Genomic DNA, 286,960 nt, shown 5'->3' with positions numbered 1-286,960 from the left:
CAGTTCAGTGGTGGGATTCAAAGAATTTAACTCCCGGTTCTCTGCCCTAATGATTTCTTCCAACAACCAGTTCGCCAAACTGCTCAGAAAGTTAACAACCGGTTCTCCCGAAGTGGTGCAAACTGGCTGAATGCCATCACTGCCCCTCTTCCTTTTCACGCCTTGCTCTGTAATCCTTGCTTTGCTGGCTGAGGGACTCTGGGAGCTGAAGTCCACAAGTCTTAAAGGGACCAAGGTTGGAGACCCCTGATCCATAGTACCTCTTACTCGCACCAGATTCCTCCACCCCACCGAGTGTGGCTCCTGTAGTCACAGAGATGTTTAGCTGAGCCAAATAACCAGCGTGCCATAAAATTGAGCCTCACAGCTGCCTTCTTTTTATCCCAATGGAATTCTGCCTGGACGGACGCCTGAGGAGCTGATTCTGCAAGCGATAGATCTTTTTCTTCCCATTTTTATTCTCCCTGCCAGTAGAGGAACCACCTCCCCAAGCCCAAGAAGCAGCCACTCACACGCCGGCAGGCAGGGTGACCCTCTAATCAGATTTCAGTCATTAGGAAATATTAATGATCTATGTTGGAACAGTGCAGCGTGAAAGCCCGCAGCTGTGTGTTCTGCTCTTCATGGAAGCATCAGCAGGCTTCCCTTTGAGTTTTATGTCCTGGTTGCCTCTTGGATAGACCAGGGTAAGATGTTCCATATTGGTGCTTGAAGAGCATCTGGAAGATTCAGTTGAGGAGGTGGTGTTACCTGGAGGTCTTTGCACACCTGGAACTGCTGTTGAAGAAGGTTGGTGACCAGAGATACAGAATCTGGTCATCCCAGAGATCTGGGATCCTAATTTTGAATCGGCTGCTTATGCCAGATAAAACTAGGCAACGGTTGCTCAGCCATTTTTCCCAATAACTGAATGCTTTGTGTCACTTAACAGAATGACAGAGTTGGAAGGGACCCTGGAGGTCTTCTAGTCCAACCCTCTGCACAAGCAGGAGACCTTATAGCATTCCAGACATGCGGCTGTCCAATTTCTTCTTAAAAACCTCCAGTGTTGGAGCAATGACAACTTCTGAAGCAGGGGTGAAATGCTCCTGGTTTGGACCGGATCACCCAATCGGGTAGTGATGGCGGTGGGTGGTTCGGAGAACCGGTAGCCCCCCCCCATGCCCAGCTGAGCTGCACGATCATTAGAGGGTTTTTTTTTACTTTTAAAAGCATTTTTTTGGCTGAAGAAAAAATGCTTTTAAAAGTAAAAAAAAAGGCTCTGATGATTGTGCAGCTCAGCTGGGATCATCAGAACCGTTTAAAAGCATTTTTTCTATAACCTCTTCAGCCGAAAAGGTTGTAAAAAATGCTTTTAAAAGGCTCTGATGATTCCAGCTGAGTTGCCTGATTGTCAGAGGCTTTTTTTTCTTTTAAAGGCAAAAAAAAATGCTTTTAAAAGAAAACAAAAGCCTCTGATGATCAGGCAACTCAGCTGGGATCGTCAGAGCCTTTTAAAAGCATTTTTTCTACAACCTCTTCGGCTGAAGAGGTTGTAGAAAAAATGCTTTAAAAAGTTAAAAAAAAAAGTTGGCCACACCCACCCAGTCACATTACACCCCCATCAAGCCACGCCCACAGAACTGGTAGTAACAAATTTTACATTTCACCATTATTCTGAAGGCCATTCGTTCCACTGATGAATTGTTCTCCCTGTCAGGAAATTTCTCCTTAGTTCTAGGTCAGTGCTCTCCTTGGTCAACCAGGTTGATACCCCCAAAGAAGACTGTAAAAGCTGCAGGGTTTACAAGGACCTCTTCCCAAGAGAAGCAAAGACTACCTTTCTTAAGAGACACCCCAAAAACAGAGGAAAAGGGTCTGTCTACCCACAACTGAGCCGCGGTGTGGCTCAGGCTGTAAGACGCCTGTTATTAAAACACAGCTGCCTGCAATTACTGCAGGTTCTAGTCCCACCAGGTCCAAGGTTGACTCAGCCTTCCATCCTTTATAAGGTAGGTAAAATGAGGACCCAGATTGTTGGGGGGGCAATAAGTTGACTTTGTAAATATACAAATAGAATGAGACTATTGCCTTACACACTGTAAGCCGCCCTGAGTCTTCGGAGAAGGGCGGGATATAAATGTAAAACAAAAAAACAAAAACAAAAAAAAAAACTTGTATGATGTACAGCCAGGGAAGTGTACGGTCCCTGGCCATGACCACTCTGCATAAGTGGCATGGGTCATAGTCAGTGGTGGGATTCAGCCAGTTTGCACCACTTCGGGAGAACCGGTTGTTAACTTTCTGAGCAGTTTGGCAAACTGGTTGTTGGAAGAAATCATTAGGGCAGAGAACCGGTTGTTAAATTATTTGAATCCCAACACTGGTCATAGTTGTGATAAACCTATTTCCTATGAAGTTATCTTCTTCTTCTTTTTTTTTAAGTCATGCCAGTGGCATCCAATGGAGACATCTTGCAGCGATAACCTCGGGGTGAGACAAGAGGAAGATTTAGATGCACTGCTGACTTTTAAGAGGAGAATGCAAAAAGAAGTAAAACTTAAAAAAGATGAAAGGTGGATCAGTCTTAATCCCGCAATGTTGACTTGGCAAGTACACCTGTCATTTTATATGGTGGCTGTTGAAAAATGGACTGCAAAAGGGATTTTTTTTCTGTTATTGTACATAACTATGAAAATGATAGCCTGTTTCCTCCGTTCCAAAGTCATTTGGAAATTTACTATCGGCTTCTGAGAAAATGCACCACAGATAAGCCAGTATATTTTTCTCCTGTCAGGAAGTAGACGGGCTGGGAGGGAAGAGAAAAAAAGGCAAGAGGGAGAAATTGGGCTCGGGAAAAGACATCGCCTAACAGGCTGGTGTGTCTGATGGCAAGTGATTCAGAAGAAGGCTGCTGGAGCAGAGAAGCTGATTTGATTCCCCCCTCCCTTCTTTCCTGAAGAAAAGCCTCTGAGAAGCCTACAGCAGTTGGCCATCAAAGCTTTTCTCTGTCTTGTTCAGGTTTCTGTCCCTGGGAGCTGCTGGGATGTTAGAAGAGTTTCATCCCAAGAAAGATCTTTCTGAGATCAAGGGGTTCTTGATGATCTCTGAGCTTGGTGGTCTTTCTGAGATCATTAAGACCCATGGAAAGGGATGTTAAATCAGTTGGCTGAGAAATGCACAGATATCGTATATGTGGTACCTTGTTCAATAGTAGTAACTGTGAGAGGGATCCTGGAGTCCTGGTGGACAACCATTTAGATATTAGCCACCAGTGTGCAACAGCTGCCAAAAAAGTCAACACAGTTCTAGGCTGCATCAACAGAGAGATAGAATCAAGATCACGTGAAGGGTTAATACCAATTTATAAGGCCTTGGAATATTGCATCCAGTTTTGGTCACCATGATGTAAAAAAGATGTTGAGACTCTAGACAGAGTGCAAGAGAAGAGCAACCAAGATGATTAGGGGACTGGAGGCTAAAACATATGAAGAACGGTTGCAGGAACTGGGTATGTCTAGTTTAATGAAAAGAAGGACTAGGGGAGACATGATAGCAGTCTTCCAATATCTCAGGGGTTGCCACAAAGAAAAGGAGGGAGTCAAGCTATTCTCCAAAGCACCTGAGGGTAGAACAAGAAGCAATGGGTGGAAACTAATCAAGCAAAGAAGCAACTTAGAGCTAAGAAGAAATTTCCTGACAGTCAGAACAATTAATGAGTGGAACAACTCGCCTCCAGAAGTTGTGAAGGCTCCAACACTGGAAGTTTTTAAGGCGATGTTGGATAACCCTTTGTCTGAAGTGGTGTAAGGTTTCCTGCCTGTGCAGGGGGTTGGACTAGAAGACCTCCAAGGTCCCTTCCAACTCTGTTGTTGTTGTTGTTGTTGTTGTTGTTGTTGTTGTTGTTGTAATTCCAGCAAGGGCATTGCTTTGAAGGGAGAAACCCAGCTATAAAATAATCTGGTGAGAAGACAGGCCAACCTGCCTCTAGAGATGGTTTACCAAAGAACTAGTAGCCTCCTGGATCAAGAGGCAAACCAGCTGATGTAGTTATGGCTGGAGATGTCTATGGAGATTCTCAATCATGCAGGTCATGGTTGTCCCAAAGGTGCTTTTCCACAAGGCAACTGGACTTTCTTATTTATTTTTTCCCTTGGAAAGGTTTCACTTCTCAACAAAGAACCTTTTTCAATTCTCTGGCTGGAGAATATATCTGGTGTTTAAGCTTGGACAATAAATATATTTTGGTTGATTGAGAATCCCTTTGACTAAAGTCAGGTTTCTTCCATGAATATGTTGATCAGAGAGAAGGGCAGTTGAAAGAAGGGGGACTGTCTGGAGAGGAGAGCAGTTGAGGGAAGGGGGGTTATATGAGGGGGAGGTGGGGCTCACAATAGGAGGCCTGCAAAGTGTTGGCATAAGGTAACGCCTGCATTGACTATAACTCGAAAAAACGGTGTTGTCCACACAGACTCTACTATCTTCTAGAGGAGCGGCTTCCAATCTTGGCAACTTTAAGACTTGTGGAGTCCCAGCCGGTTAGGGAATTCTGGGCACTGAAGTCCACAAGTCTTAAAGTTGCCAAGGTTGGAGACCCTTGAGGTAGAGCATGCTTCTGTCATTCACAAAGCTGCAGATGAACCATCAACTTTTTCAGGCATTGAGTGAACATTGGTGAATGGCATCTACCGGAGCAAATGACATCATAGATATCATGATGTAACTGCAAAGCAATTGCATCATTTTTCACATGATGTCATTATGTTGTTGTTAGTCGGGAAGTCGTGTCCGACCCATTGTGACCCCGTGGACAACTCCTGTGGGAGTTGAAGTCCACAAGTCTTAAAGTTACCAAGGTTGGAGACCCCTGCTCTAGTGAATATCATTCAATTTCCTTGGTTGATAGATCACAAGGATTTTAAACATTTGCAACCTGAAGGCTTTTCAGTAGAAATTATTATTTTTTGCACTTTATTATGTACTTCCCAGTGGAGCGGCTCAATCAACTACCTGTGTAAGAAGCTCCAGTTCCAACGTAAAGCTGGAAGGTTCACTTTATTCTTTTGAAATGTTCGGTCATTAAAGAACCTTCCAGAACCTGGAAATGTGAAATATTTTTTATCTTACTAAGTGGGAACTGTTGAATGGTGTGCATGTACATGCTAACAAATTCCCAACGGAGCTTCAACAGAGCCAGCGAGTAGAAACCACTTGTGTTTTGAAAATAGCAGGAGAGCGAAGGTTGAAAAATTGACAGAAGACACCTCCCTGGTTCCGCCGGATGCTCACGGGGGACTCTGGATCCCAGAGGAGGTCTCCTGCCACCGAGTCACTTTCCTTTTACAAAAGCCTTCCACCTGGGTAGCAGCCAGGCGCCCATACTGTTTTGAGCACACCGTCTGTCTGATGCAACAATTGGTGTTGTCTACCTCTCCTTGGGCCTCTTGAGGCTAATTTGCTTGACAGTGGCTGAACAACACAGCTTTGTTTAGGCAACTAACTGCGTTTTTTCCCCTTCTACCAGTTGCCTAGGTCTGCACTGAAGAAGCCATGGCTAGGACAACGGGGTGAAATTTCACAAGGGGTGAAATCCAGCAGGTTCTGACAGGTTCTGGAGAACCAGTAGTGGAAATTTTGAGTAATTCAGAGAACCGGCAAATGCCACCTCTGGCTGGCCCCAGGAGTGGGTGGGAATGGGAATTTTGCAGTATCCTTCCCCTGCCATGCCCACTAAGCCAAGCCCACAGAACCGGTAGTAAAAAAAATTGAATTCCACCACTGTACCATTGCTACTCCGCTTTCTCAGAAAAAGGCAGGGTGCAAAAAAGCCAATACAATCCTAAACTGCCATAGGTTCACCATCACGGGATTAGACCAGAGGTGAAATGCTCCTGGTTCGGACCGGATCGCCCGATCCAGTACCGATGGCGGCGGGTGGTTCAGATAACCGATAGCAAAAATCTCTGCCCAGCTGAGCTGCGCAATCATAAGAGGTTTTTTTTAAACTTTTAAAAGCATTTTTCTTCTGCCGAAAAAATGTTTTTAAAAGTAAAAAAAAAAAAAAGCCTCGGTTGATCACGCGGCTCACCTGGGATTGTCAGAGGCTTTTAAAAGCATTTTTTCTATAACCTCTTTGGCCGAAGAGATTGTGGAAAAAATGCTTTTAAAAGCCTCTGACGATCCCAGCTGAGCCGTGCAATCATCCGAGTTTTTTTTTTCTTTTAAAGGCCAAAAAAAATTTGCTTTTAAAAGAAAACAAAAGCCTCTGACAATCAGGCAACTCAGCTGGGATTGTCAGACCCTTTTAAAAGCGTTTTTTAAAAACCTCTGACGATCCCAGCTGAGCCGTGCAATCATCCGAGTTTTTTTTTTCTTTTAAAGGCCAAAAAAAATTTGCTTTTAAAAGAAAACAAAAGCCTCTGACAATCAGGCAACTCAGCTGGGATTGTCAGACCCTTTTAAAAGCGTTTTTTAAAAACCTCTTCCACCAAAGAGGTTGCAGAAAAAATGCTCTTAAAAGTAAAAAAAAAAAAAAAAGTTGGCCACGCCCACCCAATCATATTACCTCCACCCCCACCACCAAGCCACGCCCACAGAACCGGTAGTAACAAATTTTACATTTTACCCCTGGGTTAAATTCCCTCTGCCTGTCTTCAATCCTTCCGTGATGACAACTCAGATGCCAAGGACTCTCCGCAAACTCCAAAGGCAGCAGGCTAGCTCCCTGCCCCAAACCCTTTTGGAGCATCTTCCTCTCCATAATTAATCTTTGAAGGCAACAGATGAACCCAACGGGATCAACCTGAGCCAAACCTTCTGGGAAGCAGCCCCCAAAGCTGGGACTTGGATGAGCACAGTGGAGCAGGTCCAGAATATCCAGACAAGCCTAGAGAACAGGGTCTCTAAGTGCTCCCAGGCATGGATGACTCAGACTATTCAGCCTCCATCCAGTCTGGCAGCCAAAATCAATGTTTACCTGTTAACATAATGAGAGTCCTTCCCTCTGCCCGGCACAATTAAAATAGCTATCGGGGTGGGAAAAAAAGCTGCTTGGGTCACTTCCAGCCGATATTTTACAAGACAACTGTTGGCTGGAAGGCTAAAAGGTGGTTGTGCATAACGGGAGAGACGGAGCCACAGAGATGGAGCCACAGTGAAGGAGCTGGTTGGGGTTGAACGTAGCCCTCAGGACTGTTGGAACTCCAGGAAGGAGCAGAAGGAAAGGAAGGCATCATCGGCAGGAAATTCCAGTCTGCCAAGCTCCGCATGGGATCCTCACTTAGCGACTGCTTTGTCAGCAGCCGCAGTGATGAAAAAAAATGACTTTGCAGCCAATCCTTGCATGGATGACCTTTGCGGGTCTGCAAAGCAAGGGAAGTGTGGTACGCGGTGGCTTAATGGCTAAGATGCTGAACTTGTCAATCGAAAGGTCGGCAGTTTGGTGGTTCGAATCCCTGATGCCGCGTAATGGGGTGAGCTCCCATGACTTATCCCAGCTTCTCCCAACCTAGCAGTTCGAAAGCAGGTAAAAAATGCAAGTAGAAAAATAGGGACCACCTTCAGTGGGAAGGTAACAGCGTTCCGTGCGCCTTTGGCATTGAGTCATGCTGGCCACATGACCATGGAGATGTCTTCGGACAGCTCTGGCTCTTCGGCTTTGAAACAGAGATGAGCACCACCTCCTAGAGCAGACCTGGGCAAATTAAGGCCCGCGGGCCACATCCGGCCCTTTGTGCGTCCCTGTCCGGCCCGCGTGAGGCCAATCATAAACACCATAAATTAAACTTTTTTTTTAACTTTTATTTTGAAAAATAAATTGCACTGGTTCAATAATTGTTTTTCTTATTTAACCAATAGACCACAGTTTCACATAACCTAATATACATATTTACAGAGTGCTTTATTCTTCTGATTATCAGTACCAGCTATTCAAAATATTTAATTTAAGTATTTTACAATGAAAGAAAGTTGGTGGCCCTCTGACACAATTCAGGCTTCTCATGCGGCCCCTGATAAAAATTAATTGCCCACCCCTGTCCTAGAGTCAGGAACGACTAGCGCATATGTGCGAGGGGAACCTTTACCTTTTAAAGCAAGGGAAAGCTGTTGTCAGATCATAAGCACAGTTGTGGGGTTGCTTAGACACTACTTCACTCCACAACTGGGTTGCCAGTCCAGGTGCTAAACGAGGACTACTTGTATTGTGAAGATCCTTTCCTCTGAGGCAGAGACGGGGCTGTGGAGGGGAGGGCGAGAGAGTTGTAGACCAGACGGTCTTATTAGATTTCCCACCTGTCACTGAGAGTGTCACAAGAGGATAGATCCGGATCGTCTGGAAACCCAAATAAGGATATTCCTCCTTTGTTTTTATTTTTAAACGTTCCAAATTCAGACATCATGCAAAATAAATTTAGATATACTTCAATATGTAGTGTCAAATAGGGGTTTTCACCAATGTGTTCTACTATGCCTAAGATGTCTATGTAAGGTTGAAATTATAAGCAGGACCCTCGGCCTTAAACGAGGGTGATGAAATTGAGTGAAGAGCAGCGGTTTTCCTAAATTTGGTGATCTCCAGACTGATGGAAGCCTACTTCTACCTTCTCTACTCAACGTAGTCAACAATGAGTGGGAAATCAGGAGACACCAGGTCTATCTGGAGGACATCGGGGTAGAGAAGGCCAAGGCAAGAAAAGCACCAAAACTTGTTAAACTCTTGAGAGAAGAAGGAACTTCAGAACTCACTGGAAATGAACTGTCTGGCTTCGGTGAAAAATAGCATCTGTGTGCAAGGCAATTTTGAAGTGAATAATGAGAAAAAATGGAAGGGAGGTGTGCTGGTCTCTGCAGCTGCTTTGGGATGGAGAACAAATCACAGAATTGCACAGAGCTGAGCTGAAGCCATTCCGAGAGGCTGATTGGAGAGAGCAAGATAGATGTCCACATGTAGCTCCAGTATTCTGAAAAGCTCCCGGGGTGGATAAGGGTTGGGGGCTGGAAATACTGCTGATATTAGAATTACGACCGAGGTCTCTATTGCAAATGGCAGAGGTGGCTACCATGCACTGCTCAGCCTTTGCTAAGGATAACATAACATTTGTTTAGAAGCTCAAAGAACGTCTGATGATACTTAGGCTACGCATTGAAATGTAGGGTTCTGGCTGACTCATGATTCACTTAGCTCAGTGGTTCTCAACCTTTATAGTGCTGCGACCCCTTTAATACAATTCCCCATGATGTGGCGACCCCTTTAATACAATTCCCCATGATGTGGCGATCCCCAACCGTAAAATTATTTTCGTTTTGAATTTATCGCGGCTGAAGCCGTATTGACTAGCGATCTGAACTGCTTGCGATTGCCTTGAGGACGGAGGCATTAAAGCGGAGACTCCTCCCCTATTAAGTTTATCGCGCCTGAAGCCAGATTAGGCTAGCGATTGGGAGTGATTGCAGCTGGCTTGAGAGGGAGACATCAGAGCAAAGATTTCTTTTTTAATTCATCGCGCCTGAAGCCGAATTCGGCTAGCGATTTGAAGAGCCTGCAGCTGGCTTGTGAAGTCAACCATTGGAGCGCGATTCTTCAACTCACAAGTATACTTCCCATATTTCCGATGGTCTTAGGTGACCCCTGGCAAATCGTCATTCGACCCCCAACAGGGTCCCGACCAGTGATGGGATTCAAGTAATTTAACAACCGGTTCTCTGCCCTAATGATTTCTTCCAACAACCAGTTTGCCAAACTGCTCAGAAAGTAAACAACCGGTTCTCCTGAAGTGGTGCGAATGGGCTGAATCCCACCACTGGTCCTGACCCACAGGTTGAGAACCGCTGGCTTAGCTGGTCTTTCCTTTTGGTGTGTTTATGTATAGAGAAAACCAATCCAGAATGAATACGAGCTTGCCAAAATTGGGCTGGGCAACTTGTTTTTCACAGACTCTTTTCTGTGGACTGGGGCACCCCTATGGCTACCCGAAGCTTCAGCAATGCAATTTTTCACTTCTGTGCTGAAGAAAGAATAAAAATCCCCAAGTCTTAAAGGTTGGCCAAGGTTCGACAGTCCTGGGTTATGGGACCCCCAACAAAGTCCACTCATAAATGTTCATGTTGTTATATACTGAACCGACTACAGCAGCTTCCAAGTAGTTCTTAAGGACAGACTAACAGAGTTGGAAGGGACCTTGGAGGTCTTCTAGTCCAACCCCTGCTGAATCAGGAGACCCTATACCGTTTCAGATAAATAGTTGTCCAATCTCTTCTTAAAAACTTCCAGTGTTGGAGCATTCACAACTTCTGGAGGCAAGTTGTTCCACGGATTAATTGTTCCAACTGTCAGGAAATTTCTCCTTAGTTTTAAGTTGCTTCTCTCCTTGATTAGTTTCCACCTGTTGCTTCTTGTCCTGCCTTCAGGTGCTTTGGAGAATAGTTTGACTCCCTCTTCTTTGTGGCAACCCCTGAAATATTGGAATACTCCTATCATGTCTCCCCTGGTCCTTCTTTTTATTAAACTAGACATACCCAGTTCCTGCAACCGTTCTTCATATGTTTTAGCCTCCAGTCCCCTAATCATCTTTGTTGCTTTTTTCTGCACTCTTTCTAGAGCCTCCACATCTTTTTTACATCGTGGTGACCAAAACTGGATGCAATATTCCAAATGTGCAATATTCCAAGGCATTATAAAGTGTTATTAACCCTTCACGTGCTCTTGATTCTATCCCTCTGTTTATGCATCCTAGAACTGTTATTTATTTTATTTATTTATTTTGTCAAGCATATATAAGATAACAGGTAAAAGTATAAACAGAATTTGGATACATGAAAAGAGTAAGGAAAAAGGAATATTAAGACAGGGACGGTAGGCACACGGGTGCACTTATGAAGCTGCAGCACACTGCTGGCACATATTTAAATGGTTGTCCACTAGGACTCCAAGATCCCTCTCACAGTTACAACTATTGAGCCAGTTACCACATATACTGTACCTGGGCATTTTGTTTTCCTTGCCTAAATTTAGAACCTTCCTTTTTCACCATTGAATTTCATTTTGTTAGACAGGGCCCAATATTCAAGGACGGATTCATGTAGAGCAGGGCTCCCCAACCTTTCTGACCTCAGGGACCACTAACTTCATAATTTTAAATCCCGTAGACCACTAATATGATCTGCCTAATGACCTGCTGGGTGGGTGTGGCTAGGTGGTCTTGTGACAGGGTGGGAGTGGGCAACTTGATGTCACTTATGTGCCTCTACTAGCCCCTCCCCTCCCAGCCACTCCTTGCCTGCCCACCCGGGCTCCTTAGGGCCCCAACAGGAAGCAGTTGTTGGAGCTAAGCAGTCACCACAAGAAAGAGTTGGCAAAACAGCTGGCTCAGTTCAAATTGGATCTGGCTGAGAAGGAGGCACAGCAGAAGCGCCTCACTGAGGACTAGGAGCATAGGCTTTCCAAGCAGAGGGATGACCTGCGGGAGTGCAAGGCCAGGTACCGGTGCCTGGAGGCTCAGCGGGCTGAGATGGCCAGCCAGTTCCAGGCCATGAGGCAGTCCCACTGGAACGAGGCCCTCCAGCTCTTCACCACCAGCAGCGCTTCCCTCCAGCCTTTGCCCAAAGCCCCACACCAGGAGACTGAAGCCTGAGTGGGAATTTCTGCCCCCCTCCGACCCACACAAAAGAACCCCGAAGGGGGAGACTCAATGCAGCAACACAAATGTCCATTGCATGTATCCAGCCCATGGGCCGTAGTTTGAGGACCCCTGGTTTAGTGCAATATAAACAATGCAAATAATTTTTCTGTGGACCACAAAAATTTTCTCGCGGACTACCAATGGTCCACGGACCACCAGTTGGTGACCACTGATGTAGAGAACGTCGTAAGAGTGACTAAAGCAGCGGTGACTGTCTGAAGTGGCATCCAGTGCCTAGACAGCAGCAGAAGTGGCACTCAAGACAGATTCGTGTGGCTGCCTCCCATGCTAGGGAAATGTGGCCACCACTTCTCTAGCATGGGAGAGACTGAAACTATCATCCCCCCCCCTTATTACCAAACTACGTTTCCATAACTAAAAACATACTTTCAAAAAACGGTTCCAAAAATATAAAGGGGAAAAGAAAGAAAGAATTGGAAGTAGTTCTGATGCTTCTGATCATCACTTCCTCATCCGCTGGATATTTCTTTTTCTTGCTCGCATCTCATTTGCAAACCTGGCTGAGTTTTTCTGCCTCACTTTAATCCAGATACGACTGGTTGCCTTCACTCTGCCTTCTTATAGCCGCCTTTCCTCCACTGAATAATTTCTGCTCATTAAGGAAACTTGGGCGATTGAAAGACCTCACAAAGGGAGGTCCAGTATGCAGGTTGCTTGTTTCAGCAGAGGTGGCTGATGGGGGTGAGGTGGTTTGTACTTCTGAGCACCTGTCACCTGCGTCTTCTCAGCCCCAGCTGGTGTTTTCTGGACTAAATTCCCCCATGAAAGAAAAAGTCACCAGCTTTGAGCACTGCCGGAATTTTAGCTCTTGAGGAAACCAACATTTTCTCCATTCCAGTTGAAAGACGGTCAAGACTGAAAACAGATAATGATGGTTTGATTGGGGGTGGGGGAAGTCTCCTTCTTGGGAAGATTCAGAAGATGAGAAAAATCAACTTTAATTGTGGAGATATAACTTTCGGAGTAGTTTCTGGAGACATAAGCATTGGTGGTAGTTTGATAGACAGCATCAGAAATATTGACCACTGGAGTATGAAAGGCTTGCCTCCATACAGCTTCTCACCCAGCTGGTCCTTGGACTTCTCTTCTGCCACTAAATATGGGCTGGGAAGTGGCTCAACAGGCTAATGCAGCCTGTTATTAACACACAGCTGCCTGCAATTACAATTACTGCAGGCTCGAGTCCCACCAGGCCCAAGGTTGACTCAGCCTTCCATCCTTTATAAGGTAGGTAAAATGAGGACCCAGATTGTTGCGGGGGGGCAATACAAGTTGACTTTGTATATAATATACAAATGGATGAGACTATTGCCTTACACAATGTAAGCCACCCTGAGTTTTCGGAGAAGGGCGGGATATAAATGCAAATAAAAAAAAAAATACAGCAGTGACATTGAATTAATGGAAGACCTCTGTGGGGGTTTTGGCTCTGGTTCCCTCTCTGGTCCAGCTGCTCTTGAGTTTTCTTCAACAAAGACTTTGATTCAAGGCTGATTCTAGTTGACTCTGCACGTCTGACCATGCTGGGCAGATCACACCTGGGTCCTACAAAGCACACCCGTTTGGCTCAATTGAAAGGAAAATTTGGAGAAACAGAGTTCCTTTGCTGAAGTCCTCTAGGATTGAATTAGATCAGGGGTCTCAAACTCACAGCCTGTGGGCCGGATACGCCACATGCTGGCCACCCCTAGCGAAGGGGGAAAAAGTCCCGATAGTCACGTGATGACAACATGATGACGTGAGTTTGACACCAAGGGTGGGTTTCCAATATTTTTACCACCGGTTCTCTGTGCGCACGCACGCTTCACACGCACACCTTCTGCACCCTGCCTTCCATGCATGTGCTTTGCTCGCTCGTGCACCTTTTGTGCATGCGCCCGACCTCAAAAACATACCTAAATAGGACATCATAGAGCCAGGGCATGTCGGCGATCTCCACTACCAGTTTGCTCAAACAGGCTGACCACCACCTCTGTTTGACACCCCTGAGACTGAGCTCCATCAAGTGGAAGGAGAGGTCCAGAGGTGTTTAGAAGGCCCACCTGTGAAGCAGAACATAGGTGGTCTGGAAGATCTCAGGCTGCAACCAGCACAATTTCTTTTGCCAAGGTCTATTTTTTTAGATCTCAGCTAGTTAATCATGGCCAAAGTCACTGTCAGAAGATCAAATCTAGAGGTATTGTATCTTAGATTGCCATTCAGAATCAGGGAGACCCCAAATCAGAGAAACCCCTTGGCTGACCTGCAGATCTTGAATGACTAAGGGTTCTGCTACATAGAATAGAATAGAATAGAATTTTATTGGCCAAGTGTGATTGGACACACAAGGAATTTGTCTTGGTGCAAATGCTCTCAGTGTACATAAAAGAAAAGATACGTTCATCAAGGTACAACATTTACAACACAATTGATGATCAATATATCAATATAAATCATAAGGATTGCCAGCAACAAGTTATAGTCATACAGTCATAAGTGGAAAGAGATTGGTGATGGGAACTATGAAATGATTAATAGTAGTGCAGATTCAGTAAATAGTCTGACAGTGTTGAGGGAATTATTTGTTTAGCAGAGTGATGGCCTTCGGGAAAAAACTGTTCTTGTGTCTAGTTGTTCTGGTGTGCAGTGCTCTATAGCGTCGTTTTGAGGGTAGGAGTTGAAACAGGAGTTGAAATGTAATGTCTGGTAGACATTACATTTCCTGCAGCAGCTTCATGGTGGTCTATACTTTTCCTTCATTTAAGGAACCATAACGATCCTTCAGGGTTTTCCCCCCCTAACTGCCTGTCTGTCTGTTGGGGTTTGTTACACATTCCCATTTTTCCAATTTCGGTATCAGACCTCCACTCTTCCCTTGCTGTCCCTGCTGTGTTGACAAGACTTTAAATTTGTTGCCAAATATTTATAAAGGAGATGGTGGTGGAGGGGAGGATGGGCTAGAGAGAGAGAGAGAGAGAGAGAGAGAGAGAGAGAGAGAGAGAGAGACACCCCCTCCTGCAAACCTGGAATGCTCATTTCTAAGATTACATAATCAGAGGTTGTGCTGTGTAATTAAAGCTAATAGGTTAACTAGAGAATATTTAGACTGCAGCTCTGTCAGGTGCTGGCAGTTACTTGGCACTTAAGTGGAGTCTGGAGTCTAAGATGCCCATACCAAGAATAGTGACAGCACTGGCAACTGACCATCAAGCATCTTCAGAAGCTTCGCCCTTTGCCAAGTGGGAAGGTTGGCATCCAACTGTCCATTGCACGGAATATTACTTTAGGGCCAATTTCATGGTTGCTGTCTTGGATTAGTGTCAGATGGGATTTCAAAACAAGAGACCTGAATAGATGGGTCTAATAGGTTTTAAAGATGGCTTGTACATTTTTCTAACCTCATGACTGGTACATGATTTGTATGCATCTCTCTACATCTCTCATTTCTACGTCACTGTTGTGACCCAGGCCCCAGTAGGTAGTAGACAACTCAGTCAGTGTAAAAACAAACAAACTTTATTCGAACAGCTGAGAATTACTTCATTCCCAGGGTAGTTCAACCAAATTAAAACAAATTCCTCCCAACACAAATTCTTCAGTCCTATCACCAACTTTGGTCCAATTAGGCAAACTGCCAAAGGCCTTTCTTGGCAAACGTTCAGAAGACACCGATACAAAATAAATGCAAGAAGACAAAGCTATCAACATTGTTTTCCGGCAAAGTCCAAACGCCATTGCTGGTTTTTTAAGCTTTATGGGAGGGGTCAATCATCTCTTGGCCCTACTCCTGAGTCGTCCTTTTTTCTTGAGCTGCTCTTGCCTTCTGGCAGCTCTTCTCATGCGTGCATTAGGAACAGGCTCCTCCTGTTCCTCTGCCTCACTACTGTCAGCCTCTGGAGGCTCTGGAGTCCGCACCTCACTCCACGATGGCCCTGGCCCCACCTCTGCCTCTGACGCAGAGCCCTCATCCAGGCCTTCCCCAGCCTCCAGGACTGGCCCACGCTCTTCCTCAGCCTCCTTGCTGTCTGACTTCATTGCCAGCTCCGCAGGCTGCTGGCGGACCACAACAATCACATTGTCTATTGAGAAGACAGCCATGGGTTGACTTTCCAGAAGCTACCATGTTGTGGCTTCAGCTCCGGCTAGACCAAACCATCCTAAGGAAATTGGCTTCTCCATGAGGTGTCTATCTTTGGTAGATCATCATTCCATCATCACATCTTCCTTCTGTATCATAACTAACTTTTGACCAGGTGGATGACTGGTGGCCCAAGACTTGACTGCATTTCCTCCAGCAGCCTCAGATTGGTCAAAATTTAAATGGCAGAATGCTAATACTGTGACTCAGGAAGTTTGGAGCCAGGAGGATATTCACATGGCAATGGAAAATATTTCACACTGCAATCTTCCTACCCTGCCCTTCTCATTCTCATTCTAAACTTTCCCTAAAAGAAAAAAAAAACAAGTCAATATAGACACCTCCTCTTCAAGGAAATCTCAGCATCCCTGGATGAACTCTTGTAGTCTCTGGAAGGTTGAGAAACCAGGTTGAAGCCCCCCCAACCTCCAAGGCATCCCCCTGCCTGCACTAGAAGCAATTCACTTCCAGTTGTGCCAGAAAGGACAATTGAAGATGGAGCAGTGGTGAAATCCAATTTTTTTTACTACCAGTTCTGTGGGCATGGCTTGGTGGGCATGGCTTGGTGGGCGTGGCAGGGGAAGGATATGGCAAAATCTCCATTCCCACCCCACTACAGGGGAAGGATACTGCAAAATTCCCATTCCCACCTCTCTCCTGGAAAAGGGATATTGCAAAATCCCCATTCCTTCCACACTCCTGGGGGAAGGATATTGCAAAATCTCCATTCCCACCCCGCTCTGGGGCCAGCTAGAGATGGTATTTGCTGGTTCTCTGAATTACTCAAAATTTCCACTACCGGTTCTCCAGAACCTGTCAGATCCTGCTGGATTTCACCCCTGAGATGGTGGCATTTTAAGGGTACATCAAAAACGTAAGCCAGGAATGTGGGAAGAACGTGTCATTATTTCCTCTGGATGTCTCATCTGAACATCTAAAGGATGCAGCAAGGTGTTCTTAGATTCTCCCACCGCAATGGAACCTCTTGTCCTTGGAGCCTCGCCAGAGATCAAGCCTGCCTATTTTTCATTCTCCGGTCGGCTTCTGAATCAGCTTGAAACTCTTCAAACAAGTTATAAGTTCTGTTTTTAAATCAAGTGTTAAAATGCAATCTGTTATATGTTTTATAATTTATTCCACTGCCTGCCCAACCCTTCCAGATTAAGCCCTGTGTAACACATTTGGGAGAGGTGGATGAACACATGGTTGGGGGCTTCCATAAATTGCCTTTAAGCAGCTCATTCGTGAGCTGGGGAGCAGGTGGACACAATTTTACGGTGACCCAGAGGATAAAAATTAGTTTCCAAGGGGGGATTGTGCCATGTGACAGCGGTGAAGTCCTCTGAAGCCTGCTACCGGTTCTGTGAGTCTGCTACTGAGCATGCGCTCATACGCACCTGAGGCATGGCCCTGCAAGTGCTAAAAAAGGAACATTTTGAAGCCTTCCGAGTCTGCAAAAGTAAGTAGAACAGCGAGGGGCGGGCAATCCACTGTGCCACATGTTTTAGATTAGCTAGGAAGCAGGAAATCCGATGATTCTAGCTAATATAAATCGCATGTTACAGCTGATCATTGCCCAGCTGATCATCAGAAATACCGGTTCGCCTGAACCGGTAGCATTTTTTTACTATCGGTTCAGGAGAAACAGTCCAAACCGGTAGCATTTCACCCCTGGTATGTGGGAATAAGTCCTCTGAGGTGTACATTTGTTGTTATTGTTACTTGCGAAGTCATGTCCGACCCATCGTGACCCCATGGACAACGTTCCTCCAGGTCTTCCTGTCCTCTACCATCCTCTGGAGTCCATTTAAGCTCCCGCCGACTGCTTCAGTGACTCCATCCAGCCACCTTGTTCTCTGACTTCTTCTTTTGCCCTCCATCATTCCCAGCATTAGGCTCTTCCCCATTGAGTCCTTCCTTCTCATTAAGTGGCCAAAGTGTTTGAGTTTCCTCTTCAGGATCTGACCTTCTAAAGAGCAGCCAGGGTTGATCTCCTCTAGGACTGAACGGTTGGATTGCCTTGCAGTCCAAGGGACTTGCAGGAGTCTTCTCCAGCACCATCATTCAAAGGCCTCAATTCTTTGGTGCTCAGCCTTTCTTATGGTCCAACTTTCACAGCCATCCATTGCAACTGGGAAAACCATAGCCTTGACTATATGCACTGAGTTGTACATTCTTACCCATAATTGATATTCCAGCCAGTCTTTACCTCTTCACCTTCTGAGCAAGAGACAGAAGGACCCGTTCTATCCTTAGGAACCCCCTGTCTTGGCTCCTGTTACATCTTCGTTTATTGTATCCCCTGAAAGGCATCATTCAAAGGAAAAATTAAAAAATGACGCACTGATGACGATGTTACCTAGTTTGGTGATGAAACATCTGCAAGAAAGCAAGCTAGCTCAGAAAGTGCCAAGGATTCCATAGATTGAGAGTAAAGGGTCTTCATGAATAGGGGTCTCCAACCTTGGCAACTTTAAGACTTCTGGACTTCAGCTCCCAGAATTCCTCAGCCAGTTTTGCTGGCTGAGGAACTCTCGGAGCTGAAGTTCATAAGTCTTAAAGTTGCAAAGGTTGGAGACTCCTGTTCGTGAGGACTTTGGCTTACTCTTAGATCCTTTCCCATTATGGGTATCCAGAATGGGATCCTGCCCCATTCTTGCTCTATCACCCAGCCCTCATTTCTCCCTCCTGAGGCTTCTTCTCTTTTAATCTTTCTTTTTTCTTTCTTTCACTTTTTTCTCTTTCCTCCCATACCAGGCAGTGGCAGTAGCTCCTCTGTTTTCTTTCATTTAACATCTGAAAGGACACCAGCATGTGTTTTTTTTCTCCCAGAGGGGATTTCTAGAAGAGGGAAGAGGAAGAGGGCATCTCCTATGCAAGGCGATGAATATGGAGGTGTCTTCATCTCTGCAGACATCCATTTCAGAGGAAAGGTCTGCCTGTCCCTCTAATGTGTCTGTCTATCATCTATCTATCTATCTCTATCTATCTATCTATCTATCTATCTATCTATCTATCTATCTATCTATCTATCTATCTATCATCTATCGATATCATCTATCTATCTATCTATCTATCTATCTATCTATCTATCTATCTATCTATCTATCTATCTATCTATCTATCATCTATCTATCTATCTATCTATCTATCTATCTATCTATATCATCTTATAGATATCATCTATCTATCTATCTATCTATCATCTATCTATCTATCTATCTATCTATCTATCTATCTATCTATCTATCTATCTATCTATCTATCTATCTATCTACTCTCTTTCTCTCTCTCTCTCTCATCTCTCATCTATCTATATCTGAATTATTTTGATGTATCTACTGAAAGCTTCCCCTATGGGCTGCTGTCAGCTCTCTTTGTAGGCTGTTCCTGGGCATGAACAGTAGGAATTTGTCACAAAATGCACACGCACACCCCTTCCTGCCTGCCAAATGAAACCAGTTGAAGCATTAGGAGGGAGGAATGTGGTGGGGGTTGGGGGGGACAGAGGAAATTTCTTCTGCAATTGCTATTTCATTTTAATCCAAACATAAGGTAGGCCCAGATGTTGGGAGAGATCTTTTGGCTGCCCTCCACTTGGACTCCAAAGAAAAATTAACAAGGCAAAAGAAAATATAAACTTCTTGCAGGAATTTTGGAATCTGTTTCTCCCTGGGGAGAGTGGAGGTGCGCGGGAGGGGGGGGGGGAGATGATCCTGCAGAACCACAGAAGGCAGCACTGCCTCGGAGCGGGTGGGAGGCTGATATCACTCAGGATCTTGGATGCGGAACAAGAAGCCAGAATCAAGCCTTGGAAGGCACTCGGGGCTTGGTAGCAAGGGGGCTCCTGAGAATGGCTGCAGCGGACTGAAAAGACACAGGGTGGATTCTGCTCCTTAACCAGAAACTGATCTGCAGAAAACAGAGGCTGGAACTGCATTCATGCTCTTCCCTTCCCTTCCTTTCCCCTCCACCCTCCCCAACTTACGAGCATTTGTTTAGCACCGAAAAAATGTCACTTATAACCGGTCCCTGTTGGTTACCAAACCAATGCAGTGAAATAAAGTAAAATGAAATATGATTGACATGACTGCTCCTCATGACTACCAGTTCAAATATTAAAACAATAATATAAGGAGCTATCCAATAGGAGGGGATAGAGGAAGAGGAGGAAAGGAGGAGAAGGAGGAAGAGAAGGAGCTATCATTAATGACTTGTTGCTGCTAATCAATTTGGAATTGAGAGAAGGAAAAGGAGGAGGAGGAAGAGGAGGAAGAGGAGGAAGGGGGAGGAGGAGGAGGAGAAGAAGAAGAAGGAGAGGGAGGGGGAGAAGAAGAAGGAGAGGGAGGAGGAGAAAGAGAAGGAGAGGGAGAGGGAGAAGGAGGAGAGGGGGAGAAGGAGAAGGAAAAGGAGGAGAGGAGAAGGAGAAGGAAAAGGAGGAGGAGGAGGAGGAGGAGGAGGAGGAGGAGGAGGAGGAGAGGGAGGAGGAGAAGTAGAAGGAGAGGGAGAGGGAGAGGGAGAGGGAGGAGGACAAAGAGAAAGAGAAGGAGAGGGATGTGGGGGCCATTTAGTTTTGACTTATTCAGACAGATTGTGTCTCTCTGACGTTCTCCAATGCCAACAAATGAGTTGGTCTTTTCTTCCTTTTTATAGTGCCAAGGCAGAGCCAGCCAAAGTGCAAAGATTCATTTCTTGAAAAAAATTGCAGAGGATGGGAGGAAGGCTGGCTTGTGTGGTTTGCCAAAAAGTTATTAATATACGCCACTGTCTCTGATGAAAGGCCATATGGCCCGGTTTTCTCCCCTTTCCATTCCCCTCCACCCCCCGTAAGGAATACCCCAAGGCCAATAAACTCTCGAAGAAATCCTGCGTACACAACAAACACGGATGGAACGAGAATGGGAACTGTGTCTTCAGAGCACAGTTCAGCTAAACAGAACATGACGGGTAAAGTTGTACTTCTCGGTATTGACATTTCTGAGTCAGCGGGATTATTTTTCTTCTGCAAATTACTTAATTGTCAGGCAAGGTCAAGTTCGGTACCTACAGCTCCATTCCCATAAATGGCCTGTCACCATCTGACAAATGAACCTTCTCACCTTTATTGTGCTCGAAGATGTTTTAAATTCATACCAAGAAATACAAAGTGGGATTGGTTGTTGTTGTTTTTAAGGGAGGAGGGTCAAAACCAGGGGTGGGTTTTGAATTTTTTTTACTACCAGTTCTGTGGGTGTGGCTTGGTGGGCGTGGCTTGGTGGGTGTGACAGGGGAAGGATCCTGCAAAATCCCCATTCCCTCCCGATCAGCTGGGATTTGGGAGGCAGAGAATAGATGGGGGAGCGGGGCCAGTCAGAGCTGGTATTTACTGATTCTCCGAACTATTCAAAATTTCCGCTACCGGTTCTCCAGAACCGGTCAGAACCTGCTGAAATGATGCCACAGTTCTCCTCCTCCTCCTCCTCCTCCTCCTCCTCCTCCTCCTCCTCCTCCTCCTCCTCCTCCTCCTCCTCCTTTCCACAAAACCCACTCCCTTCTAGCACTGATGATGTTCCCTAGTTGGGTCATGAAACATCTGCAAGGAAACCACCAAGCTCAGAGAGCACCAAGGACCCTTCAATTTCAACCTCTGAGCTACAAATATTCTCCTTTAATAGGTGGTAAGTAGCTCTGGGGAGGCCCATCGCAACTGGTGAAGCAACCAGTCGTAAGTCTCCACCAAAAAATGGCGCTCTCTGTAACGTTCCTGCTTCTCATTTAGCATGATGTTCCATCAGCCCTAAGAATCCTGCTTCTTGCCATTCAGCCCTTTAAGAGTGACAAATTGCTCTTACAGTCAGCCAGAGGAAAAGCAAAACAATGGCATTGCTGTCCTGACTCTGAGAAGGGCCTCTTGTTTCCCTTGTGTGGGATTCTTGTTAGCCCGTGAGTGGGCTTCGTTTCCTGCTTCGCGTTTGATTACAAACAGCATCTTGTCTTAAGCATCTCTCTGCGTAGAGAAGCAGATCTTGTGAAATAATTTAGCAGAACATCCACGCGGCCAAAGGAAAGCCCAAGGAGAATCTCTAGCTGAGCCTTGCTTTACCTACGTGTACTCCAACGATGGCCAGAAAATTCCAGAAGGAAATGGGTGGCGGCGGTAAGTATGGAAGTGTCATTTTTTTTCCTTTGCCGAGTATGACACCAATATCATAGTCCTATTTCTTTTGCTTAGTCATTTGCTGCGAAATAAGTGCAAAGAGGAAGCTTCCAGTTTATTCTGTAGGAGAGCCAAAATTGTGTTTCCTATATTGTGTGTGTTCTGAGATAGATAGATAGATGATAGATAGATAGATAGATAGATAGATAAATAGCAATAGCAATGGCACTTAGACTTATAGACCTCTCTAAGTGGTTTACAGAGTCACCCTATTGCCCCCAACAATCTGGGCCCTCGTTTTATCGACCTCAGAAGGATGGAAGGCTGAGTCAACCTTGAGCCTGGTGAGATTTGAACTGACATTGCAGGCAGCCACAGTCAGCAGAAGTAGCCTGCAGTACTGCATTCTAACCACTGCGCCACTGTGGCTCAGAGAGAGAGAGAGAGAGAGAGAGAGAGAGAGAGAGAGAGAGAGAGAGAGAGAGAGATGATAGCTAGATGATAGCTAGATAATAGATAGATGATAGACAGATGGACGGATGATAGAGACAGACAGATGATAGGAAGTCCTGAAGTCTCATTCTATTCTACTTGGAGTGTCAGGTGTCCTGGACACAGGTTGTATTCGATTCCATGGATGATCATAACTTCTTATTTGTGCATTTGGTATCATGGCTCTTAGCCAGATTTCAAGATAGTAGAGAGATTATACATGTATTGCTTCGATAGTCTTGAGATGTGCAGCAACAGATTCGTCCTGAATCCAGGTTTGGTGAAATATGACACTTTGTCATATTTAGTTAGTTAGAAACTTCTCACAATCTTTCTGGCCGTTGTGTCTTGCCATCTCTTCTGTCTCAACCGGCTGTGTGATTGCTGCCCATGGTCCTGAACATCAGTCCTGGTGGCTGAATCTGCACTACTGTCCCTGTCCAGGGTACTGACCTTCCCTCAGCACCAAATGGCTGAAGGATCCGGCCTGAATTCCTCCATAAACCTTTCATAATCGGGAGAAGAAACCAAGACAACTGTGTCTCATTGAGTCTCAGTTTAGGCCCAGCTACTGTCTCTCACTCCTGTTTCCACTGGCCAGCAGCAGATCTCCAAGACTTCCAGACTGGAGACCTTCCTAGCTCTGCTTGGGGATTGAATCTTGACCCACAGGTACATTTTTCTTCAACCTAGACTTCAAGGAAAACTTTTTTATTTATTTTATTTAATTATTTATTTTGTCAATCATATACAAGATAACAGGTAAAAGTATAAACATAATTTGGATACATGAAAAGAGTAAGTAAAAAGGAATATTAGGACAGGGACGGTAGACACGCAAGTGCTCTTATACACGCCCCTTTCAGAGCTCTTAGGAACGGGGTGAGGCCAACAGCAGACAGTCTAAGCTTAAAGTTTTGGGGGTTTGGGGAAGAAACCACAGAGTCAGGTAGTGCATTCCAGGCATTGACCACTCTGTTACTGAAGACATATTTTCTGCAATTGAGTTTGGAGCAGTTTACCTGGAGTTTGTATCTATTATTTGCTCGTGGATTGTTGTGGTTGAAGCTGAAGTAGTCATTGACAGGTAGGACATTGCGGTAGATAATTTTAGGTATTATGCTTAGGTCAGACTGAAGTCGGTGTAGTTCTAAGTTGTCTAAGCCCAAAATTAGGTATTTTATTGCGGATAGAGGAGTAGAGGACTCTTCTTGTGAAATATCTCTGGACTCTCTCGATTGTATTTATGTCCGATATGCAGTGCGGGTTCCAAAAAGATGTGCTGTATTTAAGAATTGGTCTAGCAAATGTTTTGTATATCTTAGTAGTACAATATTACCAGAGAATAAGCTACGCAAGATTAGGTTAACAACTCTTAGTGCCTTTTTGGCAATGTTGTCACAGTGGGCTCTGACACTTAGATCTTTAGAAATGAGTACTCCAAGGTCCTTGACAGAGTGAGGGTCATCTATAAGGTCGTGTATTTTATGTTTTGATTTTTTTTGCCAGTGTGCAAGACAGAGCATTTGTTGGTTGAGATTTGAAGTTGCCACTTGTTAGACCAATCTGACACATATTCAAGGTCTTTTTGAAGGATAGTTGCATTGTCTGGAGTGACAACTTCTTGACAGTAAGATCTGTACCCCAGGGGGAAAGTCTTCCTGTGAAGGCTTGCGGGCTCAAGAAACTTTTTAAGAGGAGGCTGAACATCCCCTCTTGAAGTTGGTTTTGTTGGGTTAGTCTGTACAGTGCAGAAGAGTTGAGCTAGATAATTCTTGTGGTTCCTTCCAACTCCACAATTTCTGTGATGTCTTCTTGGTCAGCTTGCTGGAAGGGCATCTCTTTGGGCCATATCAGGGAATGGAAATCTCATGGAGGAATGAATCCAGCCAGACCTGTTGGTGTTAGAATTGTTTTTGAGAGTGGATCTGAAGATTGTTCCAGAGTTGTACAATTACTACCCTCAGAAATGTGGCCTGGACATTAATGAGACTCGCTTCTTCGGCCAAGGCCCTTTATGATTTTGAAAATACACTTCCTAATCCTGTTTCTGGCAGCAGCAGGGTTTCAACGAGAGAAAGAAAAAAGAGTGATCTGCGGGCCCTGAATTTTTTCTTTGAGCAGATGGAAGTTGGTGCAGGATCCTGTTAGTTTGTTGAAATCCCATCTGCGGCACTCAAACAAGTAACCAAAGCTGCTTATCTTTCTTTCATCTTACAGAAGAAGAAATGAAACTGTTTGGTGGCTTATTCTCTGCAACCCATGGGGAAGCCCGGATAAGGTTTTAATAAAACCTTCCTTGTTTTTTAAGAAGTAAAAGAGAAATCTCAATATGTTATTTTCCCAGATAAAAATTAGCATTGACCTGTGTTTTTTTTTCCTTTAAATAAAGGAAATCAGTGTTCTGTGGGAAAAATCTTTATACCAGATTTTTTTTCATGCATTTATCTTAGGGTGTATTGTGATGTTAAAAGCATATTCCTGAAAGGAAGACTAGCCTGCACATAATTTAATATGCAGAGTGCATTTAAATGATGGGGGATACAGGCAATGTATGTTATCTACAATGGAATCAGTCTATTTTTGATTTAGATTCTCGCAGTTTTCAGTGGGGAGCTGGCAGAGGTGGGGAGGGGACCGTGCACAGTGCTGCATGAAGCTTTCAGATGTTCATCAGGAAAGGCATCCTGAGCCCTTCCACTGGCCCTTGGAAATAGGGGATGCCAGAAGGGAGCGGAGGGAGCTGAAATGAGTCTAGCCATGAATTTGAATCTTCTAAAGCCCGATGTGACAATGGCTGAGCATTGCGATCATGCGTCTTCTAACACCTAGACAGAGAGATGCATGTTTTTTCAAGCCTATTTTTGGATTTATAAACCCACATCCATGGCACATTGGCTTCCTCAGAAATGCAGCAGGTGAATTGGAGAACCTCTGGCAAACATTGGATGTGTGTTTTAAAGCCTCCTAGCTGGAGCTCCGAAGAGCCAAATACTGAAGACAAGGTTGTGAGTACCATGAATGCTCAGCCAATGTCTCTCCATGACTTTTGTGGCCTGACTTTCCCTGCCAGCTCCTAAGCCCAGTGAGTGGCAGTCCTTTTCCCGGGAAAATTCTTGCTATGGTTGCCATGTTGACACTCCGTTGCATTAGGACCCTACAGTCCAGGGGTCTCCAACCTTGGCAACTTTAAGCCTGGTGGACTTCAACTCCCAGAATCCCCCAGCCAGCTTTGCTGGCTGGGGAATTCTGGGAGTTGAAGTCCACCAGACTTAAAGTTGCCAAGGTTGGAGATCCCTGCTACAGGCCACAGGTGGTTTTAAGCCCACCAGTGTTAAGAAGATCCCTGTGATCCTGAATATAAATTTAATATCATAACAAGGATGGAGCAGTTGTAATTTGACATGGACAGCTGCCGCCTCAAATTATTTGTGAAACAGTTTGAAGCAGTGCCAAAGGAGAGAAATGAATAGATTTTTTTAAAAAAATAAATATTGGCCAAGTGTGATTGGATACACAAGGAATTTGTCTTGGTGCATATGGTCTCAGTGTACATACAAGAAAAAATACGTTCATCAAGAATCATAAGGTACAACACTTAACGATAGTCATAGGGTACAAGTAAGCAATCAGGAAAAAATATCAGTATAAATTGTAAGGATACAAGCAACAAAGTTACAGCCATACAGTCATAAGTGGAAGGAGATGGGTGATGGGAACCATGAGAAGATTAAGAGTAGTGCAGATTCAGTAAATAGTTTGACAGTGTTGAGGGAATTATTTGTTTAGCAGAGTGTTCGGGAAAAGTGCCTACCATTCCTGTCCTATTGTTCTCGTCATTATAGTATTATATGCATACTTTTACTTATACTTTTACTTATATACACTTTTTCTCTCATAATGGATTATTGTTTATGTTGATGATTGTATATACTGTTGTGACAAAATAAAAAACAATAAAAAACTGTCCTTGTGTCTAGTTGTTCTGTGTGCAGTGCTCTATAGTGTCGTTTTGAGGATAGGAGTTGAAACAGTTTATGTCCAGGATGCGAGGAGTCTGTAAATATTTTCCTAGCCCTCTTTTTGACTCCAGCAGTATACAGGTCCTCAATGGAAGGCAGGTTGGTAGCCATTGTTTTTTCTGCAGTTCTAATGATCCTCTGAAGTCTGTGTCTGTCTTGTTGGGTTGCAGAACCAAACCAGACAGTTATAGAGGTGCAGATGACAGACTCAATCATTCCTCTGTAGAACTGGATCTAGAACTCTCTCAATTGTGCCTGATCAGTTCAGGATTTTGGGTGTCAAGGTCAGCATTTGTGAAAATAATAACAGAAAAATGTATTCTGCCAAGAAGAGATGTTCAGGAAAGGGAGGACCCTCCCCAATGATGACAGTAAAAGAGCCAGCCCCATCTCCTATTACAAAAACGGCCTTTTCTCCTTTATCCAACAGAAAGTGTGTTAACTACAACAGCACTGCGTCTTCATCGCATGTAAATCCGTTATTTCCTGCGGTCTTAATAAACGCTCATCTAGTGAGCAATGAAAGAAATCTCTTGAAGGTGGTGTAGAAGGGAAGGTTTATCTCCAAGCCAGGAAGAGGGGAGAAAAAACAAACAACCCCCAGACTCCCTAATCATTCAGTCCTCATTCTGCAGAGATTTAGGCTGTGGCTGCCAAGAGAAAATTCTGCATGATTGCCTTTCGCTTGATGAAGGGACGTTTCGTTGCTTCTGGTTGCGAATGTTGTTTTTGTGGCAAGAACAGCAGGACAGGAGCTCATTTGGGGAGGGAGAGGGGATCCTACCGCCAGCCTGGGAAGAAAAAGATTCCAGCAGCTGCAGGAGATGAGTTTAAGTACAGGCAAATCCAGTTGCTAACCAGAGTGAGGGATTTTTTTATACCTTGTTTACCTGAAGAAGCAGCTTTAAATTGAAAATAGGCATGTGGGTTTTGTGCTTCTGACTTCCTTCCTTCCTTCCTTCCTTCCTTCCTTCCTTCCTTCCTTCCTTCCTTCCTTCCTTCCTTCCTTCCTTCCTTCCATAAAGCAGCAGCTAGATGCTCCAGTCCTCACCTCCATTCTGTAGTCTCGAAGGACTCGACTCTGGAAAGTGGTTGACTGCACCATCTATCTGTGTAAGAAGAGGGCTCTCAGCTGATCACTCCAAATGGAAGAAGATTCCTGGAGCCTCACCCCAACCTGGCTTTCTTTCCCAAACCTTTCTTAGTTTCAAGAGCTGGTTTGATGCTGTTGGGTTGGTTGGCCCAGATGCCGAATGAATTGCTTCCATTTTCCCACTACGTGTCCGTCAAGCTTGGCACATCTTCCTATAAATGCAGCAAATAAAAGCATCTCTGGCTTTTCCATTACGTAGTTTGACTTCTGTGCTGGCATTTGGACTGTGCATGGAGCTGCGTTGCTAAGCAACGTCATATATGTGACAAGAGAATCTGAGCTGCTGCCATGTCTCTGGCGAAGAGAAAGGCTTTGCAAAGCAGCACTCGTTTCTCCTAAAGCTACGCTCACTGGATGATGGCAGAGAGGTTGCCTTTGCTGGAATTCTGGAATTCTGGGAGTTGAAGTCCACAGGTTGTACAAGGGCCATAGTTGCTCACCTCCGATCCAATCGAGTAAAAACCAGCCAATACATCTCTCAGTTCAGTAGACTGATGCATAAATTGGCTGCAGTCACTTACCATGAAGAAATAATGATGACATCAAGGGTGAGCCGACTGATGTTCTCGGGTGGCTGAGATTTCAACTCTCCGAAGAACTAACCAGCAAATTCCCAGATGGTTTACTCAGGTCCTTATTAATCAAAGCTCGAGGCTCCACATTCTAGTTGTTAGGATGATGAATTCGGTAACTTCCCTGCTTAATGTGCGTGTCGGAACTGAGTTGTTGTCTACCAAATGTTGCATTACACTTTTCAAATGCAGAAAATGTATTTTTTTGAAAATCGCTGCCTGTGGTTGGGCAGCAAATATATTTGGAAAGTTGTTGTCAGGTGAAGAATTTATCTTCAGCTGGATATTTAAACGCTATGTTGACTATCCTGTTTATATGATTAACTTTCTTGGCAGCAGCCCTTCCATTCTAGCCACAGGCCGAACCGACCTTCCTTATCTCTTTGTAGAGAGCAATCCATAATGAATTGCCTAATCAATACTAGTGTGTGTTTTTTTTCTCCTGCAGATGTATAAGGAGTCAAATATATGCAGGGGATCAGGCCAATATATATGACTCTTCATGCAGAATGTTTCAGATTTACTGCCATCATTTACTTAATTAAAAAGGAGACATACTGTTGTGTGGAGGACGGGTCTAGCTAGCTCATAAAAATGAAAAGGTCTCCCAGTTGAGTACCACCTATCCCTCCTTTCTTCATTAGCAAATTGCTGGGAAGCAAATAGATCAAAATAGAGTTGAAGTGGACATTGGGGAACTGCATATATCTCTACCAAGGAATTTGCCCTCTTCGAATTGGCTACTGTGGTGGCGCGGTGGTTAGAATGCAGTACTGAAGGCAACTTCTGCCAGCTGCCTGCAATTTGGCAGTTTGATTCTCACCAGGCTCAAGGTTGACTCAGCCTTCCATCCTTCCGAGGTGGGTAAAATGAGAGCCCAGACTTTTGGGGGGCAATTTGCTGATTCTGTAAACCGCTTAGAGAGGGCTGTAAAAGCACTGTGAAGAGGCATAGAAGTCTAACTGCTATTGCTATTCCTTCCTTCCTTCCTTCCTTCCTTCCTTCCTTCCTTCCTTCCTTCCTTCCTTCCTTCCTTCCTTCCTTCCTTCCTTCCTTCCTTCCTTCCTCTTAGAATGCAGTATTGCAGGCTAATTCTGCCCATTGCCAGGAGTTCTATCCTGACCGGCTCAAGGTTGACTTAGCCTTCCATCCTTCCGAGGTGGGTAAAATGAGGACCCAGATTGTTGGGGGCAAAATGCTGACTCTGTAAACCACTTAGAGAGGGCTGTAAAAGCACTGTGAAGAGGTATATAAGTCTAAGGGCTATTGCTACTGGTGGACCAGGGTTCCAAGTTCAACGAAGTTCTGGAGATGGGCAAGTTCTTCAGCACAAATTAGTCAGATACCTTCAACCTACTGATGAGTTTTTTTCTCCTGGTTGTTAGGTTAAGCCAGTGGTGAAATCCAATTTTTTTTTACTACCGGTTCTGTGGACGTGGCTTGATGGATGTGGCAGGGGAAGGATACTGCAAAAATCTCCATTCCCTCCACACTCCTGGGGGAAGCATATTGCAAAATCTCCATTCCCACGCCACTCTGGGGCCAGCCAGAGGTGGTATTTGTCAGTTCTCCTAACTACTCAAAATTTCCACTACCAGTTCTCCAAACTGCTCAAAATTTCTACTACTGGTTCCCCAGAACCTGTCAGAACCTGCTGGATTTCACCCCAGGGTTAAGCTATATAGTTTATGTTGAATGCCTATCTCTGTCTGCAGTCTAACCTGGTTATTGAGGTTTTTTTTTTACAGATTAACAGAGTTGGAAGGGACCTTGCAGGTCATCTAGTCCAACCCCCCACCCAAGCAGACCCTACACCATTTCTGACAAATAGCTGCCCAGTCTCTTCTTGAAAGCTTCCAGTGATGAAGCTCCCAAAACTTTTTTTTTTTTGTTTACATTTATACCCCGCCCTTCTCCGAAGACTCAGGGCGGCTTACAGTGTATAAGGCAATAGTCTCATTCTATTTGTATATTTTTACAAAGTCAACTTATTGCCCCCCCAACAATCTGGGTCCTCATTTTACCTACCTTATAACTTCCGAAGGCAACTTCTGTTCCATCGGTTGATTGTTTTCACTGTCAGAAAATTCCTCCTTATTTCCAAGTTGAATCTCTCCTTGATCAGTTTCCATCCATTATTCCTTGTCTGGCCTTGGGAAAATAGCTTGACCCCCTTCCTCCTCTCTGTGGCAGCCCCTCAAATATTGGAAGACTGCTATCCTGTCTCCTCTGGTCCTTCCCTTCACTAGACTAGCCATGCCCAGTTCCTGCAACCATTCCCCATATGTTTTAACCTCCAGTCCCCTCATCATCCTGGTTGCTCTTCTCTGCACTTTTTCTGGAGTCTCAACATCTTTTTTTATAGTATGGTGACCAAAACTGGATGCAGTACCCTAGGTGTGGTCTTACTAAGGTTCTTACTTAGGATCGTTCTGGCTACTGCAGCATTTTAATTTTTTTTTTTTGGTCTAGGAACCCACATTCTGTCTATGAGGTCTCCAGGAAAAGTGAAGAGTTAACATTGAGTAGATAAGACACCTCTACTTAAGATCCTAAGTAGCCCTAATAAGGCTCGTTAGCTGCTGTCACAATTTTTAAAAAACTGTGACATCTTTATCTAAGATGATTAGATTACGTAAGATGAACTTTTTCCTTCATATCATGCTTGGCTGGAATAAGAAACGCTGCTTTATATTTTAATCCACTTGTGAGAAACTTCCATTTCATATTTTTTAATAATAGAATTGGACCTAAAACTGGCAAAAAAGGAACCTACCCTTTGTGCTTCTGAAGCATTTAAGCTCTTGATTCGGCAGATAAATATATAGCCGAGTTCCTATTACTCATCCAGTATCTCCCACATCTGTTTTATGTTTCATTAATAGCTCAGTAAATGAAACCTTCAACCAGGCTGCTCCCCCCCTACCCCCCTACCCTGTTCAAGGCATGTGGACCAAGAAAAAAGTGGATTCACCAATTACTGTCTCTGAGAAGCTTTGTCTGGAGTTTAGGAAGAGCTGCCAAATCCACAAATCATATTTGAGTGGCAATCCTATACTGGCCTTGAATAGAAACCAAATGGTGCTTTCATTCTACACATGGATAAAGCAGAACAGACTAAGCCAGAGATCAGCCTTGTTTTGGAAGTCAACTGGAAGACAAAACCCGGATTGGCCAGGTTCACCTTACCTCCTACCGTTATTTGTACTTTCAAAATGAGTTGGCATGACCTTCCTTAATTATTCTCCCAGCTACTCTTTTAATTGCTGCTCAAATTACCAACCTGAGAATTTGCTTTATTAACAATTTTTCAAAGTTAATTGCCTCATCCTTTCAGGTAGAGAGGTCTGGTTCATGCTTTGGGCTCCGTTTACTGAGATTTGTTTGGTTTGGGCTTAGTAAAATGTGTGAACTGGGTTCTTGTGGTTTTGCAAACAATGCTGTATTGTTTAGTGTATATGATCCCAACCTATTGAGTCTTTTTCAACGAGAGCTGGGGCTTAGCTCAAGGTATGAATCACAGCTGTCTCTTGCAGAGAGGAAGATCTGCCTGTAATAGCCAAAGAATAGGAGCATGACTTGTATAATGGATAGACGATTTTTTAATTCTTGAGCAAAAAAACAACTGCGTTCATGCATTGTGCTAAATCGTAGTTTACCCAGTGGTGGGATTCAGCCAGTTCACACCACTTTGGGAGAAGCGGTGGTTAACTTTCTGAGCAGTTTGGTGAATTGGTTGTTGGAAGAAATCATTAGGGCAGAGAACCAGTTGTTAAATTATTTGAATCCCACCACTGAGTTTACCGAATAAGCCTCAGATGGCTAGATTCATGTCCTGAACTATAAACCTTGTTCTACAGCCCATAAGTTCTCACTGGAGAAGAGTCTAATGCTGGGGAAGATTGAGGGCAAAAGAAGAAGGGGATGACAGAGAACGAGATGGCTGGATGGAGTCACTGAAGCAGTAGGCATGAGTTTAAATGGACTCCAGAGGATGGTAGAGGACAGGAAGACCTGGAGGAATGTTGTCCATGGGGTCGCGATGGGTCGGACACGACTTCGCAACTAACAACAACAGCCCATAATGGTTGTGTTGTGGCCAGCAGATGGTTGAATATTTTTTTGTAAAAACCACCAGTAATTTTCCTGTTCAATATGCAAACTCTTTGCTGCATGTATCCGCCCTTAATTTCTGATAGCTTTCCCATTTTATCAAAACATTTGCCATCCAAATTCTTTTTCATTATGGTCAACCTAGAAGCCATGATCCATCTTAATTTCATGGACAAACGCTGGAAGGGCAGGTAAAGTAGGAGATGACCAGGCTGAGCCCGAGGGAGGAGGAGTCAAATGTGTCATCAGTTTCGAATCGTCTGGTGTCCATAAGAGACCTAAGTCCAGGTCCTCTTGAATTCTTTTGACCCTTATCTACTTCCAACTCGCTTTGACAGTTAGTAGTTCAGATTCTTGTAGAGAGTGTTAGCATACAATAAACCTGTTGTGGTCCGTCAGCAGCCTGCGGACCTGGCAGCGGAGTCGGAAAGTGAGGAGGCTGGGGAGGACAATGGGCCAGTCCTGGAGTCAGGGGAAGGCCTGGACGAGGGCTCTGCATTAGAGGCAGAGATGGGGACAGGGCCATCTGGGAGTGATGCGCGGACTCCAGAGCCTCCACAGGCAGATAGCAGAGAGGCAGAGGAATAGGAGGAGCCTGTTCCTAGTGCACACATGTGAAGAGCTGCCAGAAGGCAAGAGCAGCTGAAGCAAAAAGGGCGACTCAGGAGTAAGGCCAGAAGATGATGGGCCCCTCCCATAAGGCTTAAAAGAGCAGCAATGAGCCGTTGAGTTCTTTATGGAAAAGCAACATTGATTCCATTGCTTCTTGTCAGCATCTCTTGAACTTTGTGGGGGTTTTGCCAAGAAAAGCCTTTGGCAGGTTGCCAAAGACATCAAAGATTGGTGATAAGGCCGAAGAATTTGTTTTGGACTAAAGTTGAAAATGAATTAATTCTCAGCTGTTTTAATAAACTAAGTTTGTTCTGAACTGTGTTTGGTAATCATTACTTGGGCCTCTGTCACAACAGTACCTATATATTCATTTGAACTGTTTGGATTCCTGATATTTCTGTGCTTGAAAGCTAATAGGTTTATATTTCAGTATTGTCAGTGGTAGAATCATGATTGAGTTGACATCGATAAATTCCAAAGAAAATGCAATTCCGGGAGTCACCCATCCTGAGGCTGTAAACAGTCTGAACCTTCAAGCAAAAACTGTGCCTTTAATTGAAAGCTTCCTGTTTTCTAGGTTTTCGTTTCTTAGGCCAGATGTAGAATTGCTAATGAATTGTCTCTTTTTCTTTTTAAATATTTACAGCCCACTTTCTTAGATTGCAAGTGCTTTGTGAGAGGCTCAAAGCTAAAACATGAAAGCTATACAAAGCTTTAAAAAAATGCATAAAACAATAGCTGTCGGTTAAGGCAGATGAAACAATATGGAACTCAATATATAAAAGTGTATTTAGTCAGCCTTTGTTCCCTATGGCTGCGTGGCGGGAAAAAAGTATATTAAATTATTGGTTTCTTTCCATTTTTCTCCATCTTCTCTTCTTCGTTTCACATCAAAACGGGGTGGGGGGGGGATATGTGACACAAGTCTAAGGCAAATATAGATGGCAGAGAACAAAAGCTGGCAAAATAAGAAGTATTCAACATTCATCTCTCTATCTCTCTCTTTCTCTCTCTCTCAGCCCGTGTACACTAAAAGACAATAAGTTGAGGGAAGAGGAATGACATTTTTCAAAGAAGCAACAGAAGACTCTTGGCCACCGAATTTGATGGATGCAGAGCTACATTCATGTGGAATCTCCATTTTTATTTGGTTGCAAGATCTCCCAGAAGAATTGTGGTGGGGGAAGAGAAGCATCAGAGTTGCATTTCACAGCTCCATCTTTACCGCTGTAGAGGGGCCAGGGTGATGACATATTGTGGGGTATTCTCATTTAGCGACCGCAGTGGGGGGCTTACAACTCAGTTGTTCAACGAAGCAGTCCTTAAGGGAAACTGCAACAGCGCTTATGATCTTCGTTCAGTTTTCTTTTGCTTTGCAGGTCTGCAATGGTCATCAGTACAAGGATTGGTTGTAAAATGAGTTTTTCATCACCGTCGTAACTGCAAATGGTCACTAAAGGAAGCCTACTGTATTTCCCTGAAAACAAGCCTTTCTTATATTTTTTTGAACCCCGAAATAAGTGCTTGGTCTTATTTTCAGGGAGGTCTTATTATTTTGGGGTATGTGGAGGAAACCAGAGGAAATGGCAGGGACTGGCTCTGCATTCATTTAAATATTTTTTGGGGGGGCTTATTTTGGGGGGGACTTATTTTCGTGCACGCGCTCAAAAGCCTGATTGGGCTTATTATCAGGGGATGTCTTATTTTAGGGGAAAGAGGGTAACCTGAATGCTTCAAGCAGAAAACCTTCACAGCCTTTTCTTTATGTCCCTTCCCAGGGCTGGAGAACATCATCAAGATAGAATTTGGGGCATTGCAACCTGAAGGGGGAAGAGCTGGTTGGCCAACGAAGGTGGAACAGAACTTTTGGCCAAACAGTCACTCCTGGAGAGCTAAGTTACGTCTGATCCTTTTAAGGACTCTCTTCTCCAAGCAAGATTTGAGAATTAAGTTCTGGAAGTAGTAAATGTTCAAGAGAAATTTCTGCCTTTGAAAAAGGGATGGGAATTCAGTCTGATGCTTGGGCAACCATTGTACTTTCCTTCGACCACCACCCCCCGCACCTTGTCCTGGGGATGTCCCTGTTTAAGAGCAAAAGCTAAAAACTATTGGAATAAAATTAAGACACGGTTAGAAGAAATGACCCAACAACATATTGAGTCAAAACCGGAGCTTGGGTATCCTTCCAGAAAAAAATAGTAAAGAAAATATTTATTTGATTATACATGTAATAACAGTGGCAAGAATTGTTTTTGCACAAAATTGGAAAGAAGAGAAAATACCTCTGGAAGGGGAAGTTATTAAAAAAAAATTAGACTGTGCAGGAATGAATGCAGAAACTTTGATGATTAAAGTAAGAGAGGATTCAGAATATTTTAAGATATGGGATCAATGTTACCATTGGTCAGGAAAAAGATATAGGTAAGCAAATCAATAGTTATGTAAGAAAATGGTATAATTAGAATATTGTACTAGTGAAAAAAATTGTAATACATTAAACTGAAATGAAAAAAGAACAAAAAGATGAAACCACAAAGAAAACACCGAGATGTCACACGGAAGGAATGACTGATGTATTAAATGTTTGTTTGTTTATAAAATAAAAAATGTTATTAAAAAAAAAATATTAAAATTTTTTAAAAAACTATTCCAATAGAAGATCTTTGAGCATCAAAATGTTCCTTTATTCAACGTATTTTTTTTTAAAGGCTTGATTTTAAAAGACCTAATCTTTTCTTTCCAACTTGGGGATATTAACAAAGTTTTGTTTGGATCTCATTAGTTTGTTGAGATAAAATTAACTTTTAATATCTTTTGCAAAGTTTTTCTTTGGTTCAACTATACAAATCCCCCCCCTCAAAAAAAAAAAAAAAAGCTCTAGAGAAACAAGGTGTATGAATATAAAATGTCCATTCAGTAGCTATTTGCAAAGGAGGTAATTAGAAGTCTGGCTTGGTCCTGATCAACATGCTTCACATGTCACATTAAACTAGTTTGTAAATGTGGTTTATTGAGTAAAAGCATTGAAAGGGTGTGTGAGGCTCTGTAGCTTTTGGTGAAATTCTGCTCCAGGTCAGTGCGGGAATTCTTTGCGAGGGCACTCAGGTGAGGATACCTGTTGTGCAGATATTAATGAAAGATTTGTGAGCAAAACATGCTGGGTTTATTGCAGAGAAATTCCCATTTGATGGCGGTTTTAAAGAGTAGAATATCTTATGTATGGTTTAAAAGGGTGTTTTAATGCCACCTTTCTGCTTAATAAACTCTCAGGGTGGCTTACAATAATCATAAAAGTAATACCATTTCTTTTTTTAAAAAAAAAAAACAGCAGAGAACACTAAAAACTGTGCCAAATCATAATGTAAGCCAAGCTGGTAAAAATCATCCAATTAAAGCAGCTTTAGTTGAGCCTGCTAAAAAGGAGACAAAAATCAAAAGCCCCTCACCCAGCATAGATCACAGAGCGGGCAAAGTTAACAGAGGAAAAGCACCACTTTTGATCCCACTCAAAAGGGACTAATTGTGCTGAGAAATGAACCTGAAGCCAAGATCTGACCTACTATTGAGGAAGACTTAGTTGGGACACCAACATTTCTAGATGTACTGTAAATTGTCTGCGAACTGTCCCTAAATACCACATTTCACTTCTTAACTATATTACAGAGCCCCTGATCATAAAAAGGCATTAAGAGTTGTTAACCTAATTTTGCGAAGCTTCTTCTCCGGTAACATTGTACTGCAAACTAGGACATACAAAACCTTTGCCAGACCAATCCTTGAATACAGCTCATCCACCTGGAATCCACACTGTATATCAAACATTAATACAATCAAACGGGTCCAGAGGTATTTCACAAGAAGAGTACTCCACTCCTCTGCTCACAATAGAATCCCTAATAGACTAGACTAGGGGTCTGCAGACTTGGCTCTTTTAAGACTTGTGGACTTCAACTCCCAGAGTTCCTCAGCCAGCAAAGCGATGAGAATTACCAGATTTCTCTTCTTGTACAAAATTAAAGGCAAGCAAAAACTCATAATAGGTGTTGCATTATTAGGCATTTCACATCCATGTTGTACTGTATATGAATCTTACGTACCCTAGCAACCCTATCAGATACGTTTTGTTAAGGATCATCAATGTTCTTTCTTTGTTTTGCATTATTTTGGTGTTTCTTTGAATTCTTCCATGTTTTTAATGACCTGTAAACTACCCAGAGTTGCTGGAAATCGGGTAGCATATGAATTTAATTTTATTATTGCTGTTGAATGACATGGGTTTTAGTTTCTCTCCAGCTAGGGCTACCACGATTAAACATATTTTGACAGATAATCTGTACGATATATATATTTCTTAGAATTAACTTTGGACATGAAAACAGCAAACTTGGAGAGAACATTTGTTCTTCTGTTTCGGATCATGCCTGTGCAAGTTGCAATTGACCCATATCATAGAGTATCAGTATATGTGGAGCTTTGTTCAAAATGAGCTCTGACATCTGTAGTTTTGAAAGTTTTGTTTTTTATAGTCTCTGTTCATGTTTTATTGATTAACTTTCCTTACCGGTCAACCAGCAGTTTAAGAAATTCAAAGTGATTTCCCAAAGCATTAGACAATCACTCGTTTAGATGGTCTGTGTTTTCAAATACAGTGACACAGCCTTGGATAAATCGTTATTAGGTTTGTAAAATGATAGATAGCAATAGTAAGTTTGTAGTAACTTCATGTCACTATGGAACTACTAGAGAACCTGTTTGACATGGGCATCTGATTCTTTTGATGAAGAGATACCACAATGATGGTTGCAACAACAATAGAAAGATTGTTCACAGCTGCTGTAGGAGAAGAGATGGTTGTCTACTTGAATGTGGGCATGCATGGCCAAACAAAGACTTCTTCATGCTTTTAGTCGAGGTAGCCAAAATTCATCTCCCTTACAAAACCAAGTCTTTTTAATATCAAAGAACAGATTTAAACATCGCGAAAGACTTTTATTTTGAAGGTAGATAATGGGCCACAGTTTTCTCATGTTGCTTTGCAAACAGACAAGTGATTACAGATCTTCTGAGTGTGGGTGAAGTCTAGCAAAGCTGCTCATAAACTAAGTCCCACACAAGCTTGCCACCTGTTGCAACTGAGTGAATGCCAAACGCATAAATTTGGTTGGGAAAAGAACCGGAGAAAGAATGACTGGAGGGCACACCTAAAGTGCTTTTTGATCTCTCCTGGATGTTGCTCATTTTCTTGTGGTCCACCAGCTAGCAGCAGAGTTGGACAGTGAAGAGGCTGGGGAGGAACCTGGGGAAGGCTCGGACGAGGGCTCTGCATCAGAGGCACAGAGGGGTCCAGGGCCATCTGGGAGTTAAGTGCTGCCTCTGGAGCCTCGAGAGTCAGAAATCAGCAAGGCAGAGGAACAGGGGGAGCCTGTTCCCAGTGCGCACATGCGCAGAGCTGCCAGAAGGCAAGAACAGTTAAGACAAAAGGGACGACTTGGGAGTAGGGCTTGGAGATGATTGGTCCCTCCATAAGACATAAAGCAGGAAGCAACTTTGTTCGTTCTGGTCTGCAGCTCCGTTTTGACTCTGTGCTCCGTGTGGTCTTGCAAAGCTAACTGCCAATTAGGTCTTGGCAGCGTGTCAAGGGAGATAAAGCTAGGCACCTATCAGCCTTATCCCGAAGGACTGTGGCAGACTTCTGTCGGACTTTTTACAAACTATTTGTGATTCACCACGGGCTGGGAAGGGACACAATTCACAGCCGTTGAAATAAAAAGAGGGTTTTGGGGACTAATTGTGTGCTTTTTACTGGCTCAGGAAGCCTAGGTCAGAACACATTTTATATAGGGGTCTCCTTCAGTAAACCGAGTGAGACTGAAAGTATAAATCAGTCAATCTACAGAGGAAAGCACGTCTAAGCAAACTGAATTTACCTGAACGTTTCAGGTAATTTGGTTGGGCTAAAGTTTAGCCTCCTATCTAGATGGAGAACATAGACAGAAGGATCATAATAATTTAACAACCGGTTCTCTGTCCTACTGATTTCTTCCAACAACCAGTTCACCAAACTATTCAGAAAGTTAACAATCGGTTCTCTCGAAGTGGTGCAAAGTGGCTGAATCCCACCACTGATCTGAGGACCATCAACAGAAGATGACCCAGCTTCTGACTTTCGTTGAAATAACGGGGGGGGGGGGGGCAGTAGGAATCCACATGGCTCTGAACCCTGTTTAAATGTGGCTTAGCTGAAATGGTGGTTTCACAAAGCAGGTGCATTTCTTCTCTTTTTCAGAGATAAAGAAGGATCGCTCACCTGTCGAGCCACCAGCCTCGTTGCTGTGCTGTTTGTATCACATTTGTTGTGATGGTATCTGTTAACTTTTGTGTCGGTTTGATACAAATATGAAGCAATTTTCCCAGCCGACAAGAGGGAAGTAATGCCCTGATATTCTTTCATCTCCTGGTGGGGTTTGACAGCTGATGTTCCTTGTGGCCTCTTCTGACACTAATGTCATCTTTGCAAAAGAAAACGGAGCAGTAATTGCACAACACCAATTCTTGAAATGTTTGATTCAGAAAATGGTTTGTATTTGTACTGTCTCCCCAAATGGCAGGAAATTGCCATAGACTAGGTGGGATCTTTTCCCCCGTCCAGCTAAATCCAGTCTACACTTACTAACTTGCTGTGACACTGCAGGTTTTTCCATTGGAGGCTGTCCAGAATCTCCCCAAAAGATTTTGGGGAATGAATAGGTAGCGCATTCCCTCCTTGGGTGAATCTTGGTTAGTTCTTCACCTATTTGAATAACCGGTGATCTTTCTAATTTATTACCAAATTTTAATGATGAAAGAGAAGTAAGGAGGGAGCCAGGATCAGTGGTAGAGGTTATGCTTTCATTATCCAAGGTCCTGGGTCAGACAAACAACTTCAGAAAGTAAGGCTGGGTTCCCATGTTAATTAAAACATGGTTCATTTAGAATAGAATAGAATAGAATAGAATAGAATAGAATAGAATAGAATGGAATGGAATGGAATGGAATGGAATGGAATGGAATGGAATAGAATTCTTTATTGGCCAAGTGTGATTGGACACACAAGAAATTTGTCTTGGTGCATATGCTCTCAATGTACATAAAAGAAAAGATACTTTCAGCAAGGTACAACACTTACAACACTTAATGGTAGTCAAAGGGTACAAATAAGCAATCAGGAAACAATATCAATATCAATATAAATCGTATGGATACAAGCAACAAAGTTACAATCATACAGTCATAAGTGGAAGGAGATGGGTGATGGGAACAATGAGACGATTAAGAGTAGTGCAGATTCAGTAAATAGTTTGACAGTGTTGAGGGAATTATTTGTTTAGCAGAGTGATGGCATTCGGGGAAAAACTGTTCTTGTGTCCAGTTGTTCTGGTGTGCAGTGCTCTGTAGTGTCGTTTTGAGGGTAGGAGTTGAAACAGTTTATGTCCAGGATGTGAGGGATCTGTAAATATTTTCACAGCCCTCTTTTTGACTCGTGCAGTATACAGGTCCTCAATGGAAGGCAGGTTGGTAGCCCTTGTCTAACCATAGCTAAACAATTAGAAAATTGTTTAAACCATAGAAAAAACCTCTATGTCCAAGATTTATGACAGAAGGTACTTGTAAGAATCCCATATTTATTTACCTGAAGGTGCTTTTTTCAAGAGGCAGCTGGACTTTCTGGTTTTTCTTTGAAGACATCTCACTTCTTATCCAGGAAGCTTCTTCAGCTCTGAAAAAGCACCTTTGGGACAACTATGACCTGGATGACTGAGAATCTCCATAGAACATATTTATTTATGTTCAAAAGATCTAAACACAGGTGTCCAGTCTTGGCAACTTTAAGACTTGTGGACTTCAACTTTCAGACTTCTAGGAATTAAGATCCACAAGTCTTAAAATTGCCAAGGTTGGATAGCCCTGATCTAAAACGTGAGCTACTCACGGTAATTCACGCTTGTCCTCCCAGTTGGATAACTGCAATGCGCCATACATAGAACTGTCTTGAAGAGCTACAACTGTCCACAATACAACAGTGAAGGCACTTTAGGGTGTTCCAGAATATGCTCGTGGAATATTTCTGCTCCATGAGCGGTATTGGTTTAGTTCCAATGGATTGTGATGAATAAAAATCAAAAAGCCAAGGTGAATTCATGAATTAAAACTTGCTAAGAAAGCAAGACATGGGGAAAAACCACAGCTTACCTTACATTATAGCTTATTTTAGTCATGACTCTTGGACAGACCATACTATCTTGGCTTATACATTGTGATAAACCAACCAGGCATCCTTTATAGATTTCATATCCCACAACTGAAGGAATGGGAACCGGGGGAGTTGGTCCACATATCGAGAGTATGTGCCCAGGCTGGGAAACACTTTCCTAAGCCATAAATCATGATTTATGAGCCACAATTGGCTGGGTTTCATAGAAATGCTAAAACCGCAGCCTTAGAGCTTAGTGCAGTGTGTAAATCTGAACAAGGTTGTGTCACTTGGATTTTCCATTCAGGCAGTCTTAACTGTTTCAACAGCAGATAAAAGTTCACGGAGCTGGCCTAATGCTTTGGCTACTTGTAGATTTTCCTCTCTTCTTTTCAGTTCATATTTTTTTAAATAAATAAATAAATTATGTTTGATAAGATGGGTAAATTAGTTTACACTTGTTGGTCTGTTCTCTTTGACATGCCATCTTGTAGTTCTGGTTATTCCCTTGGCAATCAAAGCGAAAACAATTACCTGCATTTTCCAGCCTCGTTTTTAAGCAGAAAGAACAGTTAATCATCTCAAATTATGTTGCGTGTTATGACAAAGGGGCGTTTTCAACCAAACTGTTTTCTAGTATTTTAGGCAAAATGAAGTTACTGGTGGAAAATAATTGGGTTTTCCCCTCCCTCCAATTCGTTGAACCTCAAGCACCTTTAATTTTGCCTCTTTTTGTGTCTTCCTCCCCCTTTCTCAGTGTTGCCTCTTATGAGACTATCACAACAAAATCTTCACATAGATCCTCTCCTGGGTGGCTCTCTAAATAATTAAAAATAGAGGGGGGTAGTGGGAAACCTTGCACAGGCTAAGCAAAACTTCTGAGGATTGCATTTCTATCCATGGTTTTAACAACATTATCAAGTTAAGATAGGACTGATTTTGTCCAGGATGCGAGGGGTCTGTAGATATTTTCATAGCCCTCTTTTTAACTCGTGTAGTAGACAGGTCCTCAATGGAAGGCGGGTTGGTAGCCATTGTTTTTTCTGCAGTTCTAATGATCCTCTGAAGTCTGTGTCTGTCTTGTTGGGTTGCAGAACCAAACCAGACAGTTACAGAGGTGCAGATGACAGATTCAATCATTCCTCTGTAGAACTGTATGGGTGGTCTGCTTGGGCAGAAGGTTGGACTAGAAGACCTCAAGGGGACCTTCCGATTCTGTTAGTCTGTCATTCATATTTGGTTTTCACCATACTTGGTTTTGCTCTGCTAAATCCTCCTGGCTTTCTGGATGAAGGTCCTAGAAGGAATCTAGAACCCTTGTTTACATTTACCCTAGCATTTACCTCCCTTCTACCTAGGTTGCTCTGTCCAAGCACAAATTCATGGGTTTTTCTAAGGAAATCGCGCATCCTGGCAATTCCAGATGTATCAGGAGTTCATGTACAAAGTGGTCCATCAGCCGGTTCAGGAATTCTGGGAGCTGTAGTCCCAATCCCTCTGAAGATGCCCAGGTTGGCCTGGAGTGGACCTCTTTTGTAGAAGAAATGCTTTGAAATCTACGTGCAGGGGTTCAGCCTCCTGAGGGTCTTGAGCTATTGCATTTTATCCAATGTCAGCAGTTGAGCGTCTGATTGGGACATGCCCCTCCCATCCCCACTGGTCCAAATGTTATTTTGAGTTTGGTTTCAATTTCAACCCCAAACTTTGCCGTCTGTGGCTTTTGGGCTTTGGCCAAGCTGTTTGGCTTCCTCTGTTTTCATGTCTTCGGAGTTGTCTATGTTTCCTATAGACGGCAAAGTTAAAACAGCGTGTTTACACATTTGGGGATAAATGAGAGAAGGGGGGAAAAAAACACCCCACCCTCAAATATGCCTATACACACACACAGAGAGATACAGAGACAAAACCCTTCCAAGTTTTTTTAAAAATGCGTTGGTATTTCTCTCCCCCCTCCCCCCAAACCACGGTAAAAAAGAGCTCTGTCCAAATGTGAACGTTTCTCTGCAAAGGAGAAAATTAAAAGAAGAAGGAGGAGGAGGAGGCGATGGAGGAAGGGAAGGGGGTGGGTGGGAAAACAGCCTTATTTTATTTTATTTGAAGTGGGAAGGAATCCAGATCCTCCACCAGCCAGCCAGTCCACCTTTTCCAGGCAGTTCGGCCTGCTTTTCCTCCTCTTTCTCTCTCTCTCCCCCCCCCCTCACCAGCATCCTCCTGGATGCTGCCTATTGCACTGAACTATTTCGGTGGCCAGTCTGGGTGGAAGAACACAGAGCAGTGCCGCGTCCGCCTCCCTCCCCAAAGCCGGGACAGCGCAGGGATCTGCCGTTCCTGCCCGCGTGCTGAGGCTGGGACTGTCACTCATTCTCTGATCAGCTCCCGAAAGCAGCTCGGAAGCCGCTGGATAAAAAAAAAAAAAAGGAAAAAAAAGGGGGAAAAAATCAAACTGATTTCTCCCTCCCGCTAGCTTAGAAACGGGGCAGCTGTGCATCGCTAGGTCGGTTGGGCTCTCTGGGGGGGGCCATTCTGGACGTTCTTCTTTCCCCCCCTTTTTCCTCCCCCCCTCTTTCCTCCTCGCCTGGCATCTCCCGGGTTGACCCACCCAGGTTCCTATTGAAGAAGGGGGATTAAGAGCAACCCGGCAGCACCACATCTGTATCTCCGTCCAGAGCAAAGAATCTATGCAGCGCAACTTCCGCGGCGGCCGGCCGGTGACAATGCTCCAAAGCACGGACCTCGTCTGGGCTTGGCTCCTTCTGGGCACCGCAGGTACGTCTCGAGCTTGATGATCTGGATGCGTGGGTTGGGTTGGCAAAGGGGCGACGCCGGGAACCCTCGGAGGATGTTGGCTTGGCTGCCCGGGCGCTTTGCCGGACGTCTCACCTGGGAGACACTCCGGCAAGGCGCTGTCTCTTTTGGGGCGGGCGGGGGGGGGACAGAGGGAAAAGAGAGAGACCCCCCTTGGCTTGCCTCGCCCTTGTTGTGTGTGTCCCCCTTCCCCACGGCTTGCTTTCCCTCTGCCCTCCCCGGCTTCGTGCGTGTCCGCAAAGCTCGGTGCCATGCCAGGCGCTAGCGGGCAGAATCTGGAACCGATCCCCCCTTCCTCCTCCTCGCCTGGTCGTGGGGCAAAAGCCGCCCGGGCATCTTGCGCGGAAACAATGAGCTTGGCACCGGGGGTTGGAGTGGGGAGTGGGGGGGGGACCCGTCGCGCCGTCCATCGGGCTCCGAGAAACGGGCTTGCAGAATTGCGCGCAGGCAAGGCAAGGCGACCCCCCGAAAGTGGGCGCGGACGCGGCCGGCAGGCAAGGAGGGAAACAGGGAAGGGCCCGTGGGACTGGGGGGGGGCGTGGGGTGGAAAACCCCGGCGCACCCACCCACCCAACCCTACCCTACCCTACCCAGCCCCCGGCGGGCTGCTCTGGTGATGCCCCGCTCCTAGCAACGTCGCCCTCGTTCAAAGCAACATGCAAAATCAAGGGATTGGTTGGGACAGGGGGGTGGGATGCTGGGTTGGTGCGTGGGGTGGGGTGAGGGGGAACCGCTCCGTTTGACAGGCGAGGCTGGGGGGAGGGGGGCTGGGAAGGGCGTGCAGCAAAGGCGCACGGCGGGGGAGACGGCCGGGGCGCCTTTTGGGGTGTCTGTCTGTGTGTCTGTCTGTCTCTCTCTGTGTGTGTAAATCAGCTGCGCCTTTGCAGGGGGCAGGTGCAGATGTGGGGCAGGGATTCTGAGGCCCTCCGCGCGGGCGGTGATGCCGAGTCTGGCTCGCGTGCCAACTGCAGACAATGGAGGGAGGTGGCGGCGGCGTGGAGGGTGTTTGCGGGGCCGCCGTGGAAGGGGACAAGGGCTGCCTTCCCCCCCTCCATCCCCATCCCCATCCCCGCCCCTCGGGTGACTCGCTGATGATCCCTTCTGCCGGGCGGCCCTGACACGTCCCCGTCCTCCCCACCCCCAGCCCCGCCGTTGTCATTTCCCCGCGTCCAATTATCTGTAATTTAATTCATTAAGCGGGGCTGCTTGCAGAAGCGCACACCTTGCTTTGGGGAGGGGGCGGCGGCGGCGGCGGCGGCGGCGGCGGCGGCGGGCGATTCCCGGGTGGGAAGAGAAGCAAGAGGCGGGTTGGAGTTTGCAAAGAGCTCGGCGAGGAAGGTGGGGGGCTGGGATTGGGGGGTGCCTGCAGAGGCCAAGTCGAGGGGTTCAGCCGGAGGGGGCTCGGAGGAAAAATAAATACTCTGTGCAAGCGGGGCAAAGGCGAGGGGTAAAGACCCCCTCCCCATTTATGGGGGGCGTGGAGGTGGGGGGGGGGGGAAAGAGAGAGCAATAACAACAACAAAAAGGGCTGGTCGGAAAAGATGCGCGCTCCCGCCTCCGCCCCTCCTGGGTCTTGCGAGTCGAGCCAGGCGCGCGCCTCCGCCGCGGGAAGAGCGAGCGAGCCCCGGGCCCGGGGAAGAGTGGGGTGGAGGTGGGGGTGGGGGTGGGGGTAGGGGGGAGAGCTGGGCGTTGTTGACGGCCGTCTGGGCCAATCAGAGCGCCGCGGCGCCCGGGCGGGAAATGCCGTTAGGCTCCGCAGCTGCTTTTCTTGCGCCGCGCCCAGGGTCTGCCCGAGCTTCTCCAAGCGGGCGCCCGCCTGAGCAAACGCTGTCGGCTCGGCTCCTGCCGGCAGCTGAGCCTCTGGGGGATGGGCGGCTTGGCGAAGACTTCCTCAGCGGGGGAGGGGGCATAAAGGACCTGTCAAGGGTCTCTCTCTCTCTCTCTCTCCCCCCTCCCCTTTCCCAAAGGGTTCTTTTGGACATTGAGCCCCTTGGCATCTCAAGAGCTGGGCAAGCGAAGACGTGCCCCCCCCCCTTCGTCTCCAAGATGCCCCAGGCTTTGAATTGGGCCTCCCCTAGATTGGCATGGCCACTTGGAGGGGTTTGGCTGGAGTGATGGTGACCCTCCCATGTGATCCACCACCCGGCCCTGTGAAGTGTCCTCATATTGCCCCCCTTTCGATTGGAAGGGCTGGAGAGGTGACTCCCAGTCATCTTCCAGCCCTCATAGCGCCCCTTTGACAGATGTAGCTGGCGAGGTGGCCCTCCACCCAACTTTTGATGGATGTGGCCAGAGAGAAGGTCCACAAATTGCCTTTCATAGGCAGGTGACCTCTGAGCCATGCCCCTTTCCCTTCCTGACCCACCCGCAGCCCTGGTTGGTTTACTCCAGCTGGGGTTAAACACCTGCCAGGTGGGCCTCGAGTGATATACCAGTGCCAATCTTCCATACACCTCCATAGCTAACTTGCAATGTTGTGGTAACTCCAAAGCCGCTTCATTGCATGAAAGTGATGCTTGGCACACGTCCCACCTTATACAACTTTTGCAACTGTGTCCTGTGTGTTGCAGCCACTGGTCTGTGTTGGAATTGTGTCTTATCCCAAAGGTGCTTTTTTCAAAAGGCAACTGGACTTTCTGGTTTTTCTCTGAAGACATTTCACTTCTCATCCCAGAAGCTTGAAGCTTCTGGGATGAGAAGCGAAACGTCTTCAAAGAAAAACCAGAAAGTCCAGTTATTTCTTTGGGACAACGGTGACCTGGATGACTGAAAATCTCCATAGACATTTGATTGAGCCTTACATACTCATGGTTTTAGTCCTAGCTTCTACAGCAGTAGTGTTCAACCTTGGCAACTTGTAGACTTGTGGACTTCAACTCCCAGGATTCCCTAGCCAGCATGGCTGGCTGGAGAATTCTGGGAGTTGAAATCCATAAGTCTTCAAGTTGCCAAGTGTGGGGTCCCCTGGATTATGGCATGAGATTTACTACAATTCTTGCCAAATGAAAAAGTAGCATTGGCCTCACCACCTGTGTCAGCCCCAAGGATTATGATGTGAAACCCATGGCAGTTTGAGGCCAGCCCTCGATACATTTGCACCCATTCAAGAATGCCTCTGGAGCAGAGCCCAAGTAAGGAAGCAAGATCCCTTCTTTATGCCCGGACCAAGAGAAGAATCTTGAGAACTGAGATAGGAGCCATCTAGCCTCCCTAGCCATCCACAAGACTTCAAGCTGCCAAGGTTGGGCACCCCTGTTCTACAGTTTACTCTTTGATCTGGTTGGCATCCTCTTACATTGTTTGAGGGCGTTGACAGTGGAGCAGAGTGGCCTGTGTTAAGAGGTCATTAGTCTCCTTGTTGCAAGAAGATTGATGAGATGAGCCTTCTTCTCATGGTTGATTCTATCCAGGTGCCCTCAAAAGCATCTCAGTTGGGAAACTCTTGGAGGGATTGTCTTAGCATGGCTTATTGTTTATTTGGATTGATTCCCCCCCCCACTGGAAGTTGATTCTTTTGCGACCTTCTGATAGGCCAAGTCAGAGGGTGAAGCCAGATTCACTTAATGTCCGTGTTACTAGCAGTAGCACTTAGACTTATATACTGCTTCACAGCTCTCTCTCTCTCAGAGTCAGCCTATTGTTAACTTAAGAACTTCTGTGATTTGTTTAACACCTGTGGCAAGAAAACTGGTAAAATGGGACAAAGTTCACTTAACTGTCTTGCTTAGCAATTTTGGGTTCAATTGTGGTCATAAGTCAAGGACTGCCTGCATTGGGTATCCTAAGAAAATACATTAATTCCGTCGTGTTAATCAATGACTTTCCACCATATGGGCAAATCAAAAAGGAAATAGGAATAAGATGCTGTTATATCAAAAAGACACTGTTGTAACAAAAACTAACAAATCTAAATTGAAAATGGGTTTTTGCTATAATTAGGGAAACAACAGCTTCTTGCAATGGGACACATACGTTGTTGCATAAGCTTTGGTGGATGCTATTCTCAAAACACAAAATACCTTAGTTTCTTCCCTTTGGCCTTTGTTACAATATCTCAACTTGTTGTGATCTGCACTTACGCAACCAATACTGTACTCCGGATAGGGTCACATCCCCAGGAACCTACTAATCTAGAAGTAGTACATTGATTGTATCGTTTGACACTGGTCTTCATTCATTCCAGATGATATTGTAATTGTAATATTGTTATTGTAATGTCGGTACTGGTGAGTCAATGCGAAATGCTTGCATCTACCTCTCTTCGTCTTTTGGCTGCATTGTCCAAATAATATGATTGCCCTTTCTTCCTGCTTTATTTGTTGTCAAATAAAAGGTGTACATTTTGGGTATGCTATCATAACCAGGTATGTCTAGTTTAATGAAAAGAAGGACCAGGGGAGACATGATAGCAGTCTTCCAATATCTCAGAGGCTGCCACAAAGAAGTGGGAGTCAAGCTATTCTCCAAACCACCTGAGGATAGAACAAAAAGCAATGGGTGAAAACTCATCAAGGAGCGAAGCAACTTAGAACTAAGGAGAAATTTCCTGACAGTTAGAACAATTAATCAGTGGAACAACTTGCCTGTAGAAGTTGTGAATGCTCAAACACTGGAGGCTTTTAAGAAGATGTTGGATAACCATTTGTCTGAAGTGGTGTAGGGTTTCCTGCCTGAGCATGGGGTTGGACTAGAAGACCTTCAAGGTCCCTTCCAACTCTGTTATTCCAAATTCTAAATCCAGTGGTTTCCTTAGGAAACAACAACACCCAAAAAAAGAAGCAGAGGTTTGATCAGTGAATAAGCCATAGAGTTCTGATATTTTCAGGGATGGGGAATGGCACGTCCTAAAAATTTCAGGGTGTTTTGGACTCTGAGTCTAGGACCCCATCAATCCTGGCCGGATGGTGAATGGATTGGCCTTAACATGACATTTTTACATGGATGTGTTGGAGGGATAAAAATCCCAGGTTGGCACTAAGAATTGTCAACTTATTTTTCTTCTCGAAAGGAAAGCTAAACACAGATTACATTCACTCTGGAGAGGTGTCAGCTTCTAAATGTGTCAGCTTCTAGATAATTTTAAGAACTTGGAATCTAGCTGATAACGGAAGAAACTTTGTAGGCCAGAAGGGAGGGTTAGCCGATGTGAAGAAAATATGCACGTTGCGATGATTCAATTTGAAGGAATGCTTCTGTTCCAGGGTTGTGAATCGTGCAGGGAGTCTAGACAAAGTGAAGCATGTATTTTGCTGCAGGGTGTTGCCCACCCCCACAAAGCTGTTGGAGTTAGCATGCTTCTCTCTGCTTTTTTGTCATAGGTTTTGGGTCAAGTGAGAAAAAGATAGCTTGGCATAGGACTTGGGTATATTGTGTTTTGTCATAATGGCGGAACTCCGATGTGGACACAAGATACAGTCCTGGGTTCCCCTAAAAATTAGCCATGTGCCAATAAAGGAGAAGGAATACCTGCAGCTCAGGGTTGAATGTGGGGTCCTTCTGCTCTCTGAGCTTGGTGGTTTTCTTGCAGATGTTTCATGACCCAGCTAGGTAACATCATCAGTGCTAGAAGGGAGTGGGGTTTGCAGAGTGGAGGAAGGAGAAGGGGAGAAGGAAAAGGAGAAAGGGGGTAGGAGGAGAAAAAGGACTGTGGAGGCTTTGGTGTTCTCTGAGCTGGGTGGTTTTCTTGCAGGTGTTTCATGACCCAATGATGTTACTTAGTTGGGTCATGAAACATCTGCAAAAAAGCCACCAAGCACCCCTCAGATTACCATGGAATGCAAGCAGTAGTGAATTTTTTTTTTTTTTTTACTACCGGTTCCGTGGGTTTGACTTGGTGGGCATGGCAGGGGAAGGATATTGTAAAATCTCAATTTCTACCCAACTCCAGGGGAAGGATATTGCAAAATCCCCTTTCCCTCCCCATTCCTGGGTGAAGGATATGGCAAAATCTCTATTCCCACCCCACTTTGGGGCCAGCCAGAGGTGGCATTTGCCAGTTCTCCGAACTACTCAAAATGTCCGCTACTGGTTCTCCAGAACCTGATGGATTTCACCCCTGGGTGTGAGAGAAAAAGTGGGGCCTGGCTGGGTGGCACTATTTCTCCCATGTTTCACTGTCTAGTTTCACCATTTCATTACGTAGGGAATGAAGTCCCTGTACACTGTTTTGTTATGTGTGTTGCGCAAGGCAGGGCTTCAAATTTAACAGTTTAACAGAGTTGGAAGGGACCTTCTAGGCCATCTAGTCCAATCCCTGCCCAAGCAGGAGATCCTACACCATTTCTGACAAATGGCAGTCCAGTCTCTTCTTGAAAGCTTCCAGGGATGAAGCTTCCACAACTTACGAAAGCAACTTCTGTTTCATGGGTTGATTGTTCTCACTGTCTGAAAATTCCTCCTTATTTCTAGGTTGAACCTCTCCTTGTTCAGTTCCTATCCATTATTCCTTGTCTGGCTTGCTCTTCTGATGTTGCCACCCCCGAATCCAACTGTATTCTTAACAATTCACATTGTGAGAAGTCGCCGTCTTCATCTTACTTTGGGAGACTCAAAAATGCATGTGATAGACTTGCTGAGGGTACTAATGATTGTGCAGTTGTGAGCCCACACACTTCCTGAGCAGAAGGCTTTTTAGAAAACTGAATCACGTGAAGTGGGAGGGGGGAAGAGAGGGAAGGAATATGCATAATAATAAACAAAGTATTCGGAGGAGAGGATCCTGGTTTGAAGGGTGCTAAGCCATCTGTCTTGGGCAGGAGAGGGGAGGGGGGACGGCTTCAAAGAGAAGAGGGGAGGCCAAGCAGAGTAGCAAATGAGCACCCCCTCAAGGTCATGATGTAATTAAGAAAAGCGGTCCGACTTATTTACAGTAAGGCAAAGAAAGCAGAAATCTTGATGGTTTATTAGCTTTGATGGCAGCGTGACTGCCTTTGAAGGCCATCTGCTGGGTGATTGGTGAGCTTTCTGGTACAGTTGGTTGCCCATTGTGAAAACTCTTCTGGACTAGAAAGGTTTGGTCCAGCAGGGCGGTGCTTACGTAGTAGCCTTGTTCTTAGGTAGGAGGTAGAAGATGATGTAAAGGTATGTAAAGTATGTAAATTAAATTTTAATAATTTATTAATTAAAGTATGTAAATTAAAGTATGTAAAGATGATGTAAAGGCATTCGGCCCTCTCAATTCCTGGCAGATAGATGGGGAAGAAATGGAGGTAGTGACAGATTTTATTTTCCTGGGCTCCAAGATCACCGCAGATGGGGACTGCAGCCAAGAAATTAAAAGACGCTTGCTCCTGGGGAGGAAAGCTATGGCAAATCTAGACAGCGTACTAAAAAGCAGAGACATCACCCTGCCAACAAAAGTCTGTATAGTCAAGGCTCTGGTTTTCCCAGTTGCAATGTATGGCTGTGAAGGTTGGACCATAAGAAAGGCTGAGCACCAAAGAATTGAGGCCTTTGAACTCTGCTGCTGGAGAAGACTCCTGCGAGTCCCTTGGACTGCAAGGCGAACAAACAAGTCAGTTCTAGAGGAGATCAACCCTGACTGCTCTTTAGAAGGCCAGATCCTGAAGATGAAACTGAAATACTTTGGCTAGCTAATGAGAAAGAAGGACTCACTGGCGAAGAGCCTAATGCTGGGAAAGATTGAGGGCAAAAGAAGAAAGGGACAACAGAGAACGAGGTGGCTGGATGGAGTCACTGAAACAGTAGGCATGAGTTTAAATGGACTCCAGAGGATGGTAGAGGACAGGAAGGCCTGGAGGAATGTTGTCCATTGGGTCGCGATGGGTCGGACACGACTTCGCAACTAACAACAAGAAGATGATGTGATAGGGAAGCCCTCAGTAGGACTGTAATCTCTGCTAGATGCCCCCTCTTGTCCCAACAGGCTTTCAGAACCATTTCCCTTTGGTTGACCTGTGTTCTGTATTCAGGGATACTGACACCCCAAGCTAGTTTTCTGAACAAAACAGAAATGCCAGTCTTTAGTTTATGGATAGAGCAGATGGCTCTCCTCTTCCTGTTGAGCACTCTATGTGTTCTTAACTAACAGAGATATTTGGATATATTGACATGCAGATTTGGAAATCTCGGTTTTGTCCAGATGACTTTTGAAATGGATGCTTAATTTAATGCCGACTGGTTGAATTTTAGTATTTTAAAACAGGGGTCTCCAACCTTGGCAACTTTAAGGCTTGTGGACTTCAACTCCCAGAATCCCTCAGCCAGCAAAGCAGGGGTCTCCAACCTTGGCAACTTTAAGACTTGTGGACTTCAACTCCCAAAGTTCTGCTGAGGAACTGGGAGTTGAAGTCCACAAGTCTTAAAGTGGCCAAGGTTGGAGACCACTGTTTTAAAGCATTCAGGGCTATGGCTATCTTTTAGAATAAAATAGAATAGAATTTTTTATTGGCCAAGTGTGATTAGATACATAAGGAATTTGTCTTGGTGCATATACTTTCAGCGTACATAAAAGAAAAGATACGTTCATCAAGAATCATAAGGTACAACACTTAATGATAGTCATAGGGTACAAATAAGCAATCAGGAAACAATATCGGTATAAATCGTATGGATACAAGCAACAAAGTTACAATCACACAGTCATAAGTGAGAGGAGATGGGTGATGGGAGCGATGAGAAGTATAGAATAGTAGTGCAGATTTAGTAAATAGTTTGACAGTGTTGAGGGAATTATTTGTTTAGCAGAGTGATGGCGTTTGGGAAAAAACTGTTCTTGTGTCTAGTTGTTCTGGTGTGCAGTGCTCTATAGTGTTGTTCTGAGGGTAGGAGTTGAAACAGTTTATGTCCAGGATGTGAGGGATCTGTGAATATTTTAGATTTCAAAATTGCCTTTATACGTTTTCTGTCTAACCCCAGACAGTTACTTATGTATTTATTTTTAAGTGCTCTTATAGATCTGCTTTGGGTTTCCTGCTATTTAAAAAAAACATAGCACATAGTTGCATTTTCCTCATGTGGCTTTGTGTGAGTTGGGTGGTGTGAGACCAGGGGAGGAGAGAATTCAAAGATATTGTAAGTGCTACCATCGGTCTAAAGCAGGCGTCTCCAAACCTTTAAGGTTTGTGAAATTCAGCTCCCAGAATTCCACAGCCAGCATGGCTGAAGTCCACAAGTCTTAGAGTTGCCAAGTTTGGAGACCCATGATCTAAAGAAGGAGCAAACAACCATTCCATACGACAAAATCAAATTGCCGTGATTTAAAGATCCCTTTGTTTATGGATCACCAAAGTTATTTGAAAAGGATCCAGGATTCTTTCTGTTTTATTGGAGTGATTGCAACTTCTTGAGCTGACATCCACAGAGGTGTTTAGGGGCACAACCTGGATTTATATCTATTCCATATTCTCAATCCGTATTGATTTTAACTTTATTGTGCCATAAATAAACATTAGATTTCTGTAGTGGTATTGCTAATATGGAGGGAGAAACCCTTCAGTGGTCTCTGAGATACTCTCTTAGGGGATAGAGAATTTCAGGCTAATTTACCAAAGCTAGTTTCATGTGTACAACAAGAAAGTTTGATGTTCATTTACAAGGTGTTGAGACATTTACAAAGTCATTTTCTCCATAGGAAGTCTGCTCGTGTGTCAGGATAAATAAGCAGAGATGTTTTGTGAAGAACAGATGAGTGCAGATGTAATAAACAATAATATATAGTGTAGTATATCTTGCTTGAGCAGGGGGCTGGACTAAAAGACCTTCAAAGCCCCTTCCAGCTCTGTTCTATTCTCCTCCTCCTCCTCCTCCTCCTCCTCCCCCCCCTCCTCCTCCTCGAATCTCTTGCTGTTTCCTATGAGAATGACATCTTCTAGGCGTCTGGTCAATCTCTCTTAAATTTTTGTGCATGTTCGCAAATATTTCCACTTTGGGAATGTCATCCTTCAGCGATCATTAGCGCGAGGTTTTTTTTTGTTGTTGTTGTTGAGCAAAAAATCCTGATTAGATTGTGCTGATAGCTGTTGTCATTTTGTTTAATATTCAAAGCACTGGAATAAAATGGGACGGCCAGATTTGCGGTGGCTCCTATCCTTCCGTCTGAGAAAAATACCGCACAGGACTGAATCTTCACTCATATAAAGGGATGCTAATGAATTGGAGTTTGTTGCTGGTGTTATTACAGCCTTTTTCTCTGTGTTGAAACGTTGCTTCTTTCTTGCAGCTGTTCATTAGGGACTTCGCCTTTGATGTTACCCACGAGTGCCAAGTGGCAGGTTTTCAAATGCTTTTAATACGCTGCCTTTATAACTGTACCACAAAGTCTCTGCAAAATGTCAGAACTTTTAAGTATCTGCCTGTATCTGCCTTTCAGTTTATGGAGTCAGAATCAGCCTGCAAAAATGGCCAGGGACGATGTGATAAAATGAATTAAAATTAATAATAATAATAATAATAATAATAATAATAATAATAATAATAATAATAATAATAATCGTGGCTCACATGGTTTCCATAACTGACATTGCACTTAGATAAGGAAGATGTAACACCCATGGCAATACTTTTACTCGGTGACCACATAGTATTTATTTTGTATTGTTTGAGTTGTTTTTATGCTTTATGATGTACGCTGCCCAGAATCAATGGTTGAGGTAGATGGCTATAGAAATAAAATGAATTAACTAATTAGTTACTTAATTAATTAAGCCCGAGTTCAAAGGTTGTTTCCCACTTCATGGTTGTAGCCAGACAGCTCTGCTTTCATCCTGACATATGCAAAGAAGCACCCGCCTCTTGGATAAGCTTGATAATTCTGCTTTTATGGTATCTGGAGCAGTCATATTTCTGATAGGAATGAAAATGGCAGTACGAGCCAAAATAACCTTGGTTTTATTGTATTTTATTTTTAAGTGCTCTTATAGATCTGCTTTGGGTTTCCTGCTATTTAAAAAAAACATAGCACATAGTTGCATTTTCCTCATGTGGCTTTGTGTGAGTTGGGTGGTGTGAGACCAGGGGAGGAGAGAATTCAAAGATATTGTAAGTGCTACCATCGGTCTAAAGCAGGCGTCTCCAAACCTTTAAGGTTTGTGAAATTCAGCTCCCAGAATTCCACAGCCAGCATGGCTGAAGTCCACAAGTCTTAGAGTTGCCAAGTTTGGAGACCCATGATCTAAAGAAGGAGCAAACAACCATTCCATACGACAAAATCAAATTGCCGTGATTTAAAGATCCCTTTGTTTATGGATCACCAAAGTTATTTGAAAAGGATCCAGGATTCTTTCTGTTTTATTGGAGTGATTGCAACTTCTTGAGCTGACATCCACAGAGGTGTTTAGGGGCACAACCTGGATTTATATCTATTCCATATTCTCAATCCGTATTGATTTTAACTTTATTGTGCCATAAATAAACATTAGATTTCTGTAGTGGTATTGCTAATATGGAGGGAGAAACCCTTCAGTGGTCTCTGAGATACTCTTAGGGGATAGAGAATTTCAGGCTAATTTACCAAAGCTAGTTTCATGTGTACAACAAGAAAGTTTGATGTTCATTTACAAGGTGTTGAGACATTTACAAAGTCATTTTCTCCATAGGAAGTCTGCTCGTGTGTCAGGATAAATAAGCAGAGATGTTTTGTGAAGAACAGATGAGTGCAGATGTAATAAACAATAATATATAGTGTAGTATATCTTGCTTGAGCAGGGGGCTGGACTAAAAGACCTTCAAAGCCCCTTCCAGCTCTGTTCTATTCTCCTCCTCCCCCTCCTCCCCCCCCTCCTCCTCCTCGAATCTCTTGCTGTTTCCTATGAGAATGACATCTTCTAGGCGTCTGGTCAATCTCTCTTAAATTTTTGTGCATGTTCGCAAATATTTCCACTTTGGGAATGTCATCCTTCAGCGATCATTAGCGCGAGGTTTTTTTTTGTTGTTGTTGTTGAGCAAAAAATCCTGATTAGATTGTGCTGATAGCTGTTGTCATTTTGTTTAATATTCAAAGCACTGGAATAAAATGGGACGGCCAGATTTGCGGTGGCTCCTATCCTTCCGTCTGAGAAAAATACCGCACAGGACTGAATCTTCACTCATATAAAGGGATGCTAATGAATTGGAGTTTGTTGCTGGTGTTATTACAGCCTTTTTCTCTGTGTTGAAACGTTGCTTCTTTCTTGCAGCTGTTCATTAGGGACTTCGCCTTTGATGTTACCCACGAGTGCCAAGTGGCAGGTTTTCAAATGCTTTTAATACGCTGCCTTTATAACTGTACCACAAAGTCTCTGCAAAATGTCAGAACTTTTAAGTATCTGCCTGTATCTGCCTTTCAGTTTATGGAGTCAGAATCAGCCTGCAAAAATGGCCAGGGACGATGTGATAAAATGAATTAAAATTAATAATAATAATAATAATAATAATAATAATAATAATAATAATAATAATAATAATCGTGGCTCACATGGTTTCCATAACTGACATTGCACTTAGATAAGGAAGATGTAACACCCATGGCAATACTTTTACTCGGTGACCACATAGTATTTATTTTGTATTGTTTGAGTTGTTTTTATGCTTTATGATGTACGCTGCCCAGAATCAATGGTTGAGGTAGATGGCTATAGAAATAAAATGAATTAACTAATTAGTTACTTAATTAATTAAGCCCGAGTTCAAAGGTTGTTTCCCACTTCATGGTTGTAGCCAGACAGCTCTGCTTTCATCCTGACATATGCAAAGAAGTACCCGCCTCTTGGATAAGCTTGATAATTCTGCTTTTATGGTATCTGGAGCAGTCATATTTCTGATAGGAATGAAAATGGCAGTACGAGCCAAAATAAAGTTGGTTTTATTGTATTTTATTTTATATTTCATTTCATTTCATTTCATTTTATTAACAAAAATGTCAGTGTAGTTTAAACCAGAGAAAGGTGGCCAGGCCAGATCAAGTCAAGTTTGTTTATTTCAGTCTTCAATCAAAAAAATAAAGCTTTGGAAAATAGCATTACAGCCATCTCATCTGAATAATAGTGTAGCCTAGATATTACAAAAATTGGCTAAAACATTTAATTGCTAACACATACGGTATATATAAGTCTACAAGTATACATCTCTGCAGTGGTGAGATTCAAATTATTTTACTACTGGTTCTGTGGGCGTGGCTTGGTGGGTGTGGCAGGGGAAGGATACTGCAAAATCCCCATTTCCTCCCTATCAGCTGGGACTCGGGAGGCAGAGAATAGATGGGGACAGGGCCAGCCAGAGGTGGTATTTACCAGTTCAATGAACTACTCAAAATTTCCGCTACCGGTTCTCCAGAACTGATCAGAACCTGCTAAAACCCACCTCTGCATCTCTGGGTGTAGATGTAGATGTAGATGTAGATGCAGATAGATACAGAATAGATAGATATAGAGATATAGACATAGATAGCATATGTATAGATGTGAATATATACTTTTGAGAGCAGGCATCAGATTTTAATGTGTGCCAGTGTGTTCCCAGGAAAAAAAAGTGACAATAAATATTATCTTAAATTATAAAATCATGATATCAATACAATTTTAGATTTCGTGCAGAAGACTTTATACCCTAGGGTGAATATAAACAGGTGGCAAACAAATTTAATAAATAAAATAAAAATAAATATATTTGTTTCTAACTCTGTGCTTACTGGAAGGAAGACATGAGGCTAAGGAGGAGGACATATCCAATGTCTGCAGAATGTCTGATAATCTTATTCCTGTAATGGGCAGGGTGGGGGAGGGGAGAGCAGCCCCCTTATTAGACGTTATTGCTGCAGATTGCAACACATTGTGAAGTTGAGATTTCCTGTTGGTTCCCCTGTGGAGAGATAAGGGAGCTGTTAGAGATCCGTGAAATGAGAGCGGGTCAGTCTGATCATCAAAGCTCCTGAAGGCAGGACAAGAAGCAACGGATGGAAACTAACCAAGGAGAGACGCAACCTAGAACTAAGGAGAAATTTCCTGACAGTGAGAGTCAGTGGAACAACTTGCCCCCAGAGGTTGTGGGTGTTCCATCACTGGAGGTCTTGTAAGAAGAGATTGGACAATCATTTGTCTGAAACGGTATAGAGCCGTGATGGCGAACCTACGGTATGCGTGCCACAGGCGGCATGTAGAACCATATCTGTGGGCACGCGAGCGTTGCCCTAGCTCAGCTCCAGCAGATTTTTGGGCCTTCCGGAAGTCAGGAAATGGGCTGTTTCCAGCCTCCGGAGGGCCTCCAGGGGGGTGGGGAAGGCCATATTTGCCCTCCCCAGGCTCCAAGAAAGCCTCTGGAGCCTGGGTAGGGCAAAACATAGGCCTACCAGGCCCACCGGTAACCTTTTTACCATTGCATGCCAAAAGCGGGGGGAGTACTGGGAGGTTGTGTCACACACGCATGTGCAGGGGATATTGAATCATGGGTGTGGGCACACGTGTGTGTGACCCCTCCTGCGCTCCCCCTACTTTTGGCATGCGATGGCAAAAAGGTTAGCCATCACTGGTACAGGGGCTCCTGCTTCTATTATTCCAGTAAGGCCTTAGGACAGAGGCGGTGAGTTGCTTAATGAAACTGCTTGGACCAGGGGTCTCCAACCTTGGCAACTTTAAGCCTGATGGACTTCAATTCCCAGAAGCAAAGCTGGCTGGGGAATTCTGGGAGTTGAAGTCCACCAGGCTTAAAGTTGCCAAGGTTGGAGACCCCTGGCTTGGACGCTATAAGCAGCATCAAAAAGTGCAGAAATCTGGCTGCCAGGGAGTTGCAGGCTTCTGTTTTTGTACCTCATCGGATGAGTGTTTGAAAGACCAAGGGCTCCTCCGCCAATCGTTCCACGGGGGTCCTGGGATAGGAGCCAGATTGCTGACATAGGAGCCTCCACAATGGAATCCGAATCCTTGGAACTGGCAAACTGTGATTGTGTTACTGAGTGCCCGTTAGACAAAAGATCGTGTCTTTCACAATGGTGTTTTGTTGAAAAGAATGAGATAAGAATGTTTTACACTCCTCTTTTTTTTAAAAAAAGAAAAGAATAGAGAGGAATTGTATCTGGCAATTGGGGTTTTTAATTCATAGTGCAAGAACGATCTAAGAATAGCAGCATTGGGATTTCATCACTGTTAATCTAGGTAAGCATAATGGATGTGTTTCCAGAGTTTCTTACAGCTTCTATTTAGTTTCTACACAAAGTGTGTGTGTGTGTGTGTGTGTGTGTGTGTGTGTGTGTGTGTGTGTGTGTGTGTAGGTCTTTGGTTATTCGGGTTTTCTCCCACGTAAAATTTGAAGTGTCTTGGCCATGTTTCGGCGAAGTCTCATTCGTCATCTTTAGGCTGGTGTTTACAGCTTCATGCTTCTAGGAGCAATGCTGTAAACACCAGCCTGAAGATGACGAATGAGACTTCATGAAACGTCTCCAAAACACTTCCAATTTTACGCGGAGAAAACCCAATAACCAAAGACCTACATACAAACACCAGAAACCTCAGAAAATGTGTATATATATATATATATATATATATATATATATATATATATATATATATATATATATATATATATATATATATATATATATATATATAGATCTTTGGTTATTCGGGTTTTCTCCCACGTAAAATTGGATGTGTCTTGGCGACGTTTCGCTTGCTCCCAGAAGCACGAAGCTGAAGCCTGAAGATGACGAATGAGACTTCGTCGAAACGTTGCCAAGACACTTCCAATTTTACGCGGGAGAAAACCCGAATAACCAAAGATCTACATACAAACACCCGCGAAAACCTCAGAAAACATATATATATATTTATATATATATATAAATACAATAATATTTTTATAAATATACCTGGAACTCGTATTTTTAGAATAGTTTGTAATATATGTATATGTATATGATTAAAATAAAGTTTAATTATTTTAGTTCCGTATCTAGCAAAATGTCTGTTTTTTGTTTTACAAATACCCCTGTCTTAGATAAAATACTTAATGTGTTTGATGAGAAGCAGCTGTCAGCAACCCAAAGCCACTCAAAACTCTTCCAGCCAAAATTGCTGAAGATCAATAGCAGAACTGAAGGTCATTTTGATGGAAGTCTATAGAGATTCTCCACCATCCAGGTCCTGGTTGTCCCAAAGGTGCTTTTTCAAGAGGCAACTGGACTTTTTGGTTTTTCTTTGAAGATGTTTCTCTTCTCACTCAAGAAGCTTCTTCAGCTGGAAGGATTTATACTCCTTGCAGACGGCTGGTCATTTGCATTTTTTAAATATCCTTCCCTTCCCCCACTATCCAGTCAGAGCTGAAGAAGCTTCTTGGATGAGAAGCGAAACATCTTCAAAGAAAAAGCAGAAAGTCCAGCTGCCTCTTGAAAAAAAGCACCTTTGGGATGATTTTGATGGATGGGAAATATACGAAATGTGTAAGGCTGGAAAAATGGCTAAATTCTTCTTAATCTCCAAGGAGGAACTTCCACCAAGGTTCTAGACCTGCCCATCCGAGGGACTCGTGCTGGTCTCCTTTCCATCATTGTTGCATACAGGCGGCAAATAAATTTAACGAATACAGTGGTACCTTTCTACTCTTCTTTAATTGGTTCTGGCTGGTGCGGTGAGTACCAGAAACGATGAGTCCCAAACAAATTTTTCTTATAAGGAATAATGTAGTGAGTCATAAGGCAGCTGACACCGGCAAGTTCTAGCTTGTGCAATGAGTACCAAACAAACAATGAGTACCGAGGCAAATGTGTCGAGTTCGCTGAGTTTCAAAGCAGTTGTGAACCAAGGTACCACTGTAAATAAAATAAATAAATAAACTCTTCCCCTTCCAAAACTGAACTCTGGCCCCAAGCCAAAAAAGGAGAGCCTACCTTTGCTTCTCACGGAGAAGGTGATCTTGAAAATACGGCATGGAAAAATAATTTCAGGAAATAGAAATTTATTCATGAATTATTATATTTTTTTTAAAAAAAAACTGGTTCTAAATGGGTTTCCTGAGTTCTCACATCTGTTGTGGAAAGCCCAGGCTGTCATTCTAAACAACCACTCCTTGTACGATGCCTAGTATTAAAATCACCACCATTGTCCTGCGTTTTGTTACCACAAACACTTTGAAGAAATCATCAAACATTCATAAACAATCCTCATTAGCATATTGATATTTAAATGCACTTTCTTGCAGTAATTCAAATATGAAATTACATGTTTGTTTGGGGAATTAGCCATAAGCTGGCTTTGCTTTTTGTTGGATGTAAAAAAAAAATTTAAACAAAATAAGCGAGTTGGCTCGTGTTTACAAAATATTGACAAATTGGCATCTCTCGGTTTGGTGAAATTGAATGATCTTGCCCGGGAAAAGGAAGGGTGTGAATAATTGAAGAAAATGTGAATTTAAAAACAACAACAACAACACCCTAAAAGAGAAATAAATGCTCGGTGGTTTTCATGTGCTTTGGAGAAAAGCAGGCTCTCTTTGCATATTAATCGTGGCTTGAAAAGCTGTTTTTTTTCCTCCATCCGTGGAGAAGACCCACAATGTACCGGGGTGGGGGTGGGGGTTGGGTGGAGAAACAGGGCAGGATGGGAGGGTGATTGTTTTTCTCAAAGGGGTTTTATTTCATTGGAGTTTTTTTTTTTTTTTTAAAGAGAGGGCTGAAAGGCAGAGAATTACTGCGATGTTTTTGTGGGCGCAAGAGCAGCCAGTTGGTTGCTGTGTTTTTTTTTACTAAGATCTTACAAGTCGCCTGGAATGCAGAAATGGCAGGTCAAGAGGAAAGTAGGATGGGGCGCCTGTAACCCCTTGATGCAGGACAACTCTTCCCCCCACTTCACCAGCCACCAAATGATCCATGTTTTATGTTCCCTCTCCATGACAACCGGTCCGTGATCTCATTTATAGGAGGTTTTGGGTGAGCAACACCTAAAAGTTATACTTTTAATATATATTTTTTCACCTCCGTATCACAGGAAGGCTCAATATTTGTGCTAAGGAACGGCTCACTTGTTTGGGCTTCGAGCGACCAGCAAAACGCAGAACGAGTTTTGACAGAGCTCCTATTTTGCCCATTGAAACTCAGATTTCTTTAAAAAAAAAAAAAATAATGGGACTCCTGCCAGTTGCCTACAGAGCCCTGGAGAGCTCCAAGCTAAGTCTGACAACTCCTGAAATCAAAGTCTTGACTCAGAGAGGTAAATAAGAGAAGGATGCAAAAAAATAAAAAAAATAAAATAAATCCTACATGGGAAACGGTCTACTAACATCTGTGTGCCATTTACCTCTCCCGAGTTCCCTAGAGCAGGGCCTTTGATTGCTCTTTTGGTAAGAGTTATTTCTCAATATTTTTAGTGCTCAATATCTCTGGTACTAAAATGCTTGCTCTGTGCTCAAACCTCTGCATTTCCTCTTTTTTTTTTAAACCTTAAGGCCAGTGGTGAAATCCACTTTTTTTTTACTACCGGTTCTGTGGGCGTGGCTTGGTGGGCGTGGCAGGGGAAAGATACTGCAAAATCCCCATTCCCTTCCCATTCCTGCGGGAAGGATATTGGAAAATCTCCATTCCCACCCCACTCTGGGGGCCAGCCAGAGGTGGTATTTGCTGGTTCTCTGAACTACTCAAAATTTCCGCTACTGATTCTCCAGACTGCTCAAAATTTCCATTACTGATTCTCCAGAACCTGTCAGAACCTGCTGGATTTCACCCGCCTGCCATCACTACCGGATCGGCCGATCCGGTCTGAACCAGGAGCATTTCACCCCGCTTTGGGTTCCAGGATGTGATGGCATTCCCCAAAAATAATAAAAAAAGACTTTTCTTTGATATTTTCAGATAGTTTTCCCAGCAACAATACTATCCTTCTTTCCTTTTTCATAGTTGGCTGAAAGTTTCCTCTCTCAGTTAGCAGAAAACAAGAATGTGGTATTTCCTCAAATGCCCACCAAAAAAAAAAAGTTTGCTTCGGTTGAAGAACAGAAACAATCGTTTACTGTAGAATGAAGTAGAAAGCTGTGGATGAGGGAGTGGGAGGTAAAGGGCTTGGGTCCAATTACTCTTCGTTGTCCTATGGCTGTTCACCTGCTATAATTCAGCTTCCTAGCCTCCTCTGGTTCCAAGTCTGGCGAAAACTTACAGTTGATTTTCAGCTGGTCTGCGACTCGGATCAAGATCAGTGTAATCTGAAGGTTGGTTTCTAAGTGCAGGAAAAACTTGAGAAATTCTTGCACCATTCCTCCTTCTCCTGAGTGGCTCCTATATTCCATATTAATGAAGGAGAATGTTTGTAGCTCAGGGCTGAAATGAAGGGTCCTTGGTCCCCTCTGAGCTTGGTGGTTTTCTTGCAGACCTTACAATAGCGCTGATGATGTTACCTAGTTTGGGCGAATGACATGCCTGCAGAAGAAGAGTCTTGGATGAGAAGCCAAAAGTCTTCCAGGAAAAACAGAGCTCAGTTCCCTTTGGAAAAACACGTTTGGGACGTCTGAGGCTGCTGTCCATGGGGCAAAGGTTCTATAGGGCTCTTCTTGCTGCCGAGCATGGATTCTCCCCACCCCCAAAATTGGGTTGATCTATGTGGAAGAGGGCATTGATTTTGAAAATACACTGCAGTGGATTTTTCTGAATCTATACAATCTTCTCCATGCCGTTCTGATATGGCAGAAATAGTTACCATTTTACAGTCTTTTGAAGTTGTTCATCTTTCATTTTTCATTACAAGGGAAGTAGGCTTTCTCTTTTGCTGTGTGATTTGTATTCTGCTTTCTGACTGCAAAGACTACAAATGCATTCCCACAGAATGTCAATCCCTCTTTAAAGAACATACATTAAAAATTCAAAGTGATGAAATATATAAAAGTGAAGTTTCTGGGTGCACCTGAAACTAGAGTCCTGCTGCTGTAAGCGTTTCATTACTCAGGGAATTATTCAGGGAGTTGCATCCCTGAAAACATGTAGAACCTTGAAAAAAAAGTCAAGTTTTCAGGAAGAGGAGGGAAGTGTTGCATTTGAACAAGGCTGGAATTATTTTTGAAGCATGCACGCAACCCTTACAGGAAAGTTCATCCCAATGGCCAAGAGGCTGATGGATCGCAAAGCCCTAATTTGCTCAGCCCTACACCATGGTGAATGAGATCCATGGCAACTTTTGGAGATGGATGACAGCTGTTTCCAGGAGCCAAGAGCAAATCATTAAAAGGAAGAAGAGTGACTTGAGATGGAAAATGACAACTATGTTGAAGGTTGATGGACTTGGTCTGGGAGATTGATGTAGAATAGAATAGAATAGAATTTTTTTATTGGCCAAGTGTGATTGGACACACAAGGAATTTGTCTTTGGTGCATATGCTCTCAGTGTACATAAAAGAAAAGATACATTCATCAAGAATCATAAGGTACAACAATTAATGATAGTCATAGGTACAAATAAGCAATCAGGAAACAATATCAATATAAATCGTTAGAATACAAGTAACAAAGTTACAGTCATACAGTCATAAGTAGAAGGAGATGGGCGGTGGGAACGATGAGAAGATTAATAGTAGTGCAGACTTAGTGAATAGTTTGACAATGTTGAGGGAATTATTTGTTTAGCAGAGTGATGGCCTTCAGGAAAAAACTGTTCTTGTGTCTAGTTGTTCTGGTGTGCAGTGCTCTATAGCGTCATTTTGAGGGTAGGAGTTGAAACAGTTTATGTCCAGGATGCGAGGGGTCTGTAAATATTTTCACAGCCCTCTTTTTGACTCGTGCAGTATACAGGTCCTCAATGGAAGGCAGGTTGGTAGCCATTGTTTTTTCTGCAGTTCTAATTATCCTCTGAAGTCTGTGTCTTTCTTGTTGGGTTGCAGAACCGAACCAGACAGTTCTAGAGGTGCAGATGACAGACTCAATCATTCCTCTGTAGAACTGGATCAGCAGCTCCTTGGATAGTTTGATGTACTATTTGGGACCAACAATGCTTGTTGATGTCTACAGTTGGAAATGTGGCTGGGATCTACTAGAGTACAGTGTTTCTCATCTTTAAGAGGTGTGGACTTCAACTCCCAGAATTCCCCAGCCAGCATGTATAAAAAGCAACTGGTGCAGGGAAGAAGAGAAGTTAAGACTGAAACAAAAAAGTTTTTTTTTAAAAAATCTAGAAAGATGGTTGAAAAGTTTTTCAAATTTGGAGACACTCTTAAGAACTTTGTGAAAGCCACTTTGATGTGGTGGTGAGGGGATCAGGCTAAAAACCAGGAGATTGGGAGTTCTAGACATATCCCAACATCTGAATATCATTTCCAAGGTCTTCCTTCTTACCCCACTGGTCTTGAGCTCTTGTAGGAGAGGGGTTTCTTTTGGTTATCATAAGATCCTGTATTTCATTTCTACATTAGCCAGTTGGAACAGAATAACAGAGTTGGAAGGGACATTGGAGGTCTTCTAGTCCAACCCCCTGCTTAGGCAGGAAACCCTACACCACTTCAGACAAATGGTTATCCAACATCTTCTTAAAAACTTCCAGTGTTGGAGCATTCACGACTTGTGGAAGCAAGTTGTTCCACTGATTAATTGTTCTCACTGTCAGGAAATTTCTCCTTAGTTCTAAGTTGCTTCTCTCTTTGATTATTTTCCACCCATTGCTTCTTGTTCTACCCTCAGGTGATTTGGAGAATAGCTTGACTCCCTCTTCTTTTTTTTTTTTTTTTTTTTTTTTTTTTTTTTGTTCAAAAAGTTTTTATTGGTCAAAAAAGGTATATACAAATACATATCAGGTATGGCAAATTTTCATTTTTCTTATCCTAGATAAGAATTTTGCTCAAATTTTTTAACACATACAACAGCCATATGGCAAGCAGGTGACACGAAGTAGCTAAGTTTACAAATCTTACATACGCAATAAAGAAGGGTCAAGAATAAACAGAATATCATACAAAAGAGAATAAGGAAAACCAACACAATACCAAATATCTTTATCACTTCCTAGTTTTGGATCTCAGAACTCTGGGTTCAGCCTGACCCAACTCCAGGGCCGCAACAGCGGCAGCCGCCACCGCCCCATGGTCTATAACCTCCCCTTCTTCAATTCCTGGGTCATCTGATTCCAGGAGGGCTTTGTGTTCCTCCCCGTAGGCCGTGGCCTCCATAATTGTACTAATTTTTTCGTAATGCCCTCCCGGAAAATCATCAATCCTCTGGCATCAGCCATCTGAAGCCCACTCCCTTCTGGTACAATTTGCTTGACAAAAGTAATATTTCTTTCTCATTTCACGTACCTGTCTGGGAATCTGCCTCAGAATGGCTATCTCCCTGCCCCTGTAAGTCAATGCCCCACTCCTATGTTTTCTAAGAATTTCATCTCTCGTCTCTCTTCTCACAAATTTGACATGAACCTCTCTGGGAACTGCATGCGTGCGTGCATATTGTGAATTAACTCTATAAACTCGATCCAGATCCCAATTCATGAAATCAACACCTCTCCCAAGAAATTCTCCCAACAATTTAGTCACAACATCTCTCAAATCTTCTTGGTCCACTTCTTCCAAATTTTGAAACCTAAGGAAATAAGACATTTTATCCATCTGTAGTCCAAGCACAGCATTGCCTGTCGTCTCCTCTCTTTTCTGCACTGCCCGCATCTCACCCTCCAGACCTTCCACTTTCTGCTTGTTTTCTGCTGAGACTTGTTGAGTATCCTTTAAATCCTTTTGGATAGTCACAATTTCTGCTCTTATTTCCGTTTGGCCTCTTTGCAAATCATCCAGTTTCTTGTCCATATTGGATAACTTTTCCAGAATTCTCTCCATCTCTCCAGCAGTTGGTCTCTGACCTTTTGCCATTTGGAAAAAAAATTCAAAATCCTCAGGCAAGCACAGTATCCTTGTAATTTCCTCCGGATCCACCAGGGGGGCACTCACAGGAGCAACGAGTCCAGAGTACAGTTAGTCAACCAGGAAGCCGAAGGGAAGTGATGTCATCAAGATTCTCATAGTGAAGGCGGAAGCTGGACGCCACCACTGTTCCTCAGAGGAGGGGGGCCTCAAACCTCCCTCCTAAATTTCTCCATCACCTCTTCTCCAGAGCTCCACAAAACCGTAATCTTCTTATTTTAAGTTCTCCTCTCCAGAATGACTCGTGCTCCTTCCAGCCGCAGGGGAGAAAACCCCCGCACTCCGGAGCACTCCACTGCCACCGATATCCCTTCCCTTCTCCATTCCTCAATTCTTCTCCGCTCCCTGTTCACCACCAGGCTGCTGCAGTTATAAATCCAAAGCCCGGTGTCACGGGCACAGCGGCCCAGGCGACGACCAAAGTAATGGCCGTGGCCCGTGGCCTCCGAACCCCGCCGAGCCTAGGACGCGCCAGCATCGGTCCCCCCAGTCCTGTATGTCGGCTGGGAGACCCCTGGCGAGCCGTCCGTGCGGCAGGTGTCCTTTTCGGAACACCTGGCCCCTGGGGGCCTCGGCGGCGGCCGGATTCGGGCGCTGGGGGCAAGAGAAGCCTCCAGACGACCGTTGCCCCTGGACACCGGAAGTCGTCTCCCTGACTCCCTCTTCTTTGTGGCAACCCCTGAGACATTGGAAGACTGCTATCATGTGTTCCCTAATCCTTCTTTTCTTTAAACTAGACATACCTAGTTCCTGCAACTGTTCATTGTATGTTTTAGCCTCCAGTCCCCTAATCATCTTTGTTGCTCTTCTCTGCACTCTTTCTAGAGTCTCAACATCTTTTTTACATCATGGCGACCAAAACTGGATGCAATATTCCAAGTGTGGCCTTACCAAGGCATTATAAAGTGGCACTAACACTTCACGTGATCTTGATTCTATCCCTCTGTTTATGCAGCCTAGAACCCGTGTTGGGTTTTTGGGTGCTCTCTAAATCTGTTGGGAGCCGAGATCCTGATCCATGGTGGCTGGAATCCTCTGGATTTGAAACCAGAGCTTTTCAAAGATCGTTCTGTGCAGCTTCTAGACCTCGGGGAACACAACTCGGCTCTCGGGGCCATCAGGAGACCAACTGTCTGCCGTGAAATCCGGGCGCACAAGGCAAGCCCAAATGTAAATGGGTCTCGAGAGGAGCAACATAGCAGGGCCTATCTGGGTCTATTTTGCTTTGTTGTCCCCAGCTCATCAATCAGACACAAAGGCGGCGGCAGCGGAGGGGGGGGGCCTGGAGGTGGGGGCTGGAGGATGCTGGGGACAAATGGAAGGGTTGTTTTCTTGAACAGAAGGTTGGAATGCCAATTTATTATCTGGCATTCATGCCGGGTGGGGGTGGACGAAACAGATGGAAAACACATTCTCTTTTGAAACTGCAGCGATGGCCCCTAACTTACATCTTATCTTATCTTTCTTTCTGTAACATTTGCTTCTTTTAAGCCTGGCTTAAAAAAATAAAATAAAAAAAAAACTGTTAGAGTGAAACGATCTCGGATAATTGCATGCCTGGGATTTGGTCCCAAAGCAGGGAGATGGAAGGGAGGGAAGAAAAAAAAAAACACACACAACAACCCAGAGTATTATAGTCTGTGCAAGGGTTAAAAATTTCCCTGGATTGCCAACATTTGAGTTAATGGTGTTTGACTCACTCGGAGCCTCCATGATGGTTTAATGCATGCAACCATTTGTAATAAAGAGCTAGTTGCACACAGTGCTCCCATATGACATGTTATTTCTTTTAGGGAGGGAGTGGTTGAGTGTGACTTTTTTTTAATGGGTAGATAAGAAATAAAACAGTTATTGTGGATATTTCTATTGTGCTTCCATCTCCCCTGGTGCTTTATTCGGCTTAACACCCACCCACCCTCCTCGTTCTGTTGTGGTAATATCTTGTTTATATATTTCATGTAGTCTGCCATTTCAGTAAGAGGAGAACAATAGCTGTGCATTTCTCATGACTGCTCAGCTAACCAGGAGTAGTGGTATAATGATAGGCAAGTTACAGTTCCTGGAGTTTATTTGCCTGGGTTGACATTAGAGCAATCTTACTCACCTCTTCCCCATCTGCTATATAAGACTAAATCACCCAGAATTTTGAGTCTACTTTGAATGAGGACTTACGTATTCTGGAAATTATATTTCCATTATATATATAGTGAGGTGAGAATGGATGAAGGCTGCCATAAAAATGATCCCTAAAGCAGGGGTCTCCAACCTTGGTCCCTTTAAGACTTGTGGACTTCAACTCCCAGAGTTCCTCAGCCAGCTGTGCTGGCTGAGGGTCTCTGGGAGTTGAAGTCCACAAGTCTTAAAGGGACCAAGGATGGAGACCCCTGCCCTAAAGCATATTTTGCTTTTTTTCCTGAAGATTTTCCACTGTCTTCTGTTAGGAAGTCTCATAATCCTAGTTAAAAGGCTGCGTTGGCCAGTAGAACACCATGACTGCAAATGTTTCTTCCCAAAATTCTCGTTTGGATGTTGAGTTCTTAGGGAAGCAAAATAGAGGAGGAGGAGGAAGAGGAAGAAGAGGCAACAAGGGACTGAACGAAGTTGGCCAACAAATTTGTGGCACAATTAGGCTCAGGATGTGCCAGCTACATATGGCAGCTACTCCTCTCTCTGTCCCTCTAAACTCAAACGAAGGAAATCATTGTATGTAGATAGTAGCCTTCAATTAACAGTTCCTTTTAACATCACCGCTTTGGGTACTATTTCTTCGGAATTGCTTGAGGTGTTCGCAATGCAGAGACGGCCACGATTCCTGTCTTTCCTTGTTTACAGTAAGTCTGTAGGGTTCAAAGGCTCAGCTAAGCCACTTATTCTCCCTCCTTTATTGGATATTTTTTTGTCCGATGGCTATTAATGTTTAATTCCCATAGTAATGATCTACTTTTCTCATTTTGCCATGGAGGGAGGAGAGGTCGGTGCTCCCCTCCCCCACTTCCGTGTGTGTGTGTGTGTGTGTGTGTGTGTGTGTGTGTGTGTGTATAATGAAAATTGGGAGAGTAAGGCAAAAATGAGGCTCAAGGTAATGCAGTTCTTTCTTGTTCAAAGCTTAGCAGGTCATCTATGAGCCTTGTCTCATTCATTATAGATCACTGCTTTAGAATCAGGCAACTTGGTTATAAATCACAATGCCATTCTGGGCTCATCGAATCCAGGCAAAGGGCCTTGGGATTCCTCCGAGGGCTGCCCTTTGTGAACAGCTGGGTCCTGAGTGGCAGTCAGAGCCTACCTGGAGATGGGCAGGTAGCCCTTGCGATCTGATGAAACTTTTTCTCCAGCCCCCTGGACTTATTTTTTTCACAGAAGGGGGCAGCCTGGAATAAGCAGAGGGAAGTCATAATGAAGAACAACTAGGTTGTAACCTGAAAAGAATGGGGATTCTTAAAAGCTGAAGGAAGAAGGAAGAACGGTCTATTTCCTTAGGTCAAAGAGTTGTTGCTGTAGGAGGCTTGTCAGTGGAAGAAGCGGCTCCTTTTTGCCACTTGACAAAAATAGAGAAAAACCAGGACTTTAAGGAATTACGTTCTACAGCCTTCCTGGACTTTCTCCCTCAAAACTCCCAAGCAAAGGGGGGGGGGAAAGATTAGCCTCTGTGAATAGAAGTGATGGGACCTGTCAGTCTACAGAGGTTCTCAGTCACCAGGTCAAAGGTGCTTTTTCAAATGGCAACAGGGTAGGGTTTTCTTTGGAAGACATTTCACTTTCCATCCAAGAAGCTTCTTCAGTTTTGAAGCTTCTTGGATGAGAAGTGAAAGGTCTTTGAGGGAAAACCAAAGTCCAGCTGCCTTTTGAAAAAGCATCTTTGGGATGATGGGACCTAAAGTTCTGTTGGTAAGAAGAAGGCAAACGGTCAGTGGAACAGCTTGCCTCCTGGAGGTTTTAGAATAGAATAGAATAGAATAGAATAGAATAGAATAGAATAGAATAGAATAGAATAGAATAGAATAGAATTATTTTATTGGCCAAGTGTGATTGGACACACAAGGAATTTGTCTTGGTGCAAATGCTCTCAGTGTACATAAAAGAAAAGATACCTTCGTCAAGAATTCTAAGGTACAGCACTTCATGATAGTCATAGGGTACATAGGGTTTTTAAGAAGTGATTGGGCAACCATTTGTCTGAAGTGGTGTTGGGTTTCCTCCTGAGCGGGGGTTGGAGTAGAAGACCTCCAAATTCCCTTCCAACTCTGTTATTTGTGCAATACAGGCTAAGTGCTGGAGTGTTTCCCTGCCTCGTTGGAGGGGGTTGGGATTAGAGAAAGAAGCTGGCAGTGTATTTTCAGGGATGGACAGTCCAGGGAGTTCTCATGTGACGTTGATTTATTAACCATAAAAGATCAGAGGAGAGTATGTTGCACAGAGTATTCACAATTCTAGATACAGGAAAAATGTGTTACAAAAGGGTCTTTGTCTCTGGAAATACTGTACTGAATTTGTTCCCTGGAAACATGGAACTTTGCAGATCACATGGTTTTGAAATAGGCCTCCAAGGGATTTCTTACTCAAGCTAAAAATGATGCAAGACGGAGGAAACAAAATGGCAGGTTGAAGCTTGGTGGAGCGACGATAGTGAGTCGCTTGAATAATAATGCTGACTTTTCCCTGCAGAATTCAAGCTGTGTCGGTCGATGTAATAACAGTCTTGTGTTGTCTTTGTTTAGACCAGCTCTCTGCAAGTTTAATTCTCTGACATACTGTAGAAATGGAAAGTTGGACCATAAGAAAGGCTGAGTGCCAAAGAATTGAGGCCTTTGAACTCTGGTGCTGGAAAAGACTCCTGTGAGTCCCTTGGACTGCAAGGGAATCAAACTGGTCAGTCCTAGAGGAGATCAACCCTGACTGCTCTTTAGAAGGCCAGATCCTGAAGAGGAAACTCAAATACTTTGGCCACCTAATGAGAAGGAAGGACACCCTGGAGAAGAGCCTAATGCTGGGAACGATTGAGGGCAAAAGAAGAAAGGGATGGCAGAGAACAAGGTGGCTGGATGGAGTCACTGAAGCAGTGGGCGTGAGCTTAAATGGACTCCAGAGGATGGTAGAGGATAGGGAGGCCTGGAGGAACATTGTCCATGGGGTTGCAATGGGTCAGACACGACAACTGTAGAAATGACCTGGATCTCAAGTATGGACCTTAAGCAGGACTGGTGTCCCTGTTTCCAAAGATAGAGTGACTGATTTGGAAACCTTTCTAGAATACTGAATTTATGTTTTACCGACAAAGAAATAAAGGGAGACTAGCATGGATCTATTTCAAGCTATTTAGTTCTCTTCAGCTAGCCATACCCTTTCTGGGATTCAGATCTGGGCTACTTGCATATTAGGTGGAATGTATTAACCTCTAAACCATGGGCAACCTGGTCCACCCAATTATGGGATGGAGCATACTGCTTCCTTTTTCACCTTTCAGCCCCAAACCAGGAGCTTTCGCAACAAACTATTTTTGTGTTCAATTTATGAATCTGGCCCATAATTGGATAGATCAGTTTGCCGGGACAAAAAACACTTAATCTTTCCCTTGGTATAGCCGACAAAAGGAGAAGAGCCCATGGCTTAGAGGTTAATGCATCTACCTAATATGCAAGTAGCCTGGGTTCGAATCCCAGAAGGGTATGGTTCAGTGGTGGGTTCAGACCGGTTCTATAGAACTGGTAGTAAAACCGGCGGGAGGCTCCACCCTCCAATCCGGATGTCATCATAGGCGATCTGCGCAATCCCGTTACGAACTTGTAGTAAAGGTCAGTACAACCCACCCCTGGTATGGTTATTTATTTATTTTATTTTATTTATTTTATTTTATTTTTATTGGCCAAGTGTGATTGGACACACAAGGAATTTGTCTTGGTGCAGATGCTCTCAGTGTACATAAAAGAAAAGATACGTTCATCAAGGTACAACATTTACAACACAGTTGATGGTCAATATATCAATATAAATCATAAGGATTGCCAGCAACAAGTTATAGTCATGCAGTCATAAGTGGAAAGAGATTGGTGATGGGAACTATGAAACGATTAATAATTAGCTGATGAGAGCGAAATAGGTTGAAATAGAGCCATACCAGTCTCCCTTTGGTAACACATAAATTCAACACAAAAATAATTTGTCGCGAAAGCGACTGCCTGTGAAGGCTCCTGGATTGGGGCTGAAAGGTGAAAACAGAAGCAGTATGCTCTGTCCCATAATCGGATAGACCAAGTTGCCCTGACCAAAAACACTCTTTGTATAGTAGAGACATCAATCTGTGCATGTTTTTAAGGCTGAGTATGCTCCTTTCCCAGGTTTAATTAAGTTTAGAAGAGAAGGAGGGAGGCACCAACCTGGAGATCTTGAGAAGAATTCTTGAAGATCCAAGAGGTGAGGGGTGGCCACTAACTCTCCACCTCCTCTTTCTTTCTCTGTTCCAGACAGGTGTTTTAGGAGGTGCTGCCAAGAAAAGAGGGCAGAGCTGTGACCCATCCTGTTCTGCCTTGACAGGTGGTACCCTGGGGGTACAGACTTTTCCCATCTTGAGGCAATTTAGCCACCTTTTCAGAGAGATTTGGGAAGGCACCAAAACTACAGTTTAATGAAGAAGAAAAAAGGGCTGCGGATCCTATGCTTGGCATCCGAGCAATTGACTCTCGCCAATATTAACCCCGAGGGTGTCTTCTTAATATTATTCTAAAGCAGTGATGGATGACACAACCAGGCGTTGTAGGCCTCAGCAACTGTTTTGGTTCGTTCTCTTGACAGTATCAATATAGACATTCTCTCTGTGTTGTTATTTTCATCTGAGAAGGATGGGAAATCAAAAAACGTCGGGACCCATTGAAAAGGATAAGCGCAGTGGCTGGAATTATGGAAGTAGAAATCATTTGGGGGCCCCAGGTTAGAGGAAGCTGGTGTGGAAGCTTCAGTTTTATTTCCTCTCACATACAGAATTGCGTTCAGTTCCAAGATAAAAGTTTATGACTGTCCCATTGGACAGAGACTGATGATAAAAACCACCCTATGTTATTTTATCCATCTTATTTAATGAGTTTTATAAATAAATGTATGTGGGTGAGTATAAAACAAATCTTTTTTTCCTGATACGTGTTACCCGTATCACATACATAACGCAAACGTTTAGTCTTAAGCTGTGTCATTGGGAGGTAGCTTCTTGGGTGGGCGACCCCCTGCTCACTGTTTACTAGCAAAGATTTCTAACCGTCCTTCTCTACCTTTCCATTTGGGGTGGATGTTTTCCCCCCTCCCCTATCCAGGGAAAAGTGCTTTAAATGCATGTTAAATTATTCAAAATTTAATGATGCCTTCTCAGAAACAAAGATGGAAAGCACAGTGACGTGTGCCCTCTATTTATCGCCTAAGACCAACACACACACACACAAACTCACACCCCCTGCCCCTTTGTGTGTGCTGAACTTAGAGCACTACAAAAACAGTACTCTTAAAAGACAAGACTGAATGGCAAACTCCCCCTGCCTCCTCCCCTCCATTGCTCAAGGAGTAGGAAGCAAGTAGAAATGACTCTTATTGGAATGCAGTTTAAATCTTGATAAGAGTGCTCTCCCCCTCCAATAAAGGGAAAGATTCAGCTGGAAAACCCCGTGATCTTGGCAGTCCTGGAAACTCTCTGAAACACTACTGTCTTTCTCAGAATGCAAAATCACAATGTGGCGTTTTGTTTTGTTTTGTTTTCCCCTGCGCAGGGACTTTTTAAGGACCAGGCCAGTGATGGGTTTCAAGTCGTTTAACAACCGGTTCTCTGCCCTAATGATTTCTTTTATGTACACTGAGAGCATATGCACCAAGACCAATTCCTTGTGTGTCCAATCACACTTGGCCAATAAAAATTCTATTCTATTCTATTCTATTCTATTCTATTCTATTCTATTCTATTCTATTCTTCCAACAACCAGTTTGCCAAACTGCTCAGAAAGTTAACACTTCGGTTCTCCTGAAGTGGTGCGAACTGGCTGAATCCCACCACTGGACCAGGCGTGCCGGAGGGAATTGGCTTTGCATCTTTTGGGCTTGTAGCAGGGGTGAACTCCAGCAAGTTCTGGCAGGAGAACCGGTAGCGGAAATTTTGAGTAGTTTGTAGAACCAGCAAATACCACTTCTGGCTGGCCCCAGAGCGGGGTGGGAATGGAGATTTTGCAGTATCCTTCCCCCAGGAAGGAAGGGAGGGAATGGGGATTTTGCAAAAGTTGCCAAGTTTGGAGACCCCTCTCATACATTAAAGGGCTTTCTTACTGGACAGATGTTTTTGTTGTTGTTATACTGTGCTAGGAACAGGATCGAAATTTAGATAAGCTGAGATTGGTTTTGTTGGTGTTATATTTTGCCTGTGAGTTGGCTAGAGTTACAAATTGTGATCGAGATGGCCCGTTTTATTAATAAATTAAAGAGGGAAAAAAACCCATGCTGAATCAGCAGGAAGTTCCCCTCATTCCTGAAATCCCTACATGTAGTAGACTGTATTGTGCAATATTTAAGCTGGCTGAGGAACTCTGGGAGTTGAAGTCCACAAGTCTTAAAGGGACCAAGGTTGGAGACCCCTGTTCTAGTCCAATCTCTGCTCAGGCAGGAAATCCTACACCATTTCAGACAAATGGCTGCCCAATCTCTTCTTAATGTTGGAGCACCCACAACTTCCGGTGGCAAGCTGCTCCACTGATCCATTGTTCTCACTATCAGGAAATTTCTCTTTAATTCTAGGCTGGATCTCTCTTTGATAAGTTTCCATTCATTGCTTCCTTTTCCTGCCCTCAGGCACTTTGGAGAAGAGGTTGACCCCCCTCTTCTTTGTGCCAACCCCTCAGATATTGGAACTAGTGGTGAAATCCAAATTTCTTTACTACCGGTTCTGTGGGCGTGGCATGGTGGACACGATGTGGTTTGGTGGGCATGGCTTGGTGGACATAGAAGGGGGAGGATTCTCTAAAATCCCCATTCCCTCCCTACTCCTGGGGGAAGGATATTGCAAAATCTCCATTCCCACCCCACTCTGGGGCCAGCCAGAGGTGGTATTTGCCGGTTCTCCAAATATTCAAAATTTCCATTGCTGGTTCTCTGAACTGCTCAAAATTTCCGCTACCGGTTCTCCAGAACCTGTCAGAACCTCCTGGATTTCACCCCTGATTGGAACCCTGCTCTCATGTCAACCCCTGGTCCTTCTTTTCATTAAAGTAGACCTTCCAGAAGGAGTCTTCCATGGGGCCCTGGGTAGTTCCACCAAGATTGTTCTTGCCGTAGGTCAGAGGTCTCTAACCTTGGCAACTTTAAGACTTGTGGACTTCAACTCCCAGAATTCCTCAGCCAGCCTAACCTTGGAGTTGAAGTCCACAAGTCTTAAAGTTGCTAAGGTTGGAGACCCTTGCCTTAGGTGGTCTCCATCTCTGCCCGACCAAAGCGATGGACCTCGACAGGAGCTCCCTTGTTGCCTTTTTCGACATAGAGAAAGAGCCGCTCCTGGTTTGTATGTGTCTGGAGTGGTGAGTCCCTGGGGAGACTGTTGATTGGCGAAGCTTGGAGCCATTCAGGCGAGAGAGAAAATAATCGACTGCTATGAGAATTGGTTCATGTTTCCTACGTGTCTTTTGGGAACAAGAGCTTCAAACCACAGCAGCCCTGCCTGATGGCATCTGTTCCTTCGCTTGTGCGTGCTGCAGTAGCAAATCGTCTGGCAAAATATGGACACAGAAGATCAGACTTATTGCAATAACGGAGTGAAACCATTATTATATTTCTATATCTATCTCTGCTTGCCCATGTTTGAAATATTTTGGGTTTTTTTAAAATAACAATATTTATTAGATAAACATTAATACAGAAGTCCTTATTCTCAGGTTGTGCTAAACCATAGTTTGACTGAAGCAGCTGTACTATTTAACTTTCTTGCTGTGTCATTCCCACATTTTGCTTGCTGAAGAGGGGTAGACAACTCAGCTCAAAACTCTTGCTTACTTTCTATATCAGGGGGGTCTCCAGCTTTGTAACTTTAAGACTTGTGGATTTGTGGCTGGCTGAGGAAGTCTGGGCGCTGAAGTCCACAAGTCTTCAAAGTTGGAGACCCCTGTTCTATATGAATTTTGTTTTTTTCTAAGAAATGCATTATCTAACGATGGCTGGATCTAGTGAGATGATACATTTTCCGGATTTAGCTTGTTCTTCATTTTGGTTGTACATGTGTGACCAAAACTTTTGTAATTTTGAGATGGTGACTTTTCAGAGATTCAGACTTGACACCTAAATAAAGGATGCGCTCCAGCACACCTGAGCACTAAGGAAATCAGAGGTATCTCAGTGGGATCGCACGATTGCATCAAGATTCCTTTTTGTGCTGCAACATCATCATTACTGATCCTCAGCGGTGCACACTGGCGTCTGGCTCTAAGGATCATTTGAAAAGCAAATAGAAAACTGGAGGAAATGGATTTAGGTGGGAAAATATGTCAAAATATAGATGATTGGCCATCACTAGCCTGTTGTTTCTTTCAGAGTCGGTTAAAGCAGTGTTTCTCAACCTTGGAGTTGAAATCCACTTGTCTTAAAGTTGCCAAGGTTGAGAAAAACTGGGTTAAAGTAATCTGGATGGTGTCCCATCTTGGAATTAGCCAAGCGGGACTATGACAGACCAGAGATTAGTGATAATGCATGTCCCTAGTGCTTCTATGGTAGACTCTTTCTGAATGGATCACTGGGTACTTAAAATAAATAAACTCCTTGCCCTAAATTTGCTTTTTATGTTCTTTGGTGTCTCTGCCTTTCCTGTTTCTGCAATAATGAGATTCATGATGCTCCTTCTGCTGTTTTTCAAACTTGTGCATCTGTTGATGTCTATAAAGCTCTCAAGGACTTCGCATCATAAATAACAAGCAGCTTCAACCACCCATTGTTTGCAGAAGTAAAAGATCTGAAAATGATTTTAAGGAAATTTGGAGAAGAACCTAATTTATCTTTCTGTAAAAAGAGGGAGGGGAGAATAGCCAATAGCTTCAATTTTCAGTTTCAGGATCTTTTATTGAGCAACCTATCATACCGTTTCTTCAATTACTTCATTTCAACACATTCCAGATTAATGAAACTGTCATCAGGACAACCTGAAGACCCCATAAACAAAACCGAACGTTGGATGTGTTCAATATGCCAACCCTTTAAATTACAAAGAGAGAAATTGCCTTTTTTTCTTCTTTCTAATGATTTTTCTTTTATGCCTACCTACCATTCTGATTTAATCTATAAAAGTCAGCACATATTTTATGTTTACCCGTATTTCTATAAGGAGAGCAACTTAAGCTACTGGAACTCGTGGTATTTATTCACTGTGTTTGTTCAGTTTCTTTGTCGTGTAAGACCAAAAAGGGGCCCCTTGATGAAGCCCCCCAAATCCAGGGCTGATGGTGACATCTCAAACTGTCTTCTGTTAGGATCGAGGGTTCGATTTAAATAACTGCTTCTCTGCCAATTCTGTGAGTGGATTGAATGTTCATGACCAGGGTGGATTTGATTTAAATTAAGTTAAATCATGATTTAAATCACTAGTAAAAAGGCTTGCTTTAAATCAATTCGATTTAAATCTTCATTTTTAAAGAGCAGCCATCATCTCTTGTCCCGCAACAGCTCCTCCTCTGACCCACTGTTGACTCACCGACGGTCCCCATATTGCAGAATCTACAGCCTCCTCATGCTACATAACTAAGCGCCGTTTCGTGCTGAACAAACTAAATAATGAATGCATCTTAAATAGAAAACGATCTTTAGATAGATTTTTTTACTCCCAAAACATTTTATTCAAATAAAATTTAAAAAATCCCATTTAAAAAACAAAACAAAATGATTTTTATCCACCCTGTTGATGACTGAAATGTAAACTCTCATTTTTGCCAGTATCGGATAGAGATGAAGATGCAACATGACTATGCAGCTTTAGTCAGATGCATTGACTGATTAATTGACCAGATGTTCTGGATACCTAACTGCAGGGGTGGACCTCTAGAACAGGGGTCTCCAACCTTGGTCCCTTTAAGACTTGTGGACTTCAACTCCCAGAGTCCCTCAGCCAGCAAAACTGGCTGAGGAACTCTGGGAGTTGAAGTCCACAAGTCTTAAAAGGGACCAAGGTTGGAGACCCCTGCTCTAGAACAACTTTATGACTTCTGGACTTCAACTCCCAGAATTCCTGAGCCAGCTCTGTTTTGGGAGTTGAAGTCCACAGATCTTCACATGGCCATAGTTGTCTACTCCTGCCTAACAGGGTCAACTTAAAGTAAAAGAATAATCCTAAAACCTCAATACATATAAAACATAACTAAATAATAATAAAAAAAGATAAAATGAAAGAAACAGTTGATCCTCTAATTGAAGAAGGACTCTTCCGCTAGTTCTGCTGACCACCCAAAAGGAAGAGAAGAATAGTTGGGCTTTTCTTAGGCAAGGCTAAAGATGGCGGAACATGAAACTATAGTTGTGAGCCTGACTGTTACGTTGAGCATTGCATTATGCACTTGATTCTGTGGAGCAGGAGTGGAATGTGTGAATGTTTGGATTTTACTGAATGGCAACGTCCAATATTTCTCCACTACCATTTGGTGTGGCTCTTCTGTGCCCAAGAACGCCCAGTGGGCCACAGTTCCCCCAACTCCGTCATAGCCAGTTGAACGGTTGCTTAATTGCTATGCAGCTCCATAAGAAAAGCTATGCCTGATCCAGTGAGAGCAATGGTGGGATTCAATGGGTTCACACCTATTCGGGAGAACCAGTTGTTAACTTTCTAAGCAGTTTGGAGAACCGGTTCTCAGAAGAAATCTTAATTTTGTTTTTTTTTCTCCACTTTACAGGGCTAATCCTGTAAGGAAGGCAGGAAGGAAACATTCTGGTTGTGTTTCTAGCCTAATCTTTATGGCCCTGCTTACAGAAACTGCCTCTATGGTTAACCCTTAGTACATTGTAACAGCTAAGGCGAAGCGCCTCATTGACGTGAGTGATGCTGAGTTGCCCACGCCCACATGATCACATGACCACCGAGCCACACCTACCCAGCTGGTCATTAGGGCAGAGTTGCTAAATTATTTGAATCCCACCACTGGGTAGAATTTATGTTCAAGGAGGGACCGTCCCCTGACCTGATCAAGACGCTCTCCTTATGCACCCGTGATGCGTTTGTGAATAAAGGGGTGAGCTATTTTTGTTCTTCGGCGTTCACTTTCAAAGTAATGGCAAAACAAGCCAAGTTTACTTTGGGAAATGCTGGCACTGAGTAGTTTATATTGCAGGATTTAACCCTGTATACCTTGTTCCTGGAACTTGTGGTTCCTCTAGCCCTTTTGTTTGTGTTTAAGAATTGTCCTCCTTGGCTGCTGAGAGGATCCTTGTCCTCCATTGAGGGCAAATAGAACTGAGCCCCTGGATTGTAGAGCTGTGAAAAGAATCACAAGGCTAGGAACACGGAGGAAGGTGAATTCGGGACACCAAGGCCTGTTTTTGAGGTCTGAAATTCTTTGGTTAGGCTAGAAATCTTTCAGAATTAGTATGTTTGTATATGTCTGCCTTTGTCAGTTGGCTTTTGAAGGAGAAGGAAATATTGCTTGGAGATAAGAGGAACCACCTAAATCAGTCATCTGTCTTGTGTTAGAACTAGCTTAGCTTGTAAAAGAAAGATAAGTCAGGATGAAAACTGGGTGGTAGGCGGCAGAAATTTTCCATTCTGTCTTTCAGAACTATTAATTTCAGGTTTTTTTTTTAATCTAACCACAGTCAGGATTTATACCTTTTGGGAAGTCCCGCCAGTGTTTGCCTCCCTCTTCTTCCTCCTGGGTTTTCCGCAGGCCGTCAATGACAGCTTACTCTATTTGGGCCAATCTGATCAAATGGATATCAACATTTTTGAGGTGTGGTTTGTGATATTTTCTCCTTGAACCAATATCTACTGTTGGCTAAAGTCCAGTACGTTTTATAGATGAGAAGCTGCTAGAAAGCATAATTACTATTCTGTCCGTACAAAACGGACATCTCTCGTCACCCATGTCTTTTCCTGGGTTCTAGCCTCTTAATTTGCTTGCTACTTCTTGCCTCGCATTTGGAGTTTATGCTTCTGGCATACAGCTGTCAAGACTGCTGATCTATCTGGCGTAGAATTAAGCTATTGAATTGGAACTTGTCTGTGAGCTGCGATTCGGAGATAGAGAGATGCAATGAGCTGTCCAGTAGTACTAATTCTTGTTAAGAGGCTTGGCTGTGGCATGATGGCCTGTGGCATCTGCCGGCCCTATCTGGTGGACTGTAGGAGATGACCAGGCTGAGCTCGGGGGAGGAGGAGTCAAACACATCATCAGTCTCCAGTCCCTTCAGGCTCAGAAGAAATCTAAGACCAGCCATCCTTGAATTCTGCTGGTTCTTTCTTATCTACCGCCAATTTGCTTTGACCGTTAGTAGTTCAGATTCTTCTAGAGTGCTTTGAGCCACGGTGATGCAATGGTTAGAGTGCAGTACTGCAGGCTACTTCTGCTGACTGCCGCTGATTGCAATTCGGCAGTTCAAATCTCACCAGGCTCAAAGTTGACTCAGCCTTCCATCCTTCCAAGGTGGGTAAAATGAGGAGCCAGAGTGCGGGGGCAAGAGGTTGACTCTGTAAACCGCTTAGAGAAGGCTGTAAAGAACTGTGAAGTGGTATATAAGTCTAAGTGCTAATCCTATTCCTCCCTCCCTCCCTCCCTCCCTCCCTTCCTTCCTTCTTGCCATGGTGGTACAGTGGTTAGAATGGAGTATTGCAGGCTAATTCTACCCACTGCCAGCAGTTTGATCCTCACTGGCTCAAGGTTGACTCAGCCTTCCATCCTTCTGAGGTGGATAAAATGAGGAGCCAGATTGTTGGGGGCAATATGCTGGCTCTGTAAACCGCTTAGAGTGGGCTGTAAAAACACTGGGAAGTGGTATATAAATCTAAGTGCTATTGCTATTCCTTTCTTCCCTCCCTCCCTCCCTGTGGTTAGAATGCAGTATTGCAGGATAACTCTGCCAACTGCCAGCAGTTCGATCCTGACCGGTTCAAGATTGACTTAGCCTTCCATTCTTCTGAAGTCAGTAAAATGAGGACCTAGCTTGTTGGGGGCCATATGCTGACTCTGTAAACCGCTTAGAGGAGACTGTAAAGTACTGTAAAATGGTATACAAGGCTAAGTGCTATTGGCTATTTAGCGTACAATAAATCTATATATATACACCTAAACCGCCTAGACTCTGGATTTCCAGACCAAACATAGACCAAACTAAGACTCACTTTCCAGAGGTGAAGAATACCTTTATCAAGACTGGCTATAATAAAATATTGCAAGTCTGATGTTCCTCCCTATTTTATGCTCATGTGAATTAGCTTCTTGTACGTACTTACTGCTTGTTTGGGGTCTTAAGCAATGTTTTCCTCCTTGCTTTGCTAACTGGCTCCAGCTGATCTCTGTCTCAAGGTTACCTTCCTTGCTCTCTGCTGGTCCCTGAGCCTTAATAGAAAGGGCATGGATTATCTCAAAAGAGTGGGAAATTATACCTGATTTTTTTTTTTTAGCAAGTGTGGACAGAGGAAGATCCACAGGAGCCACACACACACACAAAAGGGTGGTAGTATCTAGCCAAGAAATTCCATTGGCTAGATTGGATTTGGCAATGTGTATATCCTCTAGTGCAGGGGTCTCCAACCTTGCTGGCTGAGGAATTCTGGGAGTTGAAGTCCACAAGTCTGAAAGTTGCCAAGGTTGGAGACCCCTGCTCTAGTGGAGACGACTTTAAAAGGATGGAACTTGTATGCTGTCAAGGGCTTGGAAAGCAGGACTGAGAGGGATCTCTGAAAAGTGGACAATACATTTGAGGAGTCACTGAAAGGAATATTAATGCAAAGAGACGATTTAGCCCTCAGAATCCTTCAGCTGCTGGAAAGATGACATCTAAAGAAATGAAAGACGTTGGTTTAATTTTGGATCCTTTCCTGACTTTACTTTTTTAGCCTCTGTATTGATTTTAAAAATGTGATTTACTCTCATCTCAGCGAAAAGCTCCAGAAAATGCTTTGTTACAGATAAAGGGATCTGCCTATCAGTCAACTCATCTTGCCTTTTTCAGCGGCAAATTCTTTGTTCTGGCGATCAACAAATCTTTTTTTAAAAAAATTATTTTTATTGCATTTTTATAATTAAACAAATCTTACTCACATCTTATGCCTAACTGTGTCCATTTACATACCATAACATTCCAATTCAAGTCCATTCTATACATTTTTACTATACATTTTAATTCTATTTTCTGTTTTGTCTGTTTCTTTTCCATTTTTCTGTTCTCAAACCAGTCACACCACTTCTCCCGTATTGCGTAATTGTCCGAATCTATTTGTCCTTTCAGTTCAATTGCCAGTTTATCCATTTCTGCACAATCAAATATTCATCAACAAATCTTCTAAACCGCTGAGGATTTGTCTCTGAGCCCGAGAGCCTTGCTTCTGATCAGAGTTGGAAGGTTGGAGGTACTACCATATTTATTTTTTTGCTCTCATGCGTTTTAGTTTGCCAAATTTAATCATTCAGTGTGGAAAAGTGACATTCAGAGAAGATAGTTCTTTTTGATTCAAACTGGAGCTTCCGTTGTCCCCAAAGGTCCTTTCCCGAAAGGCAACTTGGACCTTCTTGGTTTCTTCTTTGAAAATATTTCGCTTCTCATCCAAGAAGCTTCTTCAGTTCTGTTTCATTCAGAAATAATGGCGTTTCCATTGTTACAAAGATTTAATGCAGGAATTCCACACGCTCCAATAGGGAAATGACTAGATGCGTATGTAAGTAGGCCCGTCACATTTCATGCATAAATTGTGATATAACTGCTGGCCTGAAGCTTCAGATCTTCACAGTCTTTCCTCTTTACTGCTCCTTCTACTTAACTGCCTTCCCCGAATTCCTGAATTATTCAATTTATCATCAAGAATCCCAACTAGCCAAAATTTGGTTCCTCTGCAGAGCCAAACTGCGACATGTCTAGGACTCTGGCTTTTGTGGTCCTGCAAATCCCTGATTCGCACAAAATTAAGTGGACCTCTTTGCTCATTGCGGCAAACTGTAATAAACTGCAAACAAAGATGGAATTAGAATGAGCATGCTATGTAAGGAAAGTATGCCTCATCATCGTTTGCTACTTACTTCGGCTTGGATGGATTCCTCTTGTGGCTACAGTTTTCCACTTGTTCCCAGTTCTCTTCCTAATAATAATATTATAATAATAACATAACATATAACATAACATCAGAGTTGGAAGGGACCTTGGAGGCCTTCTAGTCCAACCCCCTGCCCAGGCAGGAAACCCTACACCATCTCAGTCAGATGGTTATCCAACATTTTCTTAAAAATTTCCAGTGTTGGAGCATTCACAACTTCTGCAGGCAAGTCGTTCCACTTATTAATTGTTCTAACTGTCAGGAAATTTCTCCTTAGTTCTAAGTTGCTTCTTTCTTTGATCAGTTTCCACCCATTGCTTCTTGTTCTACCCTCAGGTGCTTTGGAGAACAGCCCGACTCCCTCTTCTTTGTGGCAACCCCTGAGATATTGGAACACTGCTATCATATCTCCCTAGTCCTTCTTTTTATTAAACTAGACATACCGAGTTCCTGCAACCGTTCTTCATATGTTTTAGCCTCCAGTCATCTTTGTTGCTCTTCTCTGCACTCTTTCTAGAGTCTCAACTGGGGTTTGGAATGCTGGGGTTTGGGGTTTGGAAGTATTTGTTGGGAAGTATTTGTTGGAAGTAATGCTGGGGTTTGGAAGTATTTCATGAGATCTTTAAAAAGATTTCTATCTCCCAGGACATTATGGGGTATAATCCAGTCCTGTTTTGCAGCCTGAATTATGGGTAATCCTCAATTTTCAACAGTTGGTTTAGTGACCTTTTGAAGATACGACGGCACTGAAAAAAGTGACTTATGACCATTTTTCACACTTACTACCATTGCAGCATCCCCATGGTCACGTGTTCAAAATTCAAACCTTTGGCAACTGACTCATATTTATGACGGTTGCAGCGTCCCGAGGTCATGTGATCTCCTTTTAAGACCTTGTGGCAAGCAGAGTCAATGCGGAAAGCTACATTCACTTAATGGCCGCGTTACTAACTTAACAATGGCAGTGATTCACTTAACAAATGTGGCAAGACAGGCGTGAAATGGGACTAAATTCACTTAGCAGATGTCTCACTTAGGAACGGAAATTTTTGGACTTAATCGCGGTGGCAAGTCGAGGAATATTGTACTTGAGATTTCTTTAGCGTGTTGATATTTTTGGTGGCAAAAAATGTTTTGGAACAATCTCACTGGCGCATAAATTCCTCCCGATTTTGCTTGCAAATCGATTCTTGCACAATGTCTCTGAACGTTTTCTCGGGCAGATAACTCTCCTCGTCTGCATGAATTACCCACTCATTTTGCGGTTTTGCGTCTTTCCATTAAAGCATTTTATGATACAGTGACTCACAGATGTACAGATAAGTGTCGGGACAAAATGAAAGGAGTGCATTTCTTTTAATGAAGTGACATCAATTCCTGTCTCGAGTATTTATGCTGATATGAAAGTGAGCTCTTTCAGTTAACTCTCAAAGCCAACTTTCTCCAATTTGATGGCTCCCAGATTTGGTGGATTGCTGCTCCCAGTATTCCCACTTAGGATTTTTAATTAGGGTAGAGAAAAAAATAGATGAAAACCAATGCACTGTATTTATTGATTTGTCTGTTTATTGACCTTGACTATTGCTGAATCCAGTGCTGGGTTTCTACCGGTTCTCCCCAGTTCGTATGAACTGGTGGTGGTAGGCTCCGCCCGCCTGCCCGGATGTCATCATGGATGGTTTGCACATGTGCAGAAGGTCCTGTGCATGCGCAGAAGCATTGCGTGCATGGGGTCACAGTTGCGAACCGGTAGCAAAGGTAAGAACTACGCCGGCTTCAGTATGACCTAAGCATTCATAAAATCCATCTGCTACAATGTCCTACCTGTCAATGACTACTTCAGCTTCAATCACAACAATACACGAGCAAATAATAGATACAAACTTAAGGTAAACCGCTTCAAACTCGATTGCAGAAAATATGACTTCAGCAACAGAGTGGTCAATGCCTGGAATGCCCTACCTGACTGTGGTTTCCCTCCCCAAACCCCCAAATTTTAACTTTAGACTGTCTACTGTTGACCTCACCCCATTCCTAAGAGGTCTGTAAGGGGCGTGCATAAGAGCACCAGGGTGCCTACTGTCCCTGTCCTAATGTTTCCTTTAATTGTATTCATTTTATGTATTCAATTCATGCTTATACTTATATATATTATCTAATATGTACTCAATAAATAAATAAATAAATAAATAAATAAATAAATAAATAAATAAATAAGGGGAACCCACCACTGGCTGAGTCCCGTAGGATTCATGTCAGCAGGTAATATTGTACAGGTGGAACATCTAGGTAAATAGTAAAACACCAGAGTAGGAATAAGTAAATAGATGCAACTTTGAACAATAATCTAATAGGTCTTTATGGTCTAATAAAACACATCCCAACTGAGATTAACATTATTTTTCCTTGGTTTAATTCTGGTTACGTTGGTTTATGGATATAGATCAAATATGTGAAAATAAATAGCATCTCAAAAGAAGGCTGAGTCTTGATTAAACCTCTCTTCTACACTTTGGCTAAAAGGAAATTTAATTAGACTTCTGTTGGTCAAAGCCCGATATTGACTAATATTTGAGACACTCAGACTAGAAAAGGGGTCTTTGGCTTTGTTAAAATTAGTCTCCAGTGAGATATCAAGATTGTTTTGGGGGCTGGGGGAGGGGATTGGCACCTGGTGCTCCTTCCCTAATACTTTTTTTACATAATTAATTTATGGAATTCATGGCCTTTGGGGAGTGAGGATGATCATTGGGTTTGATAGCTTTTAAGAGTGGATTAGGTATGCACGGTATATGGATTAATAGTATCTATCTATGTTGGTAACACATGGTTTTTTCCCCCCAAGTCGTTTTATTAAAATTACAATTGCTGTAGTCAAAATTAGTAGTACAAACTACTTCCATTTGGAAAAATGGAAAGAAATTGTAAAAGGTAGAGCTGGAAAAATGGTGTCTGGTTTGTTGGCCCTTTTCATTGTTAAAACAACAGCCAGTTTTTTGTTGTTGTTTTGCGTGTGTGTATGTCCATTGTATCATCTTTTTCCGGTGTCATTTTTGTAGCCAGTCATTTTTAAATCCGCTTTCAACTCAACCTCTGCCTTGTCAGGTAAAATCTGCACCTTTTAGGCATCATCTATCCATAGAGACAGTTATCGTGGTTGATGTTGTTGTTGTTAATTTCCGACTCCCATTTTTCAAAAGCATTCTTCAACATTTCCAGTGGAATATTTGAATATTTGTGTCATTCTATAACTACCAGTCAAGTTTATGTATTATTTTCTTTTAAATAAAATCTTTAGTACCCTCTAGTGTCCAATTTTTAAAATCTTAATTTTTTAAAAAAAAATCAAAACAAAGGCATTTTCCCACAGGAAGGTTTCTTTATAATTAATTCCAAAATCTTATTTCATATTTATCAGGATCCCATTTGTAGCTTTAAGTTTTAATCAAGCTTTTGATATTTATTTTAAAAAATAAATTCTTAAGCTTCTAGTTATTTTTTCTCTCTCTTTGATTAAGGGTTGAAGGAAGACTCACCCAGCGTTTTCAGACTTGTCAATCCAAAGGTTTCTAATAACTGGAAAGTACAATTTCTCTATGTGTTTGGAAAAGGAAGTATGCAAACTTAGTGCCTTTTCCAAGGTGCAGACTGAGGTTTGAGCAAAATCACTTCCCTTGTCTTCCACTGCTCAATTTCCCTTGTTTTGTGGTCTTATGATGAGAAATGTCTGGATCACTTGTGGGCAATCTCTGGTCCTCTCCTTTGTCCATAGAGGTTTGCAGGGCCGATCTACTCTCCGGCTTTTTGTTCTTCACAGCAGTTGTCCACCATTCTTCCTCTGGAAGTAATTCATATTATTGGCTAAATGGAGCGACTCTCTTCTTTTTCCTTTGGAATGCTATTTGCTGCCAGTAAGGCCTCATTCTAAAAAGCAGAGACATCACCCTGCCAACAAAAGTGCATATAGTCAAGGCTCTGGTTTTCCCAGTTGCAACGATGGTGCTGGAGAAGACTCCTGCAAGTCTCTTGGACTGGAAGGTGATCAAACCACTCAGTCCTAGAGGAGATCAACCCTGATTGCTCTTTAGAAGGCCAGATCCTGAAGATGAAACTAAGATACTTTGGCCACCTAATGAGAAGGAAGGACTCACTGGAGAAGAGCCTAATGCTGGGAACGATGGAGGACAAAAGAAGAAGGAGACAACAGAGAATGAGGTGGCTGGATGGAGTCACCGAAGCAGTCGGCGTGAGCTTCAATAGACTCCACGGGATGGTAGAGGACAGGAAGGCCTAGAGGAACATTGTCCATGGGGTCGCGATGGGATGGACACGACTTTGCAACTAACAACAACAACAAAGGCCTCACTGAGGACTTAGGGATCTAGGGATTTCCTAACTCCTTAATTTAATCCAATGCAATTCCTCTTATGCTTGCCGCTCCTTGTGCATGAATCCTGCATCACCGCTTTGCATGCTGTTTGTTTTTCTGAATTAGGCTGAGCAAAAGATCTTGGAATACTAGGACATTATTACAGCTGACCCGTAGGGCTTCCTCACGGCTGGTGGAAGAAGACCCTGACCGCCATGTCAGTGACTCTTAGTTCTCCCAGGACAAATAAAAGGGCAAATGCAAAAGAGAAATTATTCTTATTCCTTTTTCTAAATATTTCTGAGCATTTCTCCTCTCTAGGTGCCAGAGGCCAAAATCCAAGCTGACATTTTAGCTAGATAGGTGGTACTTCAGAAAAAGAAAAATATCAGAGAGTTGCCATTCCACATCTGATATACCTGATGCACTTGGATTCATGGAGAGTAGACATGGAAGGAAGCCACCGTTTGGCTTGAGACAATGGCAAGAACAAGAACTCCCAAGAACAAGACAGGAAACTTCATGACAAATGTCAGCACATGCAGCCCATGGAGTTCCCCCCTCCCCCTCCCTCTCCCCCTCCTGTTCCCCTTCCCCTTCTCCTTCTCCTTCCTCCTCCCCTCTCCTCCTCCTCTTCCTTGTCCTTCTTCCTCCTCCCCCCTCTCTTCCTTCTCCTCTTCTCCTTCTTCCTCCTCTTCTTCTCCTCCCTTTCTCCTCCTTCTTCTTTCTCCTCTCCCTTCCTCCTCCTCCTTCTTCCTCCTCCTCCTCCTCCTTCTTCCTCCTCCTTCCTCCTCCCCCTCCTTCTTCTTTTCCTCCTTCTTCCTCCTCCTCCTCCTCTTCTCCTCCTCCTTCTTCTCCTCCTTCTTCCTCCTTCCTCCTCCTCCTCCTTCTTCCTCCTCTCCTCCCTCTCCTCCCATCCTCCTTCTCCTCCTTCTTCTTCCTCCTCCCCTCCTCCTCCTTCTTCTTCCTCCCCCTCCCTCTCCTCCCCTCCTCCTCCTTCTTCCTCCTCCCCCTCCTCCCCTTCCTCCTCCTCCTCCTCCCCCCTCCTCCTGCTGACGTTTTTCTCCCTGAACTTTCCCTTCTGCATATCTCCCCCAGCCGAAGGAAGCCTTGATTTCTCTTTAGATGGAGTTCATCAACTCACAGTTCAGGAGAGCGGCTGGGCACAAAGGCAGAGCTTGTTGTGCTGATTGTTTGCCTCCTCAATACGCGTTTCCTTAGCTTCGTGGAGGACTTGGCTCAGAGTTTGGCCTTCACGACAGCACTGAATGAACAAGAAAGCCATTATTTCCACCCCCCCAGCATTAATTGGGGAAGCAAAATATGGAGGGAAAAGGCACAGGGGTGTTGCGGGTGGCTTTGAAATATGGCAGGGCCTGTTGCTTTTTTCTTTGTTTTGGGGAATGTCTAAAGCCAGCCACCCTTTTCTAGGCCGTTTCCGGGGGGGGGCGTGAGGGGGCAGCAATGCAAGGTAAATTACACAATGTAAATTGCACCAAATCACGTGCACCAAATCATGATTTGCACCATGATGGCAGGAAGAGTGGGGCTTTCCATGGCCTTAGATGTAAATGTGCCCAAGAAGCTAACAGGATTCTCTATGAAAGGATGAGATGATGATGATGGTGATGGTGATGATGAAGGATGAGGAGAAGGGGAAGGGGAAGAAGAAGAAGAAGAAGAAGAGGAGGAGGAGGAGGAGGAGGAGGAGGAGGAGGAGGAGAAAGAGAAGGAGAAGGAGAAGAAGAAGCATTGCTTGATAGCACTGGTTGCTCAGTTCAGGGAAGAAATAATTGCAGATTCAATACTAAGAATAATTGATAAAGGCCAGCAGCAAGGACTGTTGCTGGAAAAAGGACACACGGAATGTGAGAGGAAGGGTCTTGGACAGCATTCCAGAAACGAATCTAAAATTTGAGAAGGCCCTCACTGGCAAGTGGTGAACCTTCCAAAATGATCTTCACAAAGAGAAGGCCTTTGGACAGTACATGGGGCGGGCCGGAGACACTGTCGAGGAGGTCTACCTGAGCACCAACCCCTTAGAGGGTATTTTGAGAACATCAGTCCATGCCCTACAGCATCTCTTGGGGCTGTCCCTCTGAACAAGACAAAAACAATTTTACTTCTGGGTCAATAGGAGCCTTGTACTTCTAGGGGAATAAGCCTTTTGTCCGGCATTGTTGAGCTCATTCAGGGTTTCTGTGGTCAGTTGGTTTTATATTTAGCTGATGAGAGCTGCATAATAAGGGCTGCCTGCTGGATATCAAATACTTTGACATCTGCTGGAGCTCTGGGCTAAAATTAACCGATAAAAATAGGCCCTGATGGTCCAACAGAGGTGCAGAGAACAGTGATGGTCAGATAGAAAGTGAGAGTAGTGTTGGCCTCACAACTGCCAGTCTGTTTATTATGAAATTACCTTAAGGAGGGAGAAAAATTCAAAGCAAGTTTGTCTTGTTCATAACTCTGTGGTTGGTAGTGGAAGATTGAAAGTTGCTTTCTGAAGACGTTCGAAGAGCATCCAGATAGAATCCCATATCTTGCTTTGGTTTCACCAAACTGATCCATCCATTCAAGTTCTCCTCCTGTTTCTCCCTTTGTGAGAGAAGTACCGGCTGTAGGAAAATGGTTATTTTTTTTCACTTCATCCCAGGTAGCAGGTAGTTGATAAGTTGAGTTCAAAAGGACTGAAGTTCAGGTGATAATAAAAAAAAAAATTAAATCCAAGTTGAGCTAGGTTGGAGATTTACCATCACTAGCACCAATGTTTTAGGATTAATTGTGATGTAAGTGTGATAGTTTTGTATCCAACTATTGAATGTCCACAAAGCATCTGTACGATAAACCTAAGGAGAAATTTCCTGACAGTGAGAACAATTAATCAGTGGAACAACTTGCCTCCAGAAGTTGTGGGTGCTCCAATACTGGAGGTTTTTAACAAGAGACTGGACAACCATTTGTCTGAAGTGGTGTAGGGTTTCCTGCCTGGGCAGGGGGTTGGACTAGAAGACCTCCAAGGTCCCTTCCAACTCTGATATTCTATTTCTATTTCTCTTTTAAGACAATCGTCCATTTTATGCTATTCTTTGAAATAATTCTGAAGAAAAGCATCCATACTTCATTGGAAGTTTGCTTCAGGTGGTGATCCCTTGGACCTTGGGTTGAAGGAAGGAACAGATTTTGCTGGGATTCTTGAGTAAATTTCAGGACAGAATTAATTGACTTTTTTCTGCAGCCCTTAAAAATGAATAAGGGAAGCGGTGCTGTCTCTCGGATTGGCAGTTGTTCATAGGTTGCAACAGCTCTCAGCTGAAACAAAGCAACGGAAAAAATATTTAGAAATGTTATTTAATTTAAGAATGAACGGCAACCTTTTGAAGGGGAGAATATATTTAGAAAGGAAACGCAACTTTGAGACAAATGAACATTAAAGGATTTTGTTTCTGATCTAAAAAGAGCACAAGCAACAGGGTGAGGGCCACAGGATTTGGAATACTTATCGTCTTATAGAAATTAGTACAGACAGATACAGATTAACAGAGTTGGAAGGGACCTTGTAGGTCATCTAGTCCAACCCCCCACCTAAGCAGGAGACCCTACACCATTTCTGACAGATGGTGGTCCAGACTCTCCTTGAAAGCCTTCAGTGATGAAGCTCCCACAACTTCTGAAGGCAACCTCTGTTCCATGGGTTGATTGTTCTCACTGTCAGAAAATGTCTTCTTATTTCCAGGATGCATCTCTCCTTGTTCTCTTACTGCAGAGGTCTTCAAATTTGGCAGCTTTAAGACTTGTGGACTTCAACTCCCGGTATTCTCCAGCCGGCTTAGCTTGAAGTCCATAAGTCTTAAAGCTGCCAAGTTTGAGAACGCCTGTCCTAGTGAATGGGTTGGTATTGGATTGGAAAGAATATTACAGCCAGGAATGGATAGTACCGTGGACTGATGAACGATTAGTCCATTTGGCATGAAATATTTATGCCGCATCTCTGAATGAGAGCCCATCTTTTGAATTTCAGATTTTTGGGAGGGTGTAGAGAGTTGAACTCCGATCAGCTATTTGCTGTTGGCTGCCCTACGCTGGCTTCCTTTTTTTTTTTTCCTTCCTCCTTTTAAATCTCTTTAAAAGAGAAATTTTATCCTGCCTTTATTTACTACTGTTACAGTTTACTCAAAGGCAGTAAACACACCTAATGTCTATGGAGATTCTCCATCCTCCAGGTCCTGGTTGTCCCAAAGGTGCTTTTCCAAGAGTCAACTGGACTTTCTGGTTTTTCTTTGAAGACGTTTCGTTTCTCATCCAAGAAACTTCTTCAACTCACTGAAGAAGCTTCTTGGAAGAGCTGAAGAAGCTTCTTAGATGAGAAGCAAAATGTCTTCAAAGAAAAACCAGAAAGTCCAGTTGCCTCTTGAAAAAGCACCTTTGGGATAAACATACCTAATGCTTCTCGCACCCGTTTCCCCAACAACAACTCTGTGAGGTGGGTCGACAACTCTGTGAGGTGGGTCGGACTGAGAAAGAGAGTGACTGGCCCATTGCTTTTGTGCCTAAGGTAGGACTAGAACTTAGTGTCTCCTGGTGATTGTCCCAGTGTTCCCCACCTGGCTTTCATGCCTAAGGCAGAACTAGAATTCACTGTCTCCTGGTGATTGGTCTAAAGTCATATATCAATGAAAATATATCAATGAAAGCATGTAAGATGTGTTGGAGAAGAACCAAATTTTGTATGAGCATGTAACCTGGTCGATATTCTGTTCAGAAAAAATGCATTGTATGTTGTTTGTGTGTTAAAAAATAAAAAAAAATTAACTAAAAAATAAATAAAGTCACTTATCTGGCTTTCATGACTAAGGCAGGACAAGGGCTTTGTTTTGGTGAACTTGACTCATGCGATAATAATGCCATCATTTTGAAGAATTTGGCGGTTGTTTTTTTAAAGAGAAGAAGAAGGATTTGAAGGGATTCTTATGGCCAATAGGGTTTTGCAGAGACATAGATCTATTTCCCTGGAACCACTTCAGAATTTCAGAGCGCAGCCAAAAAAACCTGGGAAAAGAGGTGGCCACGTGAAACAATTTTGCCGTTAATGCTTCTGTGTGTACTGCGGAACCTTATTTCCAAAATTAGACCCAGTGCAGCCCTGGTGGGCAATCGTGGACAGCACAATTAAAAATAAGCAATTTGAGTTTCTGCCATGGTGTCTCTTAATGGCCAGAAATGTTAGGAATCAAGATCGTGAGTGCGTTGTTCAAAGTACGTTTGTTTTAGCTTTTCCCTGGCCTGGTTTTGAAAAAGGTAAGCAACTCTGTAAGGAAATTTTTATGCAGAGCAAAAGGGTGAGGTGGACTAGCTCTTGGTACGATGTAAAGACCTCACTATGAAGTTGCTATGGAAGGTAACCTTGGGCAGTGTAGTCTAAGCGAAGTTGTATCCGCCTTGTAAAAGAAGAATGGCCTGCAACCGCTTTCAAAGTAGCCACCAAAGTACTATTTTCATATGTGACAGCAAAAATTATTAAATAGCATAATCGTATCAAATTCTATAATCTTCTTCCTGGAAAAAAAATCTAGGATTGTCTGAAAACCCATTGGGGTAAGTGCTGATGATTGCAGACAAATTAGCATCATGTAAACGACAATTGTCAATTGAAAGCACAATTGAAATTTTACTTTGCAGAATCTTTTACAGGAAAGCTGTAGGAACTGCCTGGCTCTTTTCTGAAGCAGTAGTGTTGAAAATATTCTTAGGGTTATGTTCATGATTTATCTGGGGTTTCAGTTTTGGTGGGGTGTCCCTTGTGTATTTCCCGGGAAATTCCTGGTCTCCTGGTTTCTAGGATGATGCTGTTGTGGTCTGCTGGCAGCCGAGTCAGATAGTGAGGAGGCTGGGGAGGAACATGGGCCAGTCCAGGAGTCTGGGGAAGGCTCAGATAAGGGCTCTGCGTCAGAGGCAGAGATGGGGCCAGGGCCATCTGGGAGTTATGTGCTGACTCTGGAGCCTCCAGAGTCTTACATCAGCGAGGCTGTTCCCAGTGCGTAGAGCTGCCAGAAGGCAAGAACAGTTAAGACAAAAGGGGCGACTTGGAGTACGGCTTGAAGATGATTGGCCCCTCCCATAAGACATAAAGGAGGAGCAAAGGCCAATGAGTCTTTGTAGGAAGCAACTTTGTTCGTTCTGGTCGGTTTAAATTCTGAAGCTCCATTTGATTCTGTGCTCTGTGTAGTCTTGCAAAGCTAATTGCCAATTAGGTCTTTGGCAGCGTGTCAAGGGAGATAAAGCTGGGTACCTATCAGCCTTATCCCGAAGGACTGTGTCAGACTTCTGACAGACTCTTTACAAACTATTTTTGACTCATCACGGGCTGTGAATGAACAGAATTCACAGCCGTTGAAATAAAAAGAGGGTTTTGGGGACTAATTGTGTGCTTTTTACTGTCTCAGGAAGCCTAGGTCAGAACAGATGCCTTAACCACTGCACCAAACAGGGTCTCCCATTATCAGTGGTAGTAATTCAATTTATATACTGCCTGACTCCCAACTTCTCTCGGTGGTTAAATGTTAAAAACAATACAACAATAAGCAAAGGAGAAGATGGGAAGAGTTGTAACGGATTGAATTGGAGTAGTGCGGACATCCACTTGATTGGGAATGGAGACCCAATTCAAGCAATCAGAATAGAACTGGAAGGGACATTGGAGGCCTTCTAGTCCAGCCCCCTGCTCAAGCAGGAGACCCGATTCCATTTCTGACAGGTGGCTGTCCGGTCTCTTCTTTAAAACCTCCACTGATGGAGCACCCACAACTTCTGAAGCCAAGCAGTTCCATTGGTTAATTGCCCTCACGGTTAGGAAATTTCTCCTTAGTTCCAGGTTGCTTCTCTCCTTAGTTTCCATCCGTTGCTTCTTGTCTTGCCTTCTGGCTTTGGAGAATAGGTTGACCTTCTTTGTGGCAGCCTCTCAAATATTGGAAGATGCTATCATGTCCTCCTTCTTTTCACTAGACTAGACCAGGGTTCTCCAACCTTGGTCCCTTTAAGACTTGTGGACTTCAACTCCCAGCTTTGCTGGCTGAGGGACTCTGGGATTTGAAGTCCACAAGTCTTAAAGGGACCAAGGTTGGAGAACCCTGGACTAGACATACCCTGTGGACTGGGGTGTATTTTGGGGTTCAGTTTTAGAGCAGTTTCTCAAGTGAATGCTGTCATTTCTCCCAGGAAGCCTTGCTAGTCAGTTATTAATCTTCCAGACGATGTTTATACCTCACAAATTTCAGGCATTTTGTGCTCTTGCGGGGAAAAAAAAAAGTCTCATTAATGGTGTCATAAAATGGAATATAAATCCACAGAGACTGCTTGGCCAAAGGGGCAAGATGAAAGCAAAACGACATTTGAAATGCTATCAACGCACATTTGTCGTTGAGCTTATTGTGTTGTGGTTGAAATGTTTGGAAACCCGTTGCCTTTTGTATGCCCTGATGTATCCGCCAGCTCCCCCTGTGCAATTCCTCCATCTTTTCTTCTTCCCCCTCTTGCCAGTGAGCTGTTCCTTCTTCCGGATAAAAGCCATTCCTTTCCCCACTGTGCTTTGTGGCTGAGGTTTCTTTCCATTCATCTCTGCTGTAGCTCCTATTAATCAGCCTCTAAAAATGTTTTCAAAGGACCGTAAAAAAGAAAAGAAAAGGAGAAGAATTCGCTGCTGCTGGAAAGGCTGCGACTGCATGTTTGAATGTCCATTTCACTTCGGTCCCCATCTGGTAAGGGAGAGATAGCCGGCATTGAGGTGTGTGGGTTTTCTGGAAAACGTTGGCTCAGAAAATTTTCCTGTACTTGAACAAATGGATTTTACAATCATTTTAAAATACATGAATTTTCCCCGACACGAATACTTATTAAGACTTGTGGATTTCAACTCCCAGAACATGGCAGGCTGGGGAATTCTGGGAATTGAAGTCTACATGTCTTAAAGTTGCCAAGGTTGGAGATACATGATATAGATCAGTGGTTCTCAACCTTTATAGTGCTGCAATCCCTTTAATACAATTCCCCACGATGTGGCGACCCCTTTAATACAATTCCCCACGATGTGGCGACCCCTTTAATACAATTCCCCACGATGTTGCGACCCCAACCATAAAATTATTTTCGTTTTGAATTTATCGCGCCTGAAGCCGTATTGGCTAGCGATCTGAACTGCTTGCGATTGCCTTGAGGACAGAGGCATTAAAGCGGAGACTCCTCCCCTATTAAGCCTGAAGCCAGATTAGGCTAGCGATTGGGAGTGATTGCAGCTGGCTTGAGAGGGAGACATCAGAGCAAAGATTTCTCTCTTTTTTTAATTCATCGCGCCTGAAGCCGAATTCGGCTAGCGATTTGAAGAGCCTGCAGCTGGCTTGTGGAGTCAACCTCGCACGTATACTTCCCATATTTCCGATGGTCTTAGGCGACCCCTGGCAAATCGTCATTCGACCCCCAGCGGGGTCCCGACCCACAGGCTGAGAACCGCTGATATAGATGGATTGGGTATTTGCTTTTGTGCATCCCATCCCCACCGAAGGTTAAATACATTAGGAGTTAGAAAAGCAACCAAGTTGTGGTTGTTGTAGCAACAAGCATGTGGAATTGGCCGATAAATATCATCCTCCTGAGTTCTGCTAACTGACTAACATCCAGAACAAACTAATCCTGAGCGTGTTTATAGAAAGAAATTCTGAGCCAATGACTGGATTTTGAGTTCCCCGAGGAATTTGCAATTGGCTTTCAAGAGGAAAGACATTGCTCATTTAAGCTTGTGTTTCCAGACCCTGATTCTCTGTCCAAAGAATGAATTCTTTGGTGAAGATTTGAGTTTACTATTTGTCTCCACCTGCTGGGTGAGAAACAATATTTGGGCTACCTAATTTTGCTCAAACGGGTCTCTTAGAAATAAAAAATGATAAATGGGTAGCAAACTTCAAAGCCTTAATTTGGAGTTTTGGCAGCGGCGGATTTGTCTCACGGACGCTTGCTGGGTTTTTGCTGGCTAATAGTGCAGAAGAAGGGAAAATAAGTTTTGTTTCTTTTCTCATATAATTCAGAACATGGTTTCAGTCAGGGGTGAAATGCTCCTGGTTCGGACCGGATCACCCGATCCGATAGCAATGGCGGTGGGTGGTTCGGAAAACCGGTAGCAAAAATCCCTGCCCCCCTGCCCACCCAATCGCCCGCTTGCTTGCTTGATTGCCGCTTCTTTTAAAAAATGCTTTTAAAACGTAAAAAAAGGCTCTGACGATCACAGCTGAGCCACATGATCATCAGAGCCTTTTTTTACTTTCAAAAGCATTTTTACAACCTATTCAGCTGAAGAGGCTGTAAAAAATGCTTTAAAAAGTAAAAAAAAAAGATTGTGCGCCACAGCTGATCACCCCCCCCATGCGCGCTGTTCTACTTATCCCATGCCTCCTTTGCACACCTTGCATTTGGGGTGTAGTGCGCACTGCACATGCACGCAGCACACATGCGCAGCCAGCAAACCAGTAGTTAACCAGTTCAGATTTTACCACTGATTTCAGTACATCAAAAGAATATGCAGCACTTTAGGTTTGGAAGGTGATTTCAAGTAGATGGGAGAGTAAATGCTGGTGGCTCATTAAAGCAGCGTTTAATGTTTTTCCAAGCTTTTCATGGCTGCTTCAATGAGATGTCCTCTGACCTTAAACCTGCAATCTCTTATTTTGTGAAATCTTTTTCCGGAAGTTAAATTCAAAGGCTTTCCTGGTAGAGTTAGTTATTTACACATAAGCTCAAGTTACTTGTTCATTCATCTACTCATCGTTTACGAAAAAATATCTGTGGGGAATTGCTCTTATTTAACCTCAGAAAACATTTGGGGAACAAAATTGAAAACCTTCGGGATGAGATTTTGCACCCAGCTATCATCCTGTTCAAGGCCTTTTCTCCTTTTTCTTTTGGTACTCCTCACCCCTCAAACATTTTCTTGTATCATTGAAATCTGAGCTAGTTTTGTGCGATGGGATGAAGTGATGTTGCCAGCGTGGTGTCTTTTTTCCATGCTGTACAGCTGCACTTGTCAGGCTAATGGAAAAATCAAGTCTTATTTTGACCTGAATTTGATATACTATTGATTTCTTTTGTGTTATGTAGGTGGTAATGCAGGACATTGAATTCCTTAATCTCTTTGCAGGATAAGTTGCCAGTTAAAAGGTTATTCCTCCCTGACATTTATTATTATTAATACGATAAAAGCAGGAGTGTTTGAACTCCTGCCGTGTCACATTCACTTTGATCTGGCCTTAACCCTTGACCCAGGAGGCCCCACAATGACATGCAAGCAAACATAGAACAAGTCTATCTGGAAAGAAAGCATGAGCGTGTTCTTTCCTTGCCTTTCCCTTCCTCATGCTGGAGTAGACACATCAGGCTACAATTTTCAGGTTTCCAGCCCCCTTGCTCAGGGGTCTCCAAACTTGGCAACTTTAAGACTTGTGGACTTCAACTCCCAGAATTAAAGGCTGGCTGAGGAACTCTGGGAGTTGAAGCCCACAAATGTCTGTGTTCTGTCCTCCTCCGCCTCCGCCCGAATGATGGCTTAATTAGCCGGCACTATCAGCTCTGGCGGCAAAAGAGCCAGTGTCTGCCAAGAGCCCTCATTATTTTCCACGACGCTGGTGAGTCACAACCTTCAGCTCTAGTCAATCAGTGGATTTGTCTGTTACAAAGAGACACACCAGCTCTGGCTGCCTTTTATATCCTGTGGGGTGTGGCTCCATGAGTCAGCATTTCCTAGGCCTGCCCCACCCTTGCTTCTGTTGTTCCCTCCTCTCCTGCCTACGAAACCTAGGATTCAACCATGCCTGATTGCTGTCAGCTGGGTCTGGAGGCGTGGCCTGGGGAGGGAAAGAATCAGGGGATGGAGGCCTCGTTATCTCTTTCACCTGGCCTGCTTCTGGCTCCTGGAGCTGAGCCAGGGAAGCCGGTGCTCCTGAGGTAAGTCCTGATGGCCCTTCCCCCTCACTTTCCAAGTCACTTTCTGGCAGCAGGGCCGGCTCAGTGGGTGCAGACACAACAATCTGTGGAGATTCTCGGTCATTCAGGTCATGGTTGTCCCAAAGGTGCTTTTTTTAAAGAGGCTGAAGAAGCTTCTTGGATGAGAAGCGAAACGTCTTCAAAGGACAAACAGAAAGTCCAGTTTCCTCTTGAAAAAAATAAGCACCTTTGGGACTTCAAGTCCACAAGTCTTAAAGCTGACAAGTTTGGAGACCCCTGCCCTGGTTAAATAACCAGTAGTTGAAAATTGGTCAAGCCGAGGACTGAGTTTGGCTTTTTTGTGTTATGTTGAGATTGTTCTTCACCAGTCAGAGAAGGAAGGTGAGAACAAAGGTTGCAACGGATTGAAGAATGGGACTTGAAGTCAAACATGTCTGGTTGGTACAGGTTGAGGTGGGCTCAGTGGTGGGTTTCAAAAATGTTCACTACCGGTTCTGTGGATGTGGCTTGGTGGGCGTGGCATGGCTTGGTGGGCGTGGCAGGGGAAGGATACTGTAAAATCTCCATTCCCATCCCACTCCAGGGGAAGGTTACTGCAAAAATCCCCATTTCCTCCTGATCAGCTGGGACTTGGGAGGCAGAGAATAGATGGGGGCGGGGCCAGTCAGAATTTTAACTACTGGTTCTCCGAACTACTCAAAATTTCTGCTACCGGTTCTCTAGAACTGGTCAGAACCTGCTAAAACCCACCTCTGGGTGGGCTGCCCTAACCTAGTCACCAAAAAAGTCAACTGTTCCCTTTTTCAGCATAGAAACCCGGCGCGTAAATATTTCAAACTCTGCTTTACCATTAAGCATCGATTATGAAGGACTGCGTTTTTAATCCAGACAAACAGGATCTAAAAATAAAAGCTGCCCTTGACTTTGATGAGGGAAACAAAAAGCAGGACAGCAACATGACAGCTTCCCTACCTCACTTAGGCGCTTTTATCTTCCATCGAAAGATTGCAGTCAGCGTCCTCTTCTAAAGTTAGAATGTTGGCTTTTCTCCCTCCCGGCAAAGGGAGTTTTATCTTTTTAAGGAAAACTACCACCTAGTGGTGTTGAGTGGCTCCTAACGTTACTTCTCCGAAATAGAAATAAACGAGGCTAACTCCAGAAGACACTGTGAATCGGAGCTATTCCAATCAGGGGAATCCAGAAGCGTTTTGGAAATCCATCCTAAAATCCAGTGCTGGATCCTGACAGTTTGGTCCTGAGGTGCCTTCATTGTGACAAGATTGTGTAGAGATGTGTTTACACGAGTTTTCCTGCTGCTCGCTTTTGGGGGTTGGTGAATTTGGGAATGCGTTTTGAACACAAACAAGCGTCACCCAAGAAAGTGAGAGTGATGGAGTTGCCCATGCTGATGGGATTGGAAAGAGCTGAGGTAGGCAGTGCAGAAGTAGGGTCTAGGTGGAGAACTCGGCATGGCCAACTTGCCGTGGCCAAATTGCTTCAGGACAAGAATTACACTAACATCAAAGAAATAATGGAATAGAGTCATTAAAGAAAGGAGCAAAAGGAGGGATAGAATGAAATGTGAATGGCAAAAATTAAAATAATTTTTATTTATTGTAAATAATTAAATAGAATCATTAATTTGTCCCACAGCAAGTTGTCCTGCGGTGACTTGGCCATGGTGAGTTGGCCGTGGTGAGTTGGCCATGGTGTGATAGCCATGTTGAGTTGTTCATGTTGAGTTGGCCATGTTGAGATGGCCATGTTGAGATGGCCATGTTGAGTTGGTTATGTTGAGTTGTTCATGGTGAGTTGGCCATGGTGAGATGGCCATGATGAATTATTCATGGTGAGTTGGCCATGGTGAGATGGCCATGGTGAGTTGGTTATGTTGAGTTGGTCATGGTGAGATGGCCATGTTGAATTGGTTATGTTGAGTTTACAAGGGTCTCCAACCTTGGCAACTTTAAGACTTCTGGACTTCAACTCCCAGAATTCCTCAGCCAGCTTTGCTGAGAGTTGAAACTCTGGGAGTTGAAGTCCACAAGTTGCCAAGGTTGGAGACCCCTGCTGTAAAGGACTGGGCTAAAATAGCTGCTTTTCCTCCTGCTCTCTATAGCTTCTTCTACCAATGTGCAACACTACAAACAAGCAGCCATGTCCAGTTCTTTCTCTACTGAAGTTGGGTTCTCTTGTCTGTATCACCAGCCTCTAAGCCAGAGACATGAATATTTCACCTTGCCTAAATCTGTCTGCTTCTTAGCCCTTCAAACAGTGGTCAATATGGCTATGTCCTTGTTCTTTAATTTAGTTTAGCTGTTATTTAATTTAGTTATAAATGACCTCATTTGGAATGGGGAGAAAGCCTTCCTTTCCAGTTAAAACTCACAAAAGGAGAAGTTCTTCTTAATTTTATGCTGATGATGTCATCTTTGTCTCCGGCCCTGCTCAGAGTGGCTTGCATAGATTATTTTTGACCCCTGGTTGCCTTGGAAACTGACTAATGATTAATTATGAAGGAAAACAAGCCAAGCCGTGGACGTGGTTGAAAAGTTCCCCGAGCACATCAACACTTGTTTCAGTAAACAAATCCCCATACCTTGTTCTTTTGGTTGCCTTATTTTTCTTCCTTTGGAAGGTTCATTTGCTTGCTATGAGGGCCCAAACGTAAAATACCACTGGTCAGCAAATAAATGGGTTTGTAAAGTTTTGCAGGTTGTCAAACACAACGTGGTTCTCCGTGTGTTAAAAAGCAAGTTGTTTACACTGAAATTCGGGCTGTGCATTTCCCATTTGATAAGAAGTCCTTATGCCAAACTGACGGTATTCCAAATAATTGTTGTCTGTCTGTCTGTCTGTCTGTCTGTCTGTCTGTCTGTCTCTTTCTAGTACCTTTCGGTTGATCTCTTGACTCCAGACGCTAAGCTGATAATGATATGCTGTTTATCTTCCTGACATTGATGGAAATTAGAATTAAGGATGAGACTGAGAGGTGCAAAGCTATCCAGGAGATTGGACTGCCATTCGTCAGAAATGGTGTAGGGCTGCGATGGTGAACCTATGGCATGCGGGCCACATGTGGCATGTGTAGCCATATCGGTGGGCACGCGAGCTCAGCTCTGCCAGCTGATTTTCGGGACTTCTGGGCCCACCGGAAGTAGGGAAACAGGCTGTTTCCTGCCTCTGGAGGCCTTGAGGTGGTGGTGGGGAAGGCCAGTTTTTCTCTCTCCCCAGGTTCCAGGGCCTTTCTAGGAGCTTGGGGAGGGCGAAAATGGCCTTCCCCCCTCTGGAGGCCAGAAATGGCCCATTTGCCAACATCCGGTGGGACTGGAAGGACTGTTTTTTGCTCTCCCCAGCCTCCAGAACCTTTCTAGGAGCCTGGGGAGGGCAAAAACAGGCCTTCCGGTCCCACCATGCAATTGCATGCCAGGAGTGGGGGTCGTGTGCGCCTGCATGGGGGTGGGGTGCATAGAATTATGGGTGTGGGCACACGTGCGTGTGACCCTCCCATCCGCCACTCCCCACTCCTGATATGCGATGGCACAAAGGTTAGCCATCACTGGTGTAGGGTCTCCTGTTTGGGTGGGGGGTTGGACTAGTTGACTTACAAGGTCAGCCCAAGGTTGACTCAGCCTTCCATCCTTTATAAGGTAGGTAAAATGAGGACCCAGATTGTTGGGGGCAATAAAAGTTGACTTTGTATATAATATACAAATGGATGAAGACTATTGCTTAACACAATGTAAGCCGCCCTGAGTCTTCGGAGAAGGGTGGGATATAAATTCAAATTAAAAAAAAAAAGGTCCCTTCCAAGTCTGTTAATCTGTTAAAATCTATTAAAGGACTTGTGCAAATTCTGAAAAGACTTGCAAGACTTTTACATAAATGGTCAAACCCATGACCATTTGGCATCATATGGGGATCATATATTTTCCCCCAGCCCTACATACTCCAACCGTGTCTGGGGAGAACCTCAATTGCTCTCTTTCCTGCGCTGGCTGGTTGTGGACATTTTTCCATTAACCAGGACACCATGGATACTGATGGGAATAGTTGAGTGTTGGGCCAGAAGTAGTGAAAATCAGGTTACGAGCCATTGACCAAGTATTTCCCTCTGGCTATGTTGACCCCGATTCCTTCTGCCTCATCCCAACTCGCTTCCTAAGAATAACGCGAAAGAGAGGAGTTATAGGCACCGCGTAGGATTCCTTGAAGGAAAAAGAGGATTACGACGTCTGCTTAATAACGGTGGAAGTGCCCCAGCCTCAGACTGAAGAAGGTCACTGTAATAATGAGAAAATGCGGAGATGATTGCATTTCCATCCTCTTTGGAAGAAAGGCTGCTAGACAGATTGGAAGATCAGACTATCCGTCTCCTCGGTTTTTATTCGCAGAGAAGTGAGCCTCTCACAGCTCCCAGCAGCAGTCGAATGCTGTAACGTCCTGACATCAAGGTATTTGGCAGGACTTCAGCAAGACAATCTCGGTGCCAGTGAAGCCACGTTCGCCCGGGTTTTGACTAGTTCGGGGGTTATTTTAAGAGCCGTGTCTCTCAACTGTGTGGAGCCAGCCGGTTGTCTGGTTTGGGTTTCACACCAACTGAAGAGGCAAAATACTCTTGTTCATTTATCGAGAGTGTGGGCTGAAGCCGGCCATCTGTCCAGAAATATTGTCGGTATCACTTATCTGCAGGCTAGAGAAACAGAGAGAGAAGTATGTTTGGTTGTGATTTGTGGGGAACAGATGTAGGGCCTCAAAAGTCAAGGAAGTCTTCTTGATGTCAGCGTTCCCAGAACTCAGGTTGAAAGCTAGAAGAGTTCTTCGCTCCTCCGAAAACAACAAAATACCTTATACCACCAGGCTTGAAATCCTGGGATTAGAAAACTTAGAACTCCGCCGTCTCCGACATGATCTGTGTTTAACACACAGAATCATCTATTGCAATATCCTTCCTGTTAAAGACTACTTCAGCTTCAATCGCAACAATACAAGAGCAAACAATAGATTTAAACTTAATGTCAACCGCTTCAAACTTGATTGCAGAAAATATGACTTCTGTAACAGAGTTGTTAAAGCTTGGAACACACTACCTGACTCTATAGTCTCTACTCAAAATCCCAAAATCTTCAACCAAAAACTGTCTACTATTGACCTCACCCCATTCCTAAGAGGACAATAAGAGGTGTGCATAAGAGCGCAAAAGTGTCTACCGTTCCTGTCCTATTGTTCCCTTCATTATATCAAATTAACATAGTTGTTGCATACTTTTACTTATATATATATTTTTCTCTCATGATGAGTTATTGTTTATGTTGATGATTGTATATAATGTTGTGACAAAATCAAATAATAATAATAAAAAAGTCTGAACGCAGTTCAAACGGCAACTTGAACTTTTGATGGTTTTGCGTCCTTGGTACTAGGTAATCCTCAACACCGGACCCCAGTTGAGGCCAAAATTTCTATCGCTAAGTGAGACGGTCATTAAGTCATTGCCCCATTTTACGAAGTTTCTTGCCACGGCTGCTAAGCGAATCACTGCCGTTGTTAAATGGAAAGCAGGGCTGTGATGTGAACCTGGCTTCTCCTTTGACAGTTGCTGGTCAGAAGGTCTCAAAAGAGGGACCACGGAACCCCAGGGATACTGCCAGCCTCTGGTGGCTCAACAGACTAAGTCTGTCTGTTATTAACACAGCTGCTTGCAATTACTGCAGGTTCAAGCCCCACCAGGCCCAAGGTTGACTCAGCCTTCCATCCTTTATAAGGTAGGTAAAATGAGGACCCGGATTGTTGGGGGCAATAAAAGTTGACTTTGTATGTAATATACAAATGGATGAAGACTATTGCTTAACACAGTGTAAGCCGCCCTGAGTCTTCGGAGAAGGGCGGGATATAAATGCAAATTAAAAAAAAACCCATCATAAATATGAGTCAGTTGCCGACCATCCGATGGGGATGCATTTTGATCACAGACCCCGGGGATGCTACAACTGTCCTAAGTATGAAAAATGGTCCCAACTCGCAACTCGCTTTTTTCAGTGCCGTCGTAACCTCGAATAGTCACTGAATATTATAATTCGAGGGTTACCTGTACTTGGAAACCCAGTTTTTCCATTTCTGGATCTCTAGTGAGAGAGAATCTTCCTTGAAATATCAGCCTGGCTGTTACTCGTTACCATTCCTCCTGGCTCACAACCGCAGAGAGTTTGAGGAGGGAGAGTTACGTAAGAACTTCATTTATTGCCTGGAAAGAATTACAAGCATACCTCCGAGATCCTTGCGGCTTCTTCGGTTCCAGACCACTGCCATAAAATGAATTATCACAAAATAAAGCAAGTCCCACAAATATTTTGGCTCCCCAATGCAAATAAAAGTTATGCTCCTCACGTACTGCAGTCTAGTAAGCATGCAACAGCATTACCTCTAAACAACAAGGCACATACCTTAATTACAAAACACCTTATTGTTTAAAAAACTACTGGTCCTCATTTGAGTGAGTTGTAGTCTCTTGCTGGTGGAGGGTCTTGTAAAAAAAAAAACCCTGGAATATCTGCGAAGAGCAATAAACCGAAGCGTAATAAAATAAGGTATGCCCGTACTTGGAGTTGTTGAAACACTGAAGGCATGTTTACGGTCAGGTGTTGTTTCTATTGTAAACTGGGTTTGAAGGACCCAGTTTAATATTTTAAACCAAACCGTGTTCAGTTTAACCCAGTTTTCAGTATTGAAAACTTGAGTTTGAACCTAGAACTAAGGAGAAATTTCCTTGCCTGTTTTTAAGCAGAGCTTCAATGAAGCAGGCTGGACGGCCTAGAAAATGCTTCCAGGTGGAGCTTTTAACTCTGTAGATCAGGGTTGTCCAACTTTGACAACTTGAAGACCTGCGGACTTCAACTCCCAGAATTTCCCAACCAGCTATTCTGGGAGTTAAAGGTTGGATACCCCTCTTGGATAAGCTCTTCCTCCTTATTCTGAGGTGCCGTATTCAGCAAACTAAGGTCAAGGAACCACATCTTGCGGTATTGAGAGAAACTATCTTCTGTTGATACCCTTTCAAGCTCTTCCATATCTTCTTCCTTTGTTTTATCATAAAGAATGTATTAAGGAGGGAAAGGTAAATTACTGCAACAACGTATTGATTAGAATTTCCAGGAGCTCTTTGCCGGTCAATTTCTGTTGTTCAGCTCAGCATTTCTTCATCAAATGGTCTAGCTACTTTCCTAAGAAATTAATGGGCAGTCCAAGAAGATCTACTCGCCTCTTTCAGGAGCTTCTGATTTTGAAATACTTCAGCCTACAAAGTGTCCAGAGAGTCATAGTGACACACTGTCCTTCTTGGTCCATCTCTTCTCTGGGAATCTAGCATAGGTAGTCCTCAACTGAAGACCACGGTGGAGCATCATTCCCCATTCCTGCTCTAAAGGGGGCCGAGGCAAAAAAAACACCAACCCACCATGTTTTCTTCTTTCTCGATAAGCCCAGCATCCCTGTTAAGTAAAACGCGTCCCAAAAAAACCATGGCAATTTTCATCAGTCAAATGCTGGTACTTGGCAGGGGCAGAACTGCTTGATGAGATGAAGAAAGTAAGGTTGCAAGCAAAGGTTACACCCCTCGGCTTGTTTATGCACAAAAGGACTGGTGTAGAGCAATGAATCAGAATGAGTATGCTAATTCTATTAGCATGATGGAACAGGCCTGATAAATTAATTAATTACAGCCTCTTCCAATCTGTCTCGGGCCTCCCATTTCCTCATGAAAACTGGCGACTTAAAGCAAGATAGACCAATTGCCCCAACCATCAAAGAAACTGCATATCCACAGTGCTCTTATCTGTATAATGAGACAGTTGTCCTCTGCTTCAGGAAAAAAGGACACCATAGACCAACCTCCCCCCCTCCCTTCATAATTTATCTTTGTTGTGAAGAAACATAAAAGCTCAATAATTTCCTATCCTTTTTTTTTTTTTTTTGCTGCCCCGATTTCGGATGCGTTGAGTACATTTGGACCGATGAAAGCCCAGGCTCTACTCCGATGTCCCCTTTCATCTCTGAGTAATGATCGCCATTTCATTTCTCGGCTCTCTTATGATAAGCTAAGTACCAAATTAATCAAAGCAAGGGAATATCAAGTGCAATAAATGGTATGGATCAGGAAACTGGTGCAGAATTAATAAGAGATTGTTCGATTAGCCATGCAGAACAGAAATGTAGACGTCATCATTATAGGTGGATACAGTGGTAAAATTCAATTTTTTTTTACTACTGGTTCTGTGGCTTGGTGGGCGTGGTGTGGCTTGTGGGCGTGGCTTGGTGAGGGTGGCAGCTTCAGCTTCGTGCAGAAGCTTCGTGCAGAAGCACGAAGCTGAAGCCTGAAGATGACGAATGAGACTTCGTCGAAACATCGCCAAGACACTTCCAATATTACGCAGGAGAAAACCTGAATAACCAAAGACCTACATACAAACACCCGCGAAAACCTCAGGAAAAAAAATAATATATATATAATATATATATATAATGTGTGTGTGTGTGTTTGAGCTCACAGTGTAGTTCTTTCAGGTAAATGAGGGAATGCTTCAGTCAAGATGAGTTTGCAGCATCATAAGGATTTTGGTAGAACCTGGTGGTGTAGTGGTGAGAACGCAGTATTGCAGGCGAACTCTGCTGACTGCCAGCAGTTCGATCCTAGTAAGGCTCAAGGTTGACTCATCCTTCCGAGGTCGGTAAAATGAGGACCCAGATTCTAAAGGGGCAATAGGCTGACTCTGTAAACTGCTTAGAGACGACTATTAAGCACTATGAAGCGGTACATAAGTCTAAACCCTATTGCTATCTAACATCCTGATATCTAACATCCAACCAAGAATCCCGGTGACGCAGTGGTTAGAATGCACTATTGCAGGCTGACTCTGCCCACAGCCAGGAGTTCGATCCTAACCGGCTCAAGGTTGACTCGGCCTTCTACTCTTATGAGGTCAATAAAAGGAGGACCCAGATTGTTGGGGGGCAAGAGGCTGACTCTGTAAACCACTTAGAGAGGGCAGTGAAGCATTGTGAAGCAGTATACAAGTCTTAAGTGCTATTGCTATTGCTTTCATTTGTCTGTCCAAATTCTTAATCTTAAAACATACTGTTCTGTCCCCCTCGCCTCAGTCCGAGCGATGACTTAATTAGCTGGCAACTATCAGCTTCTGGCAGCAAACTAGCGAGTGTCTGCCAAGTGTCTCTGTTATCTCTCTTGATGCCGATGAGTCAACCAGGAACAAACAGTACTTCAGCTCTAGTTAAGCAGTTGATTTCCTCGCCACGAAGTGGTATAGCAGCCCTTGCTGCTTTTATATCCTGTAGGGTGTGGCTCCATGACTCAGCACTTCCTAGGCCTGCCCCACCCCTGCTTCCGTTGTTCCCGCCTCTCTTGCCTATGAAACCTAGGGTCCAGCCAGGCCTGATTGCCATCAGCTGGGTCTGGAGGCATGGCTTGGGGGGGAGAAAGAGTCAGGGGACGGAGGCCTCGTTATCTCCTCCACCTGGCCTGCCTCTGGCTCCTGAAGCTGAGCCAGGGAAGTCAGTGCTCCCGAGGTAAGTCCTGACGGCCCTTCCCCCTCACTTTCCAAGTCACTTTCTGGCAGGGGGCCTGGCTCGGGGGGCACAGACACAACACATACATTCCTGACAGTTGTTTCTCTCCAAATTTCTCTTCTTCCATAGAAATGCAGTTGGAGCAAGAGTGAAATTCAAAATTTTTCCCTACCGGTTCTGTGAGTGTGGCTTGGTGGGCGTGGCAGGGGAAGGATACTACGAAATCTCCATTCCCTCCCCACTCTGGGGCCAACCAGAGGTGGTATTTGCCGGTTCTCCAAACTACTCAAAATTTCCGCTACCGGTTCTCTAGAACCTGTTAGAACCTGCTGGATTTCACCCCTGAGTTGGAGAGGAGTTCGGGGCTCTGTTTATTGGGGGCATGGGTGGGATGGATGCAGAGACGAACTGTAGATTTGATGGAATGGTGGAAGGAAAATTTGCTTGGACAAATTCCATAACATTGACATATTATCCCTTTGTATGGTTTCACAGCCCTGTCCATCAATTGCTTTCATATTTTATAGGGTTGGGTTTTTTTCTATATATATAAAAAAATAAAAAAATAAAGCAGGCCAAAGAGAGAAATTTCATTTCAGTGCTAGGACAAAGTGTTTAGCAAAACATGATGGTTTTAGGACAAATGTTTCTTTTGAAAGGACAACACGACAATCTCCCTTTTAGGAAAGAGCAATTAACCACATGGGAAGCTTTTGGTGAAATAGAACAAGAAGACAAAGTATCTAAAGGTGGAAAACACAGGACAATTTCATAAATCTCCTAAATGAAACGCCGTTTATTTTTAGCTTTTAATATTTTATGCCTTCTTCAACCGAACTGAGGAAAGCAATTTAATCATTTGTTAACCACAATAAAGCTGTGTTTTGAAAAATGATTCGAAAGCTAAAAAGTAAAACTTTATTTCTTCCATCAAAGCCACAAAGTTGTGATCGTGCAGGGAGAAAGTCTCTTTTCTTTGCCATTCTGAAGTGGGGTTTGTGGCGTTCAAAGTTGTTGGATATCCACTGTGGGAATTTTTGCCTCCGTATGAAGACACGAAGCTCAAAGGAGGCTCTAAATGCATTTAAAATAGGCTGGATTCTTCATGTGAAGACGGGAAATGGATTGTAATAGTCCTCAACTTACAAACATTCGTTTAGTGACCGTTTGAATTTACAACATCACTGAAAAAAGTGACTTATTTCCAGTGTTAAACACTTACAATCTTTGCAGCATCCCTCTGGTCATGTGATCAAAATTCAACTGGTTCGTACTTACGACGGTTGCACTGTCCCAGGGTCACGTGATCCCCTTTTGTGACCTTCTGCCAATCAAAATCCATGGGGAAGTCAGATTCACTTAACGGCGATGTTATTCACTGAACAACCGCAGTGGTTCACTTAATAACTGTAGCAAGAAAGGCCGCAAAATGGGGCAAAATCACTTCACAACTGTCTCACTTATTATTATTATTATTTTATTATTTATTTGATTTTTATACCGCCCTTCTCCCGAAGGACTCAGGGCGGTGTACAGGCAAGATAAAACCAGCAATACAAAATACAAGTTAAAATACAATTAAAAAACTTATTTAAATTAGCCTGAAAATTAAAATTTGCCATACTAAAAAAAACCATTTAAAAATTAATAAATTTAACATTAAAATTCCGATTTAAGCCAGCCCCGCGCGGATAAAAAGATGTGTCTTCAGTTCGCGACGGAATGTCCGAAGTCAGGTATCTGGCGTAAACCCGTAAACTTAGCAACAGAAACAGAAACGATTCTTACTGAAGAAAGTAGGTCGTGTGTGTGTGTGTGTCCAAATCCTAGTGAGTCAGGTCACAGTTGTGTTCTCCATGCTAGATGCCCTTCAGGGAGATTCAGGGGAACCATCTTCTCCTTAAAATTTCTACCACACACATACGTATTGTGACTGCAGAGAATGTCGAGAGAAAGCGATAGAATTGCCAATACAAATTTTAGTTTTTGCACTGTGGGTTTGAAGGCAAACAAGATCCAGGCAGAAGAAGGACATCGTGGCTTCAAAATCTAAGGGACCGGTATGGTCAAAACTCAGCAGCACTTTTTCATGTGGCTGCTGATAAAAATAGAATTGCCAACATGATCGCCGACATTCGATGAAGGATATGGAAGGAGGAGGAGGAGAAGGAGAAGGAAGAGGAAGAGCAGGAAGAGGAGGAGGAGGAGAAGGAGGAAGAGGAGGAGGAGGAGGAGGAGGAGGAGAAGGAGAAGAAAGAGGAGAAGGAGAAGAAAGAGGAGAAGAAGGAGGAGGAGGAAGAGAAGGAGAAGGAGGAAGAAGAGGAGGAGGAGGAGGAGAAGGAGGAGGAGGAGGAGGAGGAGGAAAAGACGACTGTGGGTTTCCAAGGATTTTGCCTGCCGCAAAGTTCCTCACTTTACCTTCCACCGGTAGCTAACCATTTTCAAAGTAGAGAGGAGTTGTTTACAGTCACGGCTGATAGGAAAAAAAATACAGAATTGGCACTCATCTAAATATTGTTAAAGTCTGATCATTCCCTGACAGTCGGGCTTTGTAATTTTGGGAAGAGGAGTAGACAATTTACATGACAGATTGTTAATAGTTGTATTTTTTTAAGCTTTTGTGCCTTTAATAAGCTTGCCTATTAAAAGGCTCGGGGTGGGGGGAAGGGGGCTTTCTCTGAAGACACTGAAGTCCAAAGGAGCGATTTCAAATTAATTCATCCCTGACAATAAGCCATGAATCCTAAAATGTGTGATTACAGGAAGTCCCTGACTTACAAACAGTTCATTTAGTGACCATTCAAAGTTACAACGGTGCTAAAAAAGCGACTTATAACAATTTTTCACAACTGCAACCTTTGCGGCTTTCCCATGATCATGTGATCCAAAATTCAGATGCTTGGCCAATGGTGCGTATTGATGATATCAGCTTTATCACCAAACTTTGTTGTCTTTGGCAACCTGCCAAAGGCTTTTCTTGGCAAAACCCCCCAAAAATTCAAGGGACGCTGACAAGAAGCAATGGAATCAACGTTGCTATTCCACAAAGAACCCAATGGCTTGTTGCTGCTCTTTTAAGCCTTATGGAAGAGGCCAATCATCTTCAGGCCTTACTCCTGAGTCGCCCTTTTTGCTTCAGCTGCTCTTACCTTCTGGCAGCTTTTTGCATGTGTGCACTAGGAACAGGCTCCTCCTGTTCCTCTGCCTCTCTGCTGTCTGCCTCTGGAGGCTCCGGAGTCCATGCTTCACTCCCAGAAGCATGTCCGGGCCTTCCCCTGACTCCAGGACTGGCCCATCGTCCTCCCCAGCCTTCTCACTGTCCAACTCCACTGCCAGGTCCGCAGGCTGCTGACGGACCACAACACCTGCAACCATTATTCGGTCTAGTTTATGTAACCAGATCAGTGCAGTTTATAAACTGGAGCTGCATATTCAACATTCATTTCAACGTAATAACAACTGATAGGAATTACCATTATTATTTTTTTCTAAAGGCAGTGGGACAAATTGTCTGCAGATGTCCCAAGACTACCGTACACTTTGGAGTATAAGACACACTCCCCTCACCCAAAAGATGGTGGAAATGTTGGTGCATCTTATACACCGAATACAGCCATTTTTCGCCTCCCGAAACCCTGCCATTTTTGCCAAAAACAGGCCCAGTTTTCACAAATATAGGACATGCAGAGGGTTTGGGAGGCCTGCAGAGTGCTTCTGGGGGCTGGGAAGGGCAAAAACAGGATGCACGGAGGGTTTGGGAGGCCTGCAGAGTGCTCCTGAGGGCTGAGGAGGGCAAAAACAGGATACGTAGAGGCCAAACACTATTTTTTTCTTGTTTTCCTCTTCAAAATTTTGGTGTGTCTTATACTCCGGTGTCCAAAAAACACAGTAATTGTTTTCGATTTGATTCATCCCGGGTTGCTTTAGTGCAGGGGTACCCCAACCTTGGGAGCTTGAAGGCTTGTGGACTTCAACTCCCAGAATTCCCTGGTCAGCCATGCTGGGGATCACTCCATGCCCCATGGAGTGGATTGCAGGACAATCCCCATCAACCAAGCGAGGATAAAAGATCACGCAAGTCTCAAAAGAATGCTTGTTTCCCTTGCTGGGCTCTTTGGTGGCCTTCAATCCAGCGAGAGAGTGAGCGATGCTTGAGGTCTCTTCTGCAATGCTTCTTGCTCACAGCAGACCGGGTTCACCTCCTGCCCTTTCCCACCTTGTGGCAGAGTGGAGGTAATGGATCTGGCAGACTCAGCAACTCCAGCCTAACGATGTTGAGCCTCCAGCTATTAATTAAAGTTTCAGTTTTCATCCACATGGTTGGAGCCCTTGCAACATCCATCTGAGAGGGAAGTTCTCCCCTCTCCTTTTACTTTACACACCTCATTTGGTGAAGGGGACATACTGATGGAAGGGAAGGGGATTGGTAGGCACCTGTCATTCATATTATTTATAATAATAATGCTTATGATGGTACAATAGAACAGGGATCTCCAAAACCTGGCAACTTTTAAGACGTGTGGACTTAAAAGCTCCACAACATAGGAGCTTTTAGGAATTCTAGGAGCTGAAGTCCATGAGTCTTAAAAGTTGCCAAGTTTTGGAGACCCCCCTGCTCTAGAATGTGTATTCTGCACAAATGTTTCACCCAGATACACAGATGCAAGGAACCATAGTTACAAGTAAATTTAGCTTGGGATTCAACAATGCAGAAACCCCATGCTGGCTGAGAAATTCTGGGAGCTGAAGTCCACAAGTCTTAACGTTGCCAAAGTTGAGACCCCTGCCTTAGAATACTAGAGCTGGAGGGGCCTCTAAGTTGGAGACCATAGTTTTCCAACTCTGTGCTCACTGCAGAAATCCAAATTAAAGCCCTACAGTGGACCCTTCTGGCCCCCAGTTGAACACATGCAGCAGACTCTTTATTTTTATTCATTTATTTCGTCAAGCATGTATTTTATGACCGATACAAGTGTAAACATAATTATAAATACATGTAAAGGATAGGAATAAAAGAAAACATTAGGACAGGGATGGTAGGCATGCTGGTGCGCTTATGCACGCCCCTTACAGACCTCTTAGGAATGGAGTGAGGTCAACGGTAAACAGTCTAAGGTTAAAGTTTTGGGGATTTGGGGAAGAAACCACAGAGTCAGGTAGGGCATTCCAGGCGTTGACCACCCTATTACTGAAGTTGTATTTTCTGCAGTCTAGTTTGGATCAGTTTACCATGAGTTTGTATCTATTGTGTGCTCTTGTATTGTTTTGGTTGAAGCTGAAGTATTCATTGGCTGGTAGGACATTCTGGTAGATAATTTTATGTACTCTGCTTAGGTCAGACCGAAGGTGGCATAGTTCTAAGTTGCCTAAGCCCAAAATTTCGAGGCTGGTGGCATAAGGTATTTTGTTGCGAGCAGAGGAGTGGAGGACTCTTCTTGTGAAATATCTCTGGACTCGTTCAACTCTGTGACATATCCAAAACAACAGTTATTGATGGTTGGGATTTATGGAGCTCATAAGCCAACATACCTGGAAGACATTACATTGGAAAAGGACAATCAAGGCTACGAAAGATGAAAAGACCAAAGGGACAGGAAGACCAAACCTGGAATTTATGTAAGTCTCTTAAATTCTCCCAAAGGCATTTCTTTTATATGCTAGACTAAAGAAAACTAGATATGCCCCAAAGAGTTGACATGCTTCTTCTGAACTATTTAACAAGCCATGTGCGATATACCTTCTGCCTTGTTGGAGTTACAAATAAATTTCCTCTCTTCCAACATACGTGTATTTTGAACCAGATGGAAGCTGTAATTCATTGCTTTCCAAGGAGACAAAGCAAGGAAATTGAAGAAACACTTTCTTTAAAAAAGCAAACGTTCCGATCAATGAATCATCTGTTCTTTTAGTAAGGAGATTTTCAGACTTGTGTGAGTTGTAGAGGCTTAAAGTGCAAACACGGGGAGCTCCAAAGCACTCTTTTTAGTGTTTCAAACTACATCTCCCAACATCCCTTTTCTGATCTACCTGAACCACTACTGCAGGGGTCTCCAATGTTGGAAACTTTAAGACTTGTGGACTCTGGGAGTTGAAGTCCACAAGTCTTAAAAGTTCCCATGGTTGGAGACCCCTGTCTTAGAATATGGATTTGCGACAGGAAGAGGAAGCAGGACTGGCTGGCTGGCTGGGGAATTCTGGGAGTTGAAGTCCACAAGTCTTTTAGTTGCCAACATTGGAGACCCCTGCACTACTGGAAGAACCTTCAGCATGGATCCCTTCTGCTTGGAAGATGCAAGGAATGAATTTGGAAATGTCAATGGCCCACAGGTGCTTTTCCAGAGGGCAACTGGATTTCCTTGAACATGTTTTACTTCTCATCCAAGTAGCTGCTTCTTTATCCAGCTTCTTGGATGAGGAGTGAAACATTTTCAAAGGGAAAAAACCTCCAAGAAAGTCCAGTTGCCTTTTGGGAAAAAGAAGAAGAAGAAACCTTTGGGACAACCATGACCTGGGTCAGGAGTCCAACCAAGGCAACTTTAAAACTTGTGGACTTCAATTCCCAGCATGCTGGCTGGCTGGAGTTTTCGGGGAGTTGAAGTCCACAAAACCTGAGTTGATTGAGGAAAAACTCCACAGACATTTGAAATGTCAACTCATAAAAAATGTGCTCAGGCAGCGTGCTTTGGTTTCTTCCTGAAAGCTTCCACCCCTCCCCCCCCCCGGATTAAGGGGTAGAAACAGTTGCAAAACAGTTCATAACTGGATCTGCTGATGGTCCTTAAATAAAAATGTGCCCTTTCTCTCTTCACGTTCCTTGCTACAGCGTGACCTTTTAATGCCAGGCCCTTCTCAGTGTGTGTGTAAAATTCTGCGCCAGCTGCCTTTCCAGAAATATTTATCATTTTCAACATCTCTGCTAAAAGATCACTTCGCTTTTTTTAACAAGCCATATGTGGCTCTTCAGATTGCTGGAAGCTCAAACATTTGCCTCCTCTTCTCCCTTCCTCTCTATTCTTCTTTTCCTTTTGCATAACACCAGCGTTGCTAGTGAGGAACAATGCCTGTGTCTTATACCCAGCGTGCCATTAGTCATTTTTTTGTAAGAAGGTTCTTGTTCGTGTTTTGTCTCTCTCTGTTCAGTTCATGATTATTGGATCAAGATAATATTGAGGTTCCTCCTCCGACCCATTCACATTATGAATTGCACATGGAGTGTCGCTGCAGGAATCTCAGTGATTGGAAATCAAAGGTTGACTCTGCGATGTTGGTTGTTGGCAGTAAGTTTGAGTTAACATTCATGGTGACTCCGCAGTGCATAGATGATTACTTACGTGCTATTACTGACCCATAATAATGGGATGGGGAACTGTATATCTTCTCCTGAGGAGCAGTTGTACGTTCAAGGCCAATAATATGGGTTGGCAGGAGGAGGATTTTCTCCCTTGGATGCAGAAAATATATGTATATAGTGCATAGACTTAGAAGGGGATACCCAGATCTAGTTGGAGAAATAAGATTGACCAACGGGATGGCAATTTTCTGGAATTCTATCCTCTTTGGCCACATGGTGAACTTAGTGTGAACTTAGAACTTACTTACCCTTGCTAAGTAACTATGACCAAGGAGGGGCTACTTGAATGTGAATGGATTTGTAGGATAGAATGGAATGGAATGGAGTAAAGTAGAGTAGAGTAGCGTAGCGTAGCGTAGAGTAGAGTAGAGTAGAGTAGAGTAGAATAGAATAGAATAGAATAGAATAGAATAGAATAGAATAGAATTCTTTATTGGCCAAGAGAGATTGGACACACAAGGAATTTGCCTTGGTGCATACGCTCTTGGTATACATAAAAGAATAGAAATTCTATTCTATTCTATTCTATTCTATTCTATTCTATTCTGCAGAGGGTTGGACTAGAGGACCTCCAAGGTCCCTTCCAACTCTTTCTATTCTATTCTATTCTATTCTATTCTATTCTATTCTATTCTATTCTATTCTATTCTATAATTTTACAATGCTGTTCTCCTTTGGGGAGTAATCCTTCACGAAGATTGGCGACTCCCGTGACATTTGTAGCTTCCCTGCTACCCAAACGGCATGAATATAAGGCTGGAATGCACACAGGCATTTTTACAAGGCTCCGTTTCTTTTCACAGTTTCTTTCCAATTTATTTATGTTCTGGACTCCCTCCCTCTGCCCCCTCCCCCTCCCCACTTGGCACAACAAAGGGGTCTTTGAGGCCTGTGTGGCTTTGGTCTTCTCCCCTTTCAGAGAATAGAGACCTGTGATTTACTGCTGGGGCTCTGACCATCTCCACTTTCCCCCTTTGCCTTCGCTCGGTGTTTTCCCATATGCTAACAGGCCACCAGGTCAGTGGGAGGGGGTCCTGGCGGTGGCCTTTTCCAGTCCTGGGAGGAGCAAGGCAGGGAAGAGCTGCTGGGACAGGAACGGATGGGCAGAAAGCATTCCGTGCTCCTTGCAGATTTTCTGAAGAGGTTGTGATGGCACAGAAGAGTAAAATATCTCTCGGCTGCGAGGGAAGGGCTGCACAGCTTCCAGGACTGGCTTGGCAACCCTTTTGCTTGGCCTTAAAATATTGTGGGGTGTGTGTGTGTTTGTGTGTGTGTGTGTGTGTGTGTGTGTGTGTGTGATGTGTTGAACAAGGAACCCTCTGGGAAGAGAGGAAGCGCCTTAGATTTAGAGACGGGTAAAGCCAAAACACAGTTTTTTCTGTGTACATTTCAAAAAATGTGCTTTTATTTGTGCATAAATAAAACCACAACAATATAATACAATTCAACCACAACAATACATGAGCAAATAATAGATACTAACTCAAGGTAAACCACTCCAGACTCGATTGCAGAAAATAGGACTTCAGTAACAGAGTGGTCAATGCCTGGAATGCACTACCTGACTCTGTGGTTTCTTCCCCAAACCCCCAAAACTTTAAGCTTAAACTGTCTACTGTTGACTTCACCCCATTCCTAAGAGGTCTGTAAGGGGAGTGCATAAGAGCACCTGCGTGCCTACCATCCCTGTCCTAATATTCCTTTTTACTTACTCTTTTCATGTATCCAAATTATATTTATACTTTTACGTTATCTTCTATATGATTGACAAATAAAATAAATAAATGTAGAAGTGCCATCCCCTGTCCCTATCGTACAAGAATTGAATGGAGAGGGGGAGAGAGAGAAAGAGAGAAGGAGGGAGGGAGGGAGACAAATAAATTACAAGGCAGGCTAAATTGCAAGGATGCCTGTTCCTTGCTTTTAAAACAATGCCAATAGAAGCCATGCCGGGCATATGGCTGCTCTTGGCTGCGGCGCACAGTTGCGTTATCTTGCCATTGTGCTGCCGCGGCTGTCGTCGTTTCTGTGTTAACATTTATTCAGGAAAAGCACAGCATGATCCTCGAAACACAGCTGTGGCAGAACAATAGTAGCACAGTGTGCGTGGCACACGGAGATCTCGCTGTCACGCCTGGGTGGCTGCTACGAGACATGCGTGTTTGCAGGTGTTGCAAAGACCCAGCCATGCATCTTTGATGTTTTGCAATATTTGCCAGGATTCCTCGCGGGCCCTGGGATATTCTCTGCCCCTGGGAAGCAGGAGATACAAGGGAAAAAGGAGGAAATGGCAGAGGGCAACAATAGCCTTTTGCAGCCCGGCACCCTCCAGGTGCGGTGGGAGTGCCAGAAAATCATCAACCAGCGTGGCACAGCCGCTATCTGGATGGTGCTTGAAAGAAGCATGGCTGGCTCAGGAATTCTGGGAGTTGAAGTCCCGAGTCAGATCGTGAAGTCACCATACCTGTCAAACCCCTGCCGTAGTTGCTTGAAAAACTTGCATTCACATGCAGCGCCATTCGCATCCTTGCATGTTCCAGAGCTCCTGTTCGGAATAGCACCTGATTTGCTCTGATCCTTGGTACCAGGGGTGAAATCCAGCCGGTTCTGACAGGTTCTGGAGAACCGGTAGTGGAAATTTTGAGTAGTTTGGAGAACCGGCAAATCCCCCCCGGCTGGTCCCAGAGTGGGATGGGAATGGAGATTTTGCAATATCCTTCTCCCAGGAGTGGGGATGGAATGGGGATTTTGCAGTATCCTTCTCCTGGGGTGGGGTGGGAATGGGGATTTTGCAGTATCCTTCCCTTGCCACGCCCACCAAGCCCACCAAGCCACAGCCAAAACCGGTAGTAAAAAAAAAATTGGATTTCACCACTGCTTGGTACCAAATGTTTTCAAGCTGTCAATTCACACAGCAGCTTGTGAGGGACAGATAGCCATTTTTTTTTTCCGTTGGGAAAAGCAGAAGGAGGGATAACCATGGAGCAGAACAGTCCTAAGAGAAGAGGAAGGAGCTGCTCCTCCTTCCGATGGTGTCAGTGTTGATAAGGAAATCCATGGGGCTGCAGCTGCAAAGCCTGAATTTGAATGGAGTGATGCAGTGGTGGAATTCAATTTTTTTTACTACTGGTTCTGTGGGCATGGCTTGGTGGTGGGCGTGGCGTGGCTTGGTGGGCGTGGCTTGGTGGGCGTGGCAGGAGAAAGATACTGTAAAATCTCCATTCCCATCCCACTCCAGAGGAAGGTTACTGCAAAATCCCCATTTCCTCCCAATTAGCTGGGACTTGGAAGACAAGAGAATAGATGGGGGCGGGGCCAGTCAGAATTTTTACTACCGGTTCTCCCAACTACTCAAAATTTCCACTACCAGTTCTCCAGAACTGGTCAGAACTTGCTGAAACCCACCTCTGGAGCGATGGGTGAAGACATACCAATTTCTCTGCAAGGAAGTTAGCTCAGCCCCCTATGCACAGGGGATTGGTTTGGGTGGGGGGAGGAAAATTAATCTTCTTCCTTTCTGGTATTCTCAACAAGCTAAAAACATTAAGGTAAATTATTTGAGGAAACTGTCTTCCTTAGGTTACCGTGTTTTTGTAGCAGGCCAGAGCCAAAATCTGCAGCGTAATATCTACGAAGCGAAAAAGATGTTGGAACTTTCTCTACAGTTAAAGCCCTGCGGTTTTGCTTAAATTCTGCCAATTTCCTCTGTTTAATTCACAATAGTCCATTTAGTGCTAATGATGCTATATCAGCCAGCATCCTTGAGTCATTAGGGACTAATGAAAACTGTATTTTTCTTTTTCTTTTTTCCTTTTCCCCCTCCTGCTTCTTGCTCGATTTCATCTGGCTGCTCAATTTTTCAAACGGGGCTGCCTGGAATGACCTCCCTCTGGCCTTAACTCTGGATGCCTTTGGTCTTCATCTTAAAAAAGGTAAGAACTCCTGCAGACACAGTACGCCATAATTGAGGTTTTCAAGCAAAATGGCGCCCTCTTTTCTCGACTGTACTAATCAATCCATTGCTTAAAGATCTACCTGACATTACTCTCCACGGGCAGATTTTGAAACTCTTGTAACCCTCGGTCTGAAAGAATGGCCTAAAAGTTAGCTAGGAGGCTCAAGCTAACATTTATAGACTTGAAAAATGGCCTTAGGTCCACAATTTTATGTGAGCTCAACTTGTCAAAGCTTTTGAACTTGTGCTTTGGAGCTGCGCTATTCAAATAACATCCAGCTGTGCAGCTATTTGATTCAGGAGGTGGTGGAGACATGCACACAGACGCTCGTAGCCTCGTTCTTTGTTGCCCCCAAACTGCCTGGTGCTCTAGAACAGATTGGGTCCCCAAACCTGGCAACTTTAAGACTTGTAGACTTCAATTCCCAGAATTCCCCAGCCAACATGGCTCAGGGATGAAGCCCACAGGTCCTAAGGTTGCCACATAATTGCCCACTCCTGAAATATGCTGAGGGCTGAGGAATTCTGGGAGTTGAAGTCCATAGGTCTTAAAGTTGCCAGGTTTGGAGACCCCTGTTCTAACAATGTGTATTCTGCACAGATGTATCACCCAGGTATGTGATACACCGATGCAAGGAATCCTAGTTACAAGTAAATTTAGCCATCCCTTAGCTCAGGATTTGACAATGTACAAAACGACCTGTGACCAATCAGTCAAGGATTTTGGTTTCCCAAAATTTTGGTGTTATTGCAATCACTCTACAAGACATGAGCCATCTCTTTTTCCATTAGAACGAACACTTTTTTGTTGTATTCTGTGTGGTTTTCATTGTGACTTTTGCTGTTCTTTTCTTGATGATAAGGGGAACTTGCTAGAACTGTGTTGCATTGTGATTCTTCACTTATCACTTATCACCCCCAAAGGGCTTTGTAACAGTGGCTGCCTCCTTCTCTTTCTTCTTTTTTTCTATCTTTGTCTCCGGCTTGTTGTACTTCCGTTTGCACATGGCCTTCCATGCATACATTTTGTTTTATTGAACGGTGCTTGTTGGCCGGAGAGCCACGTAGGTGTAAGACAAGGTGTAGGACACTTAAAGGTTTCATTTAATCTTTGAGAGAAAGATATTGTCTGAGTTTTTTTACTCATTGCAGAAAAAAAAAAACCAAAACAAACAACGAAGATATTTGACTATGACGAATTGCTACATGCATTTAGCATTGTGTTCTTTCATTTTTGGCTACATTCCGAGCCCGTATGAGACTTAATACGGGGTTGAGAAATTTTGAGAATGTTACCCAATTTCCTTTCAATAATATTTTTCTGCTGACTTTCATTTATATGTAGGAGCCCTTTCAGATCTTTGTCTGAGTACATGAATAGTTGCCTTAAGGGCTCTGGATGGGTTCCCTTCTCTTCGCTTCCCCTTCGTCCATTCACTCAGCCGAGCAGTGGAAGAGAATTAGCCATCCAGAAGATTTTTAATGGAAAGGAAGGGGGAGGGGAAAGAGAATAACAGAATAACAGAGTTGGAAGGGACCTTGGAGGTCTTCTAGTCCAACCCCCTGCTCTAGCAGGAAACCCTATACCCGTGGCACATGGAGCCATACTGGTGGGCACAGGAGTGTTGGCCTAGCTCAGCTCCAGTGCGCATGCATGTGCCAGCCAGCTGGTTTTCAGGCCTTCCGGGCCCACCGGAAGTCGGGAAACAGCCAGTTTCTGGCCTCCAGAGAGCCTCTGACCTCCAGAGAGCGTTTTCGCCCTCCCTGGGCTCCAAGAAAGCCTCTGGAGACTACGGAGGGTGAAAAATGGGCCTTCTGGTCCCACCAGAAGCCAGGAAACAGGCCGTTTCTGGCCTTCAGGGGGCCTCTGTGGGGGTGAGGAAGGCCATTTTTGCCCTCCCCAGGCTCCAAGAAAGCCTCTGGACCCTGGGGAGGGTGAAAAACGGGCCTACCTGGCCCACCATGCCATCACATGCCAAAAGTGGGGGGAGTGTGTGTGGGGGTCACACGTGCATGTGCAGGGGGGGTGAGGCACATTGAATTATGGGTGTGGGCACGCACACGCACGACCCCTCCGCATTCCCCCCGCTTTTGGGTCGCGACGGCAAAAAGGTTAGCCATCCCTGCCCTAGACCATTTCGAACAGATATTTGTCCAATCTCTTCTTGAAAACCTCCAGTGGTGGAGCGCCCACATCTTCTGGAGGCAACTTTTGAGTTATCCGGTGGATCATCCATTTATTTATTGATGTATTGATTTCATTCATTCATTCATTCATTCATTCATTCCATTTCTAATGAGGACACTAGCCCTCTCAATTCTGGTTGCTGAATGCCTGGATCATGATCGTACGACAATGCCGCGGCTGGAACTTCAAGGACTAGATTGTAACTGCATAACACTCGTGAACCTCCTTTGTAAGTTTGAAGAGTCACTGAACGAGCGGTCATTAAGCAAGGATCACCCGTAATCTGTGTGATGAACAGAGGTTGCAAAAAGCCAGCTCTGTTTAGGAGTTGATATGGCAGAAATATAAAAGCTTGGATGTTGTGAAGATAGTAAAAGGTATTTTTTGCCCCCACCACCCCCTTGTTCATAATTTCTAGAAGCTGAGGTCATCCCCCTGTGAGCTGAATGGCAAAAGAGTGACCAAAAATAGCCACTTCTTCATCCAGCATGCAATTATGGAGAAGGTTGATGGCTGCCAACGTAGGCAGCTTCTAAAGACAAATTAGACCAATTTGTGGACGAAAATGGTTTAAAGAACTCCTGGTCACAATGACTAATCTTACCTCTAGTATCAAAGGCAGTGGGGGCTGGTCATCTGTTGTGCTGATCTTCTTCTGTTTGAGGGCCTCCTGCTGGCATCCAGTTAACTGCTTTGGGGGGAGAAGAAAGAGTGTGACCTAGCCAGGCTAATGATCTGATCCAGAGCGATGGTCTCCGTTTGTGCGATAATGAGATGCGCTAGAGGGAAGAGATGGTACCAAGTAGGAAGATAAACAGGCAGTGGAGACCTTGTTTGTCATGCATTGGCTTTCTGGTAAGAAAAATGAACCACTGGAAGTTGTCTTTCAGTCCAGTTTAAGCTTTGTTCTTGATGCTGCTTGCCATGCTGTTAAACAAATAGGAAAACATCCTGTGCTACTCAAACGCTCTTATCGTAACTTGATTAAGAACTGGAGTTCTCTTTGGAAAGGCGTTTTGATCCATTCAAAAAAAAAAAATGGTGAGAAAGAAGTTGCATTCCTAGGATGGAGGCAGAATGACAGAGTTGGAAGGGACCCTAAAGGTTTTCTAGTCAACCCCGTGCTCAAGCAAGAGACCTTCTGCACCATTTCAGACCAATGGTTTGTTGAATCTCTTCTTGAACACCTCCGGTAATGGAGCAGCCACAACTTCGATAGTTGCCATCTCTTTATGCAGGAGCTTGTATTTATTGATTTATCTGCTTATGTGCAAGAGAAAGCATCGGTGTATTTGCCCACGGGGTCACCCATCGTGACCCCGTGGACAAATTTCCTCCAGGCCTTCCTGTCCTCCACCATCCCCTGTAGACCATTTAAGCTCAGGGATATGTCTAGTTTAATGAAAAGAAGGACTAGGGGAAACATGACAGCAGTGTTCCAATCTCTCAGGGGCTGCCACAAAGAAGAGGGAGTCAAGCTATCCTCCAAAACACCTGAAGACAGGGCAAGAAGCAATGAGTGGAAACTAATCAAGAAGAGAAGCAATTTAGAACTAAGGAGAAATTTCCTGACAGATAGAACAATTAATCAGTGGAACAACTTGCCTCTAGAAGTTGTGGATGCTCCAACACTGGAAGTTTTTAAGAAGAGATTGGACAACCCTTTGTCTGAAGTGGTATAGGGTTTCCTGCCTGGGCAGGGGGTTGGACTAGAAGACCTCCAAGGTCCCTTCCAACTCTGTTACTCTGCTGTTCTCCTGTTCTGTTCTTCTGTTAGCTGGTTGAAATACAAGCCTTCGGTGTCCATGAAAACCATACGTTGATTCTTTTTTCTTTGTGTCAAAGATTTGGATTGAGGGATAGTTAAATATCGACACAGACCAAAGATCACATCCCTGTCGAGAAATTATTCAGAGTTTTTCAAGGTAGTTCAGGGTTACACCAAGTAGTTGTTGTACACTTTCTTATTTTCGTTGATGTGTACTTTCAATTTTGACTCAACAATCTTTGTTCCATAGCTGAGGAAAAGGATTTTTTTTATTATTATTATGTTGATGATAAGACTGGCATGTTTTATTGTCCCGCTTTTGTAAATATTAATGCTCCAAGCCTGTCACTTTTCTTTTTGCATCCTGATGGGAATACAATGAGGTTCAGAGTCCTCAGTCAAGCATAATTCAGACATCTGGAGTATTTTTCAATGTTTGGAACCTTTCCAGCATATTTTGAAACGTAAAACTAAAAAAGGCAATAGTTGTTGCTGCCTCTTTTGACATAGCAATAGCTTCTCGGTGGAAAAAGAAGATGTATTTTGAAGCTGGCATCGAGGCGCCAGGTTTGGGCAACATTTCAAATAAGTCTTCACCCTTTTTCATGTTGTCTTGGCACCACTTGGAAACTGTAACCGGAAACATTAGAAAGTCACCGGATCGCTTACCTTTGATAGTTTGTAAATCAAAAAGGCCACCAGATGTTTCTAGCTTCATGGGAAGGTTTTCTTTTTCCACTTATCTTTTGATTCAGTTTCTTAAAAAGGGTTTTCTATTCCAAAGTGAACTATCCTGCTGTACGGAGTAGAGACTTGGTCCCTGACAGAAAGCTACCTGAGAAGACTAGAAGCATTTGAAATGTGGATTTACAGGTGACTGTTACGTATAAGCTGGGTTGACAAAATCAGAAACGAGGAGGCGATAAGCCGTCTGGGAAAGCCAAGGGAAATCATCAAAACCATTAAAAAGAGAAAGTTAGAATATTTCGGACATGTGATGTGACACCCAGAAAAACATGGCACACTTCAGTTTATCCTCCAGGGAAAGATTCAAGGCAAACAAGGTCCAGGCAGAAGAAGAACATCAGGGCTTCAGAATCTAAGGGACCGGTTTGGACAAAACTCAGCAGCCCTTTTTCGTGCAGCTGCTGATCAAAATAGGATCGCCAACATGATCGCCAACGTCCAATGACGGGCATGGCACAAGAAGAAGGAGAATTTCCAAGGCGAAGGCTTAGATTTGCTTTTGGGAATGTTGCTGAAGGTGTTGGAGCTTAGGTAGATTGGTAGACCTGCAAAATCTCCTCATCGGCTTATTTGTAATACTAGGTTTTTCCACTTATAATAGTATATACGCAGTTTCTCACTTTCATTGCTCATGGGCTGGATAAACGAATATGTGGACGGTTTCGACTCTCTTCTGTGATAATTTCACCTCTGGCATCGGCTTAGACAATAAAGATGGTGAGATCACGGCCTTCCCAAAAAGCGGTTATAACGATAGCAATTGTAGCAATTGTAACAGTGTGCTGCTACTGTTCCTCAGTGCCTGAAGTGGCAAGAGAGGTAGACAGAATTTTGGGTGTTGGAGTGTGGCTAGGGTGTCACAGATTTTGCTCCGTGGGTGTTAAACTTGATTCCATTGAGGGCCACATCAGGATTGTTTTTGACTTTTTTTGGGGAGGGAGGCATGAGCGGGCGTGGCTGGGGTGGGTGTGGCTTGGGTGGGTGTGGTCAGCTCAACATCCTGCAGCCTGTGCCTGGCCCTCCCGTTTTTGCTGGCAGAGGGCTGCAGGAGGCCATGCAACCGAAAACGGAGCTCGGGAGGGCTGCCCTCCTGAGCTCCGTTTTTGCTGGTAGAGGCACCACAGGCCCGTCCTTCCTTGTTTCCAGGGCAGCCCCGTGGGCAAGATCTAAGCACCCTGTGGGCCGGATCTGGTCCGCAGGCCTTGAGTTTGACCACCCCTGTTTTACTCTGTTTCCAAGGATTAGTCAGGATACACCATGTCTTATAAAGCAGGGGTCTCCCTCCTTGACAACTGTAAGACTTGTGGACTTCAAGTCCCAGAATTCCCCAGCCAGCAAGCTAAGAGTTGAAGTCCACAACTCTTAATGTTGCCAAGGATGGAGGTCCTTGCTCTAAAGCTTCCTTCTCATTCAAAGTGGGAAGAGAATAAATACGTGCTTCCTTTCCTGATCACCGTTTTGCATCTTCATCTGTCTCCATCATCTACTGTTGGCCTGGAGCCAAACTTTTGCCTCTCTTGTCCCACCCACCTATTAAAAACTGGTTGCAATCGGCCACACGTGTAGCCCCTAACCATTACCACCACCTGTGGAAGGAACTGAAAAAGAAATGATGTAATGGATTGAAGGAAAGATGTTCTCAAGCATGGCAGGTTCAGGAATTCTGGGAGTTGAAGTCTACAAGTCATAAAAGGGCCATAGTCCTCCATCCCTGCCCCAAAGGCAGGTGCTACTGTCTCTCTTCTTGTTGAGGAGCAATATTGACCCACCAAGCAAGTCTCTCATCCATCCATCTTCTCATTCGGCTAATGCAGTGCAGCCTTTTCCCACTGTTCCCCAGGAAAGCCTACAGCCTACATCATTCCCTTTGAAGAGAATGCAAAAATTGGATTTTGTTAAATCCAACCATTGTCATCTTGAGATTAATTGCTGGATGTATTATCTGCCTAGCTGTGAAGCCAAGCTGCCTCAGATGTTGGAGAGCAAGGGAAGTAATAGCTATCCCGCCAACAAAATAAAAGCGAAAGGAGCAAATATTGGTTCCTTGATTATCAAAATGAAAAGCTGGGTATTGTGGTAGAGAAATTGGATAAGATTGCCTCTATGCATCTCGGCATTCCTTGGGGAACGCTTATAGTACAGAGCGATTAATAACAATAGCAGACAATCCGAAAAGCCTTTTAGTAGTACTTATGTGCTGCAGTTTTCAATCACGGTGGTAAAATAATACAGCAATAATAGTATGCATTGATTATTGGACCATAAATATCTATGTGTTTTACAGCTTAATTTCATATTGTTATTCTTTCATGCTCCAGTAATGCTTCTGATTGAACTTGTAGCGTTTGGCATTCTGTCGCATTTTGAGCCTTGCATAATTTAAATTTTTAAAAAATTAGCGAAAACCTTCACAGAACATAACGGAATATAGCGGTTGGTTTGTTTACATGTTCATGAGCAGAATTTGTTTCTTTGTAAGTGTCGGTGGAGGTCCCAGTGGGATTTGGGCAAAGGGGTTGTTTCTTTGTTCAATTTCCTTTGTTGTGTACATCCCATAAGAGGGAAAAGAAAAAAAATCAACAGATATTTGAATATTTCTTTGGAAATGTATACGGCGGTCTATCTTGTACAAATAATTCTGAGAAGCACAACAATATTAAATAAAAACAGAATAAATAAAGTGAATCAGACCCACAACAGCACCACCTCTCCCAAACCCAAGGGTGTCAGATGGTCTTATAATCAGGGGTGCTATTCAGCAGGTTCTGGAGAACCGGTAGTGGAAATTTTGAGTAGTTCGGAGAACCGGCAAATGCTACCTCTGGCTGGCCCCAGAGTGGAATGGGAATGGGGATTTTGCAGTATCCTTCCCCCAGGAGTGGGGAGGGAATGGGGATTTTATTTTATTTATTTATTTATTTTATTTATTTATTTTGTCACACAATGTATATAAGCATAAGCATGAAATAATTGTACAATATATAAGCATATATATGAGTATGAGTATGTAATGACTATATTAATTGGATATAACGAAAGGAAACAATAGGACAGGAACGGTAGGCACGCTTGTCTTCTTATGCAGGCCCCTTACAGACCTCTTAGGAATGGGGTGAGGTCAATGGTAGATAGTTTTTGGTTGAAGCTTTGGGGATTTTGGGAAGATTTTTTGAGTAGTTCGGAGAACCGGCAAATGCTACCTCTGGCTGGCCCCAGAGTGGGATGGGAATGGGGATTTTGCACTATCCTTCCCCTGGAGTGGGGAGGGAATGGAGATTTTACAGTATCCTTCCCCCAGGAGTGGGGAGGAATGGGGATTTTATTTATTTATTTATTTATTTATTTATTTATTTTGTCACACAGTGTATATAAGCATAAGCATGAAATAATTGTACAATATATAAGCATATATATGAGTATGAGTATGTAATGACTATATTAATTGGATATAACGAAAGGAAACAATAGGACAGGAACGGTAGGCACGCTGGTGCTCTTATGCGCGCCCCTTACAGACCTCTTAGGAATGGGGTGAGGTCAACAGTAGACAGTTTTTGGTTGAAACTTTGGGGATTTTGGAAGATTTTTTGAGTAGTTCAGAGAACCGGCAAATGCTACCTCTGGCTGGCCCCAGAGTGGGATGGGAATGGGGATTTTGCACTATCCTTCCCCTGGAGTGGGGAGGGAATGGAGATTTTACAGTATCCTTCCCCCAGGAGTGGGGAGGGAATGGAGATTTTGCACTATCCTTCCCCTGCTGGTCCCACCAAGCCACGCCCACAGAACCGGTAGTAAAAAAAATGGAATTCCACCACTGCTTCTCATGCTCTTACTTCTGGCTCCCATCTGTCCTAGGCCAAGACCTGGATGGGGTCCAGGTCTCTGGAAGGCTAATGGGGTGGATTTCTCTGCATTTTGGGGTGGGTGGGAAGGTTGCTCCAAAAAGGCAGATACGAGCGCCTATATACGGTAGGTAAAGGGATCCCTTCAAAAAATAGCAGCTAGGAAGAAATTCATTTGGTTTTCATTTAACACTCCTGTTCTCAATTTGCACTTTATGGATAGAAATACCGATTTCCTTCGATGTTTACACTTCCTCACATTTTTGTTACTTAGCATTTTAACGAAAGGGATGCATATAACGTTGTGTATATTAAGGAAATGTGCAATTATAGCCGAGGGAGCTCCCTGTTATAGGGAACTGAGTTGGTTTGTGTTACAGCTTCAAACTCTTCAAAGGATCAAATCTATTTTGGGTGTCTGTGTTTTTGGCTCCACTTGATATACAGGATTATACTGTCAAACAATGTGTAAAGAAGGGTGGATCTAGGCCGAGTCCTAAGTAGATAATGAAGCCAAGAGAAAAACATTTGCCTTAGGACAAATACCAGTATTAATCTAAACTGGAACCGTAATATTTAATTCCGCATAAATTCGAAGTACATCCATCATGGGAGGCCCATCCAACCTGGCATATTCTTTATTTTATCCTTCGCAAGCCAAGTTTCCATTCCATAAAAATTCCTGCTGGCAAAATCTCAGCGGGTTCATCATAACATCTTCCCCACTTCGTGCCACTTAAGGACTCCATTTCATGCATTAGGTAGAAAGAGAATTCGATGAAGGTCATTTGTCAAGATGTGGGGCTCCCTCGACCACGTCTCCTTTACTGGAATGGAATATGGCCTTTGGGGCAACAGTGTAATTTTTCTCCCCCTTCTTTCTTTTTTATTTAATTTTGTCCAGTTCTTGGAGTTCCTGGACAAGTCTCTGCAATTTTCTTGGTAAGGTTTCTCAGAGGCAGGTTGGCCATTGCCTTCTTCCTACCTCTGAGAGAGAGTGGCCGGCCCAAGATCACCTAGTTGGCTTTGTTCCTAAGGAGGCACTAGAATAGAATAGACTATACTACAGTAGAGTAGAGTAGAGTAGAGTAGAGTAGAGTAGAGTAGAGTAGAGTAGAGTAGAGTAGAATAGAATAGAATAGAATAGAATAGAATAGAATAGAATAGAATAGAATAGAATAGAATTTTTTTATTGCCCAAGTGTGATTGGAGACACAAGGAATTTGTCTTGGTGCATACGCTCTCAGTGTACATAAAAGAAAAGATACCTTCATCAAGAATCATAAAGTACAACACTTAATGATAGTCATAGGGTACAAATAAGCAATCAGGAAACAATATCAATATAAATCGTAAGGATAAAAGCAACAAAGTTACAGCCATACAGTCATAAGTGGAAGAAAATGGGTGATGGGAATGATGAGAAGATTAATATTGGTGCAGACATAGTGAGTAGTTTGACTGTTGAGGGAATGATTTGTTTAGCAGAGTGATGGCCTTCAGGAAAACACTGTCCTTGTGTCTAGTTGTTCTGGTGTGCAGTGCTCTATAGCGTCGTTTTGAGGGTAGGAGTTGAAATAGTTTATGTCCAGGATGTGAGGAGTCTTAAATATTTTCACAGCCCTCTTTTTGATTCATGCAGTATACAGGTCCTCAATGGAAGGCAGATTGGTAGCCATTGTTTTTTCTGCAGTTCTAATGATCCTCTGAAGTCTGTGTCTGTCTTGTTGGGTTGCAGAACCGAACCAGACAGTTATAGAGGTGCAGATGACAGACTCAATAATTTCTCTGTAGAACTGGATCAGCAGCTCCTTGGGCAGTTTGAGCTTACTGAGTTGGCATAGAAATAAAATTCTTTGTTGTGCTTTTTTGATGACTTTTGATGTTAGCTGTCCATTTTAGATCTTGCGATAGGATAGAACCTAGAAATTTGAAGGTCTCTACTGTTGATACTGTGTTGTCTAGTATTGCGAGAGGTGGAAGTATGGAAGGGTTTCTCCAAAGTCTACCACCATTTCTACGATTTTGAGTGTGTTCAGTTCCAGATTGTTCCAGTCGCACCACAAGGTTAGTTGTTCAACTAGCACTCCCAGTCTCCCGGTTTCTAGCCTGGTGCCCTCATCACAACCCAAACTGACTCTCACAGAGTTTTTATACTTTTTCTGTTTTAGTGCCTAATTCCAGGCAAGAAAGAAATGGGCAGGAAGATGCAGGGGTCAGGGAAGGGGGCTTCATAAATTGGAGCTCTTTGGGAGATATTTATGGTTTAGTGGGTGGACACCATTATGTAGATTAACTGACTTTGCTGTTGCTGTGGTTTTATTAGCAATACTTATTTTAGCATTTTTAATTACTTTGTGTACCATGGACATTTTTTTTAATTGTTTACGTGGTATATAGTCCTGCTGAGAACCTTTTGATTACGGAAGCATGGAAACGCAACAAATAATTAAGGCAATGAATAAAGTGAAAGGAGATGGCAAAGAAAGAACTGGAGTCACATATTTATGGAAAGATCTTCTCTCTAAGATGCAGTGGGAGAGGCTGGGAGAGGCCTGAGTGGAGGAGAAATGAAGAATTGATCAAGAGATGAAGAAACTCACCTCATTCTATAGCTGGCAAATCTTTAGGTTTCATATTACCTGCTGATCCCAAGGCTGGTATCATTCATGCTCAATGCTCCCTATTGATGTGCAGATTACGATATTAAAAAAAGGATGTCAAGACTTCAGAAAGAGTGCAGAGAAGAGCAACTAAGATGATCAGGAGGCTGGAGACTAAAACATATGGAGAACGATTGCAAGAATTGGGTATTTTTAGTCTAACGAAGAGAAGGACTAGAAGGGGCATGATAACAGAAGTGCCTTGTTGACTCCCTCTGCATCAATATCTCCTTTAGATGGTTTGAAGAGAATTTGTCCTTTCATTGCCTCTCTCCCAGATCTGTTGAAATCAGTGGTTTCTTCAAAACAGATGGATTTGTGGCTTTCCCCTCCTGCTGAAAACTTCCAACCTCCAAACATGAGCTATGAGAAGCCATCACTTGTTGACGTGGAGCAAGACGTTCTCTATGTTTCTGCTGCAGCGGTGGAAAGGATGGTGACAGGGAGACCCAGCTGTGAAGTCCAGAATGTTCTGCTCCCCTCTTTGTTGTCAAGGAAACCGGCTCCAACAGGAAGCAGAGTCGTTTTGATTTGATGCGATTGTGAATATTGTAAACAAATCAACAAAACTTCCAGCAACTTACTCTCCTTCGTCTCACCTTCAGTGTGAATCTGGTTGCTTCTGTAGGGATTTTGGTCTTCCAGAGATCGATGGTCTCGATAAGTCCTTGAAATTTAATAAGATAAAAAGTATTAGCTTTTTTTTTTAAGAGCCCTGTTTTAAACAGAACCCAGTGCAAGTTATTCAATATTGTAGAATTCTCGACAGACGGTTGGCCAGGTTCTGCTTGAGGATCTCCGGTTCATTTAACCTTCTCAATAATTGGTTCCATCATCAGACTGTTTAGCTCTGGGTTGAAATGTGGACTTTCAAAAATTGAAACCCATTAATTATAGCCTATGAGTTAACGGAGAGCAGAGCTCTGTTTGAGGAACGCTATCATATCTTCCCTTTGTCTTTTCTCCTAAAGGCTAAACAAATACTGTTTCTTAATTGTTCCTTGCAGGACTTGGCTTCTGACACTCCTCCTTTCTTCCCACCCCCACTTTCACTGACCTGATCTGAATGAGTAATTCAGTTTCTCTGAAATGCTTAGAATCTGGACAGATTATTTCAGGTGAGAAATGCCTGAGGAATCCTGGGGTATCTAGATCAATTCCAGTTGTACTTTCTACAGTGGCTTCTTGAAGCGATAAGTGTTCTCTAAACAAGCCCACTTCACTGCGTGCAGCGGATTACCATCGGCTAGAAAATTAGCAAAGCTCTTCCTCAAACACATCTACAGACTGCATGGAGTCCCTAAAAGGATAATATCCGACAGGGGTGTTCAATTCACAGCCAAGTTCTGGAGAGAGTTCCTACGGTCCATTGGGTCGTCTCAAGGACTTAGTTCTGGATTCCATCCGGAGACTAACGGAGCGGCTGAGAAATTAAATTTGATGGTGGAACAATACATACGGTGTTACGTAAATTACCAACAAGAAAACTGGTCCGACTTGTTACCATTTGCAGAGGTTGCATATAATAATGCCGTACACAGCAGCAGGATTAACCCTTTTCAAATAACCAGCGGCATGGACTTCGTCCCAATGCCTGAACTCCCCGTGCAACCCCCCACTTCGGTTTCCCTAATGGACTGGATGAATTCCTTGAAGAAAGGTTGGGAAAACACAAAAAAGGCCTTAGCTGTCACAGCTCGGAATTACGAAGCGCAAGCTGACAAACACCGTTCCTTCAACCCCTTTTCGCATTGGAGATAAAGTCTTTTGTCTACTAAATATCTAAGATTAAGAATACCCAGCAGGAAACTCGGTCCAAAATTTTGGGTCCTTTCCCCATTGTAAAATTATTAATCCGTTACCGTCAACTTAAGCTCCCTCGAATATTGGGAAAAATACACCGGTATTCCATACCAGCTTATTAAAACCTGCTAGACAGTCTGGTCTGAGACCTCAACCTGCTGCTCCCCACCACCCTTGATAATCCAAGGTGAAACCCACTATGAAATCAACAAAATCCTTGACTCTAGACTATATAGAGGTCAGTTACAATATTTAGTCCACTGGAAGGATATCCATTATCTGAATCTACTTGGGTCAAAAGTTGGAAAGTACATGCGGACACTTTGATTAAACATTTTCACGACACTTTCCTGACAAACCTAGGAAACCTCTTGGAGGGGAGGGGTAGAAGGAAGTGTGGACCACTGACACTCTTCTTTATCGACTTTTGTTTTCTTTCCTAGGATATAGCTTCTTTTCCAGGGGCGCCTGTCAGGCCTGGAAACCATATTGAACTTTCGGTTTCAGGCGCTGCCACATTTTATCTTAAGGGGAGAAGGGGGGGGTTGAGGGGCAGGGTAACATTCTTCCGGTGGTCAAGGTCGGATAGCGTTCACGTCTGCACGAGGAGTGGCAAGAAGTTACTCGAATGAACTGGAAGGACGTGGGACCGTGTGATCATCAGAGGGGTCAGGGGGGTGGGACTACTGGGGTTTGTATAACTGGGGAAACGAATCCGGAACTTCAGTTTTGGGAATTGCACTCATCGTGTGCCAGTCTCCTCATGCTAGTAAAGGACTTTGAGAAAAGGAACGGATGCCTCCGAGTCTTTTTTTACGCAGAAGAGGTATTTCTGGAACCTTGACAATAAGGTTGTCTGATAACTTATCTCAGTGATGGCTAACCTTTTCCAGACCAAGTGCCCAAAGTGCGCATGCGTGTACCCGAACCCTCAAAATGTAATGCCCTGCGCATACGCCCCACCTCTCACGCATGTGCATGCTGCCCATTTATGCGCCCCACCTCACATGGACACGCGGCCCTGTACATGTCCCCACTCCCCCAGGCATGCGTGGCAGAAACCCAATGACCAGCTGGCCAGCGGGAGGTGTGCAAGCATGTGTGGCAGAGCTGAACTGGGGCAATGGCTCACGTGCCTACAGAGAGGGCTCTGCCTGCCATCTGTGGTATGCATGCCATAGGTTCGCCATCACAGACTTATCTCATTTGCTTTGCTCTTCGTAATAAGAGGTCCTTAATAGATGTCTGAGGCTATCGAGGCTTCCTGGTCTGCACACCATTGTTGTGGTCTGTCAGCATCCTGTGGAGCTGGCAGCAAAGTCGGACAGAGGAGGCTGGGGAGGACAATGGGTCAGTCCTGGAGTCAGGGGAAGGCCCAGAGAAGGGCTCTGCGTCTGAGGCAGAGGTGGGGCCAGGGCCATCTGGGAGCGATGCTTGGACTCCAGAGCCTCCAGAGGCGGACAGCAGAGAGGCAGAGTATCAGAAGGAGCCTGTTCCTAGTGCACACATCTGAAGAGCTTCCAGTAGGCAAGAGCGGAGTAAGGAGTAAGGCCAGGAGATGATTGGCCCCTCCCATAAGGTTTAAAAGAGCAGCAACGGCTCTTGGGTTCTTTGTAGGAAAGCAATGTTGCTACAATTGCTTCTTATTGGCCTCTTTTGTTTCTGAACTTCATGGGGTTCTTGCCAAGAAAAGCCTTTGGCAGGGTGCCAAAGAAGACAAAGGTTTGTGATAAGGCCGAAGGACTTTTTCTGAAAGACTTTTGTTTGGACTTAATTTGGACTAAGCTGAGAATGAAGTAATTCTCAGCTGTTCTAACAAAATATGTTTGTTTAGGACTGATTGTGTCTGGTAATAACTACTTGGGCCTCGGTCAAAGCAACCATCAGGGACAAATTGTGGGATTATGTTTGTAAAGCATACCATGTACAACTAAAGAGATGCCTTTCCCCTATGAGATGTCCCTAACTCTAGCCCTAAGTTATTTAAAAATATTAAAAATGTACACTATTTATACCTGGCATTGAGAAGGTGCTTTGAACCCTGCACTTCGTTTGTATCTAAATACTGGAGTACTTGAGGATGGAAGTGGCTGTTGGATAGTTCTACAACACGGTTGTTCAAACCGGGCCCCATAATTTTGAGCCATCCTTCTTTTTACAGCTTCTGTTTGGTTATCCTTTGATGTCTATGGAGATTCTGAATCATCCATGTCATGGTTCTCCCAAAGGTTTTGCCAAAGAATTTGGTTATCCCAAATCATCCAGGTCACGGTTCTCCCAAAGGTGCTTTCTCCAGAAGGCAACTGGAGTTTGTTAGGGGTTCTCCCCCCACCCCCCAGAAACATTTCTCTTCTCATCCAAGAAGCATCTTCAGTTCTTCAATTCAAAAATTATCCTTCGATGGTTTACCTAGTTGGTTTCCCATTGGCCAAGAAGGCTTCACCTGGGATGGTTCAGCAACAACAACAACAAAATTTCCCTCAAGCATTTGTTTGTTTGGTTGGTTTTGAATGCCCCTGAATTATCTATGTTGAGATAATTATTCTGGCCTGCTTATTCTTGAGCAAACTGATTTCTGTAGGTTTTTCTGCAAATTAATCTGATATATAAGACTATAAAAGTTGAGACTCGCTATAAATTCAAGACAGAGGGAGTATTAATCACTTGAAAATCCAGTATCTTCCCCTTGTAGTGTTGCTTTCCAATGTTGAAGGGAATCTTTCTTTTTCTTCTTTTTTTGAATAATTTTATTACATTTTTCCTTTACATAATTCTAGTACATAATCAACAGACTTTGTCATTTTTATATGCTTCGGATAAACATTCCATACGATATATACATTATATACATTCAATATCTAATCCTCAATAGCCTTAGGTATATTTCCAATTTTTATTTTTATTATCTGTCCAAGTATACCTGGGTATCTTTCTTTCTTATCTATCCATCTATCCATCCTACTTACTTACTTACTTACTTACTTACTTAGAGATGTCCAAATATTACTTGAATCCCTCCTCTGCCCAAATCCTTGGTCATTATCCACCAGGCCATTGAAATAGTGGATCCATCAAGATACAGGAAGAAAAGCTAATCAGTCTTACTGACTCTCACCATTGTATGGCAGATATCCTCAAGTTGTGACTCATTAAACTGAGCATAGCCCCATCATCTGCCTGTTTTTTACTGTGTTCAAACAGCTGCTTGGCAACTCTATGGTTTTGTAATACCAGGCAGATGGTAAAAAAAACCAACCTGATTGTTTATTGTATCATCTAATATACATGATTTGTATTTGGCCTGGCAGGTCAGTAATTGTGTAGTCCTTGGTTCAGAAATGCAGTTTACTGGAAGATTCTCTTGGAGATTTACATTGTCCAAGTGAGCTTGGATCTTTTTCAGATGAATTAAGTGTGAGAGTTTTGGGGGAGGCTGGGAAAGAAAAGGAAGAGAGATAGAGAGGAGGACATAAGCAATCAAGGAACAGCAGGAAGTCAATTAACTCTTATAAACAGAATTTAAATGGAAAAGAAATCCAGGAAGAAACTTTTGAAATGATTTAGACAAGGGCCTTAATTAGTTGACAGTGAGAACTTCTAGTATTAAAGATACTTACTGAAATCCGAAGGCAATACCTTTTAAACGAACACGTTCTTTCTATCTATTTTTCTATTTATTTTAAAGATTTATATAACTGGCCATCTTCACTATCATAATTCTCCGCAGCTTTTGTTAGTCACAAATTCTGCCTGGGAAGGAACTGTTAGACTCCTTTGATTTTTTTGGCTAAAAACAGCTTTTTTAAAAAACCAAAACAGCTCTATTCCTACAGCAGCTTATTAAAATTTGTGTAGTTTTTTTGCTTCCTTGGTGTTGCAAAGCTGCATGGGGAGTGACAATAAGGATAGAGACAGTAACCACACCTGTTTATATAGAGGGATATGTTCTTTTAGAGCTAAAGTTTAAATGTAGAATTATCAGGATGAAATAATTGAATAATATCGTTATCTCAACCAGGAAAGAGTTATGCACGGATGTATGAACATATGTTACATATGTATATATGCACATATGTTATGTTTGTATATAGGTCTGAACACTTTGTATGATAAGTTGTATAGAATGAGAATTGTAACATACAAACACACATACCCAAAACCAAGCTAATGGTAAAAATGGAGAACTTTTGTGTTGTTCACATTTTCTTCAGTCCGTCTTTGTGCAACCATGTTGACTTTTATAGTTCAGCAATAGAATCGCTTCTACATCTGGATTTGGGAGGATGCTGTTTACAAGTATTTTTGTTGTGTGGACTAAGCATGGATCTTGAGTTTAAAGCAGGGGTCTCCAATCTTGGTCCCTTTAAGACTTGTGGACTTCAACTCCCAGAGTCCCTCATCCAGCAAAGCTGGCTGAGGAACTCTGGGAGTTGAAGTCCACAAGTCTTAAAGGGACTAAGGTTGGAGAGCCCTGGTTTAGAGGGGGAAGAGGGAAGAAATAGTTACATGTAAGATATACCCTGTGTTTATTAGAGCCGGCCAGTCACCTCCTGGCTTTCTAGCTGTTAACAACAGCTCTTTGTTTGGATGTGGGTCAGGCATTATCACAAACACTTTCTCCCTGTTCAGTTTCTATTTTCTGCCTGTGTCTGGTTCTTGGCTCATCCCACTCGTCAAAACCCAACTAGCCTAGCTTGTTCCATCTTTCTAATGCTGGTTACATTTATTGCAGGATTATCTTGATCTGTTGATTAGTGGCTGGTCTCCAATGGGGCATTTCATCTGACACTTTCCAGCTGGATTGACTGATATCAGCTGCATAAAATTGCAGCAGGTCAGAACTCCATGTCTTGCCAGAGTTCTTTTTGTCAAGCATATATAGAAAAAAAATCTTTGAGACGAGTTCTTTGCCACTGGGACACTAGTAATGCCAGATTCAAGGGGATATAAGATATAAGACAGGGGTCTCCATGTTGGTGGAGGAATTCTGGGAGTTGAAGTCCAGAGGTCTTAAACAGTGTCAAGTTTGGAGACCCCCGATAAGAGAGATTCATTTCGTAACCCAAGTTCCTACTTGGATATATTCTTAAGAGCAGGGGTGAAATCCAATTTTTTTTTACTATCAGTTCTTTGGGTGTGGCTTGGTGGATGTGGTGTGGCTTGGTGGGTGTGATAGGGGAAGGATACTGCAAAATCCCCATTCCCTCCCCACTCCTGGGGGAAGGATATTGGGGGGATATTGCAAAATCCCCATTCCCACCCCACTCTGGGGCCAGCCAAAGATGGTATTTGCCAGTTCTCCAAACTACTCAAAATTTCCGCTACCGGTTCTCCAGAACCTGTCAGAACCTGCTGGATTTCACCCCTGCTTAAGACTCATAATCTGTTGAATAATAGGACTGAAAACTTGGGGGTGGAGGAGAAGGTTCAAAATTAATCCAGTTTCCAAAAAAAGAGCTGAGGTTGAAACAAACAGGCAAGCAAGCAAAAGCTAGACAGGGCCAAATGATTGATACTTGATTAAATTATTAAATTCAATTAACATGATTATTCCCCATGTTTAGTGGGTTAAAGTTAGTTTCAAATTGGCGGCAACGTTTACATAGATTTCAGGGAAAATAGGTCTTGGTTGAAAGGGCAGATATAGACTTTGGGGCTTCAGTAGATTTACTCCTGCTACATAATATAGCTTCCATTTGGGGGAATGAATGTTATTCAAGCGATCATAAATTATTAAGGGAGACAGGGCTGGAAGAGAGCACTGGAAATTTGGCTGTCTGAATTTTCAGTGGTTTTCTAGATTAATTTGGCTCCATTTATTGTTTGTCTATCTCCTAGCTCAGGGTCAACAGTTTATGATGGTCTTTAGCTTTCCATGTTTTGAGTAGAAAGAAGTTTTTCAACCACAATGGCTCAGCAATTAAAGATGCTGAGCTTGTCAGATGAAAGCTGGCAGCCTGGGTTCAAGACCTGAGCCCTTCGTGATGGGATGAGCTCCCGTCCTTGCCCCAGCTCCTGCCCACCTAGCGATTGGAAAGCAGGCAAATGTGAGTAGATTAATAGATACCACTTCAGTAGGAAAGTGACAACATTCCATGTACCTTTGACCTATAGCCATGCTGGCCACATGACCACAGAAACGTCTTCAGACAATGCTGGTTCCCTCAGATAAGAAATGGAGATGAACCTCGCCTCTTTGACCTTTTACCTTGATGTGTCATTTGTCTATCTAGCCCAAGGTCAACAGTGGTCTTTGACTCTCCATGTTTTGGATAGAAGGAAGTTTCTCCTGCCCCATTAAAGAATAATATTCTTAAAAAATATAGAAAGGGATGCTATCCATGGAATCAGGCTCTCCACACATGCAAAGGCTACTCTTCAGCTGAGTAGCCTTTCTCAGTCATTTATAACTAGCTCTAGACCCTTGGCTAACTTCATGCCGTCTGGATGTTCTTTGGCTCCCACTGTGAGAAAGATGACCACAGAGAAAGAGGCTGGGTCAGGAGGAAGGAGCTGGCCTTCCACTGCCCGAAAGAAAGCTCCCAAAAGAGAAAACATTTGATTCTTTCTTCCCTCAGAAACCTGTTCCCAAACCTGGATGGCATCCCATTCTTTTGCACGGACTTTCCAGTCATCTGTAACAATTATGGGAGATCTTCATAAACAGAACTGCCAGGATATTTTTATTTTTTTAGCCTGGATTTAATTTTATTTCTTTCATTTATTTATATATATATACACATATATGTAGGTCTTCGGTTATTCGGGTTTTCTCCCACGTAAAATTGGAAGTGTCTTGGTGACGTTTCGACGAAGTCTCATTCGTCATCTTCAGGCTTCAGCTTCGTGCTTCTGGGAGCAGTTAAAGCAGTTAAAAAGGAAGAAACAGCTGCAATCACACATTGCTCCCAGAAGCACGAAGCTGAAGCCTGAAGATGACGAATGAGACTTCGTCGAAACGTCGCCAAGACACTTCCAATTTTACGCAGGAGAAAACCCGAATAACCAAAGACCTACATACATATATATATATATATATATATATATATATATATATATATATATATATATATATATATGTATGTATGTATATGTATGTATATATGTATGTATGTATGTATGTATGTATATGGTTTTCCCATGAGATCTGTTTTTTTCTCGGGTCAAGTAAAGTTGAACAGATTTGTGACAGAGAATTGTGAGTAGCCCTGACACTTTGTTGTAACTCGGTGCATGAGAAATTTTGACTGGATGTTTCGAAAGAAAAAGTGAAAAACACAAGTGCCAATCTGTAGAAGTAATGATTAATTGATCCATCAAGAGGGTCCTTGTTCATGCCACACGCCACGGCCTTAGCTATTAATCAAACATTCCAGTTTATACCTTTCATTCCAAGTAATGAGAACGTTGGAGGAGATCACCACAACTCAGATTAATTTCTCCAGGTAGTACAGTTAAGCGATTCTCTAAACTGGGAACCTCACTTATCACTTACACCAGAAAACAAATAATTAAAAAACATTGGAACAGTGATGCTAGTGAATTGTGTTGCTTGGTTGAAGCCAGAAGTGGTATTCAGCTGGTTTGGACTGGTTTAGGTGACCTGGTAGTGGCGACCTGCAGGTGGGCCTCCCACCCCTGTCCTGGCACTATGCCATCCTATTTAGCCACTTTTTCTAAGCCGTGGACATGCATGCGAGCTGTGCGCAAGAGTGAAGTGCGTGCACGGAAGGCCGTGGTCTCATTTTCGGTGTGCAGCAAACCGGTGGTAAAATTATATAAAAAACCCACCTCTGGTTGAAGCATCGGAAAACAAGAATTGAACGATCTCCACGTTTTACTAATTATTTGGAAGAAACATGATCCTCCTTTGATTAATTAATCAGTTCTTGCATAATTAAAAATAGAAATGTCTATTTCCGTGATGGCGAACCTATGGCACGGGTGCCACAGCTGGCACACAGAGCCATATCAGTGGGCATGCGGGTGTTGCCCTAGCTCAGCTCCAGTGCGCATGCATGCACCAGCCAGCTGATTTTCGGGCCTTCCGGGCCTACCAGAAGTTGGGAAACAGGCTGTTTCCGGCCTCCAGAGGACCTCCGGGGGAAGGGGGAGCCATTTTCGCACTCCCTGGGCTCCAAGAAAGCCTCTGGAGCCTGTGGAGGGTGAAAAATGGGCCTTCCGGTCCCACTGGAAGCCAGGAAACTGGCCGTTTCTGGCCTCCAGAGGGCCTCTGCAGGGATGGGGAAGGCTGTTTTTGCCCTCCCCAGGCTCCAAGAAAGTCTCTGGAGAGTGAGAAATGGGCCTATCATGTGCCAAAAGTGGGGGGAGTATGGGGGGGTCACACACACGTGTGGGGGACAAGGCACATTGAATTATGGGTGTGGGCATGCACGTGCACAACCCCTCCATGTTCCCCCGGCTTTTGGCACGTGACGGCAATAAACAGAGTAAGATGTAGGATAGAAGCCTGTTTAGTGTTTTGAGAGCTCAGCCTGGCAGTTTCATCTTTCTGCAGCACAAAATCCTGGAGAAACACAGAGGCATATCAGAAATGATGGCCATCGGTAAATTTCAAGGTTTCCTTCCTGTTTATTTCAGCCGACTATGAAGTAAGGCAAGCATTTTGCAGGGATAATTTTAATTCTATAGGGGTGTAAGAAAGTCATCTTTCTTTGAGGCAAACACTACCCATACCTTTCAGCTTTTTTTTTTTTTAAGAGCACTTTAGGTAGATGATCTGCAGTATTTTTTTTAATCCTCGTTGAACAGAAAGTGCCTAAGCTTTCTTATCTGCTAGTATACATTTCTGCAAAATATCTCACGCCTTTCAAAGTCGCCTAGAAGCTTTGTTTAATGTGAAACATAGTGTCTTAAGTATTAACTCTAGTTGAGCATATTACTCTATTTTAAGACTCAGGCAATAAATCATTTGTAATCTGGGAATGATCAAGTGAAAGCCTATAGATCCACAGTTCAAGATCCAGCAGATCTGGTGAATGAAGCATCATCATCATCATCCCTTGCACCAGTTCAGTGCAGCTGAGTGAAGCACTGTCGGTTTAGCCCCACCAAGCAGGGGTGAAATCCAGCAGGTTCTGACAAGTTCTGGAGAACCGGTAGCGGAAATTTTGAGCAGTTCGGAGAACCAGCAAATACCACCTCTGGCTGGCCCCAGGAGTGGGGTGGGAATGGGGATTTTGCAGTATCCTTCCCCCAGGAGTGGGGAGGGAATGGGGATTTTGCAATATCCTCCCCCTGCCACGCCCACCAAGCCACGCCCACAGAACCGGTAGTAAAAAAAAAATTGAATCCCACCACTGATGTACAAACACACATGCAAAGGCATCCTTCACCTTCAGCAGTTCGAATGCAAAGCGAGGGATCCAGGAAGCTTTTAAATCTCATTAATTTCCTTTTGAAATTTTTTTACATTCCCCCCCCCTCCCCTCCCCGTCCTGTTAACGCACAGAGGGTTTTTCTTGCTGTTGCTGTGATGTGAAGGCTTGAATGCCACTACACATGAAAAATTAATTTGCAACTTAAATGGAATATTGATTGCTGCTGGGGCCTGCCTGCGCTTGGCAGGAAACAGGCCAAGTTATGATGCGAGTCTATTAAAAGTCATAAACCTGTTTGCCAAACAAGTGGGCCGAGGCTCTGTGGCATGTGGGAGGAAGCGCTGAAACATCGACCAAGCATTTCAAATCTTTCTGACACCAGAGGTGTGAGAAATGCCCTCCGGATTCAATTTTGCTCAAAGCTCTTCGGGACAATGCAGAAAACAAAGCAATGGCAAATGCTATTAAAAGAGATGCAAACGTAATTCCTAAAAAACACACCACTGGGTCCCTTTCCTGTATCAAGGAGGTGGCAGATCTGTTCTTCCCTTAGGCGGGCAGCTTCGCTCCTCTCCATTGGCTCAATCAGGATTTTCCTACGGTACGTTAATACCAGGGGTTGAAGGTGGATTTTTAGTAACCAGTGATGTTAAAAGCAGCTCGTTTCTTGGCTAGAATGAACGGCATTGTTCTTCCTGGGAATACAAAGATGTGTTTTCACGCTGGTGGCCTTGGCCTTGGCCTCTAGAAGAATCCTATTTCATCTAGCACGAGGCCAACCTTGTCAACTTGAAGATCTGTGGACTTCAACTCCATGGTTGGCTGCGGAATTCTGGGACTTGAAGTCCACAAGTCTTTGAAGTCTACAAGTCTTAAAAGTTGAAGCCCACAAGTCTCAAAGTCTTCTGGGAGTTGAAGTCCACAAGTCTTTGAAGCCCACAAGTCTTAAAAGTTGAAGCCCACAAGTCTCAAAGTCTTCTGGGAGTTGAAGTCCACAAGTCTTTGAAGCCCACAAGTCTTAAAAGTTGAAGCCCACAAGTCTTAAAAGTTGAAGCCCACAAGTCTTAAAAGTTGAAGCCCACAAGTCTCAAAGTCTTCTGGGAGTTGAAGTCCACAAGTCTTTGAAGCCCACAAGTCTTAAAAGTTGAAGCCCACAAGTCTCAAAGTCTTCTGGGAGTTGAAGTCCACAAGTCTTTGAAGCCCACAAGTCTTAAAAGTTGAAGCCCACAAGTCTCAAAGTCTTCTGGGAGTTGAAGTCCACAAGTCTTTGAAGCCCACAAGTCTTAAAAGTTGAAGCCCACAAGTCTTAAAAGTTGAAGCCCACAAGTCTTAAAAGTTGAAGCCCACAAGTCTCAAAGTCTTCTGGGAGTTGAAGTCCACAAGTCTTTGAAGCCCACAAGTCTTAAAAGTTGAAGCCCACAAGTCTTAAAAGTTGAAGCTCACAAGTCTCAAAGTCTTCTGGGAGTTGAAGTCCACAAGTCTTTGAAGCCCACAAGACTTAAAAGTTGAAGCCCACAAGTCTTACTTTGAAGCCCACAAGTCTCAAAGTCTTCTGGGAGTTGAAGTCCACAAATCTTTGAAGCCCACAAGTCTTAAAAGTTGAAGCCCACAAGTCTTAAAAATTGAAGCCCACAAGTCTTAAAAGTTGAAGCCCACAAGTCTCAAAGTCTTCTGAGACTTGAAGTCCACAAATCTTTAAAGTCCAAGGTTGCACATCCCTGATCTAGTGGGTTGTATTTTGGAGCGGTATCTGCTCACTCAGCTTGTTACCTTCCAAGTGGCTGTATTATTCTCCATTTGGTTTTTGCAGCCATGTTAGTCTGAAATAAGCCTTAGGTCACCCCAGTGGCCAATAAGGCTCAGTTGATGCTTGCGTGACCTGTTGAGACTTCCTTGCTCCTCTAGAAACCACGAGCAACCAGAAGCTCGGTAGACAATTGCCCAGAGTAAAAAAAATTTAGGAATCATTTGTCCATAATCACATTTCTGCTCTAATAGCTCTTTCCACCAGCTTCCAACGGCAATCAGAAGTTTTAACCCAAGCTTCTTCTCCATTTTTTGAGGAACTAGAGGTTTCTTGGTCAAGTTTTTAATTAAGACTTGGAATTTAAAGTTTCTCAGCTTACTGCAGGTGAACGAAAACATTAGCTCTGGAAAATAACAAGGCGATTGGTTTTATGACCCTTTCTGCCTCCGAGCATTAAATAGCTTCAATCATGGCTATCATCAGGACAAACATAAAACTCTGTCTCTTGCAAACTTCTTGATGGCCTTCCATGGTGATTAAACTGCTTCTTGTAAGGAAAGGTTCTTCTTAGAAAGGTTCTAAGGAAAGGGAGCACAGTCTGACCAGACGCTTAGTTGGCGTCTCCTTGCGTTTAATGACCTCTACTAATGACTTACACGCAAGGCCTGGACGCACCTAAAAATTGCACTGGATTAAGTATAAATGTGAAGTGTTTTATTTGACACAGAAAAAAACAAGCAAACCCACCTGACTATGATTCAGGAGTAAATAACATTTGAATAATATATATTTTTTCCTGAATCTAGAAGGGGCAGTCAATGCTGCCAGGGAGAAGACACTGATAGGACTTGGTTTGGATCAGTGGTGGGTTTCAATTTTTTTTACTACCGGTTCTGTGGCTTGGTGGGCGTGGCATGGCTACTGTAAAATCTCCATTCCCATCCCACTCCAGGAGAAGGATACTGTAAAATCTCCATTACCACCCCACTCCAGGGGAAGGGTACTGTAAAATCTCCATTCCCATCCCACTCCAGGGGAAGGGTACTGTAAAATCTCCATTACCACCCACTCCAGGGGAAGGGTACTGTAAAATCTCCATTCCCATCCCACTCCAGGGGAAGGGTACTGTAAAATCTCCATTACCACCCACTCCAGGGGAAGGGTACTGTAAAATCTCCATTACCACCCACTCCAGGGGAAGGGTACTGTAAAATCTCCATTCCCACCCCACTCCAGGGGAAGGGTACTGTAAAATCTCCATTCCCACCCCACTCCAGGGGAAGGATACTATAAAATCTCCATTCCCACCCCACTCCAGGGGAAGGATACTGTAAAATCCCCATTTCCTCCCAGTCAGCTGGGACTTGGGAGGCAGAGAATAGATGGGGGTAGATCGAGTCAGAATTTTTATTACCAGTTCTCCAAACTACTCAAAATTTCCACTTCCAGTTCTCCAGAACTGGTCAGAACCTGCTGAAACCCACCTCTGGCTTGGATGCTTTATGGACAGAATGGTGCAAAAGGAAAAAGTTGTTTTCTAATTAAAGCAGGGGATCTCCAACCGTGGCAACTTTAAGACTTGTGGATATCAACTCCCAGAATTCCATGCTGGCTGAGGAATTCTGGGGGTCGAAGTCCACAAGTCTTAAAGCTGCTAACTTTGGAGGCTCCTGAATTAAAGCATAGTGACAAACAGTGATTGAAGAAAGATTGCCTGGAGCGATCCTGTGTGTTTCTGCGTGTTGTTTAAAATGCTTCCATTCCATGGATCAACGAGTTCCCATTTTTAGGCGTGACCAGATCATTCTGCAGGGTGGAAGACGTGGAGAGCGCATGCTTTCTTTTTTTTTTTTTTAATGCGGTGCTTTTTTAGGCAGAAGGGTAGATTCTCAACCAACTGAATCTAAATAAATAAATGGTCGCACATCGAGAGAAACGTTCTGAGTGGTGCGGTGGCCTAGCAGTGGAGCTCTTGCCTCACAATCAGGAGGTTGTGCGTTCGATTCTAAGTAGAGGCAGATATTTCTCTCCCTGGGCACATTGAGAATATATCTGCTGAATATAACTCCGCATTGGCGACAGGAGGGGCATCCGGCCAGTAAACACTCAGCTCCATTCAGTTGCCCAGACTCCACCTTGCAAGGGATTATGGGGTTGTTAAAAGAAGATGACGATTACAATGACATTGACAGGAATGTTCTCATTTCAGCCAAAACTTGCAATTATATCACACACCCCACCCATTATTATTATGCTGCCATAGTCAGCCAGGTGTTTAGACGGGATTTGTCCTTTTTATTCACCTGTCGAGCCTCCCCAAGGATGTTGTCGCTTGAGGGGGCTGTTGCAGGCTATAAGCTGTTTCAAGTCAAGCTGCCTTTTGCAATTGACTGGTGAGGATTTTGTCAATGCCAATAGTGTTCAGGTGACGCTCCAGATGTTTTGGGGTTGCACCCAAGGCAACCCTTTTGCTTCCTTTTGCTTACTGTTAACAGTTTGCTTACTGTCACGCAGACAGATGTTTAGACTGGATTTGCCATTTTTATCCAGCTATCGAGTCCAGATGTTGTTATTTGATGGTGTTAGAGGTATCATCGCAGGATATCAGCTGTTCCTTTTGCCACTGATGGATGGTGATTTCGTCAATGGTGACGGTGTTCAAACGGTGCTCCAGATGTTTGGGGGTTGAACTCAAGTCCCTGTTGGGACTGCTACCCACTTCTATTTGCAGGTCTTTGCACGATGATGATGATGATTTTGCTTGCGGAATAGGACTCTCTCCCTTGTCATCATCCCAACGGCTTGCTCCTTACGTAACTGGACTCAGCTTCGTGGTTGACTGCGGATTTGAAGCTCGGCTCCCAGATGCCCTCATTACCGCCTTTGCCCAGTGGGCATCCATTTCTTCCCCATCTGCGTGATGGTGCTGCTCGGGGAACGCTCTCTGAGCTTCTCTTCCCAATTCTTGATGGCGATCTCTTTGATGCCCTGCTCTGGCTCTGGCAGTTCCCCTCCTCTGGCTTCTCAGCCTTCCCGCTGCTTCCTCATCCTTATTCCGAACCACATTTTTCCAGATCTGAGACTTCGCCGCGTACCTTTTTTTTCTCTCTCTCTCTCTCTCCCTCTCCCCTCGGCTGTCTCCCCCAGCCCCCTGGAACCACAGACTTGCTTTCCAACCCATCAACCACTGGGTTGTTGCCATGGCAACTGGCTCTGCAGACTAGCGAGATCAATTCCCCTTTTCCCAACCCACCGCTATGCATCCCTTTTGGTGGGTGGAATCCGGCCCCCTCTTTTAACCAGGTACAGTAATTTTCATCAGATGCCACCGGGAGGAAAGGGGTCACGAGGCTGGCTTCGGCGTCCGGTTTCTCCTCATTTGCACCCATTTAAATGTAGAGCGAGTCCGTGGGGTGGAGGATTTATTCCTTTAAGAGTGTTTTAAGTTGCAGCCCAAAGCTGTTGGGCCTATTTGAATCTCACACTGGCTGTGAGAGGGAGTTCTTTCCCTTAACAGAATGGCCATCTAATGCGACCACATTAACTCGCTCCGCGTACAGTGAAAAACAGCCTAATTCTAAAGGAGTATATACATCATGTTGCCATTAAAGCTTTCTGCCTAATGCATCTGTGTGTGCGCGTGCAAAAGAGAGAGAGAGGGGGGGGGAGGGAGGGAGGAGGAGGAGGAGGAGAGAGGAGGGAAGTAAGATAGGAAGGAAGGAAGGAAGGAAGGAAGGAAGGAAGGAAGGAAGGAAGGAAGAAAAGAAAGAAAGAAAAAAAGAAAAAGATAGAAAGGAAGGAGAAAGGAAGGAAAGAGAAAGGAAGGCAGGAAAAAGAAAAGAAGGAAAGAAAAGAAAAGAAAAGAAAAGAAAGGAGAAAGGAAGGAAGGAGAAAAGAAGGAAGGAAAGAAAAGAAAAAGTTAGGAAGGAAGGAAGGAAGGAAGGAAGGAAGGAAGGAAAGAAAAGAAAAGAAAAGAAAAGAAAAGAAAAGAAAAGAAAAGAAAAGAAAAGAAAGAAAGATAAATGCTTGCTTTTTAGCCAGTATTTTCTGTAAGAAATATTAATATAAATTTCACTCCGAACCAAACTGAACAGTCAGTTTAGCAGAGCAATAATTCTGCAATTTTCTTTATAGGTAATGTCTCCCTGCCTTGATATTTTAAGGGTGGGGTTGTTGTTTTTTTGAGGGGGGGGGAATGCCTATTTCAAATGCATGTGACACATGTGCATGCAAATGGCGTAATTCCAAAGAACCCTGTGAGAACGGAACTAAATCCCTTCTAGCTGCTTCTATGTATTATGTCCCAATAAATATTTTTTTTTCCTTGTGTTCCCTTTGGAGAATCTCACAGTGATAAACTCCCATGTCCTTAAGCATAAGATTTAACACCCTGGAGACAGTGGATAATCACTCATAATCCAGTTTCCGGTGATTTTAAAATAGGGGGAGGATTCTGCAACTTGCTTACTGTGGAAGTGAGTCCCATCTTCCAGAGTTGAATGGGGCTGGGGTCTCCAACCTTGGTCCCTTTAAGACTTGTGGACTTCAACTCCCAGAGTTCCTCAGCCAGCTTTGCTAAATATGATGATGTGCGTGTGTCCGTGGGATGACAGTCTGGATAAATTCCTCTTTGTGAGATCCCTTCCGCGTCTCCCTCATTTCAGTCTTCTGAAGGCTGAGGGCTGACTTTCAGAAACGGTCCTGAAGAACTGTGGTGTCTAATCTGATTGGAACAAGCAGCCGCCGAGGCTAAGAGGTCACTTCCTAATATAACTTGACAAGCTCAGCTTTGACTGAGTGTGGGAAAACATTTTGACTTGCAACAGAGAATGGAATGAAAGGAAGCGGGGTAGGTCACTCCGATACACCGAGCTTAAATGTTGGCCTGATACTTGGCGCTCTTCAAGAGGTCTTTGTGAAGGCCTCTCCTGGAGTGCAACATCTAAAGACACTTTAAATCAGCGGTCGCCAACTGTTTGTCCGTGAGAAAATATTGGTGGTCTGCAGAAAAATCATTTTCATTTTTTTGTTGCACTAAACCAGGGGTCCTCAAACTACGGCCCCTGGGCCGGATACGTGCAATAAAAGTTTGTGTTGCTGCAGAGAGTCTCCCCCTTCGGGATCTTTTTGTGAGGGTCGGAGGGGGGCAGAAATCCCAACTCGGGGTCTGCTTCATCCTCCTGGTGTGGGGCTTTGGTGAAGGCTGGAGGGAAGCACAGCTGGTGGTGAAGAGCCGAAGGGGCCTTGTTCCAGTGGGACTGCATCATGGCCTGGAACTGGCTGACCAACTCAACCTGATGAGCCTCCAGGCACCGGTACCTGGCCTTGCACTTCCGCAGGTCTTCCCTCTGCTTGGAAAGCCTGTGCTTGTAGTCCTCAGTGAGGTGCTTCTATTGAGCCTCCATCTCGGTCAGATCCAATTTAAACTGAGCTGTTTCACCAACTCTTTCTCGTGGTGGCTGCTTAGCTCCAACAACTGCTTCCTGTTGGGGCCCTAAGGAGCCCGGGCGGGTAGGAGAGGAGTGGATGGGAGGCTGGTGAGGTGCCCTTTGATGTGAGTGACATTGAGTTGGCCATGCCTACCCAGCCACATGACCAGCTAGCCATGCCCACCCAGCCGGTCATTAGGTAGATCATATTAGTGGTCCGCAGGATTTAAAATTATGAATTTAGTGGTCCCTGAGGTCTGAAAGGTTGGTGACCCCTGGTTTAAATGACTGCTTCTGAGCTTGGCTTGTGTGGAGTTGGGCGTTTAGATCTTCCGTTCAAGTTAAAATTACGATTCACTGGTCATCTCTTCCCTAGTCTTCCTCCCATAGTATTCCCCCCCCCATCTGCAGGATTCTTGTGAAGCATTAACTCAGCCTAACTGAAATTATCCCTTTCCTCACCATCTGGATGGCAGACATTTTGTGCCTGACCCCTTGAAAAGCTGAAGTGTTTTACAGCCATTCCTGTTCCATAGCATCAGCAGCACAAATCAATTACTGTCAGAGGTTTCACTAGCCCAAAATCAATATCTGTAGATGTAATGGAAATTTCAGTTGATGCCTCGGAAGGCGCCATCTTCTTTGGAATCTGTCCTTAACAAAGGGAAAATGGCTATTTCTGAAAATGGCTTCTTGCAACGTGGATATTCTTTAGATTGTGGGGTGTCTGCCGACATTAAGGCCTATGGACTTCAACTCCCAGAATCCCCCAGCCAGCCATGCTTAAATCTTTCTATCAAGGTCAGAAGAACTCTTCGTCAGCCCCCACTACTCTCTACAGCAGGGGTGTCCAAACTTGGCAAATTTAAGATCTGTGGACTTCAATTCCCAGAATTCCCTAGACCTTTGATTGAAAGGTCCAAGCATCAGGGGTGAAATCCAGTAGGTTCTGACAGGTTCTGGAGAACCGGTAGCAGAAATTCTGAGCAGTTCAGAGAACCGGTAGCGGAAATTTTGAGTAGTTCAGAGAACCGGCAAATACCATTTCTGGGTGGCCCCAAAGTGGGATGGGAATGGAGATTTTGCAGTATCTTTCCCCCAGGAGTGGGGAGGGAATGGGGATTTTGCAGTATCCTTCCCCTGGAGTGGGGTGAGAATGGAGATTTTGCAACTTTCCTTAAGGAGTCAAATCAGAGATGATTTGACTCCTTAAGGAGTCTGGTTCGCTTCATTACTACTGGTTTTCCCGAACCGGACAGAACCGGCTTAACCCCACCACTGAGTCAAGTTCAGGATAGTTTCTCTAGGGGTCAGCTTGTGTTTTGTCCCTTCCTTCTGAACCCATGGCGGGCTGGAGAATTCTGGAAGTTGAAGTCCACAGGTCTTAACATTGCCAAGGTTGCTGCTTAAGAGAACGATGCCCCTCTCTTTCCAGACACCTTCCCCCTCCCACCCCCCAAAAAAACCCGGCAGCTTTTCCAGTCCATGGTGTGAAGAGCCCAGCAAAATGCACTTCATTGCTGGGATGCAACGGCTCCATACAAAAATTATCCTCTGGCAAGCAGCAATTCTGTTGGAAGGGAAGGCGCAAGGCAGCTCATGAATATTCACAGGCCTTCCACTTTGAGCAATCCTTTGTCTTTCCCCGAAAGGACGGCAAAGAGGAAGGAGCTGCAATCTCTGGGTTTTTTTCCCCCTGAAAAAGCTGTTTTGCTGCAGGCTTCTGAATGGCACCTTGCAAAGGTGATGCAGCAAGAAGGGTCCTTCTCTAGGCACACCTAGTTCCCAAGGTGAGAAAGTCTGGCATTGCACTAGATCCTTTCATTTCTCTCCTTTTCAGGAAAGAAAGAGAAGGTGGCTTGGGCTGCGTTCCCTTTTTTAGCTGTAGAAAACAAGAGGGCGATTTCTGCATAATTTATTTCTCCTCCCCTTAAATTGAAGCCCAAACGGAACAGCTGCAAGTCCAACGGACAAACCGGCCTCACCAAAAATGGTCTCCGTCCACAAAGAAGGACATCTAACTCCATTCTCCGCACTCCCAAAATAAAAGAAACCACTCCATGCCCAAAACAACCGGCTTGCCTGCCGTTGTTTGTCATTGGTGGTGGGGTGGTGGCTTCCTCTAGTGCCCTGGTTTTTTTTTGCTACAGAACGTGCTGCCTCTCTTTTCCCTGGAGAATTGCGGGTCTCCAAGTTTATCTCGTTCTTCTTTGGGGGGAGGGTTCCCCCCCCTTCCGTTCTGCCGTGTTCAACTCTCAGTGACTGCCTGGACTCCATTTTCTGCAGAAGTGAGTTTGCCATTGCCTCATTCCTAGGGCTGAGAGAAAGGGCCCCAAGTCACCCAGCTTTGTGCCGCCATCTCATGGTTTTCTAGCCTGAGGTCTTCACCAGTATTCTATGGGGAGGGAGGGTTGGTTCCCTGGACTTGACATATGGCGATAGATAGACTTGTGGACAACTTTCCTTAAGGAGTCAAGTCAGAGGTGGAATTCATTTACCTTCCCTACCAGTTCACTTCGCTCGTGTGTGCCGCCTCTGCGCATGGCCTTCCGCACATGCGCAGTGCTCGTGCATTACATCCAAGCGGATGGGCGGAGCCTCCTGCAGTCATCACTACCGGTTTGCCCAAACCGGGCAGAACCGGCTGAATCCTACCACTGAGACAAGTGCAGGATAGTCTCTCTAGGGTTGTGTTTTGTCCCTTCCTTCTGAACCCTGGATCAAGTAAATTCCAACTCTCCTGGGTGAGAAACTTCACTTGATATTTTACATCCCCACGAACAAAAGCAGCAAACTTTGTTGATTATCGATCGCTACTCTGATGAAATAAAGATCATTAACATGATTCATAGACATTATCACGCACGGTGCCTACAACTGATATTTAGAGGGCACTGGTAAAGATCTCGGTTGAACCATGTTGCCTTCTCAGTTTTAAATGTTTGCGTAGAGTCTCTAGTGGTCTTTAATAACCTTTTTACCACCCTTCCTCTGAGGATTTGGGTGGACTTCAACTCCCAGAATTCCCCATGCTGGCTGGGGAATCCTGGGAGTTGAAGTCCATCTGTCTGCCAAGGTTGAGGAACACTGGAGACGACTAAACGGCAGCAGCTAATTTTGACCTATTTAACAATTTTGGTAGATTCTCCAGGGCCCTCTTTTGTGTAGCCAGCAAATCCATTTGGGAGAGGGACACAGTTTGAGCCTTGCACTTTTAGGAGGCCGTGTGCAAGAAAGAACAGACCATTTTACATGCATTTTGCTGATATACTGCATGTGATCAGCCGCTTCTGCCTGTGGTTGACCCCTGGAATTTTAATGGGTTGAAATGACCCAGCAGGATGCTGGCTGTCTCTCATTCTCCGTCTGCTCCCCCCCACCCACAAAAACCCCCATATTTCTGGAGTCAGCAAACCTCAGAAAGAAAAGTTGATGCCACAATCTCTTGAGACGAGACTAAATTAGCTTTCTTATTAAGGAATCGGTTGTTAGAGGGCAGCGCGCCTGGAGTAATTGGGCCGTTGTCATCAGCAGGATGTCGCTATGGGATAAATTACGCGTCCCAAATAGAAGCAGCTATGTTTCCACAAGGTGAGTGGCTCTTGGGCCTTGTCCCTTGAGAACTGAAAATAAACGAAAAGAAACTTTTTGTCTGTGGACCCAGGATCAATCTGGTGGTGGAATATGGCTCTTTGACTTTGCCCAGTTGGTAGGACTGCCGTAGAGATGAAACAAGTGACTTGTTAGTCCTGGGTACTGAGGTTTTGTGTTTGGGTGAAAAAGAGGTTGACCCTTGGATCTTTGATTTACTCATCCTCCATCAGTACCATCCTTGGTGGTTCATAACAGATGTCTGTAAATTTCAGAGAAGAATCTTTCCCATCAGTGGTAGAAGTTTGATAGCACCTTTTTGTCTAACAAATCTTATTAAAACACACAAAATTTCACTCAGGAAAGCATTTGCCTTTTAATAAAATTGGTGGTGGTATTCAGCCGGTTTGGGCAAACCAGTAGCGGCAGCTGAGAGAGGCTCTGCCCACCTGCCCTGACATCATCACATCCCGTTTTTGATGCTCTGTGCATGCGCAGATGGTCCTGCACATGCATGGAGGTGACGCACGCACTCCCATTTGCAAACCAGTAGTGAAGGTAAAGGGACGCGGTGGCTCAGGGGCTAGGACATTGAGCTTATCGATCGAAAGGTCGGAAGCTCAGCGGTTCGAATCCCAAGTGCTGCCGTGTAACAGGGTGAGCTCCCGTTACTTGTCCCAGCTTCTGCCAACCTAGCAGTTTCGAAAGCACATAAAAATGCAAGTAGAAAAAATAGGGACCACCTTTGGTGGGAAGATAACAGCGTTCCGTGCGCCTTTGGCGTTGAGTCATGCCGGCCACATGACCACGGAGACGTCTTCAGACAACGCTGGCTCTTCGGCTTTAAAACGGAGATGAGCACCGCCTCCTAGAGTCGGCAACAACTAGCACGTATGTGCGAGGGGAACCTTTAGCGAAGGTAAGTGTATACCACCCCTGGTTAGTGTGAAGCAATACTACTAGACTCTTTGATATGGGCTTATTGGGGGCCCTTTTCCTACAATATTTATCACCGGTGGTATTTTTAACCGGCAATTTAACTCTCCACCTCTTTTTTTCTCTTGACAACAATCCTCAAGTTAAGAATGAGATCCGTTCCTAAGCCTGCGTTTTTGTATCTAACTCAGAACCCCTGCTTCTGAACGGACGGCCTATTATTAAAAATGGTGGATGGCAGATTCCTTCTTTGAGCCAATGAACCGATGAAGTCATGTCGTGTTTCCATGAATCGCCAAAAACAACCCTTGTGTTAAAAACGTGCAGCTTCAGCAGTTCAGAAAACACACTGCGCAGCTTCAGCGATCCAGGGGCTCGAGAAAGGAGGACGCCATCCGCCATTTTCAGTGTCATAGGCAGACCACCGGCGAGTACAAGCTGTCCGTAAATGGGAGGCCCTTAGCCGCCAGTGTATTTGCACTTTCCCGTGAAGAGTTCACGGCCCTGCATGTAATCCTCTCTCCGTAAGAACCTTGTGCAAGGAGGCAGCTGCAGAGATTACAGCTGCCCATCAGTCACCTGGTGAGCTTCACGGCTGAGCGGGGATTTTCGTCTGGGTCTCATCTTGGGTAATCTAGTATTCTTTTACAGGCGTCCATTGTGTCAAAACAATCCATACCTTCTCCTCCCTCTCCACACATGCGCACACTCCTCCGTATTCAGATCATTGCAACCCACTCGGCTTGGCGGTACTTCACGACCTTCAAGGTTATTGTCCCATTTTTCACCCCTTCGTGGCCTGACTGATAGCGCAACCCCGTTTTCTCTGGACAAGAAGGGGAGAGAGATGCTGAAAATCTGGAATCCAGGGTCATGATGGAAAAGTGGCTTGCAATAAACAACATTATGGATTTGTACAGATTCTCTTTTTTCTGAAAATTCTGTTGAGGGGGAAAAAAATAGGTGTGTGTGTGTGTGTGTGTGTGTGTGTGTGTGTGTTTGAGCGGAGGATAATGGATCCCACCAGACTGTGTTTATGGTTGCTTGTGTGATGCTTTGATGAAGCTCATTTTAGTAGATTGCACTGATTTGTTTCTCTGAGAGGCATCAGGGATTCCTTTTTAACTGAGTCGGTTCCTTGCAGTATCTCCGTAGTTCCTCTCTTCCCTTCCCTGTTACTCTTTCCTTCACGTGCTTTAAAGGTCATATGGGGTGCAGGATGGCAGTAGTGTCTTTCTTTCTAGGGAAAAGGGAAAGTCTTGAATGTGAAGGGTCCTTGGGGCTTTCTCCAGGAAGAGAAGGGGAGGAGGAAAAGGAGAAAGAGGAGGGAAGGAGAAGGAGGAGGAAGAAGAAGAAGAGGAGGAGGAGAAGGACTGTGGGGTGCTTGGTGCTGTCTGAGCTTGATGGTTTTCTTGCAGATGTTTCATTACCCAAACTAGGTAACATCATCAGTGCTAGAAGGGAGTGGGGAGGGAGAGAGGGGAAGAGGGAGAAGGGAAAGGAGGAGGAGGAGGAGGAGGAGGAGGAGGAGGAGGAGGAGGAGGAGGAGGAGGAGGACTGTGGGGTCCTTGGTGCTCTCTGAGGTGGGTTGTTTCCTTGCAGATGTTTCATTACCCAAACTAGATAACATCGTCAGTGCTAGAGCACCTTGGATGTAAATGAAAACGTTGCTTATAGTGACAAGGAACATTTGCATGTTTGAATTCATGTTCCCATTTGGCAGCCTTCTGCCAAGAACTTCTGATCTTCCATCTTGAAAATGTCCCAGTTTGGGCAGCTTCCTTGAACACTTCAATGCTTGGGACTTTTAGATGCTCCTGGACTCACTGGTTCCAAAGGCCGAATCCACAAAAACTGTTCTTAGTCCTTTGGACAGTAGTGGAGATGATGATGATGATGGTACTTAGGCCGAGGCAGGGCAAAATGACCTCTGGGGTTCTTCCTGCCCCGCAACCCCTGGGTGCATTCTGTGGCAGAATTCTTGCTTTAAAGGCTGTAGCAACACTTGTTCCCCAAACGGGGCTGAGAGGATGAGTAAAAAAGATGACTCATCCTTTTGTTAGGTTTAATCTTACCTAGAGCAGGAGTCTCCAACCTCGGTATTTGATTGAAAGGTCCAAGCATGGCTGGCTGAGGAATTCTGGGAGTTGAAGTCCTCCAGGCTTAAAGTTGCCAAGGTTGGAGACCCCCGTCCTAGAGCTAGCTGAAAACCAGAAAGAGAGGAAACCGTCTTAGAGGTACAGCTTAGCCCAGAAATCTTTTGGGAAGAGGAATTTGCTGAGATGTTAATGGTCCGAACCTACCTTGACAGAAAGATTGTTTGGATCATCTTAGCAATAGCTGCACAATGACTGCCTTTCAAGGAAACCGAGTCCTGGATAAACATTAGCTTCTCTGTAATATTCCTCCACTTAGAAGTGTGGTGCATACACACACACATACACACACAAGCACACACACAAGCACACACACGTACGTCTCTGAAGGCTGTTCTGGACTACTTCTTCATAAGGAGGCTGCTGTACGCACGTCCTGCCTCCCTGGAAACGTTAGAACCGTTACAACCGTCAAGCGCCAAGTCTTCCCTCGCCTTCCATATTCAAATGTGAACGGATCCCTCTCTGGTTTGTTTATTTGCAAAGGCAGTTATGAATCTTTTTCCGGAGGTGCCACAGTGAGCCTTCAGAACTCACACAGCCCTCATATGAAACAGCTGCAGCCCGCCTGGCAGCAGCCAGTGGGGACCAGGGACACTCGTTGTGTTCTTCGTACAGCCTGTTCTACCAGGGGAAAGATGAGCCCTAAGAAATAACAGCCCGGAACATCTATCTCCCTTTCCAGGTTGCACCCTCCTTCGGCTTAAAAAAAACAACACAAAAACCCACAGAATGCCAAGCATCCAAAGCACCTCTTTTTGGGTGAACCACTTGGAAATAAATGCCGAAGGCTGGATGAATAGTAATTAATTGTTGGGCATGACGCTATCAGGTGATGGACAGCTCCTTCGCAAGCAATAGTTGCTTCGTTGAGCAAAGGAGACATAAAGGTAAAGGTTCCCCTCGCACATACGTGCTAGTCGTTCCCAACTCTAGGGGGCGGTGCTCATCTCCGTTTCAAAGCCGAAGAGCCAGCGCTGTCCGAAGACGTCTCCGTGGTCACGTGGCCGGCATGACTAAACACCAAATGCGCACGGAATGCTGTGACCTTCCCACCAAAGGTGGTCCCTATTTTTCTACTTGCATTTTTTTTTACATGCTTTCGAACTGCTAGGTTGGCAGAAGCTGGGACAAGTCATGGGAGCTCACCCTGTTACGCAGCACTAGGGATACCCCAGGAGATTTCCATTTCTATTTACACCCCCTGGGAGCCCTGGCTGGTTCTGCTGCTAAATGGCTGCAGTGTTTTGGTGGTGCAAAAGATTTTCACCCTCTTTCCAGAGTCTGCTGGGCGTGAGGAATTCGCCTGTGCCTTGGTCTTCGCTCGCCCTCTAATGGCTGACCTTAGCTTGGCATGGCCATTTGCCCCCACCCACCCACCCAAAATCCTCTCCTAGCTTTTGTGCTCTCCTGCTTCGGGAACAGGAGGGAGGCTTGCGATCTTCTTTTGATGGGATGAAGCCAATTCTCTCCCTGGTGTTTGCACTTTTGTCCTGTGTGAAGAAAACAGGATCCCTTTCCTACAACCTGTTGCTAGCACTCCTGCCTTTTCTCCCGTGCTGTGGGGTGTTATTAACTCAGCACTCTGATGCTGTCTGTCTCTGATTTAGCAGGAGGGGAAGACCAAACTTCTCCAAATCAGAGAGGAATTTAATCTGATCCCCTGCTAAAAAAACAAAAAAAAAAAAAAACGCCCCTATCAATTAATTACGTTCTGTATGAAGCTGTTTGTCCTAAATCTCTGGTGAGGTAGCCTGGTTGAAGGTTCTTACTGGCTTCTAGCACTATTTCTTTCTTTCTTTTTTTAAACCCACACACCCTTTATCATGTTCTCCCGAACGTTTAAAGTAAAGGTAAAGGTTCCCCTCGCACATATGTGCTAGTCATTACCGGCTCTAGGGGGTAGTGCTCAGCTCCATTTCAAAGTTTCGTTTCTCCATGGTCATGTGGTCGGCATGACTCAATGCCAAAGGCGCACGGAACGCTGTGACCTTCCCACCAAAGGTGGTCCCTATTTTTCTACTTGCATTTTTTTTACCTACTTTCGAACTGCTAGGTTGGCAGAAGCTGGGACAAGTCACGGGAGCTCACCCCGTTACGCGGCGCTAGGGATTTGAACTGCTCAACTATCAACCTTTCAAACAATAAGCTCAGCACCTTAGCCACTGAGCCACTGCATCCCTGACAGTTTACCCCAGGCTTAATGCTGCAAAATAGGTAGGCAGCAATAGAGAAATGGGGATCCAATTTACTGTAGTTAGAACATACAATGCAGTGTCTATGGAGATTCTCAACTCACCAGGTCATGGTTGTCCCAAAGGTGCTTTTTCTGAAAGGCAATTGGACTTTCTTCTTCTTGTTGTTGTTGTTGTTGTTTTTCTTTGAAAACTTTTCACTTCTCATCCAAGAAGCTTCTTCAGTTCTAGATAGAATGCGGCGGCCCACTTTGCTGAGATGCTTTTGCCCTGTTAGATTTTGGAAGAAGGTTCTTCGGTGTATGTTTTTTTTTAAAAAGGGACATTTTATGACTCTTCCCCATTTGCTGTTGATGGGAACCCTCCTGGAGGCTCCGTCAAGGTGAGAGAGGAAGACAGAAAACCCTTCTTGGAATCAAGGAAACTGAAAGGAGAAATCAATAAGGATGAGCTTGTAATTGAAATTCAGGGTCTAGGATGGTTTAATGAGAATTATTTTGCTGAGCTGGACCAAGGCACTGGGGGAAGTTCGTTTCTGGACCAGCTCAGGGAGGTCTGTTTATCCGCAATGTTGTGCTTCGTGACCGTTACAACATGCCTTTATTGGTAGAACAATTAAGAACGAGTTTTCCCTGGAGAAAGATTGTGGCTGCAGGTTTGCATTAATAATTCAAGGTAAAAGTGGTTTCCTTTGCAATCGGGCAAAGACCGTCTTTTTTTCCCCTCTACAGAATTGGCTGTTTAGCTGATCGTTGCTGGAAAGAGGAGAGGAAGGGGCCGCAAATTAGGTGCCTTACTGCACCTAGAAGATTATAGTTTTGTGTGCGTCACATGAATACTTTAAAAGGAATGGCAATTAGGTGTGTGGAAGGTTGATTTCGTAAGAAGGAGCCTGGCTGTTTTCATTGCCCCATCCAGATACGTTCCCGTGGGATCATAGGATTTGTTATTCCTGTAGATTGAATGCAAAGCTATGTATTTTTTTAATGTAATCAGTGGTGGGATTCAACTAATTTAACAACCGGTTCTCTGCTCTAATGGGTGGGCGTGGCCAAGGTGGGCGTGGCCAGGGGGTGTTACAGGCAGCACTCGGCCTCCCTGCAGCCTCCTGGGAGCAAAAACGGGCCACAGCGGGGGGGACACATCCCCATGCCCTGTCTTGGGCCTAGTAGGCTTCCCTGCACTTACCTGGGAGCGCAAACGAGGCACGGAAGGGGCGGGGTGGGGCAGGGCAGAGCCAGCCCACAATTTAACAACCGGTTCGTGCAAATCAGCCTGAACCGGCTGAGTCCCACCACTGAATGTAATGCTATATATATGTATGCTTTTGATACTTACTCCTGGAGAAAAATACTGCCACAAACCCCGACCTTCCTTTCTCATGATTGAAATGGAAGTGGCACAAGGTCATATAGGATTCCTGAAAGGTTGGCAGGAGATCAGGCATGGCTGGTTTTCTGCACAACAGCTTAACCGCAGCATCACCCATTGCCTCCCTCATCCAATTTAAATGCAAGTTACACCAGTTAGTTTAGTGACTGAAGTTACGACGGCACTGGGAGTAGGTGACTTACGACCATTTTTCATACTTACGACCGTTGCAACATCCCCATGGTCATGTGATCAAAATTTGGATGCTTGGCAACTGATTCATATTTACGACGGTGCAGCGTCCCCCCCCCCCATGATGTGACCCCATCTTCTCACAAGCAACGTCAATGCGGAAACCAGGTTCACTTATCAACTGTGTTACTAACGTATCCACTGCAGCGATTCACTTAGCAGCCTTGGCCCAAAAAAGTTGGTAAAATGGGGCATTTAACAACGGTCTCCCTTAGCAACAGAAATGGGCTTAATTGTGGACATAAGGTGGGGACTACTTGTGGAACCTTGCTCTACAGCATCCGAATCCACTTCCATGTGGTACTGTTTCCCCTCCCCGAAACCTTTGAAGTAGTTTGAAAGGCATCTCCTGCTGTCCCCTGTGGAGATTACCTTGAGATATGGGGAGGGTTCCTTCTGCCTTTCCGCCCTGAAGAATCAATCATTCAGTCCTCCCAAAGGTTCTTTTTCAAAAGGCAACTGAGACTTTCTGGATTTTCTTTGAAGACACGGTGGATAAATCCTTCAATTCTCCCACCATCCAGTCAGAGCTGAAGAAGCTTCTTGGATGAGAAACGAAATGTCTTCAAAGAAAGTCCAGTTGCCCCTTGAAAAAAGCAGCTTTGGGACAACCAGGACTTGGAGGATGGGGAATCTCCATAGACTTCTGTTTCTTCCTTCTTTCCTCCCTCTCTCCTTCCTTCCTTCCTTCCTTCCTTCCTTCCTTCCTTTCTTCCTTCCTTCCTTCCTTCCTTTTCCTCCCTCCCTCCCTTCTCCTCTTTCTCACTTCCTTCCTTCCTTCCTTTTCTCCCTCCCTCCCTTCTCCTCTTTCTCCCTTCCTTCCTTCCTTCCTTCCTTCCTTCCTTCCTTCCTTCCTTCTCTCCCTCCCTCCCTCCTCTTTCTCACTTCCTTCGTTCCTTCCCCACCATCCAGTCAAAGGTGAAGAAGCTTCTTGGAGGAGAAACAAAACAGAAAGTCCAGTTGCCTCTTGAAAAAGCACCTTTGGGACAACCAGGACCTGGATGATGGAGAATCTCCATAGATAGTCATTCAGCCATTGCCCCGACTCAACTACTGTGGCCCTGGAGGGACAAAGAAACTTTTCAGTGTCACAGGTTTCCTTAATTGTGTTTGGAAATTATGGGGGACCCTTTTTGAGCAAAGAATCCACTTGTTTCTATCAGTTTCACTGTAGGTTGCAAAGCAAAACAGCCTCTTTTGGGAAAAGAGATTTCTCGCTGCAGTACACAAACACAAACATATACATACATATACATACATACACACACACATATCAGTGGTGAAATCCAAATTTTTTTACTACCAGTTCTGTGGGTGTGTCTTGGCTTGGGTGCATGGTGTGGCTTGGGTGCGTGGCTTGGGATGCGTGGCTTGGGGGCGTGGCAGAGGAAGGATACTGCAAAATCCCCATTCCCTCCTCACTCCTGGGGGAAGGATACTGCAAAATCCCCATTCCCTTCTCACTCCTAGGGGAAGGATACTGCAAAATCCCCATTCCCTCCTCACTCCTGGGGAAAGGATATTACAAAATCCCCATTCCCTCCCCACTCTGCAGCCAGCCAGAGGTGGTATTTGCCGGTTCTCCGAACTGCTCAAAATTTCCATTACCGGTTCTCCAGAACCTGTCAGAATCTGCTGGATTTCACCTCTGATATATATATTGTATCATAGCCCATAGCCACTCGAGTGGCTCTGGGCTCTTGGCTTTTACTCTTTAATTCATTGCTATGAATTAGCTACTGTATGTCTTCACAGTTCGTTGGTTTTTAGCGGATCCATCAATTACCCAACAATGGGAACCAAGAATAAACAGTAAGTGGGCTGAAAATTAGCAACAGCTCTTAAACAGTAGTTACTACTTTCGAAAGCATCACATGGAATCACCATTTGCTCTTAGATGACTTAGGAGCTAGATACCTGTGCTGTGTGTGCCGGCTTTCCACACCAGCCTATAAATGGCATTGGAAGCAGCTCTTATCTCAGCCCCCTTCATGGTTCCTGAGTCTCTGCGGTCTTGCCAGGCCCGTTAAGGGTGACACTGATAATGTTCGTCTCCTCTTCCCTTCTTTGCAGGAGATTCATAAGCGAAGCCCTCGCCGATTAGCTATCCGTTCTTCTCCTCTTACACGGAGTGAGAAATGAAGGGATTTGGGTCGATTCAGCAAGAACTATTATGCATTCACACATTGCTTCTAGCAATGGTTTTGCTTAGATGTGCAATTCGCTGGCTTTCGCAAATTTCATGCATTGCCCATGTCAAAACCAGCCCAACCCAACCCACATTGTAGCATGTTGAACACACAGTTGACAAACACAAACCATCATTTGTGTTGTAAATGTTAAATGTTGTACCTTGATGAAGGTATCTTTTCTTTTATGTACACTGAGAGCATATGCACTAAGTGGTATATAGGGGCCGTGGTAGCTCAGGCTGGTAAGAAGCCTGTTATTAGAACACAGCAGCCTGCAATTACTGCAGGTTCAAGCCCGGCCCAAGGTTGACTCAGCCTTCCATCCTTTATAAGGTAGGTAAAATGAGGACCCAGATTGTTGGGGGGGCAATAAGTTGACTTTGTAAATATACAAATAGAAAGAGACTATTGCCTTATACACTGTAAGCCGCCCTGAGTCTTCGGAGAAGGGCGGGATATAAATGTAAATAATAATAATAATAAAAAAAAAGTCAAATTCCTTGTGTGTCCAACCGCACTTGGCCAATAAATTCTATTCTATTCTATTCTATTCTATTCTATTCTATTCTATTCTATTCTATTCTATTCTATTCTATTGGTGTCTGAGATATATGCTCAGCCTTTGGGTTATATTTCATTTTTTAAAGGAAAGGAAGAACTGTGAACGTTGCTTCAGAAATAGTAAACCCCTGGGTTGCTCCCTTCCAATACTACCTAATTTGCCAAATTCCCTGAAAACTAACTGCAGGACCATTTGAAGTTTATGCTTTAAACCAGGGGTCACCAACCTTTCGGACCTCAGGGACCACTAAATTCATAATTTTAAATCCCGTGGACCACTAATATGATCTGCCTAATGACTGGATGGGTGGGCGTGGCTAGGTGGTCATGTGACTGGGTGGGTGTGGCCAACTCAATGTCACTCAAAGGGTACCTCACCAGCCTATACTCGCCCCTCCCACCCACTCCTCTCCTACCCGCCTGGGCTCCTTAGGGCCCCAACAGGAAGCAGTTGTTGGAGCTAGGCAGCCACCATGAGAAAGAGTTGTCAAAACAGCTGGCTCAGTTCAAACTGGACCTGACCAAGAAGGAGGCTCAGCAGAAGCCCCTCACTGAAGACTACGAGCATAGGCTTCCAAGCAGAGGGAAGACCTGAGGCAGTGCAAGGCCAGGTACCGGCGCTTCGAGGCTCAGTAGGCGGATATGGTCACCGGTTGTCTGTATCATCTATAACCACTATGTCTGTATCATCTTTGTGATCCAGAGAGCGATCCACTGCTTGTTGGTTTTCTTCTGGTAGAAAACGATCAAACATTCCTCCTCGCCTTTTTTCCTTCCAAGGAGAGGAGAAGATTAGCTGGATTAGGAAAGTAGGGCAGTGTAGACCATTAATTATGTAAAACTCTTTCTGCAGATTGGCATAGGATGTGAGTGTGTTTGTGTGTAAATCCAGATGTTTATCCTTTTTCTGTCTTCCTGGGCTCCTGTTCAGCACATCACTCCGTAGGGCCAGGATAAGGGAGGAAGATTTGAACTATACTTTATGATCTATACGGGCAAAACAAGGACAACTCCAGCATACTCCCTCCCTCCCCCTCCCCGAATTTGTCTAGACATTCAGCTGGTACAGCGAAGAGGGTCAGCTAAGGTAGCTGCTGCCACAGAGAGCCATCTGGATTGACAAAGGCAATTGTTTGTCCCCCAAACAACGACAAGGGACAGTGGGAAATAGCCTCTGTCTCATCTGGTCCACTGCATTCCTGAGCATGGAGAGGGCCGGCTGGCTGGTTCAGGTCCTCTCTCAGCTCCATCCTCCAGCCCCACCCCAACCCCGGAAAGCTTTCCAGTGGCCATACTGGTAAGACAGGACAGGCAAGCAGATGGCAAGTGCCTGGTCTAATCATTGTCTGGAAGTGATCAAAGATTACAAAACCCCTCCCCTTTCGCCTAGACTCATGGATACCCACAGACTGGCATGTTGTCTGTGACAGTCTACCATTAATGGTTAATTATGGAATAATTATATGATTAATATTGAGGAAACTCAATATTCTAGATTTTCATCCTAATCGATTTATCCATCCATCCATCCCTCTCTCCTCCTCCTCCTCCTCCTCCATCTTCTTCTCCTCCTCCTCCTCCATCACCACCACCACCTTCTTCTTCATCTTCCTCCTCCTCCTCCCTCCTTCCCTTCCTTCCTTTCTTTTTTGCTATGAAAACAGTGCAGCTGCTTGATTGGAGAAAGGACTTTCTTGACTTTATTCAGTCTCAGTTCTCGCAACAGCTCCTAGAACATACGAATGAAGCCTGATTTGGGAGGAGCTGCTTAAGTTTTGGTTATTTGGTAGAAAGAGGAAGAGAAAGAATGAACTGGGTGAACCCAGAACTGCAGCAGATCTAGAGTGAAAGCTCCGCCCTCAGTTTTACCCTTGCCAAATAATGATAAAACGGTTATTAACAGGGCGGTCCTGGGCATTTACCCAGATGTGCTAAGTTCTTAAGGGCTCCCTTCCATGTAAAGCTTTCAAGGGTTGGAACTTGAATCTATTTAGAGCCAGCAAGCGCATGCATTTCTATCAAGCATCCATAGATTCTGTAGTTCTTAATAGGAATTAATATAAATGAATCATTTCCAGGGGCCTTGATTGCAACTAAATTGGGACCCAACTCTAGCCTGCTAATCATGGGGGGCGGGGAAAGTAGCAGTCCGAGGGAAATATTAATTTCCTATCCCACAGGTGGTTTTTCAAAAGGCCATTCGACTTTCTTGGTCTTTTTTTGTCCATGAAGATGTTTCACTTTTCATCCAAGAAGCTTTTTCAATTCTTCTTCGGAAAACTGATTCAGGTCCTTGGATGAGAAGTGATACATCTCAAGGAAAAATGAAGAATGTCCAATTGCCTTCTGAAAAAAACCACCTTTGGGACAACCATGACCTGGATGACTGACAATCTCCATAGACATTGATTTCTTATGTTGATTTCCACCACTGCCATCTCTCTCACACACACACATACACAGAGAGAGAGAGGTGGAGAGAGAGGGAAAGAGAGAGGGGGAAAGAGAGAGAGAAAGAGATGGAGAGAGAGGGAAAGAGAGAGAGATGGAGGGAAAGAGAGGGGGGGAAGAGAGGGACAGAGAGGGAGAGAGAGGGAAAGAGAGAGAGAGAAAGAGGGAAAGAGAGAGAGGAGAGAGGAGAGAGAAATAGCAAGAGCGTGTTAAAGCCAGGAGAAGATCCTGCTGGATCCTCAAAACTTGGGAGAACAGATGATCAGATCCAAGGAATATGGGTGGAAGCTTCCCAGTTGAGGAATTAAATATGGAGTGACAATTCAATGAGCTCAGCTGAATGCAGAAGAGATTTATAAGGAAATAATTCTGGCTGCTGTGTCCCTCTTTCCCGCCTCCACAAGGACTCTGAATGCCGTGTTGGAAATTCAGATTTTCATTGTGCAGATTCTGTGTTTTTCCTCTCATTTTGCTTTCGTTCCATAGTTCGAAACCCTCACTGAGGCATGATGAAGGCACGCAACAGGAGGGCAAGTTTTTCTTGGCCCTGGGTAACCTTCTGCAATCTCATGACGCCTGACAAAATACTGGAGGGTCACAACAGGGGGCAAGATCTTTAGATCTCTCTCAAGACTGTCCATCTGTCATGGTGCTGAAACCTTGGGCCTCCTTGCATGAGATCTTGCGTGTGATTTTATGAGATCCCATCCAGGTTTTACGCCATTTGGTGAGCATAGTTGACTTTGAGTTGGGGTCCAGCAGAACTCTGCAAGTCCTCCGTCGATGGAGCTGCTGCTGTAGAATACGGAGAAGAGAGAAGAAGATTATTCAGTCTCTAGCTGCACAGTCTGTGCTCTGCGTCGTTTTATTATGCTCGAAATAGAGCAGTTATGTGGGGAGCGCCTTACTTCCTAGAGGCTCGCAAGATGACACATTTTTATCCCTAACAATGGGGTGTGAAATCTCAGGGGTTGGCAAATGGCTGAATTCTGCTAATAGCATCTTTATTCCAAAACTTTTAAGCTTGCCACTCAATCACAGTTTCCAGGTAGACCACACAAGGGTCAGTCCAAAAGCATCATTTTCTTTCTCTGTGCTTTTAAAGGCTGCGAGGTGTCCCAGATACCATTTGAAAGAAGAGCTTTCGGGATGGGAGGGAAGGTGAACAAATTTCAATGAATCGGTACAACTGTGTCTGTTTCCAGGATAGAATGGCCTGCAGTGGAAACATCCCTGCCTTCAATGACAAAATTCTGAAAAAAGACACAGTTGCTTTAATGAGTTAATATATAACAACAGAGTTGGAAGGGACCTTGGAGGCCTTCTAGTCCAACCCCCTGCCCAGGCAGGAAACCCTACACCATCTCAGTCAGATGGTTATCCAAAATTTTCTTAAAAATTTCCAGTGTTGGAGCATTCACAACTTCTGCAGGCAAGTCGTTCCACTTATTAATTGTTCTAACTGTCAGGAAATTTCTCCTTAGTTCTAAGTTGCTTCTTTCTTTGATCAGTTTCCACCCATTGATTCTTGTTCTACCCTCAGGTGCTTTGGAGAACAGCCCGACTCCCTCTTCTTTGTGGCAGCCCCTGAGATATTGGAACACAGCTATCATGGTTAGATGAGTTAGATGAGTTCTGTTTTTGGACTCTTGCACACTGTTCCCTGTCAGTGCAGATCTTCTGTGTAAGGATGAGTGAGCTAGTGTACCTTCATGTAACCGTCCAGTAGTGGGTTTCAAATCCCGGCGCTACTGGTTTGCGATTGGTCGCACGCAGCACTTCTACACATGCGCAGAGCGTTTTTGATGATGTCTGGGTGGGTGGGTGGAGCCTCCCGCCGCCGCTGCTATCAGTTTGCCTGAACCGGGGTGAACCGGGAGCAACCCACCACTGTCACAATCAGGTTAGGCAGGAATCGCCTTGAGTTTTCATCTTTCTATCTTGAAACCAACCAAGGAAGGAAAATAGTCAAAACTGCTTAAATAGGCAGGAATCGTAGTGGTTGAGGAAAGACTGGGATTCTAGAATTCAGAATCCCTTGCTAAAGCGAGGTTTAATCCTCCAAGTGGAAATGGAACTGGCGTTTCTACAATATCATTTGCTTGCTTGCTTCTTTGCTTATGTGTTTATTCATTCCTTGCTTTCTATTGGATTTGGTTTGTGGTGTGTGTGTGTGTGTGTGTGCCTGTTTAGTTGATGATTAAATTTGTCACAGATGATGAATCTCATGCTTAGATGCAACATACGCTCTGCACTTTCTTTAGAGAATAGACAAAATACTTAATTCTACAGGATGTTCTCCTGTTCAGCCTTCACCTGTCAAAGGGCCAAATTTAAGCACTAGACATGGAAAACATGAGCTCTCCAATTTCATGAAGAATGCTCACTCCAGAGCAGGGGTCTCCAACCTTGGCAACTTTAAGACTTGTGGGCTTCAACTCTGGGAGTTGAAGCCGACAAGTCTTAAGGATGCCAAGGTTGGAGAGCCCTGCTCCAGAGCATCGATCCAGGTACATGAACATAAATGCAGGGGGCGGCTTTTCATTATTTGATACCATTTTGGTTAGGGTGGACGCATCCTTCCATCCCCCACTGCGAGGGCTCTTAATTGGGTAGAATCAGTGGTGGGATTCAGCCAGTTCGCACCATTACGGGAGAACCAGTTGTTAACTTTCTGAACAGTTTGGTAAACTGGTGGTTGGAAGAAATCATTAGGGCAGAGAACCGGTTGTTAAATTACTTGATTTCCAGCCACTGGGTAGAAAGCCCTTTGATCTACTCTAGTGGGAGCTGCTAAACTTAGAAACCGGAACATATCTGGACCACAAAGCCAGGCTTTGTATCATGATCTGTCCCGTACAAGGAAATCTGAGCTTTGTGGCGATGAAGGCTTAAGAAGTATGAGCCGATTTGCTGATTCCAAATTTTGGCATTGGAGTAAAGATGTCCAGAGCTATCTCCCTCTCTCTCATGCACACACACACACATGCATGTCAGAGGCGGGTTTCAGCAGGTTCTGACCAGTTCTGGAGAACCAGTAGCGGAAATTTTGAGTAGTTCGGAGAACCGGTAGTAAAAATTCTGACTGGCCCCGCCCCCCATATATTCTCTGCCTCCCGAGTCCCAGCTTATCAGGAGGAAATGGGGATTTTGCAGTATCCTTCCCCGGGAGTGGGGAGGGAATGGGGATTTTGCAATATTCTTCCCCCAGGAGTCGGGTGGGAATGGAGATTTTGCAATATCCTTCCCCCAGGAGGAAATGGGGATTTTGCAGTATCCTTCCCCTGGAGTGGGGTGGGAATGGAGATTTTACAGTATATTTCCCCTGCCACACCCACCAAGCCATGCCCACGAAGCCATGCCACACCCACAGAACCAGTATTTAAAAAAATTGAAATTTGATGCATGTATGTGCCAGACATGACATATGCATGCTGAATGACACGCATGATTCAGCTGGATTTTTTTTCTTTTAGAACGCTGCAACGATCAGTCTGGTTGTATCCTCCGCCATCTTTCTCTCCTGGGGAGAGACCTGATGGGCTTTTTCAGCAGACAGGTGGAGAGGTTCTTGAGATAAGATGAGAAGGAGATGCACCCTTGGATTCAGAGTTTTAAATGCACCCAAAGTGATGGGAGGAGAAATGTCTACAGAGTTTCTGAATCATCCAGATCAGGGGTCTCCAACCTTGGTCCCTTTAAGACTTGTGGACTTCAACTCCCAGAGTTGGCTGAGGGACTCTGGGAGTTGAAGTCCACAAGTCTTAAAGGGACCAAGGTTGGAGACCCCTGATCCAGACGGTGGTTGCCCCAAAGGTTGGCAGCTGGACTTCCTTGGTTGTTTTTTCCTTGAAAACCATGGCTAGTTTTGAAGAACTGAAGAAGCTTCTTGGATGAGAAGCGAAACATTTTCAAGGGGGGGAAAAGAAAACCCAAGAAAGTCCAGTTGCCCTCTGGAAAAGCACTTTTAGGTCCTCAGTGAATGCCACCAGCCTCGATCTCCTGTTGTCCTACCTTAATCACACACACGCAGAGATCCTTTGTCCTGGCTAGGACACCCCATGCAAAGAAAGCCATAAGAATATTAAAAGGAGGCCTGTGAGCAGCCAACATGTAACAATAATACTGGACATCACGTTATTTTCTAGCACAGTGATGGTGAACCTTTTTTGCATCTAGTGCCCAAACTGGAACATTCATGTATGTGCATACATGTGCGCACGCCGGGGCACCAGAAACACAAAGACCAACTGGCCAGCGCGTGCATGCCTATTTTTTCCGGCTGTTTTCCAGCACTCCAGCATCCGCGAAGACCAGCTGGCCAGCGCGCGTGAAATCAGAAGAGCAGCTGCCGATGGGCACGTGCCTACACAGAGGGCTCTGCATGCCACTTCTGACATGCGTGCCATAGGTTTGCCATCACGGATCTACCATGTCCTTTACTTCAGCAGCATCGTTCTGCAAGATCCACGGTTTCTAAATTTAAAACCGTGTTGCGTTTGAAGGATATCGGTATGATGAAAAGGGTCACGTAATCCCTTGAGCCGTGGGATTACTAGTTTTAGGCATACTTTAGTCATCTCCCTCGAATCGTGGGATTACTTTAGACACAGAACATGTGGGAATTCCCACCCACCCACCCCCAAAGCAGCTCAGGGGCACTTTATGTGGCGTGGGCAAGAGAGAGTGTCCGTTGCCCACTCGGTCGTCTACGGAAGCGATATGTAGAGTCACGGGAAAGGGTTAGCAACTATCCATTGTAGCATTTCCTTTTGCACTAGTTGTCACAGGAGAAAAGCAGGTTGTGATGGTGTCGGGGCCTGGATTATTTTCCAAATAGTCGTGCACAATTGAGTGTTCATTTAGACTGGTTTTCTCTGGGTTTTTGTTTTTTAAAAAAACCCTTGATTACTCTTAATGAAGAAACGCTTGTTGATACGAATCTAACTTCCTTGTTACACTGGTTGCCCTCCAGCGTGGTGCAGTGGCCTAGAGGTGGAACTCTCGCCTCACAATCGGGAGGTTGTGAGTTCGATCCTAGGTAGAGGCGGATATTTCTCTCTCTCTCTGGGCACAATGTGTGTATATCTGCTGAAATAACACTCCGTATTGGCGACAGGAAGGGCAGCCAGCCAGTAAGTATTCAGCTCCATTCAGTTGCCCAGACTCCACCCCGCAAGGGATTATGAGGTCATTGAAGGAAGAGGATGATGACTGGTTGCTCTCCAGCCAGGAGCCATTGTACAGTCCTGGGTGCTGCAGTCCCGGGTCACAGAGGCCTCCCTTGGTTGCTAGCTGTGGCTGATCTGACCAAAGGATGCCTCTGGCCTTTCCCTGGTGAAGAGCATATATCAAACCCAACAGGGCTACTTTTTTGCAGCAGGCCAACACTACTATCAGCAGTGACACCTCCTTCCTGTAGATCATTGTGGAATATGGACAATCACAACGATGACCTCAGAAGACAGTAAATCAGGAAATGCTGAAAGTTTTTAACCTTGGCCCTTTCTGTTTATTTTCTGGAGGAACATCCACTGGCTCCCAGACAAAAAATTGTTAAAAGTCTCTCCCCTTGGAGTGAAGTTTTTTGCTATCACTTTCCCAGTCAGTGCACGAGCCAAGTAAACCAAGATGCTGGAAAATGATCCCCTCCCTCTTTTAAGTCCCTGCATAGAGGCAGGCAGGCAGGCACTTGAAACCAAGGGGTCTGTGGTCCAAGCATCTCAAAAAGCAAGCAGCCAGTCTAGGGGTGAAATGCTACCGGTTCACTCCGGTTCAGGTCAACCAGTAGTGATAAAAACTACCAGTTTGGGCAACCGGTAGTAAAAAAAAACCGAACCGGTCTTTCCAATGATCAGCTGTGCCGTGCAGTTTAGCTTTGCTAGCTGTCTAGTGAAGCTAAATCGCGTGGCACAGCTGATCCCCTTCCCACTGTTCTGCTTACCTTCCAAAGCCTTTTGGCGCGTACTGCGCATATGTGCAAGTACAGCATGCGTTTGGTGCACAGTGCTCATGCCCGGCTAGCAAACCGGTAGCAAACCGGTTCAGATTTCACCACTGAGCCAGTCCTGTAGGACTGGGCCACTAAAGAGTGGAACCGATTAAGCATTTGCAACAATAAGAGTCGGGGGGCGGGGATTGCTTTTCACTATGCTGGACCAAGCAGTTCTTTTATTAAGGTGATTGTTTTCCAGCCAACTAATGAGTGCAATTTAGAAATTGTTTGCATTAAGGTCAGATTTTCTTGAAATCTTTCTTTGACCCGGACTTGTTAGGGCAGGAAGCTCCAGCAAATGTATCCACCGATGGGAGCCAGGATCCAATTACGTCTTCTCTAATGGCTCATTACTTTTCATGAAAGACCGCAACGCTCCCCCTGATGAGATTGTGAATGCCGTTGTGGGTGTGGAGGCCATTAGAAAGGATCTCAGCCAGCTGCCCGGAGAGGCAGGCATGTTCCATGTAGGGAGGGCTTTGCAAGCACCACCTGAACATGGGACAAGGCTGGGCCATGCCTTCCTCGCATTTTTCACGGCAACCTTACGCTCGAATTTGAATAGATGCCATGAGGATGAGAGCCATTCAGTTGTGTCTGACTCTTTGCAACTCTATGGGCCAGGTCTCTCCACATCTTCCGATCTTGAACTACGGTACTTCTTTGAGTTGTTCTAAGCTCTGCCTGCTGTCAGATTTGATGGTGTCCAGCCACCGTGTTCTTTGGCAGTCTGGTTTCCTTTTACCTTTAACTCTTCCAGGCATAATTGCTTTCTCCAGTGAATTTTTGGCCTGATTTGGTCCAAATAGATGCCTTAGAGTTACCTATTCTTCATCCAGCAAGAAGCAAAGAGAAGTCACTGTCTAGAAACTGCTCTTTGGGGAGATCCATCCCTTAAGACCAGAGTAGGGCAACTGCGACCTGTGGACTTCAACACAAAAGACCCCTTTGGGATCTCACACCGTGTAGCCCAAACGAGCTGACCCTACACAGCATGCCTAAGAGAGGCAAATGCAGGGGTGAAATGCTACCGGTTCACTCTGGTTCAGGTCAACCAGTAGTGATTAAAAACTACCAGTTTGGGCAACCGGTAGTAAAAAAAAAAAAAAGCTAGCGGTTTCTCTGAACCGGTCTTTCCAACGATCAGCTGTGCCACGCAGTTTAGCTTTGCTAGCTGTCTAGTGAAGCTAAATCGCGTGGCACAGCTGATCCCCTTCCCACTGTTCTGCTTACCTTCCCAAGCCTTTTGGCGCGTACTGCGCATATGTGCAAGTACAGCATGCGTTTGGTGCACAGTGCTCATGCCCGGCTAGCAAACCAGTAGCAAACCGGTTCAGATTTCACCACTGAGCCAGTCCTGTAGGACTGGGCCACTAAAGAGTGGAACCGATTAAGCATTTGCAACAATAAGAGTCGGGGGGCGGGGATTGCTTTTCACTATGCTGGACCAAGCAGTTCTTTTATTAAGGTGATTGTTTTCCATCCAACTAATGAGTGCAATTTAGAAATTGTTTGCATTAAGGTCAGACTTTCTTGAAATCTTTCTTTGACCCGGACTTGTTAGGGCAGGAAGCTCCAGCAAATGTATCCACCGATGGGAGCCAGGATCCAATTACGTCTTCTCTAATGGCTCATTACTTTTCATGAAAGACCGCAACGCTCCCCCTGATGAGATTGTGAATGCCGTTGTGGGTGTGGAGGCCATTAGAAAGGATCTCAGCCAGCTGCCCGGAGAGGCAGGCATGTTCCATGTAGGGAGGGCTTTGCAAGCACCACCTGAACATGGGACAAGGCTGGGCCATGCCTTCCTCGCATTTTTCACGGCAACCTTACGCTCGAATTTGAATAGATGCCATGAGGATGAGAGCCATTCGGTTGTGTCTGACTCTTGGCAACTCTATGGGCCAGGTCTCTCCACATCTTCCGATCTTGAACTACGGTACTTCTTTGAGTTGTTCTAAGCTCTGCCTACTGTCAGCTTTGATGGTGTCCAGCCACCGTGTTCTTTGGCAGCCTGGTTTCCTTTTACCTTTAACTCTTCCAGGCATAATTGCTTTCTCCAGTGAATTTTTGGCCTGATTTGGTCCAAATAGATGCCTTAGAGTTACCTATTCTTCATCCAGCAAGAAGCAAAGAGAAGTCACTGTCTAGAAACTGCTCTTTGGGGAGATCCATCCCTTAAGACCAGAGTAGGGCAACTGCGACCTGTGGACTTCAACACAAAAGACCCCTTTGGGATCTCACACCGTGTAGCCCAAACGAGCTGACCCTACACAGCATGCCTAAGAGAGGCAAATGCAGGGGTGAAATGCTCCCGGTTCAGACTGGATCGCCTGATCCGGTAGCGATGGCGGCGACTGGTTTGGAGAACCGGTAGCAAAAATCCCTGCCCCTCCCCCCATGCCCAGCTGAGCTGCACGATCAGAGGTTGTTGTTGTTTTTTTACTTTTAAAAGCATTTTTTCTTCGGCCGAAAAAATGCTTTTAAAAGTGAAAAAAAAGCCTCTGATGATCGCGCGGCTCCACTGGGATCGTCAGAGCCTTTTAAAAGCATTTTTTCTACAACCTCTTCGGCCAAAGAGGTTGTAAAAAAAATTCTTTTAAAAGGGCTCCTCTGACGATCCCAGCTGAGTTGCCTGATCGTCAGAGGCCTCTCTTTTCTTTTAAAAGCATTTTTTTTCCTTTAAAAGAAAAGAAAAGCCTCTGATGATCAGGCAACTCAGCTGGGATCGTCAGAGGAGCCTTTTAAAAGCTTTTTTTAACAATCTTTTCAGCCGAAGAGGTTGTGGAAAAAATGCTTTTAAAAAAAATGCTTTTAAAAGAAAAAAGAAAAAAAGTTTGCCTCACCCACCCCCCACCAAGCCACGGCTACAAAACTGGTAGTAACAAATTCTACAGTTCATCACTGGCCGAGTGGCCCCCAGGTTGCTCAGTCCTGGCTCTTTAGGTCTTTGCTGCACTAAATCTAATCAACCTTTCAGTAGAATGATGATGATATCCAGTCCTGTCATTCTGCCTGGGAGTGAATTATGCTAAAGGAGAATGGATGGGCAAAATTGGATTACCCAGAAATAAAACCAAATAAAAGAGTAGCCAGCGCATTACTGGGAGTGGCGGGAGGGAAGTCTCTATCCTCCAGGGAAGCCATGTGAGCGGAAAGAATTAGAAAGACAAGGAAACCTCTTAAATTCTGATAGAGAAGTCATCAAAATGGCTTTTCTTAACTTTTGTAACGCGATATATTCTAACTTTAAGTTGCAGGAGCGGTCAGATCTATGCCAATAATTTTGTTAGAAATCCATACAGCATCTTCTACACTACACTAACAGTCTTTTCACAGTATTCTTAAGGTTTTATTTTATTACTTAAAATACAAAGAAGAGAAGAAAAAAATAGGAAATTAAGGGAAGGGAAGGGAGCGGAGAAAAGGGGTGTGTGAGATACAAGGGGAAAGAGGAAAAGAAAAGGGGGCGTTGACTGCCAACTCTTCTTAGCACCGTACAAGATGAACAAACTCCAATCTCAACTTTTTGCTTTTAACAATTAATATGTAACGAGCCATTCTTATAACACCAAATCTTTCTAAAAAACCCAAAGTCAAAGTTCCATTTTTTTTCCTTCACAAGCATAAATTCCAGAAGTGACATCCAAATGAAAACGTATTTTTCCTCTTTGAATAAAACAATCCATTTAACAGTTCCTGCTTCACCTTCCTTGCTATGGAAATAATGTGTACACTAACAGTCTTAATCCAGGATCCAATTTGGGTCGGTCACTGGGACCAGAGGTTTAATCTTCTGAGCATTACGGGCATGTGCTGGAGCCCATCCTCAGGGAACCTCTCTCTACTGGAATGGGTGCTTGAGGCCAGTGGTTCTCAGCCTGTGGTCTGCAGACCCCTAGGGGGGAGGGCATGAGGTCATCACAAGGGGTCTGCGAAGGCTTGAAGAAATGTTATGATTTAAATTTAAATCTTGAGTTAAGGCTTGCGGTCTGTGGCCACAAAGGGTTTCTAAAGGGGTTCCATGGTGAAGAAAACATTGAGAATCAGTGCTTTGGGCCAGGGGTCTCCAACCTTGGCAACTTTAACACTTGTTGACTTTAACTCCCAGAATTCCTCTGGGAGGCTGAGAAATTCTGGGAGTTGAAGTCCACAAGTCTTAAAGTTGCCAAGGCTGGAGACCCCTGCTTTAGGCTTAGGACCGGGTTACTTACAGGACCGCCTACTGCCACCTTGTGCCTCCCACCGACCCGTGCGCTCTCACAGAGAGGGACTCCTTAGGGTGCCATCAGCCAAGCAATGTCGGCTGGCGGCCCCCAGGGGAAGGGCCTTCTCTGTGGGGGCTCCCACCCTATGGAACGAACTTCCCCCTGGACTTCGACAGCTCCCTGACCTTCGGACCTTTCGCCGCGAACTTAAGACGTATCTATTTTCTCACGCAGGACTGGCCTAAAATTTTAATATTTTAGATGATTTTATGGGTTTTTAATTTCCAATTAGTTTTATAGGGTTTTTAAATGTATTTTAAATAGTTGGGCCAAATTTAAATAAGTTTTTTAGCTATTGTTTTTAGTTGTATAGTATATGTTTTGATTGTTGTTTTATTTGGCTGTTAACCGCCCTGAGTCCTTCGGGAGAAGGGCAGTATACAAATTAAAATATTATTATTATTATTATTATTATTATTATTATTATTATTATTATTATTATTATTATTATTATTATTATTATTATGGCTATTCTGTGCATACTACTTATGTGGTGCTTGGTTGGGTGTGGCTTCTTATTGATTGATTGGGGTGTTGATGGCCCCAGTTGTTAAATCGTTGGTTGTTGTTTCCTTGTGCTGCCACCTCCTAAGTACCAGATAAGCTGGTGATAAATCAGCACTCCTGTTGAGTCTTAACCCAGTTCAGAGTCTTAGACCTAACAGTCTTCTGCGGACATTCAGGTTTGCAATTAATATTAGATGACACCCTTCCTTGTTTGGTGAGCAAGAACACCGTAACCTCATGGTGCTTCTTTCTGTCTTTCAGTCTCTCTTCAGGTGAACATAGTTCCAAATAAGGTGGAGGTGCCTGTTGGAGAATCCAAATTTTTCTTATGTCAAGGTGAGTAGCTGCACAATTGGGTGTTAAATCCAGTCTGACATGGGAGTAAACCCACTGAATAGAGCTTTACCTTCTCCTCATGCAATAGCCGAGTTAACTGGCAGATAAAAGAGGGTTGAGTCCAGGGTAGAAATAATAACAGAATCACAGGGTTGGGTGGGACCTTGGAGGTCTTCTAGTCCAATCCCTTGCACAGGCAGGAAACCCTATTCCACGTAACCTGTAGCTTTTCAGAATCATTGACCATGAGATGGGTAGCCAATAAATTCACTAAATTAAATTAATTAAACGTCTCAATTAAACGTCTCAGGTAAGATCCTTCCTGGTTCTCGTGAAGATAAAGAAAAATGGAAGGAAGACCAAAGTCTACTGGAGATGGGTGGCCAATAAATTTGCACCCAGACTTGCAAGAATCCATTTCTAGATCTTTGCAACAAAAAAATAGCATTGGCCTACGTGACTTTGGTTTGGTCTGGCTGTCTTGAAAGGCTGCCAATGCCACGTACCCAGCAGACACCCTAACCCAGCTTCTGCTTGGATTTCTTCCTTGGTTTCAGTGACCGGTGATGCCAAATCCAAAGAAATCTTCTGGTTTGCCCCCAATGGTGATAAGCTGACGACAAACCAGCAGCACATTTCCGTGGTCCGGTCAGATGACTCTTCCACTCTCACCATCTACAACGCTAACATCGATGACGCCGGCATCTATAAATGTGTGGTCTCCAGTGAGGAAGGGGAAGAAGAAGCCACCCTCAACGTGAAGATCTTTCGTAAGTGGTTGGGCTGGAGAAGGAAGGGTGGGAAATGGGAGAACTCCTACTTTCCCCTCTGTAAGGAATCCTGCCCCATAGAACAGAGGTCTCCAAATCTGGCCACTTTAAGACTTGTAGACTTCAACTCTCAGAATTCCCCAGCTAAGAGTTGAAGTCCACAAATCTTAATGTTGCCAAGGATGGAGGTCCTTGCTCTAAAACTTCTTTCTCATTCAAAGTGGGAAGAGAATAAATACGTGCTTCCTTTCCTGAGCACCGTCTTGCATCTTCATCTGTCTCCACCATCAACTGTTGGCCTGGGGCCAAACTTTTGCCTCTCTCGTCCCACCCACCTATTAAACACTGGCTGCAATCAGCCACACGTGTAGCCCCTAACCATTACTGCCACCCGTGGAAGGAACTGAAAAAGAAATGATGTAATGGATTAAAGGAAGGACGCTCTCAAGCATGGCTGGCTCAGGAATTCTGGGAGTTGAAGTCCACAAGTCATGAAAGGGCCATAGTCCTCCATCCCTCCCCCAAAGGCAGGTGCTACTGTCTCTCTTCTTGTTGAGGAGCAATATTGGCCCACCAAGCAAGTCTCCCATCCATCCATCTACTTTCTCCTCTGTAAGGAATTCTGCCCCATAGAACAGAGGTCTCTAAACCTGGCCACTTTAAGACTTGTGGATTTCAACTCCCAGAATTCCCCAGCCAGCATGGCTGGCTGAGGAATTCTGGGAGTTGAAGTCCGCAAGTCTTAAAGTGACCAAAGTTGGAGAAATCTTCCATAGAATAATGTCCTAAGAAGAGATGCAACTTTTGTGATGGGTCTGTCCATTCTTCCCCCTCCCAGCAAAGTCCTTTCCGAAATTGGTATGTGATTGAGATAACGAAGTCCAACCTTCACTCCTGAGAGGTGCATTTTCAATTAATCCACGTTTGTATTAAGGTGAATGAGTTTTGTGTACTTCTTGTAGCTTCATGTAGGTATTTGACAGGGCAGAACTTCCAGGATAGAGTGAAGTGAAAAGCTCTCGTGCATCCATTAGCTGCCTAGTGGTTAGCTACTTGCTCCAGGAGCTGATTTTCAAGGTCCCTGGCCTCTTATTCAACTGAAAAATGGAGACCTTCTCCTCATCCGCTTAACATGTCTGCTGCATGAACTCTGACCGGCTCGGGATTTACTCTTCCCTTTCCCTACATCTACTTTCCAGAGAAGCTGACCTTCCAACATGCTCCCAGCCCACAGGAGTTCAAAGAAGGAGAAGATGCAGTTATTATCTGTGATATTGTCTCCTCGCTGCCTCCAACGATTATGTGGAAGCACATGGGCAGAGATGTGGTCCTGAAGAAAGATGGTAAGCATGTGCATCTTTGTGTGTGTGTGCCTGTGTGTATGTGTGTGTTTTGCGGTGTGCAGGAAGCCCTCCACGAGAGCAAAGCACCAGAATGAGTGACACCTGGAGTGCTGGCCTGAAGCTGCCAGATATAGCTACTGATAAGTCAATTGTAAACATTTTATTTATTTATTTTGTCAATCTCATATAAGATAACAGGTAAAAGTATAAACATAATTTGGATACATGAAAAGAGTAAGTAAAAAAGGAATATTAGGACAGGGGCGGTAGGCACCCAGGTGCGCTTATACACGCCCCTTACAGACCTCTTAGGAATGGGATGAGGTCAACAGTAGACAGTTTAAACTTACACTTTTGGGGGTTTGGGGAAGAAACCAGTCAGGTAGTGCATTCCAGGCATTGACCACTGAGTTGCTGAACTCATATTTTCTGCAATCAAGTTTCTGGGATGCAAACTGTAGGCTGAGTTCAGTAACTATGGTTCGGTTTGATCGGATGTGGCTCTTTCCAAGAAGCTCTTTGTAACGAAAGGAGTGTTGCACGATACATTACGAAGCTTGCCCGAGATGGAGATCTAGGAGCTCCTGAGGGCCAAATGTGTATCTATCAACTTCTCTCCTCCATTCTTTCCAGTGAGGTTTGTGGTGTTGAGCAATAACTACCTCCAGATCAGAGGGATAAAGAAAAGCGACGAGGGCATGTATCGCTGCGAGGGGAGGATCTTGGCCCGGGGAGAGGTGGACTTCAGGGATATCCGGATCATCGTGAATGGTGAGCATCTTACGTTGAGAAGGCACGTCAGCTTTGGGCGCTGCACCTAGTATTGTCCATCCCTTTCAGGTCTCCAGGGTCTTGTATTCCCCAAAAGTCCGAGGCCACCACTTCCACAGTGATGTGGAAGTGGCCAGCCCATCTCTCTTCACTTGTCATGATCCATCTGGAGAACATCCATTTGGGAAAGAAGGAGAATTCCTAGCTGACAAGTAGTTTCTTTCTGTTCACTGATTAGAATTTGAATGCAGCCTTGAAATGAAAGAATAGAATAGAATAGAATAGAATAGAATAGAATAGAATAGAATAGAATAGAATAGAATAGAATAGAATAGAATAGAATAGAATAGAATTCTTTATTGGCCAAGCGTGATTGGACACACAAGGAATTTGACTTGGTGCATAAGCTCTCAGTGTACATAATAGAAAAGATACATTCATCAAGGTACAACACTTACAACACTTAATGATAGTCATAGGCTACAAAGAAAGAATCAAAAGAGAGGCCATTTATCTTTATTTTAACCTTTCTGAGTTATGGACAAGCTAGAAGCTGTCATCCCATGGTAATGATTTCCAGGGCAGTTACAAGAGATTGTCCTCAGCCACTTGCTCCTTGGCTCTGGTTGGATCTCAAACAGGTTCATGTTCCTCAAGTCCCTGGGCACCCTGACAAAAAAGCACAAGTTTTGTGCCGATGCCTTTTGCTTCTGTGAGTTGATAAACCCCACCTGGAACATTTAGACATATCAGTTACTCAACTTCTTCAGTGCTGCCTCCTCCAAATGCAGGCTTGGATTGATGCTCTCTAGCCACGAGTGAAGTCATAAACGTGTGAATGGGTAGTTTTAGGACTCTGACAGCCGATCTCATAAACCTGAGCAATTAAAGTGGGCCTCCTTTTCAGGGAAAGGAAAGCTGAACTCTAGACCTTTCATTTCCTCCTCTTGTGCTCCGCATCAGTTATGTCTTTAAGCAGTGAAATGCAGCAATATAACCAGTATGATGCTAACAACCCTCAAAGTAACAGATGGCTCTTTGGACATGTTTCCGGATTCGTGCAACAAGTGCTGTAGAAAGACAGCCTAGTCAGAAGATGGAGCGCACTTTTAGCTTTAATTAAGGGAAAAAATAGAGCTAGCTTTGTTTCAACTTGGAAACCACTTCTGGACTTTGTGCTTGAGGTGGGGGGGGAAAATGAAACTTTGGGTTTTGCTGATGATAGTTTTTTTTATAGTAGAAAGGGCTAGTTACTATATAAAAGTAAAACGTTGAGGCTGTATGTGTCAGGGTTCCTAAGGATGCCCTAATTAGTATTGACAGTTGACAGGATGTTGACATACTCTAAGTGAATACCGTATTTTTCAGAGTATAAGACGCACCTTTTACCCCCAAAAAAGAGGGTGAAAATCTGGATGCGTCTTATAGTTCGAATGTACCCCCACCCAGCTTCTCAAACGGAGGTTTCAGAGGCTGAAAAAAGCATCAGAAAAGAAGCCCCCAAACAGAAAAAAAATCCTCCAAGCAGAGCCTCAGAGGCTTTTTTTCCTGAAGTTCTGTTTTGGAGGCTTTCAAAGGCAGAAAAAAGTTTTTTCTGAAACAGAGTTTCAGAGGCAGAAAAAAAAGCAAAAAAAAGCAAGGCACTGAGCTCACAACCAAGGAACCTGTTGCTAAAATTCACCTCTGGGAACAGCTGATTGGGGGTATTCCGGGAGGTCGATCCACCTGCCAATCGGCTTTTTTCTTATTTTCCTCCCCGAAAACTAAGCTGCATCTTATACTCCTGTGCTCTTATACTCCAAAAAATACAGTATGTCATACTTAGAATTGACAGTATGTTATTCTCCTATTCTATGCTACTGTGCTAAAACAAGTCAGACATCAATGCTTTTTTTTAAAAAAAAAAAAACTACACTTTTTCCTTTTTTCCTCCCTTACTTTCCCATTATTTCCATTTTCCTTTGTGTTTTATATTTTGATGAATGAATAAAAAGTTCAACATTTTAAAAAAGAAGAGGGAGCTTAGAGGGACGAAGAGCAGTTGCTCTCGAACTCTAATCAGCCTGTTGGAATCGGGTTGCCTTCTAGTAATCGTGCCTAGAAGAGAGGCCCACAAACGGGTCCACTTCACAGGGGTCTCGCCTGCTCCTCTTTCGCCACTGAAGGGGCCTGCAGGCCTGACTCCACGTCCCTCTTTCCTTTCAGTGCCTCCCACCGTTCGCTCTCGGCAGGGAACGGTCAACGCCACTGCCAACCTCAGCCAGTCAGTCAAGCTGGTGTGCGACGCTGATGGCTTCCCAGAGCCCATCATCAGCTGGGCCAAGTAAGAGGGGTCTGTGAGGTGGAGGAAGGGGGAGGATGTTGCTCATTTATTCATTGGTATCCCATCATTATTATTTTTATAAATAACTCAAGGTAGCAAACACATCCAACACATCTTCTTCCTCCTCCTATTTTCTCCACCACAACAACACTATGAGGTGAGTTGGGCTGAGAGAGAGGGGGAGACTGGCTAAAGTCATCCAGCTGGCTTTCATGCCTAAGGCAGAACTAGAGCTCATCATCTCCTGGTGATTGTCCCCAAAGTCACCCAGCTAGCTTTTGTGGATGAAGCCGGACTAGAACTCACTATCTCCTGGTGATTAGCCCAAAGTCACCCAGCCAGCTTCCATGTATAAGGCAGGACTAGAACTCACCGTCTCCTGGTGATTGGCCCAAAGTCATCCAGTTGACTTCCATTCCTAAGGCGGGACTAGAACTCACTATCTCCTGGTGATTGGCCCAAACCCAGCAGGAGTCATGCCTAGAACTTACTGTCTCCTAGTTTCTAAACTGTTGCCTTCACCACTGGATCAAACTGGCTCCCTCTTCCCATGGCTCTAGTGGGTCTTAGCACTAGTGACCTCAAAGCATATTTATTTATTAAATGTATATGACACCCATCTCACTATCGAGTGACTCCAGTCAGTTTACAACACTATAGCAAAGCAGCCCGGCTAATTAATGCCTTAGCCATAATTAACTTCCATGGGGGGGAAAAAACCGCGAGGAACTGGCTGTTTTGCTTACAGAAGCTACATCGTAACCGTAAGCCTTCCAGAGTCACAAGGCATCAGGCAGGCTCTGAATTACGTCCAGAAACCAATCGGTGTCTCAGGTAACGTCCATTTCTGCCCGTGGGCTTTCTCTCCCACAGGGATGGAGAACTAATAGAACGAGGGGAGGATGAGGAAAAGTACGGCTTCAGTTATGATGGTTCTGAGCTGACCATCCACAGGGTGGAGAAGAACGATGAGGCCGAGTACGTGTGCATTGCCGAGAACAAAGCAGGAGAGCACGACGCCACCGTCCACCTCAAAGTCTTCGGTAAGTTCTCCTCACAGCTCTTTGGGCCTTTTCTTTTTTGTTTCCTTCAAAATCAGAGTCTCGGGAGCTGGATTTGGGTTACCTACTAGCAAGTCAAGGATAGGATTAATATCTGAATATTTCAAGCAGGTTCCATTACATATGTCCACTTTGGTGTTTGTTTGTTTTTAAGTTTCTAGTCCTTATGTTGTAAAGCAAATTCTGAAAGGCTAAGGAGTGTTCCTAGTGAATTTTCTCAGGCTGCATAGCTTTATTGCTGTTTTCTGGGGGTGGGGGGAAGATGACAAAAACTTTCTTCGTTTGTTTAGTTTTTATCCCCCGATTAATTTTGACCCATTCAAATATGCAGAATGTCATCATATGCAATGTCATCCTATGCAAATTGCCTCATGTAGTTTTAGATCATGTGGCATTTCTTATAGTAGCCCCCTTAGCAATCAGGGACCTCCTTCTTGCCAATGATCTACCAGTTGAAGGGGATCTGTGATCTCCAACTGTCAAGTCAACTGGGATGTGTCTCTTTTTTCTTTTTTCTTTTTAACCCTTCCTTTAGCAAAACCCCAAATCACCTTTGTGGAGAACAAAACTGCAATGGAGCTGGAAGACCAGATCATTTTGACCTGCGAGGCCTCTGGAGATCCCATCCCCTCCATCACTTGGAGGACTTCTTCCCGAAACATCAGCAGTGAAGAGAAGGTATGGCTTTCTCCTGGACCCACCTGTTTACGCCCCCAGGTAATAGAAACCAAAGACGGAGGGGGGAGATAGGCTTTGGATTCTCCTAGCTCTGCAGCCGTGCATGCTGAAACCAAAGCTTTGTAGGTCAGGTATAGATAATTGTAATTTGCGTTTGGGCAATATCAAAAATAGCTCTTGAACTTCTCAAAACACCTAGTTCTCCACTGCTGAAGGAAGCAGTGGAATTGGACCAGCAGAGAAAGCCCACTCCTCAACGTGGAAATCTGGCCGGAAGTCCTGGCCAAATCAAAACTCGGAGCTATGAAACCTTCATCAGCTTGATGTCTTGCAGACGTGATCGCAAAATGTTTTTTTTTTTAAAGCAATTGGAAATTTATCAATCAGGAGGAGGCGTTAGTTTGGGAAAGTCAGCATTCGTCAAGGAGGAGTTTACAAAAGATGTCCCTCATGTAGGAAGTCACGAAAGTCACAGGAAAACTGTTAAGTCCGAGAAGATCATCTCTACCCTCTTTGTGAATAGAATAGAATTTTTTATTGGCCAAGTGTGATTGGACACACAAGGAATTTGTCTTTGGTGCATAGGCTCTCAGTGTACATAAGGAGAATAAAATACATTCATAGGGTACAATAAGCAATCAAATCATACTAGGAAACACTCTGCCCTCAATGTCTCTGAAGAGTTGGTTGAAGTTGAGCCATCCAGCCATGACCAGGAAGAGCCTTGCGACAGGCAAAGGGATGATGGGAATGTTGTGACTCAGGCCCAAGTAGGTAGTAGGAAACTCAGTCCGTGAAAAAAAAAAAACTTTATTTGAACAGCTGAGAATTACTTCATTCCCAGAGTAGTTCAACTAAATTAAAAAAAATTCGTCCCAACACAAATTCCTCAATCTTATCGCAAACCTTGGTCCAATTAGGCAAACTGCCAAAGCCCTTTCTTGGCAAACGTTCAAAAGTCACAAAATAAATGCAAGACATAGACGAAGCAGATGACAAAGCTATCAACGTTGTTTTCCAGCAAAGCCCAAACACCATTGCTGGTCTATTTTAAGCCTTATGGGAGGGGCCAGTCATCTCTTGGTCCTATTCCCGAGTCTTCTTTGCTTGAGCTGCTCTTGCCTTCTGGCAGCTCTTCTCATGTGTGCATTAGGAACAGGCTCCTCCTGTTCCTCTGCCTCACTACTGTCAGCCTCTGGAGGCTCTGGAGTCCGCACCTCACTTCCCGATGGCCCTGGCCCCACCTCAGCCTCATCGCCATCTGACTCCGTTGCCAGCTCCGCAGGCTGCTGGAGGACCACAACAGGGAATCAACTCGATTCCAGTCTTGGGTGCTCTGGTTTCAGTGTGCACTGCCATTCCAGCAGCTCTTGCCAAATTTATAAGTTGCCTTGAGGAAGAGAGAGGGTGCGAGGGGGTAAAGGAGAACCTGAAAAAAGTTTTCCTGGAACACCATTAGCTTGTGGATGGTTCTTTTCCCCTTTTCTCTTGATCCGCCTGCATTCGTACGCGCGCTGCACATAATTTCAGGCACAAAAGCCATGGCTGTCTCTGTGTTTGCTTGTTACCTGTCATTGCTCACTTCTGGAAGTTGTTTCTGTCCTTACCGGCAAAAATAATTAGCAGTTTGGAAAGAAAAAGAAAAAAACCAAGGCCACCAATGGGATCGGGGCTTTGTCTCCTGCCTTCGGGATCCGGTGGGAAAGGCAGATGTTTGCAGAACCTGAGATCTGAAGTCCCGTAGCTACAAGATGAAAACAGAGCTGTACTAATGCTCCTATTAAAAAGGGAAGGAATTGAGATCTGAACTCAAAGAGTTCTCGCAGCATCATACTAAGAATTGCCTCCCTTTTCTTGAGGGCTTCCTACAGGTCAAGATATTGCCTTGTTATATACCAAAAGGTGGGCTTTGGTACACAAAATGCATCTGTTTGTACCATACAGCAAGGGTCCCCCAACCCCTCCGTGGCCGTAGCCTGCTAGGAACCAAGCCATGTGAAACCCTACTATAAACTGCGCATGCAAGGAATCTAGATTGTGCCCAAAACCATCCCTCCCTCACCTTCCCTCCTCCATGTCTTCCAGGAAACTGGTCCCTGGAGCCAAAAAGGTTGGGGACCACTGCCATGCAGGGTTAATCATGGCACACGAGATGAAAGATTTTCGAGGACAGTACGACTTGTTAATGGACTGCTGCTGGAGACAATTTTTGGCAAGGCTCATTCTTGGGTCTAGTTTTTAGGATTCACGAGGAGAAATCCATAGGACATAAATCAGTTGTAGAAATCCTTTTGATTCCAGCTAAGATTGGAAATGTTTCAGATCTGCTCATCCAGACCAGGGATCACCAACCTTTCGGACCTCAGGGACCACTAAATACATAATTTTAAATCCCGCAGACCACTAATATGAACTGCCTAATGACCGGCTGAGTGGACGTGGCTAGGTGGTCATGTGACTGTGTGGGTGTGGCCAACTCCTCACCTGCCCGTCCGGGCTCCTTAGGGTCCCAACAGGACGCAGTTGTTGGAGCTAAGCAGCCACCACAAGAAAAAGTTGCCAAAACAGCTCAGTTCAAATTGGATCTGACTGAGAAGAGCATAGGGAAGACCTGTGGGAGTGCAAGGCCAGGTGCCGGCGCCTGGAGGCTTAGCAGGCTGAGATGGTCAGGCAGCTCCAGGCCAGGATCCAGTCCCACTGGAACAAGGCCCTCCGGTTCTTCACTACCAGCAGCCCTTCCCTCCAGCCTTTGCCCAAAGCCCTGTACCAGGAGGCCGAAACAGACCCCAAGTTGGAATTTCTGCCCTCCCTCTGCCCAACAGACCTCGAAAGGGGAGACTCTCTGCAGCAACACAAACATCCATTGCACGTATTCCGCCCAGGGGCTGTAGCTTGAGGACCTCTGATTTAGTGCAGTATTAAAAATGCAAATATTTTTTCTGCGGACCACCAAAATTTTCTCACAGACCACCATTGGTCCACGGCCCACCCGTTGGTGACCACTGATCCAGACAGCCCCATTGTCAGAGTGCAGAGTTTCGGCCTCACCTGGCCTTCTTGCCGGACAGGTGTTTAGTTACAATAATCCAGCATCAGTTCAAGGAAGGTTGGCATACACCTGACCTAGCTAGACCTGGTTTACGGGAAGGCAGTTCCATAGTCTTCCAGCACTAATGACATTGGGAAGGGGGTGATGAGTTTCCTTCGCAGAATAGTACAAAGGACCAGGTAAGTTCACCTTGACATTTTGTCCCTTTGAAATTACTACCTTTTTGTAGAGGACTCTTGAAGGAATGGCTGTCAAACTGCTAACTATTTTTGAAACATTCACTTCTATGGTTGGAGAATTGATACCAAAGAACTGCGAAAGTTCTTCTTCTTTTTTTTTAAGGATTAATTTCTTATGTGGAGCCCGTGGGCTGGAAGTCTTGTTTGATGCATGCTGCTCAGAGCTGCAGCTGTTATTTTGTTTTCAGCAGTGTGGCCTCTGCATTTTATCCTGGTTTGGTTGCCAACTTTCTTTTCTCAGTTGCCTGCGCTGTGGCATTCTTGTTAACGCAACCCTGCCTTCCAAGTGCAGCGCAGTGGACTGATAGTGAAGGATCCTTTGGGATCATCAATGCTCAAAACAAACACCAACCGTTATTATCAATGGCTGTTTAGAAAGAAAAGAAGGAAGAAGGGATCCATTTATTACAGCCTTTCTCGATTTAGCGTCTCCCAGATGTTTTAGATCCATCTGAATGATAGAAGAGGCATACATTTGGTTTATCACGCTATGCAAAATAATCGCCTTTGCTTTTCAGTGATTTTATGTTGTTTTATTGTTACATTGCCATCTTTTTTCTTGAAACACATTCATGGGAAGGGAGGGACTCTCCCTTAATTTTATCCTTGCAATGCTAATTTTTTTTTATTTGCATTTATATCCCGCCCTTCTCCGAAGACTCAGGGCGGCTTACACTATGTCAAGCAATAGTCTTCATCCATTTGTATATTATATACAAAGTCAACTTATTGCCCCCAACAATCTGGGTCCTCATTTTACCTACCTTATAATGATGGAAGGCTGAGTCAACCTTGGGCCTGGTAGGGCTTGAACCTGCAGTAATTGCAAGCAGCTGCTGTTAATAACAGAATGTCTTAGCAGTCTGAGCCGCTCAAGGACCCTGTAAAATAGATAGAAAAAAATGTACGACTGGCCCAGAGTCACCCGATGAACTTAGTGCTTAAACAGGGACTTGAACCCGGAACTTTCTTAGCTACAGTGCCCTGCAGATGGAATCACCAGTTGAAGCTGTTTAACACCAGCAACAGGTTTTCCCCCAATCTTGGCTTGAGGTTAATCTTCTTCTCTGACCACTCTGGGCTTAGCACAAGCCTTGGGTTGAGAATATCTCTTCATCTGATTGCAGGTGGTAGATGGTTTTCATGAAACCTTTAGCTGTAATTCCCCCACTTTCCTTCTAACCATCAGACCACTGCATCAGCTGAAGGTAAATATCACATTTCAGCAGAAACAAGTCAGACAATTTTGTGTTTTGCTTGTTTCTGCTGAAATGTGATATTTGTGAATTCACTTGTGAATGTTCCAACACTGGAAATTTTTAAGAAAACGTTGGATAACCATTTGTCTGAAATGGTGTAGGGTTTCCTGCCTGTGCAGGGAGTTAGACTAGAAGGCCTCCAAGGTCCCTTCCAACTCTAATTATTATTATTATAATCCTCCTTCTAGCAATTCTGTCCAGATGGAATTGAAAATCTTAGGCTCCCAGGATGGCCGTTCCTAATTTTGAGGATCTAAAATGAATGGTTCAGGAATTGAACAGAGGTGGGTGAACACATCTTCTAGATCAGGGATGTTCCAACCTTGGCAACTTGAAGACTTGTGGACTTCAACTCCCAGAATTCCCCAGCCAGCATACAATAGCGTAGCTGGCTGGCTAGGGAATTCCGGGAGTTGAAGTTCACAAGTCTTAAAGTCCCTGATCTAGAGTGCGAGAGCTTTGATTGCAACTGCTTGGGGTAGCAATTCTTTGTTGAATTTTGTGGCCACCAGTATAGATAAAAAATGGTAGATGTTGTATGATTATTCTTTTTTTTTTTTAAATAAAACTAGCAAAAAATGTTATCTCTGTCAGTCAGGTGTCACGTTATAAAAAGGGCCTATAAATCTGGGGAAAATATCAGTCTTAGAAGTAAGCATGATTGCCCTTTCCAGAAATCCTTTGGGGAAGATTCTGCTACCCAACTGCATCGTTTATTTACATTTTACCACTCAAATTTGCCATGGTTATTTGTAAAGCGATACATAAATTTATGGCACTTTTTATTTTGAACTTTCATCTGACTGGAGGATTGCCTCCATCCGGAAAAATGGAGAAAAATTACATACCTTTTTAAAACATGATCTTCAAAAATACAGCTCACTTTTCCCCCTCAGAACTGCCCCGATTCTTCTGTGAGAGTTATCCACATAAATATCATTTAAAAATAAATAGTAGGCTTGTAAATTCTGTTTTTCTATGTTAGAAAGTGCCTCCTATTCCTGTTTCTTATGAAAAATAGGCTCAATATTACGAAAGTAGAGAAATGTTTTTTCTGAAGCCTAGAACTCTTTGGTTCGTAGCTGACACTTATTTTCAGGAAGAAAATGCTCCTTTTCCATGTTTTTTTTTTAACCCCTCTATTATATTTGGAAAAAGCATCAGACTGAGTGCTAATGGAAATTTGGATGGATTTTATTTCAATTTTGTGTTGTTAAAATAATGCAGCCTGGAGGACTTTTCCTCAGATGATGGCATTGAACTGTAACAATGAGATATCTGTCCACATCTAACTGAATTTAAATTCCTGTGTGAATATCTGGAGTAGTTGCTACCTGAGGTATGAACTGGATTTGACTCTGGTGAAGAGATTGGGTTTCCCACCCTTCTCAGCAGCCTCTAAACCAGGGGTGTGTAAGCACAACCATGTTAAGACTGGTGGACTTCAACACCCATAATTCCCCAGCCAGCATGGCTGGCTGAAGAATTCTGGGAGTTGAAGTCCACAAGTTTTAACATCGCCAAGATTGGACACCCCTGCTCTAAATCAAAATTAAGACACAGTTTTTGTTTGTTTGCTAGAGGAGCTGGTGTTGTGGATGTGGCATGCGAGACAGTCATTGTTCACTGGGGAAGCCTTGGGGTAGCCGTGCCGTGTTGGCCCCCCTCCCCCTTCCAGCATCTCATTTGTCTCTTGGGTTGTTTGGTTTTGTGTCATGCTTGCTGACTGTGGACCCCTTCGCTGCAGCAGATCAAGTGGAGAAAGCAACAGGTTGACCGATACGCAACCTGAATGCTTGCAAAAATATGACTCTTCCCAGCATCCGTTTCCCTCCAGTAGCTTTGCGGCGTTTGATGAGTTGGGTCTCTGAAAAGAACCGATAGATCTTCGGGAATGGAGGTAGCTTTTCTTCCATTTGTGGGTCACCTTCCTTGCACTTCCAGCCCCAGCTATTTAGATTGTGCATGTACACGGAATGAAGGGGAACGCATAAACGGTGGTAATGGATACGGGGGTGAAGGGGTGGGCCGGAGGGAGGGAAGGACAGCATAACATATGTAAGAAATTTATTATTCTTTGTGTGTCTGTGTGTGTGTGTTTCTGTGTGCGTGCGTGTGTGTTTTATTTATCTATTCTTTCCAGGCTTCATGGACCAGGCCCGAGAAACAAGAGGTATTAGCTTACCGGACCAATAGTTCATTTTATCTAGCTTTACATATCTATCGTTTGTAAATATTTAGCTGTTGCAAAATAACCCATTGATTGTAGAAGTAACAGAAGCAAACTAAAGCTAGTGTTAACAACGTAACTTCACCGATGCTGAAGGTATAAATTCAGCCGGGGAAAAATATATCTATCTGTCTATCTATCAATCGGGTAACTCGAAGCTGCGTTCTATCCTAGTGGATGTTGGAGTGAGCAAGCATCCTACTTAAAATGGCTATTTCTCACTTGCTCTTTGGGACGTTGGTGGGTTTCAAAGGGTCCCACAGCTTTTCCAGGACAATGTGCAACATTCAATTCACAAAGTTTGGAGCTGCTGAGGCACAAACGTCCGAAGCAGACTTCTGAAAATATGTAAAGCGCTGGCATTCCCTGGGACCAAAGTGATTATTCCTCTCTAGCCACCATTTCATGTGTTTGCTCATTTCTTTCCAATTAGACAAACTCTGTTCTCTTTTCATGTCTGCGTCACGTTCCGGCTCAGAAGCGAAGCAATGGTTCTCCTCTCTCCCAATCGCCCCTGTTTCAGAAAAGGGCCCTCTAGATCAGAAGTTTGCAAACCTGCTGAATTTAAGACTTGTGGACTTCCAACTCCCAGAATTCCCAACCAGCAGGAGCTCCTTATTTTTAGGAAGAAAATGCCCCTTTTCCATGGTTTTTCCCACCTCTCTATTGTATTTGGGAAAAGCATCAGGCAGGACTGAGAGTTAATGGCCCTTTGGATGGATTTTATTTCAATTTTGGGTTGTTAAAATAATATAGCCCGGAGGCTGCCTGGCTAGGAGATGCTGAGAATTGAAGTCCGCAAGCCTTAAAGTTGCCAAGTTTGGAGAACTTTGCTCTAGAACAGAGTTTCTGGCTTCTGGCTTGGATTTCTTGTGCATATTTAATGGGCCACCACATGTTCCTTAATGTAACGCAAAAGAATGAATCGCGTGTGTCAGTGGCTTGTTGAATTTGGATTTGGGGGAGGGTAGCCATGGCTTTGGGGGACTCCAAACTTCCACTTCAGGCAGGGGAACAAGAATCGAAAGCAGAAGGAGTTTTTGTCATAAGGCCCTCTAAATCTGGGTTTGGGCAGAGAGTGACCAAATCCTGAATTGCAAGAAGACGGATGTGAGCGAGATATGTGGTCTTTATGTGGCGGACGGAGGTGGGCCGATCCGTGAGATTCTTCCTCTGCCCACAGAAGGGATCCTGTCTGTTCAGCGCGCAACTGACAACGTGGGGATGGTTCTGCTCCCTTGAGGCAATTTCTGTCTAGAGGGGATTGAAAACCTTAGGTTTCCAGGATGGCCGGTCCCTAATTTTGAGGATTCTGAAATTGATGGTTCAGGAATTGTCATTCCAAGGACACAGTCCTTAAATTGCCCCTCCCAAGGTCATGGGCTGCATCCACAGGAGTTTGCAACAGGACCCCCCCACCTTGATGGATTTGCATGAGGTTGTGGTTGGGAATGGCTGCCAGGCCTTTTTTGGCATCTCTGCCTGCATCTGTTAACACCTGATCAAACCGGGCCTTTCAACTCTGTGCGCGCATGTGGGTGTGTATGTGTGTTCCCTTTGGGGTTGGAACAAGCCTCTTCATGCACAAGAAAGAGGGGTGGGGGTGAAATGCTGATTCAGGGAGATCAAACCTCTTTTGGGTTAGTCATCTCTTTTCCAGTGGATTTGGGAAGGATCAGTGTGCAGGTTTTGTTCTGGCGCACCCTGGTTCTTCACATTAACTGTGAAGGGGAAAAGAGGAGGCTTCCCCTTTGTAAGGTAAAGGTAAAAGTTCCCCTCGCACATACGTGCTAGTCGTTCCTGACACTAGGGGGCGGTGCTCATCTCCGTTTCAAAGCCAAAGAGCCTGCGCTGTCCAAAGACGTCTCCGTGGTCATGTGGCCAGCATGACTCAATGCCAAAGGCGCACGGAACGCTGTTGCCTTCCCATCAAAGGTGGTCCCTATTTTTCTACTTGCATTTTTTACGTGCTTTCAAACTGCTAGGTTGGCAGAAGCTGGGACAAGGAACGGGAGCTCACCCCGTTACATGGCACTAGGGATTCGAACCACTGAATTGCCAACCTTTTCGGTCGAAAGGTCGACAGTTGTCTTAGTCACTGAGCCACTGTGCCTCCTTTTTAGCCAGCCTATAATTCCACCCAAAGAGGGGGAAAAAAATGTCATGAAACTGGCAGATTGGGAAGGAAGGGCTCTGAAGTCCAGGAAAGCCATTTAAAACCTGGTCTGTCATAGGAGAGGGACAGGTGTCATTGATCCAGTGATATCAGGGACCTATCCGCACCACTCGAAGCTCATGTTCCATTCAGTCCTTACATCTCCCTGCAGTTTGTGCCAGGTTCCTTCTCCATTCCTGCCCACAGTATTGCAAACCTTCCCTTCCTTCATCTCTAATCTTAAACCCAGGCTCGTTGCAACTTTTGCTTCAAGGAAGCTGGACTATCCTTGCTTCAGCATTTCCACAGACCTTCTGAGAAGTGTAGGAATTTAACAATCCTATTTCACAATGGTACCCCAAGGAAAGATGAGGAGGGAAAACGGAAAGGTTCGGTGTTAGCAGCAAAGGGGATGAGGGAACGGAGTTTGAAGCAGGGGTGAAATCCAGCAGGTTTGACAGGTTCTAGAGAACCGGTAGCGGAAATTTTGAGTAGTTCGGAGAATCAGCAAATACCACCTCTGGCTGGCCCCAGAGTGGGATAGGACTGGAGATTTTGCAGTATCCTTCCCCTGGAGTGGGGTGGGAATGGAGAATTTGCAGTATCCTTCCCCTGGAGTGGGGTGGGAATGGAGATTTTGCAGTATCCTTTCCCTGCCACACCCACCAAGCCACGGTCACAGAACCGGTTGTAAAAAAAAAATGGATTTCACCACTGGTTTGAAGGCATCTGCGTGGCAAATAAATCATAGGAAAGAAAAGCAAAGGAAAGGCACAGTGTCCAGAGAAGAGGGAACAACACCTCAAAAGAAAAAGGAGAGCATTGACTGGCTGGACCGTAGAAAAGCCGGCCAACCAGGTTTGTCTGGCTTGAAAAGATAGAAGGGACAAGAAGCAGGAAGGTGACCAATCAGGTCCATCTGGCGGCTTAGTCTGGACTGGTTGCCAATCCATTGCAGCCGAGACTGGGTTTTCTGAAACTGGCTTATGAAACTGCCAGGACCTCATGGGAGGCAAGCAGCTTAGTCCAGGGGTCTCCAACCTTGGCAACGTTAAGACTTGTGGACTTTTAAGACTTGTGGACTTCAACTCCCAGAATTCCTCAACCAGCTTTGAACTCCCAGAATTCTGGGAGTTCAAGTCCACAAGTCTTAAAAGTTGCCAAGGTTGGAGACCCCTGGCTTAGTCTGCAGGGTGGAATTGACCTGCCGAAGGGTTGTTGATTTTTTTTCCATAACCAGCATTGCCTCTCTTCCAGAATTCACCCCGTAGCCCCTTTCTGAGACTTTTCCTCTCTTTCCTGCTAGACCCTAGATGGACGCATTGAAGTCCGCAGCCACGCTCGCGTCTCTTCCCTGACCCTGAAGGACATTCAGTACACCGATGCCGGGGAGTACACCTGCATAGCCAGCAACACCATTGGGCAGGATTCCCAAGTCATGTACCTAGAAGTTCAGTGTAAGTTGAGTCATTCCACCCTCACCCACTCCTGCTTTTCTCCCTTCTCTTGCAACTCATGGGTGGCACAATAGAGAGCAAGAACCAGAACAGGAAAGGGTCATTCTGAGCTGGAGATGGACTTTCAAGTGATGGAATGCCCTTGAGACTTGGGGAGGGGCAAAAAGGGGAGAGAGAACGAAAGGAACTAGAAAATAGAGCACACATAATCCATTGATATTGACTGGCCTTATGGCCAAGGGACAAGAATCAAAGGCAAACAAGCCAAACTAACTCTGATAAACTCAAGCTTGTTAGCAATCTTTATGTTGATGAAGTTTATAATTATCCATTGGGTTGAAGCTCATGGAGCTTTCACGAGCAGAGACAGTGTACTTCTGGTTGTAGTGTACTTCTGGTTGTAGTGTACTTCTACATGATACTAACAGAAGTACTACTAAAGTCCACTTCAAATTATAATAATGGAGCAAAAAAGAGAGAAGATTTTTGCTTGTGAAGTCAGCTGATGAGCTGGAGTATGTTTACTTCTAGGTGGCCACTCTTAGGAATGTGATGTTGAGTAAAGGGACCTGTAGCTGTGTTTATATGTCCCGTTGAAGCTTCATTCTTCTTGGACGTTACCAGAGCTTCCCTTGATTTCTCAACAATCAACTAGAGGATGTCTGAACCTGGGCAAAGAATTGACTGCATTTGCCTATAGACGTAGTCAAGAGTTTGAACGATCTGCAGTTCGAGGTCCCTTGCCCCAAATCAATGAACTGCCCGGGATCTTGCAAGAAATACAGCATGGTGTATTTGTGGGTAGCATTCCCAAGATCCTTTGCTTTGGCCTTATAGGCTGGATCTGCTTGGAGTATCATATAGAGCAGGGGTCTCCAACCTTGGCAACTTTTAAAAATGGTGGACTTCAACTCCCAGCTGCCTAAGGAACTTCGGGAGTTGAGGTCCACAAGTTGAAGTCCACTTAAAAGTTGCCAAGGTTGAAGACCCCTGATTTAGAGAACCACTAGTTGCCATGGCAGAATTCTGCAAACAGGTTGGGTGGAAAGAAGGGATAAGAAGATGTGGGCTGGGGGGAGATGTTCTTCTTGATGTCTTCTCCTGGAGACTGACTTCCACATTGCTCCTCCTTGGTTCCAGATGCTCCAAAGCTGCAGGGCCCTGTTGCGGTTTATACCTGGGAAGGTAACCCAGCAAACATCACCTGCGAAGTCTTTGCTTACCCCAGCGCTGTCATCTCATGGTTCCGGGATGGGCAGCTGCTACCCAGCTCCAACTACAGCAACATCCGGATCTACAACACACCAGCCGCCAGTTACCTGGAGGTGAGAGCTGGGAAGCGGGGGAGGGGCGGCCTGCATCTGTGTGCACACAGGAAGATGTGCAAAGGATGGCTATGAAGGACAGAGGAACAGCACTGAAGTCACGGAAACAAGCCAAAGATGGCATTGCAACCCCATCGATTTAGGACATTTGTCCCAACTGCCACTTAGCACATGTTGCTTTGGACAGTTACTGCATGTTAGAAGAGTGACACCTGAGGGCCGTGAAACTGCTCAGGAGTAGCTTTGGTCCCTTAATATCCCAGTTTGCTGATGTCAAGTCTTTGTAAGTGTTATGTTTGATCTCCCTCCTTCCAGGCTGATAGTTAGTTCCTTCCTCCTCCATTAATTGAATCAAAACAGACCTGGAAGGGACCTTGGAGATCTTCTAGTCCAGCCCCCTGCTCAAGCAGAAGATCCTATACTATTTCAGACAAGTGGCTGTCCAGTCTCTTCTTAAAAGCCTCCAGCGATGAAGCACCCACAACTTCTGGAGGCCAGATGTTCCACTGGTTAATTGTCATCATTGTTAGGAATTGCTTGGTTTTGATTATCCCAAAGGTGCTTTTTCAAGAGGCAACTGAACTTTCTGGTTTTCCTTTGAAGATGTTTCCCTTCTTATCCAAGAAGCTTCTTCAGCTCTGAAGAACCATGACCTGGATGGCCAAGAATCTCCATAGACATTGGTTTTGATTAGTTATTTAAGTTAATAGGTGCCTCTCCATCTCTTTCCACAAATTATATAAATTTGACACGTGCAAAAATGTATCTTCCTTCCTTCTCTTCCGACTCCGCTCCTAATCATCTTCGCTGACCAGTTCCGGTAGCCTGAGAATGGCCAGGCTGCCCATTGCCTACCTATTTTCTGTGCCTCATGTGGACTCGGACAGTCCTTAAATGGCCTTCTTTTCTGATTGACCAAATCCAAAAAGCTTCCTTGGTTTTTCTTTCCTAAGAAGCCTTCTTCTCCAACTCACCTGGTCAATCTCCTTTTTTTTTCAGGTGACGCCATATTCAGAAAATGATTTTGGGAATTACAACTGCACAGCAGCCAACCGGATTGGCCAGGAATCCTCCGAGTTCATCCTTGTGCAAGCAGGTTTGTTTCGACTGGTTTTTCTCTTTCTTTGGAATAAATCAGAGGTTTCCAGACTTGGTGTCAACGTTCCAAGTAATGCACCCATTGGAAGCAGAACTTGGAGGCAGGTAGATTCCTCCCAGAATAATTTATTGGATACATCATATTGGCACAACTGGTGAAAACAGACTCTGAACATTCCCATGGTTTTCCCCTAATTAAAAAGTGAAAGTTCCCATTTCCCCCAAGTCATCAGTCACATCGTCCAATAGAAGTGCTGGCTGGTTGCTTTGGTTACTCTACTCATCCTCTTCCCAGCCACCGGTTGAAATGACCTTGGTTCCCACAGGAAAACACTTTTTGTTTTGACTACAACTCCCAGCTAGCTATTTCCCCAGCTCCCTGTCTTGTGGCAACCCTGGAGCCGCAAAGATGCCCTCAGCCAGGTCCGCTTCAGGGTTGACACTTGGCAACTTTAAGACTTGTGGACTTCAACTCCCGGAATTCCCCAGCCAGCATCCCAACATATTCTGTTCTCCCAGGCTCCCTTAGCAACTGGCTACTGCTGGGATAAAAATCTCAGCCTAGTGCAGTGATGGCGAACCTTGGAACTACTGGAAACATGTGCATGCTGGCCAGCTGTTCTTTGGGTCTCCAGCATGCACATGCATGCCAGCTGGCTTGGCTTCATGTGCCTCGGCGCACTGGAAACCCAAATACCAGCTCGCTAGCATGCGCATGCCGGTTTTGGCTGTTTTGGGGGCTGTTTTCAGGCCATTTTCTGGTGCTCCAGCTCCTGCAAAGACCAGTTGGAAACCATAAGAGCAGCTGGCGATGGCATGCACGCTCACAGAGAGGGCTCTGTGTGCCACCACTGGCACGCCTGCCATAGCTGCGCCATCCTGGGCCTGGTGTATGCCTGACCTCCTTTTCCGCTTCCCTTCCTCTGCAGATACGCCCTCTGCGCCTTCCATTGAGAAAGTGGAGCCCTACTCCAGCACAGCTCAGATCAGATTTGATGAACCGGAGGCCACCGGGGGTGTCCCCATTCTCTGGTACAAGGCGGAGTGGAGAGCCATGGGAGAGGAAGACTGGCACACCAGAATCTACGATGCCAAGGAAGGTGAGGTGGCAAACTCTGTGCTACATTTATTATTTGTTTGTTTGTTTGTGTGTGTGTGTGTAAACCATCCATCTTATCTCAAGGTAACTCTGAGAGGGGCAGGGGGGCTTACAATCTTAAAAGGATAAAAACTTATATAGAGTAAAAAACAGAAATCTGTGTCCTCAGGGTCACTTGAGTAGTGCAAATGGTTCCTGGAGTCTGCTGTAGACTTTTAGTGATACAATTTGGGACGAACACCCTCGGAATGGGGTGGGAGTAGGAATGGATTTCCAAAGAGGGAAAAATTGCAGACTACAGGAACCAGGAGCACCACTCAGGTGACCCTGAGGACACAGATAAACCTCCAAGTAGTTTTCAACGACTCTCTAAAAAGGATGCAAATGACCAGCTGTCTGCAAGGAATATAAATCCTTCCGCTCCCCACTATCCTGTCAGAGCTGAAGAAGCTTCTTGGATGAGAAGTGAAACGCCTCCAAAAGAAAAAAAAAACCCGAAAGTCCAGTTGTCTCCTGAAAAAGCACCTTTGGGACAACCATGACCTGGATGATGGAGAATCTCTACCGACTTATACCTAGAGATGGTTCTGATCCTTCCCTTGTCTGTCATCTCTCCTGGCACAGCCAACACCGAAGGCATCTTCACGGTCATTGGCTTGAAGCCAGAAACCACGTACGCCATCCGACTGACGGCCATCAACGGCAAAGGCACCGGGGAGATCAGCTCCCCCTCCGACTTCAAGACCCAGCCAGTTCGTAAGTAAAGCCCTGCTCCTCCCCTCTTCTCTTGCTTAGCAACCTCAGCCCTTTCTCAGGCCAACTGCCCATCCTTCACCTCTCACCTGGTCCTCCTCCGGACTCTGTCCAGATCCCTTCCATGCCCCTTAGTTGGAACCTTCTTTTCTGTTTCCTCTTCCAAGAATCTTTTGTTGTTGTTGATGTTGTTGTTGTTGTTGTTGAAATCCTTTTGCTGAGCTGTGAGGATTGTGGAGAGCATACTACCAGCAGCTAGGAATGCATTACTATTACAGCACTACCATTAGTTCTGTTGGTTGGTTGGTTTTTTTAAAATGCTGGTCCTAATATCTTCTGGTTAATTAGTTCAGGTGGAGATGGGAGCTGGGTTGGAGAAGACAAAACACCATTTCTGGGCAGAAGTGGCTGGGATAAGAATTTAGAAAAGTTTTTTTAAAAAATCACCAATTTGACCTCCAAGCTTTATTCTCTTGAAAGATGGGCTCGAAGGCTACAGATAGTTCTTGACTTATGACCACAATTGAACTCAAAATTTCTACCACTAAGCGAGACAGTTACTAAGTGAATGTTGACCCTTTTTACAACCCCTCTTGCCACAGATGTTAAGTGAATCACTCCACTTGTTAAGCTGGCAACACAGCTGTTGAGTGACTCTGCCTTCCCCACTGGGTTTGGTCGGTCAAAAGGTCACAAAAAGGGGTGATATGACCCCGGGACACTGCAACCGTCATAAATATGAGTCAGTTGCCAAAATCCAAATTTTGATCCCATGGCTGCAACAGTTGTTAAGTGTGAAAAATGTTCATCGGTCCCTTTTTTCAGTGTTGTTATAGTTTTGAATGGTCACTTAATGAATGATTGTAAGTCAAGAACTACCTGTAAAGCAGTTTTGAAAACGTACTTCCACTTAGGGCCTCGTCTGGAGTGTTTTTCATAGCCGGGCTCGCCCATCTCCTTCCTTGTCCCAGCTCTACTGGATCTCCCCAAGAGATCCATATAATCTGCTTCAGAATGTAGTCCTCTAGCTTTGGAAGATCAGCTTCAGGTGAGGGAGGATGGAGAGAAAAACAACGGCTGCTTAGTCCTGTCCCATCCTGTGCCCATCGATAGATTTAGCAGCTTCTGGAGACTCACTTTAATTGGCTTTTAAAGCCACCTAAGCTTTAGGGCAGTAAATTCAGGCAGGTTTAAGTACGAGATCTTCGTTGTTTTATCCAACCTGAATTTTCCATCAATTTGTTTCTGGAAACGGCTGCTGACCAAGCGATATAGAAGCATGCATTAAAAACCCTGGCTGGCGGAGGACGAATCGAGTGCCGTTCAGTTCAGAATGACATAAAAATGTCTGGTTTGCAAATAGCATGCGTGAATGAGCTGGCTCCCATTCACATTTTATATGCTGCAAGACCCCCCCCCAACACACACACACACAAACACACACTGTTTAATTCTGGCAGAGCGGCAGGCAGGGGGGAGGGGGGCGGTAAGCTTGAGGGCCCTGCTGGTGTGTATTTCTTCCAGCTTTTTAAGCCAGGGGTGTCCAATCTTGGTACCTGTTAAGATCTGTGAACTTCAATTCCCAGAATTCCCCAACGTGGCTGGGGAATGAGAATAGAGTGAGCTGGAAGGGACCTTGGAGGTCTTCTAGTCCAGCCTCCTGCTCAAGAAGGAGAACCTATACCATTTCAGATAACTGTCTCCAGTCTCTTCTTAAAAACTGCCCAGTCTCTTCTTAAAAACCTCCAGTGATGGAGCACCCACAACTTCTGGTGGCAAGCTGTTCCACCGGTTAATTGTCCTCAGTGTTAGGACGTTTCTCCTTAGTTCTAAGTTGCTTCTCTCTTTGATTAGTTTCCAACCATTGTTTTCTGTCCTGCTCTCCGATGCTTTGGAGAATAATTTTACCCCTTCTTCTTCTTTGTGGCAGCCCCTCAAATATTTATTTATTTTATTTTTATTTTATTTATTTGTCAATCATATATAAGATAACAAGTAAAAGTATAAAATATAATTTGGATACATGAAAAGAGTAAGTAAAAAGGAATATTAGGACAGGGACGGTAGGCACGCAGGTGCACTTATTCATGCCCCTTAAATACTGGAATACTGGAATATCATGTCTCCCCTAGTTCTTCTTTTCTCTAGACTAGCCAAACCCAAATCCTGTAGCCAATCATGGGAGTTGAAGTCCACACGTCTTAAAGTTGCCAAGGTTGGGCATGCCTGCTCTAAACTTAGTCTTCTTCTCTAGAGGAAGATGGGCAGCTGGCAGTCCCGTTTAGATACAGTCCCTGCCAGGGGTGAAATCCGGCAGGTTCTGGAGAACCGGTAGCAGAAATTTTGAGCAGTTCGGAGAACCGGCAAATACCACCCCCGGCTGGCCCCAGTGTGGGATGGGAATGGGGATTTTGCAATATCCTTCCCCCTGGATTGGGGTGGGAATGGGGATTTTGCAGTATCCTTCCCCTGCCACGCCCACCAAGCCACACCATGCCCACCAAGCCACGCCCACAGAACTGGTAGTAAAAAAAAATTGGATTTCACCACTGGTCCCTGCCCTGTATAATTTGTAAGCTCTGGGGAACTCAAGACAAGTTGGATTTCTCTCTTGAGCATCTCAAATCTAAACCCTTTGAATTTGGAGAAAGACATCTATGTAGAGTTGTGTCCCTTTAATCACAACTGGCTGACCCACTGTCCTCCTTCCCTTCTGTTGGAAATTGTCTCCGCCTTCCCCATCTCCGCTCCCTCTTCAACCCTGGTAATAATTCATTAAGCAAGGGGCAACCAATGTTGCATTTCCGTCTGCGGCAGCAGGTTTTTTATTTTATTTTAGAAATGCCTCCAGGTCTCGCAGGATGCATTCTTAAGCAAATGAAAATGCGAGATCTTGGCGACATAGCTGGGTTTGGAAGGATGCCTACCTGTCAAAAGAAAAAAAAAGAAAAAAGACAGACTAAAGGAAACGGGGCTGCCTGCGTAATCCACTGATGCGGGAATAACCTCCGTCTTTATGACTCCTGGTCCCTTCCCACTCCTTAGCGGCCGTTCTCTGATGTGTAACCTGAACTCCCAACTCTTGCTTGCAACGAGTTGAAAGGTGGCCCATTGGGCGGTTGTCGCCTTACCCTTATTTCTCCTTGAAAATCTGGTCCACCTCCTGAGGAGCTAGTCCTCAGCAGAAGGGCGGCCCAGAGCGTTGCCTTGTTTTCAGAGCCTTCGTCCATCATCTTCTCTCTTTTTTTTCATCTCTGTTGCCTCTTTTCCCTTTTGGGGGTCTGTCTTTTCTTTACACCCATCTTCCGCCTATGGGGGAACCACAGACCCTCCGCCACCACGTAAGTGCTGCTTCTACGTTCCTTCCCCCACCCCAAATGCCCTGGCTCTAACACGTCCCCTGTAGATCCACGTGTGATTTCTCCTAACTGAACTTACTTTGGCTTCACTTCTCTTTCTCCTTGTCCATAGAAAGAAAGTAGCCGGTAAATCAGTTGTCCTAACAAGAGTGACGCTAGAGTAGCTGTCATGTTTCCCATTAACACCTGGTCAAGGGGTGGATGCTCTCTCTTTCCTCTCCCTCCAGAGCATGCATGTTGCCTGTATTTGCATGCGACCCAGTCAGAGTGAAGGTGTCTCTTCTCTTCTCTTCTCTTCTCTTCTCTTCTCTTCTCTTCTCTTCTCTTCTCTTCTCTTCTCTTCTCTTCTCTTCTCTTCTCTTCTCTTTTCCCTTCCCTTCCCTTCCCTTCCCTTCCTTTCCTTTCCCTTCCCTCCTTCCTCTCTTCCCTTCCCTCCCCTCCCCTCCCCTCCTTCTCTTCTCTTCTCTTCTCTTCTCTTCTCTTCTCTTCTCTTCCCTTCCTTCCTTCCTTCCTTCCTTCTCTTTTCCTTCCTTCCTTCCCTTCCCTTCCCTTCCCTTCCTTTTCCTTCTCTTCCCTCCTTCCTCTCTTCTCTTCTCTTCTCTTTTCTTCCCTTCCCTTCCCTTCCCTTCCCTTCCCTTCCCTTCCCTTCCTTCCTTCCCTTCCTTCCTTCCTTCCTTCCTTCTCTTCCCTCCTTCCTCTCTTCTCTTCTCTTTTCTTCCCTTCCTTCCTTCCCTTCCTTCCTTCCTTCCTTCCTTCTCCTTCCTTCCTTCTCCTTCCCTTCCCTTCCCTTCCCTTCCCTTCCCTTCCCTTCTCTTCTCTTCTCTTCTCTTCCCTTCCCTTTTCCCTTCCCTTCCCTCCTTTTCTTCTCTCCTTTCCCCTCCTCTCCTCTCCTCCCTCCTTTTCCCCTTCTCCTCCTCCTCCTTCCTATCTTCCATTTTCTTCTTCTCCTTTCCTCCCCTTTCTCTTCTCTTTCTCTTCTCTCTCTCTTCTCCTCTCCTCTCCTTCCTCCATGGCAGAGGCATGCAATAGTGACATCCCCCAAACTGTCTCAGGCAAGGTTGCTAGATTCTGCCAAGCCCTATTTTGTGACAAAAAATGGTTCAAGACAGATGCAGGGAAAAACAATAGCAGAAATAGCTCAGACAAGGACAGATGGGGAAAATATAAGAAGGCAGATCTTTTCAAGAAATATCTATAGCAATAGCGCTTAGACTTGTATCCCGCTTCACATGCTTTTGCAGCCCTCTCCAAGCGGTTTCCAGAGTCAGCCTCTTGCCCCCAACAATCTGGGTCCCCATTTTACTGACCTCGGAAGGATGGAAGGCTGAGTCGACCTTGAACCTGGTGAGATTTGAACTGCCAAATTGGAGGCAACCAGCAGTCAGCAGAAGTAGCCTGCAGTACTGCACTCTGACCACTGCGTGACCACAGCTCTTCTATAAGTAGAAAGCAGGGGGGAAATTTCACAAGAACAGTACTAATCTGTCCATAATTTGACTTTAGTTTAAAGTTCGAAAACCATTCCTTAGAAGAGACTATCAGACGCTATCTCTCCCTGCCTATCTTCTTTCATATAATCGAGAATCGTCTCCAGGGGTCTCCAACGTTGACCACTTTAAGACTCGTGGACTTTAACTCCCAGAATTCCCCAGCCTGGAGAATTCTGGGAGTTGAAATCCATGAGTCTTAAAGTGGCCAAGGTCGGAGACCCTTGATCTACAATAACTGGCAGGAGTGGCCATTCCTATTCTGGCTTGGTTTGAACTTGGGAGCCATCCTTAGTTTAGAAGTCTTATAGGCCTCTTACCATTCCAGACCATCGGAACGAACCCTTTACTCTTCTCCTGCCTTAATGGTAGATGAAAGGTCTCCCAGCAGGGAGCATAATGTGATTTTCCTGACTTCCCTTTCGATGAAAAATACGGATGCAAGAGCGTTCTGGCGGATGAGACCAAAAGTGTGGGAGATCGCCAGTTGTCATGATCACCAGGCAGGAGGCCAAAGTGGGCAATAGCCCTTCACTCCGGATGGTTTCTGACATGTGACATGCTGCTGCTACAGGACAGAGAGAGATCTGATTTAGCTAGTGTACGTAAGAGCAATGCCGATACTTGTGGAAGTCTATTTTATGCAGTAATACAAGAGAACGCAGAAAGCTGAGATCTCTCAGATGGACGCACAGAAGATCCCCTTCAGTGAGACATCTAGAACAGGGGTGGGTTCTGCTTACCTTTTGTGGTGGGATCGCACATGCACAGAACTTCCCAATGGTGTCAGGGTCGGTGGGCGGAGCCTCCCCCCAGTTTTACTACTGGTTTGCAAGAACCGGTCCGAACCGGCTGCAACCCACCACTGATCTAGAAGGAAAATATGGTTGCCAGAGCCATGTCTGCAGGAACCTGGCTCTCAAAAGCCATCCTGGGTGGAACCTGGGTGGAGACTTGCTTTCAAATGACACCAGAACTGCCATAAACAGAAACTTACCTTTCTTGGGCAAAGGGTTTACCCTGAGATCAGCCCTTTGGAGAAGAGTGTTTGTCCCCTAGGTATATCTCACAATGCTCACCCCCTGCAATCTATGTATTAATTTATTGATCATATTGTTGTAACCCAGGCCCAAGTAGGTAGTAGTAGACGCAATCAGTTCAAAAACAAACAGACTTCATTAGGACAGCTGAGAATTTAACTCATTCTCAGCGTTGTCCAAACTAAATCAAAGCAAATTCTTCATAACACAATTCTTCAGTCTTATCACCAACCTTGGTCTAATTAGGCAAACTGGCAAAGGCTTTTCTTGGCAAAAGTTCAAAAGCAGAAGATGCCGACAAGAAATAAATGCAGCAAGACAAGGAGCAAGTCTATCAACTTTGTTTTCCGACAAGCAGCCCAAATGCCGTTGCTGGTCTTTTAAGCCTTATGGGAGGAGCCAATCCTCTCTTGGCCTTACTCCCAAATTGTCCTCTTTGCTTGAGCTGCTCTTACCTTCTGGCAGCTCTTCTCATGTGTGCATTAGGAACAGGATCCTCCTGTTCCTCTGCCTCACTACTGTCAGCCTCTGGAGGTTCTGGAGTCCGCACATCACTCCCTGATGGCCCTGGCGCCACCTCTACCTGCGACACAGAGCCCCCATCCAGGCCTTCCCCAGCCTCCAGGACTGGCCCATGTTTTTCCTCAGCCTCATCACTCTCCGACTCCGCTGCCAGCTCTACAGGCTGCTGGCGGACCACAACACACAATTAAAAAATGCCCATCTCCCTCATAGTTGCAACTCTTCAGCTTCAGAATAAAATTCCCTTCCTCTTTCCTTAAAAAAAATAATATAAAAAATATGCTGTCAAATAATCAGAGCCAGATGGCATCCATGAAGCAATATATTTCATTAGGCTACTGATTGCAGTTTGAGAGAGAGAGAGAGGGAGGGAGAGGAAGAGAGGTTAGCAAAGGAATGAAGATTCCTCGGCTTCCTTGTGATTGAGCTGTTAACCTTTTGAATGTAATTGCCAGGATGTTATTACCTAAATTTTTTCAGGGGAATTAAACGGGAGAGAGAAGTAATGAGAGAGAAATTTCATCAATGGAAGGCGCCCGAAATAGAACTCCTGGTTTTAATGTCATGATGAGCTATTCTGCTTCTTCGGGATTAAATAAAAAGATTGAGAAAGGAAGACACAGAACAACCCTGAATGGCTCCTAAATTCCATCTCGGATGCATTTTTTTAAAAAAAAGAAAACTTCCAGAAGCTTTTGAAAGGTGGAACCTGTTCTGACCTAGGCTTCCTTAGAAATTAAACAGCACAAACTTAGTCCCGACAAACCTCTTTAATTCATATGGCTGTAAATTACTTTCATTTACAGTCTGCAAGACTTGATAAACTATCTTTCAGGGGAAGGTTATCAACACCCACCTATCTCATGTGGAACGCTGCCAAAGGGCTAATTTCCATATGCAGGGCAAGGCCAAACTTGGCACAGAGTCACAAACAGAAGTTTCAAATCTTGAATTGGCCAGATGAACTAATTGCTTCCTGCAAAAGCTCACATCCCGTTCGCTTCTCTTTTATGTCTTATGGGAGGGGCCAATCATGTCAAAGCCTTACTCCCAAGTTGTCCCTGTTTCCTTAATTGTTCCTGACTCCTGGCAGCTCTGCACATGCGCACACTGGGAACAGGCTCATGCTGTTCTTCTGCCTCGCTGATGTTAGACTCCGGAGGCAGCAAAGAACTACTAGATGGCCCTGGCCCCCTCTCTGCCTCCAACTCAGAGCCATCGTCCGAGCCTTCTCCAGACTCCAGGACTGGCCCACGTTCCTCCCTAGCCTCCTCGCTGTCCGAATCTGCTGGCTGCTGGCTGGCCACAACAGAACCTTACAAACAAAATCGTGCTTCCTTGATGCTCGTTTCCAAGATTTTGGAAGAAAATCTTGTTCAAGAGACACGGAAACCAGTGAAGTAGATTTGCATTGTTCTCTCATTTTATAGACAGGTGAACAGTAAGGCTGAGATGGCAAGAAGTACCTGAATTCAGGTGAGTTCAGGAGAATTCAGGGTGAGGGTTAGGGTGAGGTGAGGTGAATTCAGGGGAATTTAGGTTAATTCAGATTAGGTGAGGTGAATTCAGGTGAGTTCAGGTGAAACTGGAATCAGGAGCCTGGCCCTCAGTGGTCTCTCTGTTGACCACTATCTCCAGATAGCCACACAATTGTTTCTCTTGGGCTTCCTCCACTCTCTTGACTGGCAGGAGCCCCTTGGCCAGGGTGAAGTCTACTTCTCCCTGGGAACATGGAAAGCAACACTTATTTCTGACTCAAAAGGGCCTCATTACTTTTTGACAAAGATCTCTTTCACACTGTTTTTTGAAGGGCTTGCTGAGAAATATGTTTGCCTTCCTTGTGAGGAGGAGGCCATTGATGATGGACTGCTTCAGAGCACTATTTTCTAGCTTTTTTTCTGAAGAACAATTGCAGTTGTGTTGGTTCTTCTGAGCCTTGTCTTCTACTTGGGACCTCTCTCTTCCCAATTCTAGTGATTGGGATATTCATTTCTCCACTGTGGACAGCCAGATGTCTGTTTTGTCTCTGAATTCTGGCTCTGCCCTTGGTTCAGATCCAGTGGCATTCTTCCCGCCTGCCATTTTTCTTCAGATATTGTGGTTATTATTCTTACATTTCTATCGCACCCTCCCTGGAGGAAATTTGGGGCCCTTTCTTCCTTCCTTCCTTACCTACCTACTTCTTGTCCTCCTTCCCTCTCTTCCTTCCTTCCATCCTTCCTCACTTATGTACTGACCTACCTACTACTTGTCCTCCTTCCCTCTTTTCCTTCCTTCCTTCCTTCCTTCCTTCCTTCCTTCCTTCCTTCCCTACCGACCTACTTACTTCTTGTCCTCCTTCCCTCTTTTCCTCCCTCCCTTCCTCCCTTCCTTCCTTCCTTCCTGACCTACCTACTTCTTGTCCTCCTTCCCTCTTTTCTTTTCTCTCTTCCTTCCTTCCTTCCATCCTTCTTCACTTGCATACCGACCTACCTACTACTTGTCCTCCTTCCCTCCCTCCCTCCCTCTCTCCTTTCCCTTTCTATTTTTCCTCCCTCTTCTTTATTTCCCTCTCCTCCTCCTTCTCTCTTTCTTTCCTTCTCTTTCTCTCCCTTCCTCCCTCCTTTCATCCTTTCCTTCCTCCCTCCCTCTCTCCACCTAGTTATATTTCTCCCATAATCTTGGCAAGTGGGTGACCTTGACAAGAAGCCACATTGAACTCTGCTTTCTCCCCACTTGGTGTCCTTCACAAGGACGATGGTAAGATTCCCATTATCCCCCAGCTGCCGAGGGCAGGTGGAGGTGGGGGGGGCCTCACGCAGCATCACTGGGGGACACCAGCTTGAGAAAAGCGGTTGTAACCTTGACGGTCCTAGTTGGTCTTTACACGGTAAACCCAGAGGGCAGAGCCTCTCCTCCTTTATTCTCCTCCTCCTCATTAGGTCTTGTCTCTCTTTCTCCTCTCTGTCTTTTATTTTCCTTCATAATTTATCTTCACAGCAGGCTTCACCTTTATGTGTCTTTATCTATCCTTTGTGTTGCCATAGCAACCCAGCATCCCATCAAAACTGAAGATACCGAACCAGATTGAGAGGAGCAGGATGGCTTTTCTCCCTCCCCTCACAGCTCTCTCTCCTCGTCCCCCTTTGCCTTTCCCCCCATTTCCAGGGTCCCGTTCGGTCATGAAGGGGTCTCTGCGTTCTCCACAGATGTGGACCAGATGTGTGTGTGAATTAAGGAGGGAGGAGCCTTTCTCCTCCCCTCTTCCAGGTTCCCCTTCAGAGGACTGGTTTTGAACAGAGGCATTAACATGGATGTGGTTGGGATTTTGAGCCATGTTGCAGGGAGCCTTTATTCTCCTCACACTTCCTTTCAGGCGCGCTTTCTGAGTAGCTTATTGATCTTGGCAAACGGCAGAGATGAATTCAATTATATTAGTCCTCGTTTCAACATTGAGCCGGATGAATCTGAAGAGGCTCAAAGAAAACATGAAAGGGCCCCCAAGTCCTTTGGAAGGTTTTCTTTTTTTTCAGGTTCCTCCAAAGCATCCAGTCCTCAAACTTAAACCGGGCTTTGGGTGTAGGACTACCTGGGAAGGAGTGTGGATGGAGAATGAAATGGACCTTCAATGAAAACGGAACCCTTTTGTAGTGACAAAGGGGGAAGCATGGCGTCTTGTTGTTAGGATAGGTTTGTCCCCATTCTCCCCAATTCACTGTTTCTATTTCCTTTCTTTCTTTCTTTCCTCCTTTCTTTCTTTCTTTCTTTCTTTCTTTTTTTCTTTCTTTCTTTCTTTCTTTCCTCCTTTCTTTCTTTCTTTCTTTCTTTCTTTCCTTCCTTCCTTCCTTTCTTCCTTCCTTCCTTCCTTCCTTCCTCCCTTCCTTCATTTTTCCACTTTCTTTCTTTTTTTCTTTCTTTCCTTCCTTCCTTCCTTCCTTCCTTCCTTCCTTCCTTCATTTTTCCACTTTCTTTCCTTCCTTCCTTCCTTCCTTCCTTCCTTCCTTCCTTCCTCCCTCCCTTTCTTCTTTCTTTTCTTTCTTCCTTCTTCCTTTCCTTTGCTTTCCTTTCCTCCCTTACCTTCCTTCCCTTCCCCTCCCTCCGTTCCTTCCTTCCTTTCTTTTTTCACTCCTACACACACACAGAGAGAGAGAGAGAGAGAGATTATTTCATAGAGAAGAAGAAAAGAGTGAAGGCTAACATAGGCAGGGGACATCAAACCTCTCTGAAAAGGCAGGGCTTTTTGACCAAGAAGGTTATGAATGGATTTGTGGGTCTTAGATTTTTCTTTCTTTCTTTCCTTTCCATGGAGCTGCTGAAAGGCATGGCTTTGAGTGACAGGAGTTTCATTTGAAAATGGCTTCCTCTTTCTTCCTCCTATATCACCGTTTATTTCAGTGCCCGCAAGCTGTGAATTTGAATGGGGACAAAAGCTTTCATGACGATGAGCAGATATTAATGGAGAAGGGGGCTGGCTGGTCCCCAGGCTGCGGAGGAACAGTGGAAATGCTCGAGACTTGGATGTAAACCTCTTGAGCGTCCAGCTGTCTTACTTTATTACTCTTGGACCTGGAGTTGTTTGATAAGGGCCCTCCTGACGCCTCCAATTCTACTTTAAAGATAACAGGGTTGATTTGGGCTGCTTTGACTGTCCATGGGCTTTGAGATGTTGTTGTAAAGGGATCTTCGCTTGTTCGTGAATCTATAAGATTTGCCGTCCTGGCTAACCTTTGCTCATAGCAAGAGACCAGTTCGCCTTCCTTGCTGGCCACTCACCCATGCTTTGTCCCAAGCAGGCAATCTTTTTTCCTCATTTTTTTTAAAAATTAAAAGGTGTTAAACTGATGGCAAGATATCCTAGGATTGTGCTAAGTTAGAAGACTCCATTGCAAGCTCTCTCTTCCAGCTCACATGGTGACACTGGAGTTTCCCGCTTCTGAAGCGGACAGACACCCCACTCTTGTGATTGAGTCTTTTGGGGGATCTTCTGACCTCTTCCAGATAGGCTGGCAGTAAATCTGGAACTCTCCAAATTTTCAGGCCCAGGACGTGCGAAGGCCCCGGGCACCCGGAAGCTGGCTTAAGAAACAAGGGTACTGAGGCATCGGTGGGCTGCATGGTTTCCTATGGTGCCAGCAATGGACTGGGTGGATTTAATTCTACTTGTGTTGCAGAGGGAAGGATCAAGGCAACCTGAGAACTCTGAGGGGGAAGAGGGAATGGAGCTGGTAGAGAGAGAGACAGAGGCAGAACCTGGGCCGTCCATCAGCCCTCAGATGGAGAGTCAACAGCCCCCAGGTCTGGAGGTGGCTGATGAGGAAGAGGAGGAACAGCTGGGTCCAGTGCCTGATGCGCGGATGCACAGAAGGCAGAGGAGAGGAGAGCAGTGGAAATCTATGGGCCGGTCCTTGGGACGGAAGAGCCACCTCTGCTAGTGAGGCCCCCCCAGCTCTGGAGATAAAAGGCAGGGGGCAGAGATGAATAGGTGTGGCAGACAACTATTCATCTCCCTGCCGGACAGACTTGTTAGCCTGCGATGAGAGAGAGAAAGACTTTTTGCCAGGGCTGCTGGCGCTCTTAATAGAATAGAGTAGAGTAGAGTAGAGTAGAGTAGAGTAGAGTAGAGTAGAGTAGAGTAGAGTAGAGTAGAATAGAATAGAATAGAATAGAATAGAATAGAATACAATAGAATACAATAGAATAGAATAGAATTCTTTATTGGCCAAGTGTGATTGGACACACAAGGAATTTGTCTTGGTGCATATGCTCTCAGTGTACATAAAAGAAAAGATCAAGAATCATAAGGTACAACACTCAATGATAGTCATAGGGTACAAATAAGCAATCAGGAACCAATCAATATCAATATAAATCGTCAGGATACAAGCGACAAAGTTACATTTGTTAATAAAGGAAATATTTAGTTAACTACAGAGGGTTTGTCGCAAGGGTGAAATCTAGCAGGTTCTGATGGGTTCTGGAGAACCAGTGGCGGAAATTTTGAGCAGTTTGGAGAACCGGCAAATACCACCTCTGGCTGGCCCCAGAGTGGAGTGGGAATGGAGATTCTGCAATATCCTTCCCCCAGGAGTGGGGAGGGAATGGGGATTTTGTAGTATCCTTCCCCTGCCATGCCCACCAAGCCACGGCCACAGAACCGGTAGTAAAAAAAATTGGATTTCACCACTGGTTTGTCATGTTTGGGAACCAGGTCAGAACAGATGATAGTCAGAGAAGGAAAGGTTTAGGAGAGCTGTAGTGCAACTATCCAAAGAGCACCAGGATGAAGGACTAGAAAGATGTTTCATGTTAAAGTATCGTTTCCAAGTACTTGCCTTTAAATGGTTTGAAATATGCTGGTGGAAAAGTCCCCTGCCAACAACTGCAGTGTGCAAGTTAGGTCATAAGGGAGAAAGTCGCTGGATGATGCCCATACCAGAACCATTTTTAAAGGATGTGACAAGGAGGCCCTCGTGGCGTCTACTTGCACTGCTATCCCAACCAGCAAAAACACCTCTGGACATGTTGTGAGCCACACGGCTTGGGGATTTCCACGCACAACGGAATTATTGATTGAGCCTTTGAGAGTCTTGCTTAGCCCTGAAGACTTTCTTGAGCCATCCCACAGGGACTGTTCTGGCTGGCCTGGTGCACCAATGCCAGAAACCTGGAGCCCATTTCTAGAAACCAGCCAGCAGAGGAGGAAGATGGGGGGGAGGGGATTCCGTGGGTTTTCCTTTGTTTTTCTAACCCTGCAGAGAAGGAAGAGGAGAAGCCCAAAGAAAGGCAGCCCCGCTCCATTTGTCTTAAATTTTAGAAGCTGACTCTTTGCACTGTCTTTTTGGATGACTGACTTGTTGCTATATTAAATCTCCTTTCCTCCTTTCCTTTCCTTCTCCATTTCCTTCCATCCCCTCCCCTCCCTTTCCTTTCCTTTCCTTTCCTTTCCTTTCCTTTCCTTTCCTTTCCTTTCCTTTCCATTCCATTCCTTTCCTTTCCTTTCCTTTCCTTCTCCCTTTCCTCCCCTCCTCTCCCTTCCCCTCCTTTCCTGTGTTATGGCTGTTGCCAGGAGTTCCTTGTGAAGAGGAAGCCTTCTCTAGCCTTAGTGATATTTTGTGACTCTTTATCTGACTTGGTATTGATTAATCTGCAGCCCCATCGCTCTGCCTAACCAGCCCCACCCCACCCCACCCCTCCCTGCAAGGATCTCTGTGCTTGCGCTTGTTCAATAATAATCTTGTGGGTTTGTTTGTTTTTTTAGATCGATGGATTTTTGTTTTGTTTTGTTTTTAACTGTCTGCTCTGGTGTTTCAATAGAATGGCTAATTTGATTTTGTTTAGACTTTAATCTGTAAATGTTGTTGATTCTTTTTTGCCCATTGTTTACATCCGTTTTTTTAATTTTTTTATTTTTTTTTTGTATTTTTCATGTGACTTCCTCCACTTTCCTTTCAACCAAATCATGTGCGTGGGTATCATGTGACTTTGTCATGTGGCTTGCATGGTGCTGACGATGTCGTCCACGCTGGTGAACAGAAGGTAAAACATTTAAATGACAGCAACGAAACACAGCCTTTGTTCTGATTAGTTAACCAATTCTGCACAGGACAAATTAAAAAACAAAAACAAATTAGAAACACAATTCCTTTCCCCTCCCCCTCCATTCAGAACCTCTGAATTCTCATCACTTAAAATTTTCCTTCTATAACCTCTCATTATTTTTATTTATTTATTTTTTAAAAAAAAGCTTTGTTCAACACATTGTGTCTGCATGCAACCCAACTAAAAGTCCATCCTTCTCTTGCTCTTCTGCGTGGGCCCGTTAGTGCTGGGCTTAGGGGTGCCAGGCTAAATTCTTTGCTTCCATTGTTCAGGCATTGTTATTATTAGGTGTGTTTTGATTCTGGAGCAGGGGTGAAATGCTCCTGGGTCGGACCGGATTGCCCGATCCGGTAGCGATGGCAGCGGGTGGTTTGGAAAACCGGTAGCAAAAATTCCTGCCTCCCCCCCCCCAGCATGCCCAGCTGAGCCACGTGATCATCAGAGGTTATTTTTTTACTTTTAAAAGCATTTTTTCTTCAGTAAAAAAAAGCCTCTGATGATCGCGCGGCTCACCTGGGATCATCAGAGGCTTTTAAAAGCATTATTTTTATAACCTCTTCGGCCAGAGGCTGTAGAAAAAATGCTTTTAAAAGGCTCCTCTGGTGATCCCAGCTGAGTTGCCTGATCATCAGAGGCTTTTAAAAGCATTTTGAAAATGCTTTTAAAGCATTTCAGCCAAAGAGGTTGTAGAAAAAAATGCTTTTAAAAGTAAAAAAAAAAAAGTTGGCCACGCCCACCCAGTCACATTACCCCACCACCACCAAGCCACGCCCACAATACCGGTAGTAAGAAATTTTACATTTCACCCCTGTTCTGGAGCCTATTGCACATATGGCTAACCTTTTTGCTGTCACGTGCCAAAAGTACGGGGAGCCTGGGAGGGGTCACACGCATGCGTGCCCACACCCATAATTCAATGCACTTCACACACCCCTCCCCGCGCATATGAACACAACCCCTCCCCTGCGCTCTCCCTGCTTTTGGCACATGATGGCACAGTGCGCCTGTTTTTTGCACACCCCAGGCTCCAGAGGCTTCCTAGGAGTCTGGGGAGGGCAAAAACAGCCTTCCCCACCCCACCTCGAGGCCCTCCGGAGGCCGGAAATGGCCGGTTTCCCAACTTCTGGAAGGCCCGAAAATCAACTGGCTGGTGCACACATGCGTGCTGGAGCTGAACTAGGGCAACGCTCGTGTGCCCACAGATATGGCTCCGCGTGCCACCTGTGGCTATGTGTGCCATAGGTTCACCATCACGGGCCTATTGCAAACAAAAATACCTTCTGCATATACTCATATCCAGAGGACAGGATAAGCTGTAGGCCCAAGGGTTAGTGCAGATTTTTAAAAATGGAAGTTTCTTCATTGAGTTTGTCTGCTCACCCTGCAGTTACTGGCCCATCAGCTGATCCAGGTTATTGTATTGCCAATGGTTGCATTGATATATAACAGTCCCATTAAGGAAGTTGTCATGGTTCCAAGTGATGCTCCCAGAGTAGACAGGAGTTTGTTGTTGCACAGAAGTGAAAGATGTTCCCTTGCAGCACGAGGTCTCAAAGACGCGACTGAGTCTGGTTTTCTTGGACTGGTTTACTAAGTAGTGGCCCACGGCTGGAACCAGTTCTCCAATTGCTAGTAGCAATTGGTGATGATAAGAGGACACAAGCAAGCATGCTCAGATATTAAGCAATATATATGTATACTTACGGGACCGCCTGCTGCCACCAGTAGCCTCCCATCGACCAGTGCGCTTCCATAGAGTAGGTCTCCTCAGGGTGCCGTCGGCCAGACAATGTCGGCTGGCGACCCCCAGGGGGAGGGCCTTCTCTATGGGGGCCCCAGCCTTCCGGAATGAACTACCTCCAACGTTGCACCAACTCTCTGACCTCCGAGCCTTCCGGCGTGAGCTGAAGACTCTTTCATTTCATCGAGCAGGACTAGCCTAATAGTTTTTAATAGTTTTAATTCATTTTTTAATGGGTTTTAGTAAATTTTTACATTTCGGCCAATTTAAAATTAGTTTTTTTAAAATTGTTCTTAACTTTTGTATTATTGTTTTTACTTGGCTGTAAACCGCCCTGAGTCCCTCGGGAGAAGGGCGGTATAAAAGTTGAAATAATAAATAAATAAATAAATAAATAAATAAATAAATGTTATCGTGCGATTCCTGGAACGGAATTCCAGGAAAAAATTTTTCCAGACAAATTCCAGAATTTTTTATTTTTGCTATGAAGTAAACAAATCAAAAGCCGGGGAAGGGGCGTAACCTCAAAGTGACAGGAGAGAAGTTCAAAAGTCACGTTTGAAACTATTATTTCGCAGAAAGGCCAGTGGAAGCTTGGAACCAATTTCCAGAAGGGATTGCGGTTCAGTCGTCCGTAGATGAGTTGAAACGTGCTTGGGATAAACACAGGTCCATCCATCCGCTGACCAAAATAAAGTTAAGAATTAAACATAATAAATAATAATAATTTTTTTTTAAAAAAACCCACAAAACAAATACATTCAAAGGGCAGACTTCATGAATGATTGGATCTTTTTTGGCCGTCAGTTTTTTAGGCTTCTATGTTATGAGAAAGTTTGGAAGTAATAAGGAGTATCACTAGGAGGAAATGCTGAGTATCACTTCCCCTGGACTATTTGACCTCCTTTTTGCTATTTTTGCTCCTCCAATTGATATTTCCTTAGACTCCTTTTCCTTGATTATCCTAAACAGAAAAACAAGAAAGGCAGAAGAAGACAGCTAGGAAGTGAGTCATAAATGTCAGCCATAGGCCGATCAAGAGAGAGTTAATGTATGTTTGCGTGATAAAAGGATTTTGCAGACTTGGTTCACCCAGTGGGAATAAAACTGGCACAGAATCAATATTCTGGTAGGGCTTCCTGCTCTACCATTTGTACCTCTTTTGAGCCAAGAAGCCTTTGAAAACCCTACTAGAAGTATCTATCATTACATCCGGGGTGTGTTTGTTGTTATTCAAGAACATGGAAGCAAACAATTTGGCCTTTGTCATATAAGGAAGAGGGCTTACCTTCCCGTTTGAGTTGGTTGGCCACGAGGAAGGAAGAATTTTCTAGAACAGAAGATGACCTCGAACAAGGGCCTCCAACCTTGGCAACTTTGAGACCCCTCTGGACTTCCAACTCCCAGAATTGGCTGGGGAATTTTAGGGATTGACGTCCGCAGGTCTTAAAGTTGCCAAGGTTGGGACACCCCTGGCCTAGAATTTCGCTTGATTTACCCCTCTCCCCGCCTGCCATTTCAGAAGACCAAATCTCCATCCTTTGGCTTTTTGCTTCCCAGAAGATCAACACTTTGTTTGGAAAACAAACACCCACGGCCATTGTCATTCCACACAACCCCCCCCCTCCATTTGACTCCCATCTCGGAATGCCGCAACCCCTTTGCGTTCAAGTGGGGGTTTTGCCAGGGAAACTAACCCGAGTAACTCAGCAGCGTGTGGAGTGAAGAAGCCACTGTCCTGTTTTCTCTCTCTCCTTCCACAGATGTTTGGGCGACATCCCTCCCCCCCCTCCTTGGAACTAACCCTCAGCCTCCTTGGTGTCCTGCAGCCTGTTGTCTTTCCTCTCCCCCCCCCCATCCATCCATCTCATTTCTTTGTGTGTTACTTTAACCCTCTTCCTCTCCTTTGTCTCTTTCTACCTCGACTAGTGACCAAACGTGGGATGTGTGCCATTCGTGACTTGAAACTGTGGCAGGCGCTTTTTGTCACACGTTTTCAACCCTTTTTACACAGTGACAAAAACGGGTGATGGTGGGGAGAAGCATTGGAAGGTGCTTAATGGCATGGGAAGTGGGGGGAAAAAGTCTTTAATTGTGCTCCAAGGAGAGGCACAATTTTTTAATCGCCTCCTGCTCAACATTTCTGAGTTGGGGTCAGAACTCAACTGAGTTGAGTTCAGATCTGAGGGTGGTTTTCCTCCCTCCTGCTAAAGCAGAGGAGAAACGCTTCGTTGCTTCTTTGCTGCTGAGATCCCTGAGTGGCAGGTCTGCTCCTTTTCCCTCCTCGGCTTCGGCTTCTCTTGACGTACAAAAGAGTGCATGAATGCCGAAGCAAGAGGCAGGGCTGGGCCCTCCTGCGTTTTGGACTGCGAGTCCCATAAGGCCCCCTTAGCCCAGTCAGGGCTGATGGATAGTGTGCGCCAAAGTCCACGGTCACCACTCCCTGCCATCAATTCGAGAGAAATGATCTGCTGTGTAAAAGGAGGTTGTGTTCCTTTTTCTCTAGGCTGCATGGACAAGCTCTTGAGTGTGGTCGTCTTCTTTCTTTCTCCGGGGTGGGGCCTGTTTGTTGACTTTCTAATAACCATAACTTCTTTTTTTCCCTTCAGCGTTGGTCATTTGAGAGTTAACACCATGAAGGTCCATTCTGAATCTGGTCCAGATTTTCAAAGCCCCTTCCCAGGCAGAAGTGATAAAATGGGGGGGTGGGGATGACGAGCAGAGAGGAAAGATGCTTACACGTTTTTTTGGGGGGTCTGGGTCCATCCCTGTGTCTATCCTGACTCTGAAAAACCTCTGCTTGATACGGTTCCTCCATAAGCCTTTGAGTTCTGCGGAGGACGTGTCAAAAGCCGCTGGCAAATCTGGAGATCAGAATTAGGAAAAGCCGAAATTTTTGCAACTTCATACAAAGTTGTTTAATGCTACTTTGCAGGACTGTTTACTCCAAAATAAGCTTCGTGGAGTTCGGGGGGGGGCAAAATTTTGGGTTTGATTGCCATTGTACTCCTGTAAAGGTCCCTTTAGCAGATTGGCCTAAATGCATGAATGCCAGAGGACATCAGTAATGGATGGGACTGGTGGATGGGGGGGTGGATTAAGAGGAACTTCCACGTCAGAGCTGCATTTGCTCATGTTGTTGGTTGCAAAAGTGGTACTGTGGTGGAAGGAAGGAAGGAAGGAAGGAAGGAAGGAAGGAAGGAAGGAAGGAAGGAAGGAAGGAAGGAAGGAAGGAAGGAAGGAAGGAAGGAAGGAGGGAGGGAGGGAGGGAGGGAAGGAAGAGTTTCACATAAATGACTGCTTTGAAGAGCTGGAAGTTTTGGATTGACATCTTCAGTGGTCTTCCACCTCTAACTGGAAACAGCATGTTCAAGCTACGAAATGTTCTTTCCCGTGGCCTTTGTGGCACACTCAGGAAGCTTGGCTGTGCATCCAACTTCTGTAATGACACCCCAACATGTTTAGGGTGCTTGGTTGCCGCAACAGTTTCCTCTTTCAGCTTCCCAAATTTCCCAGGCAGTCGACATAAAAAGTTAAAACAGGAGCAGAGTACCGGCCTTCTTCACCTGCCCAGAAGTGATTTTTAATCAAGTCCACATTGAAAAATATGTATTATGAGCTACAGGCCAGCCTGTTGATCTTCCCACTTTGAACTACATTGCCTGAGTTTTAAATATTGCCACCCAAAATTATTTGAGAGAAGGCAAAATCCGGTTACGCGCAGATTCCGAGATATTACGGATTCTGTTTCCTTGCTATTACGATGCTCCTGGCACTGAGAGATCCAGCCAGTATAATTCTTGCAATATCCAAATGAACTGTATTGAGGCTGCTTGAAGGTCAACAGAGGGGCCAAAATTCCAACATCTTCAACTGAAAGGATCATGTGTGTGTGTGTGTGTGTGTGTGTGCACGCGTGCGCACATCTGTATTTGGGAGTGGGGGAATAGCACTAATTGGACGGAGGAAAAATCTGATTAACATTAAGAACTCTTTCTTAATGTTATAATGAGCTGGTCCAAGAGTCAGATCGTGAGAGGCAAAGACCAGGAAGAAGCCTTCTGGGCAATAAACAGTTTACAAGGAACGCACCCTTTGAAAGGTGGTTGCTTTTTTTAAAGATTTGGGGTTTTTTTATCTTGCCTTTATTATTTTAATAAATAATTCAAGGCACTTCCAGTAGGAATAGAAGAGTCTATCTGTTGCTCAGGGTTGAACTGTGGGGTCCTTGGTGCTCTCTGGGCTTGGTGGTTTTCTTGCAGATGTTTCATGACCCAACTAGGTAATATCTTCAGTGTTGCTGAGTTCTCTGAAGAAAACAACCAAGCTCGCAGAGCACCAAGGATTGCACAATCTTCCACCTCCCTTCTCCACCCTTTCCTCCTCCTCCTCCTCCTCCTCCTCCTCCTCTCCACAAACCCCACTCGCTTTAGCACTGATGATGTTGCCTAGTTGGGCAATGAAACTATGTTGGGCAATGAAATGAGGGGCCGGTTTAGCTCACGCTGGTAAAAGCCTGTTATTAAGAACACAGTAGCCTGCAATTACTGCAGGTTCGAGCCCGGCCCAAGGTTGACTCAGCCTTCCATCCTTTATAAGGTAGGTAAAATGAGGACCCAGATTGTTGGGGGGGCAATAAGTTGACTTTGTAAAAAAAAATATACAAATAGAATGAGACTATTGCCTTATACACTGTAAGCCGCCCTGAGTCTTCGGAGAAGGGCGGGGTATAAATGTAAACAAAACAAAAAAAAAGAAACACCTACAAGAAAACAACCAAGCTCAGGAAGCCTCAAGGATCTCCTACATACTACACCTTCCTCCTCTTATTTCCCCCACCCAACCCTGAGAGGTGAGCTGGTCTGAGAGAGAAGGACCGACCCAAAGTCACCCATCTGACTTCCCTGCTTAAGATGGGGCTAAAACCTCACTATCTCTTGGTTTCTAGCCTCGCGTCACCTGGTTGACACCTAGTCCCTTCACAGTTGTCAAGGAGAGGTCCTGGCATTTTTGACAGTGAACTTCCTAAGGGTCATTTCCTGTACATCAGAGGCAGGGGTGGGATTCAGAAATTTTAGCAACCGGTTCTCTGCCTGGTTGGTGGGTGGGCGTGGCCAGGGTGGGCGTGGCCTATGTGGCCTCCTGCAGGGGGACGCATTTTTGCCCACCCCAGACTCTGGAGGCTTTTCTCAAGCCTCCGGGTGGGTGAAAACAGCCTCCCCTGGGCTCTGGAGGCACTCCGGAGGCCAGAAACAGGCCCGTTTCCGGAACTTCTGGTAGACCGATTTTTCGCCCTCCCAGAGCCTTCGCGCAGGCATGTGGTGTGCAGATTTATTTATTTATTTATTTATTATATTTGTATACCGCCCATCTCCCGAAGGACTCAGGGCGGTTCACAGCCAATAAAACAACAGAAAACATATAATACATATAAAACAGCAAAAAAGAATAGAAAATTAATTCAATTGATGGCCTAAAACTTTTAAATACAAATTTAAAACGCCGTTTAATTGCATGCAGAGCCACCAAACCGGTAGTAAACCAGTTCAGATTTCACCACTGAGACAAACTATTAACCCTCCAGAGCAGGGATCTCCAACCTTGGTCACTTTAAGACTTGTGGACTTCAACTCCCAAAGTTCCTCAGCCAGCTTTGCTGGCTTAGGGACTCTGGGAGTTGAAGTCCACAAGTCTTAAAGTGACCAAGGTTGGAGACCCCTGCTCTAGACCTCAGCTTTGCTGGCTGAGGGATTCTGGGAGTTGAAGTCCACAAGTCTTAAAGTGACCAAGGTTGGAGACCCCTGCTCCAGAGCAGGGAATTATTCTCTTGTCATCCTTCTGCCAGGTTGCTGGAGAAAGAGTTGCTTCAGCAAGGAAAAAAAAATCACATTGCCCAATTTTAAGAAAAGGAAAGGACTAGATTAAATACTACCCAAAAAAAACAAAACCCCTAAACAAAAATGGGTGATAAACTATCAATATTCACTGTCAGGTATTAATCAAGAGGACTGTGAAAAAACATAAAAAGGACTCAGGATAATCTCGGTGGTTACATTTATTCTGACAGCTAAAAATTAAGGTTTGTCAAAATACATTTTAGGCGAAGACAACAAATCCCTCGTGTCATAGAAACGGTACATTTGTCTCTGAAATTTCTGGGGTTTGTTTTTTGGGCGTTTTGCACTCTTCTCTAATATCTCCCCTTCCCCATAATTATTCTTTTAATGGACACAGTTGTCTGCTTAAACAAAACAAAAAAAACAACCCATCTTTGTCACCTTGATAGAATACAAATTTCTAAGGGGAGGGAATGGAGATTTTACAGTATCCTTCCCCTGCCACGCCCACCTTGCCATGCCACGCCCACCAAGCCTACTACAGAACCGGTAGTAAAAAAAAATGAAACCCGCCACTGGTCTTGTCAGAAGAAACCGTTAATTTGAGGAACATGGCTTCTTATTGAGAAGAGCAAGGAAGGGAAACCAAATAGAATTCTCAGGGTGTTTTCCTGAAAATTTGATTTGGGTTTCTTTTTCTTGTTGGCCTCTGTAGGATCTCTTTAACTAGTTGTTGTAGGGTGTGTGTGTGTGTGTGTGCACGTGTGTAGATGAACCAAAACAGAAAAGCTGTTTAGTCTGGAACACAGACCCAGAGGTTCCTCTGCTACAGAGAGGGGCATTCAATGCACAAGTTTCTTGCAGATTCCAGAACTTCCTAAACGTTTTCTGTTGAAATCTGACAAGAAACCAAAGAAGGGCTGTGAGATTGTTAACACAAAGCTGTTGTGTTTTCCCCCCACAAAGCTGGAGGGGGGGTGGGAAACGCCCATGTGTTAGCCTTCCAGGAAAAATGAGACAAGGGCTCATTGTACGTACTACTTTGAGCTCCCCAAGGAAAATGGGATATAAATAGAAGCAATAAATAAAAATATTTATTGACACTTTTAAAATATTCAAACTCTTCAAAAATTAAGGCAAAGCTCTGGGCTCTCTGCAGTTTTCATGCCTAGCCCCTCGGCCAGAGGCTCAGGAGATTCACCCAGGCCTCCTGGTTTCCAGAAAGGTCATAAATCTGTCAGGTGCAAGAAATCAGGAACCAGGATTATTCCACTGAGTAAAAGTTTATCCCATGCTACCTGTAAATGGGAATCTGAACTACTAACGGTCCAAGCCAATTGGCGGTAGATAGAAGTCAACGAAATTCATGGTGGCCTGAACTTTGATCTCTTCTGGGCGTGAAGGGGCACCAAACTGATGATATGTTTGACCCCTCCTCCCTTGGGCTCAGTCTGGTCATTTCCTACAGAATCATCTTCTTTTTCCTTCATGACAAACTTTTAGGCTTCATTGAAAAGGTGGAGTTTGTGGTTTGATGGTGACCCAAGCTTCTGAATTGGGCCACAGGAGCATATTTGAACTGGGCCGATTGTGGGATGTCGCTGTGTATTTGCTGAGTCGGTTGCTTGCCTCATTCAGTGTGCAATTGCACCCATTTTGGCAGGGGAGCCCAGCGCACCAAAGCTGGAAGGCCACATGGGAGAAGACGGGAACTCCATCAAAGTGAACCTCATCAAGCAAGACGACGGGGGATCCCCCATCCGCCACTATCTCATTAAATACAGAATTGTAAGTCTGGCTGATGAAACTTCTGGGGCTGGTTTTTAACCCTTTTGCTGATATTTAAAAGAAACAACCCTTAATTAAGTCAGATTTGACAAATCTGACTGATTTGTCAGATGCATTTGTATCGGGGTGAAAGCCTACCGGTTCAGACCGGTTCGGGCGAACCGCTAGGGATTATGGGCATCAGCTCACCGAACCGGTAGTAATTACACCTCCTTGGCCCCACCTACCCCCGGCCAGTCACCGTTCACCTCTTCCGGCCGCTCGATATTCCACAGAATTCAATGTTAAATGCAGCAGAGAGAATGCTAACTTTTCTCCCTCCATTCCTTTTAAGGTAGCCCCCAGGAGGGAGGAGGACGGGGGAGCAGCTGGAATGGAGCCACTTTCATGAAAGGCAGGAAGATGAGGAAGGGGATTTTCCTGCCTGTCATCCATTCCTCAATCTCAGCACAGACTGAGGGAAGGATGGTTGGCAGGAATATTCCCCTCCCCTTTTTCTTGCCATTCACGACAAGGAGGGGAGGGGCCAGTTAGGAGCCCCTTGATGTGAGTGATGTTGAGTTAGCCACGCCCACCCAATCACATGACCTCCTCCCCCCCAACAAGCCACACCCACAGAACCGGTAGGGGAAATTTTTTTTAATTTCACCCTTGATTTGTATTGCATTTGGATGTTGGAAAAAGCAGAAGGAATGATTGGGTTTAGTGAGAAAATATTACAATAGGTTTGGGTCTTCCTAGAAAAAGGTGCCATGCAACAAAGGCCGTTTCTCTCTCAAACTCAAAATCAAGTTTAAGGAAGATAAAGAAGATCACTTTAAAAGACAGTGCTACCATAATGTCCTTCTGCTTCCCCATTTCCCCACTGCGCTCTTTCTCTGGGAAAGAATTGAGTATGCCATATGCTTCCATCATTAGCTTCCTTTGAGAATGTCTTAATTTTGCAAACCTTCATTCAATGCCTAGTCTTTCGCTACTTGTTTGAAAAGGAAGATGGGAGAAGCAGTAGCAGAAATAATTGCGTGCCCCAATTTGTGTAAAAGTCTTTTAAGCACCTCACTGGGGGAGCCTCACTGTACAGATGTTTGGGTTCAGGGGACCAAGGATGGATGGGGTTGAGAAAAAGGGAACATGGAAGACCATGGAAGTAATCCACAATTTCTGTGTGACCTTGTCTTTGAAGGCATCCTCAGCTGCCAGTGAAGGCCTATGGGGCATGGTGTTCTTCCCTAGAGCTTCTAAGCACTATATCTGTTAGAGTGAAAATGCCGTAGAAGCTCTAGGCACGTGCTCAGGGGTGAAATCCAGCAGGTTCTGACTGGTTCTGGAGAACTGGTAGCAGAAATTTTGAGTCGTTCGGAGAACCGGCAAATACCACCTCTGGCTGGCCCCAGAGTGGGGAGAGAATGGGGATTTTGCAATATCCTTCCCCCAGGAGTGGGGTAGGAATGGAGACTTTGCAATATCCTTCCTGCAGGAGTGGGGTGGGAATGGGGATTTTGCAGTATCCTTCCCCTGCCACGCTCACCAAGCCACTCCCACAAACCATGGCACGTGCCATGTCATCCCTTATGGCAGGGGACTCCAACCTTGGCAACTTTAAGACTGGTAAATTTCAACTCCTAGAATTCCCATGGCTGGCTGAGGAATTCTGGGAGTTGAAGTCCACAAGTCTTAAAGTAGCCAGCGTTGGAGTCCCTTGCCATAAGGGACGCTCCCATTCCAACATTGTTTATAATGTTGTTAGCTCTTACACACTCTTGGTAGAGCAGCCTGACTTGCCTTATAGATACTCCTAGACTTCTCCTTCATCAGGTGCCAAGTTCTTAGATGCTCCATCTCCACAGAAAGCTGGAGAAATTCTTTACTATTCTCTGTTTCCCAGAAACTCTCTGGGAAATTCTTTACTAAAGAAGGATGGGACAAGATCACAGCCAATCGATCATCCTCTTTTCCTCCTGCCCTTTGGGATTTAATTGCTCCCCTAATTCCTACAGAGGACCTTCCCAGTTGCTGTTGGGAAGCTGTTCTATTAATGGCCAGGGGGTTAGCATGGGATCTATCTCCAGATTCAACATGCCATGACATCAGAGGACACCTGTGGGCCGGGGCAGAGCAGAAGCTCCTTCCCAGGCGGGCTCGACATAGTTCATCCTTGAGTGATGTCCTGCTAACTCAGGGGTTCCCAAACTTGCAAACCTTAAGACTTGTGGACTTCAACTTCCAGAATTCTGGGAGTTGAAGTCCAGAAGTCTTAAAGTTGCCAAGGTTGGAGACCCCTGTCTTAGAATATGGATTTGCGACAGGAAGAGGAAGCAGGATTGGCTGGCTGGGGAATTCTGGGAGTTGAAGTTCACAAGTCTTAAAGTTGTCAAATTAGTTGTGCTAACTGAACCTGGATGGCCTGAGCAAAGAAGAGCATGATTCATATTTGCTTCGGTGCAAAAGCCAACAGCGGAAGGAGGCAAGGGATGGGTTGGCCTTTCATGACAAGCTTCTCAAACTGAGGTAGTTCCCAGCTCCATGGTGCTTCATGCCGCCGTTCTCTTCCTCCCTTGCCCTTTTCTGCAGAAACAATCTCTTGACTGGAAGCCGGAAATCCGCCTCCCTTCGGGCAGCGACCACGTCATGCTCAAGTCGCTCGACTGGAACGCCGAGTACGAAGTCACCGTCGTGGCGGAGAACCAGCAAGGGAAGTCTAAGCCAGCGCGCTACGCTTTCAGGACTTCGGCCCAGCCCACCATCATCCCAGGTAGCCCCTCATTTTCTACCCCCTGCCCCCTTTTCCGCTTGAACTTTTAATGCGCTGGCACCACATCCTTTAATGCGCTTCTGTTTAAAACCACCAAGAAAAAAAGCATCAGAAACTCCCTTGGCCACTCGCTTTTGCTTTCCGTCATCCTCATAACTGGTAATCCATCTTAGAACTTAGCTCTTCGGCCTCGTACATACCGAATGGGCCCATCTGCGGTATGTATGCTCCATCGATGGTTGGTTCCCCCGGCAACTCTTGAGACGGTTGAGTTTGTTGTGCATGGCTTTTGAGTGGGGTTCTTCCAAGCAAGGCACAGAAGCCAGTGGGGGAACCCACCCGTTTGGGTTACTGGCTTTTCTCGCTGATGGTCCCCTTCCAGGGGCCATGACAAAACCTGGTCAACTGTGCTCCCAAGACACCTTGGCCTTCTCAGCCAAGACGGTTCCTTCAAATGCTTGGCTACAAAGAGCTCAATGCCAGGATACAAATTAAGCATGCACTTACATTTAGCTCCTCTGTATCATTGGTTATCGCTTTGGGTGGGCAACCACTAAAAATGCTGCAGGTGTTACCCTTCTCTGCCCCCTGTCCTTTGGAGGTCCCACCCACCCCTTAATTCTGAAATAATTGAAGGGGGTGGAGGAAAACCTCATAGAAAATATGGTGACCTCTAGAGCTTCCTTCCTCCTCTCCTTTCCTTTCCCTCCTTCCTTCTCCTTTCCTTTCCTTCTCCTTTCATTTCATTTCCTTCCTTCCTTCCTTCTCCTTTCCTTTCCTTTCCTTTCCTTTCCCCTCCTTCCCTTTCCTTTCCTTTCCCTCCTTCATTTTCCTTTCTTTTCCTTTCCTTTCCTTTCTTTTCCTTTCCCTCCTTCCTTCTCCTTTTCCTTTCCCTCCTTCCTTCTCCTTTCCTTTCCTTTCTTTTCCTTTCCCTCCTTCCTTCTCCTTTCTTTTTCTTTCTTCTCCTTTCCTTTCCTTTCCTCCTTCCTTCTCCTTTCCTTCCTTCTCCTTTCCTTTCTTCCCTCTTTTCTTCCTTTCCTTTCTTCCTTTTCTTCCTTTCCTTTCCTTTCCCTCCTTCCTTCTCCTTTCCTTTCCCTCTTTCCTTCTCCTTTCCTTCTTCCCATTCTTTTCCTTTCCTTTCCCTCTCTTTCTTTTTCTCTTTCCCTCTTTCCCTCTGCCTTTCTACATGACATAGGCTGCAATGGGCCTTGGATATGATTTGTCAGCCAAAGATTTATATTTCACCTGAAGGGAGAGTTTCATTATAGCAGTGTCCAGTAACATACTAAAACAACTGACACTTCATACCGCCACATCAGCAATTCTAATGCCTTTCCCCTCCATCACCTTCATTTCTCTGAAAGACAAATTGTGCAGCTCCATTTGAAATAAATCTAATTGGGGAGTGAAATGGGAGACTGACTCCAGGTATATTTTTAACACGATTCTGTTGGCAAAAAAAAATATTAAAAATTGAATCTACAACTTCTCAACTTGTCCCGTCCTCTGGCCTTCATCTTGTTTTTCCCAGCCCACTGAAAAATCCCCAGTTTGTATGAGATCGATCCTGGTGGGTTGAAATTTGGCATGGATGCCCCACATTTCATTTTCTAAACCGCTCAGAGAGAAATTTACGTGGCAAATTCTGAAGCAGGCAAACGCTGAACTTTGACATTCTGGTTGGAAGATCCTACTGAAATCTTGAACTTGTGCATTTGCTTAGTAAAACCCTTCCCAGTTGCTGCCTGAGTCCCAGGCCAGCTCAGTAAACATGACGAAAAATGTGGTGGTGAGGAAGGCAGGAGTTTACAACCTCTAGCTGCTATTTTAGGATTAGCAGAAGGTTGAATGACATCCCTGGTTGGCGGAAAGCAAGCAGAAGACAGGGACTCTGTGACTTCAGGACACTTTGTGGCAAGCTAAGTGTTCTTGGCTTTCAGTTTAATCTCTCAAAGGAAATGTGGAACCATCCCGTTGTAGCTTATTTAGTAAGCCATGAGCCGGTTTGATCTAGTGGCGAAGGATCCAGGCTAGAAACCAGGTGATTAGGGAGTTCTAGTCCTACTTTAGGCATGGAAACTGATTGTGTCTTGTTTCATGGAGATGTGGTGTGTTACTTTTTGTGCTGGACAGGAAAAGTAAACGCATTTTCCTGTCCAGTCACCAGGACTGACAGCAGATGAATAAGATCATCGTTCTTGAACACTTGATAGAGGCCTTGAATAAACTAGGTAGTGTCCATCTGTATTTGCTGCCATATTTCCAACCTTAGAAAGCAGGAAAAGGGCTCTCAGACACAACTCGATTTAACATAGGAGTGTTCGGTCAAGAGCTGCAAAGAGAAACTTTAATTTGGACAACCTGTCTAGGACTTGACCGGATGGTCATACCTAGTGCCGGATACTGAATTGAAGGGAAAGCAAACCCACAAAGTCAAATAGGTGATGTTCATATAGTTTGGGAACTCTAGTCTAGTCTCAGTAGGCGATTAAGATTAGAACAATTAATAAGTGGAACGACTTGCCTTCAGAAGTTGTGAATGCTCCAACACTGGAAATTTTTAAGAAAATGTTGGATAACCATCTGACTGAGATGGTGTAGGGTTTCCTGCCTGGGCAGGGGGTTGGACTAGAAGGCCTCCAAGGTCCCTTCCAACTCTGTTGTTATGTTATGTTACGTTAAGATAAGTCCGGGCTGCATCAGTTCAGAAGTTGTGAACGCTCCAACACTGGAAGCCTTTAAGAAGAGTTTGGACAAGCATTTGTCTGAACCGGTGTAGGGTTTCCTGCCTGGTTGGACTAGAAGACCTCCAAGGTCCCTTCCAACTCTGGGAATTCTCACAGCTTCCGCCTTTTGCTCCGTGCAACGGGTGGAGGGGAGAGAGGACCAAGGAGGCCTGGGGCACTTCAACCATGACATGACCCCTCTCCTGTGCTGAATCCCAGCAGCCCCACAGCAAGGATCCTCCGCCCCTCACCCCCTTCGGTGTCAGCTGCCCCCAATCCTTCCCCCCCCCCGCCATCCCCATCCTCTCCCTCCCCCCACTCCCTTACTGCCGGCTTCTTCCCTATCATGCTTCTCTATTACCATCATCGCTGCTGCTTTCCCACCGCTGCTTTACCGCTGCTCTGTTCTTCTAACTTTTGGAACATTTTTTTCTTTAATTTATACTGAGTTAAGCAAAAACTTTTAAAAATTCTTATCGTTTTTTTTTTCCTGTATTTATGACCTATTTTTTTTCTTTTATCTATTCTCTCTCTCTTTCTCTCTCTTTCTTTCTTTCTTTTTTTTTTATTCCTGATCCCTTCTACCACCCCCACCCCCATTGTTCCTTTCGTGTTTCTGTTCTCCTACATGTCCCTTTGGATCCCAACGGAAACGTCCACTTTTCCCCCGCCCGCGCCACCATTTTTCCTTTTCCAAAAAAAAAACAACCAACCCCAAAAACAACCACAACCACAACCAACCAAACCGATCCTTTCCCAACTGGTCCTCCTTCCCTACTCCTGGGAACCCTTCTTGGTTGTTGCAGCCACCTTGGGGAGCCCAGCTGCTTCGTCTCCTTGGGTCTCTCTGCTCCTGATCCCAGCAGCTCTGCTTTTGCTGTGTTAGGAACACAGCCGCTGCTCTTCGAAGACTCCCCCTGCCCCCCCGTTGCGTCTTGGAGACTGGACACCCCAAGAGAGGATCTCTTGTTTTTTTCCAAGGATGGCATCTGTGTCCGGGGATGGGGACACAGGAAGAGGGGGTGGACGGGTGGGGTGGGGTGGAGAGAAAGGCAGCACAAAGACGGATTTTTTGCTATTTTGTAATGAGGAAGGAGGAGGCAATATTTTAAACCGGGCATGTTTTAAGATTCTTTGCATGTCTCTCCTGAACTACAACGACTCTCTTCTTCTTAACCCCTTTTTAGCCCCCACCCCCTCGGCTGTGAAAAAAAATAAAAGCGGATCGCTTACACTTTTCAAATTGTCATGGGAAAAAGTTGATTTTTCTGAAAAGGGGGGGGAGGGGGGGCAGGTTTTGGTCACCGTTCCCACTCGTCGCTGTCCTTTTGCCCGCCGTAGAAGAAAAACCGAAAAGACAGCCATCATGTCAAAGGCGAGGCAAAAGTTCCTCTTGCGGATTAACTGCCCAGGTGGTCCTTGATTTACGGTGTTCCGTTTAGTGACCGTTTGAAGTTACAACAGCACTGGGGGGGGGGAAGGGGGACTGGTGGCCGTTTTTTCACACTTATGACCGTTGCGACATCCCCGTGGTCACGTGATCAAAATCTGGAGGCCTGGGGTGGGGGAGTGCGTCACATGATCCCCTTTTGTGACCTTCTGACCAGCAAAGTCCACAGGGGGGAAGCCAGATTCACTTAGCGACCGTGTGACTAACTTAACAATGGCAGCAATTCCTTTAACAACTTTGGCAAGAAAGGTCATAAAATCGGTCAAAATTCACTTAATAACTGTCGAAGTTTTGAGCTCTGTTGCAGGGGTAAGTCAAGAGCTACCTAATCTCAACTTGCAAAGCATCTATGGCCGGCTTTCGAGTTGCCATGGACAAGGGGGATGGGAAACCGACGAAGCAGTACAGCAGCCAAAGACACATTCCAGACATATCTTTCTCAAGGCTGTCTCCCAGGGTTACCCACAGCAGCAGGAGGAGAGTGATCTCTACAACCCACAAAATTGCTCTGTGGGCAAAAGCAATGATGACACACCTGGGGGGGAAGAGGGAACAGGGTCATTAGAAACAGGTTAATTAGGGTATCTGTCAGAACCCTGACAGATTTGTGTCCCTGGCGGAGTTTCTTCTCCCCCCTCCCCCCCATGTCTCCTGGACATAGGGAGAAGCAGCTTCAACCATCTCTTTGCCCATGGCGCCAAGCAGCAAAGTTCATTCTGTTCTCACACCATTCCTCAGCCTGATGCCCACCACATCGGTTGAGCTTTCGCTGCCATCATCCCCCTGCTGTTGTGTCTGCGCCTCCTGAGCCGGGCTCCCTGCCAGAAAGTGACTCGGAAAGTGAGGGGGAAGGGCCATCAGGACTTATCTCGGGAGCACCGGCTTCCCTGGCTCAACTCCAGGAGCCAGAGGCAGGCCAGGTGGAGGAGATAACAAGGCCTCCGTCCCCTGACTCTTTCCCCTGCCCCAGGCCATGCCTCCAGACCCGGCTGATGGCAATCAGGCCTGGCTGGACCCTAGGTTTTGTAGGCAGGAGAGGAGGGAACAACAGAAGCAAGAGTGGGGCAGGCCTAGGAAGTGCTGAGTCATGGAGCCACACCCCACAGGATATAAAAGCAGCAAGGGCTGCTATACCACTTCGTGGCGAGCAAATCAGCAGCTTAGAGCTGAAGTCCTGTTTTTCCTGGTTTCCTGGCTGACTCACCGGCATCGAGAGAGATAACAGAGAGACTTGGCAGACGCTCTCTAGTTTGCTGCCAGAGCTGATAGTTGCCGTGGACTGATTTGCCGGCTAATTAAGTCATCGCTCGTGTCTCCCGGACTGAGCCGAGGGGGGACAGAACACCTGCTGAATGAAGTTGATGGGAGCACAACTTCCATACTGCGTTCCAAGCACTGCTGGGAAAGGCAGCTATTGGACGTTGATCTGCAACACCAAAATGGGCCTACAGACTCGCGGGTTCGAACTAGAAGGGCCCTTAGATTAGAAAGCTTTCATGGGGTGACAAGAGACTGAGTTGATTCGCCTCGTCCCCAGTGAAGTTGCTCATGAAGAGGTTCTCCTACATGGAGACCAAGATCCGTGTCCATTTTGCTGCCACTTATGGATGGTTCTGCCGTCATCTGCTGCGTGAAAAAGGCCACTATTTCAACCAGTGGGCACTCAGGAAAATCTGTCAGCTTCCATGTGCATTCAGCATTGCATCTTTCAGGGCAGGGGTCTCCAAACTTAGCAACTTTAAGACTGGTGGATTTCAACTTCTAGAAGTTGAAGTCCACCACTCTTAAAGTTGCCCAGTTTGGGGACCCCTGCTTTAGGGGAAGGGAAGGTCAGACACAGAGGGGGGCTCTCTTGTTTCTTAAGACAGATTGATCTTTCTTTTGGACATCCATGAATGACGTATGTGTGCGTGTTTGTGCATGTGTGTATATGTATTCCTCCTAAATCAGATTTTCGGTGGACTGTCACACTCAACAGATTTGAAGGGTGTTAGGCTGAGAAGGCAGGCTGGGTGATAGCCCCTTTGTCCCTTTTCTTCTTTTACGTCCATGGACCTGCTAATACCCAAACCATGTCTAGCCATATCACACACACACACACACACACACACACACACAACCCTAGAGTCCTAGAGTCATGTGATCTCCATTTACGACCTTCTGACAAGACAAGGCAAGACAATGGGGGAAGCCAGATCCACTTAACAATTAAGCTGAGATTCACTTAACCAATGTGGCAAGAAAGGACATATAAATGGGGCAACAGTCACTTAACAACCATCTCGCTGAGCAACCTAAATGTGGGGCTCAGTTGTGGTCGAGGGCCACTGCATGTCATCCTGGCCTGCAGTTCCCAACCTGGCCTCTTCCAAACTGGATAAAATCCACGCTCTGGACGATCTCCATAAACGCTATTAATAGGGCAGTTCTGCTTAGTCACAGCAATTCCCTTTAAGCCTTTCGTGATATTTGCACATTTGCATTAAAAAGAGGGAGGGGGAGGTTATGTAAGACACCTGATTTTTTTTTTTTTTTAAAATGCAGCATAGCGGTATCAGAACCGCTTCCCCAAAATAGCTGTTGCTTTTTTCTTGCTTTGCAGGAGGGGTGAGGTGGGGGGAGGGGCAGATCAAAGCACTTTATCTCGTTCCGCAGCCATGAAAACAAAATCTTCCACTGTCTCGTTGCAACCGCAGCCTCCTTCTTTGTGATATCTTATCAGCTCCTAAGAGATGGAGCGAAAGGTCGGGCAAAACCAGAGCTGAAATGTAAAATTTGTTATTACCGGTTCTGTGGGCGTGGCTTGGTGGTGGTGGGGGTAATGTGACTGGGTGGGCGTGGCCAACTTTTTTTTTTTTTTACTTTTAAAAGCATTTTTTCTGCAACCTCTTCGACCAAAGAGGTTGTAGAAAAAATGCTTTTAAAAGGCTCCTCTGATGACCCCAGCTGATCCGCGCAATCATCAGAGCCTTTTTTTTTTTTTTACTTTTAAAAGCATTTTTTCGGCCAAAGAAAAAATGCTTTTAAAAGTTTTTTTAAAAAAGCCTCTGATGATGATGCGGATCAGCTGGGCATGGTGGGGGGGGGCAGAGATTTTTGCTCCCGGTTCTCCGAACCACCCGCTGCCATCACTACCGGATCAGGCAGTTTTGTGGCGCCCGGTGTTTTCTTTTCTGTGGGAAATGGGTCCAAATGGCTCTTTCGAGTGTTGTAAGATTGCCGACCCCTGATTTAGACTGTAAGATAAGAGGAAAAGGCATCTGATATCTCCTTCCCGTCCTGACCAGAGCAGATGGGAGTTGCTTAATTGTAAATCTTGGCATCAAAATGATCAGGTAGGTACAGTCCAGTTCTAGGGATCTTAATGGACTTTTGATGCAAAGGTCAGACTTCACCAACCAGAGCCGGGCAGAGAGAAGTAGGCCCGATATTTTCTGCCTTCCATGGAGCTCTGAACTGTCTGGTGAAGGAAACAAGATGTCCTCTGGGCCCCTTGCCATTGTATCCAGTATCTTTGTGTTCTGCTAAAACCGATCCCACAAAAGAACCCCAAAGACTGCAGCTGCCTCCCAGTTCTGGAGCAAAATAGCTTTTCTGTGGGTCTTTACCAACCTAAGGAAGGTTTTGCAAAACCAGTTTTTTTTATTTATTTGCATTTATATCCCGCCCTTCTCCGAAGACTCAGGGCGGCTTACACTATGTTAAGCAATAGTCTTCATCTGTATATTATATACAAAGTCAACTTATTGCCCCCAACAATCCGGGTCCTCATTTTACCTACCTTATAAAGGATGGAAGGCTGAGTCAACCTTGGGCCTGGTGGGACTAGAACCTGCAGTAATTGCAAGCAGCTGTGTTAATAACAGACTGTCTTACCAGTCTGAGCCACCAGAGGCCCCAGCTGAATGTTGAATGTTCCACACACAGGATGTCATTTGCGACCCAAACAGGGCATGTAAAAACTTTCAACGCTGCAAACAGAAACAAACACAAAAGGTATCATTGCAGTAGAACTGTGATCCATTAAAGAAATGGAATAATATTAATAATCTCAAAGCCATCCATTTTCATGGGGCCTCCATCGACTCTAGCTTCTTGGTCCCAGCTCAACAGGTTTTTGCAGAAATTAGGCAAACGCTCCTGAAAAGAGTAGAGTAGAGTAGAGTAGAGTAGAGTAGAGTAGAGTAGAGTAGAATAGAATAGAATAGAATAGAATAGAATAGAATAGAATAGAATAGAATAGATCAGATATTGGAATGAAGAATAGAATAGAATAGAATAGAATAGAATAGAATAGAATAGAATAGATATTGGAATGAAGAATAGAATAGAATAGAATAGAATAGAATAGAATAGAATAGAATAGAATAGATATTGGAATGAAGAATAGAATAGAATAGAATAGAATAGAATAGAATAGAATAGAATAGAATAGAATAGAATAGAATAGATATTGGAATGAAGAATAGAATAGAATAGAATAGAATAGAATAGAATAGAATAGAATAGAATAGAATAGATATTGAAATGAAGAATTGAATTGAATTGAACTGAATTGAATTGAATTGAATTTTTTATTGGCCAAGTGTGATTGGACACGCAAGGAATTTGTCTTGGTGCATATGCTCTCGGTGTACATAAAAGAAAAGGTACATTCATCAAGAATCATAAGATACAACACTTAATGATAGTCATAGGGAATAAATAAGCAATAAAATCATATTAGAAAACAGTCAATATAAACCGTAAGGATACCAGCAACAAGGTTACAGTCCTACAGTCATAAGTGGGAGGAGATGGGTGATGGGAACGATGAGAAGATTAATAGTCGTGCAAACTTAGGGAATAGTTTGACAGTGTTGAGGGAATTATTTGTTTAGCAGAGTGATGGCCTTCAGGAAAAAACTTTCCTTGAGTCTAGTTGTTCTGAAAAACGTCCCAAAATAGAGAGATAGGGAACATACAGAGGTGGCTGCTGTTCTTTTCATCTGGTAACCTCTTGAGAAAGTTTCAGGGAGCTCCTTCTCCCCCAAACCGCCCCTCCAGGCCCAAGCAACAGCTGCATTTTCTTCACTTTGGAGAAAAGAGAAATGTCCATAAGGTCCTTTCCAAAAGGCAACTGGATTTTCTTGGGTCCCCCCCCCCCCTGAAAATTTTTTGCTTCTCATCCAAGAAGCTTCTTCAGAACGTCTTCAGTACTAAAGAGGCTTCTTGGATGAGAAGCAAACCGTTTTCAAGGAAAACAATAAGTGGAACAACTTGCCTGCAGAAGTTGTGAATGCTCCAACACTGAAAATTTTTAAGAAAATGGTGGATAGCCATTTGTCTGAAATGGTGTAGGGTTTCCTGCCTGGGCAGGGGGTTGGACTAGAAGACCTCCAAGGTCCCTTCCAACTCTGTTATTATGTTATGTTATGTTATGTTATGTTATGTTATGTTATGTTATGTTATGTTATGTTATGTTATGTTATGTTATGTTATGTTATGTTATGTTATGTTAAAAAGCCAAGAAAGTCCAGCTGCCTTTTGAAAAGCACCCTTGGGACAACCTTGACCTGGAGAAGAGAAGGGGTGTCCCTGGTGGGTGGAGGGGAGACTGAAAGGGCCCGACCCCCATGTTCCTCAGCCCAGCAGAACGCAGCCTTCCCTCTTTGCTCATCATGTCTCCTCCACTTCCTTTTGTGGTCCAAAGCCAGCACAACCCCGACGTCAGGACTGGGCACAGCCGCCATCGTGGGCATCCTCATCGTCATCTTCGTCCTTCTGTTGGTGGCCGTGGACATCACCTGCTACTTCCTGAACAAGTGCGGCCTTTTCATGTGCATCGCCGTCAACCTGTGTGGAAAATCGGGTCCCGGCGCGAAGGGGAAGGACATGGAAGAGGGCAAAGCTGCCTTCTCGTGAGTAACTGGAAGCTTGCTCTCCTGCATAGAGGGAGCAAGCCATCTCCTCTTCCCTGCACTTGACCCATAGCAGAAGGTGGCACTTCCTTGTTTGCTGGATCTCTGTTTTGTTCTGAGTTCACCTGGCAATACAGACCCTCACCTGTGTAAATCGGGTGGGAGTTGGTAGCTACCAAAACTGGCCATCACTACCCTATTTACAGTATTCCTAAGTGGGTCTGAGCCTCAAGTGATCTCCCTAGGAATGTTTTGAACAAGGATCTCCAACCTTGGCCACTTTAAGACCTGTGGACTTCAGCTTCCAGAATTCCCCAGCTGTCGTAGAATAAAACTACTGGCTGGCTGGTAAATTCTGGGAGTTGAAGTCCACAAGTCTTAAAGTGGCCAAGTTTGGAGTTGGAAGACCCTGGTTTAGAAGGTAAACAGTGAAGGGCTTACAACCTGCAGCTCTTCCTGGATCACATTTCCTCCTGCCCAGGTGAACAGTGAGATAGCGGAGAGCGTCCTTGCTCAGCTGGTTTTCTGCTAAACATGCAGCTATTTTGCCACTCCCAGTTTAATGCTTCCTCAATTCCAAATACTGCATGTTCCCAAATGTTGGGATCCTCTCGCAGCTCCAGAAGTCCTTTCCGAACCCGCTCAGAAAGTGCAAAACGAGATGTTGAGGGTCCCCAAGCTGTGATTCTCTGAAACACTGCACCTCAGAGCAGCCTTGGTTTGAATGATTTCCTCGGTCACTAGAAATCTCACCGAATGTTGTGACCGAGGCCCAAGCACAATTGCTTACTTCCGTTGCAAGTAAGAAATGCTTTCAGGGCGCAAACTCTGAATCCCTCCCTCCATTACAGGAAGGACGAGTCAAAGGAGCCCATCGTTGAGGTCCGGACAGAAGAGGAACGGACTCCAAATCACGACGGAGGCAAACACACAGAACCCAACGAGACCACCCCACTCACTGAGCCAGAGTAGGTTGGGAAGGGGGCCACGTTCCCTGGAGGAGAACACCAGGGCGCTCGTTGTTCTCCCGGCCCCTGTGGGCCTCTTGTCAGGCGCCCACCTTGTGCGCCAAAAGAGCGTGTGGGTGAGAAGGGCACTGAGGTCGCTGCGGAAGCAGGTCTGGCATCTGGAAGTCTGGTGATCCCAAGGGAGAAACGGAGGTGGCTGATGGGCCTCGAGAGAGAGAGAGTCATGCATTTCCTTCTCTGGGTGGGTTGTTGTGGCGTGGAGCCCATTTTATCCGTTGTCTCAATTGGCTCTTGGAGACCCCGAGCAGGACGAGAGAGGAGGAATGTCTAACCCAGGATGAGCGTCGCCAACAGGGAATATCCGTGCGTTCTTTCTATCAGCCTGTTTAATTAAAAGCTCAGGATCCCCCCATCTCACCCCATTTGTAGAGACCCCTCCCGTGGATGCCCCTGGGGTGCCATGGTCATGGTGGTGCCATAATACAAGTGAGATAAATGATTTATGTGCACCAATTGTACCGTTGGTGCAGTGGTGCCATGACACATGTGAGGTCGATGTGTCTCGTGCCCGACACCGGTGGCCCCATCCTGGCTGGATGTCTGTCCTTGGGCTCGACCCTCTTGCCTCTGTTTCTCTCCTTCCTGCCCCCACCCCACCTTGTTTGTGCCTAAATAACCGCATGCGACTCCGGCTGTTGCATTGACTCCTCCAACCGCTTGCGACGTTGACGGCTGTCACTGCCTCTCTTTCTCTCTCTCTCTCTCTCTCTTTCTTTCTCTCCCTCCCTCTTTCTCCCTCCCTCTTCCTTCCCACCCTCCTCACAGGCACCCTGCCGACACCGTGGCAGCCACAGAGGACATGATGCCGTCCGTGACCACAGTCACCACAAACTCTGACACCATCACCGAGACCTTTGCCACGGCCCAAAATAGCCCCACCAGTGAGACCACCACCCTAACCTCCAGCATCACACTGCCGGACACCCCCATACCCAATGCCACCGCTGGGGCCCCCAGCCAGGGCACGCCTTCCAAAGCGGCCGCGGCCCCTTCGCCCCCACTGGCCTCCGCCCCCAAAGTGGCTCCCCTGGTGGACCTCAGTGACACCCCCATATCCCCTCAGGCTGCCGGCAATTTATCCTCCAATGTCCTCAACCACCAGGGGGCGGTGTTGAGCCCCAGCTCCACCGCCAAGGGGCCCGAGGCTCCCAAGGGCCCTGCTGTTGCCTCCCCGCCCTCAAATCAAGCCAGCCTTCCAGCCTCATCTGAGCCCAAGCAGGAGGCAGCCTCCAGTGCCAGAAGCCCAGAGAAGGAAGCCGCGCGGACCAGCGCTGCAAAGAGCCCGACGGAGGCACCGAAGACCGCGGGGGGCCAGAAAGGCGAGGCGGCCCCAGCGGGCACCAGAAACCCTCCTCAGAATGAGGACTTTAAAATGGACGAGGGGACCTTCCAGACGCCCGATCTTGACCTTGCCAAGGATGTTTTTGCCGCACTGGGTACAGCGGCCCCCGCTGCCGAAGCCCCAGCCGCAGCCCCCGCAGCCACCCTGGAGACCTCGGCATCGCCAGCACCTGCCAAGACAGAGTAGGCCTCCCCCTTGTGCCCCTTTATGATGTGCCCCTTCTCTTTCTTGTGCTGGGGAGGGGGGTCGATGGCCCACTGCTTTGCCCCCTTTCTCTGTGTTAACCTGCCTTTTCTCTAAGCGAGCTAACCTGCGCTGTGGCTCCTCCACCATCACAACTGGAGTGGGAGGTTCATCCCCATCCTCTAGGCACTCCGGTGAAATTGACTTTTTCCCTCCACATCTCCCTTGGAAGCTTTCAAGGGAAGCCAAGACGCCACCTGGGCGGGGTGGGGGGTGGGCGTTGTTTACTGACTATCTAGGGAGGGTGATTGGGTCACCCAAGACTGCCTGGAGGATCAGGTTGGGCTCCTTGGCTAAATCCTTGAATGGTTAAGAGTTCCGTTCTGGGCACCAAGTTGTACCAGGTGGTGAGTAGACATCCCCGTACCCACCTCTGCCTCCTGGATTCAGAGAAGCATCAGCGGTCTAAAAAGGGGAAGGGGAGCTTTGGCTGTTTCCTGGCTGGAGCATCATGCATTTAGGGGGAAGGTTGGGGAGGGGGCAACAGCGTTCCCTGCCCTGTGGGGGCTTTGAGGTTGCTGGGCTTTAAAAAAAACAAAACAGAGGAGAGGAGGAAGGAAAGGGGAAAGGAAACAAAAGGAAAGGACAGAGGGGAAAGGAGAGGAGAGGAAAGAGGAAAAGAAAAGAGGAGGGAGGAGAAAAGAGAAGAGACAGGCATGCTAAGAAGGGCTGAAAAGAGCTGTAAGAATCCTGAAGAAAATCTGGAGTTTGGAAAAACAGGATTCTGAAAAGATCCCAAAGAACCGGCTGTCCTCCCCAAATGTGGTTTTAGTGATGGAGCTTTTGTAGAAAAAGTTGTCTCAGTGATGAGATAATTATGGTAATTATCCCCATTGCAAGTTTGTGCCGCTGAACAAAAATCCACTTCCTAAACTCCTACTTGTCCTCCCCGCAAATAGGAAACAAAAAAGGGAATTTATGTTTTACAAGGATCAGGAAGGCCAGGCATTATCCAATGGTTCAGATGGCATCTTCTGAGCTTTTCTAAAACTTGTCCTCTTCCCATCCTTGAACCCAAGTTAGGAGAAGCAGGAAAGAAAACGGTCCTGCTGGGCCTTCCATTGGCATCATGGCTGGATGGCCTGGACCAGGGGTGAAATGCTACCGGTTCGAACTGGTTCAAGTGAACCGATAGTAAAAAAAAAAAAATGCTACCGGTTTGGGCGAACCGGTATTTCCAACAATTATCTGGGCGATGATCAGCTGTGATACATGATTTATATTAGCTAGAATCATCGGATTTTCTGCTTTCTAGCTAATCCAAATCGCGTGGCACAGATTCCCTCCCTCACTGTTCTACTTTGCAGACTCAGAAGGCTTCAAAATGTTCCTTTTTTTAGTGCTGCGGGGGCACGCCAGAGGCACGCATGTGCGCAAAGTGCCTGCTCGGTAGCAGACTCACAGAACCGGTAGCAGACTTCAGAGAATCTCACCTCTGGCCTGGACCCCGGAGCTTCTCACAAACAAGTTGCCAAGTTTGGCCAATGTGGTTTCTTCTTATTTTCCCTGTTGGGTCCTCCCAAGTCCATTGTGTGATGCACGTAAATGAGCCAAAAAAGCCATCCCAAAAAGAAGGAAAGGAATCTCTCAGCAAGCCAGTTCTTGAAAAGGTTTTCTGGTGACCTCCAGATCATTCTTCCAAAAAAGGCCACTATGGATGACCGAAGCATCGTCCAGCATGTTGAGTTCCTTCCTTGGCCTCCAAATTGGGGATCCCTGTCCCTGTTTCTCCCCCCCCCATCCTGCCCTTTTTCTTGAAACGAGCGTCGCCAACCTCCCTCTTAACCCGCCATGTTTCTCTGGTTTTCCATCCAGGAAAAATGCTGTAGAAGAAAAGCCGGCCGTTCCCGCCACAGACGCCAACAAAGCAGCCCCCGCAGAAGTGAAGACGGTCCCCAACGAAGCCACACAAACAAATGAAACCGAGAGCAAAGCATGATGGGCGCCGGGGCCAAAAAAGCAGAGCAGACGGAAATTTAAACAAACAAACAAAAATTGACAGAACAGCTTCACCTGAGCATTTAAAACACAAAAAATACACATCTCATTCCTCTAGTGTCTTTGCCTTTTTTAAATGAAAACAGACAAAAAAAAAATGCATACAATGGGGAAAATGTGTTTGGTTATTTGGGGGGGGGGTTGTTTTTATTAGGGCTTGGTTTTTTTTTTTTCCTGTTTTGTTTTTTGTTCGGGTAGGTTTGTAGAAAGAATCTTACTTCATGTGCACTTGCTTTTAAGAGGAAAGGAAATTCCCCCCTCCCTTTGCCCCCCCACTTCTTCTACTACCACTTCTTCGAGGACAGACGTCCGTCCGCGGTCTCGATAGAACAGCAGGCAGTCCGTGCAAAACATCCGTGTGAATGAACCCAAACTTTACTACTGCAAATTTAGGGAGAATCAGAAAGAGAATTAGCAAGGCGTGGCTGAGTAGAATCTTTTTATTTTTATATATTCCAGCTAAGTTGAGAAAAACCTGTACAGTCTCGTCAGTAAATTCGCCATTTCTTCCCCTTTTTTTCCCCTGGTCGATTCCGAAATTCCTTCTGTGTGTGTTTGTCATTCCGGCCGTTCCCCGCCCCCCACCGTCCCCCTTAACTGACTCCTGTTCTCATGTGTTGAAGCCTGTGGGGAGGTCACACAGCTGTTCATCTCTGGGGCAAAACCCTTGGCAATGAGCCCCTCGGTTCATTTCCGTGGGTTTCCTGGAAGATGCTCCCCGCTGACTTGCGCCCTTCGAACCTTTAATTTTAATTCCTATCCTTGCATTGAGGAAGAATGCGTTGGGCAGCTTTGGGAAGTCGAGTTTCAAACCACAGTATTCTCCATTCGTTTGTTCTCTTCTGTTTTTGTGGGTGGGGGGGGAGGAAGGGGTTTCTTTTTCGTTTGTTTGTTTTTGCCAACATTTTTTTTTCTTCCAGTGTTTACAGTCAACGAAATGTTTGTTGTTTTTTTTAAAGAAAAAAAACTGTTGTGTTTAAAAGTCTATGTAAAATAGCTGCCTTTCTAGAGAGCGAAAGAGAGAGTGAGAGAGAGAGAAAGAGAGAGAGAGAGAAAGAGAGAGAGAGAGAGATTGACAGAGAAACGAAAATGCTATATAGATAATAGATGGGCCAGCATGTTTGCTTTGCAGAGGGCGACGTTTTAAAATATGGATGTTTACAGTAGATGTTTTCCCTTTTATCTTTCTTTTAATTATTATTGGTTTTTTTAAATTTTTAATTCTTACTAAAGTAAGAAAATCATGTAACCCTCCCTTTTCCTTGATCCTTCTTTTGATAGAGATGGGCTAATTAAGGGCCAGCTGGTGTCTTGGTCCAAGCTAGTTCCTTGAGAAGCATGCAGGAAACTCTTAAAGCACCCCGTTGAAGGAAGTTGAGTTTGGGAAGGCAGGAATGTAGCCCCCCACCCCCAAAAAAGGAGATTTTACGAAGTGCTTGAGTTGAAGGGAGAATATCTCCATGTGGTGCTAAGCCTGCCCCCCCTCCCCCACTAGAATCCACGAAGGTTAACTTGGCTGTGATGCCCAGATGGTTCCTTCTCAATACCTCCCTCTTACCAACAGTTTTTCTTGTGACCCTCAAGAGAGCATCTGGGATGGGTTGCTCTCCGCTGCAAAAACAGGGAGTTTGGGAACATCGGTAGGTCGCTCACGTCCAGGTTGGGGGCAGCGGGCAGCGGCCCCTCCTGCTGTTTGAAAACGGTTCCTTCCTAACTTAATATATTTGATGAATTATATATTGTGTTGAATTTCAGGAGCCAGTTAATCGTGGCCTGGTTTCGGAAGAATAACCGTACTGTAAATGCAAATGTCATGGACGCTGTTGGCCAAGTTGAACCATGAGGGTACTTCTGTGGCCCCTGACAGCGTCTTCCCTGGAGGTTTCTTGGAGTGCAGTCCAAATGTATGTATATAAATATGCCTAAGGCTGGGATGTAAGCACTGTAAATCTGTCTTAAAAGAATGTATAGACTGAGGGCGGCGCGTCTTCGGCTGGACCCGGCTGGCAAAGACACAGTCTGCCCCAAACTTCAGCCCCCAAAGGGCGTCTGAGCTCTGGCGGCCAATCCGGAGGGCGTCCATCCTGATTTCTGGCTGGGGTGGGGGGGAGTGAGTGGGTGGGGGCAGTGAGAAGCCATTCAGCAAAAGATTCAAAAGCTTGGCTTGGTAGCCCCCAGCATTGCCAATTCCCATTCAGTTCAGAAAGACCTTTTTAAAGACCTTTCAGGAGAGCAAAGTTTGACTTTCCCAAATCCATGTAGTTAGAACTGAGATCTTCCTCAAATGGCCATTAGTGCCTCAAAATCGGCCTTTGGCACAGTGAGGGGCCTTTTTTGGGGGGGGGCATTTGACCCCTTGGAGAAAAGAAGCAGTGGCTTAGGTTGAAGTCTCTGGTGATAGAGGATTTGGTTCCTTTCAGCTTGGGTGGTTGTGGTTTCCTTTTCCAGGACTCTTTCATAAGCTGTAGGTCAGCCAAAAGAGAATCTGGAGTCTCCCTTGCCTGATGCAAAAATCTGGCCCAAAAAAGGGGTTTGCAAAAGGAGTGGGGGGGTTCTAGATTGCATCTACTGATCTAGAACGCCCTTAGGAAATCGTCAGTGGTTCAAAAAAAAACCACACCCCATAATTGGGGTTTGAATTGGGCTTCTTCTTGTCAGAATGTTAAGTGGACCAAAGAAAGATTTCATTAGTCTGATTGTTCTTGGCCAGAGTAGTGCTGTTTGAAGGCAAGGATGACTCCTGGGTCGTTCTAAGAGACCGGTAAAGTGCAAAGCCAACTTTCACGAATTTCTGCGAGGGCTCTTTGGGCCTAAAAAAAAACTCCTGTCATCTTAGCTTTTTAAGAAATTATTCTTCTGCCAATGGGAATGTGGAAAAAGGGAGAGAGAAGTGGAAAAGGACAGCCCTTTTGTAAAAAAAACAAACAAAAGCAAATATATATATATCGTTTTCTTTTTTTTTCTTTTTAATCATTAGATCTGCAAGCTTGTGCACTGTGGGTGCGTGAATATCTTAATGTGAAATGTGTTCTTTGTCATAGTAACCAATTTTTTTTTAAATTAAAAAAAAAAGAGGAAAAAAAAACCTTCAACATAGTTCGAATGTGGAAAAGCGTAGCAGGGATAGTTTGGGTGATCGAGGAAAAACAAAAACACACACAAATAAATTCCGAACTCTTTGGGTTCAGGAGATGTAAAAAAAAAAAAGGAGAAGAAGAAGAGGCGACCGCTGTTCTTTTGACCACAGAGTAGTTCGTCTTTCAATAAATGTAAAATCTGTGAAACTGAATGTGATACGTAACATTCCTTGGGCTGCAGACACGGGGTGGGGGGGGGAAGGGGGGGGGCGAGCTGGGGAAACGGAGACGCATCTTCCCTGCATCTCACAGGTTAAGCTTTCCAAGGGGGTGGAGGGGAAAGGGAGTCTTGTCCTTTTGCTCCTTGTAGGGTGGGTTTGTTCAGCTGTGATTGCCTTCAGCTCCTGCAGGAAGGTGGGCTGGAGAACGGAGGCTCCTGGTAAGCCAGCTCCGACACTCCCCTCTCCCTCCTTCGGAGGAATCCCTGGATGGCCAAGCAGGGAGATTTGGAGCCCTGGAAGATGATCGCAAGAAGGTTCACGAGGACAGGAACGTATAGGAGAGGGGGACTTGCCAGGGAGGGAGGGAGGGGGTGGGTGTCTTGAAAGTTTTCCCGAAAGGCGAGCCCGTTTGGTCAATCCTTCTCCCACCCCCTCCCCATGTCCTTAAGCCCCCCAAGAAGGCCAAGAGAGATGAGGATGGTGGAAATGTGCTCTTTTCCCACACATCCCCTCTCCCCATCCATTCAAGAGGGAACCAGTTGGGGACCCCTCCTGCTCTTCTCAACTGGATGGAGAACTTGCCTTCCTGGGGGTGGGGGGTAGACCCAAAGCTGGCACTGTGGAGGAAAGTTGTGGAGCTCCTGAAGGCTTGGAAACCCACGTAGCTTCCCAAGCAGGAAGTCTTGTTCTGGGACTCAAGAACGTTCTGGAGAACATTCTGGACTCAAGAATGTTCTGGAGAACGTCAGCTGGAGGTCCCATAAGGCAGGGCTCTCCAACCTTGGCAACTTTTAAGACTTGTGGACTTCAACTCCCAGAATTCCTCAGTCAGCAAAGCTCCCAATTCTGGGAGTTGAAGTCCACAAGTCTTAAAGTGGCCAAGGTTGGAGAGCCCTGCCTTAAGGAAAGGGCACCACATCCTGATCAGCGAACGGCATTTAGAAACAGCATCTTCCTTTCCCTTCTTTTATTTTTTTTTTAAAAATGGAGTCTTTGCGCTCATGTTACGTTTATACCGGTGTATTTTATTTTCTAAGGGGATACAAACTTTGAAGAGGGACCAACAGCCCCACTGTTTACAATGTGTGTACATCCAGATATGTATGCGCCATACGTATCTATCTATCTATCTGGCATTCATACTTCTTGTAGTACAGTAAACGTGTTTTATCATGCAATATATTAGGAGAAAAAGAAGAAAAAAAAGAGAAGACAATAGCACATTATTTGCTTGGTTTCTACCCAAAAGGGTTTGGGTTTGTTTGTTTCCAACTGTGCGTTTTCTTCTGCACCCCCACCCACCCCGCCTCCTCCGTCTCTGGGACAGTCTTCGGAGCCCTGGTTCACTTTGGCAGTGGGGGACGGTGGCTCTTCTCCCCCCTCCTCTGCCCACACCCCTCCTCCAGCATTCCTCTTTCAGGGGCCTTCTCTCTTGTTATAAAAAACGAAACAAAAGACAAAAAACTTTTTACCGAGTGAAACATGGGGTACCACACCTTTATTGCCATTCTCACCAATGTAAATACTGATACTAACGGAGAATTTTGACTTTGCATTCTGTCACAATACTTGTGTTCAAATAAAAATTACCAAAAAAAAAAAAAGGATTTTGTGTAAGCCTCTGTTGCATCGGTCTTACCTGGCAGTTCCAGGAAAGGGATATTCTACAGGTGGCTTTCCTTTTGCTAGGCATATTATGGGTTGCAGGATCAAGGAAGCACCAAAACGACTCCCATCAGCACTGACAGGACAGGTCTCTAATAGGTCAACTGAGAGCAAACCCTCCACTCTCTTAGCACTGATGAGGTTACCTAGTTGGGTTATGAAACATCTGCAAGAAAACAACAAGAAGCTCAGCTGGTCCTTCAAGATGTGCCGGGGCTGGCAGCTCCCCAAAAATCTGCAACTCTACTGACAAAGCCCATTTTGTCAAGTAGATTAGACCTGGTGCTCTCTGGATTCGGTTGTTTTCTTGTAGACATTTCCTAACCCAACTAGATAACCTCATCAGTGCTAGGAGAGAGTGGGGTTTGCTTTCTGTTTATCTATTAGTGACCTGTACTGTCAGTTCTTGGACGAGTCCCTTAGTGATCCAACCAGTCAGTCCTAGAGGAGATTGACCCTGACTGCTCTTTAGAAGGCCAGATCCTGAAGATGGATGTTGTGTTTGCACCCCCCGAGCCGGGCCCCCTTCCAGAAAGTGACTCGGAAAGTGAGGGGGAAGGGCCATCAGGACTTACCTCGGGAGCACCGGCTTCCTTGGCTCAACTCCAGGAGCCAGAGGCAGGCCAGGTGGAGGAGATAACGAGGCCTCCGTCCCCTGACTCTTTCCCCTGCCCTAGGCCATGCCTCCAGACCCGGCTGATGGCAATCAGGCCTGGCTGGACCCTAGGTTTTGTAGGCAGGAGAGGAGGGAACAACAGAAGCAGGGGTGGGGCAGGCCTAGGAAGTGCTGAGTCATGGAGCCACACCCCACAGGGTATAAAAGCAGCAAGGACTGCTATACCACTTCGTGGCGAGCAAATCAACTGCTTAGAGGGAGAGAATTAGAGCTGAAGTCCTGTTTGTTCCTGGTTTCCTGGCTGACTTAACTCTGTTAAGAAGATAACAGAGAGACTTGGCAGACGCTCGCTAGTTTGCTGCCAGAGCTGATAGTTGCTGGCTAATTAAGTCATCGCTCGTGTCTCCCGGACTGCGGAGGGGGACAGAACAATGGAACTCAAATCCTTTGGCCACCTAATGAGAAGGAAGGACTCCCTGGAGAAGAGCCGAATGCTGGGAACGATTGAGGGCAAAAGAAGAAGGAGACGACAGAGAATGAGGTGGCTGGATGGAATCACTGAAGCAGTAGGCGCGAGCTTAAATGGACTTCAGAGGATGGTAGAGGACAGGAAGGCCTGGAGGAACGTTGTCCATGGGGTCGCGATGGGTCGGACATGACTTCGCAACTAACAACAACAACAACACTATCAGTTCTGGTGGGCATCGCCTTGGTGCTTCCAAGAGTGGTCTCCTCTTGTTTCATACATTCCTGCCCTCCCGACTGTGGTGGCTTAGAGAAGTGGAGACGAGATGGCTTTGCTTGGTGCCCTATATCCTCCAAGCGGAACACAATTTTAATACGTTGCCAGGATGATTGGCAGCTCTGATTAAAAACCCCAAGTTGGGAAAGGAACCGGCCAGCCTGTCAAATAGCAGTGAGGCGGGTAGGGTGAGAAAGGGACCTGTCACTCACTGTCCAGGAAGCTCAAGACCTGCCATTCTTCTTTAATACTTCTTAGACCATTAGCCGTTACCTACTTGCAGGTGGAGACAGTGATGGGATTCAGCCGGTTTGCACCAATTTGGGAGAACCGGTTGTTAACTTTCTAAGCAGTTCGGAGAACCGGTTCTTGGAAGAAATCTTATTTTGTTTTTTTTCCCCACTTTACAGGGCTAATCCTGTAAGGAAGGCAGGAAGGAAACATTCTGGTGGTGTTTCTAGCCTAATCTTTATGGCCCTGCTTACAGAATCTGCCTCCCGGGTTAACCCTTCTTACATTGTAACAGCTAAGGCGAAGCGCCCATCGAAGTGAGTGGTGTTGAGTTGGCCACGCCCACATGGTCAAATGACCACCGAGCCACGCCTACTCAGTTGGTCATTAGGGCAGAGAATTATTTGAGTCCCACCACTGGCCAGGATCAACCTGGACGGTTGCCTGGTGTCTCCAGGGCAAGGAGCAAAAGGGAGAGATGAGAAGGAGGAACCACTTAGGTCCTGCAGGAGCTGATGGAACTCCAGTGGACAACTGCCTTATCCAAAGTCCGAGTCCTTCAGTGGAGGAAGAGAAACATCCAAACACAGGTTGGTGTGCAAGACCTCCTGGCACACTTGGGGTGTGCTTTGAGCTTGGGCCCTATGGGGCTGTGGTGGCACTGGCTGTAGGACAGGCTGATGCCCGCTGACTGTAGCCCCCCCACTTTGCCTTGCACTAAAGGTAAGACTCTGGTGCCCATCAAGTGCGTAGTTTTCGGGGTTCCCAAAGATGCCACGTTGTGTAGCCAAGCGCTTTGCATCACGTTTTAGTTTTTAGCTTATTTTTCGGAGCTTCAGCATCTAAGCAGTGCGGAATCTGTTTACGGTTAGTCCTCGACTTGCAACGACAATGTTCAGCCCAAAGGGTTGGTTGCTAAGCGAGACATTTGTTGAGTGAGTTTTGCCCCTTTTTTACGACCTTTCTTGCCACAGTTGTCAGGTGTCCCGCTGCGGTTGTTCATCACACGATTCTTAAGTGAACCTGGCTCCCCCATGGACTTTTGCTTGTCCGAAGGTTGCAAAAGGGGATTAGGCGACCCTGGGAAGCTGTAACTGTCCTGAGTTAGTCGCCAAGTGTCCAAATTTTGATGAGGTGACCATGGGGATGGCAGCAACAGTCGTAAGTATGAAAGATGGTCATAAGTCACTTTTTTTTTCAATGCCATTGTAGCTTCACTAAACAAACTTGTAAGTCGAGGACTACCTAATTTTTGGTTTATTCCCCTCCTTCTCTTCCTGGTGTTCTTTTGCCCCACAAATGCCTTACTCAAAGCCCGTTTTTCTACTTTCCTGCGGTGCTGCGAAAGGAATTGTGTGACCGAGCAGCTTTCCCAACCCGCCCGGGATGTTGCTGCACATGGTGAACCACAAGAGAAATCCTGGCTCAAGCAAACATTTCCGATTAACTAATCCGATCAAAGCAGATGCTTCTGGGCTACCAAACGGCTTCTGATTTTTTTTATTTTTATTTTTTGCTACTGGTTCCTTGGCCTTCTCTCTGCTCAAAGGTTAGCTAGTCGGTGCTGGTCCTGATCCATTGAGGCTGCTTTCCCAAACACGAGAGAGACAGGCCCGCGAATTGGGGAAGACAAATACGGATTGGTTTGAAAGTGATTTGCAAATGGAAAGGAGCGCGATGTTGCTCTCAGTTCAGTTCCTAACAGCGAGGACAGTTAATCAGCGGAACAGAAGTTGCCATCAGAAATTGTGGGCGCTCAATCCCTGGAGGCTTTTAAGAAGAAACTAGACAGCCACTTTATCTGAAATAGTAGAGGTTCTCCTGCTTGAGCAGGGGGCTGGCCTATAAGACCTCCAAGGTCTCCTATTCTATTCTACTCTACTCTACTCTACTCTACTCTACTCTACTCTACTCTACTCTACTCTACTCTACTCTACTCTACTCTACTCCACTCCACTCCACTCCACTCCACTCCACTCCATTCTTTCCACTCTATTCCTGTATCCTATCCTATTCCATTTATTCTATTCCACATTTTCTGTTCTGTTCTGTTCTTTGAAGCACATGCTAGCCCAGTGGTTCTCAACCTGTGGGTTGGGACCCAGTTGGGGGTCGAATGACGATTTGACAGGGGTCGCCTAAGACCATCGGAAATATGGGAAGTATACTTGCGAGTCGAAGAATTGCGCTCCAACAGTTGACTCCACAAGCCATCTGCAGGCTCTTCAAATAGCTAGCTAAATTCGGCTTCAGGCATGATGAATTAAAAAAGAGAGAAATCTTTGCTCTGATGTCTCCCTCTCAAGCCAGCTGCAATCACTCCCAATCGCTAGCTTAATCTGGCTTCAGGCGCGATAAATTTAATAGGGGAGGAGTCTCTGCTTTAATGCCTCCGTCCTCAAGGCAATCGCAAGCAGTTTGGATCGCTAGCCAATACGGCTTCAGGTGCGATAAATTCAAAACGAAAATAATTTTACGGTTGGGGTCGCCACATCATGGGGAATTGTATTAAAGGGGTCGCCACATCGTGGGGAATTGTATTAAAGGGGTCGCAGCACTATAAAAGTTGAGAACCACTGTCTAGCTAGCCCATTGTTTTCCAGTCTTGGTAACTTTATGACCTATGGACTTCAACTCCCAGAATTCAGAAGTGCACAAGTCATAAGGTGACTGCATCAGCCACACACGCCATCTGGTGGACCGTTTTATAATCCAGTTTTGTTTTCCACTCCGCAGTTAAGTTTCTGCTGCGGCTGTTGTTGACCGTGGTTTTTCTATCGGATTTGAAGCATTTGGCTGCCCATTCCTTGCTGGGTTAACTAACCTTTCTTTGCTGATGGCTTATGAATCCAAAGTTGCGTGTGGGGGGACCTCACCCCATTTCTAAGAGGTTTGTAAGGGGCGTGCATAAGAGCACAAGCGTGCCTACCGTTCCTGTCCTATTGTTTCTTTTTATTTATTTATTTATTTATTTTTGCCACACAGTATATATAAGCATAAGCATGAAATAATTATACAATATATAAGCATATATATGAGTATGAATTGTAATAACTATATTAATTGGATATAACGAAGGAAAACAATAGGACAGGAACGGTAGGGGTGAGGACAATGGTAGATAGTTTTTGGTTGAAGCTTTTGAGATTTTGGGAAGAGACCACAGAGTTAGGTAGTGTATTCCAAGCATTAACTACTCTGTTACTGAAGTCATATTTTCTGAAATCAAGATTGGAGTGGTTAACATTAAGCTTAAATCTATTGTGTGCTCGTGTATTGTTGCAATTGAAGCTGAAATAGTCTTCGACAGGAAGGACATTGTAATAGATGATTCTATGAGTTAAACTCAGGTCATGTCGAAGGCGGCGGAGTTCTAAATTTTCTAAACCCAGGATTTCAAGTCTGGTGGCATAAGATATTTTGTTGTATTCGGAGGAGTGGAAAACTCTTCTTGTAAAATATTTCTGGACACGCTCAATTGTATTGATGTCAGAAATGTGGTATGTGGTATGGGTTCCGAACAGTTTCCTTTCATTATATCCAATTAATATAGTTATTACATACTCATATATATGCTTATATATTGTATAATTATTTCATGCTTATGCTTATATATACTGTGTGACAAAATTATAAAAAAAAAGAGAGAGAGAGAGAGAGGGAAGGAGAAAAAGTCCCCCTCTGCAGCTCTCTAGAAAACAGCAACAAGAATGAAGAATGGTTAAATGAGCTGATGGTTAAATGAGCCGCTACCGCCATCTAGTGGCAGGTGAGGGGATCCAGCATGCATTCTTCACTGTTATCCATTCTCCATTGCATCTACTGCTGTTAGTCGAATAGAATAGAATAGAATAGAATAGAATAGAATAGAATAGAATAGAATAGAATTTTTAATTGACCAAGTGTGATTGGACACACAAGGAATTTGTCTTGGTGCAAATGCTCTCGGTGTACATAAAAGAAAAGATACCTTCATCAAGCTCCAGCCTGAATTGAAATGCGGCCGCTTTAAGATGGGTGGACTTCAACTTCCAGAATCCCAAGCCAGTTGGGAACTCTGGGAGCTGTAGGAGCTGTAGGCAACATGGCTGCCCACTCCTTAGTTCGAGACTTCAACTCCCAGCAGCCCCCACGCAGAGCTGGCGTGAGTCCACCAACGGCCGAGAACGCAGCCTCTTCTTACCCGCCGTGCCTCGCGCTCGCCCACCGCGTTCGGAGTTTTGCATGGCCCCGCCCTGAGAGGAGGGGATTCTGCGGCCGCGCCTCCCTTCCCCTCCCACGCCCAGGGACTTTGCATAGCCCCGCCCACGGTTGCCGGGGCGACGGCAGACGCTCCCGCGGACTTTTGCCGGGAAGCGCTTCGGCTCTGCAACCGGTGCAGCTCAGCCCCGGCGGAGCGAGGATGGCGGAGGAGCGGGAGCTGCAGGGCTTCCTGCGGGAGGTGGACGAAGTCGGTGAGCCCGGCTTGGTCCTGGGTAAAAGGGGGGGGGGGAGACACGGGGGTCCCTCCAGGGCAGGCTCTCTGCTTGGGAGGGTCTCTTGACGAGATCCCCCAAAAACCCCCAAAAATCCCCCAAAAATCCCCCAAAAATCCCCCAAAAATCCCCCAAAAAATCTGACCTGGGTTTCCTGGTTTGTGGCATTTCTGCAGCAGCTCCCCCCCCCATGGGCCAGGGGTCTCCCTAGGACAGGGGTCTCCAAGCTTGGCAACTTTGAGCCTGGCGGACTTCAACTCCCAGGACCCCCCCAGCCCAGCGGTGGCGGTGTCTGCCGGGGTCCTTCTTTGCAAGGAGAGAGGAGAAGCCCCTTGTTGGTTGGGGGGCCAGATTAGAGGGGAAGGGTCTCTGGTTGGATTGCTGCCCCACCCCCTGGCTCTTTTCTGATCCTCGGGGCCTTCAGATTTCATTTTCGCTTCAGAAGTCCTCTTCCATTTCAGGGAGATCACCCAGTGGTCCATTTTTCCCTTCTGCTCCCCCCCACCCCCCATTGCATGGTGTTGACCTCAGCTGAGGGTCAGTTGAAGGGGTATTTGTGGGGGGGGTATTTGAAGCCCCCGGGCATCAATGAAGCCCCCAATGATCAAGAGCGCTGGGTTTCAATTGCAGCAGCCCTCTTGATTTTTTGACCTCCTCTGGCAAAGGTTCCCAGGGCTTAGAACTCCTGGATTGGTCCCATATTGTTGTTGTTTTTTCCCGTTTCGAAATGACCCTCTTTGCCTTTTAAAAACCCGCCTTTCTTAGCTGCCTTGGTTGAAGGCCTGAAGTCCACAGATCCCGCCGTCCAGGAAAAAGCCACGGCGGATACGGAGAAGAGATTCCGGTCCATTTCGGACAAGGACGGAAAGAAGCCGAAGCCGAAAGTGGACAGGACGGTCATCAACAAGCAGCCCTCGCCGGTAATCCTTGGCCCTTCCAGAACAGAACAGGGAGTTTTCAACAATTAAAGAGGGTAATTCTAAGCCATTTTAGGAGCTTAAGGGAAGGAGCGACTCTTCCTGAGGCTGCTAAAAGGGTTACATGCACAGTTCAGGGTCCAAAAGCATCTATGCAGAAGCTGGCTGTTGAAAGAAGAAATGCAGCTAGCCCCCAATATACAACGGTTCATTTAGTGACCGTTCAAAGTTATAAGTTTAAAGCGCTCCATGGCATAGGGCCGGGTTACCTACGGGACCGCCTACTGCTACCGAATACCTCCCACCGACCCGTGTGCTCTCACAGAGAGGGACTCCTCAGGGTGCCATCAGCGAGGCAATGTCGTCTGGCGACGCCCAGGAGAAGGGCCTTCTCTGTGGGGGCTCCCACCCTCTGGAATGAACTGCCCCCAGGACTTTGTCAGCTTCCGGACCTTCGGACCTTCCGCCGCGAGCTTAAAACATACCTATTTAACTGCGCAGGGCTGAGTTAGTTTTTAGTTTGTGGGTTTTAACTTGGGTTTTAATTTTTTATATTTTTAATTATTAGGCTTTTGAATAAGTTTTTTAATTGTTTTTAGAATTTTATTTATTGCTTTTAAATGCCTGTAAACCACCCTGAGTCCTTTGGGAGATAGGGCGGTATATAAATATAAACAATAAATAAATAAATAAATAAATAAATAAATAAATAAATAAATAAATAAATAAATAAATAAATAAATAAATAACAGCACTGAAAAAACATGGCCCTTGTGGCATCCCCAGGATCACCTGGTCAAAATTCAGGTGCTTGGCAACCGACTCATATTTATGACGGTCACAGTGTCCCTCGGCTCCCGTGGTCCCCTTTTGTGACCTTCCTGACAAGCGAAGTCCAGGGGGAAGCCAGATTTATTTAACAACAACCGGTTCACTATCTTCACAACTGCGGCGATTCGCTTTTCTTGCTCACTGGGGCAGGAAAGGTCGCAAAACGGGGCAAAACCCGCTTAACAAATGCCTCGCTTAGCAACCAAAATGTTGGGCTCAATGCTTGGGTGTGGGGGGGGTTGGACTAGATGACCTGCAAGGTCCCTTCCAACTCTGTTAATCTGTATCTGTAGAGTAGCTGAGAAAAAGTTGCAGCTTAAATAAATACGTGTTCCCCTCCCCAACCCAAAGCTGGATTTGAAAAATAACTTTCTGTGGGATCCAGCGGAAATCTTTTTCCATCCACGTTGCAAGTATGATCTGCAGTGTGGCACAGTGGTTAGAGTGCAGGACTGCAGGCTACTTCTGCTGATCACCGGCTGCCTGCAGTTTGGTAGTTCAAATCTCACTGGCTCAGGGTTGACTCAGCCTTCCATCCTTCCCAGGTGGGTAAAATGAGGACCCAGATGGTTGGGGGGCAAGAGGCTGGTTCTGTAAACAGCTTAGAGTGGGCTGTAAAAGCACTGTAAAGTGGAATATAAGTCTAGAGTCCTATTGCTATTCCTTCCTTCCTTCCTTCCTTCCTTCCTTCCTTCCTTCCTTCCTTCCTTCCTTCCTTCCTTCGTTCCTTCCTTCCTTCCTTCGTTCCTTCCTTCTTGCCATGGTGGTGCAGTGGATACAATGAAGTATTTCAGGCTAATTCTACCCACTGCCAGCAGTTCGAATCTCCCTGGCTCAAGGTTGATTCAGCCTTCCATCCTTCCGAGATGGGTCAAATGAGGACCCAGATTGTTGGGGGCAATATGCTGGCTCTGTAAACCGTCTTAGAGAGGGCTGTAAAAGCACTGTGAAGCGGTATATAAGTCTAAGGGCTATTGCTATCAGAAGAATTATAGCTGGGAAGGGAGGACGTTCTGAAAAATTCTGGGATGGACGCAGACCCCTCAAAGACCCCCCTGACTGTCTGTTTGGATTGTATCTTATCAATGTCACACACAATTAGTCCGAGTCATCCAAACATGTTTTATTTAACCTTAGTTACCTTAGTTATTTTAAAAGATTTCTTTCCTCGTTTTGTTATTCTGTGACACCCAGTTAGGTTATCATATTAAAATGTGGTGTGTAGAAAGACAAAAGGCAAAATATTCAGTTCTTTAGATGAATTAATCAGATGGTAACTTTAGTCCATTTGTGTAACTTGTTCTATTTCTCTACGCGTAGGAGCCTGTTCAGAATTGACCCTATAAAATTTCTGGCACAAAGAGATTTTTTTTGTGGGGGAGGAAAGGTTCTCTTCCCCCCCCAAAAAAATCTCTTTGTGCCAGGAAAGGTTCTCCTACAAAGTATAAATTGGTCTGCTATTAATGCCATCCACCCACAGCTGCCATTTGCCCAATTGAAATGTCGGCAGAACCTTGGACCACATTGATTTTTCTGTCCTGCGCCCAGAATGATCGGGGCCTTTGGTTTGTTTTCATTTCCACCTTTGTGGATTTTTAAGGTTATTGACTGAAATTAACTTTGACAGCTTTGGAAACACTTTTTGAGGTGTGTGTTATTGTGCGGTGGCGTTTTTTAAGTGGCTCTGAAAAATGAGCCTGGTTCATTTTTCTCACTTAACGTTTTTGTCATGCAGAATAAGGCAAAGTCTCCTTCAGGCTCCGCTCAACTTCGGGGGAGTGGGGTGGGGGTGGGGTCTTCGTGGAGACGTCCCCGAACTTGCTTTGAGCACCAAGTGGCTTCCCCTCACCTCCTCCTCTTCCTCCTCCTCCTGCCCTGGGTTTTTGGTCTGGGGCTTCTGGTCTAGCCACCAGACCTGCGGGCCTTCTTCAGTGGTCACCTAGGAAGATAATTAAGTGGTCTGATTAGTGAAATAATTGAACCTGACCCTTCCCTCCCTCCCTTCCACATCTTCCTCTCTCCCCCCTCTCTTCCTTCCTTTCTTCCTTCCTTCCTCCCTTCCACATCTCCCTCCTTCCTATCTTCCTTCTTTCCTTCCTTCCCTTCCACATGTCCCTCCCTCCCTCCTTTCCTCCCTTCTACATTTCCCTCCTTCCTTTCTTCTTCTTTCCTTCTTTCCCTTATTTATTTTTATTTATTTTTTTATTTATTTATCGTATTTGTATACCACCCTATCTCCCAAGGGACTCAGGGCGGTTCACAGGCAAATAAAAAGGTACATATAAATACAGAATAAAATATCAATTAAAAAACTTATTCTACACAGCCAAATAATTAAAAAAAACAGTATAAATAATAAACCCATTAAAACCCATATAAATTTAAAATCTAATCCAGTCCTGCGCAGATGAATAGATATGTTTTAAGCTCATGGAAGGTCTGGAGGTCCGGAAGTTGACGAAGTCCTGGGGGGAGTTCGTTCCAGAGGGTGGGAGCCCCCACAAAGAAGGCCCTTCCCCTGGGTGTCGCCAAACGACACTGTCTAGCAGACGGCACCCTGAGGAGTCCCTCTCTGTGAGAGAGCACGGGTCGGTGAGAGGTATCATCTCCCTCCCTCCCTCCTTTCTTTCTTCCTCCCTTCCACATCTTCCTTCCTCCCTCTCTCCCTCCCTCCCTCCTTCCTTCCCTTCCCTCCCTTCCACATCTCCCTCCCTCCCGTCCTTCCTTCCCACAGCCTCCAGCTGACTTTCGGCTTTCCTTCCCATCCTTCTAGGGATTGTCAAGTCAAGAGGAAACGACGGCAGGTGTGTTTGGAATTGGAGTGCCTGCCTGCCTGTCCTATAAGCCAATCTCTTCCCAGACCTTGTGAACCGACGACGCTCAAGAGAGGCTCCTCTCCGTCTTCTTCTCCTTCTCCTTCTCTGCTGGGAGGCGGCATGGAGGGAAAGCATCAGCCATTGCCGGCCTTCAGAATGAATCAGGCAGCCCATGGTCTTCGGGAAGCCCCTGGGGTCCCTGCCGGCCCTTCTGCATGGAGGGAGCTTCCTGCCTGTGGTGGATTCCCTGGGCTTCCTCCAAGGCCCAGGACCCTCCTTGTGGTACAGGGGTGGGTGGGAGAAGAGCCTCCTGTCCAGTGGTGGGATTCAAATAATTTAACAACCGGTTCTCTGCCCTAATGATTTCTTCCAACAACCAGTTCGCCAAACTGCTCAGAAAGTTAACAACCGGTTCTCCCGAAGTGGTGCAAAGTGGCTGAATCCCACCACTGCTCCTGTCCTTCCTTGGACCTTCCTTGGCCTCTTGCATAACTCTTTGCAGTTATGCAAAAAGAAAAAAACGGTCTTCTTTTCGCCTTTAAAATCAGAACTGGGTCCCCTGAGCTCCTAAGTACATTAATTACCTTGCGTCCTTCGTTGGCTGGAAGGTATAATTCAGGGTATATTAATCACTCCATTAGCCAGAAATTAGAGGGTTCGTCTCTCTTAGAAATGTTGCTCTTTTTTTTTTCCTTTTCTTTTTTCTCTTCCAGAGCAGCGGCTGAGCTCTGGCTCTGCGTTCTGTCTCTCTCTGTATGTAGAGGCTTCGGACTCCCGTTCTAATCGGCTGCCCCCCTTAATGAAACGGCCTTTGTAGCTTTCCACTCCAAATTGGCTTTGCTCCGTCATTTGACTTTCTTTCTTCAAGCGTCCTCTTCCCTTCGGATTGAATTTCTATCTTTGCTTTGCTGACTTCTAGAGAGTTTCCTGGCGGTTTTAGAGAAAGATGCCCAGGAGCGAGCCAGGAGGAGGAAAGGAAACGAAGCCTCCGCAAACGGTGAGGGTGAGGGTCAGACTGGGCTTCGGCAGAAGCAGCCGGAGCTCCTGGATAGAAACAATCATCCTGGCCCTTGACTCCTTCCCCCCCCCCCCACGGATCTCAGCTCCTGCCAAAGCTTTCGTGGGGCAATTTGAGCCTCCGGCAGCTTGGTGAACCATCCAGGCTCCCTCGCTTGATCTCAGAGCATCGTTGAAGCTCCACCGACAGCAGTCAGAGGCTCTTATGCTTCAACAACCACCGGCAGAAATTGACGGCTCTTGGAGCATACGACAACTTGCAGCCAACGCGCCAAGTCGCCGCCGGACCAAAGTTTACTCTTATACTGGAAAAAAAAAAATAGCGTCGTAGTATTGTTCAGCGATGAAATGTAAAATTTGTTACTACTGGTTCTGTGGCCGTGGCTTGGGGGGGTAATGTGACTGGGTGGGCGTGGCCAACTTTTTTTTTTAACTTTTAAAAGCACTTTTTCTACAACTTCTTCAGCTGATGAGTTTATAGAAAAAATGCTTTTAAAAGGCTCTGATGATCCCAGCTGAGCCGCGTGATCATCAGTGGCTTTTTTTTTTTTACTTTTAAAAGCATTTTTTCTACAACTTCTTCAGCTGATGAGTTTATAGAAAAAATGCTTTTAAAAGGCTCTGATGATCCCAGCTGAGCCGCGTGATCATCAGTGGCTTTTTTTTTTTTACTTTTAAAAGCATTTTTTTTGGCCGAAGAAAAAATGCTTTTAAAAGTAAAAAAAAAAAAACCAACCCTCTGATGATCGCGCAGCTCAGCTGGGCATGGAGTGGGGGGCAGGGATTTATGCTACCAGTTCTCCGAACCACCTACCGCCATCACTACCGGATTGGGCGATCCGGTCCGAACTGGGAGCATTTCACCCCTGGTATCATTATACCAAAGGAGAGACAAAATGAAATGTGAAAAATAACATTTTAATTATTTTACATAATTATGCTGAGTGGTTGAATTGTCCTGGAGCGAGTTGTCCCAAGCCTTTTCATGCTCCCCTCCAACTTTCCCATCTCCAAGCCAAGCCCATTCTCACTGCAATAACGTGACTTTTTTAAAAAGATGCCTTTGGTTATTCCGCTTTCCCGCAGCCCTGAAAGAGAAGGGGAACGACGCCTTCAGCCAAGGGGACTACGCTTCGGCTGTGCAAAACTACACGGAAGGCCTGAAGAAGCAGAAGGACATGCTCGCCTTGTACACCAACCGAGCCCAGGTCAGTGTGCCCGCCCGCCTCCGTTTCAAGGGGTCTTGGGGTCTTGGCATCCTGCCAGGAAAGCCCAGGCGGAACGGATGACATTTTGAAGGGCACAGCACCACGTCCACTTAACGTCCTTATTTTATTTTTGCATCAGGCCTACATCAAGTTGCGGAAGTACGAGAAAGCCATTTACGACTGCAGCTGGGCGTTGAGGGTAAGGGTTGCCTGCTTTCATTCCCTGCCCTCTGTGAGAGGGGCAGAATCAGCCCAGGGAAAGATCTGGGCTCTGACTGGCAAGGTGGCATCTTGTCAAAACAGCAATTGGCAATGGCCTGAATTGGTTTTGGCCTGTATGGTCTGATGCTAGACAATATAAAATAAATAGTAATTTTCTCAAAGGGCTGAAACACTTTCGGTTTTCAGTAACCCGCTGCTACCATTGAAAGGTGTCCGCAGGAGGTGTCAGAATGGGACAACTTGCCACAGTCATCTTGCTGTGGTCAACTCACCATGGCCAACCTATCATGGCCAACTCTCCATGGCCAACCTGTCATGGACAACTTGCTGTGGCCAACTCACCATGGACAACTTGTCATGGCCAACTCACCGTGGCCAGCTCACCACAGCCAACTTGTCATGGTCAACTTGTCATGGACAATTTCCTACGGCCAACTCGCCATAGCACCTTTTTCCACACATGCATTGCTCGGCTTCAGCCATGCAACTGTAGCCCCCATCTTAATATTTCTAACACCCCCACCCACCAGCCAACAAGATCCCTGATACCCTTTTAGTAGCCCTTAATCAGGGACATGGCCATGTGTGAATTTTGCTAAGTGGTTCTCTTTAACGCAGTGCGATGAGAAATGCACCAAGGCACTCTTCCATATGGGAAAGGCATACCTGGCCAAGAAGGACTTCCATCAGGTGAGACCTCGCCGGGCTCAGAGTCTGCGCTGCACCAAGTTATGGCAGGTAGTCCTCGACATACGACCAGAAATTTCATTGCTAAGCAAGGAGATTGTTAAGTGAGCCATACGACCTTTTCTCTCTCTCTCTCTGTCTGTCTGTCTCTCTCTCTTTTTTTGTTTTGGCACGGTGGTTAAACGAATCACTGCAGTTGTTAAGTGAAACCTGGTCATTAAGAGAATCTGGCTTCCCCCATTGACTTTGCTGGTAGGGAAGGTCACAGACGGAAATCCCAAGACCTCGGGGCCTTAACTTTGATCACATGGCCACAGGGATGCTGCGACAGCCACAAGCATGAGTATAAGTACCTTTTTCAGTGCTGTTGTCACTTTGAACAGTTGCTGTACAAACGGTTGTAAGTTGAGGACTACCTGTATTGTGTGAATGTAAGTTTATTCATGGGCAACTGGGACTCCATCGGTCTTAGAGCTGCAGAATGGGTCTGGGTTGTTATCGAGAAACAAAAACAAGGAGACCAAATAGGTACCTCAAGAAGGTAGTCCTCAAAAAATCAGGCTCAGAATTGGTAGGTCAGATGCCTTTGCCCCTGGTGTGTTGAGTAAACTGTTAGCAAACCCTTTAATCTTAAACTTCTGGTGAGCCAAACCCCCGAGAGAGAATGGTTGAGTCTTAGCTGGTTGTGGGCGCTCAGAAAAACCTGCATTTGTAGGATTTTCCTGGGGGGAGTAAATTGTGAGACCCGGAGTTTGGATTTCAGCAAGAGGGGAGATGCATTTGTCTCTTGTGCCAGCCCTGGGGCCAAGCCTTTTCTTGCCTTTTTCAAACGTGTTTTTATTCAATGATTAAGTATTACAAACTACAAAAGTAAATAAAGGAACATTAAGGACGGAGAGGAAAGGGAAGTGGGGACGGGAAGGAAAAAAAGCATTGACTTCCGATTCTCTCTCTCTCTCTCTCTTGCAGTAAAATAAAACTTCAGGTCACCATTTTTTCTTTTTCCATAATAATAGAGACAAGTCACTTCTATAAAGATCTACCCATCTAATCCAGAGGTCTTCAAGACTTGTGGACTTCAACTCCCAGAATTCCTCAGCCAGCAAAGCTGGGAGTTGAAGTCCACAAGTTTTAAAGTGGCCAAGGTTGAAGACCCTGGTCTGAGTTGTAAAACCCAAAGTCAAAGCTACATTCTTTTTTCCGCATCCAGCACGAAATCCAGGAGCCGTTTCCGTGCGGAAACAAAAGCTCTTCCTTAATCAGAGTAGTCAGTTTTGCCGTTTCAGCCTTTCCTGGATTGTTCTCTCCCTGCATCTTTTTCATGTTTCTCCCTCCTGCTTCCAGGCCAGAGAGTGCTACCTGAAGATTTTAGAAATCGATCCTCGGAAGGAGAAGCTGTGCAAAGGTCAGGCGCCCGGTCTCTCCGCCTCACCCCGCTTGGTGAAAAATACACATTTTTTTTCCCTACCGGTTCTGCGGGCGTGGCTTGGTGGGCGTGGCTTGGTGGGGGGGTCATGTGACTGGGTGGGCGTGGCTATGTAACCATGTGACTGGGGGATCAAAAGACAGAAACTCACTAACAATGTCCTGCTGGAGCAGGGTTGGGCTAGATGACCTCCAGGTGCCTTCCAGCCCTGGATTATCCTCTGAAGCTGCGTCTAGTGCCAGGTTTCGTAGTCCTTCCTTCCTCTCCTTTTTCCTCCCTCCCTCCCTCCCTCCTTCTTTCTTTCTTTCTTTCTTTCTTTCTTTCTTTCTTTCTTTCTTTCTTTCTTTCTCTCTCTCTCTCTCTCTCTCTCTCAAACAAACAGCCCACCTCTCCATTTTTTGCCTAGCAGGCTTCAGCTTTTTTACCTTTTAAAAAATGCTTTTAAAAGTAAAAAAAAAAGCCTCTGATGATCAGGCACCTCAGCTGGGATCGTCAGAGCCTTGTTTTAGCCCTTTAAAAGCATTTTTTTTACAACCTCTTTGGCCGAAGAGGTTGTTAAAAAAATGCTTTTAAATTTTTTTTTAAAAAAAGGCTCTGACGATCGCATGGCTCAGCTGAGCATGGGTGGGGAGGGATTTTGGCTACCAGTTCTCCGAAGCACCCGCCGCCATCGCTACCGGATTGGCCGATCCCGTCCGAACCGGGAGCATTTCACCCCTGCCACTGGCCCTTGTCCGGCTAATCACCGAAAGACCAAACGGACTTCCCAAATAACAGAACCGGCAATTGTCCTCCCTGGGTTGCTTCAAGTCAGGATCACGTCATTAACCTCGGTTCATTTCCTCCCACGTTTTTTCCCCTTCCCCCCCCCCCCCGTCGATTCTACCTTTTCCCGCCGCCAGATTGCATCGATGAAATAGACCTGGAGGAGAAAAGACTCCAGGAGGAAGAGGGAGCGTCAGAGGATCTCAAGTCTGGGAAACCGACCGCCGTTGCCGTGAACGAGATGCTCCAGAAACTCAGCACGCCAGATCAGGACGCTCTCTATTACGCAGGAGGCATACGGCTTCTGACCGACCTGGTTCAAACCTGTGAGTGCCCCGGAGAAGAAGCAGCCCCAGACTGGGCCCCCATTTTCCCAGGGTCTCGCAAGGGTTACCGGCAGTCCCTTTTACCAAGGGCCCGAAAACAAGGATCTTACCCGGACACCAGGAAATGCTCCACCCTCAACTTTTCACACTGAATTTCAGCCGCTAGCCGGACGCTTGCTTCCCTCTGAAGGCCTTCTGTCTCTGTCTGAATCTCCGTTGCAGGCACCGAGCAAACTTTGTTTAGGACGAACGATGGTTTCAGCATCATCAGCGACAACGAGGTCATAGAACGGTAGGTGCTCCCGTCAGGAAGAGGAGTCTGGGGGCACAGCGGCAGACGATGGGCAGGAAGCAGAACCGGTTCTGTGAGATGCAGCAGGGCTGATCGGCCTCTGAGCCACCCGTCCCACTCAGCCATCCGGCAGAGAAAGGCTCCTGGCCATTGGTTTGGCCAAAAGTACACTTTCCTGAAGCTTAAACGGTCACAGGAGTAGCGTAAGCTGGATCTGAGGTTTTCCCGTGCAAACAACGCAAAGGAAAGTTCCCTCTTCCCTTTCCTCCCAGTTATCTGCCAATGTCCAGTCAGGTGCTTGTATATTGTTTACAGATTACAGATTAACAGAGCTGGAAGGGACCTTGTAGTCATCTAGTCTAACCCCCCCTCCCCCGCAAGCAGGAGACCCTACACCAGTAATGGCTAAGCTTTTTGTCATCACGTGCCAATTCCTCCTTATTTCCAGGTTGCATCTCTCCTTGTTCAGTTTCCATCCATTATTCCTTGTCTGGCCTTCGGGTGCCTTGGAAAATAGCTTGACCCCCTTCCTCCTCTCTGTGGCAGCCCCTCAATTATTGGAAGACTGATATCTGGTTTAGGAACCAGGCCTTCCGTTCCCAGCTCTGCCTATCCATAGTTGACCTTGGCTGGCTGAAGCTTCTCACAAGGTTCAGCTGGGCTCCCATCCCCAATCTTTCTCTCTCACCCGCCCACTCACCCACCCCCTTCGAATGTCAGCCTGTCAGCTCATGAAGCCTGGGTAGGTGAGATGCAGCCATGACTCTCTGCCACGGCAGAAGAATTATACTGAGCTTCAGGCGCTGTCCAGCTTTTTGAGCTGGCCAGGCCAGCAAGGGAAGCACTCTGGACATCACAGATCCTAGATTGTTTGGGGCAGTCAGTTCAGAAGTTTGAAAATCCCCCTCTTAGTCCATCTCCGAGGGCATCCTGAGTCCCACCAGCAAAGTTCATGAACCACCTGGGACAACTTCAGGCCAAGCTAAGGAATGAGCCTGTGTGTTTTCTTTCTCTCTCTCTCTCTCTCTATGGGGTGACCCACATCACTCTTTTAAAAACCCCAGGGGAGAACTGCTATGCTGGAGAAATATTTTCCTACTCCAAGCCTCCTTCTGGAAGAAAAATATCTTTCCCATATTTCCCATGCGCTTTTCTTTTGCGCATGGGAGGGGAAGGTTATTTATTTGAAACTGGCAAGAGAAATCCTCCTTTCCCACATCTTTGCTGGCAAATGCTCAGCTTGCCCATAATAGTGTAATCCGGCACCGTTCATGCCATTATTTTAATCTTGAGCCGCGGTGGCTCAGTGGTGGGAGTGCAGTACTTGCAGGCTTCTTCTGCTGATCACCGGCTGCCTGCAATTTGGCAGTTTGAGTCTCACCAGGCTCAAGGTTGACTCGGCCTTCCATCCTTCCGAGGTGCGTAAAAGGGAACAAATATGCTGACTCTGTAAACCACTTAGAGAGGGCTATGAAGCACTGTGAAGGGGTATATAAGACTGTTGCTCTTCTTTCCTTCCTTCCTTCCTTCCTTCCTTCCTTCCTTCCTTCCTTCCTTCCTTCCTTCCTTCCTTCCTTCCTTCCTTCCTTCCTTCCTTCTATGGTGCGCAATAGTTAGAAAGCAATATTGCAGGTTAACTCTGCCAATTGCCAGCAGTTCGATCCTGACCTGCTCATGGTTGACTCAGCCTTCCATCCTTTCGAGGTGGGTAAAATGAGGACCCAGATTGTTGGGGGCAAGAGGTTGACTCTGTAAACCGCTTAGAGAGGGCTGTAAAAGCACCGTGAAGCGGTATATAAGTCTAAGTGCTATAGCTACTTTCCTTCCTTCCTTTTTTCCCCCTTCTTTTCCCATCCATCCATTCCAGCTCATGGTTGACTCAGCCTTCCATCCTTTCGAGGTGGGTAAAATGAGGACCCCGATTGCTGGGGGCAAGAGGCTGACTCTGTAAACCACTTAGAGAGGGCTGTAAAGCACTGTGAAGCGGTGTATAAGTCTAAGTGCTATTGCTATTGCTATTATTGCTATTGCTATTGCTATTCCTTCCTTCCTTCCTTCCTTCCTTCCTTCCTTCCTTCCTTCCTTCCTTCCTTCTTTCCTTCCATCCATCTATCCATCCATCCATGGTGCGCAGTAGTTAGAAAGCAATATTGCAGGTTAACTCTGCCAACTGCCAGCAGTTCGATCCTGACTGGCTCAGGGTTGACTCAGCCTTTCATCCTTCCAAAGTCAGTAAAAGGAGAATTCAGATTGCTGGGGGGCAAGAGGCTGACTGTGTAAACCGCTTAGAGAGGGCTGTAAAAGCAGTATGAAGCGGTATATAAATCTAAGGGCTACTGCTAGTGCCTAAGGCTTCCTTGGGAGGGAAGATTTTTGCCATGAAGAGTGAATCTTGGGGCCAGGGTTGGCAGCGTTTTGTTTTTGTCTGCCAAGCACCCCGGCTTTGTCTCTTGCGTTACTGAAAGGTTCTTTCAAAGCGCCCCAATTAGAGGCCAGATCCGCACAGCCTGCATTTTGTTATCCTGGGAAGACGAGCAGTTCCGCAGCAGGGAGCCGGCCCGCCCTTTTAACCGTGGTTTAACCCTCCACCTTTCTTCTCCAGGGTTCTCAGCGCCAAGATCAACTCTCCTGTGGAACTGGAGCTGGCTTGCTCCCTGCTTCTCCTCTGGCAAGCCGTCTGCAAAGGGAACGGTAATCTGCACCCGTTCATTCCTCCCAGGGTGTGTGTGTGTGCTAATTTTGACTCCGTCCATCTTTTCAGGGAGGAGGGCAGCTCTTTGGGGCACAAGTCATGCTGAGATACACGATTGACCGACAGAATGGCAGATCAAAGGTCTTTGTGGCACAGGCAGCATTGGTAGCAAGCTTATGTGGGTGGCAAATCGCTCTCCTTCAGCCTACCATTATCTACAATAGCTCCTGGAGGCTTCACAACTTGGCCCGTGTGTGTAGGGTCAAGATCCGGTGGCCTAGAGGTGGAGCTCTCGCCTCACAATCAGGAGGTTGTGAGTTTGATCCTAGGTAGAGGTAGATGTAGGGTCTCCTGCTTGGGCAAGGGGGTTGGACCAGATGACCTGCAAGGTCCCGTCCAACTCTGTCAATCTGTTTCAGTAGTGGGTTTTGATTTCGGTTGCTACCGGTTTGCTCGCAGGCGTGGGTGCGCGCACACAGGTGGGCGTCGCTTCTGCGCACGTGCAGAGATGTCCAGGCGGATGGGCGGAGCCTCTTGTTGCTGCCACTGCCGGTTTGCCTGTCGGTCCTTGGACTCTTTTCAACATTCTGGCAATTATATAGTGTATAATATACATCATAATTAGAAGGTATATGTAAATCTTAGAAGCAAAAAGAAAAAAAAGACTAGAATTATGTATATTTAGATAATGCTATTATTGCTACCAGTATTTTGTATAGAGCAAATTGAGCCAGATAATGTACTGTGTTCACTAAATATATTGAAGGGGGGTGAGGGGAACCATAAATAAAATTTTTAAAAAATGAAAAAAACCACACAAAGATTTTATTTGCCCTGACCAAGATCCAGGGTCTTTCTGGCAGCTGCGTGGGAAAGCCATTCGTGGCATCTGGTCTTCCTGGAAGGCAGGTCCCCTTAGACATTCCAAAGGCACCAGCAATCTGGAGGGAAGGAGGTCGGTTGGATCAAGGAGACGTAGCTTCGTTCCTTGGGCGTGCAGATGCTCACATTTGCCTTAATCCACATTTCTCCAATGACGCTTGAAAGGTGTCACTCCGTTGAGACGTGGCTTGCTTTTCCCGTCGGTGCGTGAGACATCATTTGCCCTTCGGAGGGGTGAGGAAAGTCAGAGGTTTAGATTCTGCAGACAGAATGTTCCTTCTTTCGCCGTCGCTCCTGGAGACAGACGGATCTCTTCACTGGGGCACGAAAGGACGTTCCGGCGCTTGCACGGTTTGGGGAAGGCAGAGGGCGTTAGGAGGAGGACTGGTGGAGAGGTTGGTGTAGCCCTCTGGCTGAGCCTCCCTCCTGGCTTTGCTTCCTTCTCACCCCAGAGGAGAACCAGCGGCTGCTTCTAACCCACCCCAGTGTCAACGCTCAGCTTCCCGCTTTGCTGTGCTCGGAGGCACCCAAAGTCCAGGAACAGTGCGTGGCTCTGCTGTCGCTTTACGCCGAGACGGAGCACGGGAGGATCCTCTTAATCAGGCATCTGAACACCACCAAGTAAACGGCACAGGGTTACGACGCCGCTGACCCACCCCCACCCCCCCACACCCTGCGCCCCAACTGGGACTTTCTGCTGAAGCCCTCGAACACCTCAGAAGCTTACTGAGGCTCTTGCTGGCTGGCTGGGATATGAACAGAGCCCCAGTAGGTTGGGAAGGGAAGGGAAGGGAAGGAAGAAGGAAAGGAAAGGAAAGGGAAGGAAAGGGAAGGAAAGGAAAGGAAAGGAAAGGAAAAAGGAAAGGAAAGGAAAGGAAAAAGGAAAGGAAAGGAAAGGGAAATGGAGAAGGAGAGGAGAGGAGAAAGGAAGAAAGGAAAGGAAGGAAAAGGAAAAATGGAATGGAACAGAACAGAATAGAATAACAGGGTTGGAAGGGACCCTGGAGGTCTTCTAGTCCAACCCCCTGCTCAGGCAAGAAACCCTATACCATGTCAGGCAAATGGTTGTCCAACATCTTCTTAAAAACTCCCAGCGTTGGAGCACCCACAACTTCTGGAGGCAAGTTGTTCCCCTGGTGAATGGTTCTCAGTGTCAGGAAATTTCTCCTTAGTTCTGGATTACCAAGACTGGACACTCCTGCTCTAAATAGAAAGCTGGAAGATACCCTCTACCTGGCTGGGGGATTCTGGGCGTTGAAGCCCATTGGTCTTAAACTTGCCAAGGTTGGACATTCCCACGGTAGAGAGTAGTAGAGCTGACAGAGACTTAGAAGACCTTGATTGAAAGGTCTAAGCATGGCTGGCTGGGGAATTCTGGGAGTCGAAGTCTATAGGTTTTAAAGTTGCCAAGCTCCTGATTTAGAGCTTCTATAATGCTTTTTTAAATATCGTTCTAAGTTAGCAAGAATCTCTCCACATCATGGAAATTAGGATAATTCTAAGGACCCTCCTTTTCTACCCGCTGAAATATTGTCCTTTGGAAAAAAAGGTTGTTGAAGGCATATTTTCTGATGAAGAAGAGGATGTTATGCAATGATTAGGTTATATCATCAAGGTTTGTGGGGGGGGGTGGGGGTGTTGTGTCTCTTTTTTTAAAGACAGGGGTTGTTTCTAACGCTGCCAGCAAGTATTTCCATGAGTCAGTCTCCTTTTGCCCAGTTCTGTGGAAAACTCTGCAGCTGATATCATTTATCTATGAAGCCCAGTGAATTGTTACTCTCTTAACACACCCCTCTCAAATTCCCCAGGCGGCATCCTTTCTTTCTTTTTTTCTTTTTTTTTTTTGGTCAAGTTTTTTTTTATTTTTTACACACAAACAATAAAAATACAATGCATCTTTTCTGAACAGAATATCGGTCAGGTACATGTTCGAACCAAATTTGTTTCTTCTCCAACACATCTTAACATTCTTTCGTCAATATTTTTTCTCTCATTTTTAATTTCCTTCTTACTTTATAAATCTAATCTACCCTTCACACCCAATTTTAATCTTTTATCAAATTTTCACTCTCTTCCCCCCCCTTTTTTTTCTACTCCCATTTTAATTTAATTCTATTCCCATTTAATAGTTGTATTCTTTTATATGTTCTACTTAAGACTTCTACTTTAAAGCGGCATCCTTAAAAGGCAGTTGGCATCACTGGGCAGGCATCAGAGCTATTCTGCTTCTTCCCCTGGGCCCCCCCACCCAAAAAAAATGCTTGAGTTGTTTTCTACAATTTCTGCTCCGACTTAGGGCTCCCTAAAGTGCTGGTCTTCCTGTTTCTGTCAATACAACCCAAATTGTATTCAGCAGAATTCATGGGACACTACAAAGCTTTCGCTCCCTGGTGCAAAGTTTTCTGCCTACTGACCATCTGATAACTTTCCTTAAATTTTACTCTGACCGGTTTATTGGAATTGTGGATCTCTTGTGGACCGCAGAGGACATGGTTTCTCTTTTTCAGGTGGCTACAGACGTTGATATCCTTAGTTAAAGTTGCCGATAGCAGAGCTGCCAGCGCTATGAATTTGCTGACCCATTTAATCCTGGAAGAAAAGTGAGTGGCATTCTTCAGCTCCACTGGGTCCAGGTTTGAGGCTTAATAGAATCCTGATTTGGGTATAAAATTATAAAAAAGCTAGATTTAAATCTTGGATGGCCACATCTGTCTCTTGAAGACCAGAACTCAACAGTCTTAACTCTCCGTCTTGCTTTGGTTACAGCTTCAAAATCCAATGCCGGATTAAACTGTCCACTGAGACTTTGCCGATCTTTATTCAGTTGCTGGTAAGCAAACCGGTTTTCTTCTCCCTGAAATTTGTTCACCTGGGTGCTGTCTCCTGGCATTGATTCACTGATAGCCCAAGGAACCAGGCTGGCAGGACCCAGCACTAAGAGTAGACGTAGGTTTTATGAAAAAGGATAACAGGAAGTTTAGGTGCTTCCTGGACCACCCTTCGATCCAGTGGTGAAATCCAGTTTTTTTTACGACCGGTTCTGTGGGCGTGGCTTGGTGGGCGTGGCTTGGTGGGCGTGGCAGGGGAAGGATACTGCAAAATCTCCATTCCCACCCCACTCTGGGGCCAGCCAGAGGTGGTATTTGCCAGTTCTCCAAACTGCTCAAAATTTCCGCTACCGGTTCTCCAGAACCTGTCAGAACCTGCTGGATTTCACCCCTGCTTCAATCCCAGAATTGCAATGATGGGTTAGAAGGATGTTAGTAATGGTTGTCACCCATCCCTTTCCCCATCTTGAATCACCTGGAGCAGCCTTCTTCTTAGCCCACCTCCTTCGGCAGGAGTTGAGTTTGTAAATAGGACTCTTTCACTCTTTCTGAGTCTTTCAGAAGTATGATTTTAGCCCCGTGTCTAATTTTACCAAGCCTGGGTGTTACGGATGATTTACAGAAGATTTTCATGCCTTCGGGTTTCTTTCTCCAAGAAACGGCTCAGAATCCATTTCAAAGTCTGCTTTGAGCTCCTGAAGGCTCTCCCTATCCTTCTTCCATTTATTTATTTATTTATTTATTTATTTATTTATTTATTTATTTATTTATTTATTTATTTATTTATTTATTTATTTATTTATTTATTTATTTATTTATTTAATCAAGCATGTATTTTACGACAGATACAAGTGTAAACATAATTATAAACACATGTAAAGGATACGAATAAAAGAAAAACATTAGGACAGGGACGGTAGGCATGTAGGTGCACTTATGCACGCCCCTTACAGACCTCTTAGGAATGGGGTGAGGTCAACAGTACACAGTCTTAGTTTAAAAATTTTAAGGATTTGGGGAAGAAACCACAGAGCCAGGTAGTGCATTCCAGGCGTTGACCACTCTGTTGCTGAAGTTTCGATCGGTTTACCATGAGTTTGTATCTATTGTGTGCTTTAGTATTGTTTTGGTTGAAGCTGAAATATTCATTGGCTGGTAGGACATTGTAGCAGATGATTTTATGTATTATGCTTAGGTCAGACCGAAGATGGCGAAGTTCTAAGTTGTCTAAGCCCAAAATTCCGAGTCTGGTGGCATAAGGTATTTTGTTGTAAGCAGAGGAGTGGAGAACCCTTCTTGTGAAATATCTCTGGACCCGTTCAATTGTATTAATTGATATGCAGTGCGGGTTCCAGACAGATGAACTGTGTTCGAGAATTGGCCTGGCAATTTTTTGTTCTGGCAATTTTTTGTATGCCCTAGTTTGCAGTTCAATATTACTAGAAAAGAAACTGCACAAGATTAGGATAACAACTCTTAATGCTTTTTTTAGCGATGCTGTTACAGTGAGCTCTGGCACTTAGATCATTTGAGATGAGTACTCCAAGGTCTTTGACAGAGTGAGGGTCATCTGTTAGGATGTATCCGTCCAGCCTTTATTTTGTGTTCTGATTTTTTTATTTTTTTGCCAATGTGTAAGACAGAGCATTTGTTGGTTGAGATTTGGAGTTGCCAAATTTTTGACCATTCCGACACACAGTCAAGGTCTTTTTGTGGTATAGCCGCATTGTCAGTAGTGTTGAATAGTTTTACATCATCTGCAAAGAGACCACAGTTGCTTATAATATTCCCCTATTTATCTTTCATTTCATTTTGTTTTATTGGGTTTGTTTTTCTCAGCACCGCCCGAGAGAAACTGACTCTTCTCTAAGCACGAACAATTTCTGAACACTCTAGAACTGGGGTCTCTGGGAGTTGAAGTCCACAAGTCTTAAAGTGGTCAAGGTTGGAGACCCCTGCTCTAGAAAAGTAGATCCATGAGGTCTTATTGGGGTGCCCTAACCTAAGCTGTCCTTCTTTTATCTCAAGAGCTCTTCCAAGGCCCCGAACGAGACCGTGCTTAGCCGCTGCATTGCCATCATGGGAGATCTCTGCTCAGACCTGGTCATCCGGATACAGATGTCTGAAAATCAGGAATGCTGGCAAGCTTGCTTGAGCTTCGTGGTAGGTCTTGCCATTTGCTGCTGCCAATTTATGGTCCGTTCAGCTGCTCCTTTCTTTCATGCCCTGCCTCCTTTCTGCTCCATTATCCTGTGGGAGGTAGGAAGCTCCACTGAGAGATAAAACTTCCTGAGTCATAGCTTCTTTTCTTTCTTTCTTTTTTTTGCCATAAAGCAGAAGTGGCTGTTTGTAGCCACCTGGACCATTTCTAAGCACATCCATCCTCTTGGTGGTTTTGCTTTGCTGTTATGAACTTTAGAGTGGCTTTGATTTCAGTCAGGCTGTTGGGCCAACAAATTAGAATAGAGTAGAGTAGAGTAGAATGGACTGGACTGGAATGAATAGAATAGAATAGAATAGAATAGAATAGAATAGAATAGAATAGAATAGAATAGAATAGAATAGAATAGAAAATATGAAATGGAATGGAATGGAATGGAATGGAATAGAATTCTTTATTGGCCGAGTGTGATTGGACACACAAGGAATTTGTCTTTGGTGCAAAGGCTCTTGGAGTACATAAAAGAAAAGATACATTCATCAAGAATTCTAAGGTACAGCACTTAATAATTGTCATAGGCTACAAATAAGCAATCAGGAAACAATCAATATCAGTATAAATCGTAAGGACACAAGCAACAAAGTTACAGTCATAAGTGGAAGGAGATGGGTGATGGGAACGATGAGAAGATTAATAGTGGTGCAGATTTAGTAAATAGTTTGACAGTGTTGAGGGAATTATTTGTTGAGCAGAGTGATGGCCTTCGGGAAGAAACTGTTCTTGTGTCTAGTTGTTCTGATGTGCTCTATAGCGTCATTTTGAGGGTAGGAGTTGAAACAGTTTATGTCCAGGATGCGAGGAGTCTGTAGATATTTTCACAGCCCTCTTTTTGATTCATGCAGTATACAGGTCCTCAATGGAAGGCAGGTTGGTAGCCATTGTTTTTTCTGCAATTCTAACGATCCTCTGAAGTCTGTGTCTGTCTTGTTGGGTTGCAGAACCAAACCAGACAGTTCTAGAGGTGCAGATGACAGACTCAATCATTCCTCTGTGGAACTGGATCAGCAGCTCCTTGGGCAGTTTGAGCTTTCTGAGTTGGCACAGAAAGAACATTCTTTGTTGTGCTTTTTTGATGATGTTTTTGATGTTAGCTGTCCATTTTAGGTCTTGCAATATGGTAGAACCTAGAAATAAGGTAGAACCTTAGAGTGGCTTTGATTGGGCTAACAAGTTAGTCTGTTCCTCAACAATTTACTGGCCGGCCGTCTCCAGAATTTCTGGAGTGTCTTTGGCTGGGCGCCTTGGTGGTGTGTGCTGCCATCAAAGGCTAAAAGAGAGGAGGGGGACATAGGGGTGGGGATCAAATGGGCCATCAACCTGCATGGGTTCGTGATGGGATATTGGGAGGGAGAAAATGACAGCTTGACAAAGAGCAGGAGAGCTCAGAACCGGTTTGTGCCATCACCGGAGGCCACACACCCTGAGAAAGAATGGGAATTACCGTAAACATCTCATTGTTCTCAAAACACCTAGGTGGACTCTTATCGGCTGAAGATAGACAGGTCCTGAAGGCAGAGCTGGGATGCAGGGAAATTTTCTGTATCTTTTGAGCACGGGACATTTAGCCTGACTCTATTGCAACCAACATTTTTTAGCACAAGAACCTATCACTTCAACCGAATGGAGTCGAGGGTCTTTCTTTCCTAAGAGATCAGGTTTGAGGCTGGCCTGACACTTAAGAAAGAGACCCAAATCCAGGCCAAGCTGGATATTGCTTCTTTACCATAATGACCTTGGCCTTCCCTGGGAGAGAATCTTCTCAGTGAGATGTCTTTGATAAGAGGATGCTACCAAGGGATGAAGATACAGGAGATGTGCAAGGGGTGGTAGAGCAGGAGGGAACCAATCAATTTTGGAGCATCCATGGAACTGGCTGATTTTGTAACGAGGTTTTGTTTCCTGCTTCCGTAGAACCAATGCTGGAACGAAAACAGCGTCGCCAGATATCCCGAGTGTTTGTACGCAATCTTAGGCCTGATGATGAACCTCTCCCTGGAACCCAACTCAGTCGTTGAGGTGATTTATAAATCCGCATCTCTTTCTGGTCTCGGAACATCTGAATTTCTCCTCTGTGATCTACGTCTTCTCTGGGACAAGTTCTATCTGTCAATCCTTTAAGGAACTATGAGCTGGGAGGAGCTTGTTGACCTGGATGGATCCAGGGCAGTGGAGAAATGTAAAATTTGTTCCTACCGGTTCTGTGGGCGTGGCTTGGTGGGGGGGGGTATAATGTGACTGGGTGGGTGTGGCCATCTTTGGTTTTCTTTTTTACTTTTAAAAGCATTTTTTCTACAACGTCTTCGGCCGAAGAGGTTGTAGAAAAAAATGCTTTTAAAATGCTCTGACGATCCTAGCTGGGTTGCCCGATCGTCAGGGGATTTTGCTTTCTTTTAAAAGCATTAATTTTTTGCCTTTAAAAGAAAAAAAAAAGCCTCTGACGATCAGGCAACTCAGCTGGGATCGCCAGAGGAGCCTTTTAAAAGCATTTTTTCTGCAACCTCTTTGGCCGAAGAGGTTGTAGAAAAAATGCTTTTAAAAGACTCTGACGATCCCAGCTGAGCCGTGCGATCATCAGAGGCTTTTTTTTTAACTTTTAAAAGCATTTTTTTCAAGGAAAAAATGCTTTTAAAAGTAAAAAAAAATAATTTCTTGATGATTGCTCAGCTGGGCATGGGAGGTGGGGCAGGGATTTTTGCTACCGGTTCTCCAAACCGCTATCAGATCAGGTGATCCGTTCTGAACCAGGAGCATTTCACCCCTGAAATGCTTTGGATCAGAGCAGGTCTCAGCCCAGGCTTTTGTCCTTCTGTCCAAGGAAGGCCCCTGGTTCTGGGTTTGCCCTCCGGGGCCTTAATGAAGCTGCCCTTCTGCTGTCTTTGCACACTGGCATTCTAATCCTGACGGTTGTTTCAGGAACTGGCCGAGGAAATCTGTGACATGTGCATGTCTCTCTTCAGCAGCCCGGATGGGAGGATCATCACAGTGAGTGTTAGACCACAGGACCTAGAATAAGAGAGTTGGAAGGGACCTTGGAGGTCTTCTAGCTCAACCCCCTGCTGAAGCAGGAAACCCTATACAATTCCAGACAGCTGGCCATCCTGTCTCTTTTTAAAAACCTCCAGTGATGAAGCACCCACGACTTCTGGTGGCAAGCTGTTCCACTGGTTAATTGTCCTCACTGTTAGGAAGTTTCTCCTTAATCCCAGGTTGCTTCTCACCTTGATCAGTTTCCGTCCGCTGTTTCTTGTCCTGCCCCCTGGTGCTTTGGAGAATAGTTTGACTCCTTCTTCTTTGGGGCAGCCCCTCATATAATGGAATAGGGTAGGCCTTAGGCTCCCACGGTTGTGCTCCCTGTTCCTTGGACCCTGGAAAAAGCCAGATTGCAGAGAGCTGATTCCTGGCGTAACCAGCCAGCCAGTCCTGACACTAGACAAGCAAACGTGACACGGCCACGTTCCCTCCCTGCGGTGCCCCATTTCTCTTTTATTTTCCTTTTAAGAGAGCCGTGGGGCTTTTGAATCACATCCTGCCGGCAAGTCCGAAGGCTCTGGAAGAAGCTGTGAGACAAAACGTGGTGAGGAAAATGATCCGGTTTCTGAAGGTAATTTTCCATCCGGTGGCTATCGCCTATTTTGGAGCCATTGTTTCCGTCCCAGTGGCCTTGCAACGCTCAAGCCCAATGCTCCTGTGAGCAGACAGCTCCGCCCTGCGCCATGCCAGAAGGATAGAGCATGAAGGCCCAGCCGGCTTGGCTCCCACCTTCCCTGGGGTTAGACGGTTGCACATTGCAGATTCCAGCTCTTCCACTCCCCTGCCGTGATCCATCTTTTCAGCTAAATTCTGCAGAATCAAACAGGAGGAGCATCTGGCTGAGCCTTTCTATGGGGTCCTTGGTGCTCTCCGAGTTGGGTTGTTGCCTTGAAACATTTCACGACCCAACTAGGGAATAGCATCAGTGTTCGAAGGGAGGGAGGGGGTTGCAGAGTGGAGGAGGAGGAGGAGGACACCTGTGGGGTCCTTGATGCTCTGTGCTTGGTTGTTTCCTTTCAGACATTTCATGACCCAACTAGGGAATATCATCAGTACTCGAAGGGAGCAGGGTTACCTTCTGTTTATATTCAGTTGTTTGCCCTGTCGGCGTGTTATTTTCTTCTTGTTAACCTCTTGTTTATTGCTTGATTGTTGGCCTAATATTAATCTTGATATTAACCTCTGCTCACCTGGCTGTCGATTGCTGGTGAAGAGGTGTTTTGGTCTTTTTGCTTCGTTTTTTGGCTTTTGGGTTGCCTCTTTTAAATGGTATGTAGCAGAGGTGGGTTTCAGCAGGTTCTGACATCTTCAAGCAGCCCAGGTTGAGAAGCACTGACTTGATCCCTACCTAGCATTAACTCGTTTCCCCACCCGAGCACCGGAATACTTGCAAAGCTTCAGGCCTTGGGTAGGTCTCAACTCACGAAGCCGATCTTTCTCCTGGCCAAGCCCTCGTGTTCTAGCTTCTTCCCTCCCTACAGATGCAACATAAAAAGGTCTCCAGAGGCCTAAAACGCAAAGCCTTCCCTGTTCTTGTTTTTACAGCATAGGGCAGGGGTGTCCAAACTTGGCCACTTTAAGACTTGTGGACATCAACTCCCAGAATTCCTCAGCCAGCTTTGCTGGAGAATTCTGGCTGGAGAATTCTGGGAGTTGACATCCACAAGTCTTTAAAGTCGCCACGTTTGGATACCCCTGGCAGAGGGTATCTGGAGTCAGGTCTCTGCTTTTGATGGGAGGGGTCTTTCCCTGTCTTCGATCTAGGCTGGCGGGCAAACCACCACCGATTATGCCATGAAGGTCCTTGCCACTTGTGCCAAGAGTAGCCGGCTGGCTCGGATGCAGATTGTGAAACAGGATAAAAGTAAGTGCTATTGCCTTTGGCTCGATCTAAGGAAGTGTTTTGTTTTTTTAAAAAAAACTTGGCAACTTTTAATGGGGTTGGACTTCAAATCCCAGAATTCCCCAGGTTGGGGAATTCTGGGAGTTGAAGTCCTACCCCTCTGAAAGTTGGTAAGGTTGAGAAACAAACCTAAGGCAACCACCACAGGTGGCCAGAGAAGCCAAGTGATATGGTGGCCTCTGGATCAGGGGTCTCCAACCTTGGCAACGTTAAGGCTTGTGGACTTCAACTCCCAGAGTTCCTCAGCCAGCAAAGCTGGCTGAGGAACTCTGGGAGTTGAAGTCCACAAGTCTTAACGTTGCCAAGGTTGGAGACCCGTGCTCTACATTATTACGTCCCTCTCTTTTTTAAAAAAAAACCAGATTTATGGGGCAGAAGCTTCCCCACCTTGAAAGAGGAGAGGCCATCCTGTATTCCAGAAATCTTCAAACTTGGCAGCTTTAAGACTTGTGGACTTCAACTCCCAGAATTCTCCAGCCTGCTGTATCCCTTTGAAGCATCTTCCCAGTTCCAGCCTGCTTAGAGAAATAGGACTGACTGGCCAAAAGGCATCTCCTTCCTTTAGAGCAGTTTTTCTCAGTTGGGCTCCACAAGAAGACTAAATTGCAAAAATCAAATATACGTTTTATTTTAAACTTTGTACACCATGCAGTTCCAGCGCTCCCAGCCCTGGGAATTTTTACGCTCCACGATTCAGCTACCAAACTTGCCTGCTGTTGTAAAACACGGATTGTGTAGGTTAGAGATGAATTGTGTTGTTAAGAGAAAAAAGCGCTTATTGTAAGTTGGGGCAACTTTAGGGAATCTGTCCTGCTCAGATGTTCTTGGAGAGTGAGCAGGATTGCTCAATTTTTGTTAAAGCAGGAGCTTCAAATTACAGAGGGAGAAAAAGGGGGAAAGTCCTTGGATTTTGCTCCTCCTTTTGAAGGAAACCCACCCACCCCCTTTCTCCTGGCAAGAGGACTCATGGGTACAATAATAATAATAAGAAGAAGAAGAAGAAGATTTTAATTTGTATACCGCCCTTCTCCCAAAGGACTCAGGGCGGTTTACAGCCACAGTAAAATACAAAAATACAAAAAAAACACATACAATGCTAAAAACAAACAATAAAAAACTTATTCAATTGGCCACCATTTAAAATACAATATCAACCCTGTAAAACTAATAAATTTAAAACCCATAAAATCAATTAAAAATTTTAAAAATTCAAGCCAGTCCAATAAGATACAAAGACGGGAATGGGACAACTTGCCATGGCCAACTCACTGCAGGACAATTTAACAATTCTATTGAATTATTTTCATTAAATAAACATTATTTTAATTTTTGCCATTCACATTTCATTCTGTCCCTCCTTTTGTCCTCTCTCTTTAATGATTCTATTGCACCAATTTCTTTGATATTAGTGTAATTCTTGTCCCGCAGCAAGTTGTCCCACATTGAGTTGGCCATGGTGAGTTGTCATAGACCCTCCAGAGACACCCTGAACACATGGGGCTATCCGGTGGCTTATGCCCTTTGCAATTGTGGTGACATGCAGACAACACCACATATGTGCGCCTGCTCTCTTTGTGTCCTGATCAGTGTACACTTCAGGACTTCATGGTAGCCCGACAGAACGCAATTATTGTTGCTGGTTTCTGGGCAAGATTGTTTAAGTTGCACTTATTGTGATCTTGTATTTTTATATTTTAAATATTACATTGTAGAGCGTGCCTTGTTTTAATTGTGATGCTTCTGACACGAATAAACCAACAAGAGGACTCTTTCTGGAAACCTGTGGCGGCTGTGTCCTCCAGCCAAAACCTTTATTCCTTTTTAGTCCTGGTGCCACCCTGGCCCTCTCCTCATCTTGCAACCTCATTTCCTGGGTGCTTCTGGAGGTTGCTGACCTCCCTGTCGGTTGGTTCGAAGGTCTTCTCTTCTCGGATGGAGAGTTTAATTGGCATGGCCTCTCCCCTCCCCATCTAGAGAACTGAGCCGTTCCTCCTGCTATCTTGCCTTTCCACAAATCCCTTTGGCACTGAGGGAATTAACCTTCCATTGTAACCCTTCGCTCTTCCCCGGATCTTATCCCAGCCTGTTTCTGGTCTCTTCCGCAGAATGCAGCCTGTTGCTGAAGCTTCTGTCCTGCCCGAACGAGGTGGTGGCAGGGAACGCTGCTTTCTGCCTGGAGAAATGCCTGGAGGTGCCTGGAACGGCCACCATGTTGCTCGACACGGACGTGGTCAGGATCCTCCTGAGAGCCACCACTCGCGGTGCCCAAAGGCCCTTGGCACAAAAGAACGCAGCCATAGCTCTAGGGAAGCTCTGCACCGCTGATGCCAGGCATGTCTTCTCCTGAGTGGGCTGGCCAGGAATTGTCCCCATCCCTTTGGGTTTCTGAGAAACCTTTATTGATGAACTCAAGTCCAGGGGTGGGCTTCAAAAATTTTAGCAAGGGGTTCTCTGCATGGGCGTGGCTTGGTGGGCGTGGCAGGGGAAGGATACTGCAAAATCCCCATTCCCTCCCCACTCCTGGTGGAAGGATATTGCAAAATCTCCATTCCCACCCCACTCTGGGACCAACCAGAGGTGGTATTTGTCAGTTCTCCAGAACCTGCTGGATTTTACCCCTGGTCTCCAACCTTGGCAACTTTAAGACTTATGCTGGCTGAGGAACTCTGGGAGTTGAAGTCCACAAGTCTTAAAGTTGCCAAGGTTTTGGAGTCCTCTACTTTAATGTATTTGGAAAGAGAAATACTACCTAAGGATGCCCAGAAAAAGTGAAGTTTTGCTTCAAGGAGGGCAGGTTCCACAGCAACGGTTCTTAGAAGATGAAGTCACCAAATCTGAGGGGGGAAATGAAGTCCTCCCCTCAGGCTGAAATACATCCCATGTTGTCATCCTGATTCTTCTGGGATAGATAGAAGGGGTAGAAATGTCCTCTGCCCTCTTCTGCTTGCCAGTAAATCTGCACAGAACTTTCTTTTTGAAGCTGCTGCCTTCGGCTCTGTCCCACCAGCATCTCTGATCTGGTTTTGCTCTCTCTCTCTCTCTGCCATCTTTGCAGGCACACCAGCCGGTTGCGGGAGCTGAACGGAATGGCGGCCCTGAGTGCTTCCATCAGCAAAATGCCAGGCCTTTAAGATGCCAGCAGATGGTCCAGAGAGGGATTCTGTGCCCAGCCCCCGTCCCGGGTTGGAAATGCGCTTCATTTTTTTTACAATAAAGAGGATTAAAAGCGGGGCGAGGCAGCGGGCGAGAGAGAAGGTCATAAAAATACACATCAAGGTTAATAAACCACTTGGAACAGTGCCTGGACTAAAGTGGTTTTCCTCTGTTTTTAAAATTGCAGCGGCAATTCTAGGAACCAATTCCTTATCCAGGTACCGTGTTTCTCAGAAAACAAGACCGAGTCTTATTTTCTTTTAGTCCCTTCCGACTCTGTTAATCTGTTAATCGAGAGTCTCTTCCGACTCTGTTATTCTGCTGTGGTGCCTTCCTAATCAGGTGGCGGTGCAATCACCCACCCACCTAGGCAGGAGAGCAAGAGAGAGAAAGAGGAGGAGAATCTTAACTTGATTTGAAAGAGATTCTTCCCTTCTCCCTCCTTGACTCTTTGAGACGGCCATTATGCCACGATGAGCAGATGCGAAATTGTATGTCATTATCTCTTCCTGGGAGCAGCGCATGAGTGTGCTAATCTACTCCACTTCACAGGAAGTACGGCTTGAAGTGCACGGAGGTTTGCAAGGAGCAAAATTGCCATCACTGCCCTTCTGTTTGGCCTGCGGGCTCTAGTCCAGATCCTGGGTTCCAGGGTTCCCGTGTTTCGCCACTGCACTGGTCTTAAAGTGAGGGGGGTGCACGATGAGAACAGAGTGTCCTTGTGTGGGGCTGCTGATTTGACCTCTACAAGGGAGGCTCTACCACAATTCTCTGTGTTATTTGACAAGAATAGCTAATGAGGATTGTTGAGACTCTAGAAAGGGTGCGGAGAAGAGCAACTAAGATGATTAAAGGCCTGGAGATGAAAACATGTATCATGTCTGGAGACATGATAGCAGTCTTCCAATCTTTCAGCGGCCACCACAAAGAAGAGGGAGTCAAGCTATTCTCCAAGGCACCTGAGGGTAGAACAAGAAGCAACAGGTGGAAACTAATCAAGGACAGAAGCAACTTGGAACAAAGGAGAAATTTCCTGACAGTCAGAACAATTAATCAGTGGAACAACTTACATAACATAACATAACATCAGAGTTGGAAGGGACCTTGGAGGCCTTCTAGTCCAACCCCCTGCCCAGGCAGGAAACCCTACACCATCTCAGTCAGATGGTTATCCAACATTTTCTTAAAAATTTCCAGTGTTGGAGCATTCACAACTTCTGAAGGCAAGTCGTTCCACTTATTAATTGTTCTAACTGTCAGGAAATTTCTCCTTAGTTCTAAGTTGCTTCTTTCCTTGATCAGTTTCCACCCATTGCTTCTTGTTCTACCCTCAGGTGCTTTGGAGAACAGCCCAACTCCCACTTCTCTGTGGCAGCCCCTGAGATATTGGAACACTGCTATCATGTCTCCCCTGGTCCTTCTTTTGTTAAACTAGACATACCCAGTTCCTGCAACCGTTCTTCATATGTTTTATCCTCCAGTCCCCTAATCATCTTTGTTGCTCTTCTCTGCACTCTTTCTAGAGTCTCAACATCTTTTTTACATCGTGGCGACCAAAACTGGATGCAATATTCCAAGTGTGGCCTTACCAAGGCATTATAAAGTGGTACTAACACTTCACGTGATCTTGATTCTATCCTCTGTTTATGCAGCCCAGAACTGTGTTGGCTTTTTAACAGCTGCTGCACACTGCTGGCTCATATCTAAATGGTTATCCACTAGGACTCCAAGATCCCTCTCACAGGTACTACTATTGAGCAAGGTACCACATATACGGTACTGGTGCATTTTGTTTTTGGCCTAAATGTAGAACCTTACTTTTTTCACTGTTGAATTTCATTTTGTCAGATAGCGCCCAATGTTCAAGTCTGTCAAGATCTTTCTGTAACTTGAGCCTATCTTCTGGAGTGTTGGCTATTCCTGCCAGCTTGGTGTCATCTGCAAATTTGATGAGTTCCCCATCTATCCCCTCGTCCAAGTCATTGATGAAGATGTTGAAGAGTACTGGGCCTAAAACAGAGCCTTGGGGTACTCCACTGCATACTTCCCTCCATGTGGATGTAGTTCCGTTGAGGACTACACGTTGAGTGCGGTTGGTCAGCCAGTTACGAATCCATCTGGTGGTGGTGCTGTCTAACCCACATTTTTCTACTTTATCTAGTAGTAGGTTATGGTCTACTTTATCAAATGCTTTACTGAAGTCCAAGTAAATTATATCAACAGCATTCCTCTGGTCTACTAATTTTGTCATTTTGTCAAAGAATGCGATAAGATTAGTCTGGCATGATCTGTTTTTGACAAACCCATGTTGGCTTTTGGTTTGCCTGCAGAAGTTGTGGGTGCTCCAATACTGGAGTTTTTAAGAAGAGATTGGACAACCATCTGACTGAGATGGTGTAGGGTTTCCTGCCTGGGCAGGAGGTTGGACTAGAAGACCTCCAAGGTCCCTTCCAACTCTGATATTCTATTTCTGTATGAAGAAGGGTTGCAGGAACTGGGTTTGGCTAGTCTAGAGAAAAGAAGGACTGGGGGGACATGATGGTAGTATTCCAGTATTTGAGGGGTTGCCACAAAGAAGACGGTGTGTGTGGGGGGGTATCAACTTATTTTCCAAAGCATCAGAAGGCAAGACAATAAATAATGGATGGAAACTAATCAAAGAGAGAAGCAACCTGGAATTAAGGAGAAACTTCCTAACAGTGAGGGACAATTCACCTGTGGAACGGCTTGCCACCAGAAGTTGTTGGTTGCTCCATCATTGGAGGTTTTTAAGAAGAGTCTGGACAGCCACCTTTCTGAAATGGTATAGGATCTCCTGCTGGAGCAGGGAGATGGACTAGAACAGAGGTCTCCAACCTTGGCAACTTAAAGACTTGTGGACTTCAACTCCCAGAATTCTCCCCTCTCTCTCCCCAATCTGCCCCAAGTACCCTTACCCAGAAGGATATGATTGATTCATTTGACAGGGCCCACTTCACACAGCAACAACCTGGCTAATTCTGGGAAGCGCTCCAAGTGATGGGATTCACCAGGTTAACTCTAAGGCTTCTAATTGACTCTCAAAGGGCTAACAGAGCTTGCAGGGTTCTTGGCTGCAGCCTGGTGCTGAATACCAGAGCAGGAGAAAGAGGGAGGGGGAGAGAGAGAGATAGGGAGGGAGGGAGAAAGAGAGAAGGAGAAGGGGGAGGGAGAGAGAGAGAAGAGGGAGGGAGGGAGGGAGAGAGGAAAGAGGGAAGGAGAGGGACGGAGAGAAAGGGAGGAGAGGAGAAGGAGGGAGAGGAGAGAGAGGAGGGAGAGAGCTAGGGAGAGGAGAAGGAGGGAGAAAGGGAGAAAAGGAGTGGGAGAGAGAAAGGGAGGGAGAGAGAGCAAGGAGGGAGAGAGGAGAGAGAGAGAAAGGAAGGAGAGAAGAGGGAGAGACGGAGAGGGAGGGAGAGAGGAGAGAAAGGGAAGGAGGGAGACAGGGAGCGCAAGGGAAGGAAAGAAGAGGGAGAGACGGAGAGGGAGGGAGAGAGGAGAGAAAGGGAGAGAGATGAAGGGAGAAAAGGAGTGGGAGAGAGGGGGGGAGAGAGAGGAGGGGAGGGAGAGGGAGGGAGAGGGAGAGCAGGGGAAGGAGAGAAGAGGGAGAGACGGAGGGGGAGGGAGAGAGGAGAGAAAGGGAAGGAGGGAGACAGGGAGAGCAAGGGAAGGAAAGAAGAGGGAGAGAGGAGAGAAAGGGAGAGAGATGAAGGGAGGGAGAGGGAGAGAGAGAGAGGTGGGTCTTATCAGAAGCCGCTTCTGTGCATTAGGAGAGGCACCAAGGGGAAAGCCTGCAGGGTTGGGAGTGGGAGATGGAGGAGGGAGTCGGCTGTCTCTTCTGAGCAGGGCTGAGGGAGCCTCTTTTCCACGGCTCAAATAACGGCCTCCTTCCACTGAACATGCAGGAGGATGGTCTTTTTTTTTTTTATGGGAAAAAAATGCAAATCCATACAAATGCAGATTCCATCAACTGGGGAAGAGGTGAAGGAGCTGAAGCCCTTTCTCCTCCTCTTGAAATGCCTTTGAAATACCTCGCAGACGGTATTTGCACTGATACCTCGCGGTATTTGCACTGAACGGACCTTCCCAGCCCCCTTGCAAATATTCTTTGGGTAAATATTTTGACGGCCTCTCTGTAAGTGGCTCAAATGCAATAAGGTCGGAGCAAATAGACAGGAAAAGCCAGAGTGTTGTCTGTCTCTTTTTCCCTGCTTCCCCATCCGTTCTCTGGGAGATCGTCTGAATTCCCACAGGGACACGCTAAAAGTGTTGGCTGCAGATAACGCAAGACTGAGAAGAAATCTGGTGGCAAAAGAGCTGCGCAATATTTTTAAACAGAGATTCTGGGGGAGACGTCATCTGTCCGGTTTGGTTCTGCAACCCAACAAGACAGAAACAGATTTCAGAAGATCATTAGAAATGCAGAAAAAACAATGGCTACCAACCTGCCTTCCCTTGAGGACCTGTATACTGCATGAGTCAAAAAGAGGGCTGTGAAAATATTTACAGATCCCTCACATCCTGGACATAAACTGTTCCTTAGCTCTGAAGTGTTGTGGTCGACCAGCAGCCTGCGGAGCTGGCAACAGAGTCAGACGGCGATGAGGCTGAGGAAGAACATGGGCCAGTCCTGGAGTCAGGCGAAGGCCCAGAGGGCTCTGCGTCGGAGGTAGAGGTGGGGCCAGGGCCATCAGGGAGTAATGTGCGGACTCCAGAGGCTTGAGAGGCCTCTGACAGTAGTGAGGAAGAGGAACAGGAGGAGCCTGTTCCTAGTGCACGCATGAGAAGAGCTGCCAGAAGGCAAGAGCAGCTAAAGCAAAGAGGAGAACTCAGGAGTAAGGCCAAGAGATGATTGGCCCCTCCCATAAGGCTTAAAAGACCAGCAACGGTATTTGGCCTCTTTGTTGGAAAACAACATTGATAGCTTTGTCTTGTTGCATTTGTATCAGTGTCTTCTGAACGTTTGTCAAGAAAGGCCTTTGGCAGTTTGCCTAATTGGACCAAGGTTGGTGATAGGACTGAGGAATTGTGTTGGGAGGAATTTGCTTTAATTTAATTGGACAACGCTGAGAATGGGTTAATTCTCAGCTGTTTTAATAAAGTTTGTTTGTTTTTGCACTGTCTTGAGTTTCCTACTACCTACTTGGGCCTGGGTCACAACATGAAGAAGCTTCTTGGATGAGAAGCAAAATGTCTTCAAAGGAAAAAAAATATCAGAAAGTCCAGTTGCCTCTTGAAAAAGCACTTCTGGGATAATCCAGCATATTACATCCTCAGGGACCGATTCCCACAGTCATTTTACATTCTGGCTAATTCTGGGAAGCGCTCAAGTGATGGGATTCACCAGGTTAACTGTAAGGTTTCTAATTGACTCTCAAAGGGCTAACAGAGCTTGCAGGGTTCTTGGCTGCAGCCTGGTGCTGAATACCAGAGCAGGAGAAAGAGGGAGGGAGAGAGAGAGAGAGGGAGGAGAAAGAGAGAAGGAGAAGGAGGGAGAGAGAGAGAGAGAGAAGAGGAGAGAGGAGAGAGAGAGAGGAAAGAGGGAAGGAGAGGGGAAGAGAGAAGGGGAGAGAGAGAGAAAGGGAGAGAGAGGAGAAGGAGGGAGAGAGGAGAGAGAGCAAGGGAGGGAGGAGAGAGGAGGGAGAGAGGAGAGAAAGGGAGGGAGAGAGAAAGGGAGGGAGAGAGAGCAAGGGAGGGAGAGAGGAGAGAGGAGAGAAAGGAAGGAGAGAAGAGGGAGAGACGGAGAGGAGGGAGGAGAGAGAGAAGAGGAGAGAGAGAGAGAGAGAGAGAGAGAGAGAGAAGAGGAGAGACGGAGAGGAGGGAGGAGAGAGGAAAGAGGGAAGGAGAGGGGGAGAGAAAGGGAGAAAGAGAGAAGAGGGAGAGAGAAAGGGAGGAGGGAGAGAGCTAGGGAGAGGAGAAGGAGGGAGAAAGGGAGAAAAGGAGTGGGAGAGAAAGGGAGGGAGGAGAGAGAGCAAGGGAGGGAGAGAGAGAGAGAGGAGAGAGCTAGGGAGAGGAGAGAAAGGAGAGAGAGAGGAGGGAGAGGAGAGAGAGGAGAGAAAGGAAGGAGGGAGACAGGGAGCAAGGAAGGAAAGAAGAGGAGAGACGGAGAGGAGAGAGAGAGGAGGGAGGAGGGAGAGAGAGAGGTGTGTCTTATCAGAAGCCGCTTCTGTGCATTAGGAGAGGCACCAAGGGGAAAGCCTGCAGGGTTGGGAGTAGGAGTGGGAGATGGAGGAGGGAGTCGGCTGTCTCTTCTGAGCAGGGCTGAGGGAGCCTCTTTTCCACGGCTCAAATAACGGCCTCCTTCCACTGAACATGCAGGAGGATGGTCTTTTTTTTTTTTTTTAATGGAAAAAAAATGCAAATCCATACAAATGCAGATTCCATCAACTGGGGAAGAGGTGAAGGAGCTGAAGCCCTTTCTCCTCCTCTTGAAATACCTTTGAAATACCTCGCAGGCGGCATTTGCACTGATACCTCGCGGTATTTGCACTGAGCGGACCTTCCCAGCCCCCTTGCAAATATTCTTTGGGTAAATATTTTGACGGCCTCTCTGTAAGTGGCTCAAATGCAATAAGGTCGGAGCAAATAGACAGGAAAAGCCGGAGTGTTGTCTGTCTCTTTTTCCCTGCTTCCCCATCCTTTCTCTGGGAGATCGTTTGAATTCCCACAGGGACACGGTAAAAGTGTTGGCTGCAGATAACGCAAGACTGAGAAGAAATCTGGTGGCAAAAGAGCTGCGCAATATTTTTAAACAGAGATTCTGGGGGAGACGTCATCTGTCCGGTTTGGTTCTGCAACCCAACAAGACAGAAACAGATTTCAGAAGATCATTAGAAATGCAGAAAAAACAGTGGCTACCAACCTGCCTTCCATTGAGGACCTGTATACTGCATGAGTCAAAAAGAGGGCTGTGAAAATATTTACAGATCCCTCACATCCTGGACATAAACTGTTCCTTAGCTCTGAAGTGTTGTGGTCGACCAGCAGCCTGCGGAGCTGGCAACGGAGTCAGACGGCGATGAGGCTGAGGAAGAACGTGGGCCAGTCCTGGAGTCAGGCGAAGGCCCAGAGGGCTCTGCGTCGGAGGCAGAGGTGGGGCCAGGGTCATCAGGGAGTAATGTGCGGACTCCAGAGGCTTGAGAGGCCTCTGACAGTAGTGAGGAAGAGGAACAGGAGGAACCTGTTCCTAATGCACGCATGAGAAGAGCTGCCAGAAGGCAAGAGCAGCTAAAGCAAAGAGGAGAACTCAGGAGTAGGGCCAAGAGATGATTGGCCCCTCCCATAAGGCTTAAAAGACCAGCAACGGCATTTGGCCTCTTTGTTGGAAAACAACGTTGATAGCTTTGTCTTGTTGCATTTGTATCAGTGTCTTCTGAACGTTTGTCAAGAAAGGCCTTTGGCAGTTTGCCTAATTGGACCAAGGTTGGTGATAGGACTGAGGAATTGTGTTGGGAGGAATTTGCTTTAATTTAGTTGAACTACGCTGAGAATGGGTTAATTCTCAGCTGTTTCAATAAAGTTTGTTTGTTTTTGCACTGTCTTGAGTTTCCTACTATCTACTTGGGCCTGGGTCACAACATGAAGAAGCTTCTTGGATGAGAAGCAAAATGTCTTCAAAGGAAAAAAAATATCAGAAAGTCCAGTTGCCTCTTGAAAAAGCACTTCTGGGATAATCCAGCATATTACATCCTCAGGGACCGATTCCCACAGTCATTTTACATTCTGGGCCCTTTCTGAGCCAATACCCAGCCTCAGAGGGAAGGGTCAAAAACGTTGCGTTGAAAAAAGGATGCAGAGAAGCAATCTACGGCTATTATTTACCCTTTGTTGCTCTATAGCCAGCATATTACCCACAAACTCATCTTTTCAAGTCCATTAGTTCCAACACATTTCATCAAAGCCAGTGTTTTCAGTGAGTCCTAGAGATCAGCTTTGTAAATAAGCCTCTTTTGAAGATAACTGCATTCCCTAAAGATGCATTAGCTAGTTGGGTGTCTTTCTACTCCAAATTAACTCAGGTCTCCAAAAAAAGGAAGGAAGGAAGGAAGGAAGGAAGGAAGGAAGGAAGGAAGGAAGGAAGGAAGAAAGAAAGAAAGAAAGAAAGAAAGAAAGAAAGAAAGAAAGAAAGAAAGAAAGAAAGAAAGAAAGAAAGAAAGAAAGAAAGAAAGAAAGAAAGAAAGAAAGATCATACGCAGACCTGTCTTATTTTGGTCGCTGAAATTTGAACAGGATGCCTACCAAAGAATGGAAAATCCACAATGGTCTAAACCTGTGTTCCTCGGGAATTCAGGGAATTCTTGGACTTGGCATCTACAGATCTTGAAGCTGAAGGGGTTGAGAAACACGGGTCCAAACAGACTTGTTCTCCTGCAAAGTTGGGAAAGCACTGAAGAGTGATTAAAGAAAAATTAGCCCAGCTGACAAAAAACCTTTAATGAAAAGAACGTCCTCACTCGGTGTCAAATGGTGGGAGAAATAGGACGGGATTCCTGCTCCTGCTACTAGAAGTATTGCAACCCTTGCGAGTTCATGGAAGATTAGTCTTTGTCCAGTTGGTTAGCAGTTAAAAGCTTTCCTGAAGACGTTCTACCAACCAACAAGGACTTCTTGGCTTCAAAGAGAGAAGATGCAGATGAGGTTACCTTTTAGTTTGGCTTCCATTCTGATACGGGCTCTACCACTCATCTATGGAATCTACCATTCCCTCAACATTGTCAAACTATTCACTAAATCTGCATTACTATTAATTTTCTCATTGTTCCTATCACCCATCTCCTCCCACTTATGACTGCATGACTGTAACCTTGTGGCTGGTATCTTTATGATTTATATTGACTGTTTCCTAATATGATTTGATTGCTCCCTATGACTATCATTAAGTGTTGTACCTTATGATTCTTGATGGATGTATCTTTTCTTTTATGTACACTGAGAGCATATGCACCAAAGACAAATTCCTTCTGTGTCCAATCACACTTGGCCAATAAAGAATTTCTATAATATAATTCTGGTTTAGTGCATGTTTGACTTTTTATCATCTGACAGACTAAAGATTCCAGACACTCTTTGACTCAAGAACAAAAAGCTAATCTTCCATTAATGGATAAGGATTGATTATTTTAATCAGTCTTCAGTGCTTTCTCAAATCCTGTAGGTGTCAGTCTGGTTGGGCTATGCAAGTCAACCCTTAAGCTATTCCCCCATCATTTGAAGGAATTGGCCACCAGACCAAGTATTTACAGAATAGGAACCTTAAGGAAGAATTTCAGTCATTTATGAATCCTTCAGAAGAACTTGGAGAGACAATTCTACTTTGTCTTCTACAACTTTCTTAGGTACTGTATCTATCCAGGTGCCTATCCAACCAAGGTGGAGATATTATTCCCTCCAAGTAAATTGTTGAGCATATTTTCCAACGTCCTTTGCAGTTTTGGATAGACCCTTTTGCTTCTCCAATGTTGAGAAGCTTCTTGAGATCTCAAGGACTCACCTCAACTGAGCATGATGCTAATGACTCACCCTGAAGATCACCCTCCTGCTCACTGACCCCCATTATCCTGCCTGGTGAGAGTTTGAAGAGGCCTTGAGTGCTACTTCAGCTGGGAACATGAAATGGCCATTAGAGGTGGATCAACATCTCACACCTTCAACATCCTATGACTCCATAAGCACCAGGTTGCTTGGAAGGACTCTTTCAAAAGTTCAACATGTACCCAAACTGGTGTCAAGTTTTTTTGTCACTCAAGGGGCACATTGAATCCGTAGCCT

The 286,960-nt window shown here is 45.2% G+C and overlaps 2 protein-coding genes and 1 long non-coding RNA gene across 6 annotated transcripts; all 3 read left to right on the top strand.

Moving 5' to 3' along the window:
- Positions 1-43,374: 43,374 nt before the first annotated feature.
- On the top strand, positions 43,375-242,218 carry NCAM1 (neural cell adhesion molecule 1). 3 transcript variants are annotated; one of them, XM_058194467.1, is made up of 19 exons: positions 43,375-43,891; positions 176,459-176,533; positions 177,091-177,303; positions 178,503-178,646; positions 179,280-179,417; positions 181,623-181,740; positions 182,614-182,783; positions 183,337-183,479; positions 193,718-193,868; positions 195,009-195,193; positions 196,193-196,289; positions 197,221-197,391; positions 198,015-198,146; positions 221,371-221,495; positions 224,067-224,247; positions 234,116-234,323; positions 235,175-235,291; positions 236,117-236,875; positions 238,752-242,218. In XM_058194467.1, exons 1-19 carry the CDS (start codon positions 43,804-43,806, stop codon positions 238,873-238,875), a joined length of 3,339 nt encoding a protein of 1,112 aa, XP_058050450.1. In that variant the 5' UTR covers positions 43,375-43,803; the 3' UTR covers positions 238,876-242,218. The 3 variants fall into 3 exon arrangements, with proteins under 3 accessions (XP_058050450.1, XP_058050448.1, XP_058050449.1); XM_058194465.1 differs by lacking the exon at positions 236,117-236,875 and having other exon boundaries at positions 43,380-43,891; XM_058194466.1 differs by lacking the exons at positions 234,116-234,323; positions 235,175-235,291; positions 236,117-236,875; positions 238,752-242,218 and adding an exon at positions 227,780-228,086 and having other exon boundaries at positions 43,380-43,891.
- A 74-nt stretch (positions 242,219-242,292) lies between these two features.
- LOC131203812 (uncharacterized) lies at positions 242,293-243,836 on the top strand. The gene is made up of 2 exons (XR_009156487.1): positions 242,293-242,987; positions 243,123-243,836. It is a non-coding gene; the product is annotated as an uncharacterized LOC131203812 (long non-coding RNA).
- Positions 243,837-249,854: 6,018 nt separating this feature from the next.
- On the top strand, positions 249,855-277,324 carry TTC12 (tetratricopeptide repeat domain 12). 2 transcript variants are annotated; one of them, XM_058194858.1, is made up of 21 exons: positions 249,855-249,940; positions 250,727-250,881; positions 254,483-254,513; positions 255,445-255,522; positions 256,629-256,750; positions 256,890-256,949; positions 257,591-257,662; positions 259,004-259,064; positions 259,988-260,176; positions 260,399-260,468; positions 263,071-263,159; positions 264,495-264,663; positions 266,550-266,642; positions 266,809-266,872; positions 268,899-269,033; positions 271,003-271,107; positions 272,005-272,073; positions 272,591-272,692; positions 273,886-273,985; positions 276,130-276,355; positions 277,080-277,324. In XM_058194858.1, the coding sequence occupies exons 1-21, from the start codon at positions 249,889-249,891 to the stop codon at positions 277,153-277,155; spliced, it is 2,118 nt and encodes a 705-aa protein (XP_058050841.1). In that variant the 5' UTR covers positions 249,855-249,888; the 3' UTR covers positions 277,156-277,324. The 2 variants fall into 2 exon arrangements, with proteins under 2 accessions (XP_058050841.1, XP_058050840.1); XM_058194857.1 differs by having other exon boundaries at positions 257,591-257,710.
- Positions 277,325-286,960: the final 9,636 nt, after the last annotated feature.

The sequence above is a fragment of the Ahaetulla prasina genome, chromosome 9, assembly GCF_028640845.1.
Source record: "Ahaetulla prasina isolate Xishuangbanna chromosome 9, ASM2864084v1, whole genome shotgun sequence".
NCBI lineage: Eukaryota > Metazoa > Chordata > Lepidosauria > Squamata > Colubridae > Ahaetulla > Ahaetulla prasina.
The sequence above is the reverse complement of the archived record's forward strand: the minus strand, read 5'-3'. Positions and strand labels throughout refer to the sequence as shown.

Bases quoted from the DNA above. Each gene is read 5' to 3' on its own strand.
- NCAM1 (XM_058194467.1), top strand. From the start codon at position 43,804: ATGCAGCGCAACTTCCGCGGCGGCCGGCCGGTGACAATGCTCCAAAGC. The intron at 183,480-193,717 runs GTATGGCTTTCT...CTTTCCTGCTAG, and splicing joins ACATCAGCAGTGAAGAGAAG to ACCCTAGATGGACGCATTGA. The intron at 235,292-236,116 runs GTAGGTTGGGAA...CCCTCCTCACAG, and splicing joins ACCCCACTCACTGAGCCAGA to GCACCCTGCCGACACCGTGG.
- TTC12 (XM_058194857.1), top strand. From the start codon at position 249,889: ATGGCGGAGGAGCGGGAGCTGCAGGGCTTCCTGCGGGAGGTGGACGAA. The intron at 260,469-263,070 runs GTAGGTGCTCCC...TTTCTTCTCCAG, and splicing joins GACAACGAGGTCATAGAACG to GGTTCTCAGCGCCAAGATCA. The intron at 263,160-264,494 runs GTAATCTGCACC...TTCTCACCCCAG, and splicing joins AGCCGTCTGCAAAGGGAACG to AGGAGAACCAGCGGCTGCTT.